This window comes from Moschus berezovskii, chromosome 1 (genome assembly GCF_049115385.1).
Source record: "Moschus berezovskii isolate FMDL1 chromosome 1, NW_MosBer_1.0, whole genome shotgun sequence".
Taxonomy (NCBI): domain Eukaryota; kingdom Metazoa; phylum Chordata; class Mammalia; order Artiodactyla; family Moschidae; genus Moschus; species Moschus berezovskii.
This window is the reverse complement of record NC_142460.1, coordinates 100,105,030-100,335,470: the sequence shown is the minus strand read 5'-3', so window position 1 is coordinate 100,335,470 and position 230,441 is coordinate 100,105,030. Positions and strand designations below refer to the sequence as shown.

At 41.3% G+C, this 230,441-nt stretch overlaps 1 long non-coding RNA gene across 1 annotated transcript; it reads left to right on the top strand.

Annotated features, from left to right (window-relative positions):
- The first annotated feature begins 24,649 nt into the window (after positions 1 to 24,649).
- Positions 24,650 to 190,107, top strand: LOC148778777 (uncharacterized). The gene is made up of 3 exons (XR_016038681.1): positions 24,650 to 24,829; positions 180,643 to 180,763; positions 189,866 to 190,107. It is a non-coding gene; the product is annotated as an uncharacterized LOC148778777 (long non-coding RNA).
- Positions 190,108 to 230,441: the final 40,334 nt, after the last annotated feature.

Genomic DNA, 230,441 nt, shown 5'->3' with positions numbered 1-230,441 from the left:
GCCATTCCATCTACAGCACAGTGCCCAGGAGAAGAGAACCCAGCATGTAGTCACAGGTCCTGAATTTGCAGCCCAACTCTAGCACTAAATAATTCTTAGTTTCTTTGTCTGCCTGGACTTTTTTTTGCTTATCTGTAAATTGATAAGGCCTCCAGGTTCTCTGGGTTGGTATGTGGATGAAATCATACACTGATGTACCAATTGTACAATCATACATTGATGTAAAGTACTATAAAGTGAATTCTTATCTTTAGAGAGTAAGTACAAAGAATGACTGAATAAGATTCTATAAATACAATCTCATGGTGCATTATTAATTTTCCTTTCTATAAATCAATGACTCCTGCCACTAATTTATCATGATAATGACTCATTAATACTCTGGATAATAAGAGAAATCACAATCATGTGTTCCGGTGGAATGATTCCTTTAGTTAAATAAATCTCCAGATGCTTGAAGAAGAGTTTTGTTTCTGGCTCTGCAAGACTGATGTGACTGTGAGACTGTGGAAAAAGTTCCTCGGCTGGTTTAGCCTCTAGGGCTGGGCTCTCAGCTCAAGCATGGGCATGAAGTGGTTTCACTCTACTGGGTGAGAAACTCAACACAGGTAAACTAAAATTTATTGAAAGCTTCCTTGCACTAGGAATTGTGTTGATGAAGGACTGTGAGAGTGATTGGAGATGAATGTGATCTTCACCCTTCCAGTTAGGGATTCACTCTAGTGGAAGGAGCAGACACATACACACACACAAATTTAATTCAAGATGACCAATTCTAAAATGGTAGCAAAGTTTTATGCAGTGGAAAACTCAAACAAGAAAAACTAATTCTGATTTGTGGTTATCTGGGACATACATTTGGGGAAGGCACAGTTTAAACAGTCTTGAAATTATACAAGAACTTTTGGCAGGGTAGAAGTTGGCAGGACCCACCTGTGCAAAAAGTCCCGGGGGAAGGAGGGCTCAGTGAGTGACAGGGGAAGAACAGGGTCTGAAGTGTGAAAGAAGGGAGTTTTGGAGGAGTCTGGAGTAGTGGACAAGTATGGAGGGCACGTGAGGCCCATCTGAGGTTTGGTTTTATTCTGCAGACAACAGAGCCTTTGGAGGTGACAGAGTAGATCCCATCACAGTGACAAAAGTGAATGACCCAGAAACAAATATAAAGGCAGTCTTTCCACTCCTGCTCCCCAGTGGGGTGATTTTGGGGGGAGAGTACATCATGAGGAACGCTGGGCTGGAAGAAGTACAAGCTGGAATCAAGATTGCTGGGAGAAATATCAATAACCTCAGATATGCAGATGACACCACCCTTATGGCAGAAAGTGAAGAAGAACTCAAAAGCCTCTTGATGAAAGTGAAAGAGGAGAGTGAAAAGTTTGGCTTGAAGCTCAACATTCAGAAAACAAAGATCATGACATCTGGTCTCATCATTTCATGGGAAATAGATGGGGAAACAGTGGAAACAGTGTCAGACTTTATTTTTTTGGTCTCCAAAATCACTGCAGATGCTGATTGCAGCCAGGATATTAAAAGAAGCTTACTCCTTGGAAGGAAAGTTATGACCAACCTAGAAAGCATATTAAAAAATAGAGACATTACTTTGCCAACCAAGGTCCATCTAGTCAAGGCTATGGTTTTTCCAGTGGTCATGTATGGATGTGAGAGTTGGACTGTGAAGAAAGCTGATCGCCGAAGAATTGATGCTTTTGAACTGTGGTGTTGGAGAAGACTCTTGAGAGTCCCTTGGACTGCAAGGAGATCCAACCAGTCCATTCTGGAGGAGATCAATCCTGGTTGTTCATTGGAAGGACTGATGCTAAAGCTGAAACTCCAATACTTTGGCCACCTCATGCGACGAGTTGACTCACTGGAAAAGACTCTGATGCTAGGAGGGATTGGGGGTGGGAGGAGACGGGGATGACAGAGAATGAGATGGCTGGATGGCATCACAGACTCGATGGACATGAGTTTGAGTGAACTCCGGGAGTTGGTGATGGACAGGGAGGCCTGGCGTGCTGTGATTCATGGGGTCGCAAAGAGTGGGACACGACTGAGCGACTGAACTGAACTGAAGGCTGAACAGTGGCTTCTAGAAGGGATCTGATGGCCCCTCCCAGAAACCACACCTGACCTTCTTCAGTAAATACCAAATTACCTGTTCATTTCCCCAATTACCTAATCAGTGAAATCAAATCAATCACTGTTAATTCTAACTTTAATAAACATACTTGAGTTTACATATAGGCTGTTCTTTCTCAAACCATAAATAACTGCACGATGCATGTGAACTTTGCCAAGGAGGTTTAGGTAGGGGGTAAAAAATAACATTCAATTAACAAGCTTGTCAGAAGCTGAGTCATTATACATGACAGGAAAACACATTTGCAATATTAAAAAACTAATTAGAATATATATTTTCTAGAAAGCCATTCCATATTAATGAGAGGGAAAAAGCCTCTGTATCAAATCACAGAACAAAGCAGAAAGGGCCTTGTGCGTTACGATCCATAGCCAAGGGGAGCAGTAGAGCCTCATGGGGAGTGTGCTGTTTGAGTGCCAGGCTGCCCGCAGCAAAGCCTGATTCTGCCCCGTGAGCTACTTGGCCTCAAGTATGTGCTTAATTTCATTGAGTTTACACATCCATCACATGAGGATGGAAACAGTTGTGAAGACTGACTCCATACAAATAAGGCTGCTAGAACCTTCTATATCATGAGTTCAGTTACTTAGTTGCGTCTGACTCTTTGGGACCTTATGGATTGTAGTCCATCAAGCTCCTCTGTCCATGGGTTTCTCCAGGCAAGAATACTGGAATGGGTTGTCTGCCATTTCCTTCACCAGGGGATCTTCCCAGCCCAGGGACTGAATCCAGGTCTCCCACATTGCAGGCAAATTGTTTACTGTCTGGGCTACCAGAGAAGAACCACAATATATCGACAAGGACTTTGTGAGAAGTCAGGTACTCTGGTCGGAACCACCCAGCCAGAAGAGTCTCTGAGACGAACCCAGGATGACTGGGCTCCAAGTCCCCATCCATCAGAATGAACTCCCTTTATCTGAGAATGTTCTAGGACAGGCTGGTGATTCAGGAGTCTCTGCTCAGGTGTCTGTGCTTTGTCATGGATTACATTAATGGTGGGAATCAGTCTGCTTTCTTTTCTGTCTTATTTGCTCTAACGTAAGCCATGTAAACAGCTCTCACAGACTGGAGATGCTGAGTAGCCTCATGCTCCATAAATCTGTCAGTTCTACTGGAGACGGGCAGAGAGAAAGCTGCTCGAGAAGGCAGGTGATGCATGGCCTCTTACCATGCTGCATGACTCTCAAGGGAAATGGAACAGCGATAGAGGGAGAAGAAAATCCACCCAACAGGTTTAGGCAGTGTGGGATTAAGATCTCAGATGCGTGGAGAGTGTCAGCACACGAAGTCCTCTCCCATGTGCATTTATCGTCTCTTCCTCAGAACCTCAGTCTGAGAATGCTCAGCGGGGAGACCTAGAGTTCGGCCAGGGGCAGAACAGACTTTAATTGGCCCTTTTCCAAACCCAAATTTGCTGCCTCCCATGGTAAGGCAAATACCATCATCAAAGACAAGAGAAATACTTTTGAAATTAAGACAAAAATAATGGGTATCCCTTGGGAGCGGGAGGAGGGTCTACGGTCTTGCTCCAGGGCAGGAATGTCCTTGCTCCCACAGAAAGTTTCAAACTAAATGCTTCGGGCCTTAAAAGAGGCAAATGACTTGTGCTGATTGTCAGCCACAAGGCAGGATTCCCCCTTCACTCCAGAGGGAATGAGGGAACGAAGGAGGTTGGAGTATGCGCTTAGGTTCAAGATCACTCACATCTGATGGAAGACCCCCTCCACTCCCTGTGCTTCTTTGATTCACGTAGGAAGTAATTCTAGGAACTTCTGACCCTGTGTCCTTGTCAGTAATTTCAAAGCTTCCTTCTTGGCAGATCTGTGAGGGGTGACTTTTGCCACAGCAGGTCTCCAGGAGGAAGCAGCTTGGGGAGTTCTCATCCTGCCTTTGTTGTTCTCTTTCAAGGAAAACCTCCTTGAGAGCTGAGCCTGTCTGCATCGGTCCGTCCTCCCCCTCCCCGTGCCTGATCCGGCATGACTGGTGACAAAGTGTTCTCTCTGTTCATTGTAATGACCAACTAACCATGGGGTGCCCCTCACCTTGGGCAATTCCTTTACACCTATTGAGCACATTGGCTGCATTTTCTCTTTATTTAGGTTTGGAATCACTAAGGAGTGTAATCTTTCTGTCAATCAGAGCTGAAGTTTCTACTTGGGGGATAATCTTTTCTAGCGCTGTCTGGGGATTTTGCTTGTGATTTTTTTCTCCCGAGTCCATCTCTTCCTTGATCAGGACACCGGGATCAATGTGATGAGGGGGAATTTAGCTTTGGAAAAGATAGGGAGTGAGAAGATGGTCATGTCCCAGGTCTGGGGTGAGTCCTTGGGACAGGCTGCCAAGAGAGGGCCCTTGCTTTTGTGCAAGAAAAAATTCAAGAGTGACCCATGGTAAAGTGAAAGCAGGTTTATTTAGAGAGATACATATTCCACAGGCAGAGAGTGGGCCATCACAGAAGCCAAGAGGCAGCCCCAGAATATGGGGTGGTTGATTTTTGCAGGCTGGGTAATTTCATAGGCTAAGAAGTGGGAGAAAATTCTAACAACCTTGGAGAATGGGCAAGAATTTCTGGGAATTGGGGCACCACCTATTTTTTTGCCTTTTAAAGTCAGCCTTGGAACTGTCACAGTGCCTTGGGTGTGTCATTTATCATATGCTAATGTATTACGAGTGTATAACGAGGCTGAAGGTCCACTGGAAGTCGAATCTTCTGCCGTCTTGGACCTCACTGGCTGTAACCAGCTTATGCCGTGTGCTGTTATTAGTGGTTGTGTCATTCTTTTAATGGCTGTGCCCTGCCCCCATCCTATCTACTAGAATTGTGGGATGGGAGAGCCCAGGCTATATGCACTGGTTAGGAGAGACTGTCAAAAAGGTCTTCAAGTCAGAGAGGTAATTTTCCAGGAACCATGAACAGAAATTACATTTGTGCCAAGAACTGAATGGCAAGCAGGATGTGCCTCTGCTATTGCCAGCAAACGAGGCAGTAAGAGGACTGTAGAAGCCAGGTGGATTTCAGCGTCTAAGGCTCAAACTGAGCTGTTTGCTGGGAAAATGGAGGGGCTACGTCCCAAGAGATTCTCATCTAAGTCATCTGGTACCCACTCTGGGCAGTGTTAGTTGCTCAGTTGTGTCCAACTCTTTGCAATCCCATTAACTATAGCCTGTCAGGCTCCACTGTCCATGGAATTCTCCATGCAAGAATACTGGAGTGGGCTGCCATCTCCTTCTCTTTGGGATCTCCTGACCCAGGGATTGAACCCAGGTCTCCTCATTGCAAGCAGAATCTTTACCATCTAAGCTACAAGCTAGCCCAAACCCACTCTGGGCAGGTGCTGCCTAAATGCACACCTTAGTTCTCACTTCCTCTGTCTGGGGGTGAACCATTCATGGCTCTTCAGCACCTTCAATACCAGATATCCCTGTTGAACTTTCTTACTTCATTCCCAAGCCTCTCATCCTTTTGCTGCCTTTGTGATTTCTGCTCACAGCTCCACTCCCTACAGCCAGTCTCCAGGTAGAAACTTGAGAGTTCTTGCTGTGTTCTCCTTCTCCTGTCTCACATAGTTCTTTTCAATCATTCTGAATCCTTGTCTTTGATCTTTTCATTCCTACTAGAGCCGCCCTGGTCAGACCCCCATCCCTTTTCCCACAGATCACTTTAACTGCCTTCTAATTATCTTTTTCTCTCCAGTTTTCTCTTTGCAACAATCAATTCTTCAGAAAGCATCTTGGGCCACTTTTCAAAGTTCCAGCTCTAGTACCTTTCTTTCTTTTCAAAAATTGTTAATGGTTCCTCAGTGTGTCATTTGTGGGGAACACTGGTCTGCTCCTGGGGGCCATTTCAGTTCCTCTCATCTGCAATTTTCTCTGTCCTTGCTTCTGGTCATGCTGCTCTATCCTCCTGGCATATTTTCCTCCTAAATCCCTCTTTGTCAGAATCTTATTCAAGGTTCTGCTCAAATCTGGAAGTAATATTATGACAATGAACAGGACTTAGCAGAGAGTATCAGTGGGGAAATTGGTATGTGAGGACCCTGCAGCAGGAAGGAAAGAGCCCTGCCAAATCCTAAGGTTGGAATTGATTGCTCTGTCTCCTCTGTGTTCACAGAGCATTAGCACCTTGGTGATCATATGTATTGACACCCACTGTATATTAGAGAGAACCAATAGGGCTTCCCTGTTGGCTCATGTGGTAAAGAATCTGCCTGCAATGCAGGAGACCCAGGTTCAATCCTTGGGCCGGGAAGATCCCTTGGAAAAGGGAATGAGTACTCACTCTAGTATTCTTGCCTGGAGGATTCCACGGACAGAGGATCCTGGCAGGCTACAGTCCATGGGGTCGTGCATTGGCTTGTTCCCCTTCACAGTCGTGGGTATGCTCAGAAGTGTCCTAAAGGGTTCCATGCTACATGGAATGCTACAGTTCATGCACAGTCCATACAATCCAAGAGTCGGACACAACTGAGCAACTTTCATCACTACTACTACTACTACCCAATTTTATGTTATCTATCAGGCCAAGGATTCTGTTTGGGTAAGGACTGTGTTACTTATTTCATTCAACAATTCACTGTTTGCCCAAGTTATTTCTGCACACCTTGTATATAGGTACCAGAGGCAGTGGTAGACACCAGACATACAGTGGTCAATGAGGCATTCTAGATGCAGAAATCCAGTCTCTGTAACTCCAGGACTTGGCAGAGTACTGGTCACACAGTACAAATTCAGGAAAAATGTGGAACTGAGCATCCAGGAATATGTGCTTGTGTTACAAGGTAAGCTTGAATTCCCATTGAAACTATTTAACACAAATGTCCTGGAACAGTCTTTTCACCTCAGGGTCACTGTGGAGACCAAAGCATCTCTCATGGAACATCCTGCAGATACAGCAGGGGCATGGACCCAGCCTTCTACTCCAGTCTCCTGGAGGCTTGGGAATAAACATCACCCATGGACAAGCAGACTTGTTGCCAGTTTCAAGTCGTTTGACTGTGTTCTGGTCTGAGCTAATTTTGCAAGTCAAATTGCTTAAGAGTGAATATGAAATCCTTGACTGAAGCCCAAATATATAAATACCCATCACATTTCCTTCCTCTCCAATTTTGCAATCATCCCCCAAAGCTGTTCATGTTGTCCAGCATAATTAGTTATTTATACATTCTCATGTGGTCCATTGTTCAGAATTAAATTGTCTGGTATACAGAATTTCTCTTGCAAGGCTTGTTTTTGCCATTTTACTGCTTTGGGGAAGCTGTTTGTAAATATGTCCTTGTGGGACCCTTTAGGACACTTCTGAGCATACCCATGACTATGGAGGGGAACAAGCCAGCGCACAAAAGCAAATGGGCCTTCTGAGGTCTTACGCGGCCCCTTGTCTTCGAATCCAAACATCACCAGTAATTATTCATCATGTATTTGAAGACCCGGGGAGTATTTGAATGAACACAAAAATCATCACAGAGTGGTAGAAGTAGAAATCATCTTGGAGACCTAGCCATTAGATTCTAGTGACTCCATTTTGCTCAAGAGGAAGCCAGTTCCCAGAAAGGAGAAGTGAGAGAGACCAGCTCACTGCCTCTTGTGGGTTCATGGTGGAGCCAGGCCCAAACCCTCTTCAGCTGACTCCCATGCTCTTTCTACTAAACTACTGAGTGTACCAATGCAGGAGTGCCTTAGGGATTTCTGGGCCTGTTATGCTTTGCCCCTGAACTAGATGGCCCTAGACTGCTATGTTCTGGGCCCTTGTGTCTGTATTTTATAGCTCTTTTGTCTCCTCCCAAATGGCTTGGCAGCAGCTATTACTGATGAACATTGCCCATTGGGAAGCAATTATGGTTCATCTTCTGTCATGTTGTGGTCAGAGAGACTCCAGAAGGCCTATCAATTGTTTGTAAAATGAGACTCGCTTCTGAGTGAGGGTCTGAAGATCCCTGCTTTATGGTAGACATCTAGAAGGTTTACCCAGAGATAGTTCATCTTGGTGAATGTTCCATATGCTCTTGAAAAGAAGGTGTATTCTGCTCTCGTTTGGCAGAGTGCTCTATATAAATGTCAATCAGATCTAGTACTTGATGGGGTTGTTCTGTTCTTCATATTTGCTGGGTTTCCACCCATGAATTCTAGTTTGTGAAGTTTGTAACGTTAGCTTTGATCATCCAGAAGTTTTTGTAGATTTTCTTTCCATATGAGAGTGTAAAACCTTGGTTCTTATGATAAAATGGGACTTTATGGCCAGTCAGGTTAGGGATCAACAGTTGGGCATTTTTTGAATGATTGGCCAGATAGTATGATTTGGAGAATTCTGAAGTCTTCCTCTTAACAAACACATACGGACTGTCAAGGGACAAACCTAAACTTCTACGAACTTCTATGAATCTCATTGGATTAAGACCTATTGTCTTACCTGAGAAATATCATATCACCTGGCCAACACCATAACTTTTAGAACTCATTATCTACCTATGTTATTATTTCATAAAATCTCCAGATTTTCTACAATGATTACATGCTAATATTAATACAATTTATTAGCTTTAAATATATTTATTGTTTTATATTTTATGTTAATTTATGAAATACATAACTATACCAAAAAGATACAACAGATGTCATGTACTCACCATCAGGATTAACAGCTGCTAACATTTTGCCTATTTGCTTCAAATCTCTTTTTTCTTAAAAGACATTAAATGTAACACACATAGTTAAAGCTCCCGCCTTCTATTTCCTTTTCCTCCCTCCTTCTTTCCCTCCTACTCTCTACCAAGGAAAACACCATTTGAATTTGGTAGGTATCATTCCTATGAATGTTTTGGTACTTTCACTCCAAGAGAATGTATCCACAAATAATATCATAGTTATTTATATAACCAAGATACTTTCATGGTTATTTACTAGTTTTTATAATCAGAGGGGAAAAAAGACTCATCTGTCATGTTCAGAAGCTTCAGGTTCATTTTAATTTCTATTTTTCCAACTGGATTTTGCTTTAAACATGATTTTTATGCTCTTTTTCTGGCGATCTTCCTATCTAGCCTATTTCCTACTAGCTAATGTCTTGTCTGGCTTTTGCCAGAAATGGTAACATGGACCTGGATCCTTGGTTTGGCCTTTCTGAAACAGTGGTCCGTCTGCCTTTGGCTTTGACCATCTCGAATCCCTGTACTCTGGCCCCCAGAATACCTGTGTTTGGATACCCAGTTGCCTGGTCTGTGAATGAATGTAGCTCTCTTGCCAAACCTGACCTGTCTGCTCAGCATTCCAGCACCAGTAGGCGGGTTCAGGTCCTACCCTGCCTTACCTGTTCTGCTTAGATCTTCCATATTTGGAACCCAACCCCTTGAGAGAACACATCAGGAGAAAGCTGAGACTGGGAGGGTGGAGGCTGGTGAATGTGGTGATGATGACTGATAGTAACTAACATTCTTGAGTAACATACTATAATTAAAATGGTAACACCTCAGGTGTAACAAGTGTTAAAGATGTGTTGTTCAAAAACAATAGGTACTGTTTATAGAGCACCTACATCAAGTACTGTACTAGGCACTTTTAATCTCATTTATTATTTAAAATAACTCATATTTTACAGATGAGAAATCTGAAGCATAGAGAAGCAGTGAAAAGTACAATGGAAAAAATTACGGAATTTAAAATAAGACAAAGTTGGATTCAAACTCATACTGCCTTTGATAATTTCTTAACTTTTCTGAGTTTGACACAAGATATTAATAGATGCTTAGCAACGATGGCAATTGTTATTGTAGAATATCTGGCTTCTTGCCTAAGGTTATACAGCTAGTGTATAGTAGAACTACTTCCCAGTTCCACTATATGCTGGTATTCAAACCCAGATCTACTTTTCCAAAGTTATTTTTTTAAAATTTTTCAGAGAAGTATGAATGTTATATGTTATCATACAAATGCTATTTCACTAAAGAGGGGTGTCATGGAGTTTGGAAAGAGTTCAGTTCAGTTCAGTCGCTCAGTCGTGTCCAACTCTGCGACCCCATGAACCGCAGCACGCCAGGCCTCCCTGTCCATCACCAACTCCCAGAGTTCACTCAAACTCATGTCCATCGAGTCTGTGATGCCATCCAGCCATCTCTTCCTCTGTCATCCCTTTCTCCTCCTGCCCCCAATCCCTCCCAGCATTAGAGTCTTTTTCCAATGAGTCAACTCTTCACATGAGGTGGCCAAAGGATTGGAGTTTCAGCTTTAGCATCAGTCCTTCCAATGAACACCCAGGACTGATCTTCTTTAGAATGGACTGGTTGGATCTCCTTGCAGTCCAAGGGACTCTCAAGAGTCTTCTCCAACACCACAGTTCAAAAGCATCAATTCTTCGGCGATCAGCTTTCTTCACAGTCCAACTCTCACATCCATACATGACCACTGGAAAAACCATAGCCTTGACTAAACGGACCTTGGTTGGCAAAGTAATGTCTCTGCTTTATAATATGCTTTCTAGGTTGGTCATAACTTTCCTTCCAAGGAGTAAGCATCTTTTAATTTCATGGCTGCAATCACCATCTGCAGTGATTTTGGAGCCCAGAAAAATGAAGTCTGCCACTGTTTCCCAGAGAAGGCGATGGCAAGCCACTCCAGTACTGTTGCCTAGAAAATCCCATGGATGGAGGAGCCTGGTAGGCTGCAGTCCATGGGGTCGCTACGAGTCAGACACGACTGAACAACTTCACTTTCACTTTTCACTTTCACACATTGGAGAAGGAAATGGCAACCCACTCCAGTGTTCTTGCCTGGAGAATCCCAGGGATGGGGGAGCCTGGTGGGCTGCCACACAGAGTCGGACACGACTGAAGTGACTTAGCAGCAGCAGCAGCCACTGTTTCCACTGTTTCCCCATCTATTTCCCATGAAGTGATGAGGGCCACAGGACTGGAAGAGGTCAGTCTTCATTCCAATCCCAAAGAAAGGCAATGCCAAAGAATGCTCAAACTACCGCACAATTGCACTCATCTCACACGCTAGTAAAGTCATGCTCAAAATTCTCCAAGCCAGGCTTCAGCAGTATATAAACCGTGAACTCCCAGATGTTCAAGCAGGTTTTAGAAAAGGCAGAGGCACCAGAGATCAAATTCCCAACATCCGCTGGATCATGGAGAAAGCAAGAGAGTTTCAGAAAAACATCTATTTCTGCTTTATTGACTATGCCAAAGCCTTTGACTGTGTCGATCACAATAAACTGTGGAACATTCTGAAAGAGATGGGAATCCCAGACCACCTGACCTGCCTCTTGAGAAACCTGTATGCAGGTCAGGAAGCAACTGTTAGAACTGGACATGGAACAACAGACTGGTTCCAAATAGGAAAAGGTGTACGTCAAGGTTGTATATTGTCACCTTGCTTATTTAACTTATATGCAGAGTACATCATGAGGAACGCTGGGCTGGAAGAAGCACAAGCTGGAATCAAGATTGCCGGGAGAAATATCAATAACCTCAGATATGCAGATGACACTACCCTTATGGCAGAAAGTGAAGAGGAACTCAAAAGCCTCTTGATGAAAGTGAAAGAGGAGAGTGAAAAGGTTGGCTTGAAGCTCAACATTCAGAAAACAAAGATCATGGCATCTGGTCTCGTCACTTCATGGGAAATAGATGGAAAAACAGTGGAAACAGTGTCAGACTTCGTTTTTTTGGGCTCCAAAATCACTGCAGATGCTGATTGCAGCCATGAAATTAAAAGACGCTTGCTCCTTGGAAGGAAAGTTATGACCAACCTTGATAGTATATTAAAAAGCAGAGACATTACTTTGCCAACCAAGGTCCGTCTAGTCAAGGCAATGGTTTTTCCCGTGGTCATGTATGGATGTGAGAGTTGGACTTTGAAGAAGGCTGATCGCCGAAGAATCGATGCTTTTGAACTGTGGTGTTGGAGAAGACTCTTGAGAGTCCCTTATACTGCAAGGAGATCCAACCAGTCCATTCTAGAGGAGATCAATCCTGGATGTTCATTGGAGGGACTGATGCTAAAGCTGAAACTGCAATACTTTGGCCACCTTATGCGACGAGTTGACTCACTGGAAAAGACTCTGATGCTGGGAAAGGTTGGGGGCGGGAGGAGAAGGGGACGACGGAGAATGAGATGGCTGGATGGCATCACCGACTCGATGGACATGAGTTTGAGTGAACTCCGGGAGTTGGTGATGGACAGGGAGGCCTGGCGTGCTGTGATTCATGGGGTCGCGGAGAGTCGGACACGACTGAGCGACTGAACTGAACTGAACTGAACTGATGAGACCAGATGCCATAATCTTAGTTTTCTGAATGTTGAGCTTTAAGCCAACCTTTTCACTCTCCTCTTTGACTTTCATCAAGAGGCTTTTTAGTTCCTCTTCACTTTCTGCCATAAGGGTGGTGTCATCTGCATATCTGAGGTTATTGATATTTCTCCTGGCAATCTTGATTCCAGCTTGTGCTTCTTCCAGCCCAGCATTCCTCATGATGTACTCTGCATATAAGTTAAATAAGCAGAGTGACAATATACAGCCTTGACGTACTCCTTTTCCTATTTGGAACCAATCTCTTGTTCCATGTCCAGTTCTAACTGTTGCTTGGAAAGAGTACTCAATTTGAAATCAGAATTTTAGGGGCTTGCTCTCCATCACAAATGAGTTGGATGACCTTGGGCAACTCATTGCTTCTCTCTTTTTATTAGTTTTCTCATGTATAACGTAAAGGAGTTGAACCAAATAAACTCTAGGTTCTGTTTGTTCCACCTCTGGCCTTCTATAGCCCCTGATTAGGAATCATAGCACCAAATTGCCATCCCAAGAGAGAGGAAGAAAGGTACCGACATTGATATTTAAAAGAAGACTAAGATAAGAGAGTAGGCAAAGTTTCTATCAGCCAGATACTTGTCCCAAATCCTTAGCAATTAAAACCAGTTGGATTTCTTTTCTGCTTCTAACTTGAGCCGGGAAGGGATCCAGGTCACAGAGGGTTTTAGAAGTCAACAAAGCCAGTTGCTCACACATCACATTTTTAGGTAATTTCTTTTCTTCTCTCTTTCTTTCTTCCTTTCCTTCTCTTCTTTTTTTTTTTCTTCTGTTTTTAGAGATTGGGGACTAAAAATAGAACATGGCTAATTAAGGTAACGGGGGTGGGAGGAGACGGGGACGACAGAGAATGAGATGGCTGGATGGCATCACCGACTCGATGGACATGAGTTTTAGTGAACTCCGGGAGTTGGTGATAGACAGGGAGGCCTGGCGTGCTGTGATTCATGGGGTCGCAGAGAGTCGGACACGACTGAGTGACTGAACTGAACTGAACTGAATTAAGGTAACTAAGAAAGAAAGGAAGAAGAAATTTTATTCCAGATCCAGTTCCCGGTTTATCCCTGTTCCTTTTTTCAGTTCTTTCTGATTCTATTTTCTAAACATAGACATATCTGAAGGATCATGATCAAGTCCTGCTCTCCTATCCAGTGAATTTTTAACTGTTCTGTCACCCTGGGGACACCTGTTTGCTGAAGCAAAAGGTAAAGTTTGGAGAATCCTTTGACAGCTTTTGAAATACTTGAGTGGTCCTTTTGACCTTCGAATCAAGGGTGCATTTATTTGCTCAGTGAATCTTTATTGAGCTTCTAATATGTGTCAGTCACTGTGGCAGACACGGGATAAATAAGAAAGATTCTTTATTCTCATCTCTCAGGGAGCTTACATGTCAGAGTAAAGAACAAAACATAAAAGTCAATATACAATTGTGAAATATGAGAGGTTCTATGAAGGAACTATGAAACCACCTCAGTTCCTGCTGTTCCAGCTCTGGCCTTAGAAAAGAATTCCTCTACTCTGTCCGCATTTCCGCTACATGAGATTCTTCAGTTTGACCACGAATCATCATCCCTAGACTGTCCCCAGCACACTGTCCCTCCATGTCATCAGTGAAGAGCTCAGGGTCCTCTTGGGCTGCCTGGAACTCTGCTGCCTGGCCTCCTAGGTCACCTCTCCAGCCCTTCTCTGTCAGACTGTGTTCTCTGAACACTGATGTGTTTGCAGTTCTCCAGTTACCCCCTTCTCTTCCTGCTTTGGGGCCTTTGCTCTTTCTGATCCCTTTACAGAAATGTCTTTCTCTCACCTCTGTCCTCACTTGTCCAAATCCTGCTCATTCATCCAGGTTCTTATGCTCCTATATCCTTGCTGCGGCCGTTCCTAAAATCCTCTTTCTGCCTCAAGGTATGTGCTTGCCTGCTGCTGTCTCCCCTGATGCCTCATGGCATTTACTTTATTGTGATAATCAGAGTGCTTATCACCTCCTGCCTGGTGTAAGGTAGTTACATTTGTTATACCCATCCTTGGCCTTACCTAATTATCTGCATTTTGAATACATGGAGAGAATTACCTCAGAATCTCAAATAAGAGGTGCAGTTAACACATAATAAGGGGTGAATCAGTGCCCCAGTAATAAAGTTAATAATAAGGCATATGAACAGTCCTGTATAGTTTCACAAAGAGTGTTCATATACATTATCTAAGTTAGTTCACAAAACAACCCTGTGTAAGAGGAGCTATCAGTCTCACATCATAGATGAGGATATAGTAATAGTTACTATTATTACTGGGTGCCGACACTCGACTAGGCATTAGGTTAGGGACTGTCCATAAATTACACCATTCAGTCCTTCACTGAAAGTGACAGCCATGTGTACTGAATCCTTATTCTACGAACTATAATCATGTCCATTTTACAGATAAAACAACTGAGAATCATAGAGATTAAACAGCTTCTTAATTTGTACAAATGATCAGAGCAAAGCTGGTCTTGTATATACAAAGCTCATGTTCTTGAATCACTCATGACAAGGGCCAGCCTAGGTTTATACAAATTTCCTCAGCCATGTGATAGTCTTGTGATTCTTTAACATATCTGTGAGTCTGCTCTGCTCAGTGCATTGGGCTAGACTTTGTGTTTGTTGGGCATGGGAGGGACTTACAAAGACTAAGATATAGCACCTTGCTTCCAAGTTGTTGTTGTTTAGTCTCTAAGTTGCATCTGAATCTTTTGGCGACCCGATGGGCTGTATGCAGCCTGCCAGGCTCCTCTGACTATGGCATTTTCCAGGCAAGAATACTGGAGTGGGTTGCCATTTCCTTCTTCAGGGGATCTTCCTGACCCAGGGATTGAACCCGTATCTCCTGCATTGAGGCAGATTCTTTACCACTAAGTCACTAGGGAAGACTTTGCTTCAAAGAGGCACATAGAAAACAATTAAAATATTCAGCTTACCTACTCCTTCTCTCTCTCTCTTTTTTTTTCCCAGTGTGCTACTTGTTGCTGCTTCTTTATTCATACGTCTGGTGGAGATCTTGGGGGCACAAGGGAGACAGACCTAGAGTTAAGTCTAGAGTGGTCAGCAAAGATAAGGGGCTAGGATTAGTCCCAGAAGTGAGTGAAGTTCGCCTTGATTTTGGAGTCAGGAGCAATGAGTGGGCTTGGAGACTTCTGGCATCGGGGAAAGTAGCAGCTGTTTGTGTCCAGTTTCATACTCTGGACTTGGATGGACGTGAGAATATGGCAGTAGTTCCAAGGCCATAGAGAGGGAGGCCAATGGCCATGCTGGAGATGCCCAGGTCACTTTGAGCAACTCCTCTCTATGACTAGGTGGATCTTTGCTCCCCTGGAAGACCACAGTATGAGTACTGGACACACCCTAGGACAAGGGTGGGAGCCCCAAGTTTCGCTCCCAAATTGGTCACTCACCAGCAGATGACTGTGAACAAGTCATGTCCCTAACTGACACTCCATTTCTAGAAGGAGTCTGTGAAATGGACATATGACTTGCTACTGTGCTTGCGTGGTCATGATGTTCTTGAGAGTGCTTGGCCCCCTGTGAATGCACAGACAGATGAGACACTCAGGAAGAGGAGTCTAGGTTTCGCGGCCTCTGGAGTTTCTCACGAGGCAGTTATGCTGATGGAAGGCACAGCAGATTGACTCACACATCACTGACAGGAAGATGGGCACGGTTTTCACTGTTACCCAGTTTCCAGCTCTGGAACTATTAACCCTACCAGTGAGAATCAGCAGCACCAGCAAGTTTCGTGTGGGAGTGGGTGGAGGTGCCGGCTAGGATGGGGGAGCAGCCCACGGAGAAAGGAGGCAGAAGGATGGATGAATGTAGCTGAGATCCACGCCTGGAAATTGATGTCATTGAAGTGAACGCTGCTCAGGTTCCAACCTGGTGAGGGAAAGGGAGAGGCCGTCGGGAGATCAGGTTCTCTCAGCTCTGCATTGATTTATCCTATGTCCCGAGGGCACCCCAGCTTCTCTCCCAGCCTCAGTTTCTCCATCAGTAAAATAAGATGGTACTTTCCCAAAGGTTGCAGAAGTCTAAGGCTCTTCTCATTCACGGGGAGTTTTCGACGGATGAGTGAAAGAGACAGGAAAAACACCACAGTCTTTGCCTCAGACCCCCGGAGTCCGGGCCTCTTAAACCAATTTTGGAACCCGTGCCTGGCAGTAGTGGGATCAAGCCAGAGGTTTCGTGTACGTCGGTGAGTGTGCGTGCGTGACAAGAGGGCTGTTAAATGAATCACTTTGTATCTAGCGGGGCAGCACCTGCTCCTCAGCCTCCAAAGGCAGCGTGAGCAACACAATCATTCAAAAGCTGCCGCTTTCCATTCACGTCTATAATTAGAGAGCGGGCTGCGCAGGCAGCTGGCGCTGCAGGGGCAGGGCCTATCCCTTAGCCCCACCCCTTTCCAGTCTGTTCCCCGCCCTCCGCCCGCGGAGTCTCCCGCGGCCCTCACCCCGCACTAGCCCCGGGCTAGGGGCTTTGCTCTCAGCCGCAGGATTCCTTCACTTACTGCCTGGACGCGGAGCTCCCCTCCGCACCCTCACCTTGGGGCCCCCTGTCAAGAAGGGTGGCTGTATTTGGGGTGGCATCCCCCTTAACCCCACCCGGCTACTCTGGCGTCCAGCCCTCCCCACTCCCGCCTGCTTCTCCGCCCTCCCCGCCTCCCCTCCCAGCCACCTCTCCCTCTTTGTCGCATTACATAGTAATCTGAGATGCATTGGATGAGCTCCAGGGAACAGAATGTACTTGGCAGAGACGCGGGGCTTGATGTCTGCAAAATGTCGGAAACGCAGCCAAGAGCTGCTAACTGGGTCATTAACCTCCAAAAGCAAAGCGAGGACTGTAGGCCCGCTCTGCCTCCCTTCATCTCGCCAATAAAAGTGCCTCAGTGTGAGGGGAAGAAAAAGCCCAAGGTTGGCTGCTTTGATTTCTAGGCACCAAAGGCAGGCCCAGCCCCTCCTCCTGGCCCGGGCTCTCTGGCCGCCCCTGCGCGGCGTCCCAGTGTACAAGTGGCCTTTGAAAGGCCGGGCCACCCCGCGGGGCCAAGCTCGCGCCTCTGGAAAGATGTTACCCGGCAGCCCTTGCCTACCGCACAGCCTCTGGCCCATTTAATTGGGTCCTAGAGGAGAAATGGGCGTGGGGTGGGGAAGGATTAATGGAAAAGGTTCTAGGTCCATCCCAGATCCCAGGACTAGAGGGAAGGGTTTGCCATTCCTCTTCTGCGATGCTCCCTCTACCTCCTTCCCTCCTCCTACTTGCCCTTCTCTTCCTCTTTCTCTTCTTCTCTCTTGTCTCCTTTCTGAGAGCAGGCTATGGGGCGGCTGTCTGGGTACGTGGCTGGCTCCAGGAGACTTGAGCTCTGTCACTTACTGTGTGACCTTGGATGAGTCATCCATTTGTCTACTCCTTTATTCCCTTATATGTCGATTGCTGGCCACAGTAACACCTTCCTGACCCATCTAGCAAAATCATGAGGCTCAAACGTGAATGTCACTTACAAACTGCAAAGCTCTGTTTATTGTCACTGACTGACTTAGTGTCACTGACTTTTGACTGCTCTGAAAGCCCCAAGGTCCAAACTTCTTCTGGATCTGTGTATACTCCTGAAAAACATAGGAATATAAAGTAGTCTTACCATGAAGCTTCAAAGGTTTGAACACTCACAAGGCGGTAGCCCCTAAAATCCACCCCTCTCAAGCTCTCTTAGCGCTGTTGGATTGCCAAACAGATACTTCCCCCTGATGTCCAAACCCACTTCTCCCGTGGCTGGATGGAGAGAGAAAGTGCATGGCACTGAAACCCAAAGAGATGGTGCAGTTCCTCACATGATGAGACCAGCTTACTTGGTGGAGGGAGGGAAGACAGTTGGCTTGGTGAGAATGGCAGCAGCCTATGCCCTGTGAGTCTGCACATCTGGGTTGTCTCACCCCAAGTCCAGGACTGGGAAAGTTGATTTATGCAACCCTACTCGGGAAAAGAGGACAGCTTATTCCTGGTGATGTTCACAGAATTAGAACCAAGTCCAACCAGGCATCAGCATTCTTCCTGCCCCATCCCTGCCGGGGTTCACTCTGCCCTCCATGTGGCCACAGCAGATCCATTCTGCTTCCTTACCATGTCTCATGTAGCCCACACTCCCCTGCCACTGGGCCTTGCCTGAAGCTTCTTTCTTAAATTTACCTGGCAGACTGCTTGACCTCTCATGACCTCACGTTCAAATCCTCTGCTTCCTTCAAAACACAGCTCAAATGCCAACTCCTCTTTCTAGATGTGACGTCTTTCTCTTTCAACTCTTCTTGGGACTTTTTAATACTGCCTCAGTGTAACCAAGCATCTTTGTGCTTATTACATACTTCCTGTGTCTGTGGGTAGGAACCCTTCACTGCTGATCTCAGCTCTGAAGGTTAAGGTGACCATAGATCCTGGTTTGTCTTCCTACCTTATGCCTGTTGCCCTGATATAATTAATGTCTTCCTCTTTTAGCCTGGACCATAAATTCTATGGTCACCTTATTGAGGGTTTCTATCCAAGCACCTGGCATGTTAGTAGACTTTGTAAATGTCGTGAACTGTCGTGGAGAACATGTAAGAATTATTTCTTGGCTGATTCCCTAGGGGCCTTCAGCCATACCTTATTCTTCAGTTTGGAGGCATTTGTTTCTCTTCCTCTTCTTTGAGGAAGAACTACAGAAGGACCTACTACCACTTTCTTTTTTATGACAAACCTTTCCAGGATTACCCAGAAATGTTCAGACCCAACTAGAATTGGCTTATTTCAACCCTTCCCATGTTTCTCAGCCTTTCAAGAGTCGGACAGCTGCTGTATATTGGAAATAGGTATCCAACGCTAGAGAAGGTGCATGAGATGAAGTCCTCATTTCCAGCCTCAACTGGATTTGTGGTCTTGTCCAATTTCTTTAACAGTCCAGCTCTTCAGAATTATTTTCATTTATGTAGTTGCCTTAAGAGATTTTAACTTGGAAGGCTCAGAGCTGCTTTATTACAAAATATGTAATTAACATTCTAGGTATGGCTCAGAGGTTAGGAAAGACATGGTCCCTTGCCCTTTTGTATCATGAGTTTTCTCAAAAGTAAGCCTATTAGACTGTTGACTTATTTTTAAAGATATCAAGCATTTGGAAATATCAGCAGGCAAGATGCCTGGCTCTGAGAATGGAGCGCCAGCGTCAGGAAGCCTGGGTCTTCTTTCTCCTTCTCCTCTGACTCACTGCTTTCTGGAGCATGAATCATACGCCCTTTCTCGGCATTGGGTCTCACTTCCTTCATCTCCCCTATAAAATGGGCGTATTTGCCATGCCTACCACACAGAAGGGGGCTGAGGCTTTAAGAGGCCTTGGTAATTATACAAAAAAATATGATTAAAAGTAAAAATGCACTGTCAGTGTATTTTGGACTCTCTGGAGGGGCACGCATGGAGGGAGTGTGAGCCATTTTAGAATGCTGCTTTAGTGTCTGGGACACCTCAGTTCACTAAGAACAGTCTCTCTGAAACTGGAAATGGGTGGGAGAATCAGTCTCAAGATGGAGGTGGGAATGAGTCTGGGCTGTTTGAGTGGGAGTGAGAATCATGTGAGCCATCAAGAAGGGGAACTGGGGAATAAACAGCAAACAGGATTATTCTGTGGAGGGCTTTAATGCATGGAGGGCTTTATTGCTGGGAGGGATATTTGCATTCTTTCCAGAGTGCCTTGAGGGATCAGCAAAGGGGATGAGCAAGGGCACAGCATGATGGGCAGTGTATTTCAGTGACACATATGTCAGATGGAGGGCAGTCTCTGTCACATCACAGTTTGGCCTTAAGGAAATGACAGCTCCCCTCCATCTGAGCTTCCATTTCCATCTTTGTAAAATAAACGGGTACCCCAAATAGCTTTAACCTGGGGTTCCCTGGTAGCACAGCTGGTAAAGAATCCACCTGCAATGCAGGAGACCCTGGTTCGATTCCTGGGTTGGGAAGATCCCCTGGAGAAGGGATAGGCTACCCACTCCAGTATTCTTGCCTGGAAGAGGAGCTTGGTGGGCTACAGTCCATGAGGTCACAGAGTAGGACATGACTGAGGAACTAAGCACTGCACAGTAGATGCTACAGTGAAGACCACAAGGAGATAGCTTGTGTGTGTGTGTGTGTGTGTGTGTGTGTGTGTGTGTAATGTGTAAGAGGCTCTCACTGTTTGACAAAAAGCCATGTCGGGCAGCCTTGCTCTTCGGGGAGGAAGCCTGACCAGTCTCCAGAGCTCAAGCAGGTCTGAAGAGCTCCCTGTGTGTCCAGAGCTCAGAGATCTTTCTTTAGGTCCCAACACAGCACATCTGTACTTAGGGCCTGGTCAGCAACCTCTGTCTAGACTTGTCTGCTGCCTACTTCCTAGTTGGTCTGCGGCAGCTAATATTTGAGAAGACTGCATTGAGGTTCATAGTAAACAGCTGTTCCTCAAGATGCTTCGGATCGCTCCCTCTCCTATATGAGATTTCCAGGAAGCCTTATACCATCCAAGACTACAAGGTTTGGGGCCTCAGAAGTCTCCCTTGAAAATGCAATTTGACGATATGCCTTGACATTTACCAAGGTACACTGTAAGACTGGCAGGTAGAAGGTTCTTTATTGTGAAACTGCTATCCCGATATCGTCTGTTATTTAATGGTTTTTATGTAAAGGCTCACACAGAAAACCCTCATGAACTCATATGGTAAAGAAGAATATATCATTAAAAGTGGGATTTTTGGGTCATTTGGGGGTTTGCAGAAGTTCCCTTAGTTTCAGGGATAATTACATGTATGCTCCTTATAGTTGGTTTAAAAATTACTTATCCTTTTTTTGTTAGCTTTCTCAATTTTTTATCCATGTAGGTTTATGTAAATAAGTAAATAAATAAGGAAAGGTTCAGTTGGACCCGAGGCATTGTGTGAAGTAGAGAAATAAGTCCACTTATGATCTGTGAACTGATGGAGGCCCTCTTAACTTTAGTTGAAGCAAAAGATCCAATTTTCAGAGCATCATGAATGAAAGCATCTTTTGTTCAAACTACTGTCTTAGGGCTCCTGTGTTTGAGTTGCAGCTTCATGTGACAAGGTTTGAAGGGACTGTGATTTTCTGTAAGCAGTGCAAGGACCCAATAATAATTAGAAGAAGAAAATATAAATAATCCAATGAGGTTAAGAGGTTAGCAGGTGTGAAGGTTATATGGTGAGAGTGACATGTAGCCCCCAAGGGCACCGTAAGCCAGGTTGGTTCTGTCAATTACTGTGTTGTCTTGAGATCTGTGTCTCAGTGTTTATTGAATGAGAGAGGAGTGCAGTTGAGCTCTGAGGTCTCTTGTAGACCTCTCGTTCTTTTTGCCTACAAGTCAGAGTCTATGTGAGTTGACTGGTGGATCACCCCAATCCTCCTTGAAGTCTATAAGCCAGCTAAGAAACTGATGTTCTCTTCCTTTCCTATAGCCCCCATACCATGCCCTCACTGCTGGTGTCTGAAGGGCCTATCTGGATGGCAGTGGGGATGTCGCTGGAAGTTTGACATAAGCTCTTCTTCTCCCTGAAGGACGAGTATTGTCCACTGAACAATGAGTGACTGAATGAATGGACAGCTCCCCTTAGCCTGTGTTACATGGATTCTCTAAAAAGGTTTTAAATTGAATTTCTAAGATGCTAGAAACCCACAGACTCAGAATGTAAAATGTGAACTGAATCTGACAGATTGTATGGTTCAACTCCTTCACTTGATAAATGAGGGAACTGAGGCTGAAAGAGTTTTACTCTTGGCCTAAGACACAGAGCCAAGAAGCCTCAGAGTCTGGGCTAGACTCTGAATCTGCACTATTCCTTGGTGCTTATTTTTTGCTACTAACTGGGTTGCAATGGATAAATCTTTTTCTAGGCGACCCGGTTGCTAAGCTTTGATTGCATCATTCTTGGGCTAAAAAACCTTTGTGGATTTCTGCTACCCACTCTTAATTTAAGGTTCATTTTGTGTCATTATTTGGGCTTCATCTATATCTGCCACCACTTTTTTTTTTTTTTAAGTAAATATTCCTTTGTGGATAGTGAGGTAGGGAGAGGCAGACAGGTGATCTTGCTCAAGCTGCTTTGACTTCTCTGACACTCTGAACCTGGTTAGTCTTTTCCTGATTTCTCAGTTCTTAGCAGTTTTTCTGTGCAAGAGCTTAGGTGTCACATATCCTGACTCCTTATCTCTGAAGGATCAGTTAGTCATTTTTTTTCTTGTTAGTGGGAAGAAAGCTTGAACTGGAAAATGGGTCTTCAGCAGTTTAACTGGACTATGAGCAGAATGCCATAAGACAAGGCGAGAAGGACCGATCATCATCTGTCTTTCAGGTCAGCACACAAGGTTCAGATAACACTAGCCAGCCCTCTGGTGAAGAAGGTTGAGATTGTCCTCCCAGAGTTTCCCACCGGGGCCCTTAATTCTGCTCCAAGAGTGCCCTCTGCTGGCCTGGAGCAGGCTCCAGCAGTCTCGACCTTCTTGGAAATGGGGCCAACAGGAACTCTGAAAGGACGAAAAAGGATTGGGGTTTCCTTGAGACATGGGTTCCCCTTCAGGGAAGCTCTGTCCTATGCCTGTTTAAACACAACCTCAAAATAAGATAGATCCATTCCATGAGGTTCTCTTGTCTCTCCATTTCTCATTCCTTCTATTTCAATTTCTTTCTTTTGTCTCATCTTGTTGATAAGAAAGAATTTGCTGTAGCAATTCAGACTAAAAGATTATCTTGTAGTGGAAACACATGATTTGGGGAAACTGGATCTAGGGAAATGGATATAAAATTAGGAATTCTACCTTTTTCTTGAGGCCTAATGGTGGGGTTACAAAGAGCAATTTCTTAAAATAACTTCGAATCTCAAATTGTATTACTCCTTAGGTTAAAAACTTTCATCAGTCATTCATTGCTCATTAAATTAAGTCAACAGTCTTATACCTTACATTCAAGGTATATTTATAAATTCATAATGCATGATTTTGTTAGCATTTCATTTATCGAGGCTAATAGCATGCTTATTTTAAATAAGAACTTTACCTTGATCTAGTTTTTAGGAAATGAAAATGTAGTGAAATTTTTAAAAGTATATTTGAATATCAAAGGAATACGTTTCACATTAAAAATCAGGCTCAGCAAATACTTAATCTGCTTATAATTTTGAACAAGGCAAAAGACCTTGCTTAAATAATTAGCTTTTCAAACAGAAGCAATAATTGATAGATTGAATACTATCGTTAGCATTGAATTTAGTCCTAACATGTTCTTTGGAGGGAAGCAAGGTAAAACTTATTGAACATTTAAAAAGTTCAGGGGGTTAATACTATTTAAGGTATCATGTAGACAATGGACAGGTGGCGCTAGTGGTAAAGAACCTGCCTGCCAATGCAGGAGACATAAGAGATGAAGGTTCAATCCCTGGGTCAGGAAGATCCCCTGGAGGAGGGCATGGCAACCCTCTCTAGTATTCTTGCCTGGAGAATTTCATGGACCGAGGAGCTTGGTGGGCTACAGTTCATAGAGTTGCAAAGAACTGAATATGACTGAAGTGATTATTACACACATAGATGATGGAAAGACACTGGCTAGGACTATACTTATTGAATAAACAGAGGCAGTAATATGATAAACACTGAAGTTATGCTGAAAAAATGGAATACTAAAGCTGGATGAAACCTTAGAAAAGGTTTCACCCTGTTATAACCCAGATGGTACAAGAAGACCTAGAAAGAAAAAAATTTCCTCCCAATTATTGGAGGGGCCCAGATTGGAATCTGGGTCATCTAATTTTCAATCTAGAGGTTTCACCATGCCCCAACTGCCTCCCTACAAAGATATGAAAAAGGACCCATCAGTAAGAAATCTTAACGTGCATTCATAAACTACTGCCTCAATCTCAATGAAATTAAAAAAAAAAAAAAAGTTTCCTAACTCAGTCTCTGTCCCATTCCACTATATACTGAAGAGGCTAAGAAATGAGGCATTCAGATCCTTTCCTCCCTCTGACCCTTCGTGCTGTTTACACATGGGCTGGCCAGATGTGAGAGAAATAAAACAAACATTTGCAGCTGCTGAGGGGGAGGTGGGGAGGGTGGAACCCTTGAGGTTTCCAAGTTTTGATCTGACACATCAGAACACATTGGATTTTTACTGCTGGCTTAGAGTTTACTGCCTTTAACTCTCTCTACAAAGCCCGGAGGTTGTCACTTCGTGTTGAAGCTCGTGCTGATTGACGCTGAGGGCTTCTGGAGCTAACTTCAGCCATCATCAGGAGGTCCAGGGGACCAAGGCAGCTACTGCTCCATAACAAGTTTGGGGATTCCTCCACCCGCATCCTCTGCATTCCTTGATGCCAGGTCTGTGGTTCTCCCTGGCAGGCAGAGGCCAGGAGGGGCTTTGTTTGAGAGACAGTGTATTCTAGTGGGCAGAGCATGGGTTTCAGGGTTATGTAAGACTAAGTTTTAATCCTGGCCCAGCCATTCACTTGTCATGTGATTTGGAATTAGTTCTCTTAAGTCCAAGCCTTATTATCCTTATTTCCTTAAGCTAGGAATACTAATATTTTTCAAAGTGAAAGGATTTAGTGACATACTGTATTTGAAGCTTATGGTATGTAGGAGTGTCCAGTATATCATCTATGACTTATTTCCAGAGGAGCCTATATGAATGATATAGTTACTAATTTGTGAGGATCTAGAGGACAACATTAGGTCCTTACCCTTATGCTATTTCTAGGGGCTGCACAATGTGATGATTATTGTTAATAATAATTATTATTTAATAATATTTAATTATATAATTATTAATAATAATTATTATAATATAATTATAATTTTATTAATAATAATTATCAATGATCAATAATAGTCTATTATATTTGTATGTTTTTAAAAATTTTCAAGGCACTTTTCTCCATTTTATTGTGAAAAAATTTTAATCTGTAGCAAAGGTGAGAACATTTTTTAACACCATTGACCCACTTTTTAGATTCTACCATTAACATTTCACAGAACTTGCTTTATTATTTATCCATTCCTTTATCCATCCACCAATCCACACTTTATGTATTTCAAAGTAATTTGCAGGCGACAGTACAGTTCTTAAATTCTTCATTTGCTAGAGATCAATATTTGTTGACTGTTTAAAAATATACATTTATATACAATGAAATGAGTAGTTTTTATTATACAGTTACTAGATTTTGATAAATGAGTACGTCTGTGCATCCTGAACCCCTATTAGGATATATAACATCTTAACATGTAAGATTTTCTCATATCCCATTTGAGTCAATCACAATCTTCCCCAACTAGGAGAAAACTCTGTTCTGATATTCTTCACCATGGATTAGTTTGACCTGTTCTAGAATTTCATGCTAATGGGATAATATAGTACTGTATGTACTTGTCTGTATAGGTCTAATTTCACTCAATGTAATGTTTTCAATTACTCATTCTCATTACTGGATGTATTGGCAGTTTGTTCGTTCCCACTATAAAGCTATCTTTAGTAAGTGGTGTGCATACCTCTTTGAAAATACTGAGTTGGTAAAAAACAAAAAGCGTGCATGTATGTGTACAAAAGGTGAAAATCTGAAAGGATAATCACCAACCCACACATGGCCTTTACCTCTGAGACACACAATTGAAGCAAGAGGAAGAAATGGGGAATTTTATTCTTGAATGCAGACATTTTTATATTGGATGAAATTTTCACACATATATAGAGATTTTAAAGGGGCTTCCCAGGCAATGCTAGAGGTAAAGAACCCACCTGCCGACACAGGAAACATAAGAGATGCAGGTACGATCTCTGTGTCGGGACAATCCCCTGGAGGAGGACATGGCAACCCACTCCATTATTCTTGCTTGGAGAACCCATGGACAGAGGAACCTGGCAGACTGCAGTCTACAGGGTCACAAAGAGACATGACCAAAGCAACTGAGCTTTAGGCATGCATGCACACAGAGATTTAAAAATATAGAACAAGTATTTTTAAAACAAAACAACAAGGGAACTAAACTCCTTGTGGGATGGGGAGAGGTTGAGGGATGTGAATCTGGGTTCTCCCTCTGCCTACCTCCATATTCACCTCTGTATTCACTCCCTCTGTATTCACTTCCATGCCCCTGGGCTCAAGAGAGCCTCAAAAATGATTAGAGATGGTAAACTCTGGATGAGAAGAATACTTAGTGAAAAGGTGCGTCTGAGCCATAAAATATGGACAGGTTTTGAGGGAAAAGAAAGGTATAAGGCATAATTAAGATGATTGAAAGAAAGAATTCTGAAAGAAGGCTACTAGGATTAGAAAAACCCAGCAAGTAGAACCATAGAACCCTACTGTAAGTGGCTTTAAGGAACATTAAAGACTTCCTCTATTTTGAAAGGTTAATGCAGCCCTACTTAAGAAAATGACAAGTAATCTAATTTAATCATTGAACTTTAGAGCCAACGTCAGAGATCTCGGAGATCATCAAAACTTGTCAAGGGTTGGTCCTTGTCTGTGTTTCCTGTAAACAATGCCAGCTACAGTGCATACGTGCATGCTCAGTCGTGTCTAACGCTTTTTGACCCCATGGACAGTAGCCCTTTGTCCATGGAATTCTCCAGGCAAGAATACTGGAGTGGGTTGCCATTTCCTTCTCCAGGGAATCTTCCTGACCCAGAGAATCAACCTGCACCCCTTGTGTCTCCTGCATTTGCAGGTGAATTCCAGGTGGCACTAGTGGTAAAGAACTCGCCTACCAATACATGAGACATGAGAGACATGGGTTCGATCTCTGGGTCAAGAAGATCCCTTGGAGGAGGGCACAGCAACTGACTCCAGAATTCTTGCTTGGAGAATCCCATGCACTGAGGAGCCTCCATAGGGTCGCAAAGATTCAGACATGACTGAAGCGACTTAGCATGCATGCACCTGGGAAGCCTGTACTTAGGTGCTATTTGGTGAAAGAGTGACTCCAATCCTTGCTCCCATTTTACAGATATGAAAACTGAGACATAAGCTGATGCTTGCTCAGAAGAGCATCTATCTTACCCAGAGGATACTAGCCAAGCATTACCGGTGTCCCCTGAGACACCACCACAAGTTCAGTTCAGTTCAGTCGCTCAGTCGTGTCTGACTCTGTGGCCCCATGGACTGCAGCATGCCAGGCCTCCCTGTCCATCACCAACTCCCAGAGCTTGCTCAAACTCATGTCCATTGAGTCAGTGATGCCATCCAACCATCTCATCCTCTGTCATCCCTGTCTCCTTCAATCTTTCCCAGCATCAGGGTCTTTTCCAATGAGTCAGTTCTTTGCATCAGGTGGTCAAAGTATTGGAGTTTCAGCTTCAGCATCAGTCCTTCCAATGAATATTCAGGACTGATTCCTTTAGGATTCACTGGTTTGATCTCTCTGCAGGCCAAGGGACTCTCAAGAGTCTTCTCCAACACCACAGTTCAAAAGCATCAATTTTTTGGTGCTCAGCTTTCTTCACAGTCCAACTCTCACATCCATACATGACTACTGGAAAAACCATAGCCTTGACTAGATGGACCTTTGTCATCAAAGTAATGTCTCTGCTTTTTAATATGTTGTCTAGGTTGTTCATAACTTTTCTTCCAAAGAGCAAGTGTCTTTTAATTTCATGGCTGCAGTCACCATCTGCAGTGATTCTGGAGCCTAGGAAAATAAAGTCTGTCATTATTTCTATTGTTTCCCCATCTATTTGCCATGAAATGATGGTACTGGATGCCATGATCTTAGTTTTTTGAATGTTGAGTTTTAAGCCAGCTTTTTCACTTTCTTCTTTCACTTTCATCAAGAGGTTCTTGATGTACCTCTTTGCTTTCTGCCATAACGGTGGTGTCATCTGCATATCTGAGGTTATTGATATTTCTCCCGTCAAGCCTGATTCCAGCTTGTGCTTCATCCAGCCTAGTATTTTGCATGATGAACTCTGCATATAAGTTAAATAAGCAGTGTGACAATATACAGCCTTGACATATTCCTTTCCCATTTTGGAACCAGTCTGTTGTTCCATGTCTGGTTCTATCTGTTGCTGCTTGACCTGTATACAGATTTCTCAGGAGGCAGGTAAGGTGGTGTGGTATTCCCATCTCTTTAAGAATTTTCCACAGTTTGTTGTGATCCATGCAGTCAAAGTCTTTGGTGTAGTCAATAAAGCAGAAGTAAGTGTTTTTCTAGAACTCTCTTGCTTTTCCTATGAGCCAACAGATGTTGGCAATTTGATCTCTGGTTCCTCTACCTTTTCTCAATCCAGCTTGAATATCTGGAAGTTCTCAGTTCATGCACTGTTGAACCACCATAAGAGATAGCTTCAAATTATACTTGAGAGATCTAGGTTAAATATAAGGAAGACTTTCTTGGAAGAGAGGGTTGTGAAACCTCTGTTTCTTAGAAATCTTTAACAATTTAAGAGTCTGCCATGTTGAAAGAGTTTAAATGTGGCAATACATGCTGGGCTAGAAGACCTCTCATTTCCTCCCAATTAAAAAACAAAACAAAATGACTTGGATACCTTTTTGCAAGTCTGACTCCTAGTGGTCATCATCTCTGGGTTGCGCCAAAGGGAGAAAAGGCCAAAAAAAAGGAGGAAAACCCAGACTTTGTTTTTGGAATTGCTAATAGGAATTGGGGTCTTCCCAGGTGGCACAGTGCTAAAGAATCTGCTTGCCAAAATGGGAGACATGGCTTTGATCTCTGGGTTGGGAAGATCCCCTAGAGAAGGAAATAGCAACCCACTCCAACATTCTTGCCTGGAGAATTCCATGGACAGAGGAGGCTGGTAGGCTACAGTCCATGGAGTTGCAAAAGAGTGGGACATGACTTAGCAACTAAACAACAACAAACAAAATGAAGCTTAGAAATGTCCTAGTCAAATTATCTTATGAATAATTAAACCACATGAATAGAAATGACTTCCACTGTGAGTGATTGTGTAGTAAAGCTTGAAGTGGAGCCCAGGACTTTTTGCTAGTGCTCCAGATTGAGGATCCAATTCCTACATCTTCCAGAGTTTCGCCTTCCGTGAACCTGGAAGCTGGACTCTGGCTGGATATTTGGGTTTCAAATACACCTATGGCCCTATTCACTAGCCATTCAAGAGAAGCTGTTTTCTTAAACTAGCAGAGTGTAGAGAAATAATCTGTTCTGAGAACTGTGTCATGGACAGATGACAAACTGCTGCCCTCTCCGAGCCTTAATTTATTCAGACGGCGGGGAACTGTGTGATTGCTGAGGGCTGTTCTGGAGCAAATGGTTAAGGTTTTCAAGCGTTTGTTGTATCTTGGCACAGTGAAGTGGAAGTGAAAGTCACTCAGTTGTGTCTGACTCTTTGCAAACCCATGGACTATATAGTCCATGGAATTCTCCAGGCCAGAATACTGGAGTGGGTAGCCTTTCCCTTCTCCAGGGGATCTTCCCAACCTAGGAATTGAACCAGGGTCTCCTGCATTGCAGGCAGATTCTTTACCAACTGAGCTATCAGGGAAGCCCATCTTGGCTCAGAGTTTCTCCCAAATGGTGGCATGTTACCATTACAAAAGCACTCCTCTCTTTTGGAAAAATCATCCCTGTTCTGGGATCTTCAGAATCCTGTAGGAGGGGGATTCACAGGGAGACCTATGAACTTTCTAAAGATAAGTGCAGTTGTTAATGCATCTGTGCATTTTCTTGGAGAAGGAAAAGAAAAAAAACCTTGCAGAAAAACTTCCTTAGATGTCATCAGAAGAGTCTAAGACCACCTCACAATCTATATACATCCTTGAGTTAAGCTTGGAATGAGGTTTCCAAGAACGTGAAGGACACAAACTCTATTTTCATAAAGTTAGACTTAGTGTCTAGTTAGCCACTTGTTGACATCGAGACAGCAGGTATACACTGCTTGTGCATTCATGGTCCAGGAATTCAGTCCTCATTCTCTCCTTCTCTCTCATTTTGCGGAGCACTCATTAGTCAGTAGATATAACTCCACTTACCTGACAGAAGCCCTCTGTTTCTTTTGTAAAGCCTTCTGACAGATGTCCATAGCACACTAAGTACTCCTAGCTATGAGGCTGCTCTCTTGTCCTGTGTTCATCTCCTCCCATCAGTTGAATTGTATGCTTAGCAAGGGTCAACTGATTCTTTTCACAAAGCTTATTTATGCCAAGTGCATTAGTTAATATACTATTTAAATTTTATACAAACAAAGTATGAATGTGAAAATAAAAGACTGTTCCAATGAAAATTAAGTGATTTCCTTTGGAAAGGCTTAAAGGAGATAAGTTGCTAAAAAAATACTCTACAGTTAGTTTGTGGATGAAACAACTGTAATGACAAAAATTAAAATCTAGAAGAATTCTTCAAGTTTTTATAAAGACTTGCTTCATTAAGACAAATGAAACAAAAACAAGCAAACTAAAAACAAAAACTGGAAACTGGAATTGATGGAGAATAGGTTATTGGAGTGGGTTAGTCAAGAAAAATTGAGAAGGAACTCTGGAATTGGAAAAAGCATGCTTAAAGAAAGGACTTGGCATACTGACTGGCAAATCAATGTCTTGTATTAAAATATAAGGATTCCAATGATTCCCAGCTTTAACCACCTTTTCTGATTATCTGACACAGGTGGCAGTGTGTTTCTTTAGTATTAAGATGAAACTGTCAAAGTGAGGTCCAAGAGAACTGGCTTGCTTATGTCTCCTGAGTACTAATCTCTTGAAGGTTTGGCCTTTTTAAACTTCCTATAAAATCTCTTTTTATTCCTGTAAATATATTTCTTTTTTAAAATTTTTTATTTTATATTGGAGTATGACTGAGTAACAGTGTTGTGATAGTTTCAGGTGCACAGCCAAGTGACTCAATAATACATATGTGCATATATGTTCTCCCCCCAAACTCCCTTCCCATTCAGGCTGCCTCATAACCTTAAGCAGAGCCCCCTGGGCTATACAGTAGGTCCTTGTTGGTTTTCCATTTTATTTATTTTTAATGTTGGGGGATTTCTTTCCTAGCATTTTTTTAAATTAATATTTATTTATTTGGCTGTATCAGGTGTTAGTTGCCGCACACAGGATCTTCATTGCATCATGTGGGATCTCTTCTTTAAACATTTTATTTTGTTTTGGGGTATAGCTGATTAACAATGTTGTGATATTTTCAGGTGAACAGGGAAGGGACTCAGTCATACACGTACTGTATCCATTTGCCCACAAGCTCCCCTCCTATCCAGTATCCAGGCTGCCACATAACATTGACCAGAGTTCCACGTGCTATACAGTGGGTCCTTGTTAGTTATCCGTGTTAAATATAGCAGAGTGTACATGCCTGTCCCAAATTCCCTAACTATCCCTTCCCTTCATCCTTCCCCTCTGGTAATCATAAATTTGTTCTCTGAGTCTGTGAGTCTCTTTCTGTTTTGTAATAAGTAAGGTATTCACTTGTAACATTTATTTTTATATTCCACATGTAAGGGATGTCACATGATATTTCTCTTTCTCTGTATTCCTTTAAGTCTATTTCTTGCAAGCACTTATTATAGACTTTCCCCCCCTTGAACGTAAGCACCAAGCATTCAGCATTCAAAACTTGTATTAAATTAATGTTTGTTCACCTAAGCAAATTGGTCGTATTCACTCAAAATCTGGAAACATATTCAGTGTTCATTGTGTTAAGATTTCAACAATGCGGGTCACGTGTAGTCACTATCAACATTACTCCCTTTACAGAGTGTATTAGCCACAAATGTGGGTATACCCTTTGCTTAGCCTTGCCTTCTGAGGAATGCATGCTATAGAAACATTATACCTGATATGAGAAAAATGTGCGAAGATATTCATTACACCGTTGTATATTAAAAAATATCAAAACCTGCTTAAATTATTTTGTGAAGGGGTAATCATTTTATTATGATATTTTGGTCAAATATCATGTGGTAGTTATTACTGACTGTATAGTCATGAAAATGATAATTATGAAGAATTTTGGTCATAAGTATTGAAAAAATATTTGTGATAGTAAATTAAGTGAAGAAAGAAAAATGCAAAATGGAATGAACCTCGTGATTACAAATGTAATAAATGTGTACATGAAACTGATAATCTGGGGAAGAGTTAGGATTTTTACCTTTTTCCTGTTTTCACTTGTTTCATTCTTTCAATGATTAGAAAAATCCCACATTATGCAACTGTTCACCAGTTTTTCAACCTTGGTGTCCTGGGAGGCCTTGAGATGTCTGAGGTTTGATGTAGAGCTGCCCAGAACCACAGAATTACCCCCCAGAGGAGTGAGGATTAGGCAAGAACTCCCTGAATTATGGATGGAATGGGCTGGAAAGTACCTTTGAGGTCATACTAGTTCAATGCCCTCATTCTACAAATAACATTTATTATAGCACTTACTAGCAGTTTGACTCATACAAGTTACTTACCTGCTTTATACCTTGGTTTCCTCACCTGCAAAATGGAATAATAAAAGTCCCTATGCCCACTGCTTGCTATGAACCTTAAATGATAAGAATATAGTGCATGGCACAGAGTCAGCCCTCAATCAATGTTAGTTATCAGTATGACAAAAGTTAGTGGTTGAGTCGAAGCCAGAATTCAGATTTCCTGACTCCTTCATTGGGGTTATTTCTATCACACCAAACCACAGACTTTTCATCCTAGTCCAGGCTGCAATCCTTTGCTTTGCTGTGTACTGGGTAAGAAAAAAACACTTGCAGTAACACTGAGGATGTTATGATTTGACTTAACTCTTGATTATCAGGTAACTAACAGCATACACTGCAGTCAGGACTACATATGAAAATTGTCTGGGATATTATACTGAACTTAACTGAAAATATGTCTTAAATAAGACAGAACTCAGCTCAAGTCCTATGGTGATTTATGTCCCGCTTGATTTCTTGATCTGCTCTTGCTTTCATGAGCCTTGGTTTTTGTATTGGCAAGATGAGGATTAATAGGTATAATCCCACCCATGCATCTGTGGTGTGAGTTGCCATTTGTGAAAGGGCTTTGTAAAATGTAACGTGGAATACAATTCAAAGTGGTGATTTTGTTTTTTAAAATTGTTGTATTTTAAAAACATCTATATAGTACATTCTATGTGCTGGATATTATTCCAAAAAGACGTTACAAGAATTAATTGAATGAATCTTCATAGCAGTCCTATAAATTAGGTATGATTGTCCTACTCAGGGAGGTGCAAGAGATTAAGGAATTTGCTTCATATCACAGAGCTCGTAAGGGGTGGCACTGAGATTGAATTTAGGACTTTGTAGTATAACCACAGAGTCCATGCATAGTTCTTGTGCTGCTTTATTATCACTGAGCTGCCTTGGCCTAAACGTAAAGAAACATAGTTTCTAGAGTCTGTTCCCCTTCCTTACAAGGTTCAATTCTATATAGTCCGGTCCAGTTCAGTGCAACCCAATGCGTCTCATTCTATCCAACCCAATTCTATTCATTTCAAGGCTTTTCAGCTCAAGAAGTATTCTTTTGAGAGTTGAACTTATGCCCCCAGTCACTGCCTTAAGCAGTGTGAGCATTAACAGAGAGGAATAGGACCCAAGACGCTTGGGTTTTGATGATGCTAAAATATAGGGTGAATAAGTCAGTCTCCAGGAAGAATGTCAAATCTAGAACTGTGAGGGTCAGAATAAAGGTGCTTTGTAAATTCTCACCTTCCCACTGCTCATTAAAGAAAAAGTGGTGCAGCCATTGGGGAGATAGGGGACTCTTGTGACCACAGAGTTTGGGTAACAGACAAATTGGAAAAATAGGACCCAGGACTCCTGAAAAGTAAATGATCTTTGGTTTATGTGTTCAACACTGGGACCATTGCTCTCTGTCTGGTTCCAGACTGTGTGGCCAGTAGCTTCTATGTTAAGTTAAGATGGAAGTCATCTCAGTGGCCTGGTATGTGTGATTTCTAAGTTCCGAGGAAAACCTGTCTATTGATGGGATTTTCTACCTTTTAACCATTAGAAGAGACAGTCCATATAAAAACGTCTTGCATGATGTCTGGCATAGCTGGTGCCCATATGGTAATAAATATTACCACTGTTATCCAAAAGCTTTGTAATCTGACCACTTTTTCATAATTCCTTTTGAGAGAGAGACTTTGAATGGCCCCACAGATCTGACTGCATATGACAATCATTTGTCTCTTATAGGGAGTTCTGTGTTTCTGTTTCAAGATGAGAAGCGGGACATGCCAGGCTGAGCATCACAGATCATGCTCCTGCTTGTCCAGTGGCCACGCTGCCCAGAATAGGAATATTCCCCATGGGTAAACTGTTCCCTTACACAACATTTTTGACGTTACACAATTAAAAAGGCTTGCACATTAAAATGTGAGGCATGTGTAAGTACCTCATAATTAACTGCTGTCTATTTAACCAGACAGCTCCAGCAAGTTAATTTGATGTCTGTTACGAGACTTAATAATTGTCAGTGATTTTTTAAAAACAATTTACTGGTATAATCATTAACTACCCCTAGATTATCTTGTCAAATTGATAATTAAATGCCTCAAAATTCATTACAGAGTCAGTGTATTAATAGCAATGTAATTAAGTAATGTTTGCTTATGTAATCTAGAGTTTATTATCTGTGCACTTATTTATCTTTTCCACACTTATCAGATCTTCCTAAGGACCTCTTCAGAATCAATAGAAAACCAAGAATCAATAAATGTCTTGTTAGATCCAAATAAGCAACTTAATTGAGAGACTGTGAAATAAACATGGATTCTTCATATCTGTGAAGAGGGAGGAGAGATTATTCCTATTACCTATGAGGATTATTAGTAGGGAAAAGAGAATTCTTTTCATTGTTTCTTCTGTTTCCTTCCCAATCCTTCTTTCCTTCCCTCCCTCCCTGATTTCTTCCTTCTCTTTTTCCCCTTTTTCTCTTTTCTTTCTTTCATCACAGATCTAAGTGCCTGCTATGTGCCAGCCACTGTGTAAGACAGTGAGGATATATATAAGGTATGATTCTAGTCTATCCTAGCCAAGGAGAGAAACCTGTAAAAAATTCCAGTGCAACAGTTAATGCTCGCCTGGAGGCATGAACAAAGTGCTAAGGAGCTCAGAGGCAGGAACAACTAACTGTATTGGTAGTTAAGGAAAAGTTCTCAAAGTGGGTGACATTTGAGCTTGCCAGAGATCAGGATGTAGGAGTTTCTCAGAGAGAAAAAGTGTGTGGGAGGGGCATTCCAGGTGGAGGGAATCACATCTGCAACAAAGAGCGCGGAGCACTCGGGAATGAGATGAAAGGGATGCATTTTTTAAATTAATTCTTACTGGAGTATAGTTGATTTACATTGCTTCGTTACAGCAACACTGTAGGGCACAATAAATCACTTATACATATACACACACCCGTTTTTTTAGATGTACAGCAAAATGAATCACATACATATGTATATATGCACTCTATTTTTAGATTCTTTTCTCATATATGTCATTACAAAGTATTGAGTAGAATTCCTTGACCTGTACAATAGGTTCGTATTAGTTTCGATCTGCTAAGTATCATGATCAGAAGCTGTATTTTTCGGAGGATATCTTGGAAGATAGAGCAGCATTGTGGTAGCTCTCAGTTACATTTACAAAGTCCAGGGGCTTGCCCCAGGAGCCTCCAGTCCTCCAGACATTCATTCAGATTGCATTCTGGGCCTCTGGCCTGCCGGTCCCTTCCACAGTCTCTCCTCCTGGTGATCAGCATATATGTCCAGGGTTTTACAGGTTTCCTCAGATGTCTGCTCTATTGTCATTGTAAAAGTACTCATATTTCATTTCAGATCACATATTCAAATTTTGAGTTTGATGAATAGCAACATATTTCAACCTGTGTCTCAAAAAAAAAAAAATCCATGGTTTAGTTTGGTTATTCCCAGAAATGCTCTGACATGCACAGGAGCAATAGAAGTCAAACTCAAGGATGTTTGGTTATATGAACAACCCTAGATAAAATTTAGAAAGGAAAGAACCTTAAATTTAAATGAATAGATTTCAACCTCTAAATAGAAATTAGTCATTCATCACCTTCTTATCCTTCGTTACTACTGAGTCAATGGTAATAATTTTTGTCCTTACTAAGTGTTAATCACTGTAAAAGTGACTGCCTGCATGGAGCTTCCCCTGACAAGATGGCTTGGGTGACTTTTGGGGAAGAAGGGAAAGAGGGAGAGAAAGAGTGGAAATAAAAAAATGTATTCTGGTATTCAACAATATATTGACTGTATTCAGCAAGTAGAAAACGTGTTCAAAGTCTCTGAAGATTCCTTTTCACGATGCTTGGCAATTTCATATCCTGATGCTATTCGTAAGCTTAGGCCCATGGAAGAATCTGCTTGGAGGTAACTCCTTGCCCTAGGAAATTAGTACAGTGCATTTCTAATACAGATGAGTTCTGTGTGTGACAGGCCTCCCTGCCTGATATGCACTGCGACCAGCAATGTTTTAAAATGACTAAGAAGGATCTAGAGATTGTCATACTGAGTGAAGTAAGCAAGACAGAGAAAAAGAAATATCGTATGATATCAATTATATGCAGCATCTAAACATAAAAGATACCGAACAGGAAGAGACTCACAGAGTTAGGGAATGAATTTATGGCTCCCAGAAAGGAAGGCGGAGGGCAAGGGATGGTTAAGGAGCATGAAACTGACATGTGTCCACTGCTATATTGAAAATGGATGACCAACAAGGATCTACAGTGGAACACAGGGAACTCTGCCCAATGCTATGGAACAACCTAAATGGGAAAAGAATTTGAAAAAGAACAGGTACACGTATGTGTATACCTGAATCACTTTGCTGTACATCTGAAACTATCACAACATTGTTAATCAACTACAAAGTGAAGTCGCTCAGTCGTGTCCGACTCGTTGCAACCCCATGGACTGTAGCCTACCAAGCTCCTCCGTCCATAGGATTTTCCAGGCAAGGGTACTGGAGTGGGTTGCCATGTCCTTCTCCAGGGGATCTTCCCAACCCAGGGATCGAACCTGGGTCTTCTGCTTTGCAGGTTGATGCTTTACCATCTGAACCCCCAGGGAAGCCCATAAATCAACTATACTCCAATATAAAATAAAAAGTTAAAAAAATAAAATGACAAAGATGATCACATTAGACAAGGTCAGGGGGGCTCAAAGTCAATGGCTAAGTGATCCTGTGAAAGTCCTTCAGTTGTATCTGACTCTTTGCAGACCTGTGGACTGTAGCCCGCCAGGCTCCTCTGTCCATGGATTCTCCAGGCCAGAATACTGGAGTGGGTTGCCATTCCCTTCTCCAGGGGATCTTCCCAACCCAGGGATCAAACCCAGGTCTCCTACTTTGGGGGCAGATTCTTTACCGTCTGAGCCACCAGAGAAGCCCAAGTGATCCTGAGGGTAAAAATTCTCTAAACTCTGAGCCTGAAAGTATTTAGAAGTAACAGAAGACATTCTATAAATACAAAATAGCTTTACTTAAAAAATTATAGGTTTATGCAAAGCAGAACTTCAAATCTTACTCTGAGATCTATTGTAATATATCAGCAGGTTTGACAAGAGATTTTGGTAATTCAGTTTGTCAATGCATCCGGACCAAGATGCTATATGGTTTTAGTCAAGCCTGGACCTGGGTCTGATGATGTAGTCTGAAGTCCCTGGTTCACCACTTGGAAGGACTTGGGGCCCATGGCCTTTTCTCTCAGGGCCTCAGTTTCCTCAGCTGCTGTTCAGTCTCTGAGTTGTGTCCATCTCTTTGAGACCCCATAGACAACAGCATGCCAGGCCTCCTTGTCTTTTTTTCACTATCTCCTGGAATTTGTTCAAGCTCATGTCCATTGAGTCAGTGATGCCATCCAACCATCTCATCCTCTGTTGTTCCCTTCTCCTTTTGCCCTCAATCTTTCCCAGCATCAGAGTCTTTTCCAGTGAGTTGGCTCTTTGCATCAGGTGGCCAAAATATTGGAGCTTCAGCTTTAGCATCAGTCCTTCCAATGAATATTCAGGGTTGATTTCCTTTAGGATTGAATGGTTTGATCTCCTTGTTGCCCAAGGAGCTCTCAAGAGTCTTGTCTAGTACCACAATTCAAAAGCATCAATTCTTTGGCACCCAGCTTTCTTTATGGCCCAATTCTCACATGACTGCTGGAAAAATCCTAGCTTTGACTATATGGACCTTTGTCAGCAAAGTGATGTTTCTGCTTTTTAATATGCTGACTAGGTTTGTCATTGCTTTTCATTCAAGGAGCAGGTGTCTTTTACTTTCATAGCTGCAGTCACCATCCCCAGTGATTTTGGAGTCCAGGAAAATAACTAGATGCCATGATCTTAGTTTTTTGAATGTTGAGTTTTAAGTGTGCTTTTTCCCTTTCCTCTTTAACCCTCATCAAGAGGCTCTTTAGTTCCTCTTTGCTTTCTGCTATTAGAGTAGTATTATCTGCTTATTTGAGGTTATTAATATTTCTCGTGGCAATCTTGATTCCAGCTTGTGGTTCATCCAACCTGGCATTTCACATGATGTACCCTGCATAGAAGTTAAATAAGCAGCGTGACAATATACAGCCTCGACATAGTCCTTTCCCAATTTTGAACCATTTTGTTGTTTCATGTCCGGTTCTAACTGTTGCTTCTTGACATATATATAAGCTTCTCAGGATATAGGTAAGGTGGTCTTATATTTCCCACAGTTTTTGTTCCTCAACTGGAAAATAGGATAATCATCCCAGTCCTGCCCATCTTACATCACTGTGGGATCTAATGAGATCATGAGTATACAATACCTTATAAACAGATCATAAGATTCCACAGAATGTGAGGGTGTAGTATTGCAATTAGATCTGAAAGGTCATAAACACTTTGGTGGAAAATATTCTGTACTTTATAAAGGACACAGTTAGAGTTGGACTTCCCTGGTGGCTCAGTGGTAAGGAATCTACCTGCCAATGCAGGAGACTTGGTCTTCTTAGAGATCCCTGGTCTCTAAGAAGGAAATGGCAACCCACTCCAATATTCTTGTCTGGGAAATCCATGGACAGAAGAGCCTGGTGGCTGCAGTCCATGGGGTCACCAAAGAGTTGGACGTGACCTAGCAACTAAACAACAACAATGGTTAGATTTAGGTGCTGCCTTTTGCATCAGATCCTGGCTCTCAGGCACAGATCAACAGAAGTACACATTCTTATTCCTGAGAGGGGTTGCTTTTTCCACGTGTTCCCCATGGAGGCATTATTCTCATCACCTGATGACCCGCCTGCCCCCTCTGTTAGTCTGTAAGTTCTGTGAGAGTAAGGACCCCATCCATGGCAGCAGTCTAGCATGATGGTAACCGCACAGCTGGTAACCCCACAGGTTTAGGGTCAGGCAGCCTGGGGCAGTCCTAGTTCTAGTTCTCATTTGTCCACTAACTGTAACTTTGGTCAAATTACTGAATTTCTTCTCAAGTCTTGGTATTTGTATCTGTGATATGAAGCTAATAAATATGCCTACCTCATAGTGTGTTACAAAGATTAGATGTGGGAGTACATGTCAAGTGCTTAATACAAAGCCTGGAAATAGAAAGTGCTCAAGGAATCCTGGGTGTTTGTTGCTGTTTTTATTATTACTGTTGTTAGTCTTCCCTTCATATCTCCAGTGTCTAGAACACTGTTTAGCATATAATAGCTATTCAATAAATAGGTAATGAGAAAATAAAAATGTATCTCAGCAGATGTTTATACTGAGATTAATGAATCCTACCAGTCCATTCTAAGGGAGATCAGTCCTGGGTGTTCATTGGAAGGACTGATGTTGAAGCTGAAACTCCAATACTTTGGCCACCTCAGGTGAAGAGTTGACCCACTGGAAAAGACTCTAATCCTGGGAGGGATTGGGGGCAGGAGGAGAAGGGGATGACAGAGAATGAGATGGCTGGATGGCATCACCAACTCGATGGACATGAGTTTGAGTGAACTCCAGGAGTTGGTGATGGATAGGGAGGCCTGGCGTGCTGTGATTCATGGGTCGCAGAGTCGGACATGACTGAGCGACTGAACTGAACTGAATGAATCCTAAAGGTCAAAAAATACATGGAAAAATGATTGAGTTGTGTGGGCTGGGGTTTCAAACTTTGGGGCTCTTTCTACCATTTATTTCTACTGGTAAAGAGAACAGTTCTACCATTCTGGAAATTTCTAGTATTGGGATAGCTCTTTAGAGTTTACAAATAGTTTTTAAGGCCAGCGTCTTATTGGATTCCCATACCAGTCCTCATTACACGACTCGCTCCACAGGTAACAGTACTGAGGTTCAGAGCAGGGAAATGCCTTGCCTAACCTTCACACCTCTGGCCAGAAGAAGCACTGAAATTAGGTGTTCCAGTTTATTCTTCTTTCCTCCCACTGGGAAGAGACTCAAGGCTGATCCATCTCAGGACTGGGTGTCTGATAATAGCTAGGGAGAGTATTCTGGAGAAGGGTCCGGTTTGTCTGATTGCAACAACCAAAATAAGGGGAGTAACTCTTATATTTCTAGATTTTTTTTTTAGTAATCCATTAAGAACTTCTCACCTATGAGTTTGATTAAACCCTTGTGAAACTTATTATTAGTTCGGCTTATACTTTGGTTTTGAATCTTAATTTCCTCAGTATGTGAAATGTGCTTCGCTATCCTTTGTGCTGGGTTTTTCCCCAAGAGAGCTAAACGCTGCAAGGAGTCTCTGCTCTGAAGACAGAAACCGGAAGCCCCAAAGGTCTTTCAACCTCAGTCATTTAGACAAACCAGACAGAAGTGTAATTACACCATTGCTCAACTTTATAAATCCTCCAGATTGCCCGGGGAAAAAAGCACTTCTCTCAATAATTCTAAAACCCTTGATAATTTCTTCTGAGGAATTACCAGCAGGTTGCAAAACTTTCATGGCTAGCCACCGTCTGACCTTCTCTCCAGCCCCATTCTCTCGTATCTCTCTGCAGCATTGCATGCTTTGGCATTCTTTCCTTCAGTGTTTCCTGAGACCCAGTATTACTCTGGGTCTTCTCAAACATTGCCATCCTGACCTTCTTCAGTTCTTTCACAGCCTCCCAACTTGGGGCATGTCCCTAAACTTAAGGCTGTATCCTCTGTTTTCTTCTCTTGCCCATCTCATCAACTCTGGAGCCAGCTTTTAAGCTGTGTACTAGGTATACAGTGGACTTTCTTGGTGGCTCAGTGGTAAAGAATTCACTTGCAAATGCAGGAGATGTGAGTTCAATCCCCGGGCTGGGAAGATCCCCTGGAGGAGAAAATGGCAACCCACCCAGTATTCTTGTCTGGAGAACCCCATGGACAGAGGAGCCTGGTGGTCTACAGCCCATGGGGTTGCAAAAGGTCACACGTGACTGAGAAAGCACACATACATGGGCACTGGGTATGCAAAGATAAATAAAAATAGTATCTACCCTTAAGGAATCTACCATCTGTTAGATGGGAGATGGATGGGTGAATGAAGACCTCTAGGTCTAGTGAAATATGGTGCTTTGATCAGTTCATCAGTGCTTCAGTGGTACAGCAAAGGGTGGAGGGCAGAAAATTCTCTGAAGAAGGTGTCTTCAGGGACAACCTGGAATATGAAAAGGTGTTCTTCATTTGGAAAGAAAAGGGAAGCCCAATTTGAGATAAAAGTACATCTTGTACAAAAGAACCAAGGGAAAATATTTTGAATTTTGCTTTCCAAATCTGAAAAATGGGCATAATAGCATTTAACTTGCAGTGTTGATAATGAACATAAGTAGAGCCTGAAAGTCAGTAAATTTTTAGTGAATGACCAAGACAATAATAAGAACAATAACAAATATTTTTCTCTTACCAGTCCTTCTATTCCCTTTTTTTTGAAGATGTGATTGGACTAGAAAAAAAAAAAATAAAGCCTTTATGAATGTGACATCCCAAGATGCCTAAAAGTTCTCTAGGGAATTTTAGTTCCCTAGGGCAACAGTATACTCCTGTCCCCCCATACATTCTCCTAGTTCTGGCCAAGCCTCAGGGCTCTCCCCTCTGAATACACAAATCATTTATACTAAGAACCATCTATTTTACCAACAAACAAATAATGCCTCATTTGGTATATTGCTCCATTGCACGGACTGTCAGGTTTTGTGTTGTTTAAATTTATACATGGGCTCAGTGTGCCTTTTCCTCTTGATTGTAACAAGAGTGGGTGCCACTGAATTTAGAACAGGAAATCAGGATTCCAATCCTGACTGTGGTACCTACTGGCTACCAGAGCTTAGGTCATTTCATTAATCTCTGTTTTCTCATATATTAAATAGGGAACGTAATAATGCCCATCTTTGGGAATTTTTACGACATTTAAATGAGATAATGTAAATGATGGTACTTCACAGACTATGTAAAGCATCATAAAGATAGGAATTTTAGATTACAGTTGTCTCTGCACCTAAACTAATCAGGGCATTTTTGGTTGCAACAAACAGAAACTCAACTCAGAGTAAACTAAATGAAAAATGATATTTTGATACATAATGAAATAATTGCATCACATATCAAGTGAGAAAATCAGAATGATACTTCTCTTCTTCCATCAGCTATGCTTTTCTCGGTGTTAGCTTCTTTATCAAGCATCTTTTTTTTTTCTTGGTGTTTCTCTGCGGCTGCAGGTTTATATCCTATCAGTTCAAAAAACTTAACCAAAAGTTGTTTTTTTTTTCCCCCAAGTAATTTTGGTAAAAATTCCACAACTAATTCCCAATGGAGTGACACAGGCATGTGCCCATCGCTAATTTGGTCACTGTGGCCAGAAAGTTTAAATATGCTGATTGGCCAAGCCTGGGTCTGCTCCACAAGCAGAGCCTGGAGGGGTAATGTCAGATGCTCATAAGCCACACAGATCTAGAGCGGGAGGGGTGGTTCTCTAAAGGAAAAGTGAAGCACTGTTGCCAGAACAAGAGAAAGTAGGTGCCGGAAAGGCCAAAACAGCAGAGATACTTTGCAGCATCCAAGCCACGAGAGCTTAAAGGCAAACGCTGTGTTTAACGCCATGCTGCACACGTTGTGAAGATACCGTGGTGAATCAGAATATCACTTCACTCCACAACAAATCTGAAAGAAGACAGGTTGTGGAAAGTTCCAAAGTGGGGATATTCATAGGGCATATATTGAGAGTCCAACCAAATGTTTAATAGCTTTCATTTTGTTGATTTCAAACTGGCCCGGTTTTCTTACACTGGCATTGGTGAGGATGAGAGCAAGAGGAACAGAGAAAGTTCTGAGACCATATTTCTAAACAAAGTCTTTTAAAATAAAACATTCACTCATTCGAATACCTGTCGGAAGGCGGGAGGGCCTCTGACGAGTTCACCCCAGGACAGGCTCCTCGCTATGGAGCCAGGCTGCCGGGCAGCAGGAAAGGGCAGAGCCCACAGCGTCAGGATTGGATTGTCTCCTGCCAGCTGGGTCAGCTCCCTCCTCCCGAGGGCCTCCAGGCAGGGGGGCCTCCTGGCCTTTGGTGTCCTTTCTGGCGGGCCTGGGGGGGGGCTCACCTTGGTGCCTACGTTCAGTCCGCCATCCTAGCTCTGTGGCAGCTGTCTACATCGGTTGGCAGCCACTGGACGGAATCTAGCGAGAGACTCAGGAGATGCCAGAAACGGCCGAACTTAGTGTTGATGGTACTTTGGGAAAATGAATGGTGCTAAGAGAATAAAGTTTCTTTCACCTCTTTTCTCTTCTTCCTTTTCCCACATCCACCTTATCTTCCTTCCCCACCAACTTTTTCTCTTTTTTCCTCCTCCCATTTACTCCTTCTTTTAGGATGAATTCACCTTAAGGACAACATGTATGTCATAACAATGGCCAAAGATCTGGTTGGGGGAAGATATCACATAAAATGCAAACCATGTCTTTAAACTTCTATTGTATTTTCTGAAGGAGATTTTCAGTTAGGTCTTAAAGGCCACTCGTTGAAAACACAAGTAAACCTGGCACAGACAAACAAGGGGTATGAGGACAGCCATGAGAAGGGCTCACATATTGTGCAGCAGTATTTAAGTTTGCTGATGGGTTCTAGTCCTTCACTCAGGAGTCTGCTTAATTTTAGTTTATACAAGCTGCTAATAAATTTGGTTGCCTATAAATGCATATGAGACCAAAACAGCAAGTTAAAAGTGAGAGAAGGGGCTACTTCAGACAGGTTCCTGAAAATGGAGAGCAGCACAAGTCACCTGGCTTGCCAAGAGAGGAGACAGAATATCAAAACAAAACCCTACTACAGATCCTCAAGAAAGATCACAGCAATCTGGATGGGGTGTGGAAGGTAAGCAGTCTCCAAATTTAGAAAGTTCTCTAGAATGTCACCCTACGTTAACTTTCATTGAAGAAAGTGACAGCCTATAGGCCTTTCAGAAATGGCTAATTTATACTCTTTGTGCTTTTTTTTTTTAAATGTAGACAAATGCATAATAGATTTTAGAGAGAGTTCCACCTCAATTGAGTTAGAATAAAATTTGTATTAAAGCCAGAAGCCTTCAGCATTTGGAATGCTACTTTCTAGAGAAGGAACAATGTGGTTTGACTTTGAATAAATCTAGAAGTGCTGTGAGTCATTCCATGTCACACCCCGATCTTTCAGTCTCCTTTTCATTATCTGTATGCCTCCCGTTTTTGTAAGGTTTCTTTTCCTTCTTCCCTGACTGTGGCTTTCAGCAGCCTCCCTCTTGATTCTGACCCAGTGATCCTATTGATGTGTCTTCTACAGCTTTTCCAATATGGCAGGGAGGGGCAGGGGAGGAGCTCTGAGGTGGGGGCCCTGGGACCTGGGCCCCAAGAGCCAGAGATTTTAGAAAAGTCACTTTCCTTTGAAATTCTGTTTTCCCATTTGGGAAAAAAACGATAATACCTCTTATTCATGGAGTTGCTGTGCAAACCAAAAGCGTTACTTGTGACATTAGTAACCTGAGCAGTGGTTCCATTCTCAGACTATACAGTATGCTTATAACTACCCCCACCTCTAAGCAACATTTGCATCCACATCTGTTTGCCTCATTCGATTGTTAGCTTATTTGAGGTTGTGTTTTTCTTGATTTTTCTCATGTCTCTTTGAAGAAAGGCTTTCTTGGATTTTCTGCAGGTCATGTGCTGTGCCCAACACTATTCATATGACCTTACATTGAACAGAGTCCTCTATATTGTGCTTTGCAGGAGGTCTGAATCTAATGCCTTGCAGCCCACTGTCTCTGTGAATAGTAAACATGAGGGATTCTGTTTTCTATTCCTGACACTTAAGCCCTATCCTGGGACATAAAGTATTATTGAATACTGGATTCTGGGCCCTGAATCAAAAATTTGGCACTGTACTATTCAGTTTCAGGCCCAGTTTTCAGCCTCCCCTTTCATCTTTGGTTGGCTTGTACTGGTCATCCTCTTGGCAGAAACTGCCAGCCACAGACGTCTTCTGGTGAAGAAGAGTTTGGGGCCATCAGGATTTCAAAGTAAAAGTCAGTAAAAAACAAAACAAAACACCTTGGCAAGACTGGTGTTTAAACTTGGGTGTTCTAATCTCAAAATCCTTGTAAATGAAGATGTCTCAGCAGCCAGACTCAAAAGCAGGGGAAAAATCACACGTAGCTCTCCTACGCTCCCTCACCGTGTTCTAGTCTCCATTAGGGTGGTTTTATAGCATCTGTGAAAAGGAATTTGAACTCTACTTGTTTTTTGATGGACTTCAGTTTCCACATCTGCATAATGACACTAATCACATCCACGTCCCTGGTTTACTACAGAGATGTCCCGTGAATGCACTGAAACACGCAGTCTGACTTCTGTTCTGTGCTGGACATTGGTCGGTGGATCTGAAACAGTGGTGGCAAGAAGCCCACCTCTCCGACTCTCTGGTCGTGTTTTTCATTGTTGGATAGCTTTGACATAGAACTACCCCACAATGAGAGAGAGAGAGAAAAAAAAAAAACAAACCTGTGTAACTTCCATCTCTGAGCCCCCAGGGCAAGACCGCAGTGTCTTCTGAGTTTCCTGGCCTCCCTGCTCGTGAGTACAGACAGCAGAGGGCCGCTGTGGTCAGAGGGCCGAGGAGCCAGACAAGCCTCTGTGGTTACGCACTTATTTATTCCCTTATTTATTACTTTTGCAGCTCACATTTTTACAATCATGTTATTTTGTGGTTTGTTTGCAAAATGCATTGTGAGCCAAGCTTGCTTCAAATGTTCCTTGAGTTGGAAGAGGGCTGCTTTGGGAGCCAGAGAAAGGGGAGGGGAGGGCAGGAAAGCAGTGACAGAAACATTCTATAATTGAGATATCTGTTAACGATCCGTGCTTTGTAATCCAGCTACCCAAGTCAGGTGGAGAAATGAAAACTGAGAAAGCATCGTAGGCTCACGTGTAGCAGTAGGAGCAGACTCAGCAACCTCAGAAGTGAAATGGGGTGGTCCTCCTGTCACACTGGAGGAGGAGGCCCCACCCCAAGCACCAAAAAGGCATCTTTTGAATGACTTTTGGAGAGGGTAGAAGTTTGTTCTAGAGGAGTGATGAATACTGAATTCATACATATTATTATTAGGGAGCTTATTATATTTGGCTTTTGAAGATTTTAATAAAAATGAAAACACAGTTTTTGGAGATTAGCTGAAATGGGGTTCAAGAGTTGCTCCCCTGATGCTGCTTTTCTTTTTAACTCTATATTCTTTTCTCATCCCCTGCCCGCCCCCGGCCGGCAATAGTAGTTTCCTGAGAGGATGCTCTGTTGTTGCTGAATCCCATTTTGACTGTATTCAAGTTTGTTCTTGTATTATTCCATCTGGTTTGCTCCCCAAACCACTTTCCTTTTTTATTCTCCTTGTAAATATTTACACAAGAAAGTTTTTTTGCAGGATCCTATATTGGTGGATTGGCGCAAAGCAGAGTCTTGGTGTGTTTTATTCCTTTTACGAACAATTTGGTTAAGTGGATTTCCTCCCAGCTTATTAAAAAAAATTCCTTTCATTTTAATAACATCGTCAGACATTAAATAGCATCAGAGGGAAAAGTAAGTTTGCAATGTACAGCCTCGAGTGGCAATCTTTGAGTTGCTCCGTGGCTTTTAACCGTTAATGCAGGGACTGTTGATTGTAGTGAAGGGCTGGAATGCAGTATGCATTTAAAAGCCTCCTCTTCCTAGGCAGAAAAACAAGGATCTCTGCTGTCTTATGGATTGACTGAGAGATCAGATAACTGACTCAGGAGATCAAGACACCGTTCCCAAACTTCAAACCCCAGGGCATTTTGCCACCTTCCCTAAGGCTCTGTCTTTGCTTTTTCTTCTCTGTCCTCCCTCCTGGACAAGTTCCTCCTAGCCCACAGCTGTAACAATCTCCACTCCACAGGTAAAGTCAAACCTTTCTTTTTAGGTTTGACCTCTTTTCTGAGCCCCAGTTCTGTATTTTTAGCTCTTCTAGACATTTCAGTAAGATATATCACTACCCTAACTCAGCAGGATCGAAGCCAGCCTACTCTCCATCAGGACCTGGTCGTCCTCTGGGTGCTAGGAATGTAGCCTCCCACCTCCACTGAAACCTGTGGTGTTCCCTCAGATACTTAGTTCCTAAACCATCCCCTTGGACTCCTCTCTCTTTTTTCCTCAAGTCTAATCAATTATCAAGTGCTATTGATCTTAACACTCCGTAGAGACTTGCTTGGTTTATCTCTGCTTGTGTTATGGCTGTCATTGCCCTGGGTTTCTTTACTCTTTATATATTCATTCATCCGTATATTCTGAGTTCAACACAGAAATTGGTTTTATATTTCCTATATGCTAGACAGCTACCTGGTGTTGGGGATGCTGATATGAACAAGAAAAAATTGTACCTGCCCTCATGGGAAAAGATATACATTAAAAATTTTAAATTAGAAAACGCATCTAGTGTGACCACAGGAGTAAAACAGTGGAAGTCACAGGTTTCTCTGTCTTATGACTCTCCTAAGATCTGGCAACACATTCTTGCTATATTTATTTATCTGATTGTGTTGTTTTCCTTCTCGTATGTATGTGATAAGTCACTCCAGTCTTGTTAGACTCTTTGGACCCTATGGACTGTAGCCTGCTAGGCTCCTCTGTCTATGGGATTCTCTAGGCAAGAACAATGGAGTGGGTTACCATTTCCTTCTCCATGGGAGAGGAGTAGTCCTTCCTGACCCAGGGATAGAACCCACGTCTCTTATGTCTCCTGCATTGGCAGGCAGGTTCTTTACCACTAGTGCCACCTGGGAAGCTTTCCTTCCAAATGACATTAATGGCCCTTTTCAATATATACTCATTTCATGCCAATCACTCATTCATCATTTATATATTCATGTGCTTCTCTGTCATGCAAGGCTATTTATTGTCTCCATACTCTTGCTCTTGTGGCTTTTTCTTCCTTTGTTATTTTGATTTCATCTTATGACACCCCGTGGTTCTTCACTTGGTTAATTAGTGTTGCATACATGCTCAGTCATGTCCAACTCTTTGTGACCCCATGGCCCATGGCCCACCAAGCTTCTCTGTCCATAGGATTTTCCAGGCAAGAATACTAGAGTGGGTTGTCATTTCCTACTCAAGGGAATCATCCCAAACCAGGGATCAAACCTGCATTTCTTGAGTCTCCTGCATTGGCAGGCAAATCATTAGTGCAGGTTACAATACTTGTAAAAATCCTCACAGAACTATAACATGCTCCCCAGCTTTTTCCCCATCCCCTCCCCCCAACCATTAGGTACCTGTTATATCTTTTTAAGAGCATGATAGCATTTGATACTGATTAATTTAACTGTGAACCCTTGGTTCTGTAATGCTCTGTGTGTGTGTGTGCTCATTCTCTCAGTCATGTTCAACTCTTTGCGACCCCATGGACTGTAGTCCACTGTATGCTTTTCTGTCTATGGGGTTTCCCAGGCAAGAATACTGGAGTGGGTTGCCATTTCCTTCCCTAGGGGATCTTCCTGAATCAGGGTTTGAACCTGAGTCTCCTACATTGGCAGGCAGATTCTTTACTGCTGTGCCACCTGGGACTTAGTATTGGTAGAATATCATCCCTGAGTTTAAGATCCCTGCTTTCCCTAACACACAGTCTTTGATTTATCTAATCTCTCCCATCCTTGTCTTGGGTAGAGCCTGCTTCTTAGAAGCTGCAGTCCAGAGAAACAACTATTAACCTGGGCTCCGTGGTCAGTACTGGGTTGTGTCAGATCTAGAACAGGATCTAGAACAGGCAGAAGAGACATTTTCCATATGAATATTTTAGTGTGTGACCTAGAATATAAAACTGAGCAGCCATATCTCAGGAGAAATATTACTGCTCTGCGTTTTTCTTTGTCCAATTTGAAGATGGGAAAAGGGCAAAATTTAAGGAACAATATCTCGTATGTGTTATAATGAATTAGAAAAGATGATAGAGACATTAAAAATTGGTTTTTATAAGCCCAGAATTTGATAGTTGATTTCCTGAATGTGTCGCAAGAATAATAATTGGTTAGATGACGCGATGTTTTGCTGGTCTACTTAGCCTACTGATCCCTTCTACTTAGTGTCTCCTCATCCCACCGCTTTAAAAAAAAAGAGCAGGATTCCTGAGAACACAGAGTATCTGCTGTGGAGACACTGTGAGCAGCAAAGCAGCCCAAGACTGTTGAGTAACACCTGCCTGCAGCTGGACTGAAGATGGGACTGGGTTCTGAGAAAGACTGTGCATTCTCCCTGTTGGAAAGACAGACATCATTTCGGGAAATATTCAATAAAAAGTTTTTGAGACACAGAGTCTCATTCATGGTGGGAGGGATTGAAGGGAGCTGTTTTCCCTCTTAAGGCTTGGCTCAGTCTGGAAGGATGCTATTTAATGTAACACAGACTGATTATTTTGTTGATCATGTTTCAAAACCCCTGCCCTTTAAATGAGTTCCCAGAGTAAATTGAGTGCAATTGTGGGAAGTTAACTTTAAAAAAAAGTCTTATTATTTTTTTGAGATTGGAGGGAGAGATTGACAGGAGAGGATAAATGGAAACCTGCCCAAGGACTGAAAACTAAGAGGGGCTGGGGGTGGGGATGAACAGAGCAAAGAAAGACAAGGATTCGGGGTCGGAAACTCTTGCTGAATGACTCATCCCGCAGGATAAATAAAACCTCACTCATCACTCCATCTTCCTTCTCTGTAGTGAGAGAAGCAAACAGTGGGCCCTGGAAAAACATCAGCAACTTCTTGTAGCATCTGTAGGTGGGGAAGTCTTCCAAGCCACAGAGAGGGCTGTGAACGCGCTTACCGGGGCTCCAGTTTTTCTCAGCCAAATAGGAAGAACCTCCAAATTGACCTTGGAAAAACATACTCAGTGAAGGAAAAAAATATTCTAAGCTCCCCCTCTGTATTTGTACTAGGAGATTTTTTTAAAAAAGAAACAAATAGATTGCTTTCCAGTTTTCCATGAAAAGAGTTTGAATACTTTCAGATTCACAGGGGTAGAATCCTTGAAGTGGGTTTTTGAAAGGCTGCAGAGAGGACTTAAGCCTTGTCCCTTGTTAATGAATGCAAGGTCATCCACACAGTACAACCGTATTCATATTAAAAAGCTGAAGGGGGAAGCATTCAAGCCACTCCTTTCTGCAAAGATTGCAATTAGCATTTTTATGAAGAACATAAACTCTCTGTGTATCAAAGATGCACTTTTATTACTCTGAAACTGGCTCGAATAAGCATCCCGCAAACGTTTGGCTCTTTCCCTTCAGAGAGGAGGCCAATTAAAACACAGTCTGTCTCCCTGCCAGCCTGTACCCACCCCTCAGTGGGGTAACAACAATACTGAGCTGTAGCATTGGCGCCCTCAAAAGTGGCTGTTCAGTTGTTGGGCACCTGGAAGGAAAAGAATAACTCCTTGGCTGTCATCACACACATACACACAAAAACAAAAACCCAAAGCTTATTTTACTTTTCCCTCCTCCCTCCAGCTATGAATTGCTTGGTTCAGAAGGATGATTTAAGTTGCCACCGATTGTGTCAGCTGTTTCCCACCTCTGGAGCAGCACGGCCCAGGGAGGATGGCATTTGCCCATGTCTTGGCACTGCCAGCAGGCTTTTACAAACGGTATCATCCTCTGGAAAGCAGCCTGTGCCAGTGGGCTGCTCCCTGGAGCAGCGACTCACAGCTGCACCGTCCCTCTGGGGCCACCAGCTGACTGTGCCTTTTCACATTGGTTCTTCAGGTAGTTTCTGATGGGACCACTATGGACACTCTATCATGATGTGGGGAGGAAAGTGGAAGGGACAGTGTCTGGCTGCTTTGGGAGCCAAAGGCACCAGGCCAGGTTTTGCCTCACTCACTTGCTTCTATTAGTCAGTCAAATGGATCTTGCTAAAATATTTAGTCTCCATACACACAATAAACAATCTTGAACCAGAATCAGGAAAAAGTATAAGTAAGCCCAATATTCCTTTTAGTGGAAATGGTACCAAACATGGTGTAAGTAGATGATGCTCAGAAATGCTTCTGGAATAAAGGAATTAATACACCAAGGCTAGGACAGGAATACCGTCTACAAAAAGGCTTTTGATACAATTTATATAATTTAATGGTATTTTCTTAGTGTACCTCTATCCATTTCCCTCCACTTTCTCAAATATGATGAAATTCATTCCTGTGATTGCTACACTGATTTTATTTTTGACAATGAGTCTTCTGGATTTCAGACATACTAGGGGACTGACTTCACTTGAAAACAGTTGTTGTAATGTTTGTAGGTGTAACAGTTTTGATGCTTTTGGTTGCAGATAGGGAATAATTCTCCAAACCAATCCAAATAACTCAGATTTGACTCTTTGTCACCCCATAGACGGCAGCCCACCAGGCTCCCCCGTCCCTGGGATCCTCCAGGCAAGAACACTGGAGTGGGTTGCCATTTCCTTCTCCAATGCATGAAAGTGAAAAGTGAAAGTGAAGTTGCTCAGTTGTGTCTGACTCTTAGCGACCCCATGGACCACAGTCTACCAGGCTCCTCCGTCCATGGGATTTTCCAAGCAAGAGTACTGGAGTGGGGAGACATTGCCTTCTCCAAGATTTATTAATAAAACTTATAAAATAAGATGTCCAGAGATTAGCAGTTCTGGAGTTGGATCACTAGCTCATCATGTGAAAGGTTAAGGCCAATGTTCCTGGAATTTTCTTGTCTGTCTTTCATACTTTCAGGTTGGCTGATACAGTTCCAAGCATCATCTGTCTGTCTGTTTGTTGCTCAGTCATCCCTGTCTCTTTGCAACCCCATGGACTATAGCACGCCAGGCTCCTCTGTCCACAGAAATCTCCAGACAAGAATACTGGAATGGGTTGCCATTCCCTTATCCAGGGGATCTTCCCAATCCAGGGATCAAACCCACATCTCCTGGGTCTCCTGCATTGCAGGCAGATTTTTTTTACTGTCTGAGCCACCAGGGAAGCCCTCCAAGCCTCATATCTTCATGGAATAATGTCTAAAGCACAACATAAATATTTTTAAGAGATCTTAAAGATTTCCTGTTATACCTAACTTTTCATAACGGGGCCATATGCAAAATGGCACATTTCCATGATTGACTAAGGGCCATTGTATTAGTTCCCCAAGGCTGCCATAACAGAATGCCACCCATAAGAAAGACAGGGTGGCTCAGACAACAAAAATGCATTTTCTCATGATTCTGGAGCCTAGAAAGTCCAGGGTCACAATATCGGCAGAGCTGCAGGGTTTTTTTTTTGAGTCCTCTCTTCTGGGGTTGGGTATGACTGTCTTCAGTCTGTGCTTCATGTGTTCATTCCTCTTTGTGTGTCTGTGTCTCAATCACCTCTTCTTATAAGGTCATAAGGGACTAAGATCCACTATAATGCACTAATGACTTCATTTCAACTTGATTATCTCTTTGGATCCTATCACCAAATACAGTCACGTTTTGAGGTAATGAGGATTCAATATAGTCTGAGTTCTGAGGGGATAAAATTCAGCCCATGATATCCATCATGATTGATCCTTTGGGATTTGGCATATTACTGCCCAAACAACACTGAATTTAGTTAACAAGAAGGAAGAAGGACTATCACATATACCCTCACTCATTAGCATTATTATTTTTTCATGTGGTAATACTTGAGATTCTTCCTTTCCCCAAATTTAACCAATTTTGAAGAGGTCAATGTTAGAAATGATTCAGAGAAACTAAAGCTCGGTGTGGTTGATCACCTCTGTCTCTAGATATGTCCCTTGACACATGGCTAGCCACAATCCACTGAGAGCACACACTTTTGTACTGTGGTTAGTGAAATAAATGGGTTTCCTAAACAAATGGTACAAGGATTTATCTTAAGGAAGAAAATGTCGTGGTTTAGAAAAATTATTGACAAGATGCTTATTGGAAAAGTGATACTCAGAGGTCAAGGGCTACCAGGAGTCAGCACAATGAAAGAAAAGGCTAAACTTCTTTGAATAAATGACAAACAGGTATTCAAGAGTGTGAGAAGAAAAGCAGAAGAACAAGAGGAAAAAGACAAGATGTTAGAAGATAATATAAGGCTGAAGACCTCAGGAGAAAAGTGAACAGTGACAATATCCAATTGTGGGAGAATCAAAGGCTTTCCAGAACAAAGAAATCTGGTATTCAGGTTGAATATATGTTTGTTGATATGATGTAGTTCTCTCCTCAGTCACCTTCCTTTGATACTAAATACTCACCTGTCTAAGAGAGTAGAGTGAAGAGGCGGGGCTGCAACACGTGGGATGCATCATGAACAAACTGGGAGAAAATCTACAAATGGAACTGATTGGACTGAAGCAGGACTTCAGAAACACAGACATCTGTGGGCCCTAATCACTTCCTCCTCCTGCCTCCAGGCAAGAACAGAAATCTGGGGAGACTGTTTCAATTTTTATAGGACACTGAAGGGACATGGAAGTCAGGATGTAATTGATGCAATCTTATCTACATTTTAAGGGGCTTGGTGATCTCAGATGTATGTATTGTAACTTCATTACTTTTCAGAAATAATAGTCCAACCACATGTATACTGAGTGATTTTAAAATGTTTCCCAATTTATTATCCTTTATTTTCTGTCTTCAGCTTTTATCATATGATTATTGCATTCTGAGTAAAAACAGCACAAGCAAAAAATATTTACTCTATTTATGTATTTATTAAAAGTTTATTTTGAGATAAATTGGCTTGTTGTAAAAAACAATACAGAGATCCCGTGTACCTTTTACCCAGTTTCTAGCTACGGCAGCACCTTGCAAAACTATAGTACAATCTTACAACCAGAATTTTGACTTTCATAGAGTCAAGATACAGAAAATCCCACAAGGATGCCTCTTGTTCTCCTTTTAGCCATAGTGACTTCCTGCTTGCCTCTTTATCTCCTTAACTGCTGGCAGACATTAATCTGTTCTCTATTTCTACAACACTTAAATTAGAGAATGTTATTAGAGTGGAATCATTCAGTATGTAACCTTGAGAAGCTCTCTTTTTTCACTTGGCACAATTTTCTTGGGCGTCATCCAGGTTGTTGCGTGTGTCAGTAGGTTTGCTTCTTTTCACTGCTGAGTAATATTCCAAGGTATAGATATATCATTGTTTAAATATTTACCTACTGAAAGACATCTGGGTTATTTCCAGTTATGCTGCTGCTGCTACTGCTGCTAAGTCACTTCAGTCGTGTCTGACTCTGTGCGACCCCATAGATGGCAGTCCACCAGGCTCCCCCATCCCTGGGATTCTCCAGGCAAGAACACTGGAGTGGGTTGCCATTTCCTTCTCCAGTGCATGAAAGTGAAAAGTGACAGTGAAGTCGCTTAGTCGTGTCCGACTCTTAGTGACCCCACGGACTGCAGCCTACCAGGCTCCTCCATCCTTGGGATTTTCCAGGCAAGAGTACTGGAGTGGGGTGCCATCACCTTCTCCGATTTCCAGTTATGGGACATTTCCAAAAATGGTGCTTGGTATGAACAGAGTTGCATGTCCCCCAAAGTCATATGTTGTCCTAACCTGTAGTACCTCAGAATTTAACTTTTTTTGAAGATAGAATCTTTATAAGAGTAATTAAGTTAAAATGAGGTCATTAAGATGGGCCTTCATCCAGTATGACTTTTCTTATAAAAAAAGGTAAATTTGCACACAGAGAGCGCGCTATGTTAACATGAAGGCAGAGAGTGGGGCAACCAAGAATTGCCAGCAAACCACAAAAAGTTGAGTTAGAGGCACAGAACAGAGTCCCTCTCATAACCTTCAGAAGGAAGCAACCCTGCTGACACCTTGGCCTTGGATTTCTGCCTCCCAAAATGTAAGACAATAAATTTTTGTTATGAAAGCCACCCAGTTTGTGCTACTTTGTTATGGCAGCACTGGAAGCTAATACAGCGCCATAAACATTTGTGTGTAAGGTTTTGAATGAATACAAGTCTTCATTTCTTTGGGATAAAGGCCCAGGAGTACAATTGCTGGTTCATATGTTAATTGCATGTTTAGTTTTGAAAGAAATAGCCAAGCTGTTTCCAGAGTGGCTGCACCATTTTACATTTCCACCAGTAACATATGAGTGATCCAGTTTCTCTGTAGCTTCGCCAGCATTTGGTGTGGTCACTACTTTTATTTAAGCCATTCTGATAGGTGCGTCATGATATCTCATTACAGTATTTGTTTATGTTTCTTAGCTAATGACAATGGATGTCTTTCCTGTGCTTGGTTGCTTGTTTTTATTGTTGGTTTATGAAAGTTTTTATGTATCCTAGATAATAGACTTTTGTTGTATATGTGGTTTGTGAATATTTTTTTCCCAGCCTGTAGCTTGGTTTATCATATCCTAAACGGACTCTTTCCTGGAGTAAGAGTTTAATTTTGATGAAGTCCACTTTATCATTTGTTTCCTCTTATGATCTTGCATCTAGTGTCAATTATAAAAGTTATTGCCTAGCTCAAGATACTGAGGACTTTTTCTCATTTTTAAAATAAAAGTTTTATAGTTTTCTATTTTACATTTAAATCCATGATCCATTTGAGTTAATTTCTATATAAGATGTGAGGATTATATTGAAGTTAATTTTTTTTTTTTGCATGTAGATGTCTAGTTACTTCAGTATCTTATGTTGAAAAGAGTGTCTGTCCTTCACTGAACTGTTTTTGTACCTTTGTCAAAAATCAGTTGGGCATATTTTTGTGAATTTAATTATTTGCTCTTTCTCTTATTCTGTTTAGTTATGTGTTTATTCTTCCATCAATACCAAACTGAATTGATTACTGAAGGTATATACTAAGCCTTAATATCAAGTAGCATTATTTATATCACTTCATTTTCTTTTCTTCTATGTCAGTGCTGACTTCTATTAATGTATTTAGCCTATTTATATTTACTTTAATTATTGATACCTTAGGATTAAGATTGCCATTTTTGTTGTTTATTATATTTTTTGTTTTTCCTGATGTCCTCTGAGTTACTTTAAAGATTTTAGAACTCTATTTTGATTTTTCTATAGATTTTTTCACTGTTATCTCTTTATATAGCTGTTTCAGTGATTGCTCTAGGTTTTACATTACATGTACATAACCTACCACTATTTACTGATGTCATTTTACCAGTTCAAGTGATATATGCAAATCTTACCTCCCTTTATATTTCTTAACCTTCCGCCACTTAAAATATAGATCTCTTAAACATATTCTCTATATACCTTTAGATATGCTTCATATCATGTTATGATTTTTGCTTCAGTTTTCAAAAATAATTTAGAAAATAAGAATAATTTATAAAAAAGGAGAAAGAAAGTTTATTTCTTAATGATTCATATTTTTTGTAGCCATGTTCTTTCTTTCTTCCTGGTATCCTAAGATTTCTTCTTTTATCATATTTTTTTAATCAGAGAACTTTCATAGCCATTCTGTCATGGAAAGTTTTCTGATTATAAGTCCTTTTCATTTTCTTGTTTCTGAGAATGTCTTGACTTTCCCTTTACTTTTAGGAGGTATTTTCACCAGAAATTGGGTTCTGAATTAACAATTCTTTTACTTAAGCTAAAAAATATGCAACAAGCTCTGGCTTCCACGATTTCTGCTGATAAATTCAGTTATTTGAATGGTGTTTTCCACAGAGATTTGTTTTTGTTTCTCTCTTGCTGCTTTCATGTTTTTTTTTTTTTTTGTATTTAATTTTTGTGATGGCTATGGTATGTCTTGCTGTGGATTTATGGGGATTTTCTCTCTTTGGGTTTGCTCAGCTTCTTTAATCTGGAGGTTTATGTGTTGTTTTGTGTTTTTTCATTTTCTTTGACAAGTTTAGGAAGTTTTCAGGCTTAATTCTTCAAGAATATTTCAGCCTGACCTCATTTCTGTTTTTCTTCTAGAACTTCAGTTGCATAAATGCTAGGTCTTTTAGGCTTTGCTCATTTTTCTCAGTTTTTCCCTTCTGTTTAGGTTGAGTTATTTCTACTGTTATTCAAGTTCACTAATTAATCTATCCTCTCCATTTTACTATTGAATCTATCCATTGAATTTTAAAATTTCAATTATTGTGCTTTTAAGAACTAAAATTATAACTTTTTTATATTTTCTATTTCTCACTGAGATCTGTTTTTTTTTTTTTTTTTTGCTGGCACTTTCTGTTTTTTCATTTGCTTCAACTGTGTTTATAATTGTTCACTGAAGAATCTTTATCATGGCCACTTTACAATATTTGTCAGATAATTCTAACATCACTGTTATCTCAGCATTGGCATCTATTGATTGCCTTCTTTCATTCAATTTGAGATCTTCCTGGCACTTGGCATAAGTTTTTCTTTTTTTAATTGAAATTTGGACATTTTGGTACTATGCTATGAGAAACTGGATCTTATTCAAACCTAATTTAGTTTTCTTTTTCTGACTCTCCTTAGGTAGGGGGAGAGGTGGACACTGCAGTTACTGTCACATGAGGGAAGCTAGGTTCCCAACCTGGTCTCCACAGATGCACAGTGGGTGGGCTCCTCATTACTGCTAGATAGAATTCAGAGTTCTGGTTTTCTTTTCCATATTTTCTCTCTTTCTACCTAATTTCTTTAAACCATTTGAGAATAAGTTGCCCAATCCAACACTTTCATGTATATGTCCTGAAAGCAAAAATAGTTTTTTACATAGCCACGGTACAATATCAAAGTCAGGAAATTAATATTGATATGATATCATCTAATCTAGGGGATCAATCCTGGGTGTTCATTGGAAAGACTGATGCTAAAGCTGAGACTCCAATACTTTGGCCACCTCATGCAACGAGTTGACTCACTGGAAAAGAGTCTGATGCTAGGAGGGATTGGGGGTGGGAGGAGACGGGGATGACTGAGAAGGCTGGATGGCATCACCGACTCGATGGACATGAGTTTGAGTGAACTCCGGGAGTTGGTGATGGACAGGGAGGCCTGGCGTGCTGTGATTCATGGGGTCGCAAAGAGTCGGATACGACTGAGCAACTGAACTGAACTGAACTGAACTGAATCTTATCTACTGTTCCATTAAATTCTTTGTAGCACAAGAAAAAAATTAACTCAGACTTTTTTTTTTTTATCAATACTCTGATTCTTTTTCTTCATCACACTCACCCTGATTCTCAATAGTTGAAGGTAATTTACAGTCAACTAGCCTAGAATCTTTTATTTGTATTTAACTGGATCTACATCTGTACCAATGCTGTTAGGACAGGAAAACAGAGTCAGTCTAGGCAATGCAGGAATATGTTTTATATGCTATATAATTGTATATAATATAGAATTATGTAAAGAACTTAGAGAATTTGTGAATTATACATAGAATATAGAGAGCCTGATGAACTCTGGACGGAGGTTTGTGACATTGTGCAGGAGACAGGGACCAAGACCATCCCCATGGAAAAGAAATGCAAAAGAGCGAAATGGCTGTCTGAGGAGGCCTTACAAATAGCTGTAAAAAGAAGAGAGGCGAAAAGCAAAGGAGAAAAGGAAAGATATAAGCATCTGAATGCAGAGTTCCAAAGAATAGCAAGGAGAGATAAGAAAGCCTTCCTCAGTGATCAATGCAAAGAAATAGAGGAAAACAACAGAATAGGAAAAACAAGAGACCTCTTCAAGAAAATTAGAGATTCCAAGGGAACATTTCATGCAAAGATGGGCTCTATAAACGACAGAAATGGTATGGACCTAACAGAAGCAGAAGATATTAAGAAGAGGTGGCAGGAATACACAGAAGAACTGTACAAAAAAGATCTTAACGACCAAGATAGTCACGATAATGTGATCACTGACCTAGAGCCAGACATCTTGGAATGTGAAGTCAAGTGGGCCTTAGAAAGCATCACTACGAACAAAGCTAGTGGAGGTGATGGAATTCCAGTTGAGCTATTTCAAATATTGAAAGATGATGCTGTGAAAGTGCTGCACTCAATATGCCAGCAGATTTGGAAAACTCAGCAGTGGCCACAGGACTGGAAGAGGTCAGTCTTCATTCCAATCCCAAAGAAAGGCAATGCCAAAGAATGCTCAAACTACCGGACAATTGCACTCATCTCACACGCTAGTAAAGTCATGCTCAAAATTCTCCAAGCCAGGCTTCAGCAGTATGTAAACCGTGAACTCCCAGATGTTCAAGTAGGTTTTAGAAAAGGCAGAGGCACCAGAGATCAAATTGCCAACATCCGCTGGATCATGGAGAAAGCAAGAGAGTTTCAGAAAAACATCTATTTCTGATTCATTGACTACGCCAAAGCCTTTGACTGTGTGGATCACAATAAACTGTGGAAAATTCTGAAAGAGATGGGAATCCCAGACCACCTGACCTGCCTCTTGAGAAACTTGTATGCAGGTCAGGAAGCAACAGTCAGAACTGGACATGGAACAACAGACTGGTTCCAAATAGGAAAAGGTGTACGTCAAGGTTGTATATTGTCACCTTGCTTATTTAACTTATATGCAGAGTACATCATGAGGAACGCTGGGCTGGAAGAAGCACAAGCTGGAATCAAGATTGCTGGGAGAAATATCAATAACCTCAGATATGCAGATGACACTACCCTTATGGCAGAAAGTGAAGAGGAACTCAAAAGCCTCTTGATGAAAGTGAAAGAGGAGAGTGAAAAGGTTGGCTTGAAGCTCAACATTCAGAAAACAAAGATCATGGCATCTGGTCCCATCACTTCATGGGAAATAGATGGAAAAACAGTGGAAACAGTGTCAGACTTTGTTTTTTTGGGCTCCAAAATCACTGCAGATCCTGATTGCAGCCATGAAATTAAAAGACGTTTGCTCCTTGGAAGGAAAGTTATGACCAACCTTGATAGTATATTAAAAAGCAGAGACATTACTTTGCCAACCAAGGTCCGTCTAGTCAAGGCTATGGTTTTTCCCGTGGTCATGTATGGATGTGAGAGTTGGACTGTGAAGAAAGCTGATCGCCGAAGAATCGATGCTTTTGAACTGTGGTGTTGGAGAAGACTCTTGAGAGTCCCTTATACTGCAAGGAGATCCAACCAGTCCATTCTAAAGGAGATCGATCCTGGATGTTCATTGGAGGGACTGATGCTAAAGCTGAAACTCCAATACTTTGGCCACCTCATGCGACGAGTTGACTCACTGGAAAGGACTCTGATGCTGGGAAAGGTTGGGGGCGGGAGGAGAAGGGGACGACGGAGAATGAGATGTCTGGATGGCATCACCGACTCTGTGGACATGAGTTTGAGTGTACTCCGGGAGTTGGTGATGGACAGGGAGGCCTGGCGTGCTGTGATTCATGGGGTCGCGGAGAGTCGGACACGACTGAGCGACTGAACTGAACTAAAGAACTTAGAGAATTTGTGAATTATACATAGAATATAGAATAATACTTTAATGTAAGAATTAGAGATTTTCTGGGAAAGGGAAGATTAGGAAGGGTACAGTTAAAATATCAGAGGAGCAACATGAAACCCTAAAGTGAGTGGTTTCAAATTTCACCAAAAAAACTGCTGTGACTCTTGAGTAACATAGAAAGCTCTGGGTGGCTATGTAACTTGCCTCTGGCCACTGGTATGGTTACCTTGACCTCCCAGATCATTTTTGCCTTTCAAAATCTCATGTGAGTTTTTCTTCTTGGCAAACTCTATCTATAATTATATAACAAAGGGGATTCTTAGAAATGTAGCTAAGTTGCTTCTAAGTCTCTCTGATGAGTGAATAGTAGCCCGTAATAGGAGAAGCAATGGATGGAAAAACACCCAGTTAGCCAGACAATTTATCTTTCTGGAAAATTACTCAAACCTTTAGGAACACTTTGCTAACTTTCACCACTGAAACCATGATAGAGATACTTTGATCTCCCTTTCTCATCAGAATGTTGAATTTGTTTTTATTATTTTCACATTACCCAACTGATTACCTTAAATTACTATCTAAACTGGACATTTGTAATATTTTCTAATCTATGTCTTCACTTTTTTGTTTCTTCTCCCATTCCAATCTATTGATTTTTGTTGGGGCTACCAAGATTTTCTATGACCCTGATTTCATTCTTGGCTACAGTTTATTGGTCCATGGATGCCATATTACTCAAATTGGGACAGTCAGGGTATTTTCTTATGTGGAAACGATTTATTGGTCTACGTATAGATCCTTTATCAGACTGTGTCATCAGAATTATTTTTAGAATTTCTTGAAATGTAACTGAGAAAGAAAGTAAGTCTTTGTCCCTTGGTGGAAAGTTCAAGAAATCTTGGCAGCTCTTTTTCCTGTTATCTGCTACAAGCCAGTTTGCAGCAAGAGGAAAGAAAAGTGACATATAGACAAAAAAGAAAAAAACGTGAAAAAAAGAGGGGTGTGATCACGCTCAAGTCCTTAATTCTAGTTGTTCCAAAGTCCATTCTCATCTCTCCTCCTCTAATGGTTTGCTTACTTAAATCTTGTTATGTTTATGTGAAGCAGTTGCCATTCTCTTCCCCCGTACCCCTCCTCCTCCTCCTTCTTTTTTTTTTTTAAAGCTAAATTAGTGCAAACCAGATTTCTGTCACTTAGAAACACGTATTATAGTAACATGGGAACAAATGCAGCATAACTCACAGTTGTGAGGCTCCCTAAACCACTTAGTTTAGGAACATAGTCATTTGCCCTATTGGTAAATATTACCTCCACATTCTATAAAGGGATCTTTCAACAATCAGAGTCAATACTTCAGGTTTGAATGCTATTAGTCTACGATGTGGATACTATATATGTACTCATATATATCTTTTTAATTGAAATTTCCTAACAAAGAGGTAAAGCACTAGATAAAATTTGTTCATGTGTTAAAGATGAGGAGAAAAAAGGGAAAACTTTAGAAAAGTTAAGTGATGTCTTATAAGACATTCAAAAAGTAAGATCAGTTTTCACCTAAAGCACTTTTGTGTATATTGGAGGAAGGTACCTGCTCTTGGGCATGGCACTGAACCATGATGAGAAAAGCATGGACTGGATTTCAGATGTTACTTGTCCTTACCAGATGGCTGTCCTTGTGCAACCATTATATGGTTCCTGGCAGAGTTCAGTGAATCTGAACTTTTGATCTTAAATTCAGTTATTTCATTTTACCTTCAGCCATGCTACATCTATGTTTCATATTCAAAAGTGGCTTAATTATATGATATATCTCACTGTACTCCTGCTCAGTCAGCCATGACAGACTCTGTGATCCCATGGACTGTAGCCCACCAGGCTCCTCTGTCCATGGAGTTTTCCAGGCAAAAGTACTGGAGAGGGTTGCTATCTAGAGCAAATGATAGCTTCATCTGTCAGTATAGACTAGTATATGCTGTAGTAACAACTCCCAAATCATAGTAATTTATCATAACAAAATTTTATCTAGTGCTTATTCAAATTCTACTGAAAGTCCAGGTGTTTCTCCAGGGTAACTTTCTCCCATGTGCTAACTCAGTATCTTAGGCTATTTAGACCTATTAAGGTATCTCCATATAGTTTCATGCTTCTGTAATTCTCATGGCAAAGGAAAAGCCAAGCTGTAGATGCAAGCGTCTGCAAGTGTTTCCACATGAAAACTATGCTTGTTACCTCCACTCATATTTCATGGTCAAATCAAATCACATAGCTCTGCCTGACTTCAAGAGGCAGATTAGTGCAATGCTCCATGAACTCAGAAGTAGAGGATACCTAGATAATGGTGAACAATAATAATAGTTACCATATGAACTTATGACTGTTCAGCTGGAGTTAATGATTAAGGCAGCTAAATATGATGCCTTTATAGTCTTGGATCAGAACACTATGAGTCAGTACTAAGGAAAATTCTCTTTCCCTCTGTTTTTGCCATTACTTTGATCACTACAATTGGGAAAGTCAAACATAAATAGCGTTATTGCTTTTTTATTTTTCCCAGTATTGTAACTGTAGATAAACTATTTGTCTTTTATATGATCTTTCTTCAGAGTTTGAAAATCTAGTGTTGAAGCTACTGATAGAGCACTATTTATACCTTCTATTACAAAAGGTTGTTGTAATCCTTAAGTGAAATAATGATTATGAAATAACTGGGAATACATTAATATTTTAAGTTATTATTTCCTTTTTCTACTTTCATCAGAAGCATGTCTGATGACTTTTCATTTGAAAGCTGATTGGATGATTTTTAAGAGGGATAAACTCACATTTCCAGATAATCTAAAGGCCTCTCTTGGCAACAAACTTCCATAAACATTTATTTATTCAGTGAAAAACCTAGTTAAGTGTGGCGGGGTGGAATAGGCCTGGAGTAGAAGGTAAGGGTAATCAGGAGAAGTTGGTGATAAGGATATGGCTCAAATGGAAAAATACAGCATACTATAGCATAAATGTAAGCCTGCTGAGATCTGCAATGTGATTCTCTTTAATAACGGAGTCGAGAGGTGTTAATGAGCATGACACAGGGCACACTGCCATCAAGTGAATTAGTCATAGCTTGATTCTTTTATGTGCCTTGTCTAATGGCAAACATTACCCAGCAATCACAGCCGCAGCACTCTCAGATGGAGCAGAAGGTGTGGAAGGGAGTAATGAGGCTGCCTAAAAACTGTTTTACAGAGCCCTGCACCAATTCACAACAGATAATAGAACTCAAACCCAGACAGATAATAGAAGCGACAGCCATTTATTGCTAAGAGACTGTCTGAATATATGTGCGTAAAACAGCCCACTCCAAGTTCTTTAATCACATTTCCCAAGAAAAAGGGGCAAAAAAGAAAGCCACGTGGCAGGCTACTTCCATTAGTGTATTCTAACTGAGTATTAAAAAGAGGAATGAGTAGATACAAAGAAAAAGAATACTAACAGAGACTGCAGATCAGAAGCAGAGCCTGGCTGTTTGAATCCTGAAAATTGGGACATGGTCTCCTTGTGGGTAGGGCAGGGTGTTGGAAAAAGATCTTGTGCTGGAGTTCTTTGATATTTGGCATTATTAAAAAAAAAATCCCAGTTTACAATTCTTTGATTCCTAAAAGAGATGATGGCTCATTCAGACCCAATTCTCTCTTACTTCGTGCCCAGATTTTGGCACTTTGTTTCTTTAACATTGTAGATAGTGAATGAGGACAAATGTCTCTGGAAAAAGTCTAGGAGATGAAACTCATGGTTTTCCATAAAATTTTGTAATGACTGGCAGTCTTATCTTTTGCCAAAAGATTTCTAAAATGACCCCCAAAAGAAGCATATTACAAGGTACCTTCCAAATATAATGTGAAATTCAGAAACTTTGTATTTCATATTTTCCTGCCTCCATCTGGCAATCATGTGTTTTGTTCTAGTGCCATATTTTAAGAGGGACATTAACCAGATGGCATGCATCCAAAAGAAGATGTCCAAAATGTCACTGGAATGTGAAACCATATCAAAGGGTTGGGCCTGGAGAAGAATTTGACATGGGGAGGATTATGAGTGAGTAGTTTGACACTAATGTTCAAATAGCTGATTACTTTCTTGTGAAGGAGAAAGTGAATATATTTTGTAAAATTTTAGAGAGCTGAAAAGGAAGAATAGAGTGAAGTAGAATTTGGTGGACCTTAGCCTAATTATAGCTTCGCTGGTGGCTCAGAGGTTAAAGCGTCTGCCTGCAATGCGAGAGACCCAAGTTCGATACCTGATTTGGCGGTGATTAAATCTGTCCAGGAATTAAACGGACTGTCTGGAGGAGTAGTGAGCTCCCTGTCAGTGGATATGTTCAAGAAGAAACCAAGTAACCAGTTATCAGGGATATTGTAGAGAAAAGTTAAGTTGGTGTTTTAATTGATGTGATGTCCACTTGAATTCACAGGGTCTGAAGGGCCTCTTGTTACTCATCTCCTCAGGGAAGTTCTTGACACACTGTAAACTGGCACCCAGGAGATGAGCAAGGATGGAAAAATGGAAACTTTAAAGCCTGTTTTAAATAATTTTTCTTTTCTTCTGAAGTCAGAAAGACTTCAGTATTTATATTATCATGACTATAGAAAGAATTTTTGTTTAGATAAATAGTAAGTCACAATCCCTTGAGATTTTGTACAATTCTTTTGTTTTCCGGGAGTTAATGATTGCCTTATTAATTTTCTTTATTTTAAAGTACGTCTAATTAATCCCAATGTGCTCTAATAGCTTCATAAAATACTCTTCACTATTATTTTGGGGCTTCCTTGGTGGTTCAGACAGTAAAGAACCTGCCTGCAATGCAGGAAACTTGGGTTCAATCCCTGGGTCAGGAAGATCCCCTGGAGGAGGAAATGGCAACCCAATGGCAACCCACTCCAGTATTCTTGCCTGGAGAAATCCATTTATATGCAGCCAAATGCTCTGGGTTATCCACCAAGACCACATGTAACCATTTAGTACCCAAAACCGTTAGTTTGAATCCAACATTTATTCTGTCATTCTCTTTTACTAATAGGAGCCTAATATTTGTTTAGGGCAGCAATATGTATATCTTAAAAATTATTTACTAGCCTCTCTTGCATCAAATATTGGTCATACAATACTCAAGATCCATGAGATACTTCTCCTTCTCTCTATTCTCTCTTTTTACCTCCTTCCTTCCTGAATATGACGATCAGGGATCAGGCAGTCTTTGTATGACATAAAGCAATCATGAGAATAAAATTATACAAGGAGAAGAAGAATAGAAAGAGACTAGGATATTAATGGCATTCAGTTCAGTTCAGTTCAGTCGCTCAGTCGTGTCCGACTCTCCGCGACCCCATGAACCACAGCACGCCAGGCCTCCCTGTCCATCACCAACTCCCGGAGTACACTCAAACTCATGTCCACAGAGTCGGTGATGCCATCCAGCCATCTCATTCTCCGTCGTCCCCTTCTCCTCCCGCCTCCAACCTTTCCCAGCATCAGAGTCTTTTCCAGTGAGTCAAAACCCAATCCAAGATTATCTTCAGATTTTGGGTTAAATGTGGGGGAAGAAACACATCTACTTGATTTGATCACTTTGATCAGGTTTCTAAGATATTCAGATAAATGTAACTTTAACTTAAATCAATGCCATTTCAAATCAGTGAATTTCTCAACAAATTATGTTGGGACATGTACCCTGTCATTTGGGAAAAAAGAAAGTATAATGTTTACTTCATTTTTTACACCAAAATTAGTCTTAGATGGAGTAACAAATATTAAAAAGTAAATGTTTTAGAAAAAAATGCAAAATTTTGTAAAATATAATCTTGGATTATAGAAGCTTTGGCTCAATATTACCTGAACTTCTGAAATAAAATGACCACTAAATTTAACCACATAAAATTAGAAAAATAATTATATAGATACTCAAATAAGACAGATGACTATTTGGTAGGAAAATGGTTGCCACACTGAACAGTAAATCTAGTATCCTTAATATATAGAGTTCTTTAATAGCAACAAGAAAAATTCTCAGACTGATAGAAAATTTGGCAAAGGAAACAGACGATTCCATGAAAAAGGAAAAACAACTGAGAAAATCTTTCACAAAACAGAATAAATAAGTAAATAAAATAAAAAAGAAACAAGCAGACTTAATGGAAGAAGCCAAGGTGAAATATTAAAAATAATTTTCTCAGCGAGATAAAGCATCTGGGAAATAAGGAAAAGTTGTTTCATATATTTAAAGACAAAATACACATAATCAGAGAATAAAACAAAGTTTCTAAGAAATTAAAAAGAGAACAATAAAAATGTCTGGAAAATTGTTGGAATATGAAATTAAGGAAGTAAGCCAGTAATTAGAATAAAAACACAGAGATCATCAATACAAGAGGAAACAAAACAAAACAAAATTAGAAGATGAAACCATAAACTCTAAATCCAAAAACTAGGAACTCCAGAAAGACCAGAGTAAACAGTGGAGAAGAAATTATTCAAGGAACAGTTTTGTCAAATCTCCCTTAATCCAAAAGACATGACCCTTGAGAATGGAAGTATACTTGTGGTGTGTATCACAAGTGAAAAAGACCCTACACATCAGGGACAAACAGAAGTTTCTAAAAGCTGATAGATGATAGAAAATGTCACATACAATGGATCAGAAATCAAAATGGCATATCCATTTATTCCTATTTCTGATTTGATTATACAGTTATCTGTATAATCTGGAAAGAATGTTGGAATTTATCAAATACATTTTCAAATGAAATTCACTCTTAAACTCAGAAAAGGTGGTCTTGCTGGCATCTCTTAGCTATGAGCACTGAGGGATTTGGTGTAAGAGGGCAGATTAATTGGCATGAATTCCATATTGCTGGAAACATAACTCAAAGGAATTAGGTTCATCAATGCCAGTTCTATATGAATTTAATTCAGATCATTTATGCTTTTTCTCTTTCACCCTTTCTCCATTCTTTTTTTTTTTTATAGTCAGGGTACTATGTTTATTTATTTATTTTTTGGTTGGTTTTGCCATATATTGACATGAATTCGCCCCGGGTTTACATAAGTTCCCCCTCCTGAGCCCCCCTCCCACCTCCCTCTCCATTCTTTTTTTATTTTTATTTTTTTTTCATGCCAAAACATCTTCAAGATTTGTCATAGGTAGGAGAATCTCTAGGCTGGGAAGCACCAATTTTGTTTCATTATATGTCACTTTTCCCCTGGGGCTCTCTCACTGTAATCACACTAACACCTTCAGGTGGTCCCCTTTAAGCACTCTTAATTTCTGTAAGTGCAAGGAGTTGTTCCTGGGATGTTTAAACTTATCAAAATCCGAGGAAAATTACGGGGAAATCACATCAGAGTTAAGAAAAATAAAAAGTTTTGTTTAGGAAGTAGAGTGCAAAGTTCTGATTTTAGGGTGACCAATTATCATAGTTTGTCAGAGGCTGAGCCAAAGAATTGATCCTTTTGAACTGTGGTTTTGGAGAAGATTCTTGAGTCCCTTGGACTGCAAGGAGATCCAACCAGTCGATTCTAAAGGAGATCAGCCCTGGGTGTTCATTGAAAGGACTGATGCTAAAGCTGAAACTCCAATACTTTGGCCACCTCATGCGAAGAGTTGACTCACTGGAAAAGACTCTGATGCTGGGAGTGATTGGGGGCAGGAGGAGAAGGGGACGACGGAGAATGAGATGGCTGGATGGCATCACCGACTCGGTGGACATGAGTTTGAGTGAACTCCGGGAGTTGGTGATGGACAGGGAGGCCTGGCGTGCTGTGATTCATGGGGTCGTAAAGAGTCAGACACGACTGAGCGACTGAAATGAACTGAATTGAACTGAGGTGGTTTCTGGGACATGGGAATTTCAGTTTTAAAAGTGGGACAGTTTCAGGTAAACTGGAATGTGTTGGTCACCCTAGATTTCACTCAATTAGTTCACTGTCTAAGATGCTTAGACTCCAGCCTCAAAGAAGTAGCACAAGCTTTCAGGTTCTTGAAAACAATCTTTATTTTTCTACTTCCTGGTAATATACCCAGGGAAGGAATATCTGAATGACTATAATCCAGGACTGATCTCCTCTGCACCTTGTTGCCTATGTCATCACCTCTAAAGAGGGAGACTTCTGCAGATGAACTACAGTTCATCTAGAATCTTCCTGGCCTCCTCACACCATCACCTCCCCACTCCCACCCCTCCAGCGTCCGGTTTGAGCTGTATGATTTTTCTTCTGCCCCTAGAGATAAACCCTTTCTCTATACATTGAGATTTAACTTTACTCTCAGAGGCCATGATATAATATAAAAATATATTTGGTCTTTGTCTCAGTTCCTGGGTGAAAGTGAAGTGTTAGTCACTCAGTTGTGTCCAATCTTTGCAACCCCATGGACTATAGCCCGCCAGGCCCCTCTGTCCATGGAATTCTTCAGGCGAGAATACTGGATTGGGTAGCCATTTCCTCCTCCAGGAGATCATCTCAACTCAGGGACTGAACCTGGGACTCCTACATTGCAGGCAGATTCTTTACCATCTGAGCCACTGGGTACAGAGCTTCTAAAACCCATGCAGTTTCCTGAGTGATAGGAATGTCTTTTATTTATTTATAACACCTGAGTTCATGATAATGGAGAGATTTAGGATAGGGCTCCTAAATAGCTTAAGGATAGGACTGGTCATAAGAAAGACCAAGAAAAGAGAGGGCTGGAACTTTTAGCTTCACCCATGAACCTCCAGGAAAGGGTAGGGTGGGGTTGGAGATTGGGCTCTATAAGCATTTTTAACAATAATATTCAGAAAGCTTTCAGGTTGGTGAAAGCAACAAGGTGCTGGGAAGGTGATATGCCTAGAGAGTCTGAAGCTCTGTGCTCCCACTCCACCCTTCCACTTTGCTGTTCCTGAGTTGTATATTTTATAACAAATTGACAGTAGTAAGTGAAGAATTTTCTTACATCCTGTATGCTATTCTAGCAAATATTAAAACTTGTAGGAAGATGGGATTTGGTGGGTGATATTGTTGTTCAATAGCCAAATCATGTCCAACTCTTTGTGACCCCATGGACTGCAGCATGCCAGCTCCCTTGTCCTTCACTGTGTCCTGGAGCTTGCTCAAATTCATGTCCATTGAGTCGGTGATGTCATCCAACCATCTCATCCTCTGTTACTACCTTTTCCTCCTGCCCTCAATCTTTCCCAGCATCATTGTCTTTTCTAATGAGTCAGTTCTTCATATCAGGTGGCCAAAGTATTGGAGCTTCAGCATCAGTCCTTCCAATGAATATTCAGGGTTAATTTCCTTTAGGATTGACAGGTTTGATCTCCTTGCTGTTCAAGGGACTGGTGTGTGGGGTAGTAATGGGAATCCTTAACCTTGTAACCAAGTTAGAGAGAAGTGTGGGTAACTTGAGGATCTCACATCTGTGGCTGGCAACCCAAGTGGGACTGAGTCCTTAAAGGTAAGTTGCAGTAGTTATTGTTAGAATTGAAACGTAAGACATTCAGTTGGTGTCAGAATTGGTTAGTATGAGGAAAAAAGAAAAAGCACACATTTGGTGTCAGAAGTGTTGTGAGTGAGAACAATTCAGGGATAAACAAAAAAATTTATATTCACTAACTTCATTCATTCACTCATTTGATCAGCTAAATATGTATGGATTTTTTACTATGTGCCAGACACTATTTTAGGTTCTAGGGGTTTGATGCTTTAAAATAGATAGATTGATATTGCTATGAAACTTACATTCTTGTGGGAGTAGACAACACATATACATGAAGTACAAGACTGAGGAGGTAGAATGCGAGCTATAGCTGGAAATATGAGGAGGAGGAAGTCTTGAGAAGATTTAGGGAAAGGACATGTGTATATAAAGATTCCTAAACAGAAAGGAGCTTTCCAGGTGGCTCAGTGGTAAAGAATCTGCCTGCAATGCTGAAGATGCAGGAGATGCAGTTTCGATCCCTGGGGTCAGGAAGATTCCCTGAAGGAGGGCATGGCAACCCACTCTAGTATTCTTGCCTGGAGAATCCCATGGACAGAGGAGCCTGGCAGGCTACAGTTCATGAGGTCACAAAGAGTAGGACAGGACTGAAGCAACTGAGCACGCACGTACACACTGCTATCTGCCATCACTCCTCAGGGGAATAGTAGACATTATTAGACTAGATTTTGGAGTGACTCTTCCCACCTGATTCTTGCCCCTGATTAAATGTGCTCACATTTTTATCTGAGCAAAATTTAGTGAAAATAAACATTATTAGTGAAGCCCACAAAGAGAGCTGCTGCTTCTGAAGAGTTGAAAGAAGACAGGCTATTACGATGTGCATGAATACCAGGTTTTCCTTATGTACATTTTAAAATTTGCTATTTTTCAGAAATAGTAATACATTTTTGCATAATGGTAGTGACACAGTAATATGTTTCAAAAATCCATACAGTGTTAACAGATAGAAACTGAAAACTTGGCTCCCACCCCGTCTCTATTCACTCGGTTTTCACTTGCTCACTGCACTTATCATTTTACTGTTTATTTTTAAAATGACAAGTAAATATAAATGCATATTCTTATTTTTTCTTTCTTTTTTTAAACATACTGGGTAGTTACAGCAGAAACCAGTAATGCTCACTAACATTCATCTCTCTTCCATCTAGGAAAGACTTTGAGTGTGTATATTTGCACGAGAAACTGACAAGAAACAAATAGAATATAAACCTATCAAACTGTCTTGTGCATTGTAATGTGAGAGAAACTAAGATCCAGGACTGAAAAGGCTCTTCTCTTTTCTTCAGGTTTTTCATATTTATACCCAGCAGAAAATTGGCTGTGAAATTGAGATTGCTCCAAAAAAGCACAAACATTCACTTCACATAGGGCCAGAGGTGGTGGACAAGGAAGAACGTCACAGGAGGGAATCAGCAGCCATAGAAGCAAAGAGACAGGAGAGCTCCTCCAAGGGCAGCATCAACATCTAGTCAACTCCTTCCCCACGCTTATAGTAGGAGGCTTTCAAAATGGCTTCCTAGAGGGACTTAGGAATTTATATAGACCCATCACTGCCTTGTGTCTCCCATTCTTTCTTCTGAATATTTCTGTTGCAGGGCTTCCTAAGTGGCTCGGTGGTAAAGGATTCACCTGCCAGTGCAGGAGATGCAGGAGACATGGGTTTGATCCCTGGATTGGGAAGATTCCTTGGAGGAGGAAAGGGCAACGAAATCCTAAGTTCTTGCCTGGGAAATTCCATGGACAGAGGAGCCTGGTCCTCTGCGACAGTTCATGGGGTTGCAAAGAGTTGGACACAACCGAGCATACACGAAACAAAAAGCATTTCTATTTTGCTTATCCTTCCTCATTCCATCATTATACATTCCATGAAGCTCATAGGTTGCTGGACCATAAGGACATGTACCCAAGTTGGACAGAGGGGTTTGATTCAGACATCTTGGACTTTGAATCTGGTGCTGTGATTGGATAGAACTTTGTGTTGGATTCTTAGGGGAGGGTGTAAGTGTGTTCAGTATGTTGAAAAAAATGAGTGAACTGGAAATTCGATGGCCAGGACAGCACATTGTGGTAGAATCTGCTAGTGCTCTTTGCTATTGACTTATTCTCCTCCTCCTGACTGTACAAATAAATGTTTCTCACTTTCCCTGAGTTACAACCAACGGAACAAGACGTGATGTGTCCATTTCCTGGCTTGGCCGTTAGAAACATTTTTGTTGGTTCTGTCTCTCCCAGCACTCACCGTCTGGCTGAATGATGAGGACCCAGAGTGTAGGGAAGGGAAGAGTCACAGTATTCATGGAGCCCTCAATGACTGCATGTAGCAGAGCTCTTCAGGAACCTGCTCTTCAGATTTCCTTTTGAGCCAGCTGGTAAAGCTTCTTCCTCTTCATCCAGTCACATTACCTCCTCAGATGCTTGCTCAGAGGCCAGTGCTCATGTGCGAATACATGTACCACTAGAGTCTGGAGCTGGTAACTTGCCCTTGGAAGCTTTCTCTATCTATTCTGGCCCACCTTGCTCTATTTCTCTCTCTCTGGAATTTGAAGCCAACACGCTGTCAAATACTTTACAGTCCATTTCAGAGTTGTACATCTCTTCTTACTCATCAGATCATAGGCTGCAAGAATACATAGATCTTTTATCATCTTGGTGTCCAGAAATGTCTGATACATAGTGGGGTCTCATCTTAATTGATTATCAATTTCCTAGTGGAATAGCTGAGAGGTGACTGGGAAGCTAGGGTGAGGAATCTTCCAATCAAGTCCTGAGGCTGAGCTTTTGACCCTCTTCAGAGCTTGCCAGGGGTATTTTGAGGCATACTCCAAGAAAAATTGTAAATCAAGAGGAAATTACCATTTTTACTGACGATTCAGCCAAAGTTGAGTGTCTATTAATTGGGGAAAATCCTGCTGACAGCTTTGCTTTTTTGGACTTTTAAGCATTAATGATTCTGTAAGGAAGAGAAATCAGCTGGGAGTTATGTTCTCTTATTTTAAGTAGTAAATAGAGGTGTTTCTGGGCATGAGCACTTGGCTAAGGAGATTTACTTTGGTTTGGGAAGGAAATTCTCTTTATATGTTGTCTTTCTATAAATAAGTCATCTAATTTTCTTCTATCCTTGAGGGTATTTTTGTTACTTTTAAAAGATCTATAGTAGAAGGAAATTTTGAATATAGGCCTATATAAACAAATCATTAATAAACTAATTAGTTCAATTTATTCAGCCTTAATTGGCCACCTATTAAATTAAAGTCACTGTACCAAATACAGTGACACATGCAACAGTGAATGGAATCATGTGCAAAATGGAAAGAATCCTGGATAAGGAGCAGCAGCAACAACATCAATATTATTAGTAATGGTAATGGTAGCTGCCATTACTGAGTACTTATTAATTCCAGGAACATTAATTAGATTGTCTCTAATTCTGAAAGCAATCTTAAAAAAGTACTTAGAAGTATTTACTAGTATTCCTATTTTTATGGTTGAAGAAACAAAAATTTCGAGAGTTTGAATGACCTGTTCAAGTTTACAAAACTATCAACTGAATCTTTTTTTGGCATTAAAATATTTATATTTAGAAATAGCCAGTTGGATACAGTCTAGATAATCCCAGTTTTGTTAGTAATATCTAAAGCATCACAGTCAGGAATCAGTCAAACATCCTTCTTCTCTCCATCAGGTCTGATCTCAGAGGGTGTTAGCCTTGGCCATGTCAATGTCATGTAGTTTCTTCACAGCGTGTTTGATTGGGTGCTTGTTGACGATGACATCCACAATGAAGGCAGGTATGCTCTAGTCATCTATCTTCTTCATTCCCCCTACTGGGTAAATTTGAATACAACTCTTTCTGAATCCATATGCAATTTCCCCACTTCCACTAAACATACTTTCTTGCAATCATGAGATCTAGATTCAAATTTAAAGTTTGCCTCTTAATGTGCAGTAATCTTGTGGAGTCATAGTTTCGTTAACATCCATGAGATGATCTTCCTGGCTCCATCTGTCTCCCAGATGTTCCAATCAAAGGGTCCAGTGGAAGTGAAAGAGATTGTAAGCTATAAAGTACCATGCACATGTAAATGATAACAATAATAATAAGCAGTAATATTTACAGCAACGATTCTCCCATTGCTTATGCTCTAGAATCTGAAAATCTGAAATAGAACATGTAACATAGTAGTGTGAAAAATGCCACGTGATGCAATACAGGTACAGGGGAGGAGTGAGAGGTGTCCAGATGGTGAGATCTCCCAGTCGGGATATCAGGAAGGTCATAAACATGTGGATATGGGCTCTAGGGGAGCAGCCATGACTCTATTCAACATCAGAAACAGGCTAAGGAGGAGTATTTTGCAGCAGATAAATACACTTCAACAATTGTAATAGACCTCTAAAGACCATTGGCATCAGAATCATCATAGCCCATTTTTCAAAAGTGTAGTAACTGCCTGATAGGTCTTCAGTTCAGTTCAGTTCAGTTCAGTCGCTCAGTCGTGTCCGACTCTCCGCGACCCCATGAATCACAGCACGCCAGGCCTCCCTGTCCATCACCAACTCCCGGAGTACACTCAAACTCATGTCCACAGAGTCGGTGATGCCATCCAGCCATCTCATTCTCCGTCGTCCCCTTCTCCTCCCGCCCCCAACCTTTCCCAGCATCAGAGTCTTTTCCAGTGAGTCAACTCGTCGCATGAGGTGGCCAAAGTATTGCAGTTTCAGCTTTAGCATCAGTCCCTCCAATGAACATCCAGGATTGATCTCCTTTAGAATGGACTTAGAGACTCTAAATCAGAGGTCAGCAAACCATAGCCTGTGAGTTGGGTGTGCCTGTTTTCGCAAATTGTTTTATCAGAATACAGCCATGTCCATTGCTTACATATTTTCTATGGTTTCTTCTCTTGCTATAATAGTGCAAGTAGAGTGTGTGCTACAGAGACTATGACTTGAGAAGTCTAAAATATTTACTTTCTCGCTCTTTAAAGAAAAGGTTTAAAGATTCCTGCTCTAAATGAAGACGGCAGTCACTGGTTACATAAACAACTCGTTAAGTATGTACGTGCACACGTGTAAGTAGGAAGAGGGGGCAGCGGGGGGAAGATGGGGTGCTCTGTGCTTTTTCATTCACTGTCCATGGGACCTGGATGGTTGGCCGTTAGTCACTAGGGGAGGTAGTACACTGTGATCAGTGGTTTTCAAGCTTGGCTGCATATTAGAGTCACCTGAGGATCTTTTGCAGGCCATACGCCATACCAATTAAAACAGAATCTCTTGGGGTGTGACTGGACATTGGTAATTAAAGCTTTATAGGTGATTCCAATGCACAGCCAAAGTTGAGAATAATTAACGTAGTGGAAATAACTCTGGCCTGGGTTTCTGAAATATAGTTCTAACACAAGCTCTGGCACTGTTATTTTAACTACATAGTGGAATGTCTCAATGAGAAGTTAATTGGTATCCTATGCCTTCCTCTTTCTAAAGCAATAATTTTTACTGTCTTCCTTGGGCTAGGAGGATATCTAGGAGGCTCTAAAGTAAACATTCTTGTTTTGGGTTTGCTCTTTTCTGGCAGAGATTTTTCTTGCTCCATGCATGATGGAGAGCAGGGTTTATGGACCCTGGAAGGCATCAGATGCATATGGTAAAGGGAAGAGTCATGGGGCAAGTTCATCTGGAATTTAAGATGTGCTAAGTAAAATAAAGCAAAATTTGTTTGTTTGAATAGAGTTCTTAGTATTATGCTGTATTGTCTCCCAGCAGAGTAAGGCATAGCCATCTCAATACTAATTTTATTTTCTCTCTCTAAGGCTTTCTTTAAAGGAAAATTATTTACTTGGCTGCACCGGGTCTTTGTTGCAGAACACAACATGTGGCATGCAAACTCTTAGCTGTGACGTGTGGGATCTAGTTCCTTGACCAGGGATCGAACCTGGACCCCTGCAGAGGGAGTATGTAATCATGGCCACTGGACCACCATCTCTAAGGCCTCTTGACTCTTCTAGATAGAGAGTGAGTGGATAAGCAAAGGGGATTATGAGAAAAGGTAAGGGAATAAACTAGGGCTTTGCAATTTGGTGTGGTGCTGTAACCATCTGTTGGATACCACAGTATTAACAGTTTACTCCAGCACAGAGAAGAGTTACTGAATAAGTGACCACATTCTGGTTGGTGATTAGAATCCTGGTATAGCCTCATCATAGTTTCATGGACCATTGTCTAGCATTAAGACTTTGTTTTGTTCAGTCACTAAGTCGTGTCTGACTCTTTGCAAAAGCATGGTCTACAGCATACCAGGTTTCCCTGTCCTTCACCATCTCCTGGAGTTTGCTCAAACTCATGTCCATTGAGTTGGTGATGCGATCCAACCATCTCATCCTCTGTCTTCCCCTTTTCCTCCTGCCCTCAATCTTTTTCAGCATCAAGGTTTTCTCCAATAAGTGGCCTCTGTATCAGGTGGCCAAAGTCTTGGAGTTTCAGCATCAGTCCTTCCAAAGAATATTTAGGGTTGATTTCCTTAAGGATGGACTGGTTTGATCTCCTTGCTGTCCAGGAGATTCTCAAGAGTTTTCTCTAGCCCCACAGTTCAAAAGCGTCAATTCTTTGGTGCCCAGCCTTCTTTATGGTCCAACTCTCATATTCATACATGACTACTGGAAAAATCATAACGTTGACGATACAGACTTTTGCCAGCAAAGTGATGTCTCTGCTTTTTAATATGTTGTCTATGTTTGTCATAGCTTTTCTTCCAAAGAGCAAGTGTCTTTTAATTTCATGGTTGCCGTCACCATCTGCAGTGATTTTGGAGCCCAAGAAAATAAAGTTTGTCACTGTTTCCATTTTTTATCCATTTATTTGCCATGAAGTGATGGAACCGGATGCGATGATCTTAGTTTTTTGAATGTAGAGTCTTAAGCCAGCTTTTTCACTCTCCTCTTTCACTTTTGTCAAGAGGCTCTTTATTTCTTCTTTGCTTCCTGCCATTAGCACCAGAGCTAGAAAGTCCAAATTTGGGGTGGTGGTGGTGTATTTTAAAGGCATGATCAAAATTCAAATATATTAATTCGGATTGTAGCACACTGCAACCTATTAACTCATTAGCTCCCATAAATATAGTCAATTTATTTGATTAACCTAAGGGAAAGGACATTGACCTGGCGGATATAAATGATGCTTAAGAGTGCTTGATTCTAATTGGGGGAGGTAGACCCACTGACATCCTATAAAGAATGACCTAAGAGACTGGATAGTTAGAAATTCTATTTAGTGAACACTTCTTTTCTCTCCTACCCCCATAATTCTAAAAAAGTAACCCTTGATCACCAGAGAACATTTGGAAATGCAAAGAACATTAAAAAAAGATGCTACATTAAACATTAAAAAAAGAAAACTACACTAAAATCACCCTGTAATCTTTTCTTCTACCAACCACCCCTTTCTGGTCCTTTATTTCTATTCATTTATCAATGCAAAGTCTTTTGCTAAGGGAAATAAATCTAATATTTTTTGTCTAATATTTACTTACAGTGTCATTCTGTGACTTTTAGGTGGTCATTGCCGATATGTAATAATTCTTGACTGGTTTGCTGATTCATTTCTCTAATGAAATGTGAACAGTGTGTTAAGTTAAAATGTGGTCTAAGTGACTGCACACATGCCAGTGATTGACATCTCACCTGAAATGAGGGTAAGAGCAGGCAGAAATGTACTTAGAGTAAGAGAGAAGAGACTTGGTGTAATCAAGTTTGTGCTTGCTTTTTGGAATGCTCTCTAGAATATGTAACAGTGTTGTCTTTCAAATATTTAAGAATTCACTCTCAGATCATTCAACACGTCTAAAATAAAAACAAACACAGTTCTGTAGAATGAACCAGAAAAGTGCAATAAATGTGATATTTAAACATTCAAAGACACTGTTCTTCCTCAGAAGTGATTGTGCTGTTTTTAATAGTAATTTTTTGTTTAAAAAATTTTTTTTGGTCTGCTATTAGGACATTACCAAAATTTAAAGGGCTTGAAAACAGTCATTGAACACACGATTGAGAATCTCTACGTTAAGGAGTAAGGGAGAGTGCGTTAGTCTGCGAGGGTTGCTGTAACAAAACAGCACAGAATGGGTGGCTTAAAACAAAGGCAACTTTGTGTTTTTGTACTCATGGAGGCTGGAAATCCTGGCTAAGATGGCAAAGAATCTGACTGCAATCCAGGAGACCCAGCTTCGACCCCTGGGTCAGGAAGATCACCTGGAGAAGGGAATAGCAACCCACTTAAGCATTCATGCTTGGAGAATTCCATGGACAGAGGAGACTGATAGGCTACAGTCCATGGGGTTGCAAAGAGTTGGACATGAATGAGTACCTAACACTGACTGACTGACAACCTATGACCTCATTTAATCTTACTTACTTCCTTAAAGTGAAAGTCGCTCAGTCGTGTCCGACTCTCTGCGACCCCATGAATCACAGCACGCCAGGCCTCCCTGTCCATCACCAACTCCCGGAGTTCACTCAAACTCATGTCCACTGAGTCGGTGATGCCATCCAGCCATCTCATCCTCTGTCGTCCCCTTGTCCTCCCGCCCCCAATCCTTCCCTGCATCAGAGTCTTTTCCAGTGAGTCAACTCGTCGCATGAGGTAAAGTGAAAGTCACTCAGTCGTGTCCGACTCTTTGTGACACCATAGACTATACAGTCCATGGAATTCTCCAGGCCAGAATACTGGACTGGGTAGCCTTTCCCCTCTCCAGGGGATCTTTCCAAACCAGGGATTGAACCCAGGTCTCTCGCGTTGCAGGCAGATTCTTTATCAGCTAAGCCACCAGGGAAGCCCAAGAATCCCTTCTCCAGCTGATGTTCCCAATCCAGGAATCAAAATGGGGTCTCCTGCATTTCAGGCAGTTTCTTTACCAACCCAGCTATGAGGGAAGCCCTACATGAGGGCAGATCTCCTTAAAGGCCCTGTCTCAAAATATAGTCATGTTGGAGGGTTAGGGCTTCAACATATGAACTGTGGGGGATGTAACTCAGCCCATAAAACAGCATTGATTTTTTACTCATTGGAGGACAGGTGAGGTTTATATTAGCCTTGGTATTGGGGAGGGTTTTCCATATGCTATGGACAAGATCGTGGACACAGAAAAATCAAAACCATGTTTTGGGAATGGCATGTAGGATTTAAGTCTAGCAGAAACACAAGATTTGCGAAGGTAGAGATACAGAAATTAGGTTGAAAAAGAAGGTTGGGACAAAGTTACGGAGCCTAGGAGTAGCTGAGTGAGGATGTATCATTTGATTTGAGAAGATGGCTAAAAGCCAGTAAAGAATTTTGAGCTGGGGAAGGGTATGGTTAAAGCTCCACTATAGGCAGCTGACACTGGTGAAGGATGAGTTGGACAGTGGGAGGGATGGGAAGTAAAGAGTCTGGTTAAGAGGCCACCAAAATTAGAATGGATGCTCCAGAGGCAGCTTGGTATGGTATGGTTGTTGAGAGCATCAACTCCAGAGCCAGGCTGTCTGATTTCAAACCTCATTTATGCCACTTCTATAACTGAATAACTTTAGGCAAATGACATTACTTCTCTGGGCTTTCGTTTCTTTGTAAGAAAGGCATGGCTGATCAAAGTGTTACGAGTTTTAGATGAGTAGTAAATGTAAGGTGTATATATAAGGTGCTCAGAAATGTACACTGCATGCAGTCCTCTATAACTGTTTGCTTATCTGGTGAAGGTGGGAGAGCACTAGACAAAAAACCAAAATCAACACTTTCTTTTCCCCTTGATCAACCTGAAAATAAAAGTTTTTCACTTCATGGTGCCTGTGGTTTTGCTACATTTATATCTCAGGCCTACTTTTGTAAGCAATTAGATATCAGCTTGCTCCACTCTGCCTCCCTTGACCTTGCCAAGAGAAACCCAAAATATACCTGACCAAGGTTCAGAATCCACATAAGCAGCCAATAAATCCTTTGCATCTAAGGGATGCAGCAGTTCTGAAAGGTTACAACTGGACTAAGTAAGGTATGTAAGTAGAAAGTCAGAACTACGCTTAGAAATCTCATTTTTCTGCATTCATTTGAACAACCAGAATGTGATGAACCAAAACACTATAAACCCTGTAGGAAGGTAATCACATGCAGGGTATATGCAGGACAAGCTCACAGAAGCAGCATTATTATAATTTAAAATACTGTCAGGTTGCAGTTTTTACTAGTTTTTCAAAGGCATACAGAATAATGTTTTTTTTTACATCCAATGCAGTGTTCCATGCGCCTGTTGGATGGTACTTGGACTCAGTTTGAGTTAGTCTATGTTTAGGATGAATTATGTAAAATCCCCAAATCATCTGTTTTGTAAACATAAGAAAGGAAGTGATTCCAATGAATGGGAAAAGTTGTTCCAAATTGGGAAAATGGAAAACCAGGGCCAGATGGAAGTGTGTTGGAAGGCATAAAAACATCAGCATTGCAAACAGTGAGCTCCCATCCTCTCTCAGACATTGACGTGAAGGGAAACCTTATTTGTGGTTCCTGGGAACTGGAGTAAGAGCCATACTTTTGTTATTCATTCATGTGTTCATTACAATATCCAAATATTTATCATTGAGAACTTATTGTGTGCCACGTCCTGGGTTTCTTAGGAAACTCATATTCCCATGGATTACAGGAAGACGCAGCTAGAAGGAAATTTTGACCTCATGACTTTACAGATGGAGAAACTCTGGTAAATGACAGCATCAAGACCAGGCTTCCAGCTCCCTAGTCCCCGTTCCATGGCCTACTTGCCATGTAATGCTGGTGCTTGAGGAAGACTTGTGAGCATTCTTCATTATTGTCCACCGTGCAAAGGGGGAAGAACAGTGAAAGACCAGATAATCAAGCCTTGGAAGATGACCAGTTGTGTCACTTAATGATTTCTTCTCCAGAACCACAACGTCACTTTCTGCTGCTCTTGGACTAGCAGGCATTTGTTCTTTCACTCCTTGGTACTAAGTGAAGGATGGAGAAGGATCACAACCATGGTCTCACATCTGAGGTCTTTACTAATAATAACTAACAGTGAAGAAAACAAAGAACTTCTGGTGCAAAGAGATCTAGATTTAAATTTCGGCTCTAGCATTTTCTTGTTGCTTTGAATTATACCTCAAGACTCAGTTTTTTTTTTTGTTTTGTTTTTTTCTTTCTAACCTGTAAGGGAGGTATGCTTAATATGCTAATGTCCACTAGCCTGTGCTAAGGGATCCAGAGAGAATAATACTTCTTTATCAAAATTCGAATTTATTCAAGGAGAAAAAAAGAGAATCAGTTTATGCATGAGATGTGACTTCAAAGTTGAAAACACGCACGTGGAAATGAAGTTCACTTAGAGGTGCAGTGTTTTATGATGCTGCTGCTTCTGATAAAAAAAGAAGAGCAGGGAATAAACAGTATAAATGTTGATATGAGCTAACATCAATAGAGATGAATAGGGCTTTAACGTAATTAATGCCAAGCTGCCTCTGTGCTGTTGTTTATTGTAGAAGAGACAAAAGCAATTCAATTAGCTTTTCCAGGGCAAGTCTCCGTGATCTTAATTAGCGGGTTAATGATTTTAGGAACAGCAGTAAAGTAGGATGGGGCTTCACAAATGCCTGGGAAGCTGGACTCCAAATTTAAGATAATTTTAGGTAACTTGCTCAGAGGGTAGAAACCAGAGATGTTTCTCCCCCTTTTATTTGCTTTTTAACCTCAATATTCCGGACATTTTTTTGTGCTTCACTGAAGAAAAGACATCATAAGACCAGGGTTTGACTCTTGGGCCCCATGTGCTAGATGGAAGAAATTTTATTTCATCATCAATTTCACAGATTCTCCACCCTAAAATGAGGGAATTGAGTAAGACGATTATTGGAGTTTCTGAGTAGAGTTGTCAGATTTAGCAAAAGACAAAAACAAAAACAAAACAAGCACATAGTTAAATTTAAATAGGAATTTAACTGAGCATCCTGTATTTTACCTGGCAATAGTATCTCTGAGGTGTCAATCATACCTTCTCCTCAAATAAGTCTTGAATAGTCACTCGATTCAGGAGTCAAAATATACTGGGCTCAGATTTTTATTTTCCCTAATAAATTTGGATTGGGTAATCTGGTTTTGAGTTAAAACCAAATTCAGTTTCCCATTTTTTCCAACCATTATTCCCAATTAAAATTATTAAAAAATAAATGCAGGCAATGCCCCTGCAGGGAAGAAGCAAAGAAGGGGTTTGGAAGGATTATTCCAGACATGTTCTCATGCCTCACCCTACCCTACTCTACCCCAGAGAATGGAGTGGACCCCCTATCTTAGAGATAAGAATGGTTAATGGCAGATTACCATCTTTGACAGTCTCTCATGGAATGAGATGATTTCCACTTTTTTTAATTAAAAAAAATTTTTTTTGCTGCTGCTCATATAAACTTCCCAATAAAGAATAAGGGAAAAATAATTTAATTTATTCATTTAAAATTGACTGAAGTCTTCATAAACACTCTCTTTAAGTATAATAGCTATAGACAGTTACTACTTGCCAGAAACTATTTAACAACTTTATGTTTACTAACTCATTTAATCTGCTCATAAATTCTATCAGTTAGCTTCTATTATCACCACCATCCAGTTTTACAGATGAAGAAACTAAGGCACACAAAAGTTGAATAATTTGACCAAGATCGCACAGCTAGTAAAAGGCAAACTTGGCAGCTGAACCCAGACTATATGAACTCCAGTAATGTGCCCTTAACCAAAATATTAGAAGGCTCTTCTCATCAATGTCAGCATTTCATCACCAATTGCTGGAGAAAACATTTAATACAAAATTAAAAGGGACACTGAGAATTGTGTAAAGTTGAAAAGTGGGTAAGACAACTCCTTCTATCTTACAGGATATATGGTATACATATACCCAATGTGTGCATGAATGATCTTATATGTTATACGTTAGTGTCAAGCCTTTTCATAGGTGTGCCTATGTCTGGAAGTCAAGACTTGCAATATTGAGAGGTAAATGAATATTTTCTCTACTGTCTCTTATGCCATATATGTTATGTTATTGGTTTTTCTCAATTTCCTGTGGATGTCTCATAAAAACCAACTCAGTGCTTCATTTAGCAAAATTTTACTGAGTAAATACTGTGTTCTAGACCCCATTTTAGGTGCTTGAAATATAGATATGCACAAGGTTGGGTTCTTTATTAATACTATTGATGAATGGCTTTGTGGCAGGGTAGTCAAGACCAAGAGAGGAAATTTTAGGCAACCCTTCTTTGAGAAGTAGGGAGGCAGGGATTGTATATGACATATTAAAGAGAGTTTTCCATACAACAGGCTCCGCAAGCACTTTTGGGAAAAGTGTCTTAACAAGAAAATAAATAATGAAAATAATAAATATAAGCAACAACAGAAACTAACAAAATTTGGAAAATGAGAATATTAGAATTTAAATCTAGTTATCTGTAAAACTGATTCAAAGTATTCTAGATATAATAATGATTCCTGCAAAGATGTGCATATCCTAATTTCTGTAGCTCACGAATATGTTGTATGCTGTGCTCAGTCGTGTTTGACTCTTTGCGACCCCGTAGACTGTAGCCCACCAGGCTCCTCTGTCCCTGGGATTTCCCAGGCAAGAATAATGGAGTGGGTCGCCATTTCCCCCTTCAGGAGATATTCCTGATCTAGGGCTTGAGCTTGCATTTCTCTCATGTCTCCTGCACTATAGGCAAATTCTCTAACCATTGAGTCATTGGGGAAGCCCATTAACACAATGAGTATGTTCAGTTCAGTTCAGTAGCTTAGTCGTGTCCGATTCTCTGTGACCCCATGAATCACAGCACGCCAGGCCTCCCTGTCCATCACCAACTCCCGGAGTTCACTCAAACTCATTTCCAGCGAGTCGGTGATACCATCCAGCTATCCCATTCTCTGTCTTCCCCGTCTCCTCCCACCCCAAATCCCTCCCAGCATCAGAGTCTTTTCCAGTGAGTCAACTCGTCGCATGAGGTGGCCAAAGTATTGCAGTTTCAGCTTTAGCATCAGTCCTTCCAATGAACACCCAGGATTGATCTCCTTTAGAATGGACTGGTTGGATCTCCTTGCAGTCCAAGAGACTCTCAAGAGTCTTCTCCAGCACCACAGTCCAAAATCATCAATTCTTCGGTGATCAGCTTTCTTCACAATCCAACTCTCACATCCATACATGACCACGGGAAAAACCATAGCCTTGACTAGATGGACCTTTGTTGGCAAAGTAATGTCTCTGCTTTTTAATATGCTGTCTAGGTTGGTCATAACTTTTCTTCCAAGGAGTAAGCGTCTTTTAATTTCATGGCTGCAATCAGCATCTGCAGTAATTTTGGAGCCCAAAAAAATAAAGTCTGACACTGTTTCCACTGTTTTTCCATCTATTTCCCATGAAGTGATGGGACCAGATGCCATGATCTTTGTTTTCTGAATGTTGAGCTTCAAGCCAACCTTTTCACTCTCCTCTTTCACTTTCATCAAGAGGCCTTTGAGTTCCTCTTCACTTTCTGCCATAAGGGTGGTGTCATCTGCATATCTGAGGTTATTGATATTTCTCCCAGCAATCTTGATTCCAGCTTGTGCTTCTTCCAGCCCAGTGTTCCTCATGATGTACTCTGCACATAAGTTAAATAAGCAGGGTGACAATATACAACCTTGACATGCTCCTTTTCCTATTTGGAACCAGTCTGTTGTTCCACGTCCAGTTCTAACTGTTGCTTCCTGACCTGCATACAGGTTTCTCAAGAGGCAGGTCAGGTGGTCTGGTATTCCCATCTCTTTCAGAATGTTTCACAGTTTATTGTGATCCACACAGTTAAAGGCTTTGGCATAGTCAATGAATCAGAAATAGATGTTTTTCTGGAACTCTCTTGCTTTCTCCATGATCCAGCGGATGTTGGCAATTTGATCTCTGGTGCCTCTGCCTTTTCTAAAACCTGCTTGAACATCTGGGAGTTCACCGTTCACATATTGCTGAAGCCTGGCTTGGAGAATTTTGAGCATGACTTTACTAGCATGTGAGATGAGTGCAATTGTGCGGTAGTTTGAGCATTCTTTGGCATTCCCTTTCTTTGGGATTGGAATGAAGACTGACCTTTTCCAGTCCTGTGGCCACTGCTGAGTTTTCCAAATTTTCTGGCATATTGAGTGCAGCACTTTCACAGCATCATCTTTCAGGATTTGAAATAGCTCAACTGGAATTCCATCACCTCCACTAGCTTTGTTCGTAGTGATGCTCTCTAAGGCCCACTTGACCTCACATTCCAAGATGTCTGATTCCAGGTGAGTGATCACACCATCGTGATTATCTTCATCGTGAAGATCTTTTTTGTACAGTTCTTCTGTGTATTCTTGCCACCTCTTCTTAATATCTTCTGCTTCTGTTAGGTCCATACCATTTCTGTCCTTTATTGAGCACATCTTTGCATGAAATGTTCCCTTGATATCTCTAATTTTCTTGAAGAGATCTCTTGTTTTTCCTATTCTGTTGTTTTCCTCTATTTCTTTGCATTGATTGCTGAGGAAGGCTTTCCTATCTCTCCTTGCTATTCTTTGGAACTCTGCATTCAGATGCTTATATCTTTCCTTTTCTCCTTTGCTTTTCGCTTCTCTTCTTTTCACAGCTATTCGTAAGGCCTCTTCAGACAGCCATTTTGCTTTTCTGTAGTTCTTTCCCATGGGGATGGTCTTGGTCCCTGTCTCCTGTACAATGTCACGAACTTCCGTCCAGAGTTCATCAGGCATTCTATCAGATCTAGTCCCTTAAATCTATTTCTCACTTCCACTGTATAATCCTAAGGGATTTGATTGAGGTCATATCTGAATGGTCTAGTGGTTTTCCCTACTTTCTTCAATTTAAGTCTGAATTTGGCAATAAGGAGTTCATGATCTGAGCCACAATCAGCTCCTGGTCTTGTTTTTGCTAACTGTATAGAGCTTCTCCATCTTTGGCTGCAAAGAATATAATCAATCTGATTTCGGTGTTGACCATCTGGTGATGTCCATGTGTAGAGTCTTCTCTTGTGTTGTTGGAAGAGGGTGTTTGCTATGACCAGTGCGTTCTCTTGGCAAAACTCTATTAGCCTTTGCCCTGCTTCATTCCATGCTCTAAGGCCTAATTTGCCTGTTACTCCAGGTGTCTCTTGACATCCTACTTTTGCATTCTAGTCCCCTATAATGAAAAGGACATCTTTTTTGGGTGTTAGTTCTAAAAGGTCTTGTAGGTCTTCATAGAACCGTTCAATTCAGCTTCTCCAGCATTACTCATTGGGGCATAGACTTGGATTACTCAAATATCGAATGGTTTGCCTTGGAAACGAACAGAAATCATTCTGTCATTTTTAAGACTGCATCCAAGTACTGCATTTCGGACTGTTTTGTTGACTATGATGGCTACTCCATTTCTTCTAAGGGATTCCTGCCCACAGTAGTAGATATAATGGTCATCTGAGTTAAATTCCCCCATTCCAGTCCATTTTAGTTCACTGATTCTTAGAATGTCGACGTTCACTCTTGTCATCTCCTGTTTGATCACTTCCAATTTGCCTTGATTCATGGACCTAACATTCCAGGTTCTGATGCAATATTGCTCTTTACAGCATCGGACCTTGCTTCTATCACCAGTCACATCCACAATTGGGTATTGGTTTTGCTTTTGCTCCATCCCTTTATTCCTTCTATAGTTATTTCTCCACTGATCTCCAGTAGCATACTGGGCACCTACCGACTTAGGGAATTCCTCATTCACTATCCTATCATTTTGCCTTTTGATACTGTTCATGGGGTTCTCAAGGCAAGCATACTGAAGTGGTTTGCCATTCCCTTCTCCAGTGGACCACATTCTGTCAGACCTCTCCACCATGACCTGTCCGTCTTGGGTGGCCCCACACAGCATGGCTTAGTTTCATTGAGTTAGACAGGGCTGTGGTCCGTATGATCAGATCAACTAGTTTTTTGTGATCATGATTTCAGTGTGTCTGCCCTCTAATGCCCCCTCCCAATACCTACCGTCTTATTTGGGTTTCACTTACCTTGGTCGTGGAAAATCTCTTCACAGCCGCTCCAGCAAAGTGCAGTCGCTGTACCTTACCTTGGATGAGGGGTATCTCCTCAAGGCCACCCCTCCTGACCTTGAATGTGGAGTGGCTCCTCTCGGCCCTCCTGTGCCCACGCAGCAACCGCCTCTTGGACGTGGGACAGCTCCTCTCGGCCACCGCCCTGACCTTGGGCGTGGAGTAGCTCCTCTCGGCCACGCTTCTGTGTGTGGTCGGTTGCGCCGTCTGTGCCGCCGGAGCCGGCGTCTCTCGCGTCTGGGCCTGACAGATTATATCTTGTTAATCTTTCCTCTTAAATATGTTGGTTACATAGGTGGTCAAAAATGTCTCACAACTAAAATATGTTTCAAGCAGCTAGGTGAAAAAAAAAGGAAAAGAAAGCACATGCTCTCTCTTTTTCTCTTTTTTTGAAGTATAGTTGATGTACAATATTATATAAACTACGGGTATGCAACATAGTGATTCACAATTTTTAAAGGTTATACTTCATTTACAGTTATTATAAAATATTGGCTATACTCCATGTTGTATATTTATTTTGTACCTAATACTTTGTACACCTTAAATCCCTATCTCAGCCTTTCCCCTTCCCCCTCTTACCTCTCTCCACTGGTAACCACTAGTTATTCTCCCTATCTGTGAGTCTGTTTTGTTTTGTTATATTCACTAGTGCTTTATTTTTGATATTTGTACATCACATATAAGTGATGTCATACAATATTTGTCTTTCTCTGTTTGACTTACTTCACTTAGCATAATGCCCTCCCTCCAAGTTCATCCATGTTGCTACAAATGGCAAAATTTTGTTTTTTATTATGGCTGAGTAGTATTCCATTGTGTGTGTATATATATGTATGTATACATACATACATATATACACATATATGTACATACACACATATACCACATCTTCTTTATTCATTCATCTATTGATGGATCCGAATCTGTGTCTTGGTTATTTTAAATAGTGCTGCTATGAACATTGGGGTGCATGTATATTTTCAAATAGTGTTTTTTTAAAAAATATATATTCAGAAATGGAGGGACTTCCCAGGTGATGCTAAAGAACCCACCTGCCAATGCAGGAGACATAAGATACATGGGTTTGATCCCTGGGTTAGGAAGGTCCCCTGGAGGAGGGCATGGCAACCCACTCCAATATTCCTGCCTGGAGAATCCCCTGGACAGAGGCATCTTGCAGATTACAGGCAATAGGGTCTCAAAGAGCTGGACACAGCTGAAGTGCCTTAGCATGCAGAAGTGGAATTGCTGGACCATATGGTAGTTTTTCTTTCTTTGTTTTTTTTCAGTTGAAGGATAATTGCCTTACAATGTTGTGTTTGTTTCCACCATACAACAATGTGAGTCAGCCATAAGTACACATATATCCTTTTCCTCTTAAAACTTCCTCTCATTCCCCACCCCATCCCACCCTTCTAGATTGTCACAGAGCACCTAGTTGAGCTCCCTGTGTTATACAACAACTTCTCACTAGCTATTTATTTTATATATGGTAATGTATATGATTCAATGTTACTCTTTCAATTTGTCCCACTCTTTCCTACCCCCACTGAGTCTACAAGTTTGTTTTCTACAACTGCATCTCTATTTCTGCCCTGCAAATATGTTCTTCAGTAGCGTTTTTCTAGACTCCATGTGTATACATTAGCATACAATATTTGTTTTTCTCTTTCTGACTTACTTCACTCTGTTTAACAGGAACTAGGTTCATCCACCTCATTAGAACTGACTCAAATTTGTTCCTTTTTATGGTTGAGTAATAGTCCATTGTATATGTGTACCACAACTTCCTTATCATATGGTAGCTTTATTGTTAGTTTTTTGAGAAGTCTCCACTCTGCTTTCCACAGGGGCTGCAACAGTTTACATTCCTACCAACAATGTAGGAGGACTTCTTTTTCTCCTGATCCTTACCAACATTAATTATTTGTGTTCTTTGTGATGATAGTTATTCTGACAGGTGTGAGGGGATATCTCATTGTGGTTTTATTTTGCATTTCTCTGATGATTAGTGATGTTGAGCATATGTTAATGTGCCTGTTGACCATCTGCATTTCCTCTTTTGGAAAATGCTTATTTATTAACCCCAATATTAACTCCATTTTGGTCATATGATTTGCAAATATTTTCTCCCTTTCAGTAGGTTGTCTTTTTGTTTTGTCAGTGGTTTTCCGTGCAAAAGTTTTTAAGTTTAATTAGGTTCCATTTATTTATTTTTGCTTTTATTTCCTTTGCTTTAGAAGATAGATTCAAAAGAAAATTGCTACAGTTTATGTCAAAGGGTGTTCTGCTTGTTTTCCTCTAGGAGTTTTGTGGTTTACAGTCTTACATTTAGGTCTTTAATCCATTTTGAGTTTATTTTTGTGTATGGTGTTAGAAAATGTTCTGATTTCATTGTTTTACATGTAACTGTCCAGTTTTTCCAGCACCACTTATTTAATCATGTTTCTTCACTTGGAGTAAATGTTCCAGAAATTGTACACATTATTTCTCACTTATCTTTGGCCAGAACTTTATTACACAGTCATGCTGCAAATAAAGCTGGGAAATTTAGCCTTATTTTGGGTAACTGTGTGCTGAATTAAAGCCAGGGGCTCTCTCACTATGAAAAGAGGGAGAATAGATATTGGAGACAACTAAGCAAGCACCACAACTGAGACAAGTAAGGGGCTTCCTTGATGGCTCAAGCGGTGAAGAATCTGCCTGCGCTGCAGGAGACATGGGCTAGATCCTTGGGTTGGGAAGATCCTCTGGAGAAGGGAATGGCAACCCACTCCAGTATTCTCACCTGGAGAATTCCATGGACAGAAGAGCCTAGGGGGCTACAGTCTATGGGGTCGCAAAGAGTCAGACACTACTGATTACGCTAAGCAAGTAACAGTAAAATTGCTATTCCTCTTAATAAAAGAAAAAAGGTATAGCATAACGTAGGTATAGATTATTAATGATACCATTAAGGCTTAGGGAGGAGGAGACAAAGGTTCATGAGAGCACTTTAAGGAACTGATCTGGTTGAGGAAAATATACAATTATTGATTAGCTTTTAAACTGTTGGTGATTTAAATTTAGGTATATGTCTTGAAAATTTAAGAATTACTTCAGGATATTAAAAACAGAATACATAATTTCCAAGCAAACAGAATAAAATTTGATATACCTAATGATAGTTATATTGGGAGGAAAAACAGGAAACAAGTAAAATTTTTATAAACAAAAAAGCTCTAAGTTCTAACAATTATAATCAGTATAAATGGATTATACTCACCCTCCAAAACCAAACCTTTTCAGTTTGGACTAAAAACACTTCTATGTTATCTACAAAGAAAAGTATACAAGAAGATTAAAAATAAAGACATAAGGGACTTCCCTGGCAGCCCAGGGGTTACAACTCAGCACTTCCACAGTTGGGGACAAGGTTTGATCCCTTTGGGGAACTAAGATCCCACATGCCACACAGTGAAGCCAAATAAATACATAAATAAAAAATACTAAACAAATGCAATCTCAATCTCATAGTAAGTCAGAGCAGCAGTTTCAAATTTCAAGAAATTAGAAATGGAGAAAAATCATCATCAGGAAAAAAATAGATATAATATATTATAACCCAAACAACAGATGAAGATATATAGCAATCATAAACATATTTGTTTCCAACATAGCAATATATGTTCAAATGTATAAAGCAACAACTGACAGAATTAACCCTAACCCTACCCGGAGTTGAGCAGTCCTTGAAAACTTAATTAAAACTGATGAAAGGAAGAAAAGAACTAAAAGATTCAGCAACAGGATTTAGAAGGAAATTTGGTCCTTTAAAAACATTTATAATAATAAAAAAGGCTTCCCTGATGGCTCACCAGTAAAGAATCTGCCTACAACAGATTGGATCCAGGAGACATGGTTTGATCCCTGGGTCAGGAAGCTCCCCTGGAGAAGGAAATGACAACCCACTCTAGTATGCTTGCCTTGGAAGTCCAGACAGAAGAGCCTGGAAGGCTACAGTCCATGGGGTTGTAATAATTTAGCAACTAAACAACAACAACATAAAAATAAAAACTTAAAGAAGTTTTCCACTGAAGAAGAAAAACAGCAACCACCTAAAATTATCTCACACACATGAGGAAGAAAGAAGTAATAAAAAGGAAAATAAAATAATGAAATAAATAATAAAAATATACAAATGAGCACAAATGAACAAACTTTAATTCTTCAATATAATAAATAATATGTAGATACTTGGTAATACTGATAAAAGAAGAAAAAGTCAGAAAATACAAAATGGAAAGATACAATTATAGATGTAATGAGCAGATGTATGATTATGACTATAGGTATAATATATAATTATAAATATAAAGGAGATTATAAAAACAGTAAGTACTATTATAGATCTGTAAACTGATAAATCTAGATGAAATAAATTTTTGAAAACAATTTCTGAATCATCAGCAGAAGAAATAGAAAATTTGAAATTAAAAACTTTCAAATTCAAACATCATGAAAGAAACTGAAGTAATTATCAAAAATGTTCCCATTCCAACCTCTGAGCTGTGCTTAGTCACTCAGTCGTGTCCGACTCTTTGTGACCCCATGAACTGTAGGTTGCCAGGCTCCTCCATCCATGGAGATTCTCCAGGTGTGGGTTGCTATGCACTCCTCCATTCCAACCTCCATCCTCTACTAAATGGTTTATAAAGAATTTCTTAAAATAAAATATAAAAATGTATAATACTTTTAAAGCAGGTGTCCTAGATGATGAAAAGTTTAAAAAGGATAAGGAGTTTATTTTCCGAGGTTAGTGTAGCATTGATTTTTTTACTGTATAAAAATATTATGTGTTAAAAAAAGGCCAATTTTATTTATCAACATAGACGTAAAAATCTCAAAGTAATTGTTGTTGTTGCTGTTCAGTCCCTATATGATGTCCAACTCTTTGCAACCCCACGGGCTATAGCACACAGCACACAGTGTGCCAGGCTCCCCTGTCCTTCACTATCTCCCAGAATTTGCTCAAATTCATGTCCATTGTGTTGGTGACACTAAATAACCATTTCATTCTCTTCCACCCCCTTCTCCTTTTGCCCTCAATCTTTCCCAGCATCAGGGTCTTTTCCAGTGAGTCAGCTCTTTGCATCAGGTTGCCAAAGTATTGGAGCTTCAGCTTCAGCAATAGTCATTCCAATGAATATTCAGGGTTGATTTCTTTTAGGATTGACTTGTTTGATCTTGTTGTCTGAGGGACTCTCAAGAATCTCCTCCACCACCGCAGTTCAAAAGCATCAGTTCTTCACCTCTCAGCCTTCTTTATGATCCAACTCACACATCAATATAGGACTAGTGGAAAAACCATAGCTACATGAATGATTGTTGCAAAGTGATGTCCCTGATTTTTAATACGCTGTCTGGATTTGCCACTGCTTTCCTTCTAAGGAGCAGGTGTCTTTTAATTCCATGTCTACAATCACTGTTGGCAGTGATTTTGGAGCCCAGAAAAATAAAATTTACCACTGCTTCCACTTTTTCCCCTTCTATTTGCCATGAAGTGATGGGACTGCATGCCATGATTTTAGTTGTTTTTTTTTTTTTAATTGTTGTTTCATGCCAGCTTTTTCACTCTCTTCTCTCACCCTCATCAAGAGGCTCTTTAGTTCCTCTTCACTTTCTGCCATTAGAGTGGTATCATCTGCATATCTGAGGTTGCTGGTATTTCTCCTGACAATCTTGATTTCACCTTGTGATTTAGCCAGCCCTGCATTTTGCATCATGTACTCTACATGGAAGTTAAATAAGCAGGGTGGCAATATGCAGCCTTGTTGTATTACTTTCTCAATTTTGAACCAGTCAGTTGCTCCATGTCTGGTCTAAGTGTTGCTTCTTGACCTGAATACAGGCTTCTCAGGAAGTAGGTAAGATGGTCTGATATTCCCATCTCTTTAAGAATTTTCCATGGTTTGTTGTGTTCCACACAGTCAAAGTTTTAGCATAGTCAATGAAGCAGACTATGTTCCATATTTTTCTGGAACTCTCTTGCCTTCTTTATGAGCCAGCGAATGTTGGCAATTTGATGTCTGGTTCCTCTGCCTCTTCAAAACCCAGCTTGTACATGTGTAAGTTCTTGGTTCACATACTTCTAAAGCCTAGCTTGAAGGATTTTGAGCATAACCTTGCTAGCATGTAAAATGAGCACAATTGTAGTTTGAACATTCTTTGGCATTGCCCTTCTTTGGGATTGGAATGAAACTGACTTTTTTCCAGTCCTCTAGTGAATACTGGGTTTTCCATATTGCTGACATATTGAGTGCAGCACTTTAACAACATCCAAAGTGATTATTAGATCACAGCTGCATAATTTTTATTTTTTTAATTTTTAAAAATTTATTTATTTAAATATTTTATTGGGGGCAAATTACCTTACATAAATATATTTGTTGGTTTTGCCATACATTGACACGAATCCACCCCGGGTGTACATGTATTCCCTTTCTTGAACCCCCCTCCCACCTCCCTCTTCCCCATATCCTCCCTCCAGGTCATCCCTGTGCACCAGCCCCAAGCATCCTGTATCATGCGTTGAACCTGGACTGGTGATTCATTTCACATATGATAATATGCATGCTACGATGCCATTCTCCCAAATCATCCCACCTTCACCCTCTCCCACAGAGACCCAAAGACTGTTCTATATACCTATGTCTCTTTTGCAGTCTCGTATACAGGGTTAAGGTTACCATCTTTCTAAATTCCACATATATGCGTTAGTATACTGTATTGATGTTTTTCTTTCTGGCTGACTTCACTCTGTATAATAGGCTCCAATTTCATCCACCTCATTAGAACTGATTCAAATGCATTCTTTTTGATGGCTGAAAAATACTCCATTGTGTATATGTACCAAAGCTTTCTTGTCCATTCATCTGCAGATGGACATCTAGGTTGCTTCCATGTCCTGGCTATTATAAACAGTGCTGCAATGAACATTGGAGTACATTTGTCTCTTTCAATTCTGGTTTCCTCGGTGTGTATGCCCAGGAGTGCGATTGCTGGATCATATGGCAGTTCTATTTCCAGTTTTTTGAGGAATCTCCACACTGTTCTCCATAGTGGCTGTACTAGTTTGCATTCCCACCAACAGTGTAAGAGGGTTCCCTTCTCTCCACACCCTCTCCAGCATTTATTGCATGTAGACTTTTGGATAGCAGCCATTCTGACAGGTGTGAAATGGTATCTCATTGTGGTTTTGATTTGCATTTCTCTGATTATCAGGGATGTTGAGCATTTTTTCATGTGTTTGTTAGCCATCTGTATGTTTTCTTTGGAGAAATGTCTGTTTAGTTCTTTGGCCCATTTTTTGATTGGGTCATTTATTTTTCTGGAATTGAGCTGCAGGAGCTGCTTGTATATTTTGGAGATTAATCCTTTATCGGTTTCTTCATTTGCTATTATTTTCTCCCATTCTGAAGGCTGTCTTTTCACCTTGCTTATAGTTCCTTTGCTGTGCAGCTTTTGATTTTAATTAGGTCCCATTTGTTTATTTTTGCTTTTATTTCCAATATTCTGGGAGGTGGGTCTTGGAGGATCCTGCTGTGATTTATGTCAGAGAGTGTTTTGCCTACGTTTTCCTCTAGGAGTTTTATAGAATCTGGTCTTATATTTAGCTCTCTAATCCATTTTGAGTTTATTTTGGTATATGGTGTTAGGAACTGTTCTAGTTTCATTCTTTTACAAGTGGCTGACCAGTTTTCCCAGCACCACTTGTTAAAGAGACTGTCTTTTGTCCATTTTATATTCTTGCCTCCTTTGTCAAAGATAAGGTGTCCATAGGTGTGTGGATTTATCTCTTGAGTGCAGCACTTTAACAACATCCAAAGTGATTATTAGATCACAGTTGCATAATTTTTTAAAAAAATAACACATTATGACCTTATATGGTTTTTCTCAATAATGCAAGTACTTTGTCATGTCAAAAATTATCATATGTAAATAACACATTAACTTATTAAGAATAAGTCATATGTTTAATTCAAGAGGTAGAGATTGGATAAAATTCAAATTTTATACATGGTACAATTTTTTCACAAAGATAGACATAGAAAATACATCATTAACTGGCTAAAAGCTACATATGAAATATTTCCAGCAAATATCTCATTTAAAGAAGGAACTTTAGATATATTTCATATAAGACAAGAAAGTCTTACGTCACCACTGAGTTAACCTAATGCTACAGAAGAAAATTGATATAATAAAGCAAGAAGCACAATAAAGTATCCATACTGGAAGGAGAAAGAGTTTCAGATTACATAAGCAGTGGTGGAGACTGACACAGTCTTTTATGCGATTTGGTATAGATTCATAACTTGAATAATGATGGGTGCAACAACCAACAGCATTCTTCACACCAGGCATCAGTTCAGTTCAGTTCAGTCGCTCAGTTGTGTCTGACTCTTTGCGACCCCATGAACTGCAGCACGCCAGGCCTCCCTGTCCATCACCAACTCCCGGAGTTCACCCAAACTCATGTCCATTGAGTCAGTGATGCCATCCAGCCATCTCATCCTCTGTCGTCCCCTTCTCCTCCTGCCCCCAATCCCTCCCAGCAGCAGGGTCTTTTCAAATGAGTCAGCTCTTCGCATCAGGTGGCCAAAGTATTGGAGTTTCAGCTTCAACATCAGTCCTTCCAATGAACACTCAGGACTGATCTCCTTTAGAATGGACTGGTTGGATCTCCTTGCAGTCCAAGGGACTCTCAAGAGTCTTCTCCAACACCACAGTTCAAAAGCATCAATCCTTCAGTGCTCACCATTCTTTATAGTCCAACTCTCACATCCATACATGACCACTGGAAAAACCATAGCCTTGACTAGATGGACCTCTGTTGGCAAAGTAATATCTCTGCTTTTTAATATGCTATCTAGGTTGGTCATAACTGTCCTACCAAGGAGTAAGCATCTTTTAATTTCATGGCTGCAATCACCACCTGCAGTGATTTTGAAGTCCCCAAAAATAAAGTCTGACACTGTTTCCACTGTTTCCCCATCTATTTCCCATGAAGTGATGAGACTGGATGCCATGATCTTAGTTTTCTGAATGTTGAGCTTTAAGCCAACTTTGTTTTGCTCTCCTCTTTCACTTTCATCAAGAGGCTCTTTAGTTCCTCTTCACTTTCTGCCATAAGAGTGGTGTCATCTGCATATCTGAGGTTATTGATATTTCTCCCAGCAGTCTTGATTCCAGTTTGTGCTTCTTCCAGCCCAGTGTTCCTCATGATGTACCCTGCATATAAGCAGGGTGACAACATACAGCCTTGATGTACTCCTTTTCCTATTTGGAACCAGTCTGTTGTTCCATGTCCAGTTCTAATTGTTGCTTCTTGACCTGCGTACAGGTTTCTCAAGAGACAGGTCAGGTGGTCTGGTATTCCCATCTCTTTCAGAATTTTCCACAGTTTATGGTGATCCACACAGTCAAAGGCTTTGGCATAGTCAATAAAGCAGAAATAGATGTTTTTCTCGAACTCTCTTGCTGTTTTGATGATCCAGCGGATGTTGGCAATTTGATCTCTGATTCCTCTGCCTTTTCTAAAACCAGCTTGAACATCTGGAAGTTCATGGTCCACATATTGATGAAGCTTGGCTTGAAGAATTTTGAGCATTAATTGGCTAGCGTGTGAGATGAGTGCAATTGTGTGGTAGTTTGAGCATTTTTTGGCACTGCCTTTCTTTGGGATTAGAACAAAAACAGGCTTTTCCAGTCCTGTGGCCATTGCTGAGTTTTCCAAATTTGCTGACATATTGAGTGCGGCACTTTCACAGAATCATCTTCCAGGATTTGAAATAGCTCATCCGGAATTCCATCACCTCCATTAGCTTTGTTCGTAGTGATGCTTCCTAAGGCCCACTTGACTTCATATTCCAGGATGTCTGGCTCTAGGTGAGCCAGATCACACCATCGTGATTATCTGGGTCATGAAGATCTTTTTCGTACAGTTCTTCTGTGTGTTCTTGCCACCTCTTCTTAATATCTTCTGCTTCTGTTAGGTATATACAATTTCTGACCTTTATTGTCCCCGTCTTTGCATGAAATGTTCCTTTGGTATCTCTAATCTTCTTGAAGAGATCTCTAGTCTTTTCCACTCTATTGTTTTCCTCTATTTCTTTGCACTGATCACTGAGGAAGGCTTTCTTATCTCTCCTTGTTATTCTTTGGAACTCTGCATTCAGATGCTTATATCTTTTCTTTTCTCCTTTGCTTTTCATGTCTTTTCTTTTCACAGCTATTTGTAAGGCCTCCTCAGACAGCCATTTTGCCTTTTTGCATGTCTTTATCTTTGAATGGTCTTGGTCCCTGTCTCCTGTACAATGTCACAAACCTCCATCCATAGTTCATCAGGCACTCTATCAGATCTAGTCCCTTAAATCTATTTCTCACTTCCACTGTATAATCATAGGGATTTGATTTACATTTACATAATACCTGAATGGTCTAGTGGTTTCCCCCACTTTCTTCAATTTATGTCTTAATTTGGCAATAAAGGAGTTTATGATCTGAGCCACAGTCAGCTCCCGGTCTTGTTTTTGCTGACTGTATAGAGCTTCTCCATCTTTGGCTGCAAAGAATATAATCAATCTTTTTTCTGTGTTGACCATCTGGTGATGTCACACCAGGCATAAATAAGTAAAATGCCTTTGTCATTCACAGTGTATCAATATAACTTTAAAAAATAAATATATTAACCTAAGACAAAGCATTTAAAATGATTTTGGAGAAATTAATCTATCTAATTTCATATGAGAAGATCTAAATAAATGTAGAGTTAAACTATGTTCATGGTTGGCATAACTTCACATTGTAATGATGTCAGATTTTCCCAGATTAAATAGACTGCACTTGGAATTGTAATTGAAACTTCTGCAAAGACATCTGAAGTACTGAGTCTTGCATATATTTTGAAAAAGAAAAGTCCACAAGTAAATGACTATTTTGGAAAAGTAAAGCAAAAGGGCATATTTGCTGTAGACTCTATTACTACACAACCATAATAGAAAACAATGTGGCTTATTACATTAACAGATAAATAGAATAATGGAACAGATTAAAGAGCCATAAACAGTTCCTTAATAAAGGTGACTAGATAATTCCAATTTATCTAGAAAAGTCCTAATCTAGTGCCTGTTGGCCTAGTAAAATTATAAATAATATCTCCTTTTACTCTCAGATCTCTCAGTTTAGATTATAAGTTATAAGATGTCCTTATATGTACTGCTGCTGCTGCTAAGTCACTTCAGTCATGTCCGACTCTATGTGACCCCATAGACAGCTGCCCACCAGGCTCCTCTGTCCCTGGGATTCTCCGGACAAGAATACTAGAATGGGTTGCCATTTCCTTCTCCAAGGGATGAAAGTGAAAAGTGAAAGTGAAGTCACTCAGTCGTGTCCGACTCTTAGCAACCCCATGGACTGCAGCCTACCAGGCTCCCCCATCCATGGGATTTCCCAGGCAAGAATACTGGAGTGGGTTGCCATTTCCTTCTCCACTTATATGTACTAGATTTATATAATAAATCAGTTAGGGAAAGATGGATATTTTTAGCATCTAATATTGCCAAAAGTGGCTTAATGAATAGAGAAAAATAAGGATTGATAACATTTCCAATGAGTTGAACTCCTAAATATATAGATAAATTATAAGCTAATAAGAAAGTATTGGAAGTATGACTGGTGACTTTGGGGTGGGAAACGTTTCTTGAATAGTACCCAAAAAATGTTTCTTGAATAGTACCCTAAAAGTCCAAACCATAATGGGGAAAAATGGATCTATGTTAAAAATTAAGAATTTCTTTTCAGTGAAGGACACTACAGATAAAGGCAACAGATGGGAGACAGACTGGGAGAAGATAATTACAGCATTTATAACTGACAAGGAACTAATATCTAGAATAATTAAGCCATTCTTGCAAATCAACAACAAAAAGAGAGGATTTGGCAAAGACTTTGAATAGGCAATTCACAGAAGGGGAAACCCAAATTACCTACACATTCATGAAGAGATCCTCAACGTCACAATCAATCAGAGACATATAAATTAAAAACACAAAGAAATTCATTTTACACTCATCAGATTGGTAAAAATTAGAAAGTCAGATGGTACCATTTTTGGCACATTTGTGGGGAAATGAGAATCCCCATGCAGTGCTGGTGGGAGTGTAAACTGGTGAGTTGTTCTGGAGAGCAATCTGTCAAGAACTGAACATGTGGGAATCTCAAGAACAAAAATTCCTCTTCTGGATCTATACCCTAGAGAAACTTATAGGGAGGCATAGATGAAACATACAAGGATAGAGCATTATAGTTTGGGTTGGTAGATGTTACTTCATGGAAACAAAAAAAACAAAGCCTAGTAAAGCTTCAGCAGGCTCTCTTGAGTCTGCAGACTTCCATGAAATTCTATGATCCCTGGGCCGGAAGATCCCCTGGAAAAGGAAACGGTAACCCGCTCCAGTATTCTTGCCTGGAGAATCCCATGGACGGAGAAGCCTGGTGGGCTACAGTCCACGGGGTCGCAAAGAATCGGACACGACTGAGCGACGGGACGGAATGGAACCTCAGTCTCAGGGCATTTTCAAGGCCCCAAATCTGTCTCTTCCTTGATACTCTCCAAACTTCTCAGTGCTCTGTTGTAGACACTATCTAGGAAGTTAAATATATCAAAAGTGTTAGGAGTGTGAGCTTCCCTCGTGGCTTTGTGGTAAAGAATCTGCCTGCAGTACAGGAGATGTGGGGACACAGGGTCGGGAAGATCCCCTGGAGGAGGAAATGGCAACCCACTCCAGTAATCTTTCCTAGAATACAGTGGGGCATTTAAAAAAGATGCCCCCCAGAGAATGGTGGTGGTGATAGAATATAAGTTTCAGTGACAGCTAAATAAGAAGAGCTATCCATGACATCCCTGAGTGCAAACATTTGGAGGCCCTATGGAAGTCTGGATGCCCCTTCTGCTTTTTCCCTATGTATAATGAAAGGCAAGCAACTCGGTAAGTGAATATGGCTGTGAAAACATGTACCAAGAGCTACGGTTTTCACAATATTAGCAGAACTCTAGTTTTGAATACCAAATGATTAAGAGAGACTTTTCACTTGTTTTCCTGTCATTTCAGGAAAACCAGGAAAATAAGGGAGGTTTGTCTCAGTATAGATGGAATGTCAGAAAGAAGATCATTCTCAGATATCTCCCTCTCATCCCAGGTTTTTTTTTTTTTTTTTTTACTTTTTCAAAGAATCACAGAACATTAGAGCTGGAAGTGGCTTCCAAAAATTTAACTAACATAAGCCTAGCCTGATAACTAACATAACTCTAGATGGTTGCGGAATTCTCTCCACAAACATCCATTCCTTAATAAGTTAATCTCAAGAATCGACTGGAATCAGGACATTAGTCCCTCCTTTAAGAGATACCATGCCGTCCTTAAGACAGCTTCCCTGGAACCTGGTTGTCACTCTTGGATCTCACCTCCCTCCATGAAGTGAGGTCACATTTCTAATAAATCTTATCTTCTACTGGATGCCCTCAGTGTGGTGAGAAATAAAATGAATTTTAATGAAGACTAAATAGACTTTTGTCTCTCCCTAGAAATTCAAGAAGAGTGAGATGTTGACTCTCCTCCTCTCTAACCATCCCCCAATTAGTTTAAGCATCCTTAGAGGTACACCCACAGATGCAAAAATAAGTGTCTTCAGTCTTGGTTGCCAAAGTGCCCATTTCCCTGGCAGTTTTATCACTGTGCTTGCTGCTGGTACGCCCTGTGGCTGGTGCCAAGAGAGTTCTGGTAAGGGTTCTCTTGGGCTCTTCTCTTGTCCTCTAAATCTCACTGCTTTGCATCCTCTTTCTGTGGCTAAGGTCCTTGGCATCCACCAATGGAATCAAAATCCTTTCTGTTCACCATTAAGAGCACGTCTGTGCCTGCCCTCTTAAGCTGGTACCGCCACTGCTACTGGTGCTACTCTCGCTGATGTCTCAGTGACAGAGAAAATCCCTATCCCACTTTGTGCCAATGTCTATTACCTCCTCCTACAGTGGTGCAACCCCTTACACCCAAAGCCTTATGGTGACAATGGGTGAAAATGCCTTTAAAGGTTTACGTGCAGCTCTCCTTTCCCTAGGATGTGGGCACAAATCACTAGGGACTGAGCTGAGTAAAGAGTCTAAGGGAGACATTGAGTGGTCTTCAATATTCCTCCTCTCCAGCTCAGAAGAAGTTTCAGGCACTTCTGCCTGGGTTTTAGCAACTATTCCGTAGACTGACTTGTTTCTCAAGAGACTCCTTGGGTTTGTTCAGTTCTGAGCATTCCTTTTGTATAGTCTGTGCTTATCCAGACTTGACTCAAGTTTAGGCTGAAAGCAACTGCAGTTCAAATGGGGACCCCTTTGCCCTTTATCTGGATAGCATCACAGCTCTAGATGTGATGGATGAATACTGAGTGGGGGAGGGGGTGTTGAAGTGCAGGCCAGTCATATCTATTTCAGGACAGCACTGATCTCTACTGCCTCTCCCTTCCTCCCTTCTCTGCTTTTCTCACTTGGTTAAGGAGGAGCTCCTTCCCCTAGAAATTGATCATTCCACAAGCTGGAGTCTCACTACTCATGATCATTACATTTTCTGAACTCATGCCACATCCAAGATGATGAACTAAAAGCTGCTAGAGTTATTCAGGTTACAGGGAAAACAGCATTTTGGCTAAGAATTTGAACTGTGAAATCAGATAGTCTTTGTTCAAATCCCGATCTGTCCCTTCCTAGCTGTGTGATTTGGGCAATTGTCCCTCGTGGCTCAGATGGTAAAGCGTCTGTCTACAGTGCGGGAGACCCGGGTTCGATATCTGGGTCGGGAAGATCCCCTGGAGAAGGAAATGGCAATCCACTCCAGTACTATTGCCTGGAAAATCCCATGGGCAGAGGAGCCTGGTAGGCTACAGTCCATGGGGTCGCATAGAGTTGGACACACCTGAACGACTTCACTTTCCTTTCCTTTCCTAACCATGCTCAGTCTCAGTTTCCTTATCTGTAAGAGGAAACCAGCAATGCTGCCTGCCTAATTCACAGGATTACTGTGAGGACTGGGGCTTCCCAGGTGGCCCCAGTGGTAAAGAACCCGCCTGCCAATGCAGGAGATTTAAGAGATGCAGATTTGATTCCTGGGTTAGGAAGATCCCCTGGTGTAGGAAAGGCAACTCATTCCAGTATTCTTGCCTGGGAAATTCCATGGGCAGAGGAGCCTGGTGGGCTATCATTTATGGGGTTGCAAAGAGTTGGGCATGACTGAGCACACAGGCATGCACTGTGAGGATCAAGTAACATATGTCATGAGCATCCAATATGTGGAGATACTTCCGTTTTTAACTAGGGAGCAAACCAAAATCATACAGAGGGCTTGGGGAGGTGATCATGGCATCAGCTGCCACCTTCAGGTTCCTAGGTAGAACGCCCTAGTCTCAGTGGTCCACTCAGTTCAGTTCAGTTCAGTTCAGTCGCTCAGTCGTGTCCGACTCTCCTCGACCCCATGAATCACAGCACGCCAGTCCTCCCCGTCCATCACCAACTCCCGGAGTTCACTCAAACTCATGGCCACAGAGTAGGTGATGCCATCCAGCCACCTCATTCTCGGTCGTCCCCTTCTCCTCCCATCCCCAACCTTTCCCAGCATCAGAGTCTTTTCCAGTGAGTCAACTCGTCGCATGAGGTGGCCAAAGTATTGCAGTTTCAGCTTTAGCATCAGTCCTTCCAATGAACACCCAGGATTGATCTCCCTTAGAATGGACTGGTTGGATCTCCTTGCGGTACAAGGGACTCTCAAGAGTCTTCTCGAACACCACAGTTCAAAAGCATCAATTCTTCGGCAATCAGCTTTCTTCACAGTCCAACTCTCATATCCATACATGACCACTGGAAAAACCATAGCCTTGACTAGATGGACCTTTGTTGGCAAAGTAATGTCTCTGCTTTTTAATATATTATCAAGGTTGGTCATAACTTTCCTTCCAAGGAGTAAGCGTCTTTTAATTTCATGGCTGCAATCAGCATCTGCAGTGATTTTGGAGCCCAAAAAATAAAGTCTGACACTGTTTCCACTGTTTTTCCATCTATTTCCCATGAAGTGATGGGACCAGATGCCATGATCTTTGTTTTCTGAATGTTGAGCTTCAAGCCAACCTTTTCCCTTTCCTCTTTCACTTTCATCAAGAGGCTTTTGAGTTCCTCTTCACTTTCTGCCATAAGGGTAGTGTCATCAGCATATCTGAGATTATTGATATTTCTCCCAGCAATCTTGATTCCAGCCTGTGCTTCTTCCAGCCAAGCATTCCTCATGATGTACTCTGCACATAAGTTAAATAAGCAAGGTGACAATATACAGCCTTGACGCACTCCTTTTCCTATTTGGAACCAGTCTGTTGTTCCATGTACAGTTCTGACTGTTGCTTCCTGACCTGCATACAGGTTTCTCAAGAGGCAGGTCAGGTGGTCTGGGATTCCCATCTCTTTCAGAATGTTCCACAGTTTATTGTGATCCACACAGTCAAAGGCTTTGGCATAGTCAATGAAGCAGAAATAGATGCTCTTCTGGAACTCTCTTGCCTTCTCCATGATCCAGCAGATGATGGCAATTTGATCTCTGGTGCCTCTGCCTTTTCTAAAACCTGCTTGAACATCTGGGAGTTCACAGTTCACATATTGCTGAAGCCTGGCTTGGAGAATTTTGAGCATGACTTTACTAGCGTGTGAGATGAGTGCAATTGTGCGGTAGTTTGAGCATTCTTTGGCATTTCCTTTCTTTGGGATTGGAATGAAGACTGTGGCCACTGCTGAGTTTTCCAAATTTTCTGGCATATTGACTGCAGCACTTTCACAGCATCATCTTTCAGGATTTGAAATAGCTCAACTGGAATTCCATCACCTCCACTAGCTTTGTTCGTAGTGATGCTCTCTAAGGCCCACTTGACCTCACATCCAAGATGTCTGATTCCAGGTGAGTGATCACACCATCGTGATTATCTTCATCGTGAAGATCTTTTTTGTACAGTTCTTCTGTGTATTCTTGCCACCTCTTCTTAATATCTTCTGCTTCTGTTAGGTCCATACCATTTCTGTCCTTTATCGAACCCATCTTTGCATGAAATGTTCCCTTGGAATCTCTAATTTTCTTGAAGAGATCTCTTGTTTTTCCTTTTCTGTTGTTTTCCTCTATTTCTTTGCATTGATCTCTGAGGAAGGCTTTCTTATCTCTCCTTGCTATTCTTTGGAACGCTGCATTCAGATGCTTATATCTTTCCTTTTCTCCTTTGCTTTTCGCCTCTCTTCTTTTCACAGCTATTTGTAAGGCCTCCTCAGACAGCCATTTTGCTTTTCTGCATTTCTTTTCCATGGGGATGGTCTTTGTCCCTGTCTCCTGTACAACGTCACGAACCTCCGTCCAGAGTTCATCAGGCACTCTATCTATCAGATCGAGTCCCTTAAATCTATTCCTCACTTTCACTGTATAATCATAAGGGATTTGATTTAGGTCATATCTGAATGGTCTAGTGGTTTTCCCTACTTTCTTCAATTTAAGTCTGAACTTCGCAATAAGGAGTTCATGATCTGAGCCACAGTCAGCTCCTGTTCTTGTTTTTGCTAACTGTATAGAGCTTCTCCATCTTTGGCTGCAAAGAATATAACCAATCTGATTTCGCTGTTGACCATCTGGTGATGTCCATGTGTAGAGTCTTCTCTTGTGTTGTTGGAAGAGGGTGTTTGCTATGACCAGTGCGTTCTCTTGGCAAAACTCTATTAGCCTTTGCCCTGCTTCATTCCGTGCTCCAAGGCCAAATTTGCCTGTTACTCCAGGTGTTTCTTGACATCCTACTTTTTCATTCTAGTCCCCTATAATGAAAAGGACATCTTTTTTGGGTGTTAGTTCTAAATGGTCTTGTAGGTCTTCATAGAACCGTTCAACTTCGGCTTCTTCAGCGTTACTGGTTGGGGCTGGCAATTTTCTATCCTGTTACCTGGTGGTGTGGCCCTCTGGTGGCAGAAGAGAGTATAATTTCTTTTGGACCACCTGAGCTTGCTCTCTGGTAAGCTTTCAAATGGGAGACAAATCTAGCAGATTCTGCAACTGCCTTGCACAGAGTCCTCCTTTTTGCACACTGAATCATCTTGTCCTTGTTGCTTGAGGTCTGTTTATTTCCTTAGAATGCTGAATGTCAGATACAAACCAGACATAAATCTCAAGTCTAATAATCTGTATTCTGATATAAAAATCAATGGCCCCTCCCCAGAAGCATCTGGGTCATTAATGTCAACTTTAAAGGCCTACTTCTGACCCAGTGGGGTGCTCCATAAACAAAGGTTGAAGTGAATTGAGTGGGTTTCAGTGAAATTATGAGTGTCAGGGCTGGTTATGTCCTTAAGAGGCCCTAAACACTGCAAAACTAAAATAATCTCATCTTTAGAAATTGAAAAAATATCGTTAAGTCATAAAATAAGTATCAGGAAGTCAAAAGAGGATGAACTTTGATGACATGATGGCAACTTTTATGAATTTTTTGAACTATCAAGAATACATTTCTTTGCTAGTTTCATGCTTTTTAGTTGCATTTATTTTTCTACTATCTTAGCATATATTTGATCCCCCTTTGGGTCATGTAAGTCTGCTAGCCATATACAAAGTTTTAAGCGACAAGTGAATAAAAATATTGGTAATATTTTCCATCTATAAGGTGTTTCATACAGATTGATTACATGTAATTATTGATTACATGTAAACTTTGATTGTTTACATAGTTACATCTCAAAAACCTCATGCCAACCTGGTCCACTGTAGATTTTCAATAAGTGGGTTTTGAGTGAAGAACAAGGAGGAAGGTGTCTGTCATCTTATGTCTGCAGACCAGCAGATAGAATCTCAGAAAGGTTATGTACCTAGCAGGTGTCAGACCTGGGCTTTCAAGTCCAGGCCTTCTGACTGCTTCTTTATATTATATCTCAGCTGCTGACAGCACACTTGATAATCTGTGGTGAAAATGAACTCAGTCTTGCCTGAGAATAAATGAAATAGTTTCTTTTGGCACTTAGATAAAGCATGGTATTGTGACATATAATCTGCCATGGCTGGAAGGAAGCTTATTTTACAAAGGAAGAAGCAAAAGATGCCCAGAGAGAAGGGTAGCTACTTGCACGAGATGCATGGGGGTTCACCAATAGGAATGGCACTGAACCCTGGTCTTGGCCCAAAGATCTACATAAGAGGAACAATGGAAAACAGCCAGAGTAGGCCTGGTTCCCATCACCAGTTGTGACTGGAGACACTGATCACACTGTCCATCCACTGCTTATTCTCCTTTGTCAGGCCATAGAGAATACTTCGGCACCTACTAACTATAAGGTCTTTCTATTTCACCAGGCTTCTAAGATCACAATTAAATGGGTCCAGCTTATAAAGAGGCAAGAGTTTACAAATCCAAAATAAGAGATAAGGTAAATCTGGAACATAAAACACTGGTTTGAATATAACAAAGAAAAATAAAGTCTGAGCTTTTACAAAAAAAAGATTCTGCCTCTGAGGAAAAAGTATGGAGAGGGTACAAATAAAAAGAGGCACAAAAAGAAGACTGTGAAGACCCTGAGACTAGACTCAGGGCTGTCTGGTTGTGGAGCAGCTCTCAACGCTTCCCCTGGCTTTCTCTGTGACCCAGAGCAAACCATTTCTTACTGAACCTCAGTTTTTCCGTTTGCCAACATGGCAAGTTTGGATCACATATCACATGGGCCTTTTATGGGGTTTGACCTTCCGTGACATTAAGTGTTCTCTATTTTTCATATTTTCCCCAGGTGAAAGAACAATTTGTTGATTTACTAAGAAGCAGACTGTCACCAAAGTCAATCCTGTGCTTAGCCTGTTGAAATTTTTTTGGGCGACAACTTCCTCCAGGGACTGGCTTGTGTATATTGAGAGCATGCCATTCACCACCTCAATTTCGGTGCTGGAATGGCCCTGGAATTCTATGACGCCCACTCTTTTGAATTGGAGAAGGGCACGGTGACATTGGCATTTCTTCTTGGGGCTAGTGGTTGAATTGCCCTTTAAAACTAGTAGTTGGGTTGTGATCCAAAGATGGCTGCAGACTGGAGCCAAAAGTTTCCACAAGGATGTCATTACGAGAAGTGACTTTCGTTACCAGAGGAGAAAACCGGCTCGTTCTCGCAATAATTAGGTCTCTGAATGACGAGTGCCATCTACAGCATTTGAGTGATACCCTAGAGAGGGATCATACACAAGGAACTTAACTTTTTTCATGTCTTGTTTTTCTTTCTCATGATCCAATATCAGTGTTTTCCTGGTGTCTATGTTTTCTATAATTAGTAGGTACAAGGCAAATATCTAGGGAATGTTGGAAAAATAAATGAATCTTCATGTCTAAAATCAGTCTGTCTCCTCAAAGAACTAACAGCAAAATAGAGAGGAGACGTGGACATAAATGAACAATTACAAGGTAGCCTGTGACCTGTATTCTATAAGAAAGAGCTAAGTATCTCAGGAACATCAGAGCTGGAGAGATTAAATGGAACATCACGTGAAAGAAGGAATTTGAGTTGAACCTTGAAAGAAAGGTATGTTTTTTATATGTAAAATTGGTAAAGAGTAGGTGAGGAGACCCAGGTTAAGAAAGGCATAGCAAATGCAGGAAGGAACTATTTTATATAGAAGAGAGTTATGGTCAAGAATACATGAGATGGAAAGGAAATTTTAAAATGCCAGTTGGTCATGGTCTTGAGAAGAAACTAGAATAACAGAGTCTTTGGACTTGTGTTGACAGTGGAGAGCATGGATGTTTTTGAGAAGTAGCTGGCTACTATCAGAACAAAGGGTTAGAGTTCATTCCTAACTCTTTTGAGACCTCGTGGATCATAGCTCGTCGAGCTCCTTTGTCCATGGGATTTCCCAGGCAGGAATGCTGGGGTGAGTTGCCATTTCCTTCTCCAGGGGATATTCCCCACCCAGGTATTGAACCCACGTCTCCTGCATTGGCAGGCAAATTCTTTACTGCTGAGCCGCCAGGGCAGTACACTGTAAAAGAGCCACTGTGTTATACTTTATGTCAAAGTGTGTTTGCTCTTTGAAAGTGTAATACTCATCCTGGGTGAAGAAAATGAACTCTTTCAGGCGAGCAGAATACTCATTAATGTTTCTGGAAAATGACCAAATAAAACTCTGTTACCCTGGAAGATCTCATTTATCTAACCTATGCAGAAATATACCCTTAGAGAGCTTATTTAAACATGCCCTTCATTGGCTAAGGTCTATTTTTAATCAGTGCTCGCGCATATATATATATTTTTGAGGTACTACAGATAAACATCCTATATGACAAATGTGATATTTCAGTTCTAAGAACACTAAAGGACTTCCCAAACAAATATAATCTTATCTTCAGCAGTGATGCAATCTAACTATCAATTGCACAGCATTTTATTGCAAGAATTATAGTAGGTTTATTTATATCCGGATCCAGTTTTTCATTTCATCTTTGTGGGCAAATGGTTTGTATAATTGCTATTCCCCACTAGGAGAAAGAAAAGCTGTAAGTCTCAAAATGTTCTAAATAATAAGATCAGAATTTATACATTTTGTGGTATAAATGGGATAAAGGACAGATACTGGAATTAGATGTCTGGATTCGATTTTGACTGTCAGTTATAATGGAAATCCAGGAACATATTTCTTGATCTCTCTGAACTTCAGTTCTTAATCTGTAAAATGGGAAAATATTTGTATAGTGCATGGGCTAGGAGTCGACAGAGAATAACTCTCTGCTAAACTGTAGAATTTTAATCATTTTTCTGTTGTTAATTTTATTTATTTATTTGGCCACATTGCAGCATATAGGCTCTTAGAGTCCTGACTGGGGATTGAACCCATGTCCCTGCAGTGGAAGTTTGGAGTCCTAACCACTAGCATGCGTGTGTGTGTGTGTGTGCTCAGTTGTGTCCAACTGTTTGTGACTCCATGGCCTTTTAGCTTGCCAGGCTTCTCCGTCCATGAAATTTTCCAAGCAAGACTACTAGAGTGGGTTGCCATTTCCTACTCCAGGAGAATCTCCCCAACCCAGGAATAGAATCTGTGTCTCTTGTGTTTCCTGCATTATCAGGCTGATTACCACTGCGCCACCTGGGAAGCATAACCACTGGATCACCAGGTCATCCTAAATAAAATTTTTTTATTGAAGTATGGTTGATTTACAATGTTGTGTAAGTTTCTGTTGTACAACATAGTGATTCAATTATACATTTATATAAGAGTTTGCATCTGTTAATCCCCAAATCTTAGATTGTATATCCACACAGTGAAACATTATTTGTAGGATGGCTGCAACAATTCTGGGTTCCTGGGTATACCTTCATCATAATCCGTGGATTACAGTCGAGGGGACCAACCTGGGACTGAATGGCTGGAGGCTGAGACAACCCATTCCCTGTAGGGGCCTGGCATTTGGGCAGGTTGTGGTCTGCCTTCAAGTGTCCAGGAGCCACACCAAGCTGAGGCAGAGGTTAGAGGTGGAAAGGGAAGGCTAAGTAGGAAGGTGGGGTCAGAAAGGGAAAAATCCAGTAGCAGGAAGACACTGCCTGAGGTCAGGTGGAGAGGCAGGATCCAGAGAGGCCAGGGCTGAATGGAACTGGGAGGAGTTTAGCAGACTCCTGGGGCCTTGAGAAGAGGCAGGGTGTGGGGGCCAGCAAGCTGAAGAAACTGAGGCAAAAGCCCAGTTGAGTCTTGGCTGGGCTTCAGTGGTTCCTTGTATACACACTGAGTTTCCAGGTCAGGGACAGCAAGATTTAATTTCAGGATCCACCAGTTGGCAGACAGAGATGACTGGTAAATTCTGCTACTCTTGGGTACTGAGTTACCCACAGCCCGTGTGGACTCAGAGAACACTATGCAGTTCCCTAAGAGGCATGATCAAGCCTGTCTCTCAAGACTCTTGCAAAGATCCAACGATTAAATATGTGAGACAGAGCTAGTTGTGTCTCTGGGAAATATCTAGGAAAAATTTCCTGGCCTGAATTGTAGGGAGTAGCTATGCAGGGAATTCTTTAAGTCAAAAACTCAGCAGGGAAATACAGTGAAAAGGGAATGATTCATCTGACAAACCAGGGAAAATTCAAAGATTGTGTAACAGAAACATCACAACAAGCTTTTTAAAGCTTCTCAAAAAGATTTACTGGTTTCTCTAAAAAGTTTGAAGTTTAAATATATTTTCCATTCTGTTTTCCCTGAGGTGGAAGCTGCCCAGGGAAGGCAAAGTTTGGTTTTATGGCTATTAGTCTAACTTTCAAATGCCTGCCTCACCATCACCTCAGACTACCACTAAGAAAATCTGATACAAAAACACCTGAGTCTTCGTTTAACTCAGAGGGAGAAAAAAAAAAAAGGATTATAATATATATAAACCCAATTTAAGGCAGGTCAAAGATCTTGGAATCCAGGCAGTTTTATTTTATTTTATTCTGAAAATACATATGGCTCTTTATGTCAAGGCCAATGAGATGGAGAAGGATGCTGTAAAAATTGATATCAAAGTAAGAGATTTGACATGCATATTACCGAGATGTATGCGTATGTGTGTCTAAGTGCCTAAATAAACTATCTTTCCTAGTGAAATCTTACCTATTATTGAGTTATATAGTTCCTTTGGACCAAATAAAAAGTTCTGTGTTTGGACACTTCGGACAGAAGCAGGAGGTACTTCTCCAAGGTTTCCAATTGGCTACAGGATAGTATCTCCCAAATCCTAGTATAAAGGCACCCATGTCACAGCAGGCTGACTTACCTTTAGTGTCATCTCCTTTCCCACCTTCTTTCTAAAAACTTCCTAATGTTCCCTACTTGGGTTGGGGTCCCCAAAGCAGACCAAACAGCAAAAATTCAGCTTTCAAGAAGCCAGTTTTAAGGAAGTGTTCCCAGAAGCAACCAGAGGATGTAGAGAAGTGGCACACAGTGAGAGGCGGCCCGGCAGGACAGCTCACGCACACCCGTTGTGACACTCCCGAATGGCAGTTTATTCTCCCTCTCTCTCACTTGGGTGCGATTCCTTCTTGGAGGAGAGCTGAGCCCAATAATAGGCCTCAGTAAATGCTGAGAGGGCTTCCTGTGTGGCTCAGTGGTAAATAGTCTGCCTACCAATACAGGAGATGTAGGAGACTCAGGCTCGATTCCGGGGTCAGGAAGATCCCCTGGAGGAGGAAATGGTAACCCGCTCCAGTATTCCTGCCTGAATTCCAAGGACAGAGGAGCTTCATGGGCTATAGTCCATGGGGTCACAGAAGAGTCAGACATGACTGAGCAAATGAGCACACACACATGTGCAGATGCTGAGAACAGGAATGAATAGAGCTCCAAGGTGCCTTGCAGTTGAAGTAACTCTTTCTTATGAACTCCCTGTGATGACATAATTTCCTTTGAATCATAGTTAATGGTTATGCATAAGCCGTGACCGACTTTTTGCAACCGCATGGACTGTAGCCTGCCAGGCTCCTCTGTCCTTGGAATTCTCCAGGCCAGAATACTGGAGTGGGTAGCTGTTTCCTTCTCCAGAGGGTCTTCCCAACCCAGAGATCAAATCCAGGTCTCCTGCATTGTAGGCAGATTCTTTACCGTTTGAGTCACCAGGGAATAATGCATATGCTAAATTTCCTGCTGGTTTATAATGTTGAGTTCCTCATGATGAAGCCTACTATGGGTTTTTGAACATGACGGGGGCCCAGACAAGCCTTATTGGAATGGTGGAAATATTCTCTCAATACCGACAGATGGACAACTTGAATATATGTGGACTAAGGCAGATATTTTAGTTTTTATTCTTGTTCACATTTACTCCTTTGGGGCTGCCCTGTCTGAAGCTACTAATCAAAATGATGGCAGAACCTTTGGAAAGCATCAGTGCCATGTGAATATCGAAGAAGACATATAATCTCAGCTGCCTGAGACTTTTGTCCCTGCTCACTCTTTACGCTTCCAACAGCGTCTTGAGAATCCCCCCTCTTGCCCCACGCAAAGGATAATTTTTGCAGTTTAAAAATTAATCACTTTAGCTTCCTCCTTGGAGCATTGCTAAATAAACGGCTTGACATCACATCTATCATGCTTTTTGTAAGCTCTCTTGGGCCCATTAGGACTGGGGAGTTGCTGGGAGCACAATACAGGCTGAGGAAGAAAATATTCCTTGGAAATCAGTGAATGAATCCAAAAATGTTGCATACACAGTGGCGTTTGAGGCCCTGGGCTTATTACTGTATGTGTTGCCAGCATATGATGTATGCTTCAGCCATGAGGTGCTTGCTTGTGCACCATATCTCTTTGGGTCTAAATCATTAAAGTGGAAAATATCCCTTCTAGGCTATACTGTGAAAAAGATTTTTGGATGGGACATTATTTTGTAATCCTCCAGCAGTTTTATTTTGTCTAGACATGAGGCAATAAAAGAAGAAAATCATCAGGAATGATAATAAGATCACACGTGCTAGAGGACGTACTTCTTGCAGAGACAGGATTACTTTTCACACATTTTGTGGCCTCATTTTTACAATCCCATCACCTTCTGTGACTTCTTCAACCACTCTTCTGTGTGGCCCAAGGTAGAAAGTGTGAACAGATATGGGCAGAAATTTCACTGAAACAAAAAATTAAATATGATGCCAGAAGAAATGGACCCACTGATAGAAGAGGAGAGAGGGTTATTCTCCAGCCTTACAGTTGCCAAGGGGAAGGGGAGAGTTAGAGAGGGAAGGATTGGGACTTTGGGATTTGCAGATGCGAACTGTTATGTATAGGATGGATAAACAAGATCTTATTGTATAAGACAGGGAACTATATTTAATATCTGTGATAAATCATAATGGAGTATAATATGAAAAACTATATATATATATATAGATAGATAGATATATGTATTGGGTTAACCAAAAACTTCTTTCAGGATTTTCTGTAAGATGAATTTTTGGCCAACCCAATGTAACTGAACCACTTTGCTGTATAGCAGAGACTAATACAGCATTGTAAATCAGCTATATTTCAATAAAATAAAAACACAAACAACAAAAACCAAAGAGTTATTCTCATGCCTGAAGCACAGTCCATATTTCCACATGTGTATAACGTAAGAATATATATGTCAGTAATTTCTCTTGAACCCCAAAGTATTAATTGAATCTCATTTGGTTTGCACTACTCATTACCAGGATGGTGAGCTCTGTACCCATAGATAGTTGACCAGAAAGGAGCCTTAGAGATTACCTAATACACCAGTAGTCATGTATGGATGTGATAGCTGGACTGTAAAGAAAGCTGAGTGCCAAAGAATTGATGCTTTTGCACTGAGCTGTTGGAGAAGACTCTTGAGAGTCCCTTGGACTGCAAGGAGATCCAACCAGTCAATCCTAAAGGAAATCAGTCCTGAATATTCATTGGAACGACTGATGTTGAAGCTGAACCTCTAATACTTTGGCCACCTGATGTGAAGAACTGACTCATTTGAAAAGACTCTGATGCTGGGAGAGATTGAAGGTGGGAGGAGAAGGGGACAACAGAGGATGAGATGGTTGGATGGCAACACCAACTCAATGGACATGAGTTTGAGTAAACTCTGGGAGTTGGTGATGGATAGGGAGACCTGGTGTGCTGCAGTCCATGGGGTCACAAAGAGTCGGACACAACTGAGCAACTGAATTGAACTGAACTGAATATATCCTCACCTTGTTGCTCAGTTGTGTCCAACTCTTTGTGACCCCATGGACTATAGCATTCCAGGCTCCTCTGTCCATGGATTTCTCAGATAAGAATACTGGAGTGGGTTGCCATTTCCTTATCCAGGAATCTTCCCAACCCAGGGATCGAACCTGCGTCTCTTACATCACTTGCATTGGAGGGCAGGCTGTTTACCATTAGCGCCACCCTCACCTATATAACTCATATTAGAATGAGGCATCAGAGATGAAAAGTGATTTAAATATTTTATACAAACAAGGTTTTAACCTAGAAGCTTGGGATCTTTCCACCACCCCATGTTTTGCTTTCCTTGAAGCCAGTTCTGACCAGTTTAATAATGGACTCCTTCTGTGTGTTCAAGAAGTATAATCGTGGGACACAAAAAGTTTCCACAATGTAGTTTGGCCTCAGTTGACAGTGTAATATTCAGGTAGAATGTGAAGAATTTAGATAGATATTAAAACATAGTACCAAACACACAACCTAACTGACTCAATTATTCTGTATGCATACATATCTGTGTATGGACCACTCTGTGGGGCTCATGAAGTGTCATACTGGATCAATGAATTTAGAAGGGTCAAGGTACTATTAGGATTGATGTAGTGTCCATAAACAAGGATCCTTAACAAAGAGCCACACATCATGAAATTGTTCTAATAAAACTAATCCTTAGTGATTTTTTTTTTTTTAAGCTGATGCTTCCTTAGGGAAGCAACAGATTGCCTGTAAAGCTAATTGGAGAAGACTCTTGAGAGTCCCTTGGACTGCAAGCAGATCCAGCCAGTCCATTCTAAAGGAGATCAGTCCTGGGTGTTCATTGGAAGGACTGATGCTAAAGCTGAAACTTCAGTACTTTGGCCACTTCACGCGAAGAGTTGACTCACTGGAAAAGACTCTGATGTTGGGAGGGATTGGGGGCAGGAGGAGAAGGGGACAACAGAGAATGAGATGGCTGGATGGCATCACTGACTCGATGGACATGAGTTTGAGTGAACTCCGGGAGTTGTTGATGGACAGGGAGGCCTGGCGTGCTGTGATTCACGGGGTCACAAAGAGTCAGACACAACTGAGCGACTGAACTGAACTGAACTGAACTGAAAGCTAATTTATCCAGAATGTGGCTAACTTACAACAGCTGTATTTAAAATATACATTCAGTTTTTATCCCGTAGGTTGGGGAAGAGGTGGGTGATTTATGCTTTTGCTGCTCAGGCTGATTTGGTGAAATGCGCCTGAAAATAGATTAACTAGAAGACACACTCAGAGGCTTTGAAAAATACTCAGATGTGCAGAGACCAGTTCACGAGTAAGATGTATCAAGTAGACTCAGGAAGTCTTGTGTAGACAATCCTCCTTCTGTGAGCATATCTAGGTTAGCATAACTGAGCACTGGCACTGAAACTCCAAGATCATTAGGATGTCCCAGAACAGATATGCACCAGTTGTGGCTTCATCACTTGCTAGCCCTGTGACCTCAGAAGGTTATTTAGTCACTTCAAGCCTCAGTTTCCTAACATTTAAAATGAGGATAATGATATTTTCTAATTCACAGGACTGTTGTATTACATGACATAGTTCCAAGTGTCTAGCATATAAGGAGATCTTAATGATAGAAATTAGAATAAAGACTACTACGCACAGTTCTAAGCACTTCACATATATAAACTCAAGTAAATATAGAAATTCTCTGAGAGAGATAGTATCATTGTTTCAGTTTTTTTGTTGTTGAGGTTGTTCAGTCTCAAAGTTATTCCTCGACTCTTTGAGACCCCATGGACTTCAGCATGCCAGGCTCCTCTGTCCTCCACTGTCTCCCAGAGTTTTCTCAAATTCCTATCCATTGAGTCAGTGATGCAATCTAACCATCTCATCTTCTGCCACTCCCTTCTTCTTTTGTCTTCAATCTTTCCCAGCATCAGGTTCTTTTCCAATGAGTCAGATCTTTGTATCAGGTAGCCAGAGTATTGGAGCTTCAGCCTCAGCAGCAGTCCTTCTAATGAATATTCAGGGTTAATTCCCTTTAGGACTGGCTGGTTACAAATGAGGAAATTGAGGCACAGAAAGGTTACATAATCTCGCTAATGTCATGTAGTCTAGTGTAGCTGGGATTCAACCTTGACAGTCTGGCTCCAGAGGCTTTTACACATTACCTATTATTATCATTGTATCCCTAGATCAACACATAAGGACAAATTAAGACATCACGTAAATTTCATGAGAAGTAACTCATAATTTAACAAATCTGCATGGAGGAAGGGGAATTTCCCCAGCTTCAGGAAGGAGAGGATCAGAGGAGTTATGGGTTCCAGGGCTGCGTGGACAAAAGGTTCCGGGTACAGCATCTTTGCGGAATATGTGGAGTCTGAGTTGCCAGGATCGGAAGTCAGATTTATAAAATGCAGGAGGTAAGGTTAGAGGAGTACCAAGTCATGAAGATCTTGTGATAGGAAATCATGGTAAGCAGCCAACTTATACTATATTTGAGGAGGAGTCAAGGAGTGGAGAGCATTGGAGATGAGTGGCTGGATCTTAGTCACTTCATTTGAATCACTAGAGCCAGTTGTGGCTGAGATTTTCCTGTGACCTTCCTAGGAGAAGGAAATGGCACCCCACTCCAGTACTCTTGCCTGGAAAATCCCATGGACGGAGGAGCCTGGTGGGTTACAGTCCACGGGGTCTCAAAGAGTCGGACACGACTGAGAGACTTCACTTTCCTAGTTATCTAAGTTAATGCCTTTTCTTTGTATACATGTGCTAAGTTGAGTTGAATTTCTATCACTTGGAATGTAAAGAATTATTACAGAAGAAAATGTAGTGGCAGAATTTAGGGGTATAGACAAGACTACAAAGAAGAGAACTAATTAGTGAGTGTAAGGGACTGATGGGGCCCTGTAAAATTCTTTTAAGGAATTATCTCTCCTCCATCATGCATCATCTTAGAAAGGCTGTTAATCAAAAGCTCTGCTTTCTTTGGATCAAGGATTAAGTTTATGACAAATAGAGGCAAAGGGTCTCTTTTTTCTGGTAATACGAGTCTTACAGTATAACCCCCGAAAGGAAAAAAAAAGTTTCCTCTTCATTTATTTCAGTGGTGAGACTGATAAAGTTCTCAGGATGTTTGTCCTACTGAGACTTCTGGGCTTGCCTATTTATGGCGATGAAAACTGATTCTTCTACATGTTCCCCTCTTTTTTTTTTAATTCTGAGAATGATCCATCTTCTTACAATAAAAGCCTTTAACAATTCTAGTTAGCCCATTCATTTTGCTTATGCCATGGTCCTAAGGGATATAGAAATTAATTCAGAAAGCGAGATGTTGCAAGTGACTGAGCAACAACAACAAAAATAGTAGCTATGGCTGAGTTGGATGAAAAAGAAAGTTCCTTCACTCTTCTGGGAAGGACACAATACTTTTCATGACGTTAAAGTCTACTGGCTAATATGTGGCCTCTATCAAAGCTCTATAATAAAGAGACCAGCTAAGATTAAAGCTGGTTTATTGGTGAAAAGAGAATGACACCTGGACAAGATGACATACATTGTATTCCTCATTGCTAAGCACAAGTGTAAACCCTCTTACATTATTTCATAAGAGGCAACCAAAAGGAGATCTCTAAAAGGTGGTAGGAAAAAGCCGAACTCATTTAGAAACCCAGGACTGGAGGAAAAAACACAGTGAAAAGATTCCTTACATAGTCCCCCTTTCACTGAAACAGAAAAAGGAGTCCCAGGATTTCCTGACCTCCAACCTTAGCAGCAGAAGGCAGCCCAGAGATAGGTTCCTTCATCCCTAGATTAAATAGCAGTCTCTCTGACAACATCAGGTATGTTGGATATCACCAGCAAGAGGGACTGATCTGGAGCAACTGAGTGAAGTGGGCTTCCTAGCCTGACTTGAGAATTTCCTCCCTTGCCCAGGGATATCAGGGTGGGTGGGAGGAAGCAGGAAGAATAGTTCAGCCTAAGGAAGAGGCCTTGCCTGGGAAGCCTTTAAGAGTAAGAATCTGAGATTCCCATTTTCTGCCCAGAAATACTGGGGACCTGAGGAGCACGGAATTAGGGGGTCCTACCACAACAAGTGCCTGGACAGGAGACCCTTTTGGTGTCCACAGGCCTGAAACTCCTCTCTGTCTCCAAGAGCCACTCAGTGGCCCAGACTGGCGAAATCTACCACCTCAGCTAGCACTAGCAGGGACCAACCCCAATAACGTCACATAAACTGAACAGACAAAAGTAACATTGAAAGTACTACGCAAATTGCATTATCACAAAATAATAATTTTGTGCTAGACCACAGCACAAAAAAGTAGGCCAGGACTTACCTGCATGCTTAATCTACGCAAAGTGATAATCTAAAAAGATTTCAGTAGGACCGAGATTCCCCTAACATAATAAAACAATGTCTACAGTACAATAGAAAATTACTCATCATACTTACAATTTAGAAAATCACCACTTGTTTGAAAAAGACAATCAACTGACACCAACTTGGAGATAAATATGATGCTGATGTTGAAATTATCTGACAAAGATTTGAAAGCAGCCACATAAAAGTAATACAACATCAAAGTCTCTTGAAGCAAATGAAAAAATAGAAAACTTCTGCAAAGAAATGGAATTTACAAAAAAGAACTAAGTGGAATTTAAAGAACTGAAAGATAAAATGTCAGACAGACACAAAAACAACTTATTGGATGAACTGAATAGAAGCAGGGAAGTGATGGAGAATAGAATCAGAGAAAATGAGGACAAATCAATAGAGTTCACCCAATCTGAACAACAGAAATCGGTATTTCTGATTTTTTTGAAAGTAAGAAAACAAAATGGATCCTCAGGGATTTGCATATGACAATAACAATAATACCACCAGTCATAACATCAGAGTTCCAGAGAGAGGAAAAGAGAATGAGCATGAAAGAGTATTCAAAGACAGTACATCTTAAAAGTCTCCAAATTTGGCAAAAACAGAAACTTAAAACAGATTCAAGAAGCTGAGCAAATCACAGGCAGGATAAATTCCCCCAAATCCACACCAGGCACTTCACAATTAAACAACTGAAAGCTAAAACCAAAATCTCTAGTTTTCAAAAAAGTAGTCAGAGAGAAATGAGGCATTACTTATTGAGGAACACTGATCTGAATGGCCATAGATTTCTCATATGAAGCCATAGAGGTCAGAAGATAGAGGCACATCACTTTTCAAGTGTTAAAAGAAAGCATTGTCAACAGCACACTTTTTATCAGGTGAAACTATCCTTTAAAAAAATAGGAAATTGTGAGATTATTCGTTCTAATCTCACAATTTGTATGGAAATACAAAAAACCTCGAATAGCCAAAGCAATTTTGAGGAGGAAGAATGGAACTGGGGGAATTAACCTGCCGGACTTCAGGCTCTATTACAAAGCCACAGTCATCAAGACAGTATGGTACTGGCATAAAGACAGAAATATAGATCAATGGAACAAAATAGAAAGCCCAGAGATAAACCCACGCTCCTATGGACACCTTATCTTCGACAAAGGAGGCAAGAATATAAAATGGACAAAAGACAGTCTCTTTAACAAGTGGTGCTGGGAAAACTGGTCAGCCACTTGCAAAAGAATGAAACTAGAACACTTCCTAACACCATACACCAAAATAAACTCAAAATGGATTAAAGATCTAAATGTAAAACCAGAAACTATAAAACTCCTAGAGGAGAACGTAGGCAAAACACTCTCCGACATAAATCACAGCAGGATCCTCCAAGACCCACCTCCCAGTATATTGGAAATAAAAGCAAAAATAAACAAATGGGACCTAATTAAAATCAAAAGCTTCTGCACAGCAAAGGAAACTCTAAGCAAGGTGAAAAGACAGCCTTCAGAATGGGAGAAAATAATAGCAAATGAAGCAACTGATAAAGGATTAATCTCCAAATTATACAAGCAGCTCCTGCAGCTTAATTCCAGAAAACTAAGTGACCCAATCAAAAAATGGGCCAAAGAACTAAACAGACATTTCTCCAAAGAAGACATAAAGATGGCTAACAAACACATGAAAAAATGCTTAACATCCCTCATCATCAGAGAAATGCAAATCAAAACCACAATGAGATACCATTTCACACCAGTCAGAATGGCTGATATCCAAAAGTCTACATGCAATAAATGCTGGAGAGGGTGTGGAGAGAAGGGAACCCTCTTACACTGTTGGTGGGAATGCAAACTAGTACAGCCACTATGGAGAACAGTGTGGAGATTCCTCAGAAAACTGGAAATAGAACTGCCATATGATCCAGCGATCGCACTCCTGGGCATACACACCGAGGAAACCAGAATTGAAAGAGACACATGTACTCCAATGTTCATTGCAGCACTGTTTATAATAGCCAGGACATGGAAGCAACCTAGATGTCCATCTGCAGATGAATGGATAAGAAAGCTTTGGTACATATACACAATGGAGTATTTCTCAGCCATCAAAAAGAATGCATTTGAATCAGTTTTAATGAGGTGGATGAAATTGGAGCCAATTATACAGAGTGAAGTAAGCCAGAAAGAAGAACATCAATACTGTATATTAACGCATGTATATGGAATTTAGAAAAATGGTAACCTGAACCCTGTATAAGAGACTGCAAAAGAGACATAGGCATTTAGAACAGTCTTTGGGACTCTGTGGGAGAGGGTGAAGGTGGAATGATTGGGGAGAATGGAATTGTAGCATGTATATTATCATAAGTGACCAGTCCAGGTTCGACGCATAAATTTTCCTCTGTTCAAAAAAAAAAAAAAAAAAAAGAGTACTGGAGTGGCTTGCCATTGTATAATCTTATTCAAAAACACTATCCTCCATTACAGTTGTGTATGTGTGTGTATGTTTGTAGATGCATAGATAAAAGTCTGTAAAATACGCTCCACATTTGCTAACTGCTGTTATCAGCAAGGAGGGAGGCATGGTGTGTATATTTGGGGAAGGGATTGGGATATTTGAGGGGAGCTTTTGTTATCATACTGTACACATGTTGTACTTATTGGCATTTAAAAAATAAAACATTTTTCTGTAAAAAAAAAAAAAAATAAAGATTGTGTTTCCTTGTTAATTTTCTGTTTAGTTGATCTATCCATAGATGTGGGTGGGGTGTTAAAATCTCCCACTATTATTGCATTATTGTTAATTTCCCCTTTCATACTTGTTAGTAATTGTCTTACATATTGCGGTGCTCCTATGTTGGGTGCATAAATATTTATAATTGTTATATCTTCATAAAAAAAATAAAAAAAAATAGGAAATTAAGACATTCTCTGATGAAGAAAATTTAGAAAAATCTGATGCTAGTAGACCTACTCTTAAAGATCAACTAAAGAAATTTCTTCAATCAGAAAGTAAGCCAGAAAAAAAGAAGATTCTTGGGAGTATTAGGGAGGAAAGAAATAATAAAAAAGGAAAAATATGAGTACATACAATAGACTATCCCTCTCTTCATTAATTTTCTAAATCATAAAGGATAATAGAATGAAAATTCTAACATTGTCTAATAGTCAGAGTGATAATATTTAGAAGTGAGGAAGGTAAAGGAATTTAAATGGAAGAAAGGTTGCCACACCTCACACACACAAACACCACATATCACAAAAATAATCACTAGTAATACTGGAGGAACTGGAATAAGATTCACACATTATATCACAGTCCATATCCTGATTATATTATACTATAATTTTGCAAAATGTTACTAATGGGGAAAATGGGAAAAGTATCTTGGGGATATCTCTATGCTTTCTCTTATGACCATCTGTGGATCAATAATAATCTCAATAAAAATTTAAATTATATAAACATGCATTAAAAAAAAAGAAAGAGAATGACAAGACAGTTTAGCTTTAAAAACTAATTCTATCTGTAGCTTAAAATTTAAGATATCCGAGTACTTAGGGACCCCAGAGTTTTAGTGTTGAAAAAAATAACAGATTTCCTTATCTACTTTGGAGAAGGAAGTGGCAGCCCACTCCAGTATTCTTGCCTGGAAAGTCCCATTGACTGTGGAGCCTGGTAGGCTACCGTCCATGGGGTCGCAAAGAGTTGGACATGACTGAACGACTTCACTTTCCTTTCCTTTTTTTCCTTATCTACAGTTAATAAAAGCCAAGCCAGTGACCCAAGAAATATGGCGGGAAATTAAATTAGGGCTTAAAGAAGTTTTTTCCCTGGGTGGCCACTGTTTCAAATTCGGAACTCAGTGAAGGCTCTCAGATCAGCTAACCAAAAGCAAGAACTCCAGGTCAGGGAATCTTAGGCATTCTTACTTAGCAGCACTATGTGGTTCTCTACTTCTCCCTTTTCCATGGGAATTTAAAGCTAACTTTGCACTGCTGCTGCTGCTGCTAAGTCACTTCAGTCGTGTCCGACTCTGTGTGACCCCATAGACGGCAGCCCACCAGGCTCCCCCTTCCCTGGGACTCTCCAGGCAAGAACACTGGAGTGGGTTGCCGTTTCCTTCTCCTTATACAGCCTTACTCAAAAACAATTTTAGGAATCTTTACTTAAAAACAACCTTATCTAAAATGGAGTAACTTTGGTTCTATGAACAGCAAGCAGCAAGCAAAGTACAGAAGCAAAAATGCATTACAGGAGCATTAAGTTTTACATTAGGTTACAGCGTCTAATCTGAAATCACACCCATACGTCATTAATGGTGACATCTGCTTTGGCTATTAAAAAATAATTTACAATTAAAAGTCAATCCAGCTTCAGTTCCCACAAATATAATCAGTTTCTGGATCTCTATGAAGGAGTCTTTATGGAACTGACTTCAGGCAGGCCACAGACTCTTAAAGCCTGGTATTATCGCTCTCCTCCCTGGCAAGTACATGAAGAAAGAAGCTGAGCCTCAATTAGTTGAGGAGTAGTGATCAGGGAAAGTGAAATGTTGGCCATATTGGGCTTCATCAGGCAGACTGGTTAGTGATGGAGGGAGAAAATGAGCATTTAATATCCTCACTGAATTTGGGTTCTAAAAGATGTAGAGGAAAAGCCATAAAAAATAAGCTTATTACTTAAGGGTTTCCCTTCTTCTTCAATATGTTGAGGAAATTTAACATTGATAAAATAGTTTTATCTACAGATCATATTCCAGAATTGTCAATTGCCTTAAAATGTTGTTTATAACTATTGTTCCCCGCCCAGTTCCAGATTTAATCTAGATTCATTTCATTTAGGTGTCAAGGCTCTTTATTTTCTTTTAATCGGGGAACAAATCTTCAGTTGCCCTTTTTTTCCCTATAACTGATAATTTCAAAAAATACAAGTCAGTTGTTTCAAAAATTATTTCCCCAATGTTAATTTTTCAGATGTTTCCTCACGATAATATTCCTTTTGGTTCATTTACTCTATGATTGATACTGTGTCTTTCTTGGGGGCACCTCACATCCAGAAACACATGATATCTGTTTGGTATACACCTACCAGCTCAGCTGGTAAGAATCCACCTGCAAATTCAGAAGACTCCAGTTCAATTCCTGGGCCAGGGAGATCACCCATGGAAGGAATAGGCTACACCCTTCAGTATTCTTGGGCATCCCTGATGGCTCAGATGGTATAGAATCCTCTTGCAATGCAGGAGACCTGGGTTTGATCCCTGGGTTGGGAAGATCCCACAAAGGAACAACTACCCATTTCAGTATCCTGGCCTGGAGAATTCCATGGACAGAGGAGCCTGGCAGGTTTATAGTCCATGGGGCCGGAAAGAGTCGGACATGACTGAGCGACTTTCACTTTCATAAACCTCCATATACCTGAAATGGTCTTTGAATCATCTTTAGTTTGCCCCTTTCTCAACAAGTCCTAGATCGTTGATTATATATCACTGATTTTTAAGATATGTGTATTATCTGTCACTAAGACTATGAAGGCTTCCCAGGTGGTGCCAGTGGCAAAGAATCTGCCTGCCAGTGCAGGAGAGGTAAGAGACATGGATTCGATCCCTGGGTCTGGAAGATCCCCTGGAGGAGGGATGGTAATCTACTCCAATATTCTTGCCTGGAGTATTCCATGGACAGAGAAGCCTGACAGGCTATAGTCCATAAGGTCGCAAAGAGTCAGACATGACTGAAGTGACTTAGCATGCATGCAGGACTGTTCTTTACAAAAAACCTTTCCTAATAAAACAGAATGGGTTCATCACCATGAGCAGCCGGTTAGTAAATGATTTAATGATTCCACGTGGAACTTTTCTGTTGAGCCCTGGTCTTAACGGTCTCTTCTTTCCGACTTTTAAATGTGCGTATTATTAGTGAAAGTGGTTAAGCAATGTACCTAGGCAAAACATGCCCACTAATTTCCAAGTAGACACTGTAAGGACCACCTAGGCCACCACTGTTTATTTTGGAATCAATATATGAATACTTACGCTATCATATTAAATATTGTGACACTGAATCAGACTAGAAAAGAAATTAAATTTCTAAAATGTAGAAAAATGTGCAAACACATCACCAAAGAATGTATATTATTACCTAATAATCACATGCTTACTACAAATTAAAACCACAACAAGATAAGCTACAAGTAGCAAAAATCAAGAAGACTAACAATAATAAATGTCAGTGATGATGTGGAGCAACTGGAAATCTCCTACATTGCTAATGGGAGTGTAAAATGGTGCATGGCTATGGAGACATGTTCTGTAATTTCTTATGAAATTAAATGTAGATGTACCTTATGACTGAGCAATTTCATCTGTACATAGTTACTCAAAATGTATGAAATAAATGTTCACAAAAACTTAAAAAGCAGCAGTGTTTCTAGTAAACCAATTAATAAAAGCTAAAATCTGGGAACAATGCAAATGTCCACATCAGGATAATAAGAAAACAAATTGTGGTATATTTGTTCAATGGAATGCTACTTAGCAATAAAAAGTAATGAAATATTCTGAAAGGTAATAACATGGGTGGATATAAAACTATCTGATTCTATGCAAAATCTAAGAATAGGTGAAACTCATCCATGGTGCTCGAAGTCAGAAAGTTGTTCCTCTATGGAAATAATTGACTGGAAAAGGATACAAGGAACTTTTCTGGGATGGTGAAATATTCAATATTTTATTTGGGAGAGTGACTATACAGGTGCATAAAATTGTGAAAACTCATTGGACTGAATGGACTGAACATTTAATATTTCTGCTTTTTATTGTATGTTAATTATACTTCGACGAGTTGACTCACTGGAAAAGACTGATGCTGGGAAAGGTTGGGGGCGGGAGGAGAAGGGCACGACCGAGAATGAGACGGCTGGATGGCATCACCGACTCTGTGGACATGAGTTTGAGTGAACTCCGGGAGTTGGTGATGGACAGGGAGGCCTGGCGTGCTGTGATTCATGGGGTCGCGGAGAGTCGGACATGACTGAGCGACTGAACTGAACTGACTGAACTGAACTGAATTATACTTCAATTTAAAAGTGGCTATAGAGAAGCATAAGCTCCAGTCAAGTCTGTCTGTTGGTAGGAAATATTCATACCTTATACTTTTCAAGCACTTAGTATGAGTTAGTTGAAATGCAAAGTATCTCTTATTTAACTAGATGTTTTCTTGGACTTTATTTTAGTTGAAGAACAGAGAAATTGCACTGTAAGCTTTGCATCTGAACAGAACCAAACATATAGTGGGTTCAAATTTAATGCAATATTCCTTAAGCAAAGCCAATATGGATTCCCAACAAAGTTGACCACAGAAGCTTTCTCCAGCTAATCTACTCTGAAGAACACTGTTGGTCTCATCACATTTCTCTTGAAACCTTTTTCCTTAAAAATGTGTTTCTATAATCAGAATGTTTTACAGATGCATTCTTAATTTCCCACATACCCCTTAAGGGAGGAAGAAAAATGAGATTAGCCATGAAACTCTTTTCCCTAGCTAGGTTGTAGTCTAAACTCCTTTGTTTTACTAAGTCTATAAATCCTTGCTGTTGTTTAGTCGCTAAGTCATGTTCGACTCTTTAGTGACCCCATGGACTGTTGCCCACCAGGTTCCTCTGTTCAAGGGATTTTCCAGGCAAGAACACTGGAATGGGTTGCCATTTCCTTTTCCAGGTGATATTCCTGACCCAGGGAACGAATCTGAGTCTCCTGCATTGGCAGGAGGATTCTTTATCACTGAACCACCAGGGAAGCCCATTATTGCTATATAAATTCATGGTTGTATGAAGGACAATGATCTGGTAGTGACAGATATATTTTGTGATATTATGTAGTTAGTAATTGATGACTCTGAATTTAGTTATACTTGGGTTTAAATACCTTGGCTCCAGCACACACTAGCTGTGTCATTTAAGCAAGGTTTTAATTTCTCTAAGTCTGTGGTTTTATTTTTTTCCTGTAACATAATATGTGATATATGATAATAAGGTTTGCAAAAATGTTTGTTGTGATAATTTAAATAAAGCAGTAGTGTAATGTTTGGTACATAGTAGGTAGCCATAATTATCATTATCATGCTATATGTTATTGTTTGTTTACTTGTTTGTGTCTCATACTAGACTGTAAATGTCTCAAGGGCAAAGAACATGATTTATGCTTTTTCTCAAAAGCACCCAGAATAGTTTAAAAATAAATGCTGAATATTTTTTCAATTTAGGGATCTCTTTTCATTATTAATTCAATAGCAATGCATCCTAATAATAATTTTTGAAAGGATTATTTAAGGAGTTTGATTCTTAAAAGCTTTTTGATTTTCTTGGTGTTGTTTGCCTTTCTATACTTCCCATCCCTCAGTAATACCGTATGCAATTTCTATAGTGAGAAAAGAAACCAATTGATATTTAATGACCTTCTGGGCATAAAATTCATCCTCTAAGCACATATGTAAAACCTTATCTCTTAGGACAAAAAGTTTAAATACGGACAATGAACATTTTCTATTGCATTCACCCTGCCTTTATCCAAGTACTACCTTATGTTGGTGCTTAACTTGTTTGTGGATACCATTCCCTACTTCCAAGAGTATAAATGCTTTTTACCCAACAGTCTTTTGTGCCCTCCCTTCAATCTCCAAGACCTGATGTGGTTGAATGCACATTATATATATATATATATATATTAGACATCTGTTGAATGAGTGAATAAATGAGGAAAACATATTGCACAATTCCAGCCCCCATATAGCAAAGGGCTACATTACATGGTAACAAACAAAGGTTATTTGAGCACGAAAGGATATTTCATATTATCTAGTTCAACTTTTTGTCTCCAGATTTGCACTTCCAGCTTTACTATTCAAAAACATGGTTGTACTTAATTTTTCTAATGTGGATTGGTCTTTTCCATATAGTATCTTAATTGCCAAAGCTTCCGTAATTTTCATTGTATGTGTATTTACGTTATTGGTCGCCAGTCCCGATAGTCGATTTAGCAAAGCTGGATTATTTCCTATTTTTGCTACACAAAGTAATGACTTTGCATTGGGATATCCTATAGGTTACTCAGAAGAAGAGCGGATAAGACAATGGCATCCCCACTCCAGTACTCTTGCCTGGAAAATCCCATGGACAGAGGAGCCTGGTAGGCTGCAGTCCATGGGGTCGCTAAGAGTCGGACATGACTGAGCGACTTCACTTTCACTTTAGTTCAACTTTGCTTAAGTCTGGAGAGGGAAAGAGAAATGCTAAATATTTACAAAGGGGGAATTTCAGTGTAGGGAATTAGTCATATCTGTGATAGAAGAGCTGAGAAACCAAACAGGGACTGTTGCGACAACCCAAAGAACAAGAACCACCTTTCACGTGATAGGACCAAAGAAAGAAGTTGCTGTTCCCAGACTTAAGAAGCTGGGACTGTCCATATTAGCTGTAGCCAAGGAGGGGATGTAATCATTGTTAGAGACATCACAGGAAGCATAGGGGAAGGAAAAGAAAAACATTGGTTGTCTTCCTCTTCCCCTTTCCTCTTTTTCTATGGGTCCTGGGTGCCAAAACTACCTAAAATCTAGAGGGAAGAGGAGTCTAGCTCCCTAGTAATGATACAGAGAGCACAAGGGAAGGGACAGGATGGATCTAGGAGCAAACTGGTGACTGACCAGGAAAGGTTCCTAAAGAAAGAAGAACATGGGTTAAGTCTTGAAGGATACATTGAATTTCAAGACTTCAAGGGTCAAGAATGAGGCACTTCCAGAAAATCGGAGCTATGTGAGCAAAACCAAAGAGGTGTGAGGTGCAATTATGATGGACTAGAAAGGCCACTCTGGATAGATCAGAAAGTACATGTAGAGTAGTGGATGCAACCAGTCAACGGGGTTAGATCAGAAAGTACATGTAGAGTAGTGGATGTAACCAGTCAACGGGCTATAGATCAGAAAGTACATGTAGAGTAGTGGATGCAACCAGTCAACGGGGTATAGATCAGAAAGTACATGTAGAGTAGCTGGATGCAACCAGTCAACGGGGTATAGATCAGAAAGTACATGTAGAGCAGTTGGATGCAACCAGTCAATGGGGTATAGATCAGAAAGTACATGTAGAGCAGTTGGATGCAACCAGTCAACGGGGTATAGATCAGAAAGTACATGTAGAACAGTTGGATGCAACCAGTCAACGGAGTTAGATCAGAAAGTACATGTAGAGTAGTTGGATGCAACCAGTCAACAGGGTTAGATCATGATGTGGTTTGCTTTCAAAGTCTGACAGGGAGCTTCAGAATTCTTTAAGAGAGGAAGAATCATTAAATATATTTGAGCAGAAGAGTAACATGCTGAAAATTGTGTTGAAGGAAGAATTTCTGGCAGGGACCAGAGACCGAGAAGCCACAGAGCAAGCCACTGCAGCAATTCACACATGGACCAGCAAGTTTTCACAAGGTAATGGCAGCAGGTATAGAGAGAAATAAACAGACTGTAGTGTTTGGCAAACTTCAAACCATAAGAAGTGAAGATGAAGAGTAAGTTAGAAATGATGCCGATTTTTCAGGCCGACTAACTGGAAAGATAACTGTTACTGAGACGAGCTGTTGAGAGAAGGTGATGAGTACACTTTGGATGAGCTGGATTTGAGGTAATAGCAAGAAATAGATAAATCTAGGAAGACAACTGCTGGTCCATGGTTGAGAGAAGAGAAGTAGCAATGTGGTTTTGTTGTTGTTCAGTTGCTCAGTTGTGTCTGACTCTTTGGAGATCATCAACTAGCTAGGAGGATGAGTAAATAGGGGCGGGAAGGAGAATGCATGGAGATGGATTATTGTGAGAGCAAACAACTAGCCTTGGCTTATGTCATTGAAGAAAAAGGAACAAAAAAAGAAGGGATGAGTGAAGATCACAGAGTGCAATTGAAGAGGCTAGAAGACAGAATTTAAGCAGGAAAGTGAAAAGACAAGTCAAGGCAGGTTGAGGAGTCATCGCACAAGTACAGGAGATGTAGTTCAATTGGTAAGGTATCCTCACATAATGAGCAATCCAAAACTCATGACTGAATGAAATAATAGAAGAAAAAAAAAGAAAGTGTGGTTATAAAATCTTAAATGTTACAGAAAGTTTCATGAAAACACAGGCTAAGAAGACATCGCTGGATTTAGTCTGTATCTCTGTATCCTTTAGTAACAAAGAAAGTGAAAACAGTGAAAGTGAAGTCACTCAGTCATGTCCGACTCTTTGCGACCCCATGGTCTGTAGCCCACCAGGCTCCTCTGTCCATGGGATTTCCAGGCAAGAACACTGGAGTGGGTTGCCATTTCCTACTCTAGGGGATCTTCCTGACCCAGGGATTGAACCCAGATCTCCCTCATTGTAGGCAGGTGCTTTACACTCTGAGCCACCAGGGAAGTTTTAGTAACAAAGATTACCTCTCTATTCTCAAACTTTGTTAAAATGTAGTGATGTAATAATTTTTTTTCCAGTAAAAAAACTACCATATACATATATACACACACAATATAACTCTCTTCTCTTCCACTATTTCTTTCCTTGTGAAAACTGTATGGTGAAATTTACAGAATGTCCCAGAACATTAACGGTGTTATGCGCTTTAGGTTTTCTTGGTTGTAATTCTGTATTGATGAAACTTTCTTTTTGTAGCATTATTTAATCTGTCTGTAGAGGCTGGAATTTTCCCGGCAGTCATCTAGGTTAAATTAATTTCTGTTTTGAGATCAAAAGAGATTTAGGAGGGGATTCAACTCATTTGTAAAGAGTTGGGGGCCATTTGATAATAAGCTTGGGCTTCCCTGGTGGATCAGATGGTAAAGAATCTGCTTGCTATACAGGAGACCTGGGTTCAATGTCTCGGTCAGGAACATCCCCTGGAGAAGGGAACTGCTACCCACTCCATTATTCTTACCTGGAGAATTCCATGGACAGAAGAGTCTGGAGGGTTACAGTAGACTGTATATGTCTCTTCATAGAGGAGTCTGTTAGTGGTGAGTGACAAGAAAGAGATACTCAAGGGTAGAATAAGAAAGGGTGTGTTTCATAGGTGAAAAGATAATCTACACCTAAGTATACACACAGGAAAGCCATGCTGTTTCAAATGAGAAGACATGAGTCCTTGCCTGACTCTGCCATCCCTGGATACATGTTTTTTGGATGGATCATTAATTAACCTTCCTGGGCCTTACATGGGTTTTGAGAGGATAGGTCAAGGAAAGATCAATGTATGGAACTTTTAAAAAATATATACTTTATCCAGGAACACAAAAACTTAGAAACCTGCTAGACTTCTTGTCAGAAGGCCAGATAGTAGTTGGCGAATTCTGCTGCCTAACTCTTCAAGGTTACAGGAAGTCTTCTGGGCTTTATCTGTACACATCCCTGTTAATGGAGCCCCTACAACTGACTCCAAGTCTAGTTCAAGGCTTGCAACATCTTATGGGACTTGAGAAACAGAGACACTCTCAGGTGCTCCATCACTCACTGCAATTTGGTCGGATAGATTCTGTTTCAAGCTTTATAATTTACTTTGAATTCCTTGAGCTCCGAGAGATAAATTCCGGTGGTTAGAACTTTTATAAATGCAGCTGTAGTAGCCATTAACTGTGTGACTGACCCTTAAAAAGTCCAGCAAATTAATACCAAGCATAACAAAATATTTGACTACTTACAACATCCTTATTGCATTTATACACATTCGTGCACACACACAAGGAGCAGATATCTATTTGCATTTATGTCTCATCACATACATAACGGGGGAGAGAGATGAAGTTGGGTGGGGACAGGGTCTGGGAGAAGAAAGACAAGAAAAAGAGGGAAGGTGGCATGTTTCATTCTTTTATTTTTTCCATAAAAGCACTGGGGTTCACTGTGGACTGGGGTGGGAGAGGGTGGTAGAAGCTGGCAGATCTGTTTGAAAAATATTTTGTGAGATTCTTGGCATGAGCGGAACCACTGGGGCCCAGGTGACCAAGGGTGGCACTGAGCTGGGGAGGAGACTGCTCACTGATGCTGCCTGGAAACCAGCACAGCCCTGGAGACAGAGGCCTGGAAACTTTGATGACTCTGGCTGGAACAGCGGGTTCTGACTAGGGCTAGAGCAGCAGTCATGAGACTTCCTTTAGAGGGTTTGTAGGCAACAGAGGAGATCTAGCAGAACCCAAAGAAGGAGAGGGAAAAGCAGGGTGGGCACCTCATGGGCACTGTTGCTGAAAGACTAGTTTGTGGGCTCAGTGCACGGTCTGGTCCAAGGATTTATTCCAGCAGCTGGAGCAGGGATCACAAGACTTAACTTTTCGTATCAGCTTTGCCACTGACTTACTTTGTTCCTTAGGTCACTCTTCTCTATATCTAAGTTTTATGCTCTGGGAAATGAGGCTTTTGGAGTTGATCTGAAATAATCTCCTAAATTTAACATTATTCATCTCCTGAATTTATTGCTTTCTTGCCAATTAATTAAACAACTACTTCCCAAATGCCTATGCCAGGTTTGTATGTGTGTGTGTTAGTCACTCAGTCACGGCCTGTTCTTTGTGACCCCATGGGGGCCTGTAGCCTGCCAGGCTCCTCTGTCCACGGAATTCTCCAGGCATGAATACTGGGGCAGGTAGCCATTCTCTTCTCCAGGGGATCTTCCCAACCCAGGGATGGAACCCAGGTCTTCTGCATTGCAGACGGATTCTTTACTGTCTGATCCAACAGGGAAGCCCCTATGTTAAGTCACTACTGACAAATTATAAACAAGGAATCATAAACATGTCATTGCCTGTAACACAGGTCCAGCTTCAAGTCCCGTTTTTGTTATTCATTGCCTATGTGACTTCAAACAGGTTTGTTTTCTTCTATGGCCCTCAGCTTCCTCATCTCTATACTGAGGATAGTGACACCTTTTGACAGACAGGGTTGTTAAAGATAAACACACAACACGGCGAGGACATAGTAGGTGCCCAGTAACTGGTGTTCACTGTAAGTGTACTTTTAATTAAATATTCTAATAACAGACCCTATCAATCCATTAATAAAAATGTAACTTTAAAAAGTGTACAAATAGATATGACCCATAAACTTGAGCTTGTCAAGGGGATTTGCTGAATCAAAAAATGTTCTCCTGAAGATATATTTGATCATAAAAATAAGAAGATATCTTTGTAAAGTGCACTTGGCTCTTTTATTATTTAAGCTTGCCTCAGAGTTTCTTTCAGGCTGTCATTCCTCATGGTTCTCTCAACAAGATCTCCTCATCTCTTTCTCTGACAAGAATCTGAACAAAGTCCAAGCATCTTCTCTACCTTTACAATTCGTATTTTCCTCAACTTAATTAAAGTAACATTTGCTTAATTAGGCTAAATGCAATTTCTTTCATTTATAATCAGTCTCTGGGGAAAGTTTCTCCTAAGCTAAGGCTTCTCTGCCTTGTCCGGGGTGGCTCTCAGAACCGCTACCTCTCCTCACTGTTCTCAGGTCTCTCATCCCTCCCCCTCCAGATAGAATGCTGTCACATGGGCTAAGCTGAGGTGAGTTTTACACAGCTGTTATTTCTCTGTCTTATTGTGGTAACTTTACCTGATGCTGAGAAGACAGGGTACTTAGTAAATTTACACAGTTGTTACAGATATGATGTGTTGTGTGCTTAGTCACTCAGTTGTGTCTGACTCTTTGTGACTCCATGGACTGTAGCCCACCAGGCTCCTCTGTCCATGGAGGTTCTTCAGGCAAGAATTACTGGAGTGGGTTGCCATGCCCTTCTCCAGGGGATCTTCCCAACCCAGGGATCGAACCCTTGTCTCCCACATTGCAGGCTGATTCTTTACCATCTGAGCCACCAGGGAAACCCACAAATATGATGACCTTACCCAAATATTTCAGGAGAGACTTTACATCCTTGGAGGAAGGCAACCACAATTTTGTCATTTCTATCACCTTATAAATACTAGGTGTTAATAAAAATGTTACATAGCAGGAAGAGATAGTATGGATGTACACATCACCAAACACAACTGCGAGCACTTTCCTCATGACAATTCTGTAAGGGCAGAGTTCTGATGCTGTTTAACAAATGAGAACACATAGATGCAGTGATTTTGTCCACAGTCATATAAATCATAAAGTAGCAAGGAAATGGCAACCCACTCCAGTGTTCTTGCCTGGAGAATCCCAGGGAAGGGGGAGCCTGGTGGGCTTCCGTCCATGGGGTCACACAGAGTCGGACACGACTGAAGTGACTTAGCAGCAGCAGCAGTACTGCGCAAACTCAAAAAAAAAAAAAAGCTAAAATTCAGTGACAGGCTCTGTCAGAAAGTGGGATACAAGTAAATTATGGCCCCACAGGCGGGGAAGTGTGGAGGCTAGGTGATGCCTGAGGGTAGGTACTCCATCCAGGAGCCACTCCGGAGCAAGCTCTTCTCACTGTCCAAAGACAGACAATTCGTGTCCCGTTGTACCCGGGAACAAAAGGGAAAGATGGCTGTTGGTGACAGGCGTGGTTTGCATGCGTGTTCGGCACATTGTGTGTGTGTATCTTTGTATTTGCTATGGAGTTCCAGGAACTGGATGCTGGAGCTCAGACCAGTCTAGTGTTTTCTTCACTCACAGTGGATGGCTGCTGATGCTCTAGTTCTGGTTCTTCCACTTTTGGGAGTCCTAATACATAGTCTCCTCCCAGTAAGGGCTAGGAGCTCACTTCCTCAGCTTCTTTAAGAACCATCTGGAAAGTAGGTTTAAATAGTGGACCAACAAAAGTAAGTATTTATACTGAGATTGGAACCTTTTATGCATTCTTTTGCTTGATTAATGACATTTTTTTACAATTGTTCCCTTCATTTTGCTTTATGTTTCTCTTTCCTATGAAAAGCAATAGAGGAAACTGTTATATGACCTTAGCTCTCTTATGCTAGACCTTTAACATTAGTGAAGTTCCCTAAGATTTCTTCACCTCAGTTTCTTCAATAATAAAATGGGATAACTACAATCAGGGTAAATACATTGACTTGCCTTTGCTGTTCAGTCACTCAGTCATGTCTGACTCTTTTGTGACCCCATGGACTGTAGCCCGCCAGGCTCCTCTGTCTGTGGAACTTCCCAGGCAAGAATACTGGAGTGAGTTGCCGTTTCCTTTCTCCAGGTGATCTTCCTAAGCCAGGGATTGAACCCACATCTCCTGCTTGCAGGCGGATTCTTTACCACTGAGCCACTTGTTGCAGGGATTAGGAAATTATTATATGTAAAGTATCTAAAACATTGCTTGTGAAGGAGTTAAGGACCAACTAAATGTTAGTTATTTTTGTCATTATGCATTTCTTTCTCACCAGTTGTATTTGTTGAGTTAATCAATATGCCTCCTACCCACTTTATTCTTCTTGTGCTTTGGAAATGGTACATCTAATTTTTAAACACTTACTCTTTGCAGTTGTATATGTGACACCATGAAATTTTAAAAACAAATCTATTGAAGTATCATTTATGTAGAATATACCCATTGTAAGAGTAGAGCATTTTAGTGAATTTTGACAAGTTTCAGTTCAGTTCAGCTCAGTTCAGTTGCTCAGTCGTGTCCGACTCTCTGCGACCCCATGAATCACAGCACACCAGGCCTCCTACATACACATTTAGTCTTCACCACAATTGAGATATAGAATATTTTTATCACTCCTAAAATACTTTGTACCACTTTCCATATAATACATCTCCCACTCCATCCAACCCTCTCCAGCCCTAGGTGATCAATGTTATGCTCTCTGTCACTCTGGAGTAAGTTTGTCTTTTCTAGAGTTAAATATAAAAAACATCATACAGCCTGAAGTCTTTTGTGACATATACTTTTAAACATATTTTGCTATTACTCTCTAGTTACTCAATACCTTTATTCTCTCCTAGTTGGGACCTGAATCTAAGTAATTTTTTTCTTCTTTCATCCCTTTTCCCTCTGCCAACTTCCATTTTGAGATTATCTGGGATTTTAGTTATAAATATTTTAAAATCACATCAGAAGTTATTTAAGCCTAATTTAGATTTCTACTTCATTTACTGACCACTCTTTCTTGTATCTTATATACTGTTTAGTCTTTGATTCATTTTCTTTGTGCTTCACACAATTCTTCCCCCCATCAACATCCACTCCCCATCCCCTGCTCCCCAGGGTAACTTTTATGAATCTCTGCGATCCTTAATATGTCTTTATTTTTCTCTCTTATTTTGCTACCAACTACATACTAAGTGCATGGTTCTAAGAAAATTATCTTTTCCTTTAACCTATTATAATGTCTAGCTGTGGCAATGAGAGCTCAGATGCAGTACTGAAACAAACCACCTCCACTGAGGCTTTGACTCACTCATTTTCAATTCAGCTAAATCTATCTCTTCTTTTCTGCCTGCTAATCATTTTCTTCCAATGATTAAAATTTCACATTCCAAGCCCTCTAGCACAGTGCTCCAAGGCAGTGGCCATACAAATCACCCGTACATCTTGTCAAAATACACATTCTATTTCAGTCATTCTGGGGACAGTCCTGGAATTCTGCATTTCTAACAAGCTCCCAGGTCATGGTGATGTGAACCGCATTTTGAGAACAAAGCCTCTAGCTGCTACTTTTTCATGGAGGTGATAGCCTCTTTAATCTTTCCAAAGGTATGAATCATTATTCTTCAATGTCTGTATCTTCTATTAACTCCTTGGTATTAATAGCTGTGTTTGCTGAGTTTGTGGCTTCTCTTTTCCAATGTTGGTTTTCCTCAAATTCTATCTTTCCCTTTCTTTTCTTTTCCTTCCCTTTCTTTTTTTCTTTTTTCTTCTTTTTTAAAGATGCTTGTCAATTACCTACTGCTTATCTGCTCCTATGTGGTGGAGGGGGAGTGGGCCTTCTGCGCAGAGGAATGCACTGTCTTGCATCGCAGGACTGAGGGTTCTATATCCAGTCCCCTCCCCAGCTTCAGAGCAAACATTCGCTGCTTTATTATATAAACAAACCCTTGCCACCGACTCTTTAGCATGAGCTGGGGATAGGACTGACCAGCATAGCTAACGATTAAGATGACAGAAACAATGAACATTTTTAAGTGTTTGGAGCATGAAAGGAAGTGCTACACATTTTAATGTATTTAATGGATAGAACTTGTCAAACTAAAGATCTGACCACATCAACTTTTTCCCTGTATGTGTGGTCCCACCAGCCTACTTGGATTGAGAAACACAATTTGTCCTTATTTTCATCATGTACTCTTTTCTTTCTTCACTTCTGGGAGTAAGTGGAAGGATCTGAAGACCCAGTCATTTGGATGAAACAGATCAAATATTCCAGGGTAATTGGATGATACTCCAAAGCCAAACCCTGTGTAATGGAAAGGGAGCAGAGTAAAGTGAATAAGAAAGAGAGAAAGAAAGGAAGAGAAGGAGAAGAAATAAAAAGAAGTTGGGGACGAAGTGCCGATAATGGAAAGATGGGGAAAGGGGGATGAGGAGCAGAATGAAGGTGGGATTTGCACAAGAGTGGGGGGTTTAGTTGCATTTGCTTAGTGTTAGTTTTTAACCTTGCTTAAATTCTTTCAAATATCTGCAAATAAGATTAATTGAGTAGCCCTTGACATTTGGAGAGAGCTCTGGCTAGAGTGACCTTACAGACATAACCCAGGAGAACAGGGCAATAGTAATTTTGGCTTATAAAAAGGCAGTTTTCATAAGTTTATTGGAAAGACAGTTTATTGTGTGTTGTATGGCTTGTTTCTGTGAACTGAATAAAATGGTCTCTTATTTTGAGGGCTTTCAGGGATTTTATTGGCAATATTTACCTAGAAACCAAAGAGGAACACATTTAAATCTTGGGACCTGACTGATTGGAATTTGCAGCTTTAATGTGATCTTTTATTGCAGGAATTTTTCCTACAATTTTCAGGATGTGGATGGACAATGAAAGATGGGTGAAACCATCTGTATTTTGGGTTCAGGCTACTAATTTCCAATATGTTGGGTACTGGGAAGTTTGAAGCTCACACACTTAAAAACATCTCCCCTCTTTTTAAAGATATTTGTTTTACAAAAGAAACATAATCTCAGTTCTCTATATTTATGAAACTCTATTTCTTTAGTGATTGAAATTTACTGTGCTTCTGGGAGCTGTTCTAATTGTTTTTAATTAAGATGAAACGGTATTATTCTTGCTGAAGAAAGCAGAACAACAGAAAGACATGGTTGGAGCAAGCCCTTGGGACATTGGTTTTGTTTAGGTTTACTTCCACTTCTAATCGATTGTTCATTTTTTAATTTGTCAATTGAGTTTCACTTAAAATACAGCTTCTAAATGTATCAAGCTCCTACTACCAGACCACTTGACCTGCCTCTTGAGAAACCTATATGCAGGTCAGGAGGCAACAGTTAGAACTGGACATGGAACAACAGACTGGTTCCAAATAGGAAAAGGAGTATGTCAAGGCTGTATATTGTCACACTGCTTATTTAACTTATATGCAGAGTACATCATGAGGAACACTGGGCTGGAAGAAGCACAAGCTGGAATCAAGATTGCCAGGAGAAATATCAATAACCTCAGATATGCAGATGACACCACCCTTATGGCAGAAAGTGAAGAGGAACTCAAAGGCCTCTTGATGAAAGTGAAAGAGGAGAGTGAAAAGGTTGGCTTGAAGCTCAACATTCAGAAAACAAAGATCATGGCATCTGGTCCCATCACTTCATGGGAAATAGATGGGGAAACAGTGGAAACAGTGTCAGACTTTATGTTTTTGGACTCCAAAATCACTGCGGATGCTGATTGCAGCCATGAAATTAAAAGACGCTTACTCCTTGGAAGGAAAGTTATGACCAACCTAGATAGCATATTAAAAAACAGAGACATGACTTTGCCAACCAAGGTCTGCCTAGTCAAGGCTATGGTTTTTCCCGTGGTCATGTATGGATGTGAGAGTTGGACTGTGAAGAAAGCTGATCGCCGAAGAATTGATGCTTTTGAACTGTGGTGCTGGAGAAGACTCTTGAGAGTCCCTTGTACTGCAAGGAGATCCAACCAGTCCATTCTAAAGGAGATCAATCCTGGGTGTTCATTGGAAGGACTGATGCTAAAGCTGAAACTCTAATACTTTGGCCACCTCATAAGAAGAGTTGACTCACTGGAGAAGACTCTGATGCTGGGAGGGATTGGGGGCAGGAGGAGAAGGGGACGACAGAGAATGAGATGGCTGGATGGCATCACTGACTCGATGGACATGAGTTTGCGTGAACTCTGGGAGTTGGTGATGGACAGGGAGGCCTGGCGTGCAGTGATTCATGGGGTCACAAAGAGTCTGACACGACTGAGCCACTGAACTGAACTGAACACAGGCCCAGTCCTAGGCTCCAGCCCTGGGATACAAAGATAATTCCACCGAGTCCCTGAGTTCAGGTTCCATCAGAATCCTATAGGGAGACAGTGTTAGAAATAGAGGACCATGACACATTATGTGTGTTATAAGGGAATGGTGCAAATGGTATCATGTGAGATGAGCTGAGATGTGCCTCATTCCACCTGAGTAAGTAGGGGTCCAGGACAGGTAACCTTCTACCTGAATCTCACAAGATAAATAGATGCTTTTCAGTACAATTAGTTCTTGCTTATAAGTTCTTAAACCCTCCATAACTGCCCCCTGCTTCTCCTATTCACTCCACTATGCCTCTGAATCCCCCTTTTAAAGTTTTGTTGATAAAAATCTATTGACAGTGCTCTGAGATTCCCCTTTCAAAGGTGCTTCAGAAGCCTTGAGTTGACCAGACTGCTTCAAGTTCATGGGATTGGAACTGGCTTGCCATTTATCCTGTTGAAATCTCTCCACCTCCTCACTGACTCTTTCTTGCATCTTAAGTTTGTTTCATTTGTTCTGAGGAACACAGCTCTGTGCATTATGGCACCAAAGTTCAACCAGGTGTAATTAATTATCTTATGGTGTCACTTGTATTGGCAGCCAAACCCCCAAAGGGGAAAGTTTTATAAATATGGGTGTTTCTGGAGATGATGGGTAGAGTAGAATCTCTGCACATAACAGTGCTGGTGGCTACGGTGAGAGAAATACACAATATACCTTCTTTGCTGCTGCTGCTGCTAAGTCACTTCAGTCGTGTCTGACTCTGTGTGACCCCATAGACAGAAGCCCACCAGGCTCCCCGTTCCCTGGGACTCTCCAGGCAAGAACACTGGAGTGGGTTGCCATTTCCTTCTCTAATGTGTGAAAGTGAAAAGTGAAAGTGAAGTCGCTCAGTCGTGTCCGACCCTTAGCGACCCCACTGATGCAGCCTACCAGGCTCCTCCATCCATGGGATTTTCCAGGCAAGAGTACTGGAGTGGTTTGCCATTGCCTTCTCTGATACATTCTTAGGGAGTGCTAATCCCTTGCTAACCCATTACTGAAACCTTCCTCTTCATTCTGGTCGAGGCGGGGAGCATGCCCATCCATCCTGAAGGAGCATAGTGCATGACTTTAGGAGATGATCAGCATCAGCTCTGTAGGCTGCTTTCCCAGTTCCAGGGCATCATATCAGTCTTGTGTCATGTATATTGATTGTAGCATTTCTTGCAGAGATGCTGGTTCATGTCTAGTCTCAACTGCATTCTGGTTCAATGCAGTTCTTTAGGTCCCTGCACGCTGAGAGAGGGAGATGAGAGAGACTACTCGAAGGTGAAACAGACTCAATCTGCAGAGACTTCTCTCTCATTTGTCCTGGCTGCCTAAAAAGCTCTGTCTGCAGTGAAACTGACCACCTTCTACCTTTTGATTGCCAGTTAAGGAGAGACTGCCTGCAGTGTCAGATTTGGGTCCCCAGAACTGACAAGATTTGTAATGGTGGGGAAGGGGAGATTGTGGAGTCAGACCAGAGCATAGATAATGTGTGGCACACTCAAAACTGGGCGTTAGAAATGGCTAAGAGGTACATGAAAAGATGTTCAACATCATTAATCATTGGTGTTGTTCAGTCACTAAATTGTGTCCAACCCTTTGTGACCACATGGATGTAGCATGCCAGGCTTCCCTGTCCTCTACCATCTCCTGGAGTTTGCTCAAACTCATGTCCATTGAGTCGGTGATGCTATCTAGTCATCTCATCCTCTGCTGCCCTCTTCTCCTTTTGCCTTTAATCTTTCCCAGCGTCAGGGTCTTTTCCAATGAGTCAGCTCTTTGCATCAGGTGACCAAAACATTGAAACTTCGGCAACAGTCCTTTCAATTAATATTCAGGATTGATTTCCTTTGGATTGACTGGTTTGATCTCCTTGTAGTCCAAGGGAGTCTCAAGAGTCTTCTCTAGCACCACAGTTGGAAAGCATCAATTCTTCACCCCTCAGCCTTCTTTATGGTCCACCTCTTGCATCCATACATGACTACTAGAAAAACTATGGCTTTGACTATATGGATCTTTATTGGTAAAGTGATGTCTTTGCTTTTTAATACTCTGTCTAGGTTTGTCATAGGTTTCCTTCAAGGAGCAAGCATCTTTTAATTTTATGGCTGCAGTCACCATCTGCAGTGATTTTGGAGTCCAAGAAGATAAAATCTGTCACTGCTCCCACTTTTCCTCCTTCTATTTCCCATGAAGTGATGGGACCAGATGCCATGATCTTAGCTTTTTGAATGTTGAGTTTTAAGCCAGCTTTTTCACTCTCCTCTTTCACCCTCATCAAAAGGCTCTTTAGTTCCTCTTCACTTTCTGCCATGAGAGTGGTATCGACTTACATATTTGAGGTTGTTACTGTTTCTTCCAGCAATCTTGATTCCGGCTTGTAGTTCATCCAGCCAGGCATTTTTCTTGATGTACTCTGCATATAAATTAAATAAACAGGGTGATGATATATAGCCTTGCCATACTCCTTTCCCAATTTTGAACCAGTCAGTTTTTCCATGTCTGGATTTACCTGTTGTTTCTTGACCTGCATACGGGTTTCTTAGGAAGTAGGTATGATGATCTGGTATTCCCATCTCAGACTTTTCCACAGTTTCTTGTGATCCATGTAGTCAAAGGCTTTTGCAGAGTCAGTGAAACATAAGTAGATGTTTTTCTGGAATTCCCTTGCTTTCTCTATGATCCAACGAACGTTTGCAATTTGATATCTGGCTCCTCTGCCTTTTCTAAACCCAACCTGTACATCTGGAAAGATCTCAATTCACGTACTGCTGAAGCCTAGCTTGAAGGATTTTGAGCATATCCTTATTAGAATGAGAAGTGAGCACAATTGTGTGGTAGTTTGAACATTTTTTTAGCACTGCCCTTCTTTGGAATTGGGATGAAAATTGACCTTTTCCAGTCCTGTCAGCATATTTGTCAGCAAATTTGGGAAACCCAGCAGTGGCCAAAGGGCTGGAAAAGGCCGGTTTTCATCCCAGTTCCAAAGAAGGACAATGCTAAAGAATTACTATATGATCCAGCAATTCCACTTCTGAGTATATACCCAAAGGAAATGAAATCACTCTCTTAAAGAGGTGTTTGCACGCCCATGTTCACTGCAGCATTATTTACCTTGGTCAAGACATGGATAAAAGCTAAGTGTTCATCAAGATATTAATGTGATATATATTTGCAGTGGAATATTATTCAGCCATAAAAAAGAATAAAATTCTTTCATCTACTACATCATAGATGGATCTTGAGGGCATTATGCTAAGTGAAGTAAGTCAGACAGAGAAAGACAAATACTCTACATTCTCCTTTATATGTGGAATCTAAAAAAACTCAAACTCAGAGGAGTAGAGAGTAGAATTGTGGTTGTTAGGGGCTAAGGGCTGGGGTAAATGGGGAGATGGTGGTCAAAGAGAAAACTTGCAGTAATAAGAGGAACAAGTTTGGGGCATCCAATGTATGGCATGGTAATTATAATTAACAATAGTGTATATTGCATACTTCGAAGTTTCTAAGAGAGTAGATCTTAAAAGTTATCTGCACATAACGAAAATCATAATTATCTGAGGGGATGGAGGTGTTAATTAACTTTATTGTGTTAATAATTTTGCAATATGTATGTGTATCAAATCATTGTACACTTTAAGCTTACACATATGTCAAAAATACCTTAATAAAGGTGGAAAAAATTGAGAATTGGTAGCATAGTTCTTCCTCAGCCTTGCATTCAGAGGAGTTCATCAAACGTTTATGGAATGCCTCTGCTATGATAGGCACTATGCTGACTGTTAGGGACCCAGGGACAAAGAAGACAGACTCACAGCTCTTCAGGAGTCTTTGAATTGGTGAATGAGTGCTCTGTATCTGTACAGTATCTAATCAATCTTCATCCTTTAAAAGTCTCTTGAATGGTTCCCATCTTCTCCACCCCTCTTGAAAGCTTCATCATCCTTTAGACAGAGGTCCCCTCTGTGCTCTGTACACAGAGTAGCCCTGTTCTCTCTGAGTCATAGTCAGATGGGTCTCTCTCCCCTGAACGTCTTGTTCAAGAGACTATGAGGACAGGAGCAGTGTGTTTTCATTTCTGAGTTCTCATTGCTCCTATTCAGGGTGTGGATGTTTGAGGAAGTGCTTCAGATGATAAATCTCAAAGCTTGTGTCTGTCTCGTCTTTATTCATTCAGAGTCATTTCCAAGTTGGGACAGAGGAATTCTAGCCAGTTCTTGAGTTCAGAAGAAATTGACTGGTGAAGGAGACCTTGAAGCCAGGAGAGGGGAGTTTGGTCAGTGCCCAGCTCTGCCATTCATATGAATTATCTCACTTCTCTTGGCCTCTTAGCAGCTTTATCCATAAAAATTTCTCCCTCGAACTGTGGGAAGTGGGCTGGATAAGACACAGCTAAGCCCATTCATGGCTTAGTCAATCATTGTTTTCATATGGAGATTCATCTGACAAACATTTAGAGAGTACCAACTGCATAAATGACTTCTCCTATGAGATTTTGTAGAATGTATCTCAGTTGGTCCTAATGGAATGTTTACTCTCCACCCAATAAACTTCGGCTCTCCTATCCCCTTGTTCTTCCCTCGGCTTGGCAGGCACAGCCTTTCCCCAAGCCCTCTGCCTCTTTTTGGTTTTGTTTTCTAAAGGCTCAGTTTCTGTTTGGGCTTCTTGATGGTTATCTCCTCTGTGAAGACTTTTCTGGATCCTCTTCCTTCTATCCCAAGTGGAACTCTGGTGGACTTCATCTCTCCTCTCCAGTGGTACTCCTGTGTCCTAGTGCAGTTATTGATCTTAAAGTCTTATCTTCCCACCAGACTGTGAGGTCTGTGAAAGCTGGATCCGCCATAGTGCTTAGCACTGAGCCTTGCCCATATTAGATGCTCAGCAAATGAGTGCTGCCTTGGTTTATCTCTCCTCCCTCCTAGAAAGTCTATAGCAGTGACGCTTAAACATTCTGGCCTCAGGACTCTTTTGTTTCTTTAAGGTTATCGAGGACTCTAGAGAGGTTTTGCTTATGTGGGTTACACCTATTTCTATTACCATACTGGAAATTAAAATTAATAAGTTGTTTAAAATTCACCAATCACATATTTTCCAATAGAAAGCATGGTATTGCTTTCCATTTCTATAAATCTCTTGAAATGCTGGCCTGAGACTGGTAGATTTTTTTATCTTCTATTACATTCAGTCTGCAATAATATGTTGTTTAGTTAAAGTAGATGAAGAAAATTCTGCAGTCAAGGAGGGGTAGAACATTTTAGCAGAGTTTTCAGATAAGTGTAGACATTTTTTTTTGCTACTATATCAAAAATTCGATATATGGTATTTTCTTAAAGTTTAGTTGCATTGTGGAATCTGGAACCATATTAACGAACATTTGGTACTCAGATATATTAAAATCTACTAATCTGTTTTTCATTTCAAATAGATATTTTTCCCATGCATTATTTTGTAACATCATGCATTGGTCATTGGGAAAACACTGGTTTACTGACTTATACTGATTTTTCAAATGTTGACAATTTTATTCCAAAATTCAAATAGTTACGTTTGTTACTTTTACCCACTGAAGTCTTCAGAAAAGTTTTAAGCATTGTGAAGTGGTTAAAGTTTATGGTGGTAGATATACATTTCCCACCGGAGAAGGCAATGGCAAGCCACTCCAGTACTCTTGCCTAGAAAATCCCATGGATGGAGCAGCCTGGTAGGCTATAGTCTGTGGGGTCGCTAAGGGTTGGACACGACTGAGCGACTTCACTTTCACTTTTCACTTTCACACATTGGAGAAGGAAATGGCAACCCACTCCAGTGTTCTTGCTGGGAGAATCCCAGGGACGGGGGAGCCTGGTGGGCTTCCGTCTATGGGGTCACACAGAGTCGGGCACGACTGAAGTGACTTAACATCAGCAGCAGCATACATTTTCCAGCATTCTAATTTTTGATCAAAAGCTTGAATACATGATTGGCAAAAAGCATGTCAATTTTGCCCTTGAAGTGACATCCTCATTTTGTTCATTTTTAAGAAAATATCTGTCAATAAGGTTTAAACAACTACAGCTTGTCAGTCATTCTTCCAGGTCAAACTGGAAAAGGTTATCGGTATAGTTTACATCTCAGTTGCCTAACTACATTTCTTTGAGACAGCTATTATGCTTTAGTAACAGCAGAAGTGTTTCATATCCATTTTTCATTTTGTCATGGCATAGAAAAAGATGTGTATTCAATGTTATAAATCTAATAAAGTAAATAAGTTGAACTGTTTCTTTAAGGAAATTCTTAAATACAATTTACTTCTTTAAAAAAAAACTATTTTTCATGGCAATGAAGAGTACAGTGACCATGAATCCAATTTGGTTTCAATGCCCTGATATGTTCTAAGAACTCAGACATTTTTAACAACTGTGGTTTCTGCAGAAAATCTTGAGTTTGTTAACAATTCAAAATGTTAACACAGTGAAAATGGTGGAGACTATCTTAGCATTATGGTGACAACAAGTCTGATCTCATAGACCCCCTCTAAGAGTCTCAGAGATCCCTAGGGGTCCTAGGATGATACTCCGAGAACCACTGATCTAGAGGATTAGTTTCTATGTTTCTCCCCCTTTGTATTAATCTTCTCAGTACTAAGAGTGAAAAGATCCACTTGTGCCAGATCTAGCCTGAAGATTTGGAGAGAGATATTTTTTCCCTTGGTTTGACTACTTTCTACAACTCCATTGTTTCCTTGGTTTACACATTATATCTTTGGATTCACCAGGAGCTGGCGACCTAGTCAGACGCCTCCAGAGCTAAGACTGATCAAGTGATTGAGTGCTGAAGAACAGGGCAGAAAGTAAGAGAAGAGAGTGGGGTCAGAAAAAACACACAGTATGCAGGTTTAAAGAGAAAGAATTTGAGAATGAAAGAGAGAAGGACTAAAGAAAGAAGGTGAAAAGAGAAAAAAATGAAGAAAAAGAAAGGCAATGAAAGTAAAGAAACCTAGAGGGGTCAGATGAGGTGGGAGGTGGGAGGGAGGTGCAAGAGGAAGGGGACATATGCATATCTATGCCTGATTCCTGTTGCTGTATGGCAGAAACCAACACAATATTGTAAAGCAATTATCCTTCAATTAAAAATAAATAACTTTAAAAAAGGAGTAAAGAAAAAATAATGGAAGAGGGGCACAAGAGTGACAGGGCATGATGCAACCTATTAGAAAGATCTGAATAGAAGGTCTGGGTTCGGTAGAACCACTTCTAGCCTTGATCCTTGCAAGAGGCAACATCCTCCCTGGGCCTAACATTTTCCCTCTGCAAAGTGAGAGGGCTGAGTGGGAAGGAAATGGTGCTGGGGGTTGACAAGACCTTCCACAGATGGGCTCCAGGAGTCTCTGAACTCCCCAAATTGTGAGCAGTCTTGTGTGTCCATGGGCTATTCTAGGGCAGGAAGGGAGTTGTTTTCATCAGTTACTCAAAAGTCTCTTTACCAAACTGGATGAAGAACCACTGACTTGGTTGGTTTATGATCTTTTCTAGCCCTAAAACTTTGTTTCTTGCATGCAAAGGGACTCTGTAAACTGATTTTAAAATTGTTTCCCGGCCTGGCCTTAGATGTTCACCTTCACAGTCTTTGAACATGAAATCTCGGGTCTCTATAATGATTTGTTTTTTCATATGTAGGGGGAAAAAAAATCCCTGGGAATTCTGAACCCTGATCCATTGCAGTGCCCAGCAGGTAGGACTGGTGAGGAATCGGCATCTCTGGGGGCCATGGAGCACAGCTGCTGCCCACGGTGTGCACTCAAACAGAAATGGCTTTACTCTGCGTGCCAGCGCTGCAGCTTCTCTGGTCTCAGCTTGTTGACTTGGTCCCAGGGAAGGAACGAAGCTGGCCAAGTCCAATGAATGGCCGGCAGTGGAAAACCAGTGCTGCTGTCTGCTGGCAGCTGGGGCGGGCGACACCACACGTGGTCAGCTCCCCCCCAAGCGGTGCTCCGCTTCCCCCAAGACGGCTGGCTTTGGCAGGCGCTGCCAGGCCTGAGAATGCAGGAAGTCCTGGGTCACGGTGACCTCTAGTTACTGATGCCAGATGAAATATGCCCTGGAGGTTCTCCAGGGTCACATGGTGTGTGGAGCAAGAGAAGGCAGGGTTGCTCTTGCGCTGACAAAGTGGATTTTGGCTCCAAAATGGCACCCCTTGGGGAGTAGGAGGGGTTGTGGGTGGGAGGGGGGGAGGGCAGGCAGGGCGGTGGTGTGACACTGGGTTAAAGGGAGAATCAGTCTTGCTTTCTTTAATCCCCTCAAGCCTTCCAGGAAGCCACTTGCTCCTGGAGGTGGAGACACATCCCCACATCTGTGGTGCAAAAATTTAGGAAAAGGTTTCTGTGTGTCTTTGTTGTTTATGTGACGGGATGGATGAGCTTCTGGCTCTGTCTATGCTGAAGCTTGAGCTGGAAGAAAGCTGTACAGTAATGCCCTTCCATAGCTCAACTGCTCAAAATGGAAGGAAGATGGACAATGGCTGTTCAGGGATGTACACCCTCTGGCTCTGGACTTTCCTTTAGCCATTATTTGGAAAAACAAGGTCTTTGCAGTCCCTTCATGTTGAGTCTCTCTTCGTTTTGTTCTTAGCAAGTTAGGTTATCTATCCCCTCATTCTGAGTTCCAGAATCCTCGAGGAGGCCCAGTAGTGCTCCAGTGAGGCTCTACCAGAGGGCCGGTGATGGACACCTTGGTCCCACCTAGGTCCACGGTGCCCAAATACAATCACATTGCCTTGACCTGAGCAGAGGGAGGGAGTTTGGCTACTTTACTTTCAAGAATCAGTAACAGAGACCTAAAATGGAAACAGCTGAGAAGAAAGAAGCCAAGTCAAAAACAAGATCCAGCTGGAGGAGGTCAGGCCCGATAAGCAGGCTGACCACAGGCTTGGAAAAGAGATCAGGCCCCAGGAGTTGGGTCGGAGCAGCATGGAGTGTTTTTGCCAAGGGGAGATGATGGCCTGTGAGGTAGGTGGGCTCTGCTGTCCCATCCCATATCTGGCTCCAGTGAGCAGAAGGAGGTCTTTATGGTTTTCCTCCTATTCTCTACTGAAGGACAGAATTCCTCAGCTTGGTTGAAATGGGGTTAAGCAGGGTATACCTGGGGATATGGAAGAGAGGGATCTTTGGGGAAGATGAAACATATCATTCAATGGCCAGCTCCAATCTTACCTTCTCCAAGAACCCTTGCTGAGTCACTCCGCATGAGTCTTGGCCCAACCTCTCTACCCCACTCCTTTGCACTTCATATTTTGTTTACAGTATGTATCTCAAACTGTCACATCAGAAATGATTTGGTAATGGTGAATGCTTGTGTTCTAAGTGGCTTCAGTTGTGTCCTACTCTTAGGCTATAACCCTATGGGCTATAGACCCTCAAGCTCTTCTGTCCTTGGGATTCTCCAGGCAAGAATACTGGAGTGGGTTGCCATGCCCGCCTTCAGGGGATCTTCCTGACTCAGGGATTGAACCCACATCTTTTATGTCTCCTGCACTGGCAGGTGGGTTCTTTATCACTAGTGCCACATGGGAAGCCCCATTTGGAGATAGTGACTAATATTTGTACAGTGTATCTCTGCTATCACAATTCATTACTTTTGCAAGTGTTAACTCATTTGTTCTTTCTCTATAGTGACTGTGAGAAACAGCCAGATAGTTATTGTTAGTCTACTTCAGATAGAGGCAAGCTAATACAAAAGACCGACTTTGATTCCATTAGATAAGGATTTGAGTATAAGCTTTATAAGCTTTATTATTTGGTGACTAGATGAGCTGGGCCCTGGAGGAGGGCATGGAAACCCACTCCAGTATTCTTGTCTGCAGAATCCCCATGGACAGGGGAGTCTGGTGGGCTATAGTCCATGAGGTCGCAAAGAGTCGGACATGACTAAGTGACTAAGCACAGCACAGCAAGCTGGGACACTTGGCTGAATCAGTCCAGCGGGTGCCACCAAGAGAGATCTGTGCCCTCTTATTTGGTAGTGAAATCACTGCTGTTTCCACCACAAGCTCTGTTTTTGGTAAAAGAAAATCCTGCCCTGCACACACAAAAAAAGATTATTTTGGAGGCATCATATTTTCACCAACAGGGTTTTTGGAACCCTAAGCAAATGCCATGGTTTTCTAGCATCAAAACAAGTTTATTCCAAAGTTTCTTTTGGCCATTTGAAGGCAGTAAACCCTGCCAGTGTTCACATCATGGCTCTCCTTGGCAACCATGCCCTTGGGTCATTACTGCCCATCTGGGCACATCCCTGCATCTCTGTCCTCCTTTAATTCCTCTCCCTTTTCCTGCTGCATATTATCCCTTCCAACCATTTGCACTGCTCCCTTGAAGCTGGCCTGTCCATGCTGACAAAGTCATATTTTTAGTCTCTTTATTGAATTTTCTATCTTCTGTCTTTACCAAAAGTTGTCTGCCCAGGGGGTACCACTTGCCTGGAAGTTCTTTTACCTGAATTTCCAACACATTTTCCTTAACTCTTACGCTGATATTAGAGCAATGCAACTTTTTCCAATGCCCCACACTGCTGCTTCTAAATCATTCTTCTTCCTATTTCCTTTTTCTCTCAAAAAACATAGTCTTTGGCTACACCACCCAAATCATTCATGTTCCACCCTCCTCCTCACTGCCAACTATGGCCATTTTCATCTTTCTGCATGTTCGTTGGAGACTTAGGCACACAACTGGCTGTTTTTCCTCCTTCCCTGGGCCCTACCCTGGTAATGAGTGGTTACTGTCTAGAGGGCTAGCCAATTCCTTGACTTTCACAAACGTCAGCATCTCATCCTTTGACCACAAACCTCTATCTTTCCACCTCTCACCCACTGCATCTGTTCCTTGAGGTTTTTGACACTTGTTTGGTTGTTGATGCCTACCTTCCTTCACCTAATAGTTCTCTGTTTTCCTGGCCATCATTCTGTCCAGCCTAGGGGGCAATTCTTGTTAATATCATGTATCCCTTTTCTTGGCCACTGCACATTCTGATCAACTCTGTTTCCTCTGTTTCTGCACTTGGACCATGGAACTAACTGGGGAAAATCATAAATTGAAGCCACTATAAATTCATGGCTTCAACCTCAGTCTGGTCATTAGTGACACCTGTAAAGTCTTTTATGTACCCAGAATTTTCCTCTTTTTATTTACTTCAACAGCCATTGTAGAATTTTTTTAGAGACTCAACCACTCTATCCTATGGCTCTATCACTCAGCAATGTACATTACCTTCACAATGATGTTGATGTTCTCAGATGAGAACTGTATCTAGGATCATTCGTTATCTTGTCTATACCTGCCTCTGTCAAATAGATGTCTCTTTACACTTCAGGCCAGCTCCCCCAAGGTCTGGATTTCATTATGTACCTCTTCCTCCTCAAGCCCTTTGTTCTAACAGTTCTCTCCTATTCCTTGTTTTCAACATCTTCTTCACTACTTGCTTTTCCCCTTCAGCATAGAAAATTACCTATCTCTCTGACCTAAGCAACCCATATTTATTAAAAACTGCATTCCACTGATACCTCCTTTAGCCAACAGTCCTTGCTTCCTTCACCTACAAACCATTTGAGAGTATACTTGGCTACTTGGCTATGACTGACTCTACATCTTCACTACCCACTCTTTCTTCAACCAGCCCATCTAGCTGCTGCCTCCACACATGATCTTGAAGAGGCAAATCAAACAGATTTGAGACCTGTTTTTCTTGACCTCTCTGTAGTATTTGATGCTTTGTATATTCCCTGTCTCTTGAAGTTTCTCTTTTGTTACCATCTGGGACTGTACATATTCCTACATTTTCTATTTTACCAGTCATTTTTTTTTTTTCATTTTCAAGTTAGTAATAACAATAATAGCAATTATTTCTTTTTAAAAAATAATTGTACTCATTTATTTTTGGCTGTGATGGGTCTTCATTGCTGCACAGGCCTTTCTCCAGTTGTGGCGAGTGGGGGTACTCTTTCTGGCAGTGCAAGGGCTTCTCATCGTGGTGGCTTCTCTTATTGTGGACCATGGGCTCTAGGGCAGGTGGGCTTCAGTAGCTGTGGCATGTGGGTTCAGTAGTTGCTGTTCCTGGGCTCCAGAGCACAGGCTCAATAGTGGCGGCACCCAGGCTTAGTTTCTCTGTGGCATGTGGAATCTTCCTGGACCAGGGATCAAATCTGCGAGTCTTGTGTCTCCTGCATTGGTAGGCAGGTTGTTTCCCACTGAGCCACCGGGGAAGCCCAGCAATTATTTCTTGAGTATTCACTATTGCCATCCTATCTGGTCAGATTTTTATGTACATCCTTTCCTTTGATGCATACAACCTAGGGGATACGGCCTATATTATTCTCACTTTGCAGATAAGGAAACTGGGCTGGATGGGTCTAAATGGCTTGTTCAAATCACGCAGCTGCTAATAAGCAACTGAACTGGGATTTGAACTCAGACATTCTGGCTCTTGGGTATAACCACAGTCACTACTGTCCTCATCTCCTGTAAGTTTTTGTTCCTGGGATTTCAGCCTCGGTCTTCTCTTCTCATCCTACACACTCTTTCCAAATGAACTTGTCACCTGCTCTTATATTTTGTTGTTACTGTTGTTTACTCTCTAAGTTGTGTCTAACTCTTTTGCGACCCCATGGACTGTAGCCCACCAGTCTCCTCTGTCCTTGGGATTTTTCAGGCAAGAATATTGGAGTGGGTAGCCATTCCCTTCTCCAAGGGATCTTCCTGACCCAGGGATTGAAGCCATGTCTCCTGCATTGGCAGGTGGATTCTTTACTACTGAGTTACCAGGGAAGCCCTTCGCCTATATTAAGTCCTAATTCTGTAATCCAGTTGGAATGATTGTAAAAACCATATCCCCTGGCCTCTCCTTTACCTCATTTTTTCATTTGCAAAATGGAAATAAAAACAGCACCTACCTCATAGGGTCATATGTAGTAAGCAGATGTATGCAAAAGCTGATCTCCTTTCCTAGACACTGGGTAACTCTCCTTCTTTGAATCTGCCACAGGCATATCATTCATAGCATGTCCCAAACTGAACTCATCATACCCTAAATGTTTCAATGTTGATGACTATCCCCGCTTCTCCACACAGTTGCCTTATGAGTAATCTTTTCTCTTGATCTTGCATGTAACTTATCTCCAAGTTGGATCCTATAGATTCTAAAGCTTCAATTGACTTCATTGCCTAAATTCAGACCCTTGTCACTTCACATCTGAACAATTGCAATGTTTTTCTACATAAAATTCCTGCCTCTACTTTCTATAGTCCTGAAAGATCATTAAAGGAAAAAAAAAAAACAGATGATGTCTGACTGATGATTTCAGGCAGATGATTTCTTCCTAAAATTCTTCTATGGTTTCCTAAAACTTTCAGGATAAACTTTAAACTCCTTAATATGTTCAGTCTTTTTAGAATATTCTCCTTGCTTTTCTCCATTTTCTTATTTTTGCTACTCTCCGTTTTACTTTTGCCTCAGTGGTAGTCTCAATTGGCAGTCTCTCAAGTGCCAGGGTCTCGCAAAGCTCATTGCATTTGTAAATGCTTCTCTTCCTAGGCGTCCCTTCTTGCTCTGGCTAACTCCACCTTGTGTTTCTTTTAAAGACTCACCTCAGCTCTCACCTTCCTGATGCTCATGGCGTAGTATGTTACTTCATCCGAGTTTCTGCAGCACCTGACACATAGTTCTACCAGTCAGTTAACACTGCACATCATGGTTCTGAACTTCACTTTGCTCCAAATACCTAGAGCTAGGGTTGTTAAACTATGGTCCATGGTTCAAATCCAGTGGAGATGATTTGTTTTTGGAACACAGGCATGATCATTCCCATAAATACTGGCGGCTTTTGCACTATGAGAGCAAAACTGAATAGTTGTGACAGAGTCAATATAGTTCACAAAGTCAAAATATTAATCATCTGGTCCCTTACAGAAAATGTTTGCAGATCCCTTGACCTTGCATCAATTACTGTGCATCACTATAGCCAGGTTCTTAGTCAGAAATGCCCGTGTGTGGAGGGAGGAAATAGATTAAGATTTTGCAAAGGCTGAGTAGTTAGATGATTCAGATATACAATGTAGGGGGTCACCTCCCCACCCCACTGATAATGCCGTAATAACTTATGCCCACACATGTGTCCTTATGAAGCACCTCTTAAAAGTGCCGTAAGGCAGGGACTGTGAGTGTTTCATCTTTATATCTTCCATGTTTAGCCCAGTAAGCATCATGGGACATACTCATGGACTCTCAGGAGAAGGTGAACGCCTAGAGACAGGCATGTAATCGAGCAGATGTATGACTGCCTTCAGGCCCAGCCTCTGTCTCATGTCTCTGCTGCTTGTCGCTTTGTCAGCTTCAGTTTTCCCTTTCACTACAGACTTCCTCCAGCTGGCAAAAATCATGGCCCATTTCAGCTCCTCAATATTTCATCTCATAGCTTTCAGCTATCGACTAGGACTTATTTTGATTTGCTCTTAGTTCCAAATCCCAAAATTTAGCTGACTATTTCTTGTGGTCAGGGAATAGGGGGTAGATGAGAAAATGGAAGTTTTAGTGATACATATAGATAGACTGGAGGAAGAAGATCTCCCAAAATAGAAGTGGTACTATTCAGAAAAAGAGGTACCGGACAGATGATACCATAGGTGACTTTTATAGTAGTTCCTGGCAGTTTCCCCCATACAGTACCTGGTAGATGTCCCCACCCACAGTAGCACAGAAGAGGTGCTTAACTAATATATGTTGACTCAATAAATGAATGACAAAATGAAATGAATAAAGGAATTAACTTCTTCTGCTGTAAGATGAGAATAGCATTTATCTTATAGGCTTGTACTGATAAACAAAACAAAACACTTATGCACTACTTGGCAGATAATAGACACTCAGTAAATACTACCTAATGTTCCAGTCCCCCACCTGGGGTGGATTTGGAGGGAAACTTAAGGAGAGACATAGCATATCACCTTTAAAAATTTCATCAGCGAGATGACCCGATAAAATCTCTGCTAATCTCTATGTCCCATCTTGTCTCCTAATCATACTTAAGTCAACAAAGAAAAAGTCAGGGCTTGCCCTTGGCTCATCCTGGATTGGCAGATTCTTTAAGAAAAACTCTAGGGCATCCCAGAACAAATACCTTATTTGTACCAATAAAGGACTATATTCATATGATCAGGAGACTAACAGAAACTTAAGGTTAAGAACTGGATCAGTGTTTATTTTTTCATGAGCAAAGCTTACCTTTTCACCAGACTAGCTCACTCAACATACAACCAAACAATTAATTATTGCACTTTCTTGAACACACCTTCTCTCTTGGGTCACTCTTGCTCTTTATCTCATACTAAATGTCTTCTTCTGCCCTATTACCTTCATTTGCATAGCTCTTCCACCTTTAGCACCTACTCTAATTCCATCCCATCCCCACCCACCTCTAGAAATTATAAAACAACTTTTCCCCAGACCTGTTACAGAACATTTATGCTCAAGCCAACCACCTGGGGTTCTTACCTCCTACCCTAATTTTCATCATAAAACTGTTTCTTCCAAACGCATATTGGGTAATGCTAGAGAAGGCTTCTGATGAACAAAAAATTTCTCTCCACTGATAAACACTTTTTTGAAGCCATTTATGGTTTACAGAGCTCTCTATAACTCTCTGATGACCATGGTATTAGGCCACCTCATTCTTGATCACAGTGCCAGTATCTTAAATGATTAAGAGTTTTGGGAGATGAGACTTCTCTTTTACTGAGAATAGTTTCTTATATCTTTCTGTTAAGGTGACATATTTCAATGGCATCTCTCAATGCTGGAGGACATGTTAGAGGTAGTTTACTACATTGGTCTTTAAAGATTTCTGAATCTTTTCTAAATGTCCCCAAGGGGCAATATAATCTGTACTTAACATTTATGATTTATTTATGACTTCCAGAGGAATAGCAGTTTCTTCCCTCTTCACAATTAGGCATTTCCCATTCTTATCCAGTTCTTTCTTATATACTGAGGAATATTTTGTGAGTGCTTCAGTCATGTCTGACTCTTTGTGACCCTATGGACTGCAGCCCACCAGACTCCTCTGTCCATGGGATTCTCCAGATAAGAATACTGGAGTGGGTTGCCATGCCTTACTCCAGGGGATCTTCCCAACCCAGGGATCGAACCCATGTCTCTTATGTCTCCTGCATTGGCAGGTAGGTTCTTTACCACTAATGCCACCTGAGAAGCTGGAGGAATGTTCTGCCCTCCTGCAAACTTTAACTGTGAAATCATCTGGTGCCTATTTAAAACAGTCAACATTTCCTCTTATCCACATGAAAGCTTGAGTAGGTACATGGGATCAAGATTGTATCTCCTTTGTTTTCTCTTTTTCATCACCTCCAGCCTTGGGAACTTCAGCTATTGTTTATGTGTTATAGTTCTGGGTTGCTTAGCTTTTCTCATGATAGATTCTGGTTTATCAATTTTCTTTTTAAAATTTTTAATTCTAACAGGTTGCCTTTCTCTTTGAAGCCTACAGAATAGAAGATATCTCAAATGTCTTTCAGAATTTGCCTTGGATATAGAGATATTCTAAATTGGAAACATTTGTTGAAGTTTAGCAGGGAGGCCTGGCATGCTGTGATTCATGTTGTTGCAAAGAGTCGGACACGACTGAGCAACTGAACTGAACTGAGCCTAAGTAGAAATTAATGTGTCAATATTCATAATTGTTCTAACCTATTCTCAAAAATGAAAATTAAAGTGAAAGTGAAATGTCCATGGAATTCTCTAAGCCAGAATACTGAATTGGGTAGCCTTTCCCTTCTCCGGGGGATCTTCCCAACCCAGAGATCGAACCCAGATCTCCTGCATTGCAGGTGGATTCTTCACCAGCTGAGCCACAAGGGAAGCCCAAGAATACTGGAGTGGATAGTCCATCCCTTCTCCAGGGGATTTTCCCAACCCAGGAATCGAACTGGGGTCTCCAGCATTACATATGGATTCTTTACCAACTGAGTTATCAGGGAAACCCATTCTCAAAAATAGTATGAGATTATTATCATGATAACAAGAATACAAAAGCCACCAATGGTGGTGACCCTGGCCTTCTGCTAGTACCTTGAATATATCAAGCTTTTTTACTTCAAGGAATTTACACGCTTTTTCTTTTGCCTGGAATCCTTCCCGCAATCTCTTCTCCTCAAACGTTTGCCTGCCAGCTCCTCAGGCTTCAAGTCTCCGAGAAATCTTTCTGTGAATCGTTTACCCCTGACCCACAGTCGCCATCTAAATCATGTCACCCATCACGATATATTTTCCAACCTGCCTTTAGCTCTTCCTTGTGGCAAGTGTCACAGTTTTAAATACATTTATTTGTATGATTATTTAGCAACTATCTTCTCTACTACACTGTAAACTGAGAAGTTTTCAATTTTGTCTGCTTCATTTATAATGAAATTCCCAGCTCCTGGCAGAGAGCCTGGCTTATGTTCAGTTCAGTTCAGTCGCTCAGTCATGTCCGACTCTTTGCGACCCCAAGAATCACAGCACGCCAGGCCTCCCTGTCCATCACCAACTCCCGGAGTTCACTCAAACTCACGTCCATCGAGTTGGTGAGGCCATCCAGCCATCTCATTCTCTGTCATCCCTGTCTCTGGGAATTCACATATTTGTTGGATGAATGAGTGAATGAATAACTCCTAAAGCATGCTGTTTCCTTTCTTCCTTACTTCTGTTTGTATATGGCCTTATTGTTTTCAAAAGGTTTTTGTGCTCCTGTCATTATAGGTAGGGAAAGGTGGTCATCACTGTCCCAATTTCCATCTAATGAAGCTAAAGTCTAGAAAAAAGAGCTGATAACACAAACTCACTTAGGTGGTAGCATGTGGAACTGTTGTCTCAGTCTAGTTCTTGGTTGTTTTTAATTAAAATTTTCTTTTGTTGTTTTTAAAATTTTTTTCCTAGTGTTCTTCTATTAGTAATATTTAAAAATAGTAAAATAGTTTTTTTTGGAAATGATTTAAATGCCCACAATTTAATTTTTTTAACTTGAAAAAATAGTATCTGCTTCCTAGAAAGATCTAGGTAAAATATAATCTCCTGAATTTTTTTTTGAGTGTATTTTTTTTCTTTTTTAATAGAGCAGTTTTAGGTTCACAGCAAAATTGAGCAAAAAGATACAGAGATTTTTCCATTTGCCCTCCACCACCCCATGACTTTTACAGAGGAGCCTTCAGGCTATAGTGTATGGGGTCACAAGAGTCGGACATGACTAAGCACACACAGCACAGCAGCACCCCATAACTTTTAAGACTTGATTTCTTCACGTGACCAATTGTAGAGGAAAATGTAAAGGGAGGATTTCACTGACTCAATCCCATATTTGGGGGTTCAGAGAAATTCACACAGGCTGTATGTAATATATATTGATTAAAGGCAGGAAACACTGTCTCCATCTGAATACATTTAATGTATTTTCTTATGAGAGAAATTGGTCAAAGTGAAAATATTAGTTCTTTTAGACCCAGTGGCTCAAATAATTAAAAATACTCTTAAACATACCTTTTTCTTCATAATATATCTATTACAAATTACGCTTTTTTTCTATTGATTTACTTTGTCATTACCTTTGCAACAACATGAAGACTTGAAAGCAATGCAACATCAGTCCTCTATAGAAATTCCATACATTAGCCTTTTTTCCCCAGTGAGTCATAAGACTTTTTAGTCATGGACAGTGGAGCCGGGAGGGCTATAGTCCAGGGGGTCACAGCGAGTCGGACATAACTGAGCATGCGTGCGCGTGCGCGTGCACACGCACACACACAAATTAATAAGGTCTGTTGTTTGTTCTCCTGCATTCAGAAAATGATAAAATCCCAGAAGAGTCATAGAACATAAACTTACTTCAAATGAAGAATCATATATATCACTACAAGTGTTTTACTGAGTTGATATATATTAAAAAAATACTCCCTTGGGGGAAAAAATAGATACATGTATATGTACAATTGAATCACTTTGCTGTGTGCCTGAAACTATCATGACGTTGTTAATCAACTATCAGTTCAGTTCAGTTCAGTATAAAATAAAAAGTTAAAAATTATTCCCTATTTTGTACACTCTTATTTATATCTCAGGTTATATAACTCCTGAATATCATATGTTTTCATTTCTGTATGGTGTCAGCCAGGCTTTAAGTAGGAAGAGAGTTTCTCATCACGTAGCATTTTTTTTCTCACTTCTTTTAAGCAGGGAATTTCATAGAATCCTAAGGTCTTATGGTGGTGGGAGATTTTATGGGTCATTTAGATCAATTGCCTTTGACTCTCCTCTGCAGTGTGCCTCCAAACTCATCTGTTGCTTGCTTGAGTACTTTGTGTGATGGGGAAGTCACCACCTCACTTCTACCATATACACCCAGGGGAAAACCAGGATGGCTGCCTACCCAACTAAATGTGGTCCCTCTAACCCACCAGCAAGTCTCTGGCTTATACAGTATGTGGCTTCATTATGTCTGAACAGTAACTTTCCTGAATCCTGGGCATCTGGAGATGGTGCTCTGCCCACAGAGCCAGTGTGGATTGTTTGGACTGTCTGCTACCAAGGCAGGCTGACTTCATCTGGGGCTGGAGGGAGGGGTAAGCTGACAGCAACTTTCAGAATATGGAGATTCCTGGCTAGTTGCTTGCTAGAAAAAAAAATTTGTTTTAAGTTAGCTTGGGTTTCCAGATGTCCCTCTCAAAAGTACATGATTACCATTGGGGAAGATTAAAAAAGGAGAACATGTAATATGTGAATTAATTAGTCTTTTTCACTGATTATTTTTTTACTTAACGTTTGGCAGCACAGTTTTCATAAATTTTAGCTTTTAGAATCTGTTTCTCTTTTTTTTTCTTCCTTGTGTTTTTTTTGCTTCAGAACAACTGTCCAGAATGCTGATAGAACCACAATTTTTCTTAGTAAGATTTTATGCACATTCTTTCACTTATTGGGTCACACATTTATTCCTTACATTCAGAAATGATTCTGTTTCTGAATTCTTTGGAATAATATAATTTTATAATGTAATTTTAACCATGTCAAATCAAATTCCAACTTTTATGGTACCTTGTAGAATGATGTTGTTCACTCAAGTATTTTCATCTTTCTGTAAAGGAAACTACAATAAAGGTACTGCCTTTAAATTTTTTTATCCAGGTGAGGTGGAGTAATATTTTAAGCTATCAATCTGCTTTTTTTCCCCCTACCAGTGTTTCTCCCCTCCCTTCTGCTGCACCCCTGTCATTAAGTCAGTACTTTATGGCCCCACGGGAGTGAGGAAAAGGGCTGAACTCAGAAATAGCCTGCTTGTCTTTCTGACATTTGTCATGGAAAAGCCTAAGCCCTCAGGGGAACTTTGAGAGTTTTGTGGAGTAGGTAAAAGGTTGATATTTAAGGATATATACAAAGTATTTTGGCCAGAAGCAGGCAGAGGAGAGAGCAGAGTATTCCTCTGGGCACTTTGTAAGCCTGTGAGGCTGTGTGGGCTGGGAGAGGACAGAGGAAAGAGAAAGAGAGAAAAAAGAGAGAGAGAAGGAAAAGCGAGACGGAGGGAGAACGCATGACACAGAACGCTCTGATAGAGCTCCAGAGGGCAGAAGGACCACTCCCTGCTGCTTCCCAGCAGTGCTGATGGAGCAGTAACCAGATCCTAAAGAGGAAACGGCTACCTCCTGTAAAGAACAGTGTGAAATTTGGTACCCAGTTAGTCTTGTAAGAAAAATTCCCTTTCCCCAAGAGTGACAGGGAAACAATGGAGAGTTAAACAGTTATAATGAGCCATGTACCATGTGACAATAGATATAGCAACTCCTGTGGCAATGGCAAGCCACTCCAGTACTCTTGCCTAGAAAATCCCATGGATGGAGGAGCCTGGTAGGCTGCAGTCTGTGGGGTCGCTAAGGGTCGGACACGACTGAGCGACTTCACTTTCACATATTGGAGAAGGAAATGGCAACCCACTCCAGTGTTCTTGCCTGGAGAGTCCCAGGGACGGGGGAGCCTGGTGGGCTTCCGTCTATGGGGTCACACAGAGTCGGACATGACTGAAGTGACTTAGCAGCAGCAGCAGCAGTGGACTTATGACTGTAACTCATATTGTCCCCTCACCTCGCTTTTACATATGGAGTCCTAACTATGGCATGAGCTTGGGAGAGACAAGGATAGGGAGATAAGTCTCAGGAAGACAAAAAGTTTGTCTACCAACCTAGCAGAATAGAAACTCGGGACAGGAATATTAAATTGAATTATAGAAAATGAATCTTTATATTATAGTACACCTAAGTGAGGGCTTCCCTGGTGGGCTCAGTGGTGAAAGAATCCATCTGCAATGCTGGAGACACAGGTTTGATCCCTGGGTCGAGAAGATCCCCTGGAAGAGGGCATGGCAACCCACTCCAGTATTCTTATCTGGAGAATCCCATGGACAGAGGATCCTGGCAGGCTACAGTCCATAGGGTCGTAAAGAGTCCGACACGCCTGAAGCGACTGAACATGCATGCTCTCACACCTAAGTGACTGGACTGAGAGGCATACTTGCTCTACAATCAAGAACTGTTTTGTTCACTTTAAAAAAAAGTTAAGGTACAATTTACAATAGTAAAATTAATCTTTTTAGTATACACTTCTGCAAGTTTTGGCAAACATTTAGTCTCTCATCACCACCACAACCACGATATAGAATAGTTCTCTCACTCCCCCGAATTCCCCAGTGTATTTTTATAATCCATCCCTCTTCCCTGGCAACTACTGGTCTGTTTTTCTCCCTATAGTTTCGGCTTTTCAAGAATGTCATTTAAATGGAATCGGAACTATTGAAGCCTTTTGAGTCTAGCTTCTTTCACTTAGAATAACTCATGTGGGATTCATCTGTGTCACTGCATGTATCCATAGTTTGTGCCTTTTAATTACTGATTGTATGTATTTGATCATATGTATGTACTATGGTTGTTTCCAGCTTTTGCTGACTGCAAATAAAACTGCTATAAATATTCACACACAGGTTTTTGTGTGGACACGGGTTTTCATTTTTCTTGGGTAAATACCTTGGGATAAGTTTACGATACTGTATGATTTATGTCTAGCTTTATAAGATGCTGCCAGATCAATTCTCCAAGCGGCTCTAACAATTCACATTCTCATCAATGATATGTGAGGAATCTGACCTGCTCCACTTTGTATTGTCAGTTTTGTTTTTAATTTGTTAGTCTAATGAGTGTGTAATGGTATTACATTGTGATTTTAATCTGCATGACTTACTTGTCATTTTTGCATCGTTGGTAAGCTATCTGTTCAAATGTTTTACCCCTTTCTAAATTTTTTTTTTTTAGTTTACTAGTTGAATTTTGAGAGTTTTTAATGTATTCTGGCTACAAGTCCGTAATCAGACATATCATTTGGAAATACTTTCTCCCACAGATGATAAAGTTCAAGGTATCAAATTTTTTTATGGTTTATGCTTTATCTAATAACTCTTTGCTTATTCAAAAAATATAAAGGTTTCCCCTCCCCCTTTTTTCTTCTAGACTTTTTATAGTATTTACATTTAAGTCTATTATCCATTTTGAGTTAAATATTATATAAGGTGCAAGTTGTGATCTAGGCTCTTTTTGTTTTGTTTCTTTGCAAATGGACATACAATTGTTTCAGGACTTATTGTTGAAAAGATGAGCCTATTTAAATTGCCTCCAGGAGAAACTGAGCCTCACACAATAGCTAGAGCAATAGGTGTAGGCTTTGGTACTTTGATAAGCCAAATTCTTGTGTGTAGCTGCCTCAAGTGATTGGCACTGGCTTATGTTTTATCCACACAGCTGAATTTCCACAGGTATAGTTTACCTTGGACTGAAGAAGGCATAGGTTTGTTCAGTGCAGTTGTGCTTCATTATGCAAACTTTTAAAGTACTAATAGCTGACCAATGGTTCCCTGCACTGTGTATTTTTCCAGGACTATTGGTCTGGGCTTTAAAATTACAGAAGTTCAAACCAAGTTCTACAAAGTTCCAGTAGGTGAGACAAGGTATCTAAATTGTATTAGGTGTTAGCCTTCGCATTAGATCAACCTCCCTTAATTCTGTTACTCTTTATCATTTTTTGGAATTGAATTTGGTTCTGGGATAAAGAAGAAAATAAAGTTCTAACTCTCACCATCACCCCTCTCTTCCTCTATGAGACTTTCCTTGGGCTCATTACCTGTTTGAATCTACTAACAACTGAAAAATCTCTTTTAAAAATCCCTTGCAGGGAAATGCAAACCAAAACTGCACTGAGATTCCACCTTACACCTGTTAGGATGGCTACTATAAAATAAATAAATACAGAAATACAGAGATATCAAGTTTAGGCCAGGATGTGGAGAAGCTGAAACCCTTGTGCACTTTGTTGGTAACAGTGTAAAATAGTATGAAAGTTCCTCAGAAAGTTAAAGTGCTGCAGGCACTGTGGAAAATGGCATGAAAGTTCCTCAGAAAATTAAATATAGAATTAACATATGATCGCACAATTCTACTTCTAAGTATATACCCAAAAGAAGTGAAAGCAAGATTTAAAGAGATATTTGTACACCCATGTTCATAGAAATATTAATCATAATGGCCAAAGAGTGGAAGCATCCCAAGTGTCTTTTGACAGGTAAATGAATAAACAATATCTGGTATATTCATAGAATAGAATATTATTCACTCTTAAAGAGAAACAAAGATTTTGAAACATGCTACAACATGCATGTACTTTGAGGACATTTGCTAAGTGAAGTAAGCCTGTCACAAAAAGACAAATACTTTGTGATTCCATTTATATGAGCTACCTACAGTAGTCAAATCCATAGAGACAAAGTAGAATAGTGGTGCGGCTGGGGGAAGGGAGGAATGGAGAGTGAATGCAGCGTTTCAGTGTTACAAAATGGAAAGAGTTCTGAGATTGGTTGTACAACAACATGAATGTACTTAACACTACTGAACTGTACACTTAAGATGGTAAATTTTATGTTTCACATATTTTAAACACAATTTAATAAAAAAGTACTGAAAATATGCTTCTCAAAGAGAAGTTAGAGTTGGCTGGATCCCCTTTTCCTTTCATATCAGTTTGACTGTCCTCCAAGGTCTCAAACTGTCCCTTAAAGTAATCTCTCTTTTTCCAGTTCAAACAGTCTTGCTTCCTTTACTTGAGGCAAAGTTTAATACAAATACTTCCCTGGGAGATACAATCTCAGGCAGAGAGAATGAGGGAAAAGGGGAAATGAGGGTAAGCAAATACAGGGTGGGAGTGACTGAGCTGTCCTCATTTTCATAAATAATCACCAGCGGATGTTCAATCACATGGGTCACCTCTGGAAGGAGGAGGGGAGAGGAATTAATCAGTTCCTTACAACCACCTGTCACTCAAACTTCTCATTACAGAGACACCCTCTTGTACTTCGTCCTTGGGGAAGCCAGGTTCCATACCCCATGGGTTTGCACTGCATTCAAGTTCGGAAGTAGTAGAAGGAACCTGTGGCCTGGCTGCCAGAGCTGTCCTGGTTCTGGACACAACAGGCAGAGTGGAGGCCATGCTAACAGATGAGGAGTTATTGGAGCTGACAGTGGCATCTTGCGCTCTCCTTGGGCCAGAGTCGAGTATCCAGGAGACAAGTGAGAAACTGTGAGACCTCAAAGGGCATTTCAACTGTGCCAGACACAGAGTCATATTAAAGGAAAAAATACTAAGTCAATAGAGATGGTGTCCAGGCTTGATGTAAATACTAATCTGATGGAACAGCATGTTCAAAATGTGACCATGTAATACTGGGAGATATGGACAGACCAGATTCGGTTGAAAATAAGTGCAGTTCAAAAACTCAGAACTCATGACTTCATAACTTTCTGTATGATGGGGTCCTTATGTTGGTAGGGGTAAGTGATGATACCTGCTGTAACACACCTCAAATATCAATGTTTGGGTTCTTGTACTTTCTCCATAAGCATTTGTTGCAAGCATTTTTGCTGCATAACTCATTTGCTGTAAAAGAGAAAATCATGAAAAGTGAAAAAGAGAATTAAAAAGAATATAATGAAACATGAAATATGAATAACAAAATATACAAGATTCCATTGCAAAATACAGAATATATGAATACATTCAACGTGTATAGTTTCACTGCAATATCATACAGATAAATACTTTTATCTTGTGGGCATTTGTCTTTCAAATCTTTTGTTCATAGTATTTAAACATTTTTTTTTTTGGCTTATTATTTCCTGTTTTGGTATCGCACGTTTTCTTTCTCGCTAAAATTTCTTCTTTCATTAAGAGAGATATCAGTTCCAAATACTAGGATGCATTTTGTAACTGAACTTTGTATTCTGTTGTTTGTTCTTGGCATCTTGTCACATGTTTGTTGACAGACATTCTGGAGTTCTATGGGAAATATGGGTTCAACTCTGAGCATTTGAGGGCCTGGGCCTCTCTCTTCTGATGTAGTGTGTTTCAAAGTAAGAAATCAACTCTTGGTCTAAATCATCATCATCTATCAGTTCAGTAAAGCCATCAGTAAAGTTACTAACTGAAAGAAATGCTAACACATTTCAACCAGCTAAAACCAAACTGTCAAACCAAAAACTGTCAACCAATTATTTTATCTTTCACAGCAAAACCGCCTTAAGACCAATTAACTATGCAGTGAAATGTCTGTGGCAAAAATGTCTATAGCAAAGGTGCTTACTGAAAAATATGGGACGTGCAGTTATTGCCAGAGGCATTGGCCATAGCCACTATGCTTAGCATGCTTGCTTAAAATAGAGAGTGGAAGCTCTGTCAGCTTTCCACCCAGCACTGACAAATCAGGAGCATAAGTTCAAGGTAAAGTTGGATATTTTTAGAGGTTTAGTATGTTGGATTGAAGAAAACAAACAAACTCAATGACTGATGCCTGGGGCTGCTACCATTGAAAATTTCTAAACTTTGATGATAAAGCAATAAAGGCAGCCTTTAAAGAAAAGTTGAGAGTATGCACAAGTGAATTGTCCCCAAAGGCGATTAAGGTAAATATCTTATTCTTTTTTTTTAATAAATTTATTTATTTATTTGACTGTGCCAGGTCTTAGTTGCAGCATGCAAGATCTTTAGTTGTGGCATGCAAACTCTTAGTTGCAGCATGTGGGATCTGGTTCCCTAAGCAGGGATAGAACCCAGGCCTCTGCATTGGGAGTGTAGAGTCTTAGCCACTGAACCACCAGAGAAGTTCTCTTATTCTTAATTTTATGACTTTTATTCTGACCAAGTATAAGTTCCAAGTTTTGTTAAGAGTAGACTCCGGACAAAGAGACTGGTAAGGCCGAAAGCTGTGGATGCCATTTTTTTGTCTTTCCTCTACTCAGAGATCCTGGTTACCTGTTTGTGCCTTGGCAACAGCTACATGTCTCAGTGTTCTGTACTTTGAGATTTAGGGCATCATTTTGACAGAAAGCTTTGTTCTTGGGACTAGGAATTTGCTTGTAGCTTTTGAATTTTGAGAGTGTGGAGCAGACATTGTGATAACATTTGTATATATTAACTTTCTGGTATTTTAAACTTGTGGGCCATGAGAAAGGCTTGATGAGATTAATTTAATTTGGTAGGCATTGGGATCAAACCCACATCTCCTGAATTGGCAGGTGGTTTCTTTACCTCTGAGTCACCAGGGAAGCCCTGAGAATGAGTTCAATGAGTAGTTAATTGGAATTGGAAGTCACAGGAAAAACAGCAAGAGAAAATAAGATTTATAGGTCTGTGCATCATTGTCTCTAGATTATTCACTTGTTAGTCAATACATTGTAGCTGTAAGCTATACAAATAGCTAAAGTAGTCTAGATTCAAAGATGTTTTAGAGTCTTTTCTTAGCTTACTAGGACTGCCATCACAAAATACCACAGACCCGGTTGTTTAAAAGACCGAACAATATTCTCTCACGTTCTGGAGGCTGGGATTTAAGGTCGAGTTGGATTTTTTTGAGCAGTCCGTCCTTGGCTTTGAGATGACTGCCTTCTCATTGGGTTCTCTCATGGCTTTCTCTCTGTGTAGAATTAAGACTCCAACAGAAAAGTGTAAGATGATAATATTAAGTTCAGAATACACACATGGCTATCAAACAATAAAACTGGGATTTTCCTTCTCCCAGACTCCACAATGCAAGCTGAGCGCATGCAGTGTTTGACATCAGACTGAGGCCTGAGACTAGAGCTAGAGGTAGGCGCATACAGTGGGCAGGGAGCAGGCGTCACTTGCAGAGTCTTATGTGAGGAGACATATAAATGCTGATACTTAAATTGTTGCTTACTTTGCTTTGAGTCAAATTACCTGTAGGCCATTTAAAAATGTGTTTATTTTTTTGAATTAATATTTAACCTTTATTGAAGTATAGTTGATTTGCAATGTTGTGTTAATTTCAGGTATACAGCAAAGTGATTCAGTTTTACATATATATATCTCCATACGTATCTGTGGGCTTCCCCGGGCTTTGCTTTTGCAGTAGGGAATCCGCTTGCCAATGCAGGAGATGAGGATTCAAGTCCTGGGTGGGGAAGGTGCCCTGGAGAAAGAAATGGTAACCACTGGTAACCACTAGTTTGGTCTCTATGAGTCTGCTTCTTTTCTGTTACATTCAGTAGTTTGTTGTGTTGCTGAGATTCCACATATAAGGGATATCATTCAGTATCTGTCTTTCTCAGATTTATTTCACTGAGCATAATACCTTCCAGATCTATCCATGTTGCTGCAAATGGCATATTTTAATTTTTATGGATGAGTAGTATTCTATTGTGGAGAAGGCAATGGCACCCCACTCCAGTACTCTTGCCTGGAAAGGCCCATGGATGGAGGAGCCTGGTGGGCTGCCGTCTATGGGGCTGCTCAGAGTCGGACATGACTGAAGCGACTTAGCAGTAGCAGCAGTATTCTGTTGTATGTCTGTGAATATATATATATATATATACATATATATATGTACATATACATATATATATGTACATATACATATATATATATACATGGAGAAGGCAATGGCAACCCACTCCAGTACTCTTGCCTGGGAAAATCCCATGGACAGAGGAGCCTGGTAGGCTGCAGTCCATGGGTTGCTAAGAGTCGGACACGACTGAGTGACTTCACTTTCACTTTTCACTTTCATGCATTGGAGAAGGAAATGGCAACCCACTCCAGTGTTCTTGCCTGGAGAATCCCAGGGACAGGGGAGCCTCGTGGGCTGCCGTCTATGGGGTCGCTCAGAGTCGGACATGACTGAAACGACTTAGCAGCAGCAGCAGCAGGCTTTTAAGAAAGTAGAGAGTTCAGGCTGAGGATGATACAGGAACTCAGGCTCTGTCCAGGGTTCTGAGCCAGCCGACCCTCTGGCTGAAATGAAAAAGCAGTAGTGAAGATTTTGTATCTTTGCATAAAACTTAAAATAATAAGGGATATTAATTTTGGGACCTTGATTTCTCTATGAAAATTTGATAATAGATTGAAATTCTTGTTGTTCAAATCTGGAATATTTTCAAGTTGAAATTTTTTGAAAGTAATCTTTACTTTGACATTTGATTTCACTGTCTCTATATGTATTGAATGATGCTAAAGGGAATAATTTAGAATAACAAGAGGATGCTTGGTCTACAGTATAACATGAATTCCTCTTCTTACCCACTTCAGTATTTTATAGGCAAAAGTTAAACTGCCCACCTTGATTCCAGAGGATACACAAAGGAGTAGCTTGGTTGATTGATGGTAGCTGTCATGGAGCTGGGAGCTGAATTACCCCAAAGAGTCTTCTGGTATCTTCCCTCAAGAAGAACAGCTAGTCTGCCTTAGATGGCCTGTAATAAAGCTGTAAAATGGTTAAAATATTTTCCCCTACTATAAGTATGATAATAAAAAATATCCAATTTGGGTTATATACCACCTTGTGATTTGCGATGACAGGTTAGCTATGCTCTACTTCCAGAGGTGAATAATAAAATACAGGGAATAAGAATTTGCCAATAGTCATGCATTTTACTTTATGGTCTATAAACTCTTTGTCATAGATATTACTACAGAACTATATGAAATGGGAGATAGATTAGAAATAGAGACTTTAAGATAAGATTTGAATCAACATGGAGACATAGGACAGATTTGAAGATATAAAATTCTATTATAGGTTCGGATATAAAATTCTGCTGAATGTGGTATCTATGCCCAATTCAGCTTGAGTTCATAAGGTACACTGTCTATAGCACATATTCAGGAATCCTACTACACATAAGACAGTGAATGAAGTATCGAGAAATGCACTGAAACACAAACCAGTTCTTGTCTTCAAGAGTTTGCCATTTAGTTAGAGTCATAAGAGAAAGATGCTATGACATAAAGTCACATATGTTCACATTTTTGGTTTTACGGTCTGAGGCCAAACTATGGTAGGGATAATGATAGTAATGGTGACTGTCAGTCTTCAACAGTACTTCAACAGGCTTCAAGCAGTACATGAACTGAGAATTTCCAGATGTTCAAGTTGGATTTAGAAAAAGCAGAAGAACCAGAAATGAGATTGCCAATGTCCAATGGATCATTGAAAAAGCAAGAGAGTTCCAGAAAAACATCCACTTCTGCTTTATTGACTATGCCAAAGCCTTTGACTGTGTGGATCACAATAAACTGTGGAAAATTCTTCAATAAATGGGAATACCAGACCAACTTACCTGCCTTCTGAGAAATCTGTATGCAGGTCAAGAATCAACAGTTAGAACCAGACATGGAACAACTGACTGGTTCCAAATAGGAAAAGGAGTATGTCACGGCTATATACTGTCACCATGCTTATTTAACTTATATGCAGAGTACATCATGTGAAATGCTGGACTGGAAGAAGCACAAGCTGGAATCAAGATTGCCGGGAGAAATATCAATAACCTCAGATATGCAGATGACACCACCCTTATGGCAGAAAGAGAAGTGGAACTAAAGTGCCTGTTGATAAAAGTGAAACAGGAGAGTGAAAAAGCTTGCTTAAAATTCAGCATTCAAAAAATGAAGATCATGGCATCTGGTCCCATCACTTTATGGCAAATAGTTGGGGAAACAATGGAAAGAGTGACAGACTTAATTTTTCTGGGCTCCAAGATCACTGCAGATGGTGATTGCAGCCATGAAATTAAAGGATGCTTGTTCCTTGGAAGAATAGTTATACCAACCTAGATGGCATATTAAAAAGCAGAGACATTACTTTGTCCACAAAGGTCCATCTAGTAAAATCTATGGTTTTCCCAGTATTCATGTATGGATGTAAGAGTTGGACCATAAAGAAAGCTGAGTACCAAAGAATTGATGCTTTTGAACTGTGGTGTTGGAGAAGACTCTTGAGAGTCCCTTGGACTGCAAGGAGATCCAACCAGTTCATCCAAAAGGAAATCAGTCCTGAATATTCATTTGAAGGACAGATGCTGACATTGAAGCTCCAAAACTTTGGTCACCTGATGCAAAGAACTGATTCATTGGAAAAGACCCTGATGCTGGGAAAGATTGAGTGTAGGAGAAAAAGGGGACAACAGAGGATAAGATGGCTGGGTGGCATCACTGACTTGATGAACTGAGTTTGAGCAAGTCCCTGGAGTTGGTGATGGACAGGGAAGCTTGGCATGCTACAGTCCATGGGGTAGAAAAGAGTTGGACACAACTGAGCAACTGAATTGAACTGAATTGTTCATATTTATTTCCACAGTGTAGAAAGGGTAACACTTGTGGGAATGCTAAAGGTAAACTGTTGAACAGCACAGAACTGTATGCACAGGAATCTTTTATCTCAGAATGCGGTGACAGTAAAGACAGTATTTTTATTTTCTTTTGTGATAAAATCACAGGGATTTTTGGGAGAGTTTAATTACGAGTGGATTTTGTCAACAGGTAGAGAACCCAGAGTGTTTGTGAATCTTAGTGCCTGAAAAGTCTCTTTTATATGATAATATAATAATATAGTCTAATTTTGCTATCAGTCTCTGTGACTGAGTTTACCACACGACTTAAAGTTACATCTCTCAGCCTCCCTAAGGTTAGATTAGGACAGAGTGACTGATTAGGATTAAGGATTAAATGAAGATTGTGTGACTGAGTTTTAGTCAACAGAATGTGAGCAGAAGAGATGTAAATCACTTCTGAGCCTACCTGTGAAAATACTTTGGATATTGTCTCCCTTTCTACAACATGCTAAAAAGCAAAAGCAACTGAATCCTTGAATCATGGCTTAGGAGAACCACTGAGTAGAGCCAGCCTGCATCAAACTGTAACATGAGCAAGAAGTAAATGCTTGCTGTGTTAAGCTACTGATATTCCAGGGGTTATTTGTTATTGAGGCATAACCTGGAGTGTTCTGACAAATACACTTCTCCACTTAGAGGTCTTTTTGTGCCCTTCTTTGGATTTTGTGAGGATCATTTATAAAAATAAAGCATGATAAGTCATTGGGCATGCAAGCTAAGGGAGGAGAATCAAGAAAAGCTTTTGTGTTTTTCAGTTTGTATAGATAAAATGATGAATTGAGATGAGCAGGCTTGAGGATTAAAAGTATGAAATTAATTTTGGACATGTTATATTAGAGGAATATTTAGCTTTATATCATGAATCAGTTCAGTTCAGTTCAGTCACTCAGTCGTGTCCGACTCTCCGCGACCCCATGAATCACAGCACGCCAGGCCTCCCTGTCCATCACCAACTCCTGGAGTTCACTCAAACTCATGTCCACAGAGTCAGTGATGCCATTCAGCCATCTCATTCTTGGTCGTCCCCTTCTCCGCCCACCCCCAACCTTTCCCAGCATCAGAGTCTTCTCCAGTGAGTCAACTCGTCGCATGAGGTGGCCAAAGTATTGCAATTTCAGCTTTAGCATCAGTCCTGCCAATGAACACCCAGGATCGATCTCCCTTAGAATGGACTAGTTGGATCTCCTTGCGGTACAAGGGACTCTCAAGAGTCTTCTCCAACACCACAGTTCAAAAGCATCAATTCTACAGTGATCAGCTTTCTTCACAGTCCAACTCTCACATCCATACATGACCACGGGAAAAACCATAGCCTTGACTAGACGGACCTTTGTTGGCAAAGTAATGTCTCTGGTTTTTAATATGCTATCTAGGTTGGTCATAACTTTCCTTCCAAGGAGTAAGCGTCTTTTAATTTCATGGCTGCAATCAGCATCCACAGTGATTTTGGAGCCCAAAAAAATAAAGTCTGACACTGTTTCCACTGTTTTTCCATCTATTTCCCATGAAGTGATGGGACCAGATGCCATGATCTTTGTTTTCTGAATGTTGAGCTTCAAGCCAACCTTTTCACTCTCCTCTTTCACTTTCATCAAGAGGCTTTTGAGTTCCTCTTCACTTTCTGCCATAAGGGTAGTGTCATCTGCATATCTGAGATTTTTGATATTTCTCCAGCAATCTTGATTCCAGCTTTTGCTTCTTCCAGCCCAGCGTTCCTCACGATGTACTCTGCATATAAGTTAAATAAGCAAGGTGACAATATACAGCCTTGATGTACTCCTTTTCCTATTTGGAACCAGTCTGTTGTTCCATGTACAGTTCTGACTGTTGCTTCCTGACCTGCATACAGGTTTCTCAAGAGGCAGGTCAGGTGGTCTGGGATTCCCATCTCTTTCAGAATGTTCCACAGTTTATTGTGATCCACACAGTCAAAGGCTTTAGCATAGTCAATGAAGTAGAAATAGATGCTCTTCTGGAACTCTCTTGCTTTCTCCATGATGCAGCGGATGTTGGCAATTTGATCTCTGGTGCCTCTGCCTTTTCTAAAACCTGCTTGACCATCTGGGAGTTCATGGTTCACATATTGCTGAAGCCTGGCTTGGAGAATTTTGAGCATGACTTTACTAGCGTGTGAGATGAGTGCAATTGTGCAGTAGTTTGAGCATTCTTTGGCATTGCCTTTCTTTGGGATTGGAATGAAGACTGACCTCTTCCAGTCCTGTGGCCACTGCTGAGTTTTCCAAATTTGCTGGCATATTGAGTGCAGCACTTCCACAGCATCATCTTTCAAGATTTGAAATAGCTCAACTGGAATTCCATCACCACCACTAGCTTTGTTCGTAGTGATGCTTTCTAAGGCCCACTTGACTTCACATTCCAAGATGTCATGAATAATCTTATAAATATCATTGAGGGTATTTTGTATATATTCTTGTGGTCTTAAATGTTTAGTTTACTATAGAATCTTATCTATGTAACACCTCCATTTGTTGATGGGTTGTTTCCTTTACAGCTCAGCTGAATTTTGGAGGAGATTTCTGACTCTTTGATTCAATTAATTTCCCTGAAAGCTGTGAAGATGCTTATCCTTTCTGTGCCTGGAATGGCCTTGAGTTATCCACACAGTCCAAGGAAGTAGCTTGTTTAAATCACAATAGCATATTTGATGCTGCTTTTTCCTTGGCTTCCCCTCCCCCCAAATCTACATTTTTCTGAACATTTCTATGCAGCATATTCTTACTCTTTTTAAAGAGATTTCTCATTAGGTAGATGGTAAAAACCAACACCAAATGTCAAATCCAAGTTTGTTGCACAAGCCATTTGGAAGGTCAGAATGATCTCCACAAAATATATACCAGCAACTAACTCAATTTTTGATTTCCCCAAATGACTTCTTTCTTGTGAAATCTGCTTTTCACATCTTCCTATGCTCTTCCCCTCAATAGCTGCTTTTATATTTCAAACAGTTAATCAGGAAGAAGTATTTTAGAAAAGTTAGTGTTTTCATTTTTCTTTGAAATCTCTATTACTCTGTGGTGTTTTTTCTATTTTTCCTAGAAAAGAATTTTGCATAGAGTGGGTTCAGTCCAGTTCAGTTCAGTCGCTCAGTCGTGTCCGACTCTTTGCGACCCCATGAATCATAGCATACCATGCCTCCCTGTCCATCACCAACTCCCAGAATTCACTCAAACTCATGTACATCAAGTCGGTGATGCCATCCAGCCTTCTCATTCTCTGTCGTCCCCGTCTCCTCCTGCCCCCAATCACTCCCAGCATCAGAGTCTTTTCCAGTGAGTCAACTCGTTGCATGAGGTGGTCAAAGTATTGCAGTTTCAGCTTTAGCATCAGTCCTTCCAATGAACACCCAGGATCGATCTCCTTTAGAATGGACTGGTTGGATCTCCTTGCAGTCCAAGGGACTCTCAAGAGTCTTCTCCAGCACCACAGTTCAAAAGCATCAATTCTTCGGCGATCAGCTTTCTTCACAGTCCAACTCTCACATCCATACATGACCATGGGAAAAACCATAGCCTTGACTAGATGGACCTTGGTTGGCAAAGTAATGTCTCTGGTTTTTAATATGCTATCTAGGTTGCTCATAACTTTCCTTCCAAGGAGTAAGCGTCTTTTTATTTCATGGCTGCAATCAGCATCCACAGTGATTTTGGAGCCCCCAAAAATAAAGTCTGACACTGTTTCCACTTTTTCCCCATCTATTTCCCATGAAATGATGGGACCAGATGCCATGATCTTTGTTTTCTGAATGTTGAGCTTCAAGCCAATAAGTATTTGTTGGCTGGTTTAAGGAATTTGATTGAGCTGGAAAGAAATTTAGGGATCATTGAGTCCAATCCTGCCTGTTTATAGATGAGATGAAAGCATAGAGAACTGGAATGTTTTGGCCAAGGTCGCAGAAGCTGATTAGGCTCAGACCCACTATCATTACTAACAATACTGCTTCTTTAATTATGTACATAACCAACAGCTTCACAAAGCCATCATTTAGCTCTTTTGATCCTTACAATAACTACATGAGCTGGAAAACACCGACATTATTCATCCTTTTGGTATTCTCACAAACAAGGAAGTTGAGAAAAACCAAGTCAAATCACTGAATTATCTTATTCATTTATTCCACAAATATTGATTGAACCCCTATTGTGGTCCAGACACTGTTCTTGTTTTGTTCTAATTATGAATGAAACAGACAAAGCCTTTGCCCTCGTTTTATCAAGGAGAAGGAGAGAGAAAGCACTGTAATAAATAATAGCTCACATGAATGAGCTTGTCTCCTGACTTCAATCCAGTGGCATTTTTCTCTATGTTTTTGTTAATTAACTAAAACAAATGAAATATCTGATTGATTGATTGATTCTTTTTTAATAAGAAGAAATAACCCCTTCAAAAAATGTATTCTCTGAAGAATGCAAAGCCTTTTAGATGCAGCAATAAAAAGAGGACTTCAGAGAGTTATATAATTTTATGTGCTGAAGAGAATATGGGGAAACATCAGTACATGTTCCCTTTCTCTTCAGCTTGGAGATTTATGATAGGAATGTTACAATAATAATAACAACTGAATATTGGCACAAGAAATATATTTGATTCCATGGGTAACATTTGACAGCCTTAACTCGTGAAATGTCGAAAAGCTCTTGCAGGAAGCTCCAGCAGAATATGTAATACACAAGAAGGTATTCAGGGAACAGAAAAATAAAATCAAAGGAACCTGGTACCCAATCTGTTTCATTAAATATGAAAATTAAAATGCCTTCACAAAATGCTTTCTCTTCCTCTCTCCTCCCAACAAACAAAAGCTTGGATAGGCAGCCTGAAATTGCTCATCAAGGAAAAAGACCAGACTCAGATTCTAAATGGCTTCTTTTGAATTAAGCAATTAATGCTAAAAGGAACATGTTGTCTCCTCAGCATTTGTAAGGTAAAACATTCATTGAATTTTCTGGCACTCTATCAAGCCTTTCCTTGGCCTAAGCCAGCAGAGAAATGGTTTGCTGCCTGTGCTCTTGACCTCTGGTAATCAGGAGGATTTGACTGATTAACTTGACAGCAGCCATGCTCCTTAAGGACTGAAAATGTGCCTGGGAAATATTCTTCTGGTTCCCTCTCATCCAGACCCTGACCTGCTGGTCTTGGCAGGACCGTTGAGGCTGGTGTCTCCTCCATTTACAAAATAGAGATGTTAACCTATGATGGTTTAGGTTTCAAGATGCCACAGAATATTATCTTTATTTCATTGTGTTCTGATCAGAGTTTTCAAGAATATTGCCTCCTTAAAGATACTTATTGCTCATTTTCTCACTTGCTAACTCATACAGTTATTCAGAACACATTAATTGGTCAATTTCAGAGTGTCAGAGACAGTAGGGGGAAGGCTCTGTGAAATAAAACATGAGGCCTGTCCTCAAGTAGTGCTCAGTCTAGTGGGGTAGGGGAGGGGATCAGGCAGGAAAATTCCTTTAGACGATAAAACTCAGTAGTTTAGATGAGAGGCAGGTTCCAGCACTGGAACCTGGTACCTGCCTGGAACCTGCCTGCTCCCAGGCAGCTCTGCACTGGGAGCTCAGAGTAGGATGAGAGCTTGCTTTTGTACCGGGAATAAAGCAGCGGTTCCCTAAGTGGGCTCTGGCAGGAGAAGGCTGGAGGCAATGACCAGGCAGACGTGGATTACTCATGTGTATCCCCAGCCTCCCCCTCCCTCAGCTGAAGATTTCCTCTTTTACTTGCTTCATAAATACACATTTCTTATGAGTTTCTTGGAGCAGAAGACTTTATACAAAATACAGGCAAACAATATAATAAGTTGTCTTTATTAACTCCTGGTAGCAAGAGGCAAGGTCCTTCCCATTTCACAGAGAGGGAAATATTTATATTAAATATTTGTTATTTTGTAGTCAGAGCTAAAAATAATGATCCTTACTCCTTCTTCCATGGAACCTACCTACTGAAATACTTTTACGTTCAATTTGGGAAGGTCAGTAACTGGCTCAGAGCAAGATAAATATTTGTTGAACGGGTGAACAGTGGCAGTGACTAGACCAATCTTTGTATAGAAGACCCGTGTTAAGGAAATCGTGACATTTAGTTTGTTAGCTTGAAAGTTAAATAAACTTTCTACCAAAGCAACAATAGCTCTAGCAATGAGATCCTAAGTGATTCACTCTGATTCATTTTAGTAGGTGATCTTAAAGGTACCTGCCTGTACTAAATGCTTGCTTATGCTTTCTGTTTTCTAATCTTAGATGGCAAAGGTAGATTACCATTACCATTTTTCATTTAACTGATTTCTATGCAACAACTCAAACAACGGGTATTCCCATTTTCAGCTTATACTTTATGATAATAATGCTGCATGCGGGGTGGGGAGGGGGAACCTGTATTCTAGGGTCAGAGAAAGTCGTTCAAATTTTTATTCTGCTACAAACTAGTTGTGTAACCTTGGCCAAGTTTCTTTCCTTCTTTGGGTTTCAGTTTTCCCTCATAGGAAATGAGGATTCTAATCCCAGCTGACTTCCCTTATTGAGGATCAAAAGAAATAATCTAACTGGAAGTGTACTGCGAACTGTAAAGTGTTACATAAATGAAAGTGCTTATTATTCGTTGAGGCCTGGGCCTGCCAGACCATATGATCTTCTCCAGCATTGTTTGTTTATAGTTGATTAATTCCCACCTTTTCCCTTCTTCTGCTTTTTGAGGCCCACAGAGGTGGGGGGGGAGGGTTGGCAACAAAACGAACAGCTACAGTTTCCTGTAAGCAGCTTCTCTCCCACCACTTAATCTTTCTTTGACCTCCCTATTAGTGTGTCTTCTTTATCACAAGGCACGAAAGAAGCAGCACCTTCCAGCCCCACATTAGGATTCTTGGAGTCTAGGACCTCAGATCTCTGAGAAGACCACCCTTTTCTTTTGTAGGATTCTTCACGGCAGACGTTTACATTTTCTTCAGGGAGAGATTTCATTGTCTGCCCAGAAAAATGGAGCCTCTGGTTTGTTTTTTGTTGCTGTTCTATTTTGTTTTATTTTTAAAGTGTCTTTCATGATCAGCAAAGTGCTTCTGCAGGAACATACCCCTCGTTGTGTTCATCTTTATTGTCTCATATCAGATTAACTTTCCTGACAAAGGTGGATTTCTCCCTGCCAACATGATGAGCACTGCTGATGCCTGGAACAGAGCTTGGTTCTTTCCCTTAGTTTAAAGCATCATTATAGATAATAAAAATTCTGGGAGCAGGACTTTGCTGGCAATTTAGTTTTGGGGGATGATACATGAGACAGAAAACCCCATTCTGGACTATGAGGTGCTGACATTGGGAAAATTCCTTGTTCTAGATGAAATAGGTCAATTTGACTCAGAAGACACATGGAAGGGAGAGCCATAGTCTTGTGAGGTGGCATGACCTTCTTCTAGTATTAAAAAATATGTACCATTTTACTTTCAGACAGCACTTGAAGGTTATACCTTTCTTTCTTGCAGGACCTTTTATTCATTTTTTACATTAAAAATTTTCATTAAAGTACAGTTGATCTACAATGTTATATTAGTTTCTGCAAAGCGATTCAGTTTACACAGATGCAAGCTATTATATATAGAATGGATAAACAACAAGGTCTGACTGTATCGCCTAGGGAGCTGTATGCCTCTTTCCTTAGTTGACGGAATTGGATTGTGGAACCAGGCAATGAGTTTAACTCCTAATTTTGCAGTTTACTAGCTGGACAAAAATAGGTCTGATCTATATTTATAAAGTGGAGATAAAAATATCTATGTTTGTATCCCCTAGTGTGTTGTTAGTATTAAGTGACAATTCTTTCAGATGTGTGATTTTAAAGCATTTTCATGTAAGAAGTGGGGAGCATGTAGTTAAAAAGTATTTGTGGGACAGCAATGTGTCTGAATCCCAGTCCAATCATTTCCTAGATGTATGACTTTGTACAATTTGCTTAAACTTACTGAGCATGGACTTCCTCATCATTAAATGGGAACTGTAATACAAAAGTTACAAGGGTATTTGGATTCAATGATATATGCGAAGGGCTTGGTACCTAGCTGGTGATGTTCACTTTATAAGTAGTTGCTAGTTGTGTCTTATTTGATGTCTCCCTAACACTGTGAGGAAAGAAGAACAGTTCTTTCTTTTCTCACATGGTTTTCATTTGGCTCCAAAATTACTGTGGATTGTGACTGAAGCCATGAAACTAAAAGATACTTACTCCTTGGAAGGAAAGCTATGGCAAACCCAGACAGCATATTAAAAAAGACATCAGTTTGCCAATAAAAGTCTGTATAGTCCAAGCTATGGTTTTTCCAGTAGTCACATACAGATGTGAGAGTTGGACCATAAAGAAGTTTGAGCACCGAATAATTGATGCCTTCGAAGTGTGGTGCTGGAGAAGATTTTTCAGAGTCTCTTGGAGATCAAACCAGTCAATCCTAAAGGAAATCAACCCTGAATATTCATTGGAAGGACTGATGCTGAAGCTCCAATACTTTGACCACTTAATGAAAAGAGCCTACTCATGGGAAAAGACCCTGATGCTTGGAAAGACAGAGGGCAGGGGGAGAAGAGGGTGACAGAGAATGAGATGGTTGGATGGCATCACCAACACAATGGACATGAGTTTGAGCAAATTCTGGGAGATGGTGAAGGACAGGCAAGCACGGCATGCTCAAGTCTATGGGTTGTGAAGAGTTAGACAAAACTTAGCAACTGAACAACAACAATAAAACCCTAAAAGACAAAATGTATTACTTTACTTAAATCCAGCAGTAATATCCTATACAGCAACACATAAACTTAAAGTTTGTGAGTACTGTTGGTTAGAATTAAACTACATCTTCCCTTTGAGGCAGCAAACATCTTTCCTAAAGCTGATCTGGGGGAAAAGATACCCTGAGATTTCAGGCTGCTGATTCATGGAAAACCTGTTACTGTTCACTAGTAGGGAATCTTGACATGAACATGACACAATCTTGACCCTCAAAGCCAAAAAAGGAGATCAAATGTGGACGTATGTGCCTATACTTCAGGTAAAGATCTTAATTCTTTTCAGTGTAATGTGGAGAGTCAAAACAAAAAAACAACCCTGCTTTGGAGAATCGGGGTGAATACTCATAAAAAGAGGTGGCCCTTGAGCAGAACCTTGATGATCAGATGCTATGGAAGAGGAATGAGAAGTGAACACAATGAAAGGCCTAAGACAAAAAGACAGTCATTTCCTTCTGAGTCTGAGAGCAAATGAGTTCTCCATCTTCCCTCAGCCTCAGTCCCTCAGCGAAGAGAGAGCAGTCATGCTTCCCCGTATGGTGAGCTGATGTGTGTGCAAGTGTTATGTTCAAATGCTGCATTTTCTCATTCCCTCCCCAAAACCACACCACAAGTCCCAAGAGGTAGTCTTTCATCTGGCTATTGGTGGTTGCAATTTTTCCTTGTGGCTTAAAAATGTGCATCAGACTGTCACTGGGTTGTTGTGAGGGGTGGATCTTGAAATTCCCTAATGAGTTAAAAATGTTCACAATTGCAAGTCAGAGAGGAGAGTCCTCTGAGTGTACATTCCCCATGAGTTTGCTTTGCCAGAGTCAGAGTCCCATTATTGACTAACCTTCCTAGGTTTCTCCTGGAGCATGGACTGCCTCACTGTACAGGTGGAATCCTTGCTCAGAGCCAAGAGCACTGGCATTGGAGAAAGAGAGAAGGAAGGAAGGAAGAGCTGCTTTAAAGAAAGGGATAGAGTGTGGAAGTTGGGTGGAGGTAGGATTGCCAGAGTTAGTAAATGAAAACACAGGATACCCAGTTAAATTTGAATTTCAGATAAATAAACGTGTGGTTTTTAAGTGTATCTCAATAATCACATGGTATATACTTATACAAAAATCTATTATTTATCTGAAATTCAAATTCAATTGGGCATCCTGTATTGTTCTGGCAACCCTAGCTGGATGAGGCAGAAAAATCTAAGCGGGGGGGGGGGGGGTGGTGGTGGTGGGGGTGGTGGTAAATGATAATAAAAATACCTTTTAAAAGAAGCTTGTAACTGTAAACGTGCTCTTAGTTCCCTTATCTCTTTTTTGAACTCACATTAACAAAATATGAGGGCTATTCTTCTAACTTTAGAGATGATGAAAGGTGAGGGTCCCAGAGGTTAGGTGACTTACCCAAGGACATGCCGAGGATGGTAGCAGCGTTAGCACTCAAGTTCAGTTATTTTTTTAAACTTTTATTTTGGGATGATTTCAGCTGCAAAAAGTTACAAAAATACTATAGAGAATTCCTATATACATTTCCCCCAACTCCCCCTAATTAACACCTTATATAACCATAGAACAATAATCAATATTAAGCCATGAACCTTGGTGCAGTACTATTTACTGAAGTACAGACTTTATTCAGATTTCACCAATTTTTTTCATGAATGCCCTTTTGCCTTCCCAGGATCCAACTCTGATTCCCACATGGCTGTCATTGTTGTGTCTCCTTCATCTCCTGCCATCTGGAACAGTTCCTCAGAGTTTTTCCTTGTCTTTCATGATCTTAACACTTTTGAAGAGTACTGGTGAGTTATTTTGTAGAATAGCCTTCAGTTCTGGCTTGTCTGTTGTTTTCTTGTTATTATACTGAAGCCATACTTCGGAAGGACACTGCAGAGGTGATGTACTTTTCTAAAGGTATGTCAGATTACATTGATAGGTACTATCAGAAGCATTAATGTTGATCACTTGGTAACTATGGCGTCTGCTGGGTTTCTCCACTGTAAATGAGAAGATATAAATACCATGTTTCTATTCAAACTTTCACCAATTTATTTTAGCATCTGTTGGTTGATCTTACTTGCCTGCACAATTGCTGTGGTATTCTGACCACTTTCTGTTTTTCTTATTCCTTCTACATTTATTAAATGAAATTCTTCTATAGAAAAGAGTTGTAGCTTCACTCTCATCTAAACTCAGTTGTAATTCTGAGCTTATTGCTCCTGTCACAAAAGCACAGGTGAAGGAGAAAGTAAAAGTGTTTGGGTTACTGTACAGAAGAACTGTACAAAAAAGATCTTCATGGCCAAAATAGTCACAATAACGTGATCGCTGACCTAGAGCCAGACATCTTGGAATGTGAAGTCAAGTGGGCCGTAGAAAGCATCACTACGAACAAAGCTAGTGGAGGTGATGGAATTCCAGTTGAGCTATTTCAAATCTTGAAAGATGATGCTACGAAAGTGCTGCACTCAATATGCCAGCAAATTTGGAAAATTCAGCAGTGGCCATAGGACTGGAAAAGGTCAGTCTTCATTCCAATCCCAAAGAAAGGCAATGCCAAAGAATGCTCAAACTACTGCACAATTGCACTCATCTCACACGCTAGTAAAGTATTGCTAAAAATTCTCCAAGCCAGGCTTTAGCAATATGTGAACCGTGAACTTCCAGATGTTCAAGCAGGTTTTAGAAAAGGCAGAGGCACCAGAGATCAAATTGCCAACATCCACTGGATCATGGAGAAAGCAAGAGAGTTCCAGAAAAACATCTATTTCTGCTTCATTGACTATGCCAAAGCCTTTGACTCTGTGGATCACAATAAACTGTGGAACATTCTGAAAGAGATGGGAATCCCAGACCACCTGACCTGCCTCTTGAGAAACCTGTATGCAAGTCGGGAAGCAACAGTTAGAACTGTACATGGAACAACAGACTGGTTCCAAATAGGAAAAGGAGTACATCAAGGCTGTATATTGTCACCTTGCTTATTTAACTTCTATGCAGAGTACATCATGAGGAACGCTGGGCTGGAAGAAGCACAAGCTGGAATCAAGATTGCTGGGAGAAATATCAATAATCTCAGATATGCAGATGACACCACTCTTATGGCAGAAAGTGAAGAGGAACTCAAAAGCCTCTTGATGAAAGTGAAAGGGGAGAGTGAAAAGGTTGGCTTGAAGCTCAACATTCAGAAAGCAAAGATCATGGCATCTGGTCCCATCACTTCATGGGAAATAGATGGGGAAACAGTGGAAACAGTGTCAGACTTTATTTTTTTGGGCTCCAAAATCACTGCAGATGCTGATTGCAGCCATGAAATTAAAAGACGCTTACTCCTTGGAAGGAAAGTTATGACCAACCTTGATAGTATATTTAAAAGCAGAGACATTACTTTGCCAACCAAGGTCCGTCTAGTCAAGGCTATGGTTTTTCCCGTGGTCATGTATGGATGTGAGAGTTGGACTGTGAAGAAAGCTGATCGCCGAAGAATTGATGCTTTTTAACTGTGGTGTTGGAGAAGACACTTGAGAGTCCCTTGGAATGCAAGGAGATCCAACCAGTCCATTCTAAAGGGTAGCAGTCCTGGGTGTTCATTGGAAGGACTGATGCTAAAGCTGAAATTGCAATACTTTGGCCACCTCATGCGACGAGTTGACTCACTGGAAAAGAGTCTGATCCTAGGAGGGATTGGGGGTGGGAGGAGATGGGGATGACAGAGAATGAGGTGGCTGGATGGCATCACCGACTCTGTGGACATGAGTTTGGGTGAACTCCGGGAGTTGGTGGTGGACAGGGAGGCCTGGCGTGCTGTGATTCACGGGGTCGCAGAGAGTCGGACACAACTGAGCGACTGAACTGAACTGAACCGAAAGATATGGTTGTTTCAGGGCTTCCAATGTGGCTCAGTGGTAAAGAACACACCTACCAAGCAGGAGATGCTGGTTCAATCCCTGGGTCCAGAAGATCCCCTGGAGGAGGAAATGGCAACCCACCTCAGGATTCTTGCCTGGGAAATCAAACAAACAGAGGAGCCTGGAGGACTATAGTGTATGGGGTCATAAGAATTGGACACAACTTAGTGACTAAACAGCAGTAGCAGTTTGGTTGTTTCATGTGTGCAATGGAGAGGAGATGGAAATCAATTGCTCATTTCACAAGTATTGATCAAATACTTATTTCTGTACAAAGTATTGTGTGAGGCACTGTGAAGAAAAGAAAAATATATATATACCTGAAGGAGGCTGATAAAGATGAATACTTAAGGCACTGTTTATAAAAGTGATAATGAAACTTTTGAATGGAACATTGAACTAATAAATGATACTTTGATGCTTTTGGCAAGGACAGGTGTATCCACAATGCAGTAATCAAGCCATCACTGCAAAGGTCAGCTCTGTGATGATGATGTATGTACAGATCTTGGATGCCTTAGTTCATAAACTTTAAGCACCATGGCGGTAGGTGCATGCTCAGTCGAGTCTGACTCTTTGCAACTCCCTGGACTGTAACCTGCCAGGCTCCTCTGTCCATGGGATTTCCCAGGTAAGAATACTGAAGTGGGTTGCCATTTCTGCCTCCAAGGTATTTTCCCAACCCAGGGATCAAACCCGCATCTCCTGCATAGGCAGGTGGATTCTTTACCACTGAGCCCCTTGGAAAGCCCAACTATAAGCACCATGAAAGTGAAAGTGAAGTTGCTCAGTCGTTTCTGACTCTTTGAGGCCCTGTGGACTGTAGCCCACCAGGCTCCTCCATCCATAGGATTCTCCAGGCAAGAATACTGAAGTGGGTTGCCATTTCTTTCTCCAGGGGATCTTCCCAATCCAGGGATCGAAACCAGGTCTCTCTTTTTTTTTTTTTTTGTGACTTGTACAGAAATCCTTTAATTTTCTTTATTTTAACACATTAAAAAATGAAACACACTATACAAATGATTTTCTCATAACAGATTACACGTGGGTCCAGTCTCTCCTAATTCACAGAGAAAAGAACCCAACTAAAAGACAACCATTTGACTGCCTTTGGGACCCAGAGTTCCTTTCCTGCCTGAAAGAAACTATGAGGCTTCAGTGAATTCAGGCATTGTTCCTCATAAGGAATTTGGAACTTATATAAAGCTATGACAAACCTAGACAATGTATTAAAAATCATAGATATTACTTTGCTGACAAAGGTTTGTATAGTCAAAGCTCTGTGGTTTTACCAGTAGTCATGTATGGATGTGAAAGTTGGACCATAAAGAAGGTTGAGAGCCAAAAAATGGATGTTTTTATACTGTGGTATTGAAGAAGACTTTTGAGAGTCCCTTGGACAGCAAGGAGATCAAACCAGTCAATCCTAAAGGATATCAACCCTGAATATTCATTAGAAGACTGATGCTGAAGCTGAAACTCCAATACATTGGCCACCTTATGCGCACAGCCGAGCCGCTGGAAAAGACCCTGATGCTGGGAAAGATTGAAGGCAGGAGGAGAAGGGGATGACAGAGGATGAGATGGTTGGGTGGCATCACTGACTCAATAGACATGAATTTGAGCAAATTCTGAGAGATGGTGAAGGACGGGGAAGCCTGGAGTGCTGCAGTCCATGGAATTGCAAAGAGTCGGACATGACTGAGCAACTGAGTAACAATGACAAATATAGTATGGATACTCGGAAAAGTTAAACTCGTGTTCTTTGTGCTTTTTTTCTTAACAAGGGACTAGAATAGGCCATATAGGTATAATCCCAGTGACCCAGATATCATCAGAGGATAAAGAACTCACATGGTCAAAGGATTTCTAAACTGTTAACTATTACTTCAACCAGTAATCAATAAAGCTAAAGGACAGCTTTAAAGAAAACTCTAATTGTCCTTTTATGTAGAGTGTAATGAGATCCATCTAAGGGCAAACGTAGATTCTCCTTGTGTGGGTCAGTGGTTTATTATCCTATATCCTGTTGGAGGAATCATTTGCATATTCAGGCAGAATGTGAATTGTTTAGGACACCCCATGAAGAATGCTGATGTGAAGAGAACCCAGCTCCATTGCATTAATACCATTAAAAAAGAAAACTTTCTGAACGTCAAGATTATTTCAGCTACAACAGACCTTCATTTACATTCTTACTCAAATGCAGGTAAGTCTGAGATGTAGGTAAAAGCTTGTTTTTAAAATGAAGAAACTGAAGTTCAGCACCATTCGGTTATTTTTGCTAACAATGGTAGATCTCGATTTTGGACTCAAATGCCCTGATTCTAGAGTGTGCATTTTTTTGACCTTATGTAATGTTGCCTGTGGACAGTGATATTTCTAAAATTCTTTATGACTGTACTTAGCATGGCCATATGTCCTACTTTGCCCAAAACAGTTCAGATTTACGCTTTTTGTCACACCATAATTATCAATAGTATGACTTTCTACTCCAAGAAAATGCCCTGTTTTGGACCAGGAACATATGGTCACCCTATTTATAGGACGGCTCAGAGAAATTCCAAGTCGGGCTGCATTCAGTCTTTAAACTTATGTTAAGAAAATCACTAATCAACAACTTAAATGTTAAAAAATAATTGTCATTTAAATATATTATGATGCATTCTGATAGAAACCATGCAAATATATATATTATAAACTATATACTCTACATATTTAATGACCTGGGGAAAAAGCTCATAAAAAAGGCAAAATTACAATAATTTGGACCCAGTGAAAACATGTGGCTATAGCTGAGTAATGAGATAGTTGATTAAAAAAAAATATGTTTCTGGATTTCCAGGTAGTCTACAATGAGCATGGGGAAAATCTATAGCAGAAAATTATCTTTAAATTCTTTCATTTAGAATTAAGGGGTCTCTTTCATAGGAGACTATGAAATCACCATGTTGAAAAAAATAAGACCCTGTAAGTAGGAGTCTATGGAGAAGGCAATGGCAAGCCACTCCAGTACTCTTGCCTAGAAAATCCCATGGATGGAGGAGCCTGGTAGGCTGCAGTCCGTGGGGTCGCTAAGGGTCGGACTCGACTGAGCGACTTCACTTTCACTTTTCACACATTGGAGAAGGAAATGGCAACCCACTCCAGTGTTCTTGCCTGGAGAATCCCAGGGACGGGGGAGCCTGGTGGGCTTCCGTCTGTGGGGTCACACAGAGTCGGACACGACTGAAGTGACTTAGCAGCAGCAGCAGCAAGTAGGAGTCTAACAACGTAATAATAATCCTTTTCACAAGAAGAGCAGAGCTTTATGGTATCAAGAACTTACTGACAATGTTTTCTCATTTAAACTTTATAAGGATGTTCACAGTCAGGAAGTGAATTCCTCATTTTGCAGGTAAAGCCAAAATGCAAATTAGAGTAAATAAGGAAGGTCTGGGATCTCAAAGGTTGTCCTAGTTAAGACTCCACACAACCGACTCTTATGCTAATTCTATATTGGGTTTTAAAGCTGTGACACTGAATTTATAGTCAGAGGCTAATTCCTTTGCTTGTGCCACTAGTCTCTCATTGTGAGCATAGCTGAAGAAGAACGCAATGCTGCCATTGTATCACACAAGGGAAATTAAGAGAAGCTTTTCCATCCTGTAAGCCACCATTTAGCCAGCTGTTAATTTCTATCTTGACCCATTCAAAAGTACACTGACTACAACTTAGAGTCTCAGGTCCCAAGCCTGAGTTTGTTGTGACTATGCCTGCCTGGTGATTTATGATGACTTGCTTTTTTCCTCTGGTCCTGAATGTCTCCATCAGTGGAATGAAAACGTCTCCATCAGTGGAATGAAAACTGGTAACCAGATCATCTCTATGGTTCGCTCTGGCTCTGAGAGAGTGTGATTCTAAGCTTCTGAGCTTCTGGGGGAAAGAGTGGATTCCAAAGCTGTATTCCAGAAGTGCCTGTCTAAACTGGGGCTCTAGTTTTCTTTGCATTTGGAATAAGCCCAAAGAAAAGGTCATTTTTGCAGACATCTTGAGGTTGTGCTCCAATGTCCTCATTAAATAACAGAAGCCCAGACTGGCAGGCCCAGGGGAATATTCAATCAAGGAGAAAAAGGCCAAGTCATTACCGGAACCCTATCATCAGAGCTGTAAACACAAGCATTCATTCCTGGGCTTTAGCTGAAAGCCTGTTCCATCCTGCTCACTCTCTCCTTATACAGGTTCTGTTTGTCAAATGTGTGTGACCATTCCGATAAGTCACCAGAGGCGGGAAGGGAGAAAGAGAGAGGAAGAAAATTACAACCGTAAATAGACTCTCAACATAGAAAGATCAAAATAGACAGCCTCTGGCTCTACTGGATGAGTCACCGCTGCAGCCCAGACCTCAAAAACAAGCGAGGCTTCTCTCCTTAGCAGCAGTCTTCCTGTCTGGAAAGGAAACACTGTTCTGATTGGAGATATTGGCCATTTTACAGACTTCAAAGCAACTTAGGCAACTGAACAGACAAGAGGGAGAACAGGTAAAACAGTTTTTCCAAGTGCTTGTCTGGAGAACCAGCTGCTCAGCTCTGATTTGCAGCTCCATGGAAATGCTTTCATCTTTAGCCACTGGTGTTTTGTTTTTGTTTTTGAGTATGTTGGTCTTTAGTTTTGGTGCAATGTATACACCTTTCCCCCCACCAATGTGTTATTTTCTGGCTACGACTTTATCAGGCACTGAGCTGAGTGCTGTGGAAGTTGGACATGGGAACCATCTAATGAGGAAGTGGAACAAGTACACAAGTACACACATCACAATATTATGAAAAAAAACGTGTGCCTGAAAATGGGAAAAGCATGAGACTATGAGAGTGCAAAGGAAACAGACGAATGGTCTACCAGAGTGTGAGACTAAGGCCTGCAGGTATTCAGGATTCAGTGATGAGGCCAGTGATGTGGCATACAAGTAATGGAGTAGAAGAAAGAAATCTAGAAAGACAGATTGCAACCAGATCCAAAGGGGCTTTGAATGCCAAGATGAAGGTTTGGATCTTGCCCTGCGTGCTGTGAGGCTGGGGAGGGGGAGGAACAGTGACCCTGCAGGAGGATAACAATGCCAATTGTGGGGAGAAAAGTTGAAGGAGGAACCAGATCCAGAAGTGTCAGTTAGGAGACACTTGCTTAAATCAAGTGTGGCTACTGTGGCATAATAAGAAATATACATTATTTAGTTTTTGTCCCTGGTTCTTGGCATAAAGCTGCTAAAACCCTTGTAATTTCTTGAGTGATAGAAGGAATAAGAGCATCTTTTGATCTGCCGGTATAGAGCTTCTAAATCCCTTAGAATTTCCTGGTTGATAGGAATGTCTTCTTTTTTTTTTTCCAATCTGATAACTGATGTTTGGGAGTCCCTAGATAGCTTTGGGATGGGAGCTGTTTGCTGGAAAGAGATCTAGGTATGATTAGAGTCCTGGTACTTTGAGACCTATCTCCTAACCTCTGGAGCAGGAAGAAGGTCTGGAGCTTGAATTAACCACTGATGACCAATGATTTAACCAATCATGCCAATGTTAGGAAACCTCCATGATTGCCCCTAAACAGTGGGGTTTGGTGAGTCTCCAGGCGGGTGGACACGATGAGGTGCTGACAGGGTAGCACACACAGAAGGCAGAAAACTCCATGCTTCTTCCCCCATATGTCGCCCTATGCATCTCTTCCATTTGGCTATTCCTGTTTCCTTTATAATAAATCTGCGATAGTAAGTAGTGTTGTCCTAAGTTCTGTGAGTTATTGTGGCAAATTATCAAACATGAGGAGAAGGTTGTGGGAACCCCCTGAATTAATAACTGTTTGGTCAGAAGTATGCATGGTAAAACTGGCATCTGACTTGGGGACAGTCTTGTGGAAATGATCTCTTAACCTGTGGGGTCCACCATCACCCCAAGTCATTAATGTTACATAGCTGGACAATGGGTTGGTGTGGGAAACCCTCCCACAGATATTTGGTATCAGAATACTGCTCATTGCTCTCCATCTAGAACAGTCCCTCTGGGGTTAGAATGGAGATCTACAAGAGAAGGTGAAGTTATATGTCTAAACATCTAATCTAGCCAGTGAAGCTCAGTATAAAAATGCCCACCATTAGAGAACATGTTATTGTTTGTTGAAGTCATTGAGCTGAGGGGTTAGAGAGACTCAGCTGTGGCAAACCCAGTTTGACACAAACAAAGGAAGATTGCTCACTTTGTAGAAATACGGGACAAGTTGTTTTAGCTGGCTTTCTTGCACTGTAGACTTGATTTAATGGTTGGGGTTCTGAATACTATAGGTTGGCTACTCAACCACATTTTTCCCCCAGCCTATGGTTTCTTTCCATCCATGGCCCCAGCTCTTGGTATTTGGAAGGCACTAGAACTTAGAAGGAAGAACATGTTCCTATCTGCTGACTCTGCTCAGCTTCCTATTGTCTGATCTTGGTTAAGTCACCTGTCCTCCCTGGGACTTGGTTTCCCATCTACAAAGTGAGTCTATCTTGTGATTCAGTGTCCAGGGCCATTTGAGATTCTGATAGTTTAAGATATGCGTTTAGAACAGGTGGTCTCAATTGCTAATATTATCTTTCACAAAATAAACCCATCTCAAGGGGATATATGTATATTTATAGCTGAGGAGCTATAAGTTGTTGCATAGCAGAAACTAACACAGCATTGTAAAGCAATTATGCTCCAGTTAAAAAGAAATAAAAGGGGATATATGTATATGCATAACTGATTCACTTTGCTGTATAGCAGGAACTAACACAACATTGTACTCAAATAAAAATTTTAAAAATTTATCCTTTTAAATATACAAAAACCCCGAAACAAACCTATCTCACTGAACCTACCTGACAAACTTAGGAATAAACATTGTGTATAAGGTTATTTTAATATGTTTTATAGATTTGTTAAGTTGAGGCATAGAAACATTTGCACGTGTGCTCAGTTAGTCAGTCGTTTCTAACTCTTTGCTCTCCAGGCTCCTCTGTCCATGGGATTATCCCGGCAAGAATACTGGAATGGGTTGCCATTTCCTCTTCCAGGGGATCTTCCTGACTCAGGGATCAAATCCGCATCTCCTTATGGCTCCTGCATTGGCAGGCAGATTCTTTACCACTGAGCCACCTGGGAAGCCATAGAGATACATAGCAGGTAGGTAATTTTCCAAAGGACATGAGGTGATTTAATGAGATAGTCAGGACCCTGGCTACCTGATTTTCAGCCCAGGACTGTCTCCATTCTCCCAGGCTTCATGGATCAGAGGAAAGGTCAATAAAGTGCATTTGTAAGGAACACACTACTTTCATGATTTTTTTGCATATCCTGTATTTCCATTGTTTCTCCCCAGTGAGGCCAGGATCAAAGAAGTGGAGCCATTTTACAGGGTCATTACAGACTTTTACTAGTGAAAGACATTTCTTTTAAAACGAGTTCTGTTCATTGAGATGTGTGCTGATGTCAAACTCCTCTGCAGTCATTACTTCTATGACCATCTGCAAGAGATTATGCTCTTGGACTTGACCATTAGGCAGAGACTGGACTGCCTATACTTCACAGCAGGGCCCTCTGGCCATAATGTCATACTAGCTTTGGACCAAAAGGGATCTTGGATCTTATCCAATCTAATTCCCTGTCCAGCGCTTGATCTTTTCCATAAAGGTTATAATGGTTGTCCAGCATCTTCTTGAACTTCAGAATCACCTCTGGAACCTAGACCTGAATTGTCAGCTATCTGCTAACATCTTCATGTGATTGCCCCATAGTCAGCTCACATTTAACAGGACTGAAACAAGGTCTGTGTTATTTTCCTCAAAAATTTCTCAAATTGTGCTACCACCTATTCAGTCCAACAAGCCAAAACCAGATCCTCTTAAATCCATTCCTCTTCTGCATTTGGTAAGTCTTGGATCTTTATCCTCTGAAATCTCTCTCACATACATGCCTTTTTGTACTCACTGCCACAGCCCTCTTCAGGTCTTCCACCGTATTTCTCTGAACTGGATATGTAGCCTCCTAATTTATTTTTCAGAGCCTTTGAAAGACAAATATGCGTTTTAAATTTCTAAATAGGAATACAGGATGCATCTCCCATAGTTAGTGGCCATAGCACATTTTTCTACCCAGGGCATCTCGCGGAAGATGCTAGGTAGTCATCCCAGATGAATTGTAGCCCCCTGACACTGTCACGTATGTCCACCCCTCTTGGTCACTGAACTTGTTATTTCCTCTCCTTAGAGCACCCTTCTCCCTGACTCTGGCCATCTGGGGAAATCCTACGCATGTTTCACAGCCCAGTTCAAATATCTCCTATTCTCTGAAGTCTTCTTTGATCCCACGTCCCAGCATAATGCCTGAGCTCTCAGAGGACTGTGTACTTGAGTCTCTTTTAATGTTCAAATTACATTCTAGTTGTGTGCATTTGTGTACATCTGCCAATAAATTCTAAGCTCCTTAAGGGCTGGAGACTATATTTTATTTATTTCTCTGTCCCAAGTCTGGAATGGTAATTCTGTTCTCTTTCACTTCCTTCAGTAGTGACTGAGTATATTATGGTGGAGGCTTAGTGAACTTCATGCAGTACACAGGCTTACAGTTCTAGGATGGTAGTCTCCAGCCTCCTCACTGCCCCCACTACTACCTGGTATAGATGACAACCCACGTGGGTTATGCTGGGACAGGGAAGCATTGAGAAGGGGCTATGTGATGACTATATTATCAATTACAGTACCAGATCTATATGAGAGAGATCAGGGAGAGCTGAGTCACTCCTGGAGAGCAGATATTAGGGAAGATTCTCGAAGATACAGTATCAACCCTCATATTTACTGAGCATCTGCTCTGTGTAGGGCATTGTGCCAGAGCTTTGGGGACACGTGAACCCTCAAGGAACATCTGGTAAGTAGTTGGGTTGGTAAAGACTCCTGGTGCCCATGAATAGAAATCCAACTCTGCTTGCTTGGCTACAAAGAGAAATTTATTTTAAAAACATAGGGCTGTCAGAACTCTAGGCAAACAAGTAACTAGGTCTTGAATTGAGCTGGAACCCAGGGATGGAGAGCCACAGGGAACTCAAGAGGAGGCTCTACTTTTGCCTTTGAGTTACCTTGGACACATCACCTTCTTCATTCCCCCATCTATGAGATGAGAGATGGGACCAGCACAAATGTCAGCTGGGATTGTCTGTTTGGACAAGTTCTGACATAAGTCATTTTTCAGACTTGGTGGGGTTATAAATAAATATAAAACACATTAAGCAATAATGAGTCTTTGAGAGAATTCTTTGAGAGAACTCTAGATTCCAATGACCTTGGCCAGCCAATAAAACCTGTTTTGCTAGAACAAGTGAGCATAAGGTTCCCCTCTGACGTGTAATTCTTCTGCTTAGGAACATTACAGTCTTTTCTAACACAGGCTGCCTTCTCTTCATCTCTGTTAAGAGATTCAGAAATTACATCTCTGCCTTGTCTCCCATTTGAATTGCATCCCTGGGCCACTCCAAGGATATTATGCATATTTGAAACACATTAACTAAAGTATCTTTCAATATCTTAAAATAGCTAAGTAGCTCTCAGTTTGAGGACAGTCCACGCACTCCCCATCTGTGCGATACTGACACTTTCCTGTGTGGAGCACTATAGGATTTATAGGTTTTTTTTTTTTTTTTTATGTCTATTACCTTATTTGGTCTCTGCAACAGCCAGTCAGTCACTGAACATTCTTTATGGAGGACCTACACTGTACCAAGCACTGGGCATGTTCAATTTTGAACAAAATGGGTATGATCCCTGCTCTGATTGAGCTTATAGTCTAGAGGAACTACATTCATGCTTTTATTCCTATTTTAGAGACCAAGAGACTAAGCTGAAGTGATTAGTCCCAGGTGCTAGAGCTGGGACTCAGCTGGGTTGCTCATTCTCAAACCAGGACCCTAATTTTGTCATCCTTTTGTCTCACTGCTGATGGAGAATCCCCTAGCACTCTTTAGGAGTAAACTAAAAATAAAGAGCTAGTGCCTATGTGGATGGCTGTGAGAGCGACATATATAAAAACCCAAAGTAACAAATAGAAGAAGGTAAGAAAATAAACCAGTCTCAGAAAACTCCAAAGTGGTAGGAGGGAAACAGATTCCAAACCAAAACAAGGAACAAGAGCCACAGTCACTGGAAAAACAAAAACAAGACAGGCTTGTTCCCTTAGAGCTGGAACTCAGCAGGGTGTCCTTAAGTGGTACAAAGCGGTGTTTGATGTGAGCATCTCACCCTGCTGTGAACAGAACTCTACACTTGTATCTTCCAAGCAGCCCTGATTGACAGGCTGAGCTGGACCCAGACATGAAGAGGCCATAACTTTGCCTATTGCTTTTTGAAGGATCATCAGTAGAGATCCCAGTGGGGTGGCAAACTGGGGGAGGGGGCAGGATGATCAGGGAGAGGGAGAAGGCCTCCATTCTTAGGGGCATCCTTCATACCCACCACATGTTCTGTGGACTTTTCTCAGGCCAGGATCCTCCTCCTCAAATCTCTTTAGGTATCAAGTGCAGGCCTTGGAAGGTGGATGCGTAGAAAGGAAGATGTGATCTTTCTTTTCTTGAGTTGTAGGAGGAGAGCTCATAAAGTTAAGAGGTGCTTACATTTGCCTCTGTGCCCCTTCATCTTTAAGCTGAAGACGCAGCTCCAGGGCACCTAATCCCACAGGCAGTGGAAAAAATAAAATAGAAGTAAAAGAGGAAAGATGCATTCATTACGAGTTTGATGAGACAGATTCTCTGCCTTAAGAGGAGGGAGATATATGTCAAGCATAATACCATTACAAACCAACCAGTGTTAGTTGCTCAATCATGTCTGAATCTTTTGCGACTCCATGGACTGTAGCCCACCAGGCTCCTCTGTCCATGAGATTCTCCAGGCAGGAATACTGGAGTGGGTAGCCATTCCTTTCTCCAGGGGATCTTCTTGCCCCAGGGACTGAACCCAGGTCTCCTGAATTGTATGCAAATTCTTTATCATCTGAGCCACTGGGGAAGCCCCATAATCCAACAAGGGGCATATACAAATTTTGTGAAAATCCAAAAAAAAAAAAGCAATTAACTCCATATGAGTGGGTTCTTCAGAGCTGAATCCTGGAAGTGAGATCTTGCTCAGTAGAAAAGTGTACAGGTAGGGTTAGGGGAGTGAGAGAAGCAGGGGAAAACATCACATATAAGCAAAGGCTTGGAGGTATGAAAGGACATGGAATGTTCAGGATGTATTTGATGAGATGCTCACTGTGTTTCTGGTAATAGCACATTTTGTATAGTGAGAAATAGATGACCACTTGGGTTTTAAGACAGGCTAGCTATTTTAACAACCAACCCATGAACCTCAGTGGATGAAGAGAGCAGATTTTCTCACTCACTTCAGAGCCTAGACTAGATTGGCAGGGACTTACGCTCCAGGCAGTCATTCAGGGGCCCAATTCACTTCCATCTGTGACTCTGTCCTTCTGCAGGTTCTTGAGTCTTTGCCACTCAGCTAGTGGATGGAGAAAGAGAATGAGGCAAGAAGATTAAAGGTAAGGCCAGGAAACCATAGACTTCACTTCTGCTAATGTTCCTATGGCCAGAACCTGGCCCATGGCCACTCTTAGCTGCAACGGGGTTCTGGGAATTACTGGCTCAGGGGAGAACATGTATTATTGAGCAGAATAGTCTCTACTGCAGCTTGGAACATGGAGAACAGGAGGGTGCAGAGAATAAAGCATCCTGCATCCTTGATGGAATTTGATGAAAGCTTTCTAGTTTCCTGACGGGAAATGAATGCTATAAAAGAGTCAATGATAGGTTTTAGGTGAGAGGTGCAGGGTGTCTAGACTCTTCAAAGAAAGGAGATGGATAATTCTAACTGAAAAGTGCTCATGCCTAGACAAAAACTCTGCTCCAGCCACGAGACAATGGACAAGAAATCATTTCAGCTCGACTTTTAAAATGGGAACAAAAAGAAACCCAGCCAAGTAGGCAACTTATAGCCCCAACATTTATAGAGCAGCACGTGTTTACTGTATGCTCACATACAAGCTTCACCATATCCTTGGGAAGAGGACCTGTTGGAGTATTATCAGCCCCGTTTTAGGTGTGGGAAAACCTATGCCCAGAGAGGTTAAATGACGTACCCGGGGTTGCACAGAAAGTAAGAGACAGAGCTGCAACCCAAACTCATTTTGTGCGCTTCTATAATTCTGCAAATCCATCTCTGCATGGGGGAGATGCTGGCCACACTTGGGGAAGCTGACCCAGATCCGGTCCTGGATGTAAAGCCAGGATCCTGGGGAAACTCTCCTCCATCACCCGCCCTTCTGTCTGCTTAACTTTTGGAATCAGTGAACCAACTCCTCATTCAGGGAGCATGTACATGTTAGCTGTCAAACAGCGCATGCAGCTCTGACAGCCCTAATATCACTGTTTGTATTATCAGACAATTACCAGCCGAACTCGTATTCATAATTTGACTAACAACTCGCGACAATGATTATTTTTCCTTTCCTGGCAAAACAAATATAGCAGCATTTTCTTTTCAGCATCAGCGCTGATGCTCCTTGGCATTCTATCAGCTGAAGGATTTTTTTTTTTCAAAAAAAAAATGTTAGTCGTACTCCCCCACATCTCGCTAACTTTACAGTCCCCCATGGCATCTGTGTGCAGTGAACTGAGCTGTTGAGACTAAATGTAATTTGCAATCAAGCTTCTGTTAACATGGAAATGTACCGGCTGGTCTGCTGCAATATGGGTTCTCATTCTGTCTAGCATATGGTTGCATTAAATCCAGTCTCCAGAATGTCTCTTGTTACCACATTGTCAATCCGTGCAGAGCAGAGAACCCTAAAAAACCACTAAAGGAACATATTTTTGGAATTGGCTCTTCTATTGGATCTTGACAAGAGCTGTCCAAAGACATACTCGGTTACTTGAAATGAACTAGCCCTGTCAGATCTATGCACACATACACACAGAGACACACAGGAAACTTGAAACCTGGTTAGATGCTCTGTACTCACAAGCATATGAATTACAATGGAGGACAATGGAAGGGAGAAAGCAAAGGACTCAGCGTCATTAGTTACGTTAGAGACTGGTTTATTTTTTTCTTGATATCTTAATATGCAAAAAAGTCACAGAATATTAGATTTGCAAGGGATTTTAGCAGTCTTTGGAGCAAGGGCTTTGGAGTCAGATGAACCTGGCCTTGAATCCTGATTCCATTCCTGGTGTGGTAACCTAAGGCCCATGTTTAAGCTTTGTGTGCCTCAGTTTTTTCATCTGTGAAGTGGAGGGTAATAGGAGTATCTCACAGCTTATAATGCTGTGGAGGTTAAATACCTAAGCATACACCTGATCTGATCAATGATGCCCATTAGCATTCATCACCTGTTTGATACCATCCCCATTGTGCATTCAGATCCGTCGTATCTCTTACAATCAACCTCCATTGTCCTATTATTCTGGTCTTGCATCCTTTCTGTGCACAACGTCAGCCCTTTCTAAGGCAGCCCATTCTCTTCTGAACAACTTGGTGAAACAGTTTTCCTCATATTAAATAAAGGCAAACCTCTCCCCCACCTGGAGCCTTTCTTCTGGGATTCACAACCAAAGTTGAATTGAGCGATAAGAGGCTGTTGGACACCCTGCAAACACTCTCTACTCTCATTTAGCACCACCTGTGCCTTCGGCTTCCTTGTCGGGTACAGCACAAGGACACACCTAAGCAAGGTGAAGAGGGGCCAGGCTAGTAAACAAAGGTGGTGCTAAATGAGAGTAGAGAGTGTTTGCAGGGTGTCCAACAGCCTCTTATTGCTCAATTCAACTTTGGTTGTGAATCCCAGAAGAAAGGCTCCAGGTGGGGGAGAGGTTTGCCTTGCTTAGGTGTGTCCATATCACACAGGGCACACTTTTTGGAGAGGGTGTGTTATAGGACCAGGTTGGATCCGACCTGTTGATGAGTGATGTTTCACCAGACTTCATGGAGCTTTACTAAAAAGCCTCCCCTTGGGAAATTCATAGATAGCAATTTTCAATGAATCATGTGATGCTTTTAGTTCAGTGGGGAAGTGAAGTTTCATGCCTCCAGGTATCTGCATCATTTTGCAGAGAAAATCATTACTTCAAGGAAGCCGATACCCTCATTGTGCAACTATTCTGTAAATCAGAAATTTTTATAAGTTTTACTGGATGTGCTCCAGGCAGGAATCACTTGCACAGTGACTCAGACACCAGAGTACTGGAAGATAATATTCGTTCAATGTTCTAAGGTACTTTGGAGGATCAGGGCAGCATGTAGAAATTCATTCATTCTCTTAAAAATTATTGGTATGCCAGACACAGTGGTATGCACCAGGGAGGTAGTGGTAAATAATCCATTCTTGCCATAAGGAAGCTGGCAAAAACAATAAGCCACAATTTTTTATTTATTACTCATTTCAGTTCAGTTTAGTCGCTCAGTCATGTCCAACTCTTTGCGACCCCATGAATCACAGCACGCCAGGCCTCCCTGTCCATCACCAATTCCCGGAGTACACTCAAACTCATGTCCATCAAGTTGGTGATGCCATCCAGCCATCTCATTCTCTGTCATCCCCGTCTCCTCCCACCCCCAATCCTCCCCAGCATCAGACTTTTTTCCAGTGAGTCAACTCGTCACATGAGGTGGCCAAAGTATTGGAGTTTCAGCTTTAACATCAGTCCTTCCAATGAACACCCAGGATTGATCTCCTTTAGAATGGACTGGTTGGATCTCCTTGCAGTCCAAGGGACTCTCAAGAGTCTTCTCCAGCACCACAGTTCAAAAGCATCAATTCTTCAGCGCTCAGCTTTCTTCACAGTCCAACTCTCACATCCATACATGACCACTGGAAAAACCACAGCCTTGACTAGATGGACCTTGAAGGCTGCCATAAGTGTAATGAAGGAGGAAAGCAGGATTCTAGCAGAAAATAAGATGAGACCCTGACTTAAATGCGGTGGGACATCAAGCAATGCTTCTCTGTGCTGTGTTGAAGTGGACACCTGAGCACTGAGCAGGAATAAGAATGGGAGAGATGGGAAAACGCAAAGTCTGGTAGGCAGGAAAGAGTTTGGAGAGTTTGAGGAACTGTGAGAAACAGAGTGACAAGAAACGGTGACAGGAAGGGCTTCGCAGACTAAGCAGCCCCACTAAGATGGTTCTCCAAGGCCAGAGGGAAAAACAGGGCATTTCAGGCAAAGGAGGCAGCGTGCACACACACACACACACACACACACACACACACACACAGGTCTGAGAGGACACCATGTCTGAGAAACTCAAAGCGGGGCTGTATCTTAAATGGCTTCATAATATATGTTGAGACATTGATTATACCTGGAGAAACCATGGAGACACTGAGGATGCTCTACATTGTCTTTTAGCTTCTAAAAATCATATCTATTTCCTTAACTTGTTAGAAAGCTGGTCTGAGAAGGGCAGAGATATAACTTTTATGTCTCTGTATACAGACTTCAATTGAAGAAAGTAGGGAAAACCACTAGACCCTTCAGGTATGACCTAAATCAAATCCCTTATGATTATACAGTGGAAGTGAGAAATAGATTTAAGGGACTAGATCTGATAGACAGAGTGCCTGATGAACTATGGACGGAGGTTTGTGACATTGTATAGGAGACAGGGACCAAGACCATCCCCATGGAAAAGAAATGCAAAAAAGCAAAATGGCTGTCTGGGGAAGACTTACAAATAGCTGCGAAAAGAAGAGAAGCAAAAAGCAAAGGAGAAAAGGAAAGATATAAGCATCTGAATGCAGAGTTCCAAAGAATAGCAAGGGGAGATAAGAAAGCCTTCCTCAGCGATCAATGCAAAGAAATAGAGGAAAACAACAGAATGGGAAAGTCCAGAGATCTCTTCAAGAAAATTAGAGATACAAGGGAACATTTCATGTAAAGATGGGCTCGATAAAGGACAGAAATGGTATGGACCTAACAGAAGCAGAAGATATTAAGAAGAGGTGGCAAGAATACACAGAAGAACTGTACAAAAAAAATCTTCACAACCCAGATAATCACGATGATGTGATCACTCACCTAGAGCCAGACATCCTGGAATACGAAGTCAAGTGGGTCTTAGAAAGCATAACTATGAACAAAGCTAGTGGAGGTGATGCAATTCCAGTTGAGCTATTTCAAATCCTGAAAGATGATGCTGTGAAAGTGCTGTACTCAATATGCCAGCAAATTTGGAAAACTCAGCAGTGGCCACAGGACTGGAAAAGGTCAGTTTTCATCCCAATCCCAAAGAAAGGCAATGCCAAAGAATGCTCAAACTTTACCGCACAATTGTACTCATCTCACATGCGAGTACGGAAAAGGCAATGGCAAGCCACTCCAGTACTCTTGCCTAGAAAATCCCATGGATGGAGGAGCCTGGTAGGCTGCAGTCCGTGGGGTCGCTAAGGGTCGGACACGACTGAGTGACTTCACTTTCACTTTCACACATTGGAGAAGGAAATGGCAACCCACTCCAGTGTTCTTGCCTGGAGAATCCCAGGGACGGGGGGCCTGGTGGGCTTCCGTCTGTGGGGTCACCCAGAGTCGGACACGACTGAAGTGACTTAGCAATAGCAGCACATGCAAGTAAAGTCATGCTCAAAACTCTCCAAGCCAGGCTTCAGCAATATGTGAACCGTGAACTCCCAGATGTTCAAGCAGGTTTTAGGGAAGACAGAGGAACCAGAGATCAAATTGCCAACATCCGCTGCATCATGCAGAAAGCAAAAGAGTTCCAGAAAAACATCTATTTCTGCTTCATTGACTATGCCAAAGCCTTTGACTGTGTGGATCACAATAAACTGTGGAAGATTCTGAAAGAGATGGGAATACCAGACCACCTGACCTGCCTCTTGAGAAACCTGTATGCAGGTCAGGAAGCAACAGTTAGAACTGGACATGGAACAACAGACTGGTTCCAAATAGGAAAAGGAGTACGTCAAGGCTGTATATTGTCACCTTGCTTATTTAACTTATATGCAGAGTACATCATGAGGAACACTGGGCTGGAAGGAGCACAGGCTGGAATCAAGATTGCTGGGAGAAATATCAATAACCTCAGATATGCAGATGACACCACCCTTATGGCAGAAAGTGAAGAGGAACTAAAAAACTTCTTGATGAAAGTGAAAGAGGAGAGTGAAAAATTTGACTTAAAGCTCAACATTCAGAAAACTAAGATCATGGCATCTGGTCCCATCACTTCATGGGAAATAGATGGGGAAACAGTGGAAACAGTGTCAGACTTTAGTTTCTGGGGTCTCCAAAATCACTGCAGATGGTGATTGAAGCCATGAAATTAAAAGATGCTTACTCCTTGGAAGGAAAGTTATGACCAACCTAGACAGCATATTAAAAAGCAGAGACATTACTTTGCCAACAAAGGTCCGTCTAGTCAAGGCTATAGTTGTGGTCATGTATGGATGTGAGAGTTGGACTGTGAAGAAAGTTGACTGCTGAAGAATTGATGCTTTTGAACTGTGGGGCTGGAGAAGACTCTTGAGAGTCCCTTGGACTGCAAGGAGATCCAACCAGTTCATCCTAGAGACCAGTCCTTGGTGTTCATTGGAAGGACTGATGCTGAGGCTGAAACTCTAATACTTTGGCCACCTCATGCGAAGAGCTGACTCATTGGAAAAGACCCTGATGCTGGGAGGGATTGGGGGCAGGAGGAGAAGGGGATGACAGAGAATGAGATGGCTGGATGGCATCACCGACTTGATGCACATGAGTTTGGGTGAACAGGAGTTGGTGATGGACAGGGAGGCCTGGTGTGCTGCGATTCATGGGGTCTCAAATAGTTGGACCGACTGAGCGACTGAAGTGAACTGATAGTACTCTGCACCTCCACGCTCAATGAATGTTGATTAAATTTAACTCCATCTCCTCTTTGTCACTTTTTTCCTAGCCCTGATCTGTGATCTAGAGTAGCTTTCACTTTGTGATTCTCCTTGTCTCATCATGACATGATGCTAAGGTCCCTTGTCATGAGGAGTCTGCAGCTTCTGATGACCACAAAGGATCTGACTTCAGCCCCGCAGAGTGCTTGCGAGTTCCTTCAGCCTTCTGATGCAGAGCTTCTACCCAAAGGTGTGAAGGATGAGTCATTCCGTGACGCAGGTTATTTTTAGCTGCCAGTTGGTCATTTCTTATTGAGATCACAGAAATCCAAGGCTTGTTAGACTGTTTAGCCCAGCACTCAGGCTCCGTGGAGAAACTCATTAGCTCCATTTAATTAGGGAAACCAAACACTTCCAGACCGACTTCACTGTCAGCACACTTCCTACCACCTCATTAATATATTAAAAAAATTTTTGCACCTTTAATTTGGTAATGATTTTCTTCTTTCAGCATCAAAACTCCATAGATTCAAGCTATTTAGCTAGACAACAAGTGGAACAATTACACAAGTGTTACTCAGAATTTTTTGAACCAATATCTTTTGGTATTACTAAATGGCAGATTTTTGGGCTCAGTTTTCTTTGTGCAGATAAGACAAAGTCAGTCTTCTAGGGTTAGTCTTGTTATTTAGTCGCTAAGACATGTCCGACTCTCTTGCGACCCCACAGGCTATAGTCTGCCAGGCTCTTCTGTCCATGGAATTTCCCAGGCAAGAATACTGGAGTGGGTTGCCATTTCCTTCTCCAGGGTACTTCTCAACCCAGAGATCGAACCTGTATCTCCTGCTTGGCAGGTGAATTCTTTATCACACTTGGTCACCAGGGAAGTCCAGGATTAGTCTTACACTATTGCAAATATTAAAAAATACCTTTTTATTTTCAGAGGATTTTACAGTTTTAAAAAAATTTTTATGTGAATCAGTTAATTCTCATATAATGCTAAAACCCAGTAAGGCAGGTGGAATTGTCTCCAATCAACAGATGAAAATATTAGGGCTCAGAGCAGAGAAAAGATGTCTCAGGATAAAAGTTACATATATCAATTCTGTCCACTCCTACCGTCCTTAGACTGGTAGAAGGCTAACAGTCAAGACACAGATTTCAGGCTTAAGTGGCTTTAGATACAGTTCTATCAGTAGCAGAATTAGGATGGCTGATTCTCTGCAAAAAATTCTAAGTTCAGTTTAGGATGTACTCAGTTTTATTTGACTAGAGTACTTGGAGCTAGAGGAATACTTGTGTGGTTATATCTCTCAGTTGCTCCAATATTGCATAAGCAATAGCTTCTCAACGTGGTAAGGCTCAACAACTTTCTTAAGTGGGGAGCATTTCAAGTTTGTCTGAAAGCTCACAGTTACATAGCAATCTCTTAATCCATCCTCACAATACTCTTGTGATCCCACTGCTCTTTTATTCAGGCTGACCCCAACACAGATTTGGGTGTAAGTGATGCCGATTTGATAAAGTACTTTCATATTTTTAATCTCATTAGATGCTCACACACTTCTGTGAGATGTGACTTCGTATTTCTGTCACATCCCTCAAGATTGAGGCTCTTTTAAGGTGTGAAACTTATTCAATGGCAAACAGCTAACAGTAGACACCAAGAGCTTGAACCTTGGACTTCTGTCTCCAACATTATAACTTACTCTATTGCTTTCAGGGTAGCTCCCGGCCCTTTTACTTTTCCCTTCCCTTTCCTCTCCCTGAGGCTTTTCCATCCTCCTTTAAAAATCTTCCGGAACTCTTCCTACAGTCTTCCAACAAGACCTAGTGTCCAGAAAGTCTCTCATATCAGTCACACACATTTTAGTATGAGTTTAAAACTTTGAGTTCCCTCTCCTAAAGTGATACATATTTTCATGCTTTTATTTTTTGGTCTGCAGTTGTATCTCTTCCCCATTTGCTGTAACAAACACATCTTGAGCACTTACTATGCTCCTGGCACTGGGAATACAAGGGGCAAGAAAGCTGTTTCCTGTAAGTGAACTTCTGAGATCCACATACCTCTTAGGCAACAATTTATTCCTACCATTTGAAGTCACTTTTAGCCTTTAATTTGGGGGTTAGGAAGTTTTAGCCCAACAGCCTGCCAGGTGACATATAAGCAATGAAAGAAAAAGATGCATGAAATACTGATGTAACATCATGTACCAAAATGAAGACGTGGGACATTCTGCACCAAACTGAGCAGTCAGTGTCATTGAGGATGCTTGTCAACAGCCCTGGGAACAGATCACATTCTGACAAGTTCACAAGGGTTTCCCCTGTGAATAAAGGGGTTTACTTGGCATCATAACACAGGACTGAACACTGAAGATGGGAATATGAGTTTTATCTAAGTTCCTGCTGAAATTTTGGAACCTTACACAATTGATTTGTGGGCATTTTGAAGCAAAGGCTCCGATCGCTAGAAGTTCGTTCAAGTTTACCACTAACGGGTCGTGCTAGACACACCACATTTCCTTTCCTTATTGTGCCACTACATTGGTAAATCAGTAGGGTGAGGAAGTTTTAGCAACAGATTTCACACTGCCTCCTGTAAAGTGATTTTTGCATAAGATGGTGACATATGAGCAGGATCATGTCATGTATTCACTGGTTTCACAGTTGGGAAATAAAAATGTCTCTTAAGGGTTGCTAACAGCTCCATGTCAGCTAGAAAGTGATCTCTGGCAAGGACTGAAGCCTTTTTTTTCTGGCCAATATTTTTTACTCATGATTTCAAAGGTTCTCTGGAAGGAGAAATGTCCAAATTTGCAGATGACAGCAAACTAAAATGAAAAGCAAATGCAGCAGATTGACACCAAGAAGTGGCACTGTACATACAGTGGAAGGAGCCCTGGCCTTGGAGGAAGGCTGAGTTGACCTTGTCTTTTGTCTCTGATCCCTATCAGCAAGGTAACTTGAACAGGAGTTAATCTCTGATGGTTCAATTTCATTACCTGTAAAAAAGCAAGATGGTCACTTACCTTTTCAGTTCAATATGAGTATCTAAAAAGAAGCCTATATAAATATATACATGGCATATATTTTAAAAAATTAGTGCAATATTAATAATAATAATGAGGCATTCAGTTCAGTTCAGTTTAGTCGCTCAGTCGTGTCCGACTCTTTGTGACCCCATGAATCACAGCACTCCAGGCCTCCCTGTCCATCACCAACTCCCGGAGTTCACCCAAACTCATGTCCATCGAGTCGGTGATGCCATCCAGCCTTCTCATTCTCTGTCGTCCCCGTTCTTCCCACCCCCAATCCCTCCTAGCATCAGACTCTTTTCCAGTGAGTCAACTCGTCGCATGAGGTGGCCAAAGTATTGGAGTTTCAGCTTTAGCATCAGTCCTTCCAATGAACACGCAGGATTGATCTCCTCCAGAATGGACTGGTTGGATCTCCTTGCAGTCCAAGGGACTCTCAAGAGTCTTCTCCAGCACCACAGTTCAAAACCATCAATTCTTCGGCGCTCAGCTTTCTTCACAGTCCAACTCTCACATCCATACATGACCATGGGAAAAACCATAGTCTTGACTAGACGGACCTTTGTTGGCAAAGTAATATCTCTGCTTTTCAATATGCTATCTAGGTTGGTCATAACTTTCCTTCCAAGGAGTTCAGTTCAGTTCAGTCGCTCAGTCGTGTCCGACTCTCTGCGACCCCATGAATCACAGCACGTAAAGCGTCTTTTAATTTCATGGCTGCAATCAGCATCTGCAGTGATTTTTGAGACCAAAAAAATTAAGTCTGACACCATTTCCACTGTTTCCCCATCTATTTCCCATGAAGTGATGGGATCAGATGCCATGATCTTTGTTTTCTGGATGTTGAGCTCCCTGGTATTAGTATCTAAAATGATCTAGGATTCCTAGAACACAGAAATGAAACCAACATGATGAAATAAATCAAAACATAGATATGTATATGCTGGTGGTGTTGAAGATATCAAGACTAAATTTATGATGCTCAAAGCTTCTATGAAGTACTCAGCATATGTTAGGCACTTAAAAATGTGTGTTAATGATGGCTTAATTAGCTGTGTGTGTTTGAAAAGGGAAAAACACAAATGAGGGTTTTATATTGATATTATATTTGTCTGATGTCTTCATATATTTGAAGGGTTGCTATGTTGAAGAGAATATGAACATATTTATTCTGCATTGTTCTAAAGAGTAAAACCAGGCCCAAACTGGTGGGCATTAAAAGGAAAGAAACTTTGGATGACAATAGAAACTTTTCTGTAACGGTATAGAGTTCCTATAATGGATCTGGGTGACAGTAGACCTTTGATTCAATGGGTTGGTTTTCCCTGTACTGGGTGAGATGAGGGCAGTGCTGGTTGCAAGGAGCTGGGGAGCGTGGTGCATTGAGGCAGGTTTCTTCGTGCACCATCAGGGCTGAATGCCAGTTTTGCATTGGCCACTGAGTCAAGTGCTAGAGACCAAGGTAAAAGTATGCTGCACCAACTTTCAGTGAGCTCACAATTGCTGTGGAGAAGCCCTCAAGTCTCTCTAGTGTGACTGAGGAAGATTTCTCACAGGTTGCTATCTTTAGGCAGAGACTTAGAGGATTGGTAGCAGTTTTCCGGGCAGGTGGACTTTGCATTAAGAGAGCACAGTCAGTACCATGCTTAGAGATCTGAGATACCATAGTGTACTCGCAGGAAGACAATTATTTCTTGGATTAGACACTGCCAGGAAGACTAGAGTTAGAGCATGAAGGACTGACAATGCCTTGCAAGATGTGTTGGATCTCAGACTCCCTCCTTCTGCATCTGCAGGATGGTGTGTTTACGCAGGTTAAAGCACAGATCCCACTACATTGTAATTGCTTATGGGTGGGTTCCTTAAGGTGCTCTGAGTTCTTTGAAGACGACTGTGTCTCATGCATACCTTCCTGGCCTCCTCTGAGCTTGCCACAGTTTATAAGTTCAGTTAGACCCTACTGAATAAAAAACTAAACAAATAAAAGCAAAACGGATCTCATTTAAGGGATAGGTCCCAACAGGATTTATGAAAAGCTTTTGGAGTCTTTAGATGTTTCTGCAGCTTTGCAGATGTGAAGTGAAGTGAAGTGGCTCAGTCATGTCTGACTATTTGTGACCCCATAGACTGTAGCCTACCAGGCTCGTCTGTCCATGGAGTTTTCCAGGCAAGAATACTGGAGTGGGTTGCCATTTCCTTCTCCAGAATGTAACACCAAGAATTACTTCTAGCGAGCTGTGTCTTCTCCAGGGTGTTTCTGTTAATGCTAATAGTGAGTCCGAGCATTTATTTAATGCCCCTTGAATTGGTACTGTGCTAAATACTTCACAAGCCTTATTTAATGAGCACAACATCCCTCTGAGATATGTAGATACTTCCTCTGTTCTATAGATGAGGAGGGGCTGAACAACTCACCCAAGGTCAAGTAGTTAGGATGTGGCAGAGGCAGGATTTGACTCCAGAGCTTGGGGCTTAACTACCCTCTATCCACTGAATGAGGTGTGTTGCTTGAGTGGAGCAGAGTTAGCAGAGAGGCCATCTCAGGGAGATCCCCTTAGAACTGGGGCCTTGTTTGATTAAAAGAAGTTGAACTCTCCAGAATCTTCTTGACTTATATCCAACTATAATCTCTACTCTAGCAGTGAAGAAAAGGAGAAGTCTGTAGGAATAGGACAAGTTTAGAAGGGCTAGAGCATTTTGGATGATGAGAGATACAACTTAGAAGCTTTCAAAGTAGCAAGAAGGGAAGGCTCCTGCCTTCCTGGTCTGTGGTGAGATCAGAGGCCGACAGAAACAGAAGGAAGTGAAAAGGTAAACCCCTTTTTGTGCCGGGCACTTTGAGTCTGGAAGGGCCTTTGGAGATATTTCTCATTGTTTTCAGTTGTCCTGGGGCTGTCTTCTATTTGGGAGCCCTTTTCTTCTGAGACATTTCAGAGCAGAGCACAGGGTCCCCAGGTAAAGAGGCGAGGGGCTGTAGGCTTAGAGCACCTGAAGGTCTCCTGAGCTGGTCATCCAGGATTCTCAAGTGGGGAAGGAGGCAGGAACTTGGGGAAGCCGCTGTCTTCAGAAGTTAGCCGGCATGTTTGGCTGACTTCTGCTTGCTGCCTGGGCGTCGTAGGTGGGGCTGGGCAGGAGGTTAAGAAACCTCAACAGATGGCAGCAATCAGTGGGTGTTGGTGGCCGTTTCTCCTAAGTGCTGAAAAGATGGTCATCGTGTGCCTGTGACAATCAGACTCAACTCCAAGTTCCTCTGTCCTAGAACACAGACTAGAATAATCCTTTCTCAGCCTCCAGAAGGAAAGTTTTCAGAGAGAGGCGGTATCGAGGGAATACAGCAGCCGCCTGAGGTACTGATTCACGATGTGACGTCTCCTGCCCAGTCACAAGCCCTGATGTCTGCAGAGATTTGTTTGTCAGTCTGCAAGGACAGAGATGAAAGGCAACTTGCCCTAACCTTCCCCCTCCCTTCTGGTTGGTAAGGGAAAAGTGTCCGCACACTGCCATCTGGTGGGAACTGCTGGTCACTGCAGTCCGGATGAGAACGTTTGCTCAACCAACGCTTGAAGGGGCCCACTTCTCTCCCTATAATGAACAAAATATGGTTCCTGCCCTTGAAGAGCGTTAAGAAGGACCATAAAGAAGACTGCGCATCAAAGAGTTGTTGCTTTTGAACTGTGATGCTTGAGAACACTCTTGAGAGTCCCTTGGACAGCAAGGAGATCAAACTAGTCAATCCTAAAGGAAATCAGTCCTGAATATTCATTAGAAGGACTCATGCTGAAGCTGAAGCTCCAATACTTTGGCCACCTGATGTGAAGAGCCGACTCATTGGAAAAGACCCTGATGCTGGGAAAGACTGAAGGCAAGAGGAGAAGGGGGCGACAGGACGAGATGGTCAGATGGCATCATTGACTCAACGGACATGAGTCTGAGCAAACTCTGGGAGACGGTGAAGGACAGGGAAGCCTGCCCTTCCCCGGCATGCCGCAATCCACGGGGTCACAGAGAGTCAGACACGACTGAGTGACTGAACAACAACTTGAAGAGCTCCCAGTCTAAGAAAGAACCGGATATATTAGCAAGCAACTGCGTCTTAAAAAGCACCATTTTAGGAGTGTAAACTGTTAGGTGGTCTGGTTGGTAAGTAAGGAATGTGGGAAAGAAGTTATAGACAAAAGCTGGAAGATGGTTGAGGCCAGGCCGTGAAAGACTTTGAATGTCTGAGTAAGGCAATGAGCCCATATCAGGTGAGTTAGCAGGAAAATATGGGATCAGGTTTCAGTGGTAAAGTAATCTGGACAAGTGTCTATACATATGCTTTCAAGCTTCTAGACCCTTTAGTTATCTGAAGTCTCCTACGGAACCCATGTGTAAACTAGCTGAAGCCATAGATATTCAGGGTGAAGCAGAAGTGACGAAGTGAATTGTTTCCCACCCTCCATCTCCCTTCCTTGGTACAAGAAGATGCTTTGGGGCAATATTAAAGTGCAGCAAAACATAGTTTAATACCTACCACTGTGGAAGGTCCCTTCACTAACATGACCTTTCCTGTTCTGATTCTAGAGCTGACCACATCCTGTTCTTCCTATGATATGGGTCTCATATATTAGGTCCTAGATATTTTCCTATATTTTAAATCGATGACAAAATTATGTTACTTATTCTTGATATTTTTAAAGATACTATTTTTTATATTTTTTATAGGGCTAGGGTTAGGTTCACAGCTTAATTAGCAGGAGGATAGAGAGACTTCCTATGTATTCCTTGCCATTCCACATGCGTGGCTTCCCCCATTTACTAACAGCTGTCCCCAGAGGATTATGTTTGTTACCACCGATTACCCATGAACCTCCACTGACATATCATGATCAACCCAAGCACAGAGTTTGCATTAGAGTTTTACTGCCCTAAAACCATTCTGTGTTCATCCCTTTCCCCACTCCCTGGTAACCACTGACCTCTTTATTGTCTCCCAAGTTTTGCCTTTCCAGAATGTCATACGGTTGAAATCATATATGGCATGTAGCCTTTTCAGACTGACTTCTTTCCTATGCTTTTCATTAGAGCTGCTTACATTCAACTTTATTTTATGCTAACCCCCATTATATTAATAAATCAACTTTCTTAAACACGAAACCTATATCAGCTGGTCCCTGGCTCTCGTTGCAAGAGGGTACCTGTAGGAAGGTGACTAGAGACCAGTCATCTCTGCAGTGTCTATTAAACATCACTCATCTGCTGCCCAATATACTAATTCACATTCAGTGTGTGAGCGTACATGCCATCCTCGGCCCACAGGCCATCTATGATGGAGTTTTGAGAAGGAATTTTTTGACTCTTACTAATGGCATGTAATTTGTTGCCTTCATTCGGAGAACTGCACTCTGGGAAAGCAGTCAAGACCTTGTAATGGGCGGCTGAATTAGGGAGAGCTGCTTGTCTTGCTGTTCTGTAAAGCCTGGTACCCTCTGGATGGCATTTGCTGTAAGAAGAGGGATTTCAGTGGGAGAACTGACCAAGAGTGATGCCCTCCCCCCCTAGCCAAAAGCTGCTTTGTTCCCCCCCAAGTAGTTATCCTCTTGCCCTTTCAGAGCCACACTTTCAGATGAAAAACACAAATGCCACCCACTCCCCAGAGCTTCCTCTCATTCCTTCTCCTGCTCCTTGTCTTTCCTCGCGCCTTGCCCACTCGTTCTGCATGATGGGGTCAGTTTGCTCTCACCTTCCCACACTAGCGTCTCTGTTTCAGGCTTGCGTCCGGAACTGCCTCCTTCTGCCATCTGGCAGCTGACATCTGCCGCATCTTTGCAACTCAGGCCCCCACCTTTGCTTGGAGGTTTTCACAAGAAGATGTTAACTTCCACTCAGACTTTTCCCAGGACTTGATTATCTACACAGAATTTTCTACACGGTTGAACAACTACTTCAGCACTGACTCTCGCCTGCATTGCTTAGGTTAAATTGTTATTTTCCTGAGGACACACTGGCCAGTGTCCTTTTATGTACTCAGTGCCAAGTTCAATTAACATTAGCTGAGTGAATATCACACTTTAGAGTGAATGGGGCTTGCTGTTCTCTGTCTTATTAGAGAGAGAGGAAATGTAACTTATCCTATAGTCCTGGATGAAAAGCAGTGAGGTGGGAGGGTCTTTGCACACTATGTGGATTTCTATGAATGATTGTCCACTGCTCGTTTATCTCAGTCAGATGTAACTTGGTTTTGACGCTTGTCTCCCATTGTCCAGGGAGGACGGAGCCTTCAGTGTTGGTTTGGAACCTGACTCAGAGTACATGATCAATAATTACTTTTCTCAATGGATTTTCAATATAATTCTAAGAACCTATACAGATATAGAAGACATATGGGCCCTCAGGAAAGTTTCCTTAAGATAAGATGCACTTTTTTTTCCACCCCCTGGGCTACTTTCAAATGAAAATCAGTAAGTCTATGGGATTCTCCAGGCAAGAATACTGGAGTGGGTTGCCATGACCTCCTCCAGGGGATGTTCACAACCCAGGGATCCAACCCACGTCTGTTACATCTCCTGCATTGGCAGGTGGGTTCTTTACCGCTAGCACCACCTGGGAAGTCCAAACACAGTGCGGTGGTACTCACATACAGTCTGGGGTTGTTCAGCATCCTCCATAGATCCCTGGGGGCAGGAAGGAGTGAATGTTGACGGAGAGAGCAAGGCTAGAGGTTGTAACATCTGCATTAGAGCTCTGGCTCTCCAGTTCCCACACAGGTGAGCTTGGCTAAGTCACTCATCTTAGAATCTCAGTTTTCCACCTGCGAAATGAGGACACTGAGTCTCTAGGACCTTCCGACTCTGACAGTGCCTTAGATTTCTTCTATTTTGTCTCAGGAACAACAACAACAACAAAAGCCCCAATTTTTTGATGGGAAATGCTGAGCAATTTTCAATTAGTAAAAGTCTTTTGCTGGCTCCCATTCATTTCTCAAGATGTCTGGGCAAAGATCAGCACAGATAATTCAAATGGAAAGCATGCCTCCAAAAGGAGCCCCTTAGTGCTGCTTGTCCTTGGGGTTCAGTAAGTTCAGGCGTTCAGAAGAGCAGGTGGGTTTCACAGTGTCCTGGACACTGTGTTACTAAGCACTCACCCATGCAGAAGAAGCTGACTTAAGAGGTAGAGTTGATATCCAGCAGCAGTCTTCTCATTATATAATGTAAGTATGTTGGAGATGTATTATGAAGTCAAAACTCACCCTGCTGCTGCTGCTAACTTGCTTCAGTCTTGTCCGACTCTGTGTGACCCCATAGACAGCAGCCCACCAGGCTCCGCCGTCCCTGGGATTCTCCAGGCAAGAACACTGGAGTGGGTGGCCATTTCCTTCTCCAATGCATGAAAGTGAAAAGTGAAAGTGAAGTCGCTCAGTCATGACCCCATGGACTGCAGCCCACCAGGCTCCTCTGTCCATGGGATTTTCCAGGCAAGAGTACTGGAGTGGGTCACCATTGCCTTCTCCGAAAACTCACCCTAAATATAGCCAAACCACAGCATTGCAAAGGGCAATACAATAGGGTATTACTTTGTATTTAATTACTAAGTGTGTAGAAGACGGGGTAACGGAGGATAAGATGATTGGATGGCATCACCGACTCAATGGACGTGAGTTTGAGCAAACTCCAAAGATAGTGAAGGTCAGGGAAGCCTGGCGTGCTGCAGTTCATGGGGTCACAAAGAGTTAGACACCACTTAGCAACTGAACAACAACTGAGGGTGTTAAGTTCTCTTTGCTGTCAAGAAAAAGAAAAAGGAAACTCAACTCCAGTTAGATCAGATCACTGAAGAACATTTTTAAGGACATATACACACATGGAAATAGGCCTCTGGGTTTACTGGAAGCCAGGCAAACCTTAACCATTAGTCCACACAGCCCCTGGAATGGGAAGGTGGTCTGCATCCAACAGAGTGACTTGGATCTGCTCAAAGGACTGTGGGAGCCAGGACACACTTGCCTTGATCTGTGCTTTTTTTTTTTTCTTTTTTATTGGAGGCTAATTATTTTACAATATTATATTGGTTGGTTTTGCTTTATCTTCAATGCAACCCAGCTACACTATCAGTTTCTGCTTCTCTTAGAGTCTGTTCTTCGCATTCTATAAGCTGCATCAAAACAACAGAATGGCAAAAACAAGAGATCTCTTCAAGAAAGTTAGAGATTCCAAGGGAACATTTCATGCAAAGATAGGCTTGATAAAGGACAGAAATGGTATGGACCTAACAGAAGCAGAAGATATTAAGAAGAGGTGGCAAGAATACACAGAAGAACTGTACAAAAAAGATCTTCACGACCAAGATAGTCACGATAACGTGATCACTGACCTAGAGCCAGACATCTTGGAATGTGAAGTCAAGTGGGCCTTAGAAAGCATCACTACGAACAAAGCTAGTGGAGGTGATGGAATCCCAGTTGAGCTATTTCAAATCTTGAAAGATGATGCTGTGAAACTGCTACATTCAATAGGCCAGCAAATTTGGAAAACTCAGCAGTGGCCACAGGATTGGAAAAGGTCAGTCTTCATTCCAATCCCAAAGAAAGGCAATGCCAAAGAATGCTCAAACTACCGCACAATTGCACTCATCTCACATGCTAGTAAAGTCATGCTCAAAATTCTCCAAGCCAGGCTTCAGCAATATGTGAACCGTGAACTCCCAGATGTTCAAGCAGGTTTTAGAAAAGGCAGAGGCACCAGAGATCAAATTGCCAGCATCTGCTGGATCATGGAGAAAGCAAGAGAGTTCCAGAAAAACATCTATTTCTGCTTCATTGACCTTGCCAAAGCCTTTGACTGTGTGGATCACAATCAACTGTGGAACATTCTGAAAGAGATGGGAATCCCAGACCACCTGACCTGCCTCTTGAGAAACCTGTATGCAGGTCGGGAAGCAACAGTCAGAACTGTACATGGAAGAACAGACTGCTTCCAAATAGGAAAAGGAGTACATCAAGGCTGTATATTGTCACCTTGCTTATTTAACTTCTATGCAGAGTACATCATGAGGAACGCTGGGCTGGAAGAAGCACAAGCTGGAATCAAGATTGCCAGGAGAAATATCAATAATCTCAGATATGCAGATGACACTACCCTTATGGCAGAAAGTGAAGAGGAACTCAAAAGCCTCTTGATGAAAGTCAAAGAGGAGAGTGAAAAGGTTGGCTTGAAGCTCAACATTCAGAAAACAAAGATCATGACATCTGGTCCCATCACTTCATGGGAAATAGATGGGGAAACAGTGGAAACAGTGTCAGACTTTATTTTTTGGGGCTCCAAAATCACTGCAGATGCTGATTGCAGCTTTGAAATTAAAAGACGCTTACTCCTTGGAAGGAAAGTTATGACCAACCTAGATAGTATATTTAAAAGCAGAGACATTACTTTGCCAACAAAGGTCCGTCTAGTCAAGGCTATGGTTTTCCCGTGGTCATGTATGGATGTGAGAGTTGGATTGTGAAGAAAGCTGATCGCCGAAGAATTGATGCTTTTGAACTGTGGTACTGGAGAAGACTCTTGAGAATCCCTTGGACTGCAAGGAGATCCAACCAGTCCATTCTAAAGGAGATCAATCCTGAGTGTTCATTGGAAGGACTGATGCTAAAGCTGAAACTGCAATACTTTGGCCACCTCATGCGACGAGTTGACTCACTGGAAAAGACTCTGATGCTGGAAAAGGTTGGGGGCGGGAGGAGAAGGGGACGATAGAGAATGAGATGGCTGAATGGCATCACTGACTCTGTGGACGTGAGTTTGAGTGAACTCTGGGAGTTGGTGATGGACAGGGAGGCCTGGTGTGCTGTGATTCATGGGGTCGTGGAGAGTCGACTGAGCGATTGAACTGAACTGATATAATCTGGAAAGACATAATCTGATTACTGTGGCTAATTACCATAATCCCTGGTTGGGTAGACTGTGTTCTTCAAGTCATTCCGTAGTTGCTTATTAGCCTATATTTTGGCAATTCTTAGGCTGTGGGCACTTTCTGATCTAGCACCTTTGGCCAGAAGCAGGTTCTAGCCTATAAATACAACTACTCCTAAAGCCAGAGGGAACCCCCATCACTCAATGAAGACAGTACAAGGGCAGTTTTCTTTACAAAGGGCTGTGTGATGGTGGGACAGTTGTGTCTGCTTGACTCGGTATATTCCTTTCAGTGAAGAGAGCACCTTGGAAGGAGCAGGATTGCTGCTCTATTATTTGCACAGCTCTCTTACGAAAGTGCTATCAGGTGTGGCTCAGATGACTCTAGAGGAGAGAAATAGAGCAAAGTACCATGATGTATCCAGGGAAACATCCTTTAAGGAAACTGTTTGTTCGGATGGTCAGAGCACAATCTAGATGTGGTGTGAGGTGATATCAGGCAGTGAGTTTACCATTGCCAGGCTTTGACTTTTGTCATTAGCACTTATTGGGACTTTCTGTGCCAGGCACTGGCTAGGAGTGCTCTAAGTAAATATTTTATTTCTCTTTTTCTAGCTGTTAGTTGAGATCTGTCTTGATCCAGGTTCCCTGGAATTAGAAACTGAGAAGGGATTTGGGTGTACATGGTGAACTGAAGGCATGCTCCTCAGGGGAAAAAAAAAAGAAAAAAACTCTCCAAAGGAATGAGAAGAGAGGATAGGGAAGAGGAGAGCCAGGCAACATGTGATCTCAGGTGACATCAAGCGTCAGTCTGCTTCAGGATACTTCACCCAGGAGAGTGGTTCCACACTGAAGCAAGAGGTCTAGGCTTCTTGACCCTTGGATCAGTCAGTCATTGGATATAAGGGGTGAAGAATGGGATAACCTCTCAAGTGTCTCTGGGGAGTCAGCTCCCATCAGCCCAGGCCAGTTCTTTGAGTACCATTCTGTGTAAGCTGTTAGCTACATACCTTCAGGTGTGCTAGAAGCTGGGTGCTCCAGTCAGCAGGTTGAATCTGGGTTGGATGCCAGGAGAATCTATTCCAGATCTCCCCCTCAAGTCTGCTACAGCAGCTTGGCTGCAGGCAACAAAATTTCTGATTAGCATAGGTGAAGGAAGAACCGATTGGAAACCAGAGAGGGCTGACTGATTTGAGAAGTAGGAGCACCGGATTTGGACCACTGGCTGAAGCCAAGGCAGTCTTAGAGGGCCAAGAGGAGTATGTATTAGAAAACCCTCAGTGCAAGGAGGGTCTTTCAGCCATAACTGACTAACTGAGACAGCGCCATGTCTAGATAATCCTGGACCACACCAGAGAGACTGTGAGTAAAGCCCATTATCTCTCCAGAGCTGGGTCGCTGGTTAGAAGCATCTGTTGGCCAAATTTTGGTCATATGTCCATTACAAATGCCTGGAAATAAAGAGTGGGAGACTTTTTTCCTTGGATGGGAAGAAGGCACTTCATCTCATCCATAACTCATATTATGAGATATTCTTTAGAAATAGAAAGAAGGGTTGGAGGCTGGACAGAAAACAGAAGGCATGTGCAAAACACCTCCTGAACAATGTGCAAAATGGATATTGTTATTCCCATTTTGTAAGTATGAAGATTGGCTCAGCGGTAACTTCATTCATTGACTTAGAGAGGTTAAGAACCTTCATTCATGTATTCACCAAATGTTTGTGGAGTGCCTACTATATGTTAGGTACTTTTCTAGGGGCTAGTGTTTCAGCTGTGAGCAAAAATGGCAGGAATCTCTGCCCTCATGCAGTGTATATTTCTGTGAGGTGGGGACAGATCGAGGCAGAAAATAACAGATAAGTAAATCCTGCAGTACACCAGCTTGAGACAAATAATAGAAAGAAAAATAAATCAGGGAAGGTGAGGAAAGAAGTGGCTGTATTATGAAGATTTTGCTATTTTAAGTTGGGTGGTCAAGGTTCAGTTCAGTTCAGTTCAGTTCAGTTCAGTCGCTCAGTCGTGTCCGACTCTCCACGACCCCATGAATCACAGCACGCCAGGCCTCCCTGTCCATCACCAACTCCTGGTCACTCAAACTCATGTCCACAGAGTCAGTGATGCCATTCAGCCATCTCATTCTCTGTCGTCCCCGTCTCCTCCCGCCCCCAACCTTTCCCAGCATCAGAGTCTTTTCCAGTGAGTCAACTTGTCGCATGAGGTGGCCAAAGTATTGGAGTTTCAGCTTTAGCATCAGTCCTTCCAATGAACACCCAGGATTGATCTCCTTTAGAATGGACTGGTTGGATCTCTCTGCAGTCCAAGGGACTCTCAAGAGTCTTCTCCAGCACCACAGTTCAAAAGCATCAATTCTTTGGCGCTCAGCTTTCTTCACAGTCCAACTCTCACATCCATACATGACCACGGGAAAAACCAAAGCCTTGACTAGACGGACCTTTGTTGGCAAAGTAATGTCTCCGCTTTTTAATATACTATCAAGGTTGGTCATAACTTTCCTTCCAAGGAGTAAGCGTCTTTTAATTTCCTGGCTGCAATCAGTATCTGCAGTGATTGTGTGGTCAAGGTAGGTCCCACTAAAACAGTGACATTTCATCAAAAAGCTGAAGGCCATAAGGGGAGGAGGATCTGGAGAGGCATGTGCTAAGCAGAGTGAACAGCGAGTGGAAGCTGCTATGAGGCACAGGTGTACCTGGGAAGCTCAAGGACCCACATGGAGGCCAGTGCATTTGGGCCAGAGTGAGCAGAGGGAGGGAGTGGCCGGAGGAGGTACCTGGATCACAGGGCTGGATCACAGGGGCCTTGGAGATCAGAAAGCACACGGAGCAGAGGTTTGGCATGATCTGACTTACATTTCAAATAAATCACTCTGACTGCTGTTTCTAGAAGAGCTCATGGGTGTCAGGAAAGAGTAGTGTTGGTTGAAGGATGGCAAAAGCAGATAAATATTAGCAAGACACTGCAATAAACTAAGCGAGTGATAATGGAGGGTGAGCATAGGCTAGTAGCTGTAGAGATGCTGAGAATATAATCAGAGTTGGGCTGTGTGGGAGGCCAAATACTGGCCCCTAAACATGTCCTGGTCCCATTCCCTAAAGCCTTATGACAAGCAGGATTTTACAGGTATAGTTAAAGATCTTGAGGTGGGGAGATTATTCTGGGTTATGTGATGAACCCAGTGTAATCGAAGGGTCTTTAAAGATGGATACAGCAGAATAAGAAAGAGAAAAGACAACGTGAGGATGGAAGAGCAGATGGTCTGCTGCTGGCTTGGGTGACGGAGGAAGGGGCCATGAAAGAAGGAATGGAATTGACTTCTAGAAGCTTATTTGAAAAGTCAAAGAAAAGATTTTCCTCTAGAGCTTATAGACAGAATGCATCCTTGCAGACATCTGACCTCCAGAGCTATAAAATAAATCGGGTTGTATTTTAAGCCACTACCTTTGTGGTGAATTGTTATAGCACCACCAGGAAACCAACATAGGCTCTATTATGGAGTCAGAACCAACAGTGTTTCATGCTGGAGTGGATGAAAACTGGGAGAAAAGGAGAGTCAGGGATACCTTTAACAGTTTGTGCTGGAGCCACTGAAAGGACGTCCTTTATAGTGATGGGGAGCACCTGCTCTGTGTGACAATGAGACCAGGTCTAGCTGGCCACACCCTTCCCACTCCAACCATGCCCAGAAGCTGAGCCAGGAGGACATTCATGGGAGATGCACCCAGCTAAGCTTGCCCGATGGGTTTCTCCGCTGCTGTCACCCTTCCCCTAGCTTCCCAGCAGTTTCACACTCTTGCAGCCTCTTTCAATCAGCACTTCCTCACTGTTCTCTGATGGCAGCAGGCAGCACAGAGCTGGAGGAGATTAGACACATATATTTTATTTTAAGGCACAGCTGAGAAAACACTCAGGAAATAAAAGTTGTTTTGACGTAAACTGTATTATCTGGAGGCCTGTTGATGGTCTGCTGATGGGGTTCTCAGGCTGTGGGAATGATTCCTTACACAGAACAGCACTGAGACGGTCACTTACCACCACCACCCTTCTCTGACTATCCTTACCCAGTGACACAACTCCTGCTAGAGTAGTGAGAAGAGCGGCAGTTTCCTCTGAATCTGGCTCTGCTACTCACCTGCTGTCACCCTCTCATTTTCAGCCTTGGTTTCCTCATCTGTAAATGAAAGGCACTGGAGCCAATGTTTTCCATGAGACCCCTTGAACCTGGTTCTCTGGTTCTCACCAGTATCAGTGGTGTGTCAGAGAGAAATCTGAACACGGCTTCAGCCAGCCATGGCTCTGTCTTGGGTCCTGAGGAGCAGGCACTGACCTGCTTCTCTCATCCCGTCTTCTCTGCCATCCTATGGGGCTTTATTCTGACCCTGGAGCGATCATTTCTTAGGCTGCCTTAGAGGGCTTATTTCTGTTGCAAATGGTCCATGAGCTCTATCTATTCAATAGAGTCCAGGGCAGATGGCTACACTTCCTTTCCAGACTGGACATCAAATGCCAGGAACTCGGTGAGGGGCACCCTCCTTCTGGCTTGCGGCTCTGAGAGGCAGACACACAGAGCAGGTTCCGGCCACCTTCTGTCCTGGTTGCTTGTTGATGTTTTTGGTGAAAAAACAAAGAAGGAAGTGATTATACTGCTTAGGGAGTATGGCAGAAATTCTTTACCCTTTGGGAAAACGTTTCCGTGAAAATAAAGCACAAACAAAGCACCTTACTGCTGCATCCCAGGAGGATGGGCATATCTGCTTTGTTAATGTACTCTCCATTTTCCTCCCTGGGCCAGCTTGACGAGTTGGAGCCTGCTGGGTCTCCATGACAGAAGATCTCATAAATTCTTCCATCCTCTCTCCTTTCTGGTTGTGGGGAACCTGATCTGTCTAATAGCACCAAAGACTGAGTTACTAGTGCCACGTATTGTGCAATGCGTATTATATAGACTAATAAAGCTTGAATAAAATAAGCAAATGGATTAAAAGTATATTATCCAGGGACTTCCCTGGCCATCCAATGGTTAAGACTCTGTGCTTCCACTGCAGGGACCTCAGGTTCAATCCCTGGTTAGGGATCTAAGATCCTGCATACTGTGGGTCATGGCAAAAAAACAAAACAAAAAGGAAATGATCTAATTACTGCAGGACTTTATTAATGTGACATCACTCTTTTGGTTCTCAGGGACTACATTTGTAAGACAAAGACTCTGCCCAAAACTTTTATGATGGACGGGAAATCGTGTGGTCATGTCACAGTCATTCACCATCACCATCAGAGGGTCCCTCAAACCATCTCGTACTGAAAATAGTAACTATCATTATTTCCTGGTTTTCAAACTGTTCTTACTAATGTGTATCACTCAGTCCCCCAAATAGCCCTTGTGAACTAGATTTGATTGTTATTTCCCTTGGACAACTAGGGAAACTGAGGCTCCTAGAAATCAAGTGGACCTGAAGTCTTTTAATACCATCAAATGGGAAGAGCAGGCATTATCTTTCTTAAACCATCATCCCCAACAACATGGAATTACACTGGCCTTTTTTATTTAGTAATAGTCAATTACTAAAATCAAAAGTTTGTCTCTATCTTGTTGGGTTCTGTCTTTCCCCCATCTTTTCACAGCTCTATTGTCTTCTTTTCTCTCTCCCTCTCCTGAAGAATGAAACCAAATTACTCTCATTTTCATTGTAGATGTTTGCCCACTTCTCTGAAGCTGTCCTCAAAAGCACGTTTTCTATACTGGGAGCTTATCAAGGTGTTTTTTTCCTTTTGCCCTAGACAAAGACAATTTTCTTCTTAAAAAGAATTATTGTGAAAGTTGTTAAGATAATAAAGTTTATTGTCTCCAAAATTTCCTTCAGAGTAGCTGGCAGTTATTTTAATGGTAAAAATGTACTCCACTCACACCTCATTTACACCCTACTGCCCTGGGTCTGTGCCATCCTGTGCTCACAACTTTTTGCTTCAATGTTAAATCAAAGTATACGCTTCAAAAATATTTAAAATGGTACTTCATCTGAGCAGTGCACTTAAAAAAGATGATAAAGCTTCTATCCAGCTTTTTAGATAAAGAGATGGCAAGGGAAGAACCAATTCTGAGAATTACAAAAGGTTTTCAGGGATAGTTCTCCAAAGATGGCATATTTCATCAGGTAAAGGAAGAGACTGAGGCGGTGTTTCAGGTAGAAGGAATCAGATGGACAAAAATAGAGAAACATAAGCAAACATGATGTGTCAGGGTCATAGAGAAGGGAAAGATGGGAGACAGTGAGAGAGAATTCTGGAAGAGTAGGCTGGTGAGACGAAGGACCGATTCTGATGTTTTCTTAGAACTGAGAGGAAGCCCAATTGAGATGAGAGATGAGCAGCTCTCATAGGCTAATATAAGGCAGCAGTGTTTGCTCATGCCAGTCCTGTTATTTGCATGTTCTTGTCATTGTTATTACCAACAACCTGAAGTCAGCCATGAGTCCCAAAGAGGAATGATTTGATTCAGGGGCTGGTGTTTTTCAGTCCTCTTGTTATTCTTGGTCTTAGGAGTGGGTTGGGGAATGAGAAACAGGACTTCTGTTTCTCTCAGGTCCCGCAGATTCATACCCACAGTCTGGGGTAAACGGTTGTGGTAGGTGATGCTTTGATAGAATGTTTTTCCATGGAATTTGTGAGCTGTGAAGATCCACTGTCATAAGTCTTGTGAGCATTGCAAAGGAGTGTAGGAGGTGGCCTTCTCAAATACTGCTACTCTCTGCTTCATGTCATAATAAACTCTAAAATTCAAATTGCAAAGGAACACGTCTCTGGCAGATGGGTGGGCTGATGGGTGGCAGGGTCGACTGAAGGCTGAGAAGGAAGTGGGTAGAGTTGTCAGCCCCAACTGAGAAGGGCTGCGGACCTCGTTGGGACTTACAAATGTCCAGAATGTCATTTAGTTCCTCTTGATAAATGATCTATGAGCTGACTTTTCTGAAAGAAGAATAAAACTGAGTGGGAGGCCCCTAGACAGTCTGTGAGTTGATTCTGGGGATTTGACTGGGTGATTCTTCTTCAAAGTGGGAAGACAATGCCACTTGGCCATCAAGTGGGTGGGACCCCATGCAATGTGCTGATGCTGGTTTATTATTTATGATAATGTTTGGGAATGCAGTAGACCTTGGTGCTCAGTAAACTCCTTCTTTCATTAAAAGTCTTAGGACCAGTCATCTATTTTGTGCTGTTTTTATTTTCTTTATTTACATGGGCTTTTCTTAGTGTTTGATAAATTTCATCTTGAATATGTCAGCCTGTCTCAGGTGTGCCAAGAAAAACAAGGAGAAAGATTATATTTACCTTGAGCTGAGAGGAAAAGGGGGGAAGTATTTCTCTCTCATCCTCTCTGGCTCCCCAGCCCTAGGAGATGGGGACTTAACTTGGTGGTGGCAACGGGAATCAAAATAAAAGAACTCCAGGGAAAGGTAAAAGCTCAGAGGAAGCGTTGGGATGCTGGTGTTGTCCCAACTTCTTCACCTGCCAGACCTGTTTCCATGTATGTTCTTCTCTGGGGATAAAAATACAGATTACCAAATGGAAAATTCTTGTGTCTTTCATATTCAAAACACTGATTCCGTCTGGGGTATTTTTTTTTTTTTTTTTGGAGAATCCCTTATGGCTAGAATCTATGGAGAAAAGGCACCCCATAGAGATCTGGGTAGGATCTTGGGCTTTGTACTGTTGCATGACTCTGAACACATAACAACTTCAGTTTCCTTCCTTGTAATGATATGTATAATACCCACCTCGAGGGATGGTTGGAAAATTTAGGCGAGTGTGTGTAAAGTACCTATTCATTGAGTATATGGTGGGTAGATAAGTGGTATTAGCCTTTAGTGTTACTTTTTTAAATTGCATGTAACTGCTGAGATAGATCGCCATGGAGGGCACGATTAGAGGGAATTGGCATGTCCTCTCCACCCTTTCTTTTGTTACGAGAAGCAGTGTGGAATGGGGAGACAGCACAGGATGGGGAGACTGGCGTTTGCCTACCTGTGTGACCTTGGGCAGCTCACGCATTCCCTCTTGTTTCTCCTCAGCTTCTTCAGCCAGAAAATGGAGGGATCTTGTGAGAACACAATGATACAAATACATCAACTGCCCAGCAGAGTGCTTGCCCTCTCAGCTTAATAAATAGTTTAAGTTCATCCTTCTGTCCTTCTTAGCCACATCTGCCTGCCTCTCCACACCAACTGTCAGGTTGGCCAAAAATTTCATTTGAGTTTTTCCATAACATCTTATGGAAAACCCAATGGACTTTTTGGCCAACCCAATTTTTTCTTCAGGTGTCATGGCTGTACAAAAGATTTTATTTTCTAGGCTCAAAATCCTGATATACGTCTGTGCTCAGTTGTTGTCATGTCTGATTCTTTGTGACAACCCCATGGACTGTAGCCTGCTAGGCTCCTCTGTCCATGGATTCTCCAGGCAAGAATACTGGATTGAGTTGCTATTTCCTCCTCCAGGGGAGCTTCCCAGTTGAGGGATCAAACTGGTGTCTCCTGCATTGGCAGGCAGATTCTTTTACCACTGAACCACCTGGGAAGCCAAAATCCTGACGTAGGGCTAAATGCAATGATTGTGCCTAGGTTCTTTATCTGTTTTTTTTTTTTTTTACCTTTTATTTGTTTCATTTTATAGCATTCCTTTCCATGAAATAAATGTTAATTGAGCACCTATTATATGCCAGAGATGATGGTACTTATCGTGATTAATGTGACAGTTCTTCTCTCAAAGAGTTCCCAGATTAAAATATATATTTCCACAGTCTGGAGAGAATTTCACGATTTGACAGACTGTTCATGCTGGAAAAGAGGTGAAAGAATGTAAAGGGTCAAAATCGAGGCAGGTAGCACTGAGCTGTGGCAGGATGGTGACAACTGGAGGAGGTTCAGTGGAGAGGTCAGTTGGGAATACTCCTAGAGCTGGGAAGACTTCCTCTAGATGCAGGGGCTCCAGGCAGAGGGAACATCCTGAGGAAAGGCTTGGGTGTGGAAGTGCATGAGACATATTTGGGGAATGATGACAGTTTGGTTTGGATGGAATATATGGTGTATGAAGGGACATAATGCGGAATACAGGTGAGGCATGTTTGTTAATCATTTTAAATGACAGGATAATAATTTTGGTCTCAGTTTGGTTTGTAATGAGGAAACACTGAGAGTTTTTCTGAGCACGGGGTCAAGAATGATACAGTAAGTTGTATCAGAAGTGATGTTTACATCTGACTCTAGTAATGACCAGGTAATGGTATTTACCTGGGTTTTTGATGGTTGGTATGGCAGCATTCCAAATTCTAAGTCAAGCAGATGTGTAAGGACACAGAGGTGAGAAAACCTCAGGAATCAGCTGAAAACAGTTTAATCCAGACTGCTTTGAATATAAGATACAACTGGGAGAATTGTGCAGATGGATTTAAAGTAAACACAAAGAGATTCTAACAGTTCATATCAGTGATGCTAGTTTCTAGGTTAAAAACAATCAGAGTACGTGTAAGTCTATCAAATAAGGAACTTAAATAAGTTAACTTTGATTTCTGTTTCTTTGAAGTCAGTTCTTTTGAAGTTTCATGTGCTATTAGAGGTTTTTTTTTTTAATTGCAGTAAAATTCACATAACATAAAATTACCATTTAACTATCAAATGTATTTACGTGTTGTGCAACCATTTTCTATCTGGTTTCAGAACTTTTCCATCATCCCAAAAGGAAATCCATAATTATTAAGCATCACTCCCACTCCCCCTTCCCCCAACCCCAGGCAAACCTAGATGGATGAATGGATAAACAAAATCTGGCCTAGCCAAATCGCAGAATTTAGCCCTAAAAAGAAACAAAAGATTGACACATGTTACATCATGGATGATTACCCTTGAAAGCATTATGCTATAGAAGCTTTAAAATTTTGTGTTATTTCAGTGTTAATAGAAATGACAAGTTGTATCACTTTTTATGGTGTGCAGTTGAAAATATCTGTGTCGGTCACAGAGATTACATTTTAATACAGTGACTTTTGAATAGAGCTCTGCTGACTCTCAAAGGTTTTTGATGTATTTCAGAGTTTCATGCCACAATTTGTTCTTTTTTTTTTCCTTGTAAATGGGTCCATACATTTCTCAAGTTTGAAAAAGTCTGAGGGTTCTGCCAGGGATCACTTGCAGAGTGTCTCCTAGGAGGTACTCTGGAGCTTCCTGGAGTATCCTGCTCAATAGCTCAAGCTCAAGTGCTTCAAGGAGGCAGGCTAATAGCATAAAGACAGGAAGCTGGCTGGTTGTGTGATGATGAAGTGGAAACCTCCTCTAAAGAGGGAAGCATCTAGCAATTCTGGATTTTTCATTGAAGCTTCTCAATTAGTCGATTTTAGCATCTCATTCAAAAAAATTGTAAAAAACACTGTGGGCAAAACAAACAAATCTGCAGGAGTCAATTAAAGAACCCTGCTAGGATACACATCATGTAGTGAGATAAATCTGCTTTTGAATTCCAATTCTACTTTTTTAGGTTCCCATGATTTTTGGCATACTTTATAACCTTTCTGTGTTTCTTCCCTCAGTGGAAAAATGGGTCTAATGATGATTTCTCCCTAATAGACTTGTGATGTCTGTAAGTATCAATATCAGTGCACGCTGGCAGAGTAAAAGGTGCTAATATTAGATGATATTATCAGCTGATTGTTAATAAGTATATTGCTCAGTCACTGTAGCCGTGTCTGACTCTTTGTGATCCTGTGGACTGTAGCCCGCCAGGCTCCTGTGTCCATGGGATTCTCTAGGGAAGAATACTTTAGAGTGGGTTGACCATTTCCTTCTTAGGGGATTTTCCCAACCCAGGGATTGAACCCGCATCTCATGTCTTCTGCATTGGCAGGCAGGTTCTTTACCACTAGCGGTACCTGGGAAGCCCAATAATGATGTTAATGGCACAGATTCTAAGAGGCTCTGCTTTTAGAAGTCTTAGGGTAGATTCGGGGAAGCTTTTGTGCTGCATGTGGCCTAGGGATGTGTCTTTGAGACTTGCCACTCTGAGCAGCTGTGTACTAGTTGTGACTAAGGGCCACTTAGTCTGTCTATGGGGCTTTCCTTGTGGCTCAGCTGGTAAAGAATCCGTCTGCAGTGCAGGAGACCTGGGTTTGATCCCTGGGTTGGGAAGATCCCCTGGAGGAGGGCATGGAAACCCACTCCAGTATTCTTGCCTGAAGAATCCCCATGGACAGAAGAGCCTAGTGGGCTACAGTCCACGGGGTCACAAAAAGTCAGACACGAGTGAGTGACTAAGCACAACACATAGCCTCTTTGTAAGCAGTTTTCTCACCTGTGAAATGGCAATGATACATAGTACCTTCCTCACAGCATTTTTATAGGAATGAAACGATTAGTATTTGTAAGGTGCTTTTGACAGTTCCCAGCACAGAGCAAGCAACACATAGGTATTTGTTAAATAATTAGAAATAAATAAATATAGGGCACAAGTTGATCCAACATAAGGTTCTCATTACTACTTTTTCCTCTGTATGACTACTTCTCACTGAGGCATCGATTCAACTTGATGGAGGCACCTTGCTTTAGTTGGTATTTTGAATAACATTTTAGAAGGTGCTAGCTCAAGTTATCTGTGTTGTGATTCAAGACGGAGCTGTGATCAACACTGACATTATCCAGCTCATCTGGAGACCTTTGAGAATGTCAGGCTTGTTCAGCAAGAAAATGTTTTGCAATTTACCTTCAGTTTCTGATTATTTCTGAGCTGGTTCTTCTGGTTATTTTAATGATTGACTAGTTTCAGACTTAGGTACTAATGTTTCTAGGAGACAAACAAGTTTCCTTAATCAAATTTTGGGTGTTCTGTGGGGCAACAAGTTACAGTGTAAGAGGAAACACTGGACTGAAGCTAAAATGTAATATGACTTTGGGGAAATCACGTCTCTGTATTAGTTTTCCAAAATGTAAAATTAAGGAATTAGGCTTCTGTGAGTTGATCATGGCATCTGGTCCCATCACTTCATGGGAAATAGATGGAAAAACAGTGGAAACAGTGTCAGACTTTGTTTTTTTGGGCTCCAAAATCACTGCAGATGCTGATTGCAGCCATGAAATTAAAAGACGCTTGCTCCTTGGAAGGAAAGTTATGACCAACCTTGATAGTATATTAAAAAGCAGAGACATTACTTTGCCAACCAAGGTCCGTCTCGTCAAGGCAATGGTTTTTCCCGTGGTCATGTATGGATGTGAGAGTTGGACTGTGAAGAAGGCTGATCGCCGAAGAATCGATGCTTTTGAACTGTGGTGTTGGAGAAGACTCTTGAGAGTCCCTTATACTGCAAGGAAATCCAACCAGTCCATTCTAAAGGAGATCAATCCTGGATGTTAATTGGAGGGACTGATGCTAAAGCTGAAACTGCAATACTTTGGCCACCTCATGCGACGAGTTGACTCACTGGAAAAGACTCTGATGCTGGGAAAGGTTGGGGGCGGGAGGAGAAGGGGACGACGGAGAATGAGATGGCTGGATGGCATCACCGACTCTGTGGACATGAGTTTGAGTGTACTCCGGGAGTTGGTGATGGACAGGGAGACCTGGCGTGCTGTGATTCATGGGGTCGCGGAGAGTCGGACACGACTGAGCGACTGAACTGAACTGAACTGAACTGAACTGAGTGCTTTGAAGCTAAACATTACATGTACTTCTGATGTATACCTGGGGGGAGTAGAATTGTGCTGGGTGATCTGCGATGGGCGTCACCTTGCTCCACCTTGTGGGCTCAGCCTGTGTCTCAGGGTGGCCCCAGAGGCATCTTGGAGGAACCCCAGGGCTCCCTGAAGTTCATTTTGAAAACAACTGGGTAAGATGATGCCTTTATCTAGCAGACTCTGATTTCAGAATATATACATTTTTTTTTCAAATAAGGTGAACATATTTTTGCATAATAATTAAATGATAAATACATACATAAATAAATTTGTTTATATAATATTTTACCTAGAGTTGGGAAGTTTGCTGTTTAAATGAATCCCATGGTAAAATGAAAAACTCTTTTGTAGTAGGAACAACTCCTGGATCTCTGATTTCTAGATTCTGTGCTTTTCTCTTCTTCTTAAAGTGGGGCACTGTGGGGTTGAAACACAATTGTGAAAACAGGATGCTAGCTTTTTTGGTACAGTTTCTAGTTTTTGAGTTACTGGCATTTGTCATTCTTTCTACCTCTCTTCAAAATTGGGATCATCTGAAAGAAAAAAGAAAAGCTTCCGTTTAAAAAAGAAAAAAAGGTTTCTGAAATTTCACAAAGTATGCTGGCATCGCAGCATCCCATGAATATTTAATCATCATCATCAAGACAGGAGGTTGGAGAAAAAAATCAGGTTGTGATATTTGGGAATAGCAGGTGTGGGAAGGAGGGTGTTGACACCCTCTGAAAACGGATATGGCATGTTGTGTGGCAGGTTCCCTTTGCAGTCTCCACGTCACCTGGGTGCTTTATGAAAACTCCAGGGAGAGGAAGCTTGTCCTCACTGGCCCCACACCCTGAACATGCGGGGGGCCTCTTTAGAGGCATGGATGGCCAGACTCCTTCCCTTCACAAGAGCCTTCAGGTTTTCTCTTCTGTGAACCTTCACATCATGCAGGTGGCTCTGGCCCCTGTCCCTTGCATCTTTTTTTTCTTATTATTGTTGCTACGCAAGTACTTCTCCTGTGTTTAATCAGGCAGTGAGAGAATAGGAATCCAGCTAAGGATTTGGGATGTAAATAAGTTCAGTTCAGTTGCTCAGTCGTGTTCAACTCTTTGTGACCCCATGAACTTCAGCACACCAGGCCTCCCTGTCCATCACCAACTCCCGGAGTTTATTCAAACTCATGTCCATTGAATCGGTGATGTCATGTAACCATCTAATCCTCTGTCATCCCCTTTTCCTCCTGCCCTCAATCTTTCCCAGCACCCGGGTCTTTTCCAATGAGTCAGCTCTTTGCATCAGGTGGCCAAAGTATTGGAGATTCAGCCTCAGCATCAGTCCTTCCAATGAACATCCAGGACTGATCTCCTTTAGAATGGACTGGTTGGATCTCCTTGCAGTCCAATGGGCTCTCAAGAGTCTTCTCCAATACCACAGTTCAAAAGCATCAATTCTTTGGCACTCAGCTTTCTTTTTAGTCCAACTCTCACATCCATACATGACCACTGGAAAAACTATAGCCTTGACTAGATGGACCTTTGTTGGCAAAGTAATGTTTCTGCTTTTTACTATGCCATCTAGGTTGGTCATAACTTTCGTTCCAAGGAGTAAGCATCTTTTAATTTCACAGCTGCAATCACCATCTGCAGTGATTTTGGAGCCAAAAAAAATAAAGTCAGCCACTGTTTCCACTGTTTCCCCATCTATTTCCCAGGAAGTGATGGGACCAGATGCCATGATCTTAGTTTTCTGAATGTTGAGCTTTAAGCCAACTATTTTTGCTCTCCTCTTTCACTTTCATCAAGAGGCTTTTTAGTTCCTCTTCCCTTTCTGCCATAAGGGTGGTGTCATCTGCATATCTGAGGTTATTGTTATTTCTCCTAGCAATCTTGATTCCAGCTTGTGCTTCTTCCAGTCCAGCGTTTCTCATGATGTACTCTGCATATAAGTTAAATAAGCAGCATGACAATATACAGCCTTGACGTACTCCTTTTCCTGTTTAATACGCATTTTTAATGAAAAGTTCTCAGGCCAGTGGTACAGACTCTGCCCATACATCAGATGTTATCTTCAGGGCTGTCTTTCCTGGCCCTGGCCCTAAAGGATGCCCTGTGCTGAAGGTCTGGCCTGAGACCTGGGTCACAGAGCCCACACTGTGGTTCTAGCTTTGGTTCAGATGTCACAGAAAATTGCTGATGTGCCACATCACTCACGTGGCAGGAGTGTGGCTGGGTCAGGGACCAATCAGATGAAATGGCACATTCTTTCTCCTTCCCCATGGGATTTGGGGAGGCTATTTGAGGCTGTCTTGTTTGCCATCTGGACACAGCTCACAGGAAGTCCTCAAATGCCACGACAATCATAGAACACTGTCCCTAAAACATAATAAATATGAAAATTAAGAACACCTTGGTCTAATGTTCAAACCTACTCAGTAACATGGTCTTACCCTTTGAGTCTATTGTTCTCTTCATCATCACATATTCCAGCAGAGCAGAGTGACTAGACTGTTCAAGTGACTGTGCTTGGTGGGGAGGGTCAGTCCAAACTGAGTCACTGGGGAATGGGAGCCTCCTTGCCCAAGACCCCTCCTCAGATACTCACCCCAACATACTTTTGTCCCTCAGAAGTGTGTTCTCTCTTTGGATCAGAATTCCATAGCAGTTTCTTCTCTGGATCACTCCCTATAGTCAGAACTCAACTTTCAAACTGAATTCTTTTGCTGCTTTCATTATTTTGCACTAACATAGGTTCTGGAAGGTAATCTTCCTCTGAAAATCAGTTTTAAAGTCCTGACACTGATATGGAGGTGATAACAGTTGATATTTAGAACCACAGAATGCCAGCCCTCGAAGGCCAGAGACAAACGTTCCCAGAGATGTATTTGCCTAAGAACACCCAGAGAGCTAGTGAACTAAGAGAAGAAATTCTCTGTGTCCACACAGATGTATAGTCCCTTTCATCCTAACTAGTGCTCTTCCTATTTTCCTTCAAGTCTCAATGTTCAAAAGTGTGTCTCTGTTTGCATTGCAGTTTATCACACACTATTTATTGACATGTTTAAATTTTGTCAAGCTTTGCCTCCTCCTTAGATTTCTTTCCCACTGAGACATGTGAAATGACTGAGGCTCTCAGAAGAATTTGGGATAGAAGAGAGCCAAGGTGATCATTTCATCTTGTTGCAGTTTTAAGACACCTGGGTCATCTTTCATTTAATTTAGTCAATATAAATTGAGCATCAGAATCTGCAAGTCTCTGCATTGGGTGTGGGAGTATATCTGTGTAACAGAATAACAGGCTTGTTTGTCTGTGTTTCTCTGCAGATCGCAAATCTATAGAAAGAGGAAGATATCAGAAAGAGAATTAATGTGAAAGCAGCCTGGGAAACTGACTCACAGTGTGAACTTGGGTCAGTCCATTCTCTAACCTGGGGCAGTTTGTTTCACTGATGCAGGAAGGTGGGTTGTGATAACTGCTTGGGTTCTGCTCTGAGATCCTCCCCAGCTCTGTGATGTTGGGTGGTGTCTGGATGGTTTCTACTCCAAGGCAACCTGCATTTCCACCTGAAAGCAGGGAGGAGCCCAGCGCCTAGCAGGAAGGGTGAGCCACTCCTTGGCCTGAGTCAGGCTCAGGAGCCTCTCAAGAAGGAAAACATTGATAGAGGTGGGGCCTGTGGCAAGTTTCATGTCATTGTCCTTTCTTAGGTTGTATATGTATAAGGAAGGGTGTTCCACAGCTAGGCTCTGCATTGGGGCGGTCCCTTCACAGCCATCCCTATTTGGCAGAGCTGTGCCATTGTTTCCCTCTTCCTAAGGCTTCTTAGTTCTCTTGCTTTGAGGTAGTGGGCGTAGAAGAACAGGGGCAGGAATGTGGACATAGTTTGAGATCCCAGTGCAAGGTGAAAATGCAGGCCCTTCGTTCAAAAATTATTGTGTTGTTCAGTCATTCAGTCATGTCCAACTTGTTGTGACCCCATGGACTGTAGCATGCCAGGCTTCCCCATCCTTCACTATCTCCCAGAGTTTGTTCAAATTTATGTCC